Source organism: Dysidea avara, chromosome 14 (genome assembly GCF_963678975.1).
Source record: "Dysidea avara chromosome 14, odDysAvar1.4, whole genome shotgun sequence".
In the NCBI taxonomy this organism is placed as follows: Eukaryota; Metazoa; Porifera; class Demospongiae; order Dictyoceratida; family Dysideidae; genus Dysidea; species Dysidea avara.
Genome location: NC_089285.1, coordinates 12076285 through 12361231, shown reverse-complemented (window position 1 = coordinate 12361231; position 284947 = coordinate 12076285). Strand labels below are relative to the sequence as shown.

The following is a 284947-nucleotide window of genomic DNA, read 5'->3' as shown; positions in this document are numbered from 1 at the left end:
CACCTAGAGGGTGTAAGTAAATTATATTAGTCTTGAAATACGTCTTCTTAATCTTGAAATGCGTCTTCTTCTGACATTATTACTTCTGTACATGTGTGCACTAAATTATCAACTCATTATATGAATGTGTGTTGTTAATTTCTTTACAATTCACATGTGTATCTACCTTTTGTTTCTATTTTAGGTATTCCACCGACTTCAAGGACCACACCTGTTGATTCCTTTCCAGCTAAGAATATACAAGTGTGTTACTGCAGTATATACCCCTAACTTGAGTTACGAGTTAATACCTGATTTAGGCTTTTTATTAGCAAAACTTTTTGTGGAGTCCATCTTTGATCCCTTCCTTTTCTTTCCAGTAGTGACTGGAGACACATCACTAGTTGCAGCAGTAGACGTATTTGTCGCCACAGTACTTGCTGTAGCTGCACCTGTTGTAACTTTTTAAAACTTTTTTTCAGAGAAAAAGCTCTCACGTGATTCAGTAGCTGGGTTGATATAGACCACGTTCCAGTGTTTGATTTTCCCTCTCTTGCCCTTCCAGGGAACAGCCTTGCCGTTCACGAGTTCTGAACTATTGTATGGTTCACCTAGGACCTCCGTGTCTATCCACTACTCCTTGCCGTCCTTTTCTTCGAAGAGCTACCTTTGAAGCGCACGACGTATCACTTACTGTTGCTGCCGCTACAAGCCATTGCACGTTTACTGCAAAAGAAAGCACTGGCCACGGGGTGGCTGCTATTTTTATTCCGAGATTGTTTATTACTCTGCATAGCTCCTTCGCGAGGGGTCATTGCATTATGCCAATTCTGGTGCGTGCTTCGCAAAGTGCTAAATTCTAGTGCATGTGGTTTTCACAAGAGACTATTTTACTACGTGAACAACTTCGCGACAACAGGCACTACGCAAAGCCTAGTTGTCGAAAAGATGGGCGTGGTTGAAATTTCGTGCATGGTTATATTTGCCTGTTCAACCGTTTCATGACTGTTCACGAATATAGTACAACTTATTCGCCCTTATTTGCAAACCTTTTAATGCAAAGTACCGTATGGAAACGCAAGATTGGCAGATAAACTACAGCTACTTAATTTTGCTTACTTGAATGCCCAGAGCTTGTGTTAGAGGATGCATCGTGCTTGACACTACTATATATTAAATGTTGAAAGCAAGAAAGATGGTGGATGCACACACACAGCTACGAGTTTAACTGTAAATGGTAGTATTTAATATTTCAATTTTTAACAGCTATTTTGCACGTGTTTCAAGATTGACTAGCAAACAATTCCTGCTTAAAGAATTAACACAAGTTGTTATTTGTAAACAACCATAGAATAATGAACAAGCAATGCAGGTGGGCAAAGTTGATAAGTTCATTTGCATATTCTACACACGTGTAACAATATCATTTCTTTTATAGCAGTATAGCTAAGTTCAATATCTCAAAAGCATGGAAGTTAAAAGCCAAAATTGTCCTCAGAATCAAGAAAGAATTAACTCTAGAAATGTAATGGTTTCTCCAAGCCTGAATATTTATATAAGGCAAGAGTCCAGTTGTCCACTCCTCCAGTTCAGCCCAGTGTTTCTAGCTATATAACCTTTTGCATCTTTGAATACTTATCAGTTCTTGCTTTTATCAGCACACTAACTGTAGTCGTGAAATGAGCATTGTATTCGCTATTTTTATTGATAATAACTGAATGATTATGACCAATTTCAGTTCCAGTACTTGATAAATTTTCATTTTAGTTCCAGTTCTGGTTCCAGTATTTAGGAAAATTAATTATTCTAATTCCAGTTCCGGTATTAAGGAAAGTGAAATTATTGTTCCAGTTCTAGTTCTAGAACTGGAACTAAAATATAATTTGCTGGTACTGGAATTACTTTTAGTTCCAGTACTGAGAACTGGAACAACACTATTTTCATCAGGGATGCTACACCAGTGTGTCTGTCTGTAGCTGTAGTAGAGATATCGATATGCTGTACCATCAACTTACAAGGCACTGCTGCAATCCTTTGTTTTCCATAGCTACTGAACTACCAGTGTCAGTACACTGCAGTAGACTAGTCTAGGATTAGGTCCATGCAGAGTCCATGAGGGTACATGCAATATTTAGCTTATAGCCGACTGTCACAATGACATCACCATACGGGTGTAGCTGGCTCCCTCTTAAGTATTCAACTATAGTCTCCTGTTGCCTTGTGTAGGTGGTATGCACAAAAGGGTACACATACTTTTTCTGAAGGTCATAATATTGCCTTTTACAAAACATTGCTAAATTTAGCACATCTGCCAAATTAGCAATGCTTGTGAAGGTCAGACCGCAGAGAAGTATGGCTACAGCCAACAGCAGAAAGCAGCTGGGGTACGATTTACTGTTGGCTGTGACTAGACCACAACTATGGCACCATTGAAACAAAGTTAGCAGTAAAGACTCGAAAACTATGATTTCTCTGTCTTCAGCTATGCCATCGTCATTCTCCTGAATGGTCTGTTTAGTTACTTCTCTAAATTAGACCAATTCTGATCAGCTATTTTAATTTGTTCTTGTGATAGTTTAATTGATGTCTCTCTCACAATGACTCATCTTGTTCTTGTGCCCTAAAAAGTCAATAGTTGACATACGCATAATAATAATACAAGGAGTCTTACATTGCATCATAATCATCATCACCAAAACTAAAAGTGGCCTGTGCAGACGACACTGGTGGGATGGGGGAAGAAGCACTCAAAATTTTGTATGCCAACATCCATTACTGGTACTGGCTCAGGGTACATATTGTTTTTGTCTGAAATAAAGCTGGTAAATCTGAAGTGTCAGATTTAACAGGATGATACAACACTAAGCGTTAATTAGTTCTCACCACACTTAACTTCCGTATTCTTTGTAGAGGGCTTTGGACTGCTCAAGCTGCTAGGACCAGGTAACAGCTAGTCTATTATGGCACAATTCTCAGCCTTATTTGCTCTGGCCTATCGGTATCTATCAGTTGTACGTACATTTGTTCTGACATCCACTGTTTTAGTGCTCAAACATCCAACTGACGAAGCATGTTTAATTTACTACGGTTAGCAGGTGTACAAAATGAAAACACTGTTAGCACAGAATCGTCGTTTAACTCTTGCCTGTGTGTAAAACCCTCCAGTTTAAGCTTCTTAATAAAGTCATCCTCCTTGAAATGGTGGCTACAAACACGAGCATTGTTGTACACAATCGCTAATAAAATACTGCACATGTCTCATTTTGTTACTCTTTACACAATTGTGCTTGTTTTAAGTGGAAGCCAGTACTACTACTACAAAAAAATCTAAGTATTGTAAATGTATCATTAACTCAGGTTAGCCCATGTGGTTTACAGTAGTATCCAAACATTTTCTATTACCATAATACAGCGATAATGAAAATTTTACAATAACGATAATAATTATCGCACTGCACTACTCCCTGTCTAAGTCTGTGTTGTATTCTACATAGTTCGGTCGAGGAAGAACCCTTAACCATGCAGACCTCCTAAGCACAACATACCCACCTACATTCTGTGAAGGCCAATCACACCGACTACTTTCCCTACTTTCACTTCTATTGACAATAATTAGCCTTCTGGCTATCCGTTTGTTCATTGATCTTTAGCTGCATCTTGGGACCAATGGGCTGTTTCTGTTGGTTGGTTTGCAGAACGAATGAGTAGCAGATTTGTTTTCTGCTTTCTTTCTGATGTCTTCACCATGTGTTTCTTTGAAATGCTTCATGTAAGCCAAAAGTATGGTTCTTTTATTTGTCCATTTGCACAAGCCATCAGTCCATTCTGGGTTTACACTATGAGCACAGTTGTATTGATATCTAGGAGTTACCCTACTGCTCTCTGCTCCAATTACACTATTAGCATACTCTTGCCACCTTTTGGCAGTGATTTCAGCTTCAGTCACTCCTTTAAGTTGGGATTTTCAACCTGTCATTCTCTTTTCACAATGACTAGCAGCATGCATTCAGGAACTTGATTTTTGTAAGAAGCTCTTCAGATGCAGTGCTGCTTGCATGTGATGTAGAGCTGGTTGCATGTGGTGCAGTAGTGTCTGTTGATGTGGTGTGCATGAGAATGTGTAGCAGGTGCACTTACTGATTGGGACACATAAAGGTGGCATGTGATCAAATCACGCAGTCTAGTCAAATCAAGCTCCACCACTTCATCCTCTGTGCTCTACTGTGGATGTTGAACCACAATAACAACAGACAAAAATACTTACTGAAAGTGTCACCTCTACTGCACTTGACAGCCGTGTCAGCTGGTTTCTCAAAAATTTCTCCACATTTTGTAGACGTACAGAACACCCTCACTATGTTCTTGGTTGTCTTCCCCAGTTAGCCTATCATATCAACACATACACATGTTAATGTAATAATTTGCTTATAGATTATGTAGCTCCTTTTACTAGCCCAATATGTATAAATATCTATATACTTGATAGCAGAATTGCCAAAGTTTAAAGCCGGTTACAGATAGAACTTCCTTTCATGCAACTTCAAGGAGTTTGCTCAAACTCCTACTTGACCTTTTCTCAATTGAGCACTCATGCAGGTGCTACAAACACGAGCATTGTTGCACACAATCGCTAATAAAATACTGCACATGTCTCATTTTGTCACTCTTTACACAACTGTGCTTGTTTTAAGTGGAAGCCAGTACCACAGCAAATATTCAAAGTATTGTAAATGTAACATTAACTCAGGTTAGCCCATGTGGTTTACAGTAGTATCCAAAAATTTTCTATTACCATAATACAGTGAAAATGAAATGTTTACAATAACGATAATGATTATCACACTGCACTACTCCATGTCTTAGTCTGTGTTGTATTCTGCATAGTTGGGTCGAGGAAGAACCCTTAACCATGCAGACCTCCTAAGCACAACAGACCCACCTGCATTCTGTGAAGGCCAATCACACCGACTACTTTCCCTACTTTCACTTCTATTGACAATAATTAGCCTTCTGGCTATCCGTTTGTTCATTGATCTTTAGCTACATCTTGGGTCCAATGGGCTGTTTCTGTTGGTTGGTTTGCAGAACGAATGCGTAGCAGATTTGTTTTCTGCTTTCTTTCTGATGTCTTCACCATGTGTTTCTTTTTAATGCTTCATGTAATCCAAAAGTATGGTTCTTTTATTCGTCCGTTTGCACAAGCCATCAGTCCATTCTGGGTTTACACTATGAGCACAGTTGTATTGATATCTAGGAGTTACCCTACTGCTCTCTGCTCCAATTACACTACTAGCATACTCTTGCCACCTTTTGGCAGTGATTTCAGCTTCAGTCGTTCCATTAAGTTGGGATTTCAACCTGTCATTCTCTTCTCACAATGACTGGCAGCATACATTCAGGAACTTGATTTTTGCAAGAAGCTCTTCAGATGCAGTGCTGCTTGCATGTGATGTAGAGCTGGTTGCATGTGGTGCAGTAGTGTCTGTTGATGTGGTGTGCATGATGTGTGCATGAGAATGCAAAGCTGGTGCTTTGGACACATAAAGGTGGCATGTGATCAAATCACGCAGTCTAGTCAAATCAAGCTCCACCACTTCATCCTCTGTGCTCTACTGTGGATATTGAACCATAGTAACAACAGACAAAAATACTTACTGAAAGTGTCACCTCTACTGCACTTGACAGCCGCGTCAGCTGGTTTCTCAAAAATTTCTCCACATTTTTGTAGACGTACAGACCACCCTCACTATGTTCTTGGTTCTCTTCCCCAGTTAGCCTATCATATCAACACATACACGTGTTAATGAAATAATTTGCTTATAGATTATATAGCTCCTTTTACTAGCCCAATATGTATAAATATCTATATACTTGATAGCAGAATTGCCAAAGTTTAAAGCCGGTTACAGATAGAACTTCCTTTCATGCAACTTCAAGGAGTTTGCTCAAACTCCTACTTGACCTTTTCTCAATGGAGCACTCATGCAGGTGCTACAAACACGAGCATTGTTGCACACAATTGCTAATAAAATACTGCACATGTCTCATTTTGTCACTCTTTACACAACTGTGCTTGTTTTAAGTGGAAGCCAGTACCACAGCAAATAATCAAAAGTATTGTAAATGTAACTTTAACTCAGGTTAGCCCATGTGGTTTACAGTAGTATCCAAAAATTTTCTATTACCATAATACAGTGAAAATGAAATTTTTACAATAACGATAATGATTATCACACTGCACTACTCCATGTCTTAGTCTGTGTTGTATTCTACATAGTTGGATCGAGGAAGAACCCTTAACCATGCAGACCTCCTAAGCACAACAGACCCACCTGCATTCTGTGAAGGCCAATCACACCGACTACTTTCCCTACTTTCACTTCTATTGACAATAATTAGCCTTCTGGCTATCCGTTTGTTCATTGATCTTTAGCTACATCTTGGGACCAATGGGCTGTTTCTGTTGGTTGGTTTGCAGAACGAATGCATAGCAAATTTGTTTTCTGCTTTCTTTCTGATGTCTTCACCATGTGTTTCTTTTTAATGCTTCATGTAAGCCAAAAGTATGGTTCTTTTATTCGTCCATTTGCATGAGCCATCAGTCCATTCTGGGTTTACACTATGAGCACAGTTGTATTGATATCTAGGAGTTACCCTACTGCTATCTTCTCCAATTACACTACTAGCATACTCTTGCCACCTTTTGGCAGTGATTTCAGCTTCAGTCACTCCTTTAAGTTGGGATTTTCAACCTGTCATTCTCTTCTCACAATGACTGGCAGCATACATTCAGGAACTTGATTTTTGCAAGAAGCTCTTCAGATGCAGTGCTGCTTGCATGTGATGTAGAGCTGGTTGCATGTGGTGCAGTAGTGTCTGTTGATGTGGTGTGCATGATGTGTGCATGAGAATGCGTAGCAGGTGCACTTACTGATTGGGACACATAAAGGTGGCATGTGATCAAATCACGCAGTCTAGTCAAATCAAGCTCCACCACTTCATCCTCTGTGCTCTACTGTGGATGTTGAACCATAGTAACAACAGACAAAAATACTTACTGAAAGTGTCACCTCTACTGCACTTGACAGCCGCGTCAGCTGGTTTCTTAAAAATTTCTCCACGTTTTTGTAGACGTACAGAACACCCTCACTACATTCTTGGTTCTCTTCCCCAATTAGCCTATCATATCAAACATACACATGTTAATGAAATACTTTGCTTATAGATTATGTAGCTCCTTTTACTAGCCCAATGTGTATAAATATCTATATACTTGATAGCAGAATTGCCAAAGTTTAAAGCCGGTTACAGATAGAACTTCCTTTCATGCAACTTCAAGGAGTTCGCTCAAACTCCTACTTGACACTTTCTCAATCGAGCGCTCATGCAGGTGCTACAAACACGAGCATTGTTGCACACAATTGCTAATAAAATACTGCACATGTCTCATTTTGTCACTCTTTACACAACTGTGCTTGTTTTAAGTGGAAGCCAGTACCACAGCAAATAATCAAAAGTATTGTAAATGTAACATTAACTCAGTTTAGCCCATGTGGTTTACAGTAGTATCCAAAAATTCTCTATTATCATAATACAGTGAAAATGAAATGTTTACAATAACGATAATGATTATCACACTGCACTACTCCATGTCTTAGTCTGTGTTGTATTCTACATAGTTGGATCGAGGAAGAACCCTTAACCATGCAGACCTCCTAAGCACAACAGACCCACCTGCATTCTGTGAAGGCCAATCACACTGACTACTTTCCCTACTTTCACTTCTATTGACAATAATTAGCCTTCTGGCTATCCGTTTGTTCATTGATCTTTAGCTGCATCTTTGGACCACTGGGCTGTTTCTGTTGGTTGGTTTGCAGAATGAATGAGTAGCAGATTTGTTTTCTGCTTTCTTTCTGATGTCTTCACCATGTGTTTCTTTTTAATGCTTTATGTAAGCCAAAAGTATGGTTCTTTTATTCGTCCATTTAAGCCATCAGTCCATTCTGGGTTTACACTATGAGCACAGTTGTATTGATATCTAGGAGTTACCCTACTGCTATCTCTCCAATTACACTATTAGCATACTCTTGCCACCTTTTGGCAGTGATTTCAGCTTCAGTCACTCCTTTAAGTTGGGATTTTCAACCTGTCATTCTCTTCTCACAATGACTGGCAGCATACATTCAGGTGCTTGATTTTTGCAAGAAGCTCTTCAGATGCAGTGCTGCTTGCATGTGATGTAGAGCTGGTTGCATGTGGTGCAGTAGTATCTGTTGATGTTGTGTGCATGAGAATGTATAGCAGGTGCACTTACTGATTGGGACACATAAAGGTGGCATGTGATCAAATCACGCAGTCTAGTCAAATCAAGCTCCACCACTTCATCCTCTGTGCTCTACTGTGGATGTTGAACCATAGTAACAACAGATAAAAATACTTACTGAAAGTGTCACCTCTACTGCACTTGACAGCCGCGTCAGCTGGTTTCTTAAAAATTTCTCCACATTTTTGTAGACGTACAGAACACCCTCACTATGTTCTTGGTTCTCTCCCCCAGTTAGCCTATCATATCAAACATACACATGTTAATGTAATAATTTGCTTATAGATTATATAGCTCCTTTTACTAGCCCAATGTGCATAAATATCTATATACTTGATAGCAGAATTGCCAAAGTTTAAAGCTGGTTACAGATAGAACTTCCTTGCATGCAACTTCAAGGAGTTCGCTCAAACTCCTACTTGACACTTTCTCAATCGAGCACTCATGCAGGTGCTACAAACACGAGCATTGTTGCACACAATTGCTAATAAAATACTGCACATGTCTCATTTTGTCACTCTTTACACAACTGTGCTTGTTTTAAGTGGAAGCCAGTACCACAGCAAATAATCAAAGTATTGTAAATGTAACATTAACGGGTCATTCCATACCAAATCAACAAAAAAAAATCCGGACCCCTTTCGATTTTCGTGAAATTTGGCACAAACATGGCTCCTTTCAAGAAACTTTCTCACACCAAAATTTGGCTCATTTCATAGGTCTCCCTTTAAGTTATGACCACTCAAAGTTTCTGCTGAAAATTTTATTTTGCTTACATGTCTTCAATAAAATGGCCATAACTTTGCTTGTGATTGACGTAGAAACATCTGGTTTAGATTTTTGAAATGCTTATTAAATTCTCTTTCAGGTGATATATCATGTTTTATAATCGTTCAAAGGAAAAGGTCAAACCACAAAAATGTACCTTTTTCCTTTGATCTTAATTTTCAAAAATATATATTCTTTAATTAAATATATTTTTGGTTTACATGTTGCTCTAATAACTACCATTCATCACTGTGAGTTTAAAGTTGGGACCAATAGTAGATCATGAGTTATAAGTGTTAATGTGTAGCCTTGTAATCACTGTTGTTTGTATGGTTCAAATACGCAAAGATGCAATACGAATTGCAAGTAACTTTATATAATAGTACGTCACAATTATTTTATACATTGTTGGTTTGTAAGTAAAGTTAATTTGTTTATGTTTTGTAAGAAAACCCTGTAAAAGCTTGTAATTAAATACATATATTCAAGTAATTTACCCCTTATCAAGCTTGTATATATTGTTTCTGATTATGACACCAAGTCGAATATTCAAGTTCAATATTTCATCATACAGTAGTGAAATATTGAACTTGATGAGATTCTCACTAGCTACAGTAACTGCTACTGCTACTGTTAGCATTTTATGCTGATTGGTGATATGCAAGTACGTATTTTGATACACAAATGTAGCTATAGTGGAAACTGTCTAAGCCAGTAAGGCCAATTTTTTTTGGCCTTAATAATGTAGGTGGCTATTTATATAGTTTGATGTGTACAAATCTTTTACTTGAACAATTTAAAGTTGGCCCTTAATAGAAAGGTGGCCTTTCATTACAGGTGGCTGCTAAGACAAGTTCTACTGTAATTTGAAACACTTACAAATAAAACAATGTTATGTAGCTGCATTCACACAGGCATGAATGTTTCAATATTGTAATCTACTAGAGCTTTTCTAACAAGTAGTATTGAACAACTGATGTAGTATTAACAGTCTTTTCAACTTATACCTTCAAAAATTCAATTGTGTACTGATATCAATGTATCAAGTTTCCATGTGAATGATTGTAGAGGCTGTCATGCAATATGCACCAGTTTTAGTCTCAACTTTTACTATAACACTCTGATTTAACTTTGAAGCTAGTTGCGTTGACCCTTTCTTTAATCGATTGTTGATGTATTTCACTTAAAGCTATAGATATGTATCAGTGTGCAATTGCTGTAGTGAACCTTTGTACAATGTAATTTCTATGGAACATTTCTATGATTCTATGATTTTCAATTATAGAATCAAATTATGAGCTACATTGCTATTTTTATCATGATACAGCTGATGTATGGAGTTTAAGCCAGTTACCTTAGGGCCAAAATTTATGGGCCTTAATGTGTAGGTAGCTGCTTAATACATTTGCATAAGTGTACAGCAACAATTTAAAATTGGCCTTATTGGAGTGGTGGCCTTTCTATACAGGTGGCCACTTTCCACTCTATTCCATCAAATTTTTAATTTGACGAGTAAGACAATACATAGTGGTTTTAGAAGTGTACATTTTTCCAGCAAAGGCATTATTTATAGGTTCAAACATATAAAGGTGGCCTTTAAGTGGCCATGCAGTAGTAGGCATTCCCTTTCAGAGTATGATTCAGAGTGATATACAGTGTAACATATCTTAGCAGCTACCTTAAAGGCCACCTTTTTATAAGGGCCAACTTAAAATAGAATATTTCTACTCTAATGCAACTATATGAAGCAGCTATCTAGGTATTAAGACCAAGAAGCTTTGGATATCACTAAGACATGACATTTCGATTCCACTTTACATGTACATATGTATGAATAACTGTGCATGTCGTTTGCATCCATTATACACGCGTATAAGATTGGAAACTATCATCATAATCTGTGGCCGAATATTATTGTACAGTAAGTAAAATTGAAAGAATACATTGGAATATCATTAGTTGTACAGTAAATCCCTTATAAATATAGCTACCTCTATAATAAGACCACCTCTATTTATAGGACACTGAACTTACAGCAAAAACATAATCAGTGATTCTTTTATTAGGCAGCCTTATTATTGCTCCAACTTTCTTAGCTTTAAAAGTGGCTCTGTTAGTATGGTTTCAGTGTACTGAGCCCTTGTCAATACAACCCTAACTATTTTAATGCATAAAATGATTTTTGACATACTAATATAAGGTAACTTGCAATTGGTATTGGAAATTACACTAAAAATACCATACAAACAGCAGTGATTACAAGGCTACACATTAACACTTATAACTCATGATCTACTATTGGGTCCCAACTTTAAACTCACAGTGGTGAATGATGGGTATTAGAGCAACATGTAAACCAAAAATAAATTTAATCAAAGAATATATATTTTTGAAAATTAAGATCAAAGGAAAAAGCTACATTTTTGTGGTTTGACCTTTTCCTTTGAGCAATTATAAAACATTATATATCACCTGAAAGAGAATTTAATAAGCATTTCAAAATTCTAAACCAGATGTTTCTACGTCAATCACAAGCAAAGTTATGGCCATTTTATTGAAGACATGTAAGCAAAACAAAATTTTCAGCAGAAACTTTGAGTGGTCATAACTTAAAGGGAGACTTATGAAATGAGCCAAATTTTGGTGTGAGAAAGTTTCTTGAAAGGGGCCACGTTTGTGCCAAATTTCATGAAAATTGAAAAGGGTCCGGATTTTTTTTTGTTGATTTGGTATGGAATGACCCTAACTCAGGTTAGCCCATGTGGTTTACAGTAGTATCCAAAAATTTTCTATTACCATAATACAGTGAAAATGAAATTTTTACAATAACGATAATGATTATCACACTGCACTACTCCATGTCTTAGTCTATGTTGTATTCTGCATAATTGGGTCGAGGAAGAACCCTTAACCATGCAGATCTCCTAAGCACAACAGACCCACCTGCATTCTGTGAAGGCCAATCACACTGACTACTTTCCCTACTTTCACTTCTATTGACAATAATTAGCCTACTGGCTATCCGTTTGTTCATTGACCTTTAGCTGCATCTTGGGACCAATGGGCTGTTTCTGTTGGTTGGTTTGCAGAACGAACGCGTAGCAGATTTGTTTTCTGCTTTCTTTCTGATGTCTTCACCATGTGTTTCTTTTAAATGCTTCATGTAAGCCAAAAGTATGGTTCTTTTATTTGTCCATTTGCATGAGCCATCAGTCCATTCTGGGTTTACACTATGAGCACAGTTGTATTGATATCTAGGAGTTACCCTACTGCTATCTCTCCAATTGCACTATTAGCATACTCTTGCCACCTTTTGGCAGTGATTTCAGCTTCACTTGTTCCATTAAGTTGGGATTTCAACCTGTCATTCTCTTCTCACAATGACTGGCAGCATACATTCAGGTGCTTGATTTTTGCAAGAAGCTCTTCAGATGCAGTGCTGCTTGCATGTGATGTAGAGCTGGTTGCATGTGGTGCAGTAGTGTCTGTTGATGTGGTGTGCATGATGTGTGCATGAGAATGCATAGCAGGTGCACTTACTGGTTGGGACACATAAAGGTGGCATGTGATCAAATCACGCAGTCTAGTCAAATCAAGCTCCACCACTTCATCCTCTGTGCTCTACTGTGGATGTTGAACCATAGTAACAACAGATAAAAATACTTACTGAAAGTGTCACCTCTACTGCACTTGACAGCCGCGTCAGCTGGTTTCTTAAAAATTTCTCCACATTTTTGTAGACGTACAGACCACCCTCACTATGTTCTTGGTTCTCTCCCCCAGTTAGCCTATCATATCAACACATACACATGTTAATGAAATAATTTGCTTATAGATTATATAGCTCCTTTTACTAACCCAATGTGTATAAATATCTATATACTTGATAGCAGAATTGCCAAGGTTTAAAGCCGGTTACAGATAGAACTTCCTTTCATGCAACTTCAAGGAGTTTGCTCAAACTCCTACTTGACACTTTCTCAATTGAGCACTCATGCAGGTGCTACAAACACGAGCATTGTTGCACACAATTGCTAATAAAATACTGCACATGTCTCATTTTGTCACTCTTTACACAACTGTGCTTGTTTTAAGTGGAAGCCAGTACCACAGCAAATAATCAAAGTATTGTAAATGTAACATTAACTCAGGTTAGCCCATGTGGTTTACAGTAGTATCCAAAAATTTTCTATTACCATAATATAGTGAAAATGAAATTTTTACAATAACGATAATGATTATCACACTGCACTACTCCATGTCTTAGTCTGTGTTGTATTCTACATAGTTGGGTCGAGGAAGAACCCTTAACCATGCAGACCTCCTAAGCACAACAGACCTACCTACATTCTGTGAAGGCCAATCACACTGACTACTTTCCCTACTTTCCCTACTTTCACTTCTATTGACAATAATTAGCCTTCTGGCTATCCGTTTGTTCTTGCTTACCCGCTGATCTTTAGCTGCATCTTGGGACCACTGGGCTGTTTCTGTTGGTTGGTTTGCAGAATGAATGCGTAGCAGATTTGTTTTCTGCTTTCTTTCTGATGTCTTCACCATGTGTTTCTTTTAAATGCTTCATGTAAGCCAAAAGTATGGTTCTTTTATTTGTCCATTTGCATGAGCCATCAGTCCATTCTGGGTTTACACTATGAGCACAGTTGTATTGATATCTAGGAGTTACCCTACTGCTATCTGTTCCAATTACACTATTAGCATACTCTTGCCACCTTTTGGCAGTGATTTCAGCTTCAGTCACTCCTTTAAGTTGGGATTTTCAACCTGTCATTCTCTTCTCACAATGACTGGCAGCATACATCAAGATGTTTGATTCTTGCAAGAAGCTGTGGTACATCTTCAGATGCATTGCTGCTTGCACGTGATGTGGTGCTGCTTGCGTGTGGTGCAGTAGTGCCTGTTGATGTGGTATGCATGATGCATGCATGAGAATGCATAGCGGATGCACTTACTGATTGGGAAACATAAAGGTGGTATTTGATCAACTCATATATAGTGTGCTGGCCTTGTAAGATTGACTACTACTACTACTACACTGCAGTATTGTATTATTGCATATTCAACATAATTATTTGCAAAGATAGCCACTACTACTACTACACTCCAGTTCTGTAAGATGAAACTACATGTCGACTGCAGGTACATGTAGTACTGAAACTGAGTGATGCCAGGCTATAAGACTGGAACTAGTTGTGAGTCGTAGTTAACACAATACATGTATAGATTAGTTGGATTGCAAACATTCATTTCTAACCAATTATAGCCTCAAATACCTTGTTAGTGTGCCAGTATTAGTGGTAATCGTACACTGTATCTTTAAAATGATCTGTTTGAGCATAATAACTGATGTTGCGTTGGCAAATGTTACTTGTCTATTTTGTCCCTTCTTCAAAGGAAAAAAATTGTTCCCAAATCTCTCAGCAATTTCCGTTGGTGACATCTCTGCAGTAACAACTTTGTCAATACTATATAAGGACATTAATTTCTGACAGCATGTATCCACACTGGGTATGACTTTTCAGGCAACAAATGTAATCTACTCTTCACTACCATCACCTTGTCGATTTTCAGCATAACATTTGCATGCTTTTTCATTCTTTGTGGTCCACCATATATGTTGTGGTAGACGTTTCATAGGTCTGCCACACCCCATTACATTAGTGAATTGCCACTGATGGTGTATTTTTCCAAACTTAGAACTTAAAGCAAACTAGAGCTCATTTTCTGATTAGCGTCTTGTAGCCTCTAGGTCATAAATAGTTTTAAGTGTAGAAAGTCTGTAAAATTTGTTGTCAGACAGTTCCTTTCTGTGGAGTAAAACATTCACACAGCTTTCTTCACTGTCATACGCCATTTTCACAATTTATCCTTCCTTGGTGGGAAGTTCTTATCACCGAGACGGATTATACTATGAATGGGAGGAGCTGTGTACTGTAGGCTTGTAATTACTGGAGGTCACGAAGACACGGGACCTTACAGGAGGAGCTCACGCAATTCGTGCATGGCTGCTTCGTGCAGCAACCGTCTGAGAGGACAAAGCCAATTACCCAACCGTTGCCTTCCCTTCAAGGCCATGGGGGATGCCAGACCCACTCAAGCTAGACTGCTCTAGCAGTCTAGCAGTTTCTTGAAACTACAGCACAACAGCAGAGACCCATTCACCTATATAAGCAATTTCGTGATGGCATGATAGTACTTAAATAATTTGTCTCGCAAAAAGCCCTTGAAAACAACAACTGGCCAAGCAAAACCGTAGTTGAAAGATATGTTCAGTATAGAGGACTCCACTATCCAGACATTGGGGCAGTGTAAGAGTGCTTCTTATTGACTGTACATCCGGCTGGATCCCCAGCACTTGACAGCAGTTTCGTGGACTCTCCTGTTGTAGCATCTATAGTGATTCTGACATGTTGCTTACCTGACTCGCTAGGCCATACTGCTCAGCATCCTAGTATTGTTGTGGTTGCTGTATGTGCAGCTGTAGTGGCCGCTCCTGTCTTGTAACTATGGCCAGCAAAGTCTTAGGCAGAAAGGTTCACTGCTGTCAGTGCTTGACGAGTAGCAGTTACCACCATGACTCTAAGACGACACCAGGGGTGTACCCTCTGTGACCACTACTGACGGTGACATTACCCTTGGAGGTTGAAGAGCAGTAGTCTGGCACAAGGGGGGGGAGACGTCCTCTCAGTGCCAGAAGGGGGTCTGCAAGGAAGAGAGGAGCTGCGCTGCGGCCCCCTGTGTAAAATAGCAAGAGTAACAGAGCAACAGTAGTGCACTGCACTAAGTACTATTAGGTCCATACCACATCCCCTTGCCCTGCTAACAATGGGTAGAGTTAGTGGCACTCACTAGAGACTGCTTCCAGGAAGTAGAGTGCGCTGCACCAGATGGAGGGGGGGCTGGTTGATTGGTGACTGCACTTTGGTTGAGTAGTACACATTAGCTAACTTAAGGGAAGAAACAGCAACAAAACAAGTTACCTGCCGAGCTTGAGTTGGCAAGGAGGCGGCCATGGAGAGGGGGTTCCGAGACGACGGCCCTGGCTGGAGAATTGCAGCTGTGGCTGTGCTGGATAGGTCGCCAGGTGTAAGCCTCAGGTGAACTGTTGAGGCTGTGGTAGGTGGTGGAGGTACCAACATGGCTGGCTGAGAGGCTGGAACTCCCACTATGTGGGCTGCAGCAACTGAGGTGGCTGGGGGGAGCGCCTGCTCCTAAAGATGCTGGGTCCATGACACTTCTTCACTCAACTGGAAGAACAAGGCACGACAACACTATTCTGAATGTTGTGAAATAGTGGGATTAGCTAGCCCGCTTACCCTGACAACCACCTTTTTCCTCATATAGCTATGTCAGAGAATTCAATTGTTTCATTGGGGTACCCGCAAAAACATACAGCTTAGGTGGCATCGCCTTCAAGTTAACCTCCTTTAACCTGCAGTTAAACCTCTAGTGTTAAAAGGTCTATAATATGGCACATAGGTAATAGCTGATTTGTAGCTCTAGACAGTATAAAATTTGTCATGAGTGTGAACTTGCTAACTGAATGTAATGCTACGAGATTGATGTATGCCTTTGATGTAAGTGTAGTGTCACAGATTGTAGCAATTGTTGTGACTATATTTTCGTGAGTGGCTTTTATAAGTTAAAACTGTGTTGTATGTAATTCTTGGGAACTGCTCTATTGTTATTGAGTTATGTTATTATAAAAGTAAACAAATACATAATAAACACATAATATAAAGTAATATGTAGTAGGAAAGTGACTGTGTTGATATGTGACCGGATATCACATAACAAGGCTTCCACACACACAAAATCAAACTTAAGATTTTACCAGAAATGGATTGCTGGTCTAATACACTATCATATTTCACACTGTACTTCCTTCAGCACTGACAAGTCTGGTTTCTGTAGCAGCTTTCTTCCGACCCTGTCAAAGCCACGAGTGTGAGATTGGCACCATTAAATGGCCATGGCTTTGTGATAATGGTGTGTAGTGAGCTGGTACTTCACAGAGAGCTCGCCAATAGTGTTCTCAGTCAATTTGGAGTAATTTGAGGGCCATGAAGGGCCATGGAGAGCCCAAACTTGGCCTCTGGATTCCAATCATCTTCTTACTTCATTTTATACCCGTATATTAAGACCACCATCCACCCCCACCCTCCCACCCTATTACTACCACCTGTGATATTATTACCTGCTCGAAAAAAGCTGCTCAAAACAGGGCAAATTTTGGGTATCAGAAATGTATACACCCACTCAGTGATAGCTAGTGAACAGACGAACAATTGGTGCAAATTTTGTTTGCACAGCTGTAGGCACTGGGAAGTTATTACACAATGATTCCTTAAAATTGCCATATCTCCTAACAAAGCTTTGTGCGTCGAAGCCTTGTTTTGTCAAATTCAGTCACATATAGTGTCTTTCTATTTCTAGCTACACATATGTATGTTTGGGCAGCAAGGGAGTTATTGGACTGCTTAGAACATCATTTTAATTGTTTTTCTTAGAATATTGTATTAATTTGGCACCCAGCTGGTGCAGAGCTAAACATTGTGTGCCAAGGATGATTCCGTGCATGTCGGGGTTGTATAGGTAAGAAATTCTGATGTTATAAGGTAAGAGTAGAGTATAATTTCAAGGCTGCCAGTGACATTGACCAACAGGGGTTTCCATATTACCCTTGCGTATGCCTCCTTCCCTTGGGCCTTCCCCACAACTGTGGTCTCTCAACAGTATCTTACTTGTTACTTGTAGAGGTCTGAGTGGTAATGGCTGCTGGTGCCATTTCTATCCAGTCTGGTATGCTGAGTTGGTGCCTGTGGCTAAATCTGAAGTCCCAAATACATTTCATGGCAGCTAGTTTCATCCTGTTTAATCAATCACACTACAGGGTGTAGCTGATCCCCTCCCTGAGGGTAATGGTAGATCCTTGTTAAAGGGAAGTTCCCTAGTAACACGAGGTACTATACAACTTTGCAGTTATACTTATTGAATTTCCCTAGTAAACAAAAATGTGGTAGATTCAACAACTTCAACCTGATCGGAGTGAAGGCTGGTCTAGACCTTGGTAATTTTGGAGCTCTATACTGCTTATATAACTTATATAGGGGGTAAGACAATGGTTATGATCTGGGTACAAATCTATAACTAGACAAGACAGCCTTCTTCTATCCAAAATTTTCCATGGTCCTCAGTATTTATGATCACCGCTGAACTTATATTTGCATTTGATAATTGACAAGTCAAACTAGATAACAGTAGCCAATCATCTGTAAAGGTTCTTTCGTCATTGTTCAAGCATTGCTGCTAAATTATACATCTAAGTATGGTCCTAGTGTTCACCATCAGAGTCATTCACACACAGAGTGATTTTGAGGGTGACAACTAGCCCACCACAGTCAATATACTAACACTGTCACATGTGTCACTAACATAGTCCTGGGTATCAACTCTTGTAAAGGTCACTGAATTGTGTGACCTTGAGAGTTGATGTCTGGCTAGCATACTTGATTGTTATCGTGATCCATATACCTGTCTAGGTATAATCATCAATCTTGTTGTTTCTTTACGTAAGTTGTTGTGCTGTTTGATCATGTAAAGTTAGTAGAAACTTTTAAGACTTAATTGTGCACATCATTTTGTCAGCAAATGTACATAGCTGTAAACTACATATTCTGTGCTAAATGATTAGCTACAATTTGGCTGTTTTGGCATAGATAGAGAAGTCAATGAAGTGGTTCTTGTTAGTGTATTAAGCTTTAGGTCACAGTTTCTAAAACTAGGTAAATCATAGTAATAAGTAGATTTAGCCCACCAATAAGTATTGCTACGCCATCACCACAGGAAATAGAGAAGTTTGCATCTTTATCTGACAGAGCAGGAGTCTTCCATTTAAGATTGCTATACCCTGTAGGTGGAATTACAGGTACTGCACTTCATGGCCTTTCCCTTGTATATAGCAATAGTGTAGCAATAGGAGGAGACCAGGATCAATCATGTGAGGGGCTGGGCAGGAGGCTAAAGTCTGTATTGATCTTTGCATCCAAGGCAATATAAAAGGTTGCCAGTATGGTTGTGTGAATTTACTTCCAGTCACATCCACTTGTCAAAACGATATGCATGGTCGTACATCCTAGGTGTATTTGTTGCTCAGATGTTTGATACTCCCAATTACCATATTCCCCATATTTTGCCAACAGGTAATATCCTTTCAGGCTCGGTACTAACACACTGAGGTGGAGATGTAGAACATCTCTTCTGTTTATTGCACCGTTTACTTGATTTTTTTGGTTTATTCTTCCATTACCGTAAATCAAGAAATTTTCATCATTAAAAAATTCATTCATCCACAAAAAATTGACATACTAAAATTAATAACCAACAAATTATTGTTGCATGATACACATGTGCAACTGTCACTATTGTCTATGAATAAAGTTTTCTCTAAGTAGTTACTGTCTTAAGGTCGACCTTTACTCAATCCATTCAGGAATGTCGCCGCTGCAATACCTTTAAAAAAGAAACAGTGTAATGACGATTTGCCTGGACCTAAGGGACCACTGTCAAGGCACCTACCTCCATGAGCGATTGCCGTAGTTATCAAACAAGTACAAACCTTGCACAAACCTCGTATAACAGGTGAGTATGTAGCAATTATTGTGAGTAGCTATAGCAACTGAACTATGTAGCTAGTTTACTCATCCATGCATAGGCTTACACCACCACAACAAGCAGTACTATGCAAACCATCATGCAACTACAGTACGAGTGTTCTCAGTGAAATTGAATATTCGTTGAGTGAAACAACAGTAAGGTCCATTAGGGATGTGTATTGTTGTGCAGTCAGCAATAGAGTCAAGCTAGGAGAGTGCTGTTAAAAAACAAACTACCAGCAATGGGACGAGGAAGATCCAAATTGATTGACAATGGTATGGACTAGAAGATGAAAACTTATGTTAAAAATGTAAGGGCTGGAGGTGAAAATATTTCAGCTGCAGTGGTGATGGTGCTGCAGAAGAAATATTGCTTTACTATGGCAAGAAAAAGCTTGTTAAATTGATCAATAGGCATTGGGCTTATTCTCTGTTCAAAAGAATGGACTTTGTTCGACAAAAAGCCACTACTGCAATGAGTAAATATACCAGTGCAGATTTCGCTGCAACCAAGAAAGCTTTCTTGCAATCTGTAGCAGTTTATCTGTAACGTAAACCGTTACAACTGAAGACATCCCACCACAGGTAGTGTTAAACTGGGATCAGACTTTTTGTTGTGATATCGTTTGTACATGTGGTTGGTGTAATGTCAAGCATCAAGAATTCACTACATAATTTAATTTTTGAAATGTAAATGTATGCACAACCATTGTACAGCTTCTTCTGTGGGTTTAGCATGTAGTAAGTTGTAATCTTTTTACAATGAGAATGCTCCATTTATGCTTCTTTCCTCTTTTCTCTGTACCTTTAACTGCTTCCCTGTTTCTTTCATGCAGTTTCTGACCATAATCAACTTAATGTCTTATGGGCAACAGTGTAATCCACTAGGTACAGTTACATTATTTTCATTGTCAAAACACTACAAGAGCCTTACCATATCTCATGATTGATTTCGCTCTTGTTTGCACCAAGGCCTTTCACGCAGTCCTTACACAACCTATACCTCTTACTCCAACTGTGTTTACAAACCTGCTGTACAACTGCCTGCTGAGATGGTTGCTCAAAAAAAATTTTTTTAATGCTGAATTTCCAGTTCTTGGCATTGCACAGCCTCACATAACTTGTCGCTTGCAGAATCTTCTTCCTCTTCATTTGGGCAGCATGATCTGCATACGCTTATCAAGCATCCATTTCAACAACTATACTCTTCAAGATCTATGTAGTGGATTTAGTCACCACCAGGATTCCATAATATAAAATTAAAACGTTTGATTACCATGTGATGATGTAAAAATGAATACATCATTTGTTTAGCTTGTTCTTCCACTGTAATGAAAAGTGGTAACATGCAGCTCCAGCACCCCAAAATACACTCACCATTTTCCTCAATTGCATCACTGTATACCAAGAAAAACATGGCAACAGTCAGTAAATTATAGCCATAATTGTAATAGTGTGTTAACAAATCTAATAGTGTCATACCGACTGAATAATTAAATAGCTGAACAATTGTTTCATCACTACCTCAGTGTACTTGTCTCTCAGATTTGATTTCTCGATTGCTAAACTTGCTGTTTTTTTGTTTTTTTTTGCCAATGGGTAATATCATTTTCAGGCTCAGCACTAACACAGTGAGGTGGAGAGGTAGAAGAACGTCTCTTCTTCTGTTTATTGTGCTGTATACTTCATTCTTTAGGCTTAACTAATTCTTAATCAAGAAAAACAAAAAGAAACTAAAACACCTAACCTAACCTACAAAAACTAACAAAAAAAAAAAAAGGCGTTACTGTTTTTACAAATTCAGTACAAGTCACTGGTCACGCAGTGCCCCCACTGATACAGTGCTGATCCCACACATTCTAACCCCAGTCACCGAAATCTTCAAAACTGTTCCACACGAAACTCTGTTAGTGACGCATTTTGCCCTTCAAGGTGGCTGGAGATCACCCTCAAGAATTGGCTACACCATTCATCAGACATATGTTGGTACACACCCTTGATTATGCCATTTTTGTTCTGCTGCACCTTATGTCAGGGAGCTATGGTTACAACTATTCTATTACTTCACATCAAGTAATCACTACAGACCTTGTAGTCATATGTATTAGTTACTCGGGCTTCTATAACATACGCATGTAGCTATATATGTTAAAATACTGAAAATTGTGGATGATTATTATGATAGATCGTAGCGATATACAACAACAATACTAATGTAGAAATGGTCCAGTTGATATACATTCTAAATAATGTTCTTTTCCATTTCAATAGCCTTGGTGATATTGTCCTAAAGACAATTGATTCCTGGTTAAAGCTAGAGACATAGCTCTTGTATACTCTTTCTACTTTTCGTAAAATTTTTGAGCTCTCGGCACTCTGCCAATGGAATTGTTGTCGCATTGACCCATTTCCTGTATCATAGAAGATGAAAGTGTTGACCAGCCACTTGCGTCATTACTGCACCCAACCAGTCAACTAAATTGTCCAGACTAGCTTGTGGTGTTGGTCCTGAAAATAACATTGGCAAATTTATTTATACACTACTTGGATATGTAGCCTAAGGATGAGCTGCGGGGGCATCATGCATGCTCTCTATTACCAGCTACTTCATGCATCACAGCATCCAGTCATTCTGCTAAGTTGTTGAAACTAGCTACACTTATCACGTCAAAGTTGAAGTGCTTCAACTTTGACATGATAATTTCTAATTTCCTGCATGTACTTTCCCAGTGACAGTCCTGCTAATTGCAAGTATCCATTGCTGGGTATGTTGTTGAATTTTCATTCGGAAGTGCTTCTTCCGATTGATCTGATATCCTTTCTTTTCTTTCACTAAAAATCTGCTCCTCAAAGTTTCTTCATCGGTTTCTTCTTTTTGCTTTGTAGCTTCTTCTTGGGGAAAGCATCTGTAAACCTGGCTGTAAAGCAAACAGTACTGGTCTCGCTCACACAACCAACTACGCTCTGCATTATACATGCGACTGTCCTTTCCCCTGACTCCAGGAGGATTCTGTACTTCAAACATTATGCAATGTAGCTAAAAGGCTAAATTCCTTATGATGTTTCTTTGGATTAGACCTATAAATGATTAGCAAATACACCTGTATTTTAATGTTTAAACAAAGTAGGGCTGTAGCAATTATTTGATTTGTTCAGATATTCATTTGGATTTTGGTATCTAGATACTAAATTACCATTCTTAATGAAACAAACAAGCAGGGCAGAAATCCCAGCATGGCAGTAGGCCAAGTAGGGCAGCAAGTGGAAGCCAGGTAAGGCTGTAGGCCAAGCAGGAGCCAAGCAGGGCAGCAATCACAGTACGGCAATAGGCCAAGCAAGGCATATATATAATAACCATGAGAGTATATAATAATACATACGTATATATATATATATACTTAATCAAGAAATGGCCCAGTCTTATATTGTTCCATAGTTCTGGTGTCATTGCTGTTACGGCAGTCTTCTCTGTAGCTGCTACAACTCATTGCTTGCTCGGAGGTCAACTGACCATTGTGGAATCCCCATCGCTTGATCAATAGCTCTTATGAATGCTGCTGCTACCATATTTGGCACTTTTTGATATACAAAAATCACCAGTGTGTATCTGATCCATGACCCATATGTCCTGGTTTGATGGTCAAGGGCTGAAGCAGTTGAAGTATTTTCAATGAACCCTCCAAGGAAGATGACTCATAAAGTACTTTACATCAATTAATGCACTGGAATGGGATGGGATAGACAGTTGGAATTTAGCTATCTGTCATGGGACCATTTGCGATCACCATCTATACACAAGAATTTATTAGTTAAAAATATACACTGTAAAATAATGGATGTTAAATTGACTGGCATCATTGGAATGGGCCTACACTTATTACATCAAAAGTAGAGTGCCTGACATCTCAAATCTCTTGTATATACTTGCCAAGAGAAACCCCTTAATGCCTGTGTTCATGGCCGGGTGTGATGTTCAATTAGCTTTAGGAAGCTTGCTGTTTCTGATGTCTACTCTGTCCCACAGAAATAATATTCTGTCTCCCTTCTCACTATTGACTTGACTGTCTCTTCCCCTGGCCCCAAGGGGATTCTGAATTTGATACATTATGGAATTCAGCCAAATTGCTAGATTCCTGATGTTCCTGTTTGGGATTGGACCTGTAAATGATTAGCAAATATTTTAATGTCAAAACAAAGTTAGGGCTGCAACAAGTGTGTTAGGCCGACGTGTGCTCTGTCGCTTTTTTGAGTATGAAATTGTAATACCAGCTGCAGCTTGCAGCACCACTTGTCTGAGATCCTCTAGGTAAAAATGTTCAAGCAATGGCTTCAGATACACTGACTTAACATTAAATGGTATACTGATGAACTCCACTGGATTGTTTGTACCTCATCATTATACTTATGGACTATCAGTTTAAGGTCATCCTTGCCTTTGGAAGTGCAGGTGTTACCAAACTGCAGTTCGCTGCATAACTTCTTATCTCTGCCTTCCCCTGCAGATTCACTCTGACACACTCTCACAATCTCATCATCACATACATAAGTCGAACTAGAAAAATGCTTGTAATAAAATCAGCAGATTATGATGGGTGTTGTTTAAACTAAGGAGTTTTGAGCACGTACACAGTGCGAAACCTAGAGCATGCTTTAGCGTGCTCTCATCTAGGGGTGTCTGGGGCATGCCCCCACAGAAGATTTTTGAGAATGATTTACCCATCTGAGGTTAAATCTGGTATAAATTTGGACCAAAAACTGCTTGACTAGTTACGCTAGCGATAATAACAAAGCAAAGTGACTGAAGTATGATGTGATAGACCAGCTTCCTACAGGACAAGACACTTATGGCGTACGTGTTGTGATACAGGCTACATTATAGTCAGTCAACTCAATTAATTTAAAAATGCAATAACACGCATTCCCATTATAAACAATCATCAGTTTAGTTGGTGACTTGTGGCTTCCTGATGAATGGTTTTGTATAGACAAGCTACATGCTATAAGTACTTGTAAACTACAACAGAAATTGAAAAGAAAAGAAACAAACAGTTTAAATATCACACTAACTGAGAAAATTAAAGCACACAAACAGTTAGAGTGTCCCTTTGATGTGGTTAACACTCTAATTTATGAGGTATAAATGTGCCATGATTAAACCGCGCGCGCGCGCACGCACACACACACACACACACACACACACAGAGACCAGTATGGCTTTCAAGTGTACTAAGTGGAAGCAAATTTTGAGGTTAGTGCAAGATAATATTGTGGTTAGGGACTAACTGGCTTCAAACCTTTGGAATGTGTTGGTTTCAATCATTAGACATTTATTCCAACATATGCATAGCTTTAAAAACATCACATTCAAAAGTGACTGTATTATATGAATATTTTACACAGGTTGCCTACACTAATGCACACGACCAAAAAATGTACTAAATTTCTGGTAACGAAGCCACAGGCACATCAGTATCACTGGTCTGTGGTTTAGCTAGCATGGTTGTCTCAGCTGCTGTCACTTTTAGTGGATACAAATGAGCAATTGGTCGGTTTGTCTTGCCAGTAGTAGTTCTGATATCTGCAGATTGGATCAGTCCATCCGCTCCCTTCTTAAGGCACAGCAAGCTTCCACTTTATTCTAGGCACATCATGAACTAGTACTACATCTCCAATGTTGATTCTTTGTTCATTGTCTCCAGTGGTCCTATGGGTCTCTCTCAAGGAAGTGAGGTACTCTCGTTTTCATCAAGTCCAGAAGTGCTTAATAACCACTGCTTGGCCTTTGCTTGTCTTCGTAGGTCGGAAACATCTCCAAAATCTGGGTCATCAAGTTCATCAAGGTCAGTTGTACGGTGAGGTAATGTTAACTTACCATAGAGTAAGTGGGCTGGGGTAATTGGCTCAGGGTCTCTTAGATCTGGTGATACATGTGTGATTGGCCGGTTGTTCAGAAGCGCCTCTATCTCAACAATGACTGTCTGAAGAGTAGCATGTGTCCGTCCTAAGGTTTTCTTAAGGGTTGACTTTGTGAGACCAATAAGTCTTTTCCAAATTCTCCCAAACCATGGGGCACATTTGGGGATGAACCCCATGTAACGCCTTTGTGTGCCAGAGCTTCTAACAATTCAGTAAAAGTAAACAGTGTCTTCAGTTCGTCTGCTGCCGCCTTAAAGGTGGAGCCATTGTCTGATAGCAGTAACCTAGGATACGATCTTCATCCAGCAAGTCTACGAAATGCTTGTAGAAAGCATCCTACTGTCAGGTCATTGATGATTTCCAGGTGGACTGCTCGGCACACTGCACAGGTAAACAGACAGGTAAACCTTGCATTCTCCATCAGTGGTATGGACATACACGGCACCAGTAAAATCCACTCCAGTAATGGTGAAGGGATCTGTGTAAGTGACTCTAGACTTCACAAGTGGAGGGAGGTCAGGAATGGTGTAAGGCTTTCCACTTCTTGCATACTACACACTTGTGAACAATGGTTGATGCATTGACGAGCTGAAGGTATCCAATAGCTTTGCCGTAAGGTGGTCAGTATAGCATTTACTCCACTGTGAAGCTGTGTTACATGAGAATTCTGAATCACAAGTGTAGTGAAATGGTGAAGTGATGGTAGCAGATAGGGAAATTCTGCCAGTTCTGATAGTGGGGCGTTGTGAATGTGCCCTCTGCAGCGTAGGAGGCTGTTGTTGTCAAGAAATAATCTCAGTTGCCTTACTCATGGCAAATGGTTGCGACCTGTATGATGATATGTTGGCTATTTCCTTGGTAAAAGACAGTATGCTGGATCCATTTCAAGTTAGGTTGTGTTAACTCAGATGCTGTTAGAGGTCCTGTTTGTGTTATGAACTAGAATGTCTGGTGTCGGAAATAAATCGATACACTCTAAAAATGAAATTGACTGTTAATTATACCTTAAAGTTTTATATTTTGGTGTTACTACCAGAGTGTCTAGCTAATTAGCCTGTACAAACACTCTGTAAAGCAAGTGTTCATTCGATCAAATCTTGGTGATAGAGAACTGTTGATCAGTGTGGATTGGTGTTGATCAGTGTTGATATCAACAGTTGAACAAATTTAGGTGTGAGTGGTCCTAGTGTTCACCATCACAGTCATTCACACAGTGATTTTGAGGGTGACAACTAGTCCACCACAGTCAATAGACTAACACTGTCACATGTGTCACTAACATAGTCCTGGGTATCAATTCTTGTAAGGTCACTGACTTGTGTGACCTTGAGAGTTGATGTCTGGCTAGCTATGCTTAGAAACTTGAGTGGTAAGTAGGTCCTCATTATTACCAGTTATGATTTCATTGTGTATAGATCTTTAAAGTGTTACTTGTAAGCAAGGAGGGATACACATTTTCTGGCCCATGTGCAGCTATAACAATTACACTGATATTTTACTTGATTCACTGCCTTGTGGTGTAGGCACCTATTATCCTAATAGCTTCTTTTTGTTTTTGTGTAATAATTGTTTTGGTATTGTGATTTTCTGGTGCCAATTAAACTCTCCCTTGTCTGTGTAATTGTTTATCATTTCCACTAACACAAACACTGCTTTGTGTAGTTGCTATGGCACCATTTACGCATGCTTTTATCATATGTTCGTGTATGTGACCCTGTCCTAGTAATACAATTAATAATAATAATAATACACTCATTGCTAACTTGACAGAGACCGCCTCTTCCCCACCTTGTGCCTTTTCTTCTCCTCTGCTCCGTTTCATATTCCATCCCCACCATTATCTCAATGAACCTCTTGGAATCAAAGTAATTGGTTTCTTATAAAGCATAGTGATTGATTTTGTTGTCTTGCTTGCACCATGACCTTTCAAGTAGTCCTTACTCAACCTTTTCAGGTGCTCTTGATGAAGATCAAGTAAAATATATACCCCTTACTCCAAATGTGTTTACAAAACCTGCCATACAACACCTGCTGAGATGGTTGCTCAAAAATGTAGTAACATAAAGATGAACACCTCATTTGTTCTTCCACTGTTATGAAAAAGTGGTAATATGCATTCCAGCTCCCCAAAATACACTCGCCATCTGTGTGGGCTAATAGCCATCAGAACGTTAGCCATATTTTAAAACGTCATTAATGTGTTACTATGCTTCAACACACAATGTTAGAAAACTTACTCTTGTGGGATGGAGTCTATATTGTCTAATTAAAGCCAACTAACTTCGCTATTAGGACAGTAAGTAAGTAATTATATTAAGTACTTAGGACTGTAAGTTACTAACCTATTTCAACGTAGCAGTAGTAGCTTTGCTGTTCTGTGGTCTGTTCAAAGGCTGATATGCGGTGGGTAGAAATACGTATCCACGATCGCCCAAATAATTATTTTGTGCCTTCATTATCCTTTAGTAACAACCATCTAGTCTATCTTAGCAAATATACTCAGCTTAGCAACCACTACAAAAATGAGTCCCACAATACAAAGCTCTGTCGCTCAATATAACAAGTCAAAGCACATCGTTTCTTTGAACTAGCTGGGTATCAAAGTCATTGGCAAACTGCTTTCCCATGATATTTCCCGGGCAATATGCGAGTTAAACACCGAGCAGCACTTTTGAATGCCCACGCCAAAGTGGTATATTATATTGTAATAAAGATGATAGTTGTTGTAATAACAACTTAATAAAGATAATTGTAGTTAGTTCACACACACGAAATAAAACAATTAGTAGAGTGTAACTATGATGGTTCACTGCTTATCTGCGTCTCCGCTCTCTGGATTGAGAACAATAGTTGTCACCTTGACAACTCTTTTCCAGGCCAAGCACAGCTGAGCTTCTTGCTGTGTAATAAATAGCTAATAAAAAAACGCACATTTCAGCCTTGCCAGTATTTGCTGAAAAATTTTATTCCTATTACTACAGCCACAATGAACAGCACCAAGGAGTATGCGAATAAAATTGCTGCTTCTAACATCACTGAATGGTATGAACCAACAGTGTATGAAACGAAATTGTCACTACCCACTATAATATTGATAGTTCTTGTACCATTTATGCAGTATGCTGATTGAGTAGTCAGCATATACACATCCCTTCGATCACATTGGAACACAGCTATCATTTCTCTGTGTCTGGCAACTGCCCTATTTCAAACTTTTTGCTACTTTTAAGGAAACTGTTTACAGTTCTGATGAACTGCACCAGTGGCTTATGTATCCCTTTGTGAATGGCTCAGCAAAATTAATGTTCAGGGCTACTGTTCATGAAGACCCAATGGCTCTTAGGTTCCAATAGCTGCATAACTACTGAGTGGCCAACTGAGTTTGTCAGTTGAAGCAGACTTCCCAGTATAAATGTCAAAGGACATATCCTCAGAATTTACAAATTCATTCAATTACGTATGCAGCAGTTTTTGAGCGGCAAGGTTTACATCCTTCACCTTTGTGAGTGATTCCATTGCAATTCATTTGCAAACTTTTCACGTAGCAGTTAAATTTCAACATAACAATTTACAATGATTGATGTAATAGTGTAATTATATATTTTGTTTCTTAGCATAATTTGTTTGTTCTGCTACATCCTTCACCTGGTGTGATAGCTGAATTAGTATATTCCACCTTCAGCCTTAATGAGTTAAATGTCAAAGGAGAGATTTTTTCCATATAGCTGTGTTGTATCATCATCCTCTATTTGACTTACACTAGTTCATTTGTTTTCTTTTTCGTTACATTACAGCACAACACACATCTTAAACGTTTGCATCATTCTTAGAGTAGCTGTTACTTGTATCACCTTGCTCCACTGTGTATCATGTGTTCTCTTTACTCTAGTGTTCATCAACAGAGTCATTCACACACAGAGTGATTTTGAGGGTGGCAACTATAGCCCACCACAGTCAATAGACTAACACTGTCACATGTGTCACTAACATAGTCCTGGGTATCAACTCTTGTAAAGGTCACTGAATTGTGTGACCTTGAGAGTTGATGTCTGGCCAGCTATGCTTTGAATCTTTGCATTGTATGACAATATGCTTGTAGGCTTTCTACTTGGGCATCAGATATTCCATCCCTGCCATCATCTCAATAAATCTCTTGTAATTTATTTCTCTGTAAAAATTTGTGTTTTGTCACGAGATAAAATATCTGGTAGCAACAGGTCTTGGGCTCTCTCCCCATCCAATAGCCATTTAGACATTTGAAAGTTTATTAGAATCAACGTCACTATCAGTCCGTGCCAAGCCACTATCAGTCCATCCTTTCTCACTTAGGTGTCAAATCACTTTCAGTCCAGTCTTTCTTACTTAGGTGTGCCAAGTCACTATCAGTCCGTGCCAAGTCACTATCAGTCCGTGCCAAGTCACTATCAGTCCATGCCAAGTCACTATCAGTCCGTGCCAAGTCACTATCAGTCCGTGCCAAGTCACTGTCAGTCCGTGCCAAGTCACTATCAGTCCAGCCTTTCTCACTTAGGTGTGCCAAGTCACTATCAGTCCGTGACAAGTCACTATCAGTCCAGCCTTTCTCACTTAGGTGTGCCAAGTCACTATCAGTCCGTGCCAAGTCACTATCAATCCAGTCTTTCTCACTTAGGTGTGCCAAGTCACTTTCAGTCCAGCCTTTCTCACTTAGGTGTGCCAAGTCACTATCAGTCCGTGCCAAGTCACTATCAGTCCAGCCTTTCTCACTTAGGTGTGCCAAGTCACTATCAATCCAGCCTTTCTCACTTAGGTGTGCCAAGTCACTATCAGTCCGTGCCAAGTCACTATCAGTCTGTGTCAAGTCACTATCAGTCCAGCCTTTCTCACTTAGGTGTGCCAAGTCACTATCAATCCAGCCTTTCTCACTTAGGTGTGCCAAGTCACTTTCAGTCCAGCCTTTCTCACTTAGGTGTGCCAGTCACTTTCAGTCCAGCCTTTCTCACTTAGGAGCCTCTTAACTATTGAGCCACGCTTATGATCTTTACATTAAATACAGACTAATGCAATACAAAGAAACTTCATTAATATGGTTACCTTTGAGGAAAAGCTCCTTAGCGATGAGGTGTTCTTATTATAAAAGGTCACAAAGTGTGTCTAAGCAATGTTTGGAATCATGGCCCCTATAATGAAGTGATATTACATATTAATAAAATCATGAAGCACACTTTTACGTGCTGCACAACAAGATGGTCTATTATAAAGGTGATTGCTAAGTAAGATGGGCTGTGTTAAACATTTAATAATAATAGTCAAGCTGCACGTAATGTATTTGTCAGAAACCCACTTTTCCACACTACAGTGGAACCTCAGTTATCGGAACCCCTTGGGACCAGGGGTAGTCCATAAGTCTGAAAAGTCCATATCTTTGAAACTGTGCATGAATAACCTTAAAGAAAAAAAAATGTAGAATATCAGTGTTTTCAACTACCCAATGGAAGTTTTAGGTTTCTATGTAGTACACCTTTATTATTCACTCTTGGTACCAGCCACTTGTCTCAGCTGTATGAATGTACTTAAAACCTGTTTACCATGAATAACCTGTTTACTGTGAATAACTTTTACTTGTGGTATATATCTAACTTTACATTTTATATCATTGGTTATGTCACTAATTTGAGTGATTTAATAATGATAAGGAACATTCAAAAGTTAGACGCAAGTGTACCTTGTGGTATGCTGGGGTTTAGATGCAATGAGCACATCGTCAATGTAGATGTAGCAAAAGTCCAGTTCACGTAATACTTGGTCCATGGAACATTGAAATGTCTGTGCAGCATTCCTCAGTCCAAAAGGCATTTGTGTAAATATTCACAAAGTCCAAATGTTGTTGTTATAGCTGTCTTTGGTATATCTGCTGGCTTCACTGGAATCTGATGGTAAGCATGTAACAGGTCTAGCTTTGAGAATATAGTACTACCATGAAGGGTTGCTGTAAAGTCCTGGATGTGAGGAATAGGGTATCAGTTCAGCACATCACACAGTTGAGAGCTATATAAAAGCCACAGGGTTGCCAGTGTCGCCAGGAGTTTTCTTAGGAGCTATATGAAGAAAAGAGGCCATTGACTCTTGGAAGGTTGGATGATTTCTTGATCCAGCATGTGTTTAAAAACTCCTGATGGGTGATATGTAGATGGTCAGGTGGAAGACGCCTGGCTCTTGCATATACTGGAGGACCAGTTGTGTTGATGTGGTGAGTAACATTGTGTTTCACTGGTTGGGGAGGTAGACAGAGCTTCATGACAGAAGGAAAGTCGACCAGTAAGGTATCAGATTCGGAACAGATGAGGGTCTCTGTATGGGAGGTGGGCAGCAATAAATTTGACCGACTTTATCATTTCAGTAAATTCTTTTTGTAAGGTCATCAATTCTTCTTGTAAGGTCTTCATACCCTTTGCCAAATTTGTGATGATGTCCTTCAATAGTTTGATCTCTTGGGATATTTGAGCAGTAGAATTTTCAGTCAAGTTTGGGGCTTGTACAACTACGCTCAGGAAATTGAAGCATCATCATATGTCCTTCTTATTGATGACCTCTTGGCTCTCCCTTTGGTGGTCTTTCAATCCTTGTACAGCGGTTAACCACTCGCTTTTGTTTTGGAAAAGGTTCCTGTCAGTCATTTTCATAGGTGATCCAAGACACTTGAACAAAAACACGAACATGGGTGAGGGACGAGATGTTATCCGTAATGCAGATATAGCCTACGGAATTAAAACATATTCTAAATGTAGCACATCGTACCAGAATGATATGCTGAGTGATTTTTTTTTGCATCTGGTAAGGCTCGTTATATATTGTATAGATACTGTCTATAGTGACTATCATGTCTATCTATATCGAGTATCCTGTCTATATATGCTGTCTATAAGGCCTTTATATATTTCAATCTGTACTATTGTGGCATCGGTGATTTTATTAACTGTGTTATTGTGATGAGCCATTTAGCAGCAAGAATCCTGTTGGTGGTTGTGGTTTTTAACTGTATACTATTCTAATAGAACAGTCAAGTGATGGTATGGCAGGTATTATTGTTTCCTTGTCTTATGCATGTGTGTCTATTCTAGGTGAGAGTTGATGTTTTAGCTGTCTGAGTGAAGGTAAGTAATTTAAACTCTGTGCTATATGTTGACTGTTACTTTTAGAAAGAGACAAGAAGTTCATTCGGGAGTGAAGGATATGGTTCAGCTCATGAATGATCCACACTCGGTATGAGAGTGAATTGTCATAGTTAATTATTTTGGTATTGTATGATCGAATATTTCTGTACTAATCTTTTGATGTGTGGTTGACAACATTGATGACCGGTTGGTGATTGTAATACATGGTTTGGGATTAATTAATTTGTTCTCCCAGTGCTCCTCAGGTACTCAAGAGTCTTAACTCTGGGCACACAGCTCTGGTTAGTCGGAGCTCACGTTTATGATGCTCATTATAATTATGGGAGTTTGCAAAAATAATTACTACAATATGCATTGTACAAACACTGACACCCAAAAACAACAGGAGGATCCAATTGCAGTCCCTTTTTGCTTATAGTAACAAAACATAGCAGCGACAGGTTGTAATTGTATGATTTTTATGCACAGGTAACCAGTTCAACTCCCACAGTGTACACATGATCAAATTTACGTAGTTTAGTGATGTGGACCACACGATCTTGCAATTGCTGTAAATGAGTAATTTGATCCATTCTCAAGTGAGGACCCCACACTGGCAATGTATAAGTTATTCTCGAAAAGATAAGTGATTCAGTTAACAATTTAAGGAGCAAGATTGCTATGGTCCACTGTTACACAATGTTCTATCTACATGAGCTTGTGACAATCAAAGTTGGGTGTTTAGGCCATGTTATGCCAGAAACAATAGCAAAGTTAAGTGAAATATGTTATCTACTGAAAAGCTCTGTCTGATACAACAAGCAGCCAACTTGCAATCTCCTTTCAGAAAGGATTTTCAATGCTAGATTGTCAACGTCAGGAGACATTGTTGTACTGTTGGATTAATATTTTTAAAATTTATGCGTTGTCAGGGTTCCTGGTGTTGTAACTTGGTACCCCCTGAGTCTCAGCCCCCTAACTTTTGTGATTTGTGTATATTTTGTTCTTATGACTGTATTATATCATGTGCTAAAAAAGATACACCACTTTGAGGAATGAGGAAACTTCCTTCAATTAATTTAAGAGCTTGGATAACACACAAACACACATTTAAGGATATGACAGAAATACAAGTAGAAATTCTTACAAAACACACATTTATACCAATGCAATTATATAAGTGAGCAATAATATTTAAGGAGTTTGTATTGTGTTAGTTCATATTTAATCTCCTATGCAAAACTGAAGTCCCTGTTGTCTGCTCTTATAATCTAGCCATGTCCACTGGCTGATTCCATGTGGGCGATCTGTTATTTGAGCTGTACGGCTGTTGAGAGGAAAACAGCGAGTAAGTAACACTATTTAGTTTCCACATATCATGTAAAACACATGCTATCCCAAAGTTTTTGGAAGCATACCCCCAGAAAGTCATCTATATTGAATGATGCACGCTTGTATGCATTGAATACTAAAATGTAACTTTCCATATATACAAATATTAATATTTTCTGTAGTGATTATGTTCACAGCTGTGGTATTGCAAAGGAAAGTCTAGGTATTGCCTGTATCAGGTTACATCACAAGTTACATTTACCACACAAAACTGGTTAGCAGATCATCCAGTACAACTTGTTTATCAGTTACCATAACAAGCCACATGCCCCACCAAAACAGGCCTATATAAACACTTGACACATACCCAACAAAATACCAAACTAATTGATGGTATCACTATAGAATGCACTCCTACGTTAACACAGTATATCTGTATTCCCTTAAACAGAAGCAAACATCAACAGAGGAACACGAGCAATGAGGCTACTACATATTTTATAATGGATATTGATAGGTAGTGTAACATGACAGTCAAGAAATACAACTACAGACAGTCAAGGTGAAGCTTACCAATTTACTTCTAGTTGGTGTGAGGGGAGTGATGCTTCCTGATCTGTAGCTAGTACCTGTGACACTACTGGACGAGTTGTTCTGTGCACTACCAAGAACAAAATGAGAACATTAAAACTAGCACACAGTGACACATACTAAGTGTGCATGTACACACACTACATTACACACGCACATCACACCAACAACACTATACATACATCACAATTAATACAGGCATTATATTATATGTATAGTTCCTACTTGTACAGCAAGGTCAACTCTCATACGGGAATATGATGTTAACTTCATATGTTCCAGCTTTAGCTTTGGGTCAAAACAAATTCCTTTAGACTTCGATGACAGTGTTGCCTGTTTGTTGTAAATCTGCCATAGTTGTTGCCATTCTATGTGTTTCCCATTAATCTGCACACACATATACATATTACACTGATTATACACCTATCAAAGTTTTGCCCCACCTACCCCTATGCGGGAAAACGAGAGGCATAACGAGGGGATTAGACAAAAATTTCAGCCCCAGGGGTGGGGGGTTTGATCTATGCTTGTAATAAATATTGAGAAATCTGATGGATGGTGGCCTCATAGGAGGGGGATTAGACCTCCAAATTTGCCCCAGGGTGGGGGAATTAGACTTAGAATTCAGTCAAATCCCCTCCTATGTCCCCTCCTTGCCCACATGGGGGTAGGTGGGGTAAAACTTTGATAAGTGCATTACATATATGCATCCTACAGGGGCGTGCCTAGGATTTTCAGGAGGGTTTCCATTGGAAAGTAGATCCAGCATATAGGGTCTGGGAGTGGAAAGCTTACAGAAGATTTAATTTTGCAGATTGTCAAATGCCAGCAGTCTGAGTGCTAAACACATGCAGTAAAAGCAAACTAGTGAAGGCCACTAGTGAGGTCAACCAACGCCCATCGGTAGCATATACATTCTTAGCTTTGTATGGAACTGGTAAACCTATGTTATGCATCTTAAAGAATTTTCTGTTGGAACTGTCTCCATCTGTACACATATAACCTTCAACCCATCTATTTTTAAGAGACGAACAGCTTCCCACACAATTGGATATAATGTATCTGCAGTAATGCCATCTGTACCAAAATGGGGGGTGGGGGGGTTACTGTTACAGGGACTTTTGTATGGCAGTGAAACAGGTATAGTATTAGTATATAAACTACAGAATCTATGTAAGTAATTGCAAACTATAGATTTCATGTACGAAATAAAACAAGGTTCAATTAGATAGCTTTGTTTATCACTAAATGTATAGCTATACATATACATGCAATGGTTTTCTTATAGTCTAATGCACTACTGCGAAGTTTACCTTGACCATATGTACAGTACTTCACATGTTATATAGGATAGCAAATTATGGTTGAATAGATATTTCCTGGTATGTACAGTATGTTTTCGTACCTTTAACACTTCTTAAATGAATTGAAGTATATGAGAGCATCATGATTGCATAAAACATCAAATGAGTTCACAACTGATGAGAGTCTAATAATGTAGTCGTTCATACTAAGTTATACTAGAAACGATGTTCTCGCTACACACAGAGTGCATTTTGGTCATGTCTACTATACCAGAATAGGTAAATTAGTGTAATTCTATATCATATGATAGAGAATTCATGCTCAGTTTGTCATTTTCTTTGTTTATTGTGCAATTAAACATTACTATTTTGTCAGTGTGGTTGAGTGGGCGGAACCTATCAAAGGGGGCGTGGTCTGCATTGGCCCAATATCCAGATTTGTTTGTAAGGTGATCTTCTACCTCTGTGCCAAATTTGATGCTTTTATCACTAAAACGCACAATTTTATAGCTAATCCACTTCACTAATTGCAAAGCACACTCCACCTAAACCATCTACCAACATAAAGACAGTTTGCTACCTACAAAGGAACCACACCAAACAGAAATTTGTCTTATAGTGCTTAAATTACTAGTTTTGGTACTGGAGAAATGAATAGGTGCTATAATACAAGGGATAATGTACTTCACAGACTACACTGGAAACAGCTTCACAACAATAATCAAAGCTCTTGTAATGTGGAGACACCATTATTAATCTACAGTTACTGATATAAAACTCTTCCTTACAAGTTACAAAGGTCACACAAGCATGCACTAATTCATTAGAACATTTTCCAAAACATGTGTACTTCTTGTAGATTAAACTTCTTTACTTTAGAAAGAGATAGGACAATAGCACACTACAGAGTTTCTGTTTCCAGACTTGAAGATGTGCATTACTTATATTGGACTGGGTATGCCCCTCCCTTTGCAGCTCATTAGTAGTAGTAAACTCTATTACTTACACCAGACTAAACTTAATTACAGTTAAGATCACCATGGATACATACCACACTTTACAGCCCCTATACAACTTCGATTCATTTGTCGCAAGTTACAAATAACACCTATTACTATATATGTCATATGAAACTATGTAACGTAAACATAACAACTATATCATCATTATCATCCCACGAGGAGGTTGTTACCTTCATTGCAGCTTGTCATGTAGTTACTTCTGGTCTGCCAGGTCTGTTGGCTCTGCAACTACTCAGATGTTAACAGCTCTGATATTTCCACCTTATCTTGTTACATTTTGCTGGAGTTCTCAGCTTGCTCTGTAGAGCATGAACACACATAATTTTGACTACCTGAGGCATTACAATCAATCAAAGAACAAATTAAGATTACTACACAAACACAAACATTAGTTACAGGAATGTGTTTACCATTATGATGGAATCACAGAGACAAATTGATATGAAGAATATCCCTTCATTGGCTCCTGAGAAAACATAAACCTTTCACTGCTCCTGTTGCCTTTTTTGATAAAAAATGTTGGACTTGGACAGGTAGGGGTGAATGACATGGCAAACACTACATATCACGCTTGATGTTTTCAAACAATTTTGTGGTCTAAACGAAAGAAAATTAACACTTTCTGAGCATACTCAACTAGAGTCTATATTGGAAGATGTTGTGTACACCTGTGGTGCTTCATTGGAGGATCTTGATCTTGGCAACCTGGTCACCATCATTCGTACTTCTCTATCATACGAAACCTTAAGAAACTTTGTGCCTGCGTGTATGGTTATGCATGCGCGTACTTTGTGAAACCCAGCAAATAAGAAATTCCACACATGATACTCTCAAAAAGTCGATAATTGCTTATTTACTGGTAGCTAATTTGGCTGTCTTGGTGCTAACACATGGTGGTCAACCAGTCGTTAGTTATGTCTTCTCGCTCCCAGAAGAAAAGCCATAAGGCCAAATCTCCAAGAGATAGGAAGCAACATCTGTTTCGTTTCGCCGCAAGGGAAAATTCTGGCCAAGGAGAGAAGCCAGCCAAAGGCTCCCAGTGGTACTTGGCCATTCAACGAATATCCAACTTCCCTGCTCATGCTGACAAAAACAAGGAATGCGTGTGCCAGTACCATCGATCTGTAAGTTGATATGATTGCTATACATGTGCCATTGTTATGTCACAGACACTATTAATAATGTCATGAACAAAATGCTGAGCTTTTCTTACCCTTGATTATGCAAAGGATGGGTGGACTCAGCCAACCTTACTTACACTTAATTACGTGCTACAAAAGTTAAGTGTAAATACATTTGTCGTGTTTACCACAGTTCATGGTTTACAGCTTGGTGCACTAGCTAGCTTTATTAACTGTTAAAATTTTATTTTTAACCACACTTTCCTTGCTATTCCCTTATAGGTCTCTTTTTTGTGGTCCTGTGTAGTCACATGTGATGGAGGACTTACCTGCAATTTAATTTTTTTCACGTTCTGTGTCATAAATTGTCAGTGATGGTTTTCATCATTGGTTAACCACATTTTTCACAAAGAAAGAAAGTGCAACAGATTTTGAACAAGAAGACCCTACGCAGTGTGGTGGACTACACTGATCACTATTACTTAGCCACAGAAGAGCTCCAGTGCAACAACAAACCCTGTATAAAAAACTTTTCTGGGCTGGGATGAGCGGTAAATTTTCACACCGTGCCTTCATGGCAGATTTTGATAGCTGCTTATTTCCACCTAGTGACAGAACAGACTAAACTCGTAGTAAAAGAAATATCAGGTATTTCTCTTTTGGGATCAAGAAAGCATGCATTGAGTCCAAATTATTCAAAATCAGTGCAAAAAAAGTAAATACAATACTTGAATACAAAGATTCAGCCACAGAAGAAAATGTAGAATTAAGTTTAAAACGAACGGTTTACTAAAGTACGGAACCAAATCATAGCATAGCAGCGTAAACCAGAAACTAACAAAGACATTAAAGCACTTGTTGAAAACATTTGACTATAAACTAAAAACTACATTATGGATACAGAGTCAACAGACCCATCAATTTATATAACATGCAAATGTGGAAAAAGAACACCTTAGGAATTAAAGACATGAGTGTATTGATATGCAACTGGGAAAAATATAAGGTCACATAAAAGTAGAAACACTTTAAAATTGTTTAATGCAGGTGAGGCTCTAAGGTCAAGTTAAAAGTATTGTTTAGCCCACCATGAAGATATTTGTAAAAGAGTCAGTCAGTGCATTAAGGCAAGACTTAATGGTCAGACCTGAAACAAAGTAATCTGCTCTGCAAAAGCTCCGTCAAATACTTCTACAAAATATTAAACACTTATAAACGACCACATGCAAAACATAATAACTAACTTGTTCAAATTGCTTGCACAGAAATTTCCATTTTGAAATAACTTGTGACACGACATGTTCATATTCCTCCTTGGTAGGATAACTAGTGATTAATGAGGGACATCCACCCTAAGTACAAAAGGTTGGGAAAAGCTTATATTTGAAGGAATTACTTTGACTAATATCCATTCCTCTTGAGGGAGTGGGTGCCAACACAGAAGAAATCTACAAGCAGTTTGAAGAAATAATGGAGTACACTGTTAACTTCACCACACTAGACTATAGCAGTGTGTGGTGGAGGCTGTTTTACTATCTCGGCAAATCTGAATGGGTAATTTGTGTGTGTGTGTGTGTGTGTGTGGGGGAGGGGACACCAATGAGTAATTTATCAAGTTTGCTTGCTAAGATTATTCCATTAATAACAAACTTGTATCAGTGTAGGAAGAACATTTTTGAGGGAGTTGAGAGATGCACAGTTTGGCATGTATAGTGTGAGATTCTACTGGTTAAGGATAAAATAACATGCACTGTGTACATCAGTTGCTGTAACACATTATGTGAAGCACCACAAAGCCCTAGAATTACAGTATCACTATAGTAACACTAATATATGCCGGTTGCAAACCCCTCAAAGGCCAACACATATAGTGTCTCTTCGAAAAGCTATCCGAAACAAGAATAGGCAGCTGAAGCATCTATGAACTAAGTTGCAACAAGTGTTGAAGGGGGATTCAATACCAGTATATGAAGAACTATCACAAAGTGATTTTCAGCATAAGGTTAGATGATTTCAGATGTATTTCCTGTGAACAACATTGCAATACTGTACTCAGATCATGTGGTCTTGTTCAATGTAGGTAGCAGCATAACGAGAATATGACAGGAGTTGAATGCTGGCTTCCAGCAAAACATACGACATCAGCAAGGAACCTGGGTTTATCCATGTTCTGTACCGCACGCATATATCGTACTGTACATGTATGGTACATACCATATGCGTATACCAGTGTGGTATGTACGTACGCGTATGGTACATACTGTGTGTGTATGGTATGGTAATCCATACCATATAGGTACAATATAACATTGGCAGTGGATGATGAACCGAAAGTCAGTTCAATAAGCCAGGCTCGTTATTAAACCGACAGTAAAACTTAAGACACAAAAGGGTCACCAAACGAAAAAAAACACACACACACACCCACAAAACATGGATGATAGCTATCTGGATCAGATCGGGTCAAGTGCTGGCGACACAAAATAATTAGTTTGATGATCTGGAAGTCTATTAACGTGTATAATGCTGTGTTGCTGTTATAGCCCCACACCTACTTCTTATTCTGGCTCTGTCGACCCTTTTTAGGCATCTGAAAGGGTCTGGTTTGTCTAGCATTAAGAACTTGTGCATGATTACACTGCGGCTCGCGTTAAAACAGCATATAATGCTGTGTTGCCACTACAGCCCCACGCCTACTTCTTACCATACACAAGAAAATGTAAGAAAAATTTGACAAATTCACACTTCAGCAGATTTGACGAATAAAATGTTGACGAAAATCAAGAAATTGTAGACAAAACCTGTACTTTTAAAGGCGTTTATAAACAATTGACAAATTTAAATTTGACGAATTCGTCAAATCCGTTAAATTTTTCTGACTTCAAAATTTCCTTGCGTACGTAGTCTGGCTTCGTCGACCCTCATAATTTGCAACAGGCTTCAGTAAAGTCATTTCTCTATTTTTACTGGTACTCAGTATTGTGATTTATGAGGCACTTCTCAATGGTAGTCAAACCTATCTATTACATGGGAATCTTGATATTGTGCATGGTTTTAACACCTGGAGATAGTATCACTACCTCCAACATTGGTGTTCTGATGGTAGATGGGGATGCAGTTGGCCACCACAATGAAGACAGAGTACACCATCACACCATCCGTGCTTGCCAAAGTGATAAGCATGCCTGTAGCTGGTACATGTAATGTGTGGGAGGGCCAAAGTATATCATGTTTCAGTAAATCCCCTAGTTACCTAAAAGCCACCTTAGAATTAGAGTTGCACCGATCAATTAAAGCATTGATAAGGTTCGATATGGTGACGTGTTCCTGGGGAAATGCGACAATCACAGTGTGTTGCTGTGAAAGTACTTTCAACTATCAATGAACGATGATTGAAAAAGCTTGACAATGTATATAACATTTACGTACTTTGTCTCCCACCAACAAATACCACACATTTGTTACAACCTTTAGATGTGGGTGTGTTTAAGAGTTTCAAAAAGAATATTTATAAGGCTTGTCATCATTTGTGTAAAGGGGGTAGAGTTGTAACTGATCAAGATATCACTGATCTGTTTGCAGAGGCATGACCTGTCTCTGTTAGCCCTCTTTGTCTCGTGAGTGGTTTTAAAAACTGTGGCATATATCCACTTAATCCAAGCGAGGTGGAAGATCAAATGCTTAAGTAGCTCCCCCACAACCTATTGCTCCAGCAGTTGATACTACATCAGACACATCTTCAGTACGTAGCAGCAGTGGAGTCTCCCAAGTTTCCCTGGTCACACAAGCAAGTGGTTCCATTGATTCTATATTTGAAACCCCTGTTACAATCACAAGAGAAAAGTTATCCTTCTAAGGCTAGAGAAAACTTGAGAAAGAAAAGCGAAAGAAAGAAAAAGAGAAGCAAAACAAGAAATTAGAAAAACAAAAGCAGCAAAAAGTAGCTGAGCAGACACTTTATCAAGAGTGTGCTCTATTAGGATTTTTTGCAAAAAAAAAAACATGGCCGATCTCTACTACAAACCCACTATCGTGATTCATGATTATACCACATGTTATACAGTACCACCCAAATGCAATGTCACAAGCACTAATTGCACACACGATTAAAAATGCGCTCATAAGGGGCCGTTTTGTTTGCAAATTTTTCTTCAGGATAAGGCAGCCATTTCATTACTCACAAACGAAATAACTGCCATGCCCCTTCATTAGCAAGTTTTTAACCATGCACGGTTAGTGCTTGCAGTGTTGTGTCTGGGTGGCACCGTACACTTGATATAGGAACTTAATTTCAGACACTTGATGTATACTGAAACTTTGCTTAATTAACAACTCTAGTAGAACATTTACCATTTTTCTTTGCTTTTTAGAAACTCTAATGGTCTAACTAATTCAGTCACTGATATGGCACAATCCACATTGAGATCTTCATCTATGGCATTATTACAATCTCCTCCAGTTGACTGAAGTTAATAATGTTTACCAGTTACAGAAAACAGCACTGTTAAGGACTGCCATGATGCTAAGGAAACACCTTGAGCTCTAAAGTTCCAGTTGAACTAGAGTGACAATATATTTAATTGTATGTATTCTGTAAAGTGTACGTATGGTGCTTGTTAAGAATTTTTGTCTTTGTCTTTGACCAACCGTTAATTTAAGGCTTGCTACAGCCTCCTGAGGCTACCCTGCATGTTTGACTTGAAGATATGAAAAACACTGCTGCCTCAGAGTAACGCTGCCTACAACAGTTGTTTATGGAAGAACTTGTTGACAAAAAAAACAATACAGTTTTTAAGAATGCAACAGCTGCTTTGAACTCATCCTGAAGAAGTAAGGATACTATCATCAAAAGGTAAAATGTTAGAATTTAACTTTCAACAGTTTGAACCACCTCCACAATAATGATGATTCAGTATTTGGATTAGGGAGTCCACACTGTCGTTTAATTGTCATTCTTTAATGCTAATGGCTTCAAGGGAGTAGCTGTGTTGACAAATTAGCTGGTACATAATTGTTGGTTATGAGTATCACAATTGGCATGCTGTAATATCATCATTTATCTATTATCTCACTAGCTTTTATTGCTTAGATACCTACTTCACAAATATACTAGTTTATTTATGCAAGGGATCGACTACATAGTCAGTGATCTTTTGACACGGTCTTTATATGGATTTAAGTAAATCGACAAGTTAAGTATGAATTAGTGGTTACTATACAGTTTAACAATTATAGTCCATTACACAATGTTCAAGGAGAAACACTGATTGTTCTTGCTGTTAACACACTTATCAATATTAAGCCCTACTACCCCCTCCCGGGTAATGTGTGGGACATTTGACCTACTTTTGACTCGAATGTGTGTCCCATAGGTGGAGAATTTGAGCTTGATTGTTTACCCTTACAACTGCGCAAATATAGTACTTTCGGACAGTTGCCAGTAGTAGGTTCACTGGTCGAGGTGTTTTCCAGTTGAGGTTAAGAGTCCTCATTGGAAGTCAAGGTGCATGCTCAGTAACCACGTAAAAGGCTAAACTATAGTTTTTGGTTGATAATGTAAAGTTTTTTGTTTTTACTCATGCTGTGTGTTTTTAATAATACAAAAAGACTGTTAGTTATGATTGGTAAAAACACCAGAACTGTTACTTTTTCTAGTGGTTTGGTCTCGGGATTGATCGAAGTTGATATGCTATCCGAAAAGCCTGTGATGAATGCAGAACAGGAGTTTCTCTTAAATGTGTAGTGTGAGGAAGGGGACAACCAATTTGTTGATTTACTAGATGGAGAGGTACTGATGGATAAACCAGTGGTCTAGCTGAGGTAAAGGAGAAAATGACAATACTGATACAAGTGAGGTAGGTTTCTAGAAAGTACTTGTATTTTTGTATGGTGTGTTATAATTGACTGTTCTACGTATACTGACTGTGGCACAACATAAATTATTAAGCTTGTTACTGATGGTCAGAGCAGAGCAAACCAAACAGTGGAGAGGTATACTGTAGGACAGATGAAGTTGCCAAAAACATACCAAAAGTTTTAGAACTGTAAACTGATCCTTATGCTAGCTATGTTGTAAAATACCTATGTATTATGTTTTATGAATTATTTTATCACACATGCCACTTCTCTGTATAGACATGCATACAAGCTTATGCATATACACACCATACAGCTATGTTGTTAAGAAGGCATTGTTGTCCACTGATGATATGGCGATATGCATCTCCAGGTAATGCTCAATAACCGGAGGTGAGTAGAAAAGAAAGCAGCTGCAACTCCAAGCTAAGAATTTGGCTTCAAAATCAGTTGATAAAACTGAATATTATTGTGGATTATAAAACAGTATGTTGAAGAAACAGAAACACAAGAGCTGTGAATTGAATGTGCCATGTGTGACATATGGTACTGTGCTGCATGTGACAATGTAACTGTCAGAGTCTTACATTTGTTCTACATGTCGTTTGTAAATTATATGCTTGCTTGTAACTTGACTTTTGATATTCTTCTCAGCTATATGCATTAAATAGTTATATATGCTTGTCTGGTTACATCACATGTAAAAATATGTTCAACTGTAACAGATAAACTGTAACATAATACTACCCTGTTCCAGGTGGTAGCCTCCTGTGAATCAAGTAGTTAAATTGTCGATGCTTACTTTCACATAAGCATGAGTAAAACAATAGTATTAGGGGGAGTCTTACTTGGACACTGGATATACGCCCTTCCCTTAGTAAAGTTTATGGCATACATATTGGTCTGAAGCAAGATATTGGATGCAGCACTGCAGAGTTAGCCCACGTAACCACATTGAGACTTCTAGGGTTTTTCATTTTCTACAAACAATGGTGCATCCAGACTTCATAATTATGTTACTAAACTTCACAACAGCATTTACAGCCTCTGCAAGTTTAACGAGTACACAGAATATTTCATGAAAGTGACATTCTCTCTGTGACATTCTCTCTACTTACGTTTGTATGCTGTAAAGCATAGTTAGCTAGACATCAACTCTCAAGGAGTGACCTTTACAAGAGTTGATACCCAGGACTATGTTAGTGACACATGTGACAGTGTTAGTCTATTGACTGTGGTGGGCTACTTGTCACCCTCAAAATCGCTCTGTGTGTGAATGACTGTGATGGTGAACACTAGGACCATAAACATTCCTCTAGAACTGTATGACGCTTCTATAATAGGAATAACAATTGAGGTGAAAAAAATATGATCATATATCATTAAGTTACAACACCAACTGTTTGCGAACGTGGTCTCAATTCTGTTACAGCATTTCTAGATCACTTAAAAGCGGCATCTGACGACAATGATATTTAAAAGGAATATCAGTATATAGTGTAGCTACTACCGGTACAGAAGTAATTAGAGTTCACAGATTACAAATGACCTTTAATCACCAAACACAACTAATCACCAAACTCAAATTGGAACAAAGTCCTGAAGTAGCAATGGCAGCATATACACTCATTTTAGTGCAGTACAACTGCTCTACTAGAGTGTTTCGATTGGAAGGATCTAGCAATGTTGCAAAGAAGCCCCCTGATGGAAAATGTGAAGTTGCTGAGAATAGTTAGACACTAAAATCTACAGATTACATGCACTTAGTCATTACTGTAGATGCTGCATCGTAAAATCAAGCTATAATTTAGTAAATACAAAATTGTAGCATAGCTAGCCGGACATCAACTCTCAAGGTCACACAACAAGAGATAATACCCAGGACTATGTTAGTGACACATGTGACAGTTGACAGGTGGACTAGTTGTCACCCTCAAAATCAATCTGTGTGAGTGACTCTGATGGTGAACGCTAGGGTCACTTGCTGGCTGTGGACAGTAGTGTAAACCATCCTCGCTGGCAACCTCCTAGGTCAGTAGATGGTGAGCACAGAATACTGCCTAGAAATTGAGGGGATCATTGAGACTAATAATTATCTAATTTAAGCTGCAAGCAGCAATAAACAAATATCTCCATGATGATTATTAATCAGGTGTTTGCAATATAATCATAAACTTATAAGTGCCCCTGGAAAAAAATGCTAGAGAACACTGAGACTCGAATGAAAGGAGGATGGAAGGTGCTACTGTTGAATGCTCCTGTGAAAGTCAAGAAGACAGATGTAGACGAAGGCATAGGGAACTGTACAGACATAGACGCAACAAAGAAAGTTTACAACTGAAATGAGCAAGAGTAGCCAAACAGAGAGAATACTATAGACAGAGAAGAACTAATCTGAACAACATGATAGTTTATTACTACAAAGAAGAGAAAGGCATTATAAACAGTTTCAAGAACACCTTCATGAAGATGTGCAACACAATGTAAGTACTTCATCTGAACCACTGCATAACAACCAATTGCTTGTATCAGCAAATCATGTGATAATGCTCCTCTCAACAGATGAGACCACTTTAATGCAATCCAATTCAACGTCAGGTGATTACCCTAATCCATCAGCAGGTAATTTCCTTGTCCGTCACCAACACTCTTGAATCCTTTGTCACCAAACATTCTGTAGCCATCAATACGTAAAATGTTGATGAACTTTAACTTTAATTTTCTGGACCTAAAACAGACACAAGAAGTCTCCACTCCCTCATCACCCCTACACCTCAGTGACCGTCCAATGGGTACAGAATTTTTTTTTTAAATCATTCAACCATACTGTTTTACTAGAGGTGGTAGTGATGTAGGGGACGCATATAGTCATGTGACTAATCAGAATCTTCCCGAACTATTAACTTTACTCTAATCAATGCTGCTGCCGTGTGTTTGGCTATGATTTGTTGCAACTATTATTGTGAATAAAGAATAATATCATCATAAATTTCAACACTCTATTGGAATTTTAGTGCAGTATGACTGCTCTATTAGAGTGTTTTGATTGGAAGGATCCAGCAATGTTGCAAAGAAGCCCCCTGATGGAAAATATGTGAAGTTGCTGAAAATAGTTAGCCACTAAAATCTACAGATTACATGCACCTAATCATTACCGTAGATGCTGCATCGTAAAATCAAGCTATAATTTAGTAAATACGCATAGCTGGCCAGACATCAACTCTCAAGGTCACACAATTCAGTGACCTTTACAAGAGTTGATACCCAGGACTATGTTAGTGACACATGTGACAGTGTTAGTCTATTGACTGTGGTGAGCTAGTTGTCACCCTCAAAATCACTCTGTGCGTGAATGACTCTGATGGTGAACACTAGGACCACAATCACTTGCTGAGTGTGGACAATGTGTATAAAGTAAAAGGAATGTTGGTGGTGAAGAATTTAATCAAACCATGCATATATTGCATCAGTATATTATGTATCACATCATACACAATACAGCTAGAGTATTGTCATACCTGATACTACATACATGTCCATGCACTTCCAACAAATGTGACCTGCTGAGCAAAAACCAGCCGTTTTCTATTTTGAAATAAAAACGTATTGAAATAAACTGGGTAAAAATATGCGTGCTACGTAAAAATAAAAATAAAAACTTGTGCATGCTTTAATTGCACTGGTATGCACTAAAACAAAGCTCAAATCAATAAAACTTATACTCCATCAAAATTTACCTTCTTCGGAGTAAGAAAACCTTTGTTTCATGTCTGTACAACATAAGACACGTGAGTAATGAGTGCTTATTTAAATTGCAGCAGAAATAAAGTTTACCATCGTCATTTCATTGTTGGAATGACCTACTTCTTTGTCTGTACAGAGGAAAAACACCAATTTGCCAGTTCATGGTGAAGACTGAACCAAACCCCATCTTTGTAGCTTGTTTCAGTAGCGCGAGTTATGATCGATTAAATAATGTCTGCAATTTATTTGCTGGATTGTTGCTGTCTATTCCTGTTCCAACTGTCTAGTGTTAGAGCTATAACCAAAAGACTATTTATCACAATAGGCTGAAACTTTGGCTGCCCACTCCTTTATTACTATAGATAACAGAGAAGATGAATCCAAGGAATGTGTGAAACCGACTAGTTTTGCTCAGCTACATGTACAAAGAGTTGTGTGCCCAGCTCAACCTATAATTGGTGGGCATGGCCTTTGTAAATGAATTATGTTCGAAAACTGCATGTAAAGGGAAATGTAAGGCTGTAATGGATGTTTCTTAGTTATAAGAGTCGTTTTAAAAGCTATGCTTTAGTATAAAGGCAAAGCGCTTCAGTTTAAAAGGTGTGTGTGGACGTTACATGTCAAAGCGTTTAAAAGAACACTCAGCTGTAGTTGTTAAGAAAGAGTTTTGGCTAAGGAAGGCTTTTAACTTCTTTTAAAACATTTACTAAATAAAACACTAGTATGAAAACAGTATTTCATGCGTTGCCATGTGTTCCTTAGTGATGAGTCCCTATCCATGTGACTTAATCGTAATGTCATATTTACTAATTAATTAATTAATTAAACAATTAATTTTACTGTACTATTAAACCAGTGGTAGCTTTTTAGATAGTGTAATAACACACACAAGCGCTTGGTTTTTAGATAAGAAAACACATCAACTTATTAAGAGCAAAAGTTTACTGAATAAACTTAAAATAGGAAAAAAATTCAGGACTTTAAATATTTCAAATTTAAATTACCCAAAATATATCAGTACATAGTACTAGTGTACAAAAGACAGATTTTCCCAGACCAGGTCACAATTATTAATCAACTTCAGTATAACATATTTGATAACAAACAAGTATTTGGACCATGTTGCTTATTTAAGTGTTCGGATGGTAGTACAATCCAAAGTCCAAGGCAAAGCCAAGGACATGGGTAATAACTAAGATGTTATAACAAGGACAGAAAAGCTCTGCTGATTTTTAGCGATGAATATGTTGAACAGGATCCTTCACTCTCTCCCAGAACTGATGATGAGATATCAGGTATCACAACTGAGGGGAAAAAGGAAGATTATGATATCAATGAATTGAAATACCAGCATTTTGCCAATACCATCCTCACCACTGCTTCTAGTTTCGCACAACATATCAATCAGTACAGTGATGGATTTCTTGAGAAAATACAGAAACTGTCCAGATACAGTGTAGCATATACTGGTAGTGGATATTGTGGTTTTTATAAATTAATAATACATTTAATCACCCAATGGAGTTTGTGGAAAAAATTTCATTAAGCCGACTTCTTCCACCATCAGCAGCGTCTTATGTCAATTTTTCCTTAGATTACTTTTTCAAAAAACTTAAACAGAAATGATTATAACAATTTTCTGTAATATTGTACTTCATTAACAATTTCATTACTTCACTAACAATTTGTACTATTCATTACACCAGACCTGTACACACAGTGTAAATGCCTTGTCCACTTAGCTTATGGTAACTGTGTAGGTACCTACTGATGTTACAGCTGGGTGGGCTGCTTCCCCAGTTAACATCAGGTCACCATTTAACTGTTGGGTAGACTGGAGCAATGTGACATACACTATACACACAGGTAGTGGCCACAACGGCAAGGTTCGGTCAATGCGGAGATGAAATAAAGTGTTGCCAGGTACACAGATATTGTAGTTAACTGTTTACACGATATGTTTTTGCTTGCCATCAGAAGACTTCCATGGTAAAAACAAAATTGAATTGTGGGAGTCAGATGTCCTTCTTCGGCTCCTCATCAAGCACTTTTCGGCTACTAAGACACCAAGAAGCTGTTGTACCGTGGCATCCTTTAACGGTACCGATAAAGGCGAGCGTAAAGTTATCGTGTACACAGTTATTTGTGGCAGTTTTTCATTACAGTGCGACTCAATTAGAACGACATGGCTATGAAACGGTCATTACTGCAGCCTCACAGGACACTTCGCCGACAGAAAGCCAGAGCAAGCTAGTTAAGTTGCCAGGTGATACGTGTAGTCACTGTATGAAACGCTGCATGTCGAAAGGTAAATCAAGTGATGCTATTCAATGTGAAAGATGGGTACACGCTAGTTGTGAGGGAATACCTAAAGAAAAGTACAAGCTATTTAACCAAGTAGTAGGAGAAATCCCTAATCTAGTATATTGTTGCAAGTACAATCAGTGCTACTCACATCTAAATCAGTTCACCTCTGTTGCCAACCATGACTCTCCTGTTAATATTTCTCAGGACCTGAAAGTGATTAGTGACCAGTATGGAGTTTTAAAGACTACAGTGTCAAAACTTGGGTCCCAAATTGAAGAACTAAGCCAGAACAACCTGTCTCTCAAAAAGAAGTTTAACGATTTGCTCTCTAGTCAAAAGCAACCTCAGGCAACAGAAAACGTTTCCAGCTCACAAGAACTATCCACAGCAACAACTATTGCAGAAGAATTAGCTGAACGAGAAAGAAAGAAAGAAAAACAACATAATCATTTACAACTTTCCAGAAGACACAGCAGAAAGAGAGAAACCAGTCAACCACAATCAGTAATATCAGGAGTGCCACAGGGTTCTGTCCTGGGACCACTACTCTTTTTGTGTTACATTAATGATATCCCAACAGTAGTTAAATCTAAGATCAAGTTATATGCTGATGATACTTCATTATACAGGAATATTAATTCAGAGGAAGACATTACTATTTTACAACAATATCTAAATTCATTATCTCAGTGGGCCAAGAAATGGCAAATGAACTTTAATCCAAGTAAATGCAAGTGTTTAAGAATATCAAACAAGTCTAACTTACTTAACCTTACATATCACATAGACTGTACTAATATCAAACAAGTTGAATACGCTAAATACCTCAGAGTCACCATAGACCAAAAACTGAACTGGCACGAACACATCAACAACGTTGTCAAGAAGGGAAATTCTGTGCTTGGTTTTTTGCAACGAAACTTAACAAACTGTCCAATTGCTGTAAAAACATCATGCTATCAAACTTATTTACGACCAGTTTTAGAGTATGCATCAGTGGTATGGTTACCACATTACCAGACAGACATCGATAGACTAGAAATGGTGCAAAGACGATCAGCAAGATTTGTTTTAAATAAGAAAGACAGATACGCTAGCGTGACTAAAATGATGGAATCTTTGGGATGGCCTAGTTTGCAAAGCAGAAGAACAAATGCAAAACTGATAATGTTTTACAAAATAATTAACGATATTGTTGATGTTGACATTGATGACAATATACTAGTACCAGTAACATGTCACTATACACGTGGTCACCTCATGCAGCCATACACAAGAGTGGATGCATACAAATATTCATATATGCCATCATCGATTAAACTTTGGAATACCTTGCCAGGAGATGTTACCAAACAAAACTCAGTGGAAAATTTTCAAGCCAACTTGCACACACACACACTTGTAATTAACTAATGTTAATATATATCCACACACAATCATAATTATGATTCAGATATGTACGATTATACTCCACTTATGGAGGTATGTACATCAAATCTATATTATTATTATGGTGAATAAAGCCATGGCCAGAATAGGTATCACATAGGTATGGCCTTACCACTAGCCTAGTAGCCTATAGTAACATAGCAAGCTTCTTTTCTGGAGTCGACAGCTACAAAATGTTGTTCTCTATTGGAAACTACTGACAGTTTCAAATAAGATAATGTGATAACTGGAAATTAAATCTATATCAGGCCTACTTGATGACGAGTGGAATAGTGCTTGCAGGGCTAACGCTAGATTCTAGTCTTGTGTGGCCAGACCTGTTCCCTCCTTTAGAATACAATCTATATGTACACGCACACATACACACCTCACCAGTGCTCCTTCCTTGCAGAATCTAACAATGAACCTTGTAACTACACCTGCTAGCAAAGCTCTCACTAGTGATCAGAAGTTTAATGTAGTCCTCTTTGGTGTTAATGAAAATTCTAATGGTACACCAAGAGCCTCTAGCACTACGAAGGACATGGAAGTATGCACTGAGATATCACAACATACCAATGATGATATTAATTTCCATTCAATTAGAGACTGTTTTCATTTAGGAAAGTATAATCCCACTAGACCCAGACCACGTCCTATACTTGTTAAACTGGCATGGGCTTTCAATGCTGACACAGTGCTATATAACAGATCCAAAGCCCCCAATAGAATTTGGATCAAACCTGACATGAATCCTGAGCAGAGGAAAACAGAAGCAGCACTTTTGTCAGAACGATGGAGGTTGATTAGTTCAGGAGTTGATTGAAGAGATATCAAAACAAAACTTCTTGTCAAGAGTAAAAAGCATGGAGAAGTTTTCAATCTAAAGTTTGTCTCTACCACACCAATGGATACTAATGTGTTACCTGCCAACAATGATACACCTGCAGGTGTTCAATCATCTACTACCAAATATTGTATATACAAACGCCAAACCAGTTTTAAGAAGACTCCTATAATTCTCCTTTTCCCCTCCACTGTAAAGTTATGGAGCCCCCTAAATCAGTTTTTGTAATAATTATGTTTAATGTCTGTGCATTACAATCTCTTTTGATTTCTGCACAGTAATAAAATATTATAATTATTATGTTGAATCTGAAGTGTTTTCTGATTAAATGATTGAGAAGTTTAATGAGAAGTATAGAGAAGGGTATGATCTTTATGACCCACTATAAGAACAATAGCTGGAAGCAAACCATCTTCAATGTAACAATTCAGGTTCCATATTAGAACAATTTCCTGATGCTCATGTTCTTAGTCCGATTGCGGAACCAGAGCCAACCACTTCTCCAGTTGAAAATGATAACATCCAAAATCCTCAGAACACATCATCAGCATCTGGTGTGAGTGATTCAACAGTCATCATCAACCTACAAAAGAAGTGTTCCACTGACTTCAACGACCATACCTGGTCCTGTTGGTTTGTCTCCATCTATCAGAGCTTATGATAACGTCCGGACACCGGTCAAAATCCGGTCAAATTGCATAGATGTCTGACCATAATGCAATTTGTCCGGACACAGTGTCCCATCAAAGCATAAAGAAGGAGCCTAAGGGCTGAGCTGGCATGCTATCAATAATAACAGTCACTTGGTTGCCAGGAGATAGTATACATTCTTACAACCCAAGGGAGTGACCATAAATGTACCATTTGCCAACCCTCTGGTGTACTTTAACCACATAACAGCTGCAGTAAGGTATGTGATGTCTTACCACTATAATGTTCATTTGCTATGCTACAGTAAACATGTTGGGCATTCATCTCATTCATGTCCAGTCAATTTTGGCAATTGTCCGGCCGATTTTGGTTTGTCAGGCCGATTTTGGTTGGTCAGGACATTGTGGCAGGACAACAGAGAATTCTTATCATAAGCTCTGATCTATGAATGTACCCCTAACTTTTAGTTAATATCTGTTTTAGGCTGTTACTAGTAACATATTTTGCAGGGGTCTTCCTCTTCTTTTTTCCAGTAGTAGACACATTTGTCGCCGCAGACACAGTACCTGTAGTTGCACTTGTAATAACCTTTTAAAAGCAGAAAAAAGCTCTCATTAACCTGTACTGCTGCCTGAGTTGGGTTTGTATGACCATAGATATACAGACAAGTACCCGGGATTGAAATCATCTCACGCGAGTCCATTAACTTCAATACAAACACGTTCGCTGGATCATTGTTACCCCCTTCGAAAAAGGAGGGATAGTGAAATACGTCATTCACTATACGTTTCTGTTATATGTCAATATGTGAGAGTGTTTGTTTAGTTGTTGGTAAGCCTTCCTCGCAAAAGGGGGAAGTTAATTAGCAGTAGGGCCTGGTTTGTAGGTGTCTCTCGATGCGGCTAGCCGATGTGTAGCCCCCAATTTTGTGCAGTGAATGCATCTGCATACATGCTTTACTAAGTGATTTATCTGGTGGTGGATACCTATAACGTGCTTTAGACTGCTGTATACGCAACAAAATCCTAAACAGGGGTGGTAACATAGGTTATTTCACTTTGAGAATAGCCAAATATAGCAAATACGCATGCGTACGCACAATACGCGAAATTGCAAGAAGTGTTAGATTCCCTGTGAGGTAAGTGTCCCTAACATGAGACAGGTTGTATTATGGGACACTTTGATAACTTGAGCTATTATTGCTTGTACACACTTAGCTAATCAAGTAACGAACTGTGAACATCATAATAAGGGAGGTGTGGCATGTTACAAAGGTTGCACGTGTGTAATATTTTTAATTTGTGTGTAAATCACGTGTACTGTTATAATGGCCACGTATGTTGTTTGTTTGTCGCATATGTTCAATGGCGTGTAAAGTAAAACGCAAACTGTGGTCCCCGGATGACATGCAGAGAGCAGTTAAGTACTTTGAGAGCAGTGATTATGTGAAGCCACTCGTCTTTGCAATGTACCAATTGAAACTCTACATCGTCACATTGTTGGTATCACACGAATAAATGCTAAACCAGGCAGAGAGACGCACTGAGACGGTGTTAAGAAATGAGGAGGAAAGTAGATTAGTTCAGTATGTATTATGTGTGATAGGGATTTGGATTAACTAGACAAGATGTTATGCGAACTGCATATACAGTTGTGGAGCAATCAGGAAGGGAACATCCATTTTGCAATGGGTTGGCTGGGCGAAGATGGTTTGATGGGTTTAGGTCCTGTCATCCAAATCTCATTATGCGTATTGCCCAGCCACTTTCATATAGTAGAGCTATTGCTGCCAGTAAAGACGCCATTGATGATTTGATAAATTGGGAGCACTCTGTGCACATTTAAATTTGCTGTCAAAGCCAATGCAAATATTTAATGTTGACGAGACAGAATATCTACTGTACACAAGGTTGGAAAAGTGATCACACAACTAGGCCGTAAAATTGTATGGTCAATGACATCTGGGGAAAAAGGAAAAACACACAGTAGTTACTTGTGTCTCTGCATCAGGTTATGTCATCCCACCTATGATGATTTATCCCAGGAAGAGAATGAATGAAAAGTTGAAACAAGGAGGAGTACCTGGAACTTTGTTTGAGTGTAGTGACAACGGGTGGATAAATCAGGAACTGTACATTAAGTGGTTCAAGTTTTTTATTGAGAAGATTCCACCAGCCAGACCTGTCCTATTAATCCAAGATGGTCATTCATTTCACATCTCACTTGATGTTATACAACTGGCTAGAGATAATGGTGTGCATCTTTTATGTCTGCCAGTCCATACGACATTCCCATGTGTACACTTAAATCTCGTGCTGGTATTGTTTTCTTCTGTTCCCTTATCTTGTGTTGAGGAAGTTTGAGAGTACTTTTCCAACCATCCAGGAAGAGTTGTCACAACCGATGTTTTTAGCATCATTGCTAGGGCAAGCCTGGCCTGAATCTGTTACACCTATTAATGTGATGAGTGGATTTAGAAAATGTGGAATACATCCACTTAATGCTGGTGTAATTTCAGATCATCAGATGGCACCGTCACGTGCTTTTGTGAGGCCAGCTAGTGATTTAGAACTGGTTTCCAAACTGGATAACATTACTCCTGAGCTAGAAAAGCTTTACCAAAAACATCATAAGGAAGGGCATGATCTCCATGATCCTAAATACTCCCTGTGGCTGGAAGCAAAAAAATCCAATGACCATTCTGAAGCATAATGTCCCAAATGTGGTTTAATTTACAAAGAGAGTCAAGTAAAGTGGATTTGTTGTGACAGCTGCAACACATGAATATATATTATTTGTGCAGGCATTTCCAAGTCAAATATTCCAAATGAATATTACTGCAGTGACTGTCAATAACCTTGTTGTTTCGTTTGTAGTACAGTTACACTCTTTTTTATGTAGAGCTTTGAAATTTGGATCATATGTCCACCATCATGTTTGTTACAAACCACTAAGTAGCAAAGTGAATTGGTATTAAGTATATTAAGTTAATTGGTATGGCTTCCAGGTATGTAATTGCTCGTAATTATGGGACATGTGATGGTATTATGAGACAGACTATATTTTAAGTTGTTGAAAAATACTCAAGAGATAGAGGGTGCTAAAGTAAGTTACACATTTCTACTGTCTCATATTATGTCCACTGTCTCATAATTACACACAATGACAGGGTTAGGAAATCTTACAAGTGTTCATAAGACACATTCCAAAATTACATCACTGCCATAGCAACAACTTCCTGCCATTTTCATTGGGGCCAGTTTCTGTGGCTTTGAAGCCCCGAAGTTGCTTAGTATCAATGCCACACAGTTATTGCATGCCTGAGTGCGTTAAGAAAGGTTATAAGACTGTTACTATAGATGGAAGGAAAGTGAAGGTATCATTTCACAACTTCCCAGATGAAACAAAGCGTGACCTGCAATGCCAGTGGGTTCATGCAATTCGCCATGATATAGGTAAGGCACTTCTAGAATGTAACTAACTATAAATAAAAAGAATCATAAACACTCAGCGAAGTTCTTTATACCATTCCCTAGGGCCTGCGGCAATGCAGTAGGCCTAGGCTGACCGTAGCTACTAGCTACACTCAGATTTAAATTACTTAAACCGAAGGAACGCAAAATATATTTAAAGCCAATTTTAATCAGCTAAATGATAATATGATGCAGTTTGCGGAAACATTTCTAGATCATTACACTATTGATACTCCTATTCAAGACCTATGAGATGTTTTTAAAATGCAGTGTAATAACTGTCTAGAACTTGTACCATCTATATCAACTTCTAAATCTTTTAGAAATCCTTGGATCAACACTTACATAAAGCAGTTAACAAACAGAAAACAACGCCTATATAATAAAGCACGAACAACTTAACTCCATATTGATTGGATAGCTTATAAAGATATCAAAAAGCAAGTGCAAAGAGAATGCAGGAAGGCTCATGACAAATATGTGTCAAATATAATTAACCCTGATAACAAGCGTAGTAATAAGAAATTCTGGTCATATACTGTATCAAATCTAAAAGAAGTGAACACTGTGGAATATCTTCATTAGAGTAAAACCAACAAGTTGTTTCAGATAATTTGGCTAAGGCCAATATTTTGAATGACCAGTTCACATCTGTTTTCACTGTTGATAATGATGGCAGCGATCAAATACCAGCTCTAAAGGTACCTCCTAGTCCAACCATTCATCCTATCCATATTGAGACACAAGGAATTTGCACACTCTTATCTGAACTAGATTCCCACAAGGCATGGTATACCAACAAGATTGTTAAAGGAATTAGCTTATAATGTTGTACCAGTACTCCCTCTAATATTTAATGCATCCTTTCACCAAGGCAAATTACCACTTGACTGGAAGTCTGCCATGGTGGTACCTGTACGGACTCTTGTACCGATCCTTCTAATTACAGGCCTATATCTCTAACACGTGTATGTTGCAAAAGTTTTGAACACATTATCTCTTCAGCAATATCTAAGCATGCAAATCTTCATAACATCATATACATTGAGCAACATGGATTTAGAAAACATTGATCTTGTGAAGCACAATCATTGGAGACCATTAATGATTTAGCTATGTCATTGAACAGAGGTATACAAACGGATCTACTACTTCTGGACTTCTCCAAAGCTTTTGACAAGGTGTCTCATCCTAGACTATTGTACAAGCTCCAACATTATGGCATCAATGGACCCTTGTTTAACTGGATTAAGGATTACCTATCTAATAGGCAACAGAAAGTCATTTTGGATGGTGCTTCCAGTAGCTCCTCACAAGTCTTTTCAGAAGTGCCTCAGGGTTCTGTCTTAGGGCCTTTGTTATTCTTACTTTATATAAATGATTCACCAACAGAAATATCCTCTACCATAAGGCTGTATGCCGATGATGTCATTATTTATAGATCTATAGTTTATACTGAAGATGTGTTACAGCTTCAACAAGATTTAGAGTTATTGTCACAGTGGGCTAAGGACTGGCTAATGACTTTTAACTTATCAATGCGAGCATTTAACTTTAACAAATATAGTGGAAGTTAACTTTAACTCATATCTGCACCCATCTGGATCAATAACTCATGGTCGCCAACTAAGGTTTAGACAACTTCAAACAAGGGTAAACTCATATCATCACTCATTTCTGCCAGCCTCTATACGTGAATGGAACTCTCTACCAAGAGAAGTAGTTAACTCCTCTAGTTTACATGAAATTACAAACAATTTGTCCAATTTATATATGCACACATACATTCATGTTTGAGTTCTGTGCATTACAAATAAATAAATAAATAAATTTACAGATAGATATTAAAACACTACATAGCTAGCTAGCTACCTTGACTAACAATTCAGCCACTTGAAATCATGTTTGTCTATCTTGTACCATAACAGGGGAACACTTTCAACCTAATACATGGACGAAGATTTGCCCTCTGCACTTTCACACAGAAGACTTTTACAATTTTTGGAGTAGTTACAGAACACTGAGGGAAGATGCTGTGCCATCTATTTTTCCATTCACTAAATCTTCACAAGCTAAAAGTCGGACTTCACGCAATAGTAATAAGGAGCAGATGAAGACAAGAGGATAATGTGAATACCAGTGCAAGTACCAGTGCTACAGAAGAGTAAATGGATAGTCGTGACTATGAGTTGGGAGATACGATGATAGAGGTAGTAAGCCAACAGCATTCCTGTGGTTGTCAACAAAAATATCTAAACTAGAGGAGACCATTGTGGCTTTGCAGGAACAAGTAATGGAATTAAGTAAGAAGTAATGAATCAGGTGCAGAGAATGTTGAATTGAAGAGGAGAAATGATGTTATGATGAGTGCAGAACTGATTAAATACCAGAGTGTAGTTGATAGACAAAGAAAGTTTTGTTTTGCAACCTTTGAAGGTTGCAACAAAGATGTACACTTTTATACTGGACGGCCATCTGCCAAAGTGTTCTACCATATTCTTGACTTTGCTAGCCCTGATAGAAAAAGATCTAACCTTATATATCACGCAACAGCTCAGAATTGGAAATCCACTCATCCCAGTGATTTAGAGCCAGGATCAGCAGCATGGAGAGAATCTGATGCCACTGTGGGTCCAGGTAGACCTGGTACGCTGTCTCAAGCTGATGAGTTGTTTTTGATACTGGTGAGACTAAGGCTAGATCTCAAGGAAAAGGATTTAGCAGATAGATTTGGAATTTCTCCTTCATCTGTCTCCAGAATCTTTACATCATGGATTAACTTTTGCTAATTGCGCCTTGGTTCATTGCCCATTTGGCCAGATCAGGCCACAATTAAAAGAACAATGCCAGCTGTATTTAAGGAGCAGTATCCAAACACAACTGCTATTTTGGATGCCACAGAGATTAAAGTGAGTATACCATCATCGCTACTTTTGCAATCCCAGACATACAGCACTTACAAATCGGCTAATACATTTAAGGCACTGATTGCAATTAGCCCTGCGGAACATGTTACATTTGTATCCTCCTTGTACACTGGATGTATATCAGATGTGCAACTAGTGGAGTACAGTGGGTTTCTCTGGGATTATTGCAGAGAGGAGATGAAGTGATGGCTGATAGAGGATTTACCATGGAAGATTTGTTACCACCACTCTTCATCAAATCTGATTCACTCAATGCTGATGTCCTTGAATGTATATATGACAAAGTCACACCATGGTACACAACCAAACCCATCTGTCCTTGGACTTGGTAGTAGTGTTTGTGTGATTGTTTTAGAGTTACCTTTCCTTCATGCAACGTAGCAAAACAGTTGGGGTCACTGGCAGCATCCTCAATGGTTGATAACCTGTGTGCATATGGACATTTCACTTCTAATAGACCCAATGATGGTTCAGATGGGTCATGTACTAATCCATCTGGAGAAGCCCCTAGCCATGGTAGGGATGGATTGACCACCAGACCGCAGCAATGTATGTTAAATCCAGTACTTGCAGTGTAGGAATTCCGGGCTTTTGTTTCATTTTGAATTCCATGGCTGATCTGTACAGGAAGCTTCCAGTAATCCTTTGTCTCAAAAAAGGAGTCTATGAAACTACTGCTGGGTGATGACTTTCTGAGAAGCACTTCACGAAACCTTGAAGCTGTCACCCTTCCTTTCCTTGATTCATGCCACTTAGTACATGACAATTGCTGACAAGTGGTTTGCTCTAACACATGAGCTTGATCTAAGATCATAACCAATTTATCTAACACTGTCTTCTGGTGGTCATCTGCTATTTTATAAACACAAGGAGTGTTATCCAATAATCCTAATGGTATAGGCAGAAGATGCAGTATAGTATCTTCTGGTGCTTTGCTAAGCTGCTCTAATTCCAATGTTTGATATAATAGAATACTTCCTTTTGGGACAGCTCCCACTGGTGTGACTACAGTAGGAAGTGTTGTAGTGCTGGTCAGAATTTGAGCAAATGCACATGATGGCTGGTCACTCATTAAATTGTCATGCAACTGCTTCTGGTGGTGACTATTGTATTCATGAAGTGCACAGGATCGTGCATCATACAATGAACAGTTAATTGGATTTTTCTTCAATTCCTGGCCTTGTTTTGCTTTACAAAATATCACATTCATTACAGGTTCTGCACTAATTTGACATGATCATGCCTTATGCAATGATTGTTGCATCTGAGTGCAAGACAGATCAACTGGAACAGCTGTCATCTTCATGCTCACATAATGGATCAACTGTTTCAGCACACCAACCACATGACTACACATTCCTGATTTACCAGCAATGCAGGAACAATTTGCTGCTGTAACATGGTATGGAGCATCACATGATAACATAATGTGAAGTATGTGCATGGAATCATTTTTCTTCTGACTGTGGTAACAACGAGCTTTCACGCATACAGCATTCTTTCCGGCAGAACATCACATGCTTGCCAGGGATATAACCCTCCACGAAGTATTGATGACCCCTTTGGAGTGTTGAATAGTTTACATTAACGGCATCCTAGCCATGGGGAATTTGCCGTGGTTTTAACTGCTTGCCAGACTTCTGTTTTAACTGCTTGCCAGATTTCTGCAAGTGTGGCAGAATGATATTGTCAGTAACAATTGGTGGTAGAACTCCTTCAATTTACTGTGTAAGGGCCCTTTGGCCATGTATCACCAATAACACCACCAGTGCAGCATTGTTTATCTGCCTCATCACATTTTCCCTTTAACTGGAGTTTCTGGGTAGTATACCGTTTCTGAGGATCAGTATCAACTATCCTGCTATCCCAACCATTGCCGATGTATGCCAAGGGGTCTGCAACTCCGAAAAACCCTGTATGAGATTTCAAATCTTTGCAATTTTTCAAGATTTCAAGCAATAATGGCAAGATTTCAGAACATTTGAAATCTTAAATATCCTAGCATCACGTGATACATAGTATACGGAAATATGCGGAATTATTTCTCGAGTTCTCTGCAAACTTATGGGGATGCTGGCGTGACGCTGCAAATACAGAAGTATACGAAACTTTACAACAATTTTCAGAGATTTCAGATTTTAAAGGGAGAGATTTCAACAAGATTTCAACAAGATTTCAAAGAGGGCTGTACGACATTTCAAGGGAGTTGTGGACCCCTTGATGTATGCCTTCACCCATGCAGTGTGTAAAGTTTAATATAACTAAGACTGGTCTAGACAGTGGTACCAAATACTGAATATAATAATGAAGAACATAACCACCTTGTAAAGAACATCACCCGAAACTAGAAAACACTACAAGGGTACTACTACACTACATGTGTTTCACTACAACTGTACAGGTTTGCAACAATTAATGAGCTTGTTGCTGGTGTAGTCAGCTAATTATTTACAAGAGTATATCCTTACAGCTTAACATAATCCGCCTTTGTCTTAAGCTTAGTTAAGCCTGTTGTATCGCGACAACGCAACCAGAATTTCAGCTCAGCAATCTTAAACTTCTCGAAGTCGTGACCACCAAGGGAAGCACCAGGAATATCTGCTTCCGTTAGCTCTACAGCTCGCTCTTCCGCCATTACATCAACAATTTTTATGAGTAACCGATGCCTCGCTCCAATGAAAATGGCGGAAAGTTATTGCTATGGCAGTGATGTAATTTTGGAATGTGTCTATTGAATTATGATGGGTGCCCAATTTTTGTGTTAACTGTTGTTGATAACTCAGTGGTCCAAAATTGAAGTCTCTAGTAACTTCCTGTGTGTTGTTATCAGACATGGGGCCAAGTACATGAGTACTTATACTTAAGTACACTTAAGTACAGATTTGAAAGTACTTGTACTTTACTTAAGTACTTTCTTAAATTCCCCAATGTACTTGTACTTACGTATACTCAAGTACTTTGCTAAGTACTTGTATCAAGAGTAAATAATGGAAGAGAGAGTATCCAACTGCCATATACTGCATCAAAAATGAGCACGTCAAGTAGAGAAGCCATCCCGTAGTGCTATCAAAGTAAGTGTTGAATGAAGTAATAAACACCTTCTAGAAAACTCTGCAGGACACAGCTGCCAGTAAGAGAAGGAAACTAGAAGGAGTATTAAGTGCTGCTATTAAAGAGGAGGGAATACTACAGGAGCAGCAGCCACTGTATGTGGATTATGAGGGCGGGAAATTAAAATGTTCGTGGTGCAAAGAGCAGTTTTGTGGCAGCACTACATTAAAGCAAGTTAACCAACATCTCCGAAAGTCAGCCATGCACCAAAAGAAACGAAAAGATTTCCTTCAAACAGGTGGAGGACAACGTGATTTAAGACAATTTTTGTCTCCTAATATAACTTTTGACTTGCAGTAGATTTTGTATATTAGCTAGTCATCTGGTGGTAGCTATAGCTTTATTTATTATTGTTATTGTTTAATTTATTATCACATATATCATCTGACAGTGGGAATGAGGGATTCTAATGGACAACGATGCTCTCAATCACGAGCTGAATCTGAAGGTGATTTTGAAACTAAAGCACCAGTACAAATTTAATAAGCAAAATATCACTTCTCATAATTAGGATATGATACAACTGTAGATCTAGACTCGCCACTACAACATGATAATGAAGGTCCTAAAGGTATGATCATGCATGGCCCTTCACTGTAGATGTACATGCATTTCATTATGGCAATAGATGAATCATTGGAGAAAGATGTTCAGAAAGATGCTTACCGTGAAGACTCACGAAAATATTATGAAGAAGGTACCCAATGCAACTATAGCTAGCATGCAGCTAACATAAGCCTAAGCCTAAGCCATCTGTATACATTGAAAGGAAATTTTGCAAAACATGTAGTTCATGACCTCATTAATAAGACCACCTCATTATAGTGACCATGTCAAGTAGATCCCAAACATAGCTTAGATGAACTTCATGACCTCATTAATAAGACCACCTCATTATAGTGATCATGCATGTGAAGTGATTGTGACCAAGCAGCTGTAGGTCCCAAACATATACTTGGGAACATATTACTGAATTGATGGGAATTAATTGTCTATCAATTATTTTTACTAATGACTACATCTGTTAGTATGGGTAACAGTTTTGTTGTTCCCATGAAGCCTTGCTAATACAAACAAGTTTGGCAATCATCTTATTAATGGTTTCTTAACTACTGTATTTTGTAGATGGTTATTAACAGTGGGCCCTACAGTTGATCTATAATACAGTGTAGTGTGTATGAGATGTTACAGTAGCTATACTTAATTTTTATTCACACAGTACAATGTGCTGGAGTATATGATCGAAAGTTTGAGGAGCTACACAATGATAAGCATGCTGGTGGAACAACTGCTGAAGCCCTCTATAGGAAAGTTAAGACAGAAAGATCTACTATTGATGATGAAGTCATGGAGAGTGAAATACTGTGCAGCTGCTGTCATGACTACAAAGCATGGAGATTGATGCATCCTTCTTAATGCTAAGAGATTGCTAAAATTTGCAAGCAAGCCATTTCATTATCAAGTTGAAGTTGACAAAGTTGTGTCAGTTACTGAAGATCGAAGAATAATGGTACAATACAAAGGTACTATATACTCAACTTCTTGTTCTGGCACTGCTGCATCATTTGGTAAGCATCCTTTTCAGTGCGCTGAGTGCTACTCACTATTGCATGGCAAATCATCATCTCTACTAAGAAAACTAAATCGATCAAAGCAGCTCAAACATCCTCGATCTGAAACTGGTAGAGCTGCACAAGTGGGTGTCACTCATAAATTTTGTTCTGAAGAAAGTGTTAAAGTTGCCTTACAAATACAACACAAAAAGACCTATAAGCTGAAGGAAAACAATGACAAATTAATGACAAAACTAGAAAGGCTATTGCATGACAGCTGGCATGATAATGACAGCAAAATACCCTTTTTAAGAAATTTGCACTTACTTATTGAGGATGGTAAGCTTAGCACTTTTGACACTTCGTTTTTGTCCAATTGGACAAGCAAAAAGCTTCATGGTTGCCACAGCAGAGCAGATGAGCAAGCTCGGGCACTGGCTGTTTTGTACTGCAACAAGCTGGGGCAAAAAACATACAGTGAGCTTGCTCCAATACTTGGTCTCTCTAGTTTAAGACAAACACAAAGAGTAAAGAGTAAACTTCTTATGTCTGACCATTACATGCCTGGCATAAACAATTGGGCAATTGAAAAGGTAGGTAAACGTGAAAAGGTTCCTTTACAAAATGGGATGGATGGCACAAGGGTTGTGCGTGCAATTGAATTGTATTTAGATAAATACCTTGTTGGGGAACAATTTCCCACTGATGTTCTCCAGACGAGCCACCCATTTATACAACACCAGCTGAACTATCTACTTATGTATATAAAGTGAGGCTAGACAAATTGTACTCAGCTGAAGCATATAGTTTAAATCTAACAGACACCACGGTTTACTAAGCGATATAATTATTGGCATCATTCCTGAAGCTACTAAGGGAAACACAGGGTGTCACATTTTTTCTCTGATGATGGAGGTGGAAAAGAGGGCTGCTAAGTATGATTTGCCACTTATCGGGCACTGTACTGACTCTGCGAGCAACGCACTTAAAGCCCTTATTAAGAATGCTTCACCTAATACATATAAGAACCTTCAAACTGATTTAAAATTTTTGGGCTTGGATGCAGATGATTTTGTGTATTTTGCACCAGTTTTGTGTTCGGGGTACCCATGTATTTCATACCCTTGCTGGGATCATTCAAGCAGAACATCCGTTAGGAATTTAATGAATCAAAACATACAAATTGTTGCCAAAGTGTTGATAGATGAAAAGGATGGATTTACTAAGTACACTTTAGCATCTATACAAGATATGAAAACTTTGAAATGTAGCAACTCTAATGCTAAGGTTCGATATGCAGACATCACACCACATGTAAAGCAAAACTGTGATGCAACAATTAGAGTAATTTCCAAGAACACCATTGATGAGTCAGGCAAACATGTCCCAACAGCACATGGCACAATTTTATACTTGCAAGCCTCGTTATGGGTACATGAGCCTTACAGAAATCAATCCTTTGGCCCTCCAACTGCCGTTGTGCAGAGTTTGTGGGCTGGAATTAGCACATGGAGGCGTTGGAGGAGGTATGTTGAGCTCACCAAGGGTATTTCCTTAACAAACAATTGGATTAGCAGAAGCCATTATCTAACTTTAGAGCTCATGGCCCATGCAGGGATCCTACACCAATTAGCTCTTTTCTTGTCATTCCCAGAGTTGGATTTAGATTCCTACAGCTTAAGAAGCACAGGAAACAGAAGTATTGAAGCTGTACATTCAATTCTTAGAGGAGGTGCTGCAAACTTGCCAATAACTTCTGCCAACTTGTCTTTTCAAGAATTTTTAAGCCGCATGAACCAGGTAATGCAGATAAAACAGTCCGAGCATGCTTTACAGAAGATACCAGGAAACAGCATTAAAAACACAAAAAAGAAGGTGATTACATATGCTGTTAGATCAAATGAAGGAACCGTTCACAATGAGGCTTACACTAAGCCCACAACATATGGCCAGTTTGTAACTGATTTAAAAAGTGCTTGCATAAAAGGGGACAATCAATCTAAAGCGCTAATTGAACTGCATGCCCCACAAATGGCCAGAGTTTTGAAGAAGGAGGAACAGTGGGATAGGCCATCTCTTTGTATTACAAGGCCAGCCAATAAGGACTTGACAATTGTAATGGAAAGTGATGATATGACAGTTGAAAGTGATGTATTTGACAAGGTGATAGAGCTCACCCTTGATGGTCATCTCCTAATGATTTAACTGATGATATTACTGATGACATTGATAAGGCAATTAGCATTATGTTGACAGGTGGTGATGATGATGGAGAATCTGAATGTTCCACTCAGAATGTCTCACTGTTGAGTGATGTGGATATTAGCGATACATTGCCAGTCTCATCAACGCTATCCGAAGCCAGTACAGCAAGTACCTTTTGAAAGGTATGCAGCCATACAAAGAAAAGCCATCAAAAGACAGAAAACGATTTTGTGCTAGCAATATCTATGGTGATAATAGAGTACCCAGTGGCCATGATGTTCACAATTACCAATTTTGGGCAATCACTCCAAAAAACAAAACAATTGCCAAAGCAAAATGCTTTGTACTAGGACAGGTCATAAACTTATTCCATTTAGGAGTTTTGTGCGAAAGTGGGAAAAAATCAAACAAAAACATTCAAGTCACTTTAGAATTATATAGATATGCTGCTGTTGACAGATATACCAGAAGTGGCAGAAGTGGCTTAGTGAATGCCTGTAGTTTGTTAATTGCTGATGTTTCACAGTTAGTAACACTACGGTCGGACAGTGACATAGTATTCCATTATCAGAATTGTGATTGTCTACAAGGTTATTTACTATATCATGAAGATGTCGATATTGAAGGACGACAGCCGCCAGATGAGACTAATGAAGTTGAACCCACAGAGATTGATGATAATGATGACCCATATATAGTTGAAAAATTTTTAGAGAAGCGCTTCCATCAGCAAAGAAACCAGTATGAGTATCTTGTTCAGTGGGTGGGATATGATGATCACACTTGGGAGATACCTGACAACATCCCTGACAGAATTATACAACAATATGAAAACACCACGATTGCAAGCAGAACTCTGAATAATGCTCCATATTCTTTACGACTGTCAAGAAAGTTACATCAAAACACTATAGAACGTATAGCCATAAACATCACAATTTTTATTTTTCTATTTGTAATATATCTGCTATGTGTGTAACCGTCACTGTCCCTCCTGAATCAGCACTATATATTCTAATGTTTCATCCACTCCCACTTGATGTAAGGCTGTATAGGCAAAGAGAAGCAATCTATTATATACAGTGATAGCTACATTTAGTTGTGGCTTTGTATTATGATACATATTGTCACATTTGACTACAGGCAACCACCAATACTACACACAAACGCTATTATTTTGTTAGCTAGCTGCTATCTTCAAGCTATATTTACTCTTATATTATTTGCTAGCTGCATGCAACTACAAGTAGCTCCTGCATGATCAGTTGCAGTCAACATAGCTTATATATATAGCTACTGCATGCCAGATGATATGCACAAAGATCAGTATAGTACCTCATATTTGATGTCAAATGCATCCAAAACATCAGTAGTTTTGATGTGGTATTTATAAGGAGCTTTTATTGAGACTAGAATGTCAGTAGCTCTATATTTATAATCTCTTGATGGAGGGTTAACTGAAAACACTTTTCCAGATATACATGTTCTAAACAGCAAAAAAAGAAATTACTAAACTATGCTACGTACGTCCGAGACTGCTCATGTCCTGCTCACCCCAACATTGCTACTCCCGAAATGTCCAATATTATACTGGCTGACTCAGCTACTGGTCTACTAAGGTGACCAAGGATTTCTTCGCTGTCAACAAATTTAACGAAGACAGCTTTCTTATGAACTGGATTTTTCTGATCTTGCACAAATTTTACTCTAGATAAAACTGCTGGATTAAGCTGCTTCACTCCAGGGTAAAACATCACTCCCTTCACAGTAGCCTCAAAACTACAGTAATCTTCAGAATAATCTGAGATAGCCATTTGTGTACTACACTAGAGCGAATCGAAGTCAGTGCAAGGCAGCTGCAGCAGTGTAGCAAATCACGTAGTCGCCACTGCTGTTAGCTATTACATTAGCTAGCGCGCAACCAAAATTATAAGTTTAAGCGTGCCAGTTACTAAATAAGTTACAGGTGATATTTTGTTCTGAAAGAGACGCTGAAGTCACAGGTCAAGACTCGAAAATCGCCCAAGTCAAAGGTCAAGGCGAAATTTAACCCGGTCAAGACTTTGACCGCGGTCGTAGATCTACCTACAGTGAGTGCCTATGTGTCACCACCCCCTTGCTACATAGAGATACGGTGGTGAAAACAGCTCGAGCAGATTAGCATTGTTAAAGGAAAGGCCATAGAAGTATTCGAGGTTGCAAATTAGTGTTCTGATTAGAGGCAGGTGGTTATCAGGGCGGAACAAGAAACATCGACTACACTAATTTCTTTGCCTGCCCGTACAAGAAGTTGTTATAATAGCATTTTAGTTTGGGTAATCATTAGTACTGTATTGGTGATAGTAACTGTAACAGCGGCTGACCTCCCACACACTATTTAACAGCTTCTTGTACGGGCAGGCAAAGAAATTAGTGTTGTCGATGTTTCGCACCTTGTTCAGCCCTGATAACCACCTGCCTCTAACCAGAACACTAATTTGCAACCTCGAATACTTCTATGGCCTTTCCCTTAACAATACTAATCTGCTCGAGCTGTTTTCACAACCGTATTTCTATGTAGCGCAATCGTGATTATTGTTGACAGTGGCCCCAATCAAAATGTCGGAAAGCTGTTGCTAAAGCAGTGACGTATTTTTGGAAAGAGTCTATTTGCATCGTATAAAGTAAATACATACCTCTGAAGTTTTGCTACAAACTTCTGACATCCCATCCTTTAAAGGGCAGCAAAGTACCGGTAGACCATAGTAGGGTAGACACATGTAATGTCATCACTGTCATGTCTCGCGGGGCCAGACTTTCTTTCTTGAGTGATGGGGTCAACGGAAAAAAAGAACTCAAACGCCAGCATGCGTGCGCCAGCTCTTAGTCTCGTGCCCAGCCGGCTCTATAAGACTTAGTCAGACAGTAATTCTGTATTTGTCTTTAATTCATGAAATATTTCTCGGGTAGAAGGGAGTTGTCGAGTTGTTTACTATGGACGCCGCTCGTGATAACCTTCGCAAGAGAGTGAAACAAGAGTTAGGTCGGCTGAGACAAATCAAGAAGAGCAAAATTCAGGATATGGTGAAGGTTTGTGTATGTTGAGTATGTGTCGTTGTTTGCTGATTTACTGCGTTGTAAATTTCTAACTGTCTATTCTGTTGCGAATATTTTACTAGGATTGAAATTATTTGAGATTCGTATGCTGACTCCACTTGCAATTTTCTTCCGTAATTCTCCGGATACCAACGCTACGGTGTAGGGCAGTGTTATGGGGTCAAATGTTTTTTTCTGTTTGATTTCGTAGCTTGAAGAACTTGAGAAGTTCTAGATAAGATTTTGAAAGGCCAGGCAAAGTTTACGGTTTATTATAGGAGTGGGCAATATACCGATTTTTAGTTGTTGTGCAATATATTTTTAAAACCGAATCACTGAATATTTAACATTTAGTAATACCGCGAGAATACTGCATATTACCAGTTTTCAAATTATCTAAACAGTATTATGGATGGAACAAAGAGCGTAGCATGGGACTACTAGAAAGGTGACCAGTTGAATATAGGAGTGCTATTTGTCACCCTGTCTAAAAAGTTTACCTCCAATTTGTTTTCCCACTTGCATTGTGTAGTTTAATTATAATTACTCTTGATATTAGAGCTGATATTTACTGTTCCCGTCTACCAAATCGCCATCACTATAGTTGTATCCTATAGTTACCATGTGTGTGACAAATGATTGGAGACAATGATACTAGTTCTCCTCAGCCTGTGTATCAATATATACAGTGAAAATGTCTGACAAAGTGCAACTTTCCCTGACCACACACAGTATATGTTTAGTCACTAAATGTCCACTTACAACTGCACTACACAAGTGAATGGCATTTTTGCTATCAAAGGGGTAGGGGTGGGGCAGTGTTATCAAATAGTGAAAATGAAGTAAAAGGCTTTTTTTTTTTCAAAAAGCATGACAGCTTTTTCATTATGACATACTTCAGATGTAATTACTGAGCTGCATTTATGCTACGTTTATCCATTAAGCTATTATGATCGACTTGCAGAAGTTTTCTAGAGACCAAATTTTTGTGTATATGACAACTTCATAAAAATACCACATTGATTTCATGAATAAAGGAGTTGATGTTATGCTACTTCTATATCAGACGCCTATGCATTTAATACTATCCAATTCTAACTGAACAGGCAAATAATCAAACATGTATATGATTTACTCTCTTATTATTTATTCTTGGTATCATTTGTAAATACTGTGGTCATTATTTGTAAATACTGTGGTCATAATTTATAAATTGTATGGTAGTTTGTTAATTACGTTGCTATACACTGCTAAGGAAGCGTAACTCTCAACAAACACACTTTAAACCACAAATTACACACACACACAAGTTCTTCTCGACTGTTTTGTAGTGTATCCATCGTGTTTTCTCATGCAAATTGTTTAGGGAAGGCCTCGAGGCTACCCTTCATTTTCATCCACATAAGTATGGAACATGCCCCTTTCTCTTCAAAGGAATTTGTTATTTCTTATAGCCTGCAAAGCCAGATAAGCTGTGTTTTGGTTGTATTATGCCCATATATATTCCATTGTGAAAGGCATTCTGTAGTAATTGATGCATACACCATTATGCATTACATCACATTATTAGTTCTTGTATCACGTGCTAGCACATGCTTGTACACCTGAATCTTTTCATGCTTGATTGCTGTACAGCTTGTTGTAGATGTGTTGTGTTGGGTTGATTATTTGACGATAAGAACATTACACATTCATAACACCTTCAGGAACTTGCTTCATCTGTTTTTCAAGCTGGCATGAATAAACCGTCTCAAAGTGAAAGCTTACCTACCGGGAAGGTTCATGCTGGTTCTGTGCAGCCTTCATTTCTCACATATAGGCTGCTTTAAGCATAATCCACTTTGCTCACGTGGGTGCGGAAAGACAAACAAGTATACAAACATACATATACATGCACACATTTTTTGGAAAACAATTTCAGTAAACCAGGTGATTTCATTTTTGCACATTTTCACAACTTTCATCATCCCTCAAATATTTCCAGCTGTATGATAATATAGTAATACCACTGCCATTATAATGTACTGCTACTTTACCGCATGTGAGGTGTTACCAGTTTAATGAATAGGTTATCAGCCTGTGGTATACTTCAATGTTGAACACGGCTAGTTTGTACTACTTTACAATAGTGGTCTTTCCATTTTTAATCTTCAGAGTCTGAACTTCCACACAGTCCACTTGCCATCCCATGTAGCAGTTTATCTCTTGACAGCCAAACTGGATCTCCTGGTTGAAATCATCTTGGACTGTTCATTGTAGTGAAACTTTTGGTTCTGTGCAGATTTGTATTGCTGTAAATAAATCTTGTAACTTAACCTGCAGTTCTGCGATGCAAGTGTTTGAATCAAAGGCAGTCGGTGGTTTAAATGGCGAGGAATGTGGCTGGTGTCCAAACATCAGTTGAGATACTCCTATTGAAGAGTACTGTGTCATTCCATGTTCATACAGTACCAATGATAAGTAAAGCTCCCAGCTGTCTGCTTGGCCAACATAACATCTGAGCATTTGCAATATAGGACGGTTAAAGTGTTCAACCATTCTATCTCCTTGGATATAGTAGGTAGGCTGTAATTCTAGCCTTATGGATGCCAAAGACTTGCACCGCTTGACAAAGTTTCTACCGTGGTCAGAGTGTATGACTGCATAATTGTTATACAAAGACTGCTACACAACTTCACTGATTGGAACTGCACTCTTGAACATCACCATCAGTAAAAAGAAAAAAAAGACTTTGGTATAATAATGTATCCTCTGCTACTAGTGTAATAGAACACTACTTGATATTGATTGACACACTCAAACACACACTTCGGGTGATAATTATAGTCAATCACTGACAAATGTGCATTCATTATAATCACATCTTGCTGGTACAGTCATAAATTTACAAATGCACCATGGTCTTTGTTGTGTTTGAATGTTGTATTAGAGTATTTCACTGTTCAATCTTACACATAATGAAAGACCTGATTCTACTCCTACACTGTGTGTACAAGCTATATACTAGATGTCTACTACATGTAGACATCTAGCATATGTCTCAAACATCACATGACTAAATGATAAAAATTTGGAGCAATCTTGAAATGCCATGCGGGAAGTGATGATAACTGTGAATGAAATGCAAATCATTCTATCTGGCTAGAGCACTTTTCTATGTGGCAGACAATAAAAATTAGCTTATCATCTTCTCCCATGCATTTTCTTGGGAGAACACTAATTCGATCAGGAAGCCACCATTATTGGCAGTGACCAGAGCCGTACGAGCCATAGTCTAAATTGGTTATCACCCAAATCCACGGTATCTTTACTATTTTAGAGACCTTTGGAATGGCACATAATCACCTCGAGTTTCGCCCTTGGTGATTATTGTGCCATTCCTCCATTCCTCAGGTCTCTAAAATAGCGAAGATACCTCAATTTGTGCAATAACCTACACATAGTAAACAACCACAGGCTTGACCACAGAACTAACTGGGTATTAGCCCCAACCACAGGTTTATGTTCTCGATAGTAACCTCATTAAGCCTCCAGAGATCACACTAGAACACAGGGCCTTAGACTTAATATTTACATGAATTAATTGCTACTATACCTGGTAATGTTATTCTAAGGTGACTGCATGACACTCAGACAAAACAATTTGTCATAAGATTACTAGCTTTTGAACTGTTGATAGTGAATTCATTTCAAATGCTGTGGAACAGGCTGAAGTTAACTGAAAGCGTAGTGTAATAGCAACTTCACTTCAATTGTGGTTGTTGGGTTTTTAGTTGAGTGCTCTATTAAGGGTTTGCAAAAATTCAGGGCAATCCCTATTGTAAACTGCCACTGTGATTTATGATATATACACTATAATTTAGAAGTGCATGATGTGTAAATTGTATTAGCTATTCAAGATTGATACCAGCTATTATAATACAAGTCCTTTTTCACTGAATGTTGCATATAATGTGTAGTCATGCTTTCCCTGGCATGCATACATGCACTCGTGTGTTTCAATTTTCTTATAAACAACCTCTGTAACTACAAGCATAACTACTACTGTAAATCAATCAAACTTGTCTTCTAACTTGCACCTTACATTATCGTCATTGTCAGTTGTATCTTCATGTGAAATATCTTTTTCATGTTGTTGGCTTGATGTGGTTTTAGGATTAGACTTCGTACTGTTTTTTGTTGCCGATTGAATTTTTTTTATTGAAGGCAAACTGTCAGGAGGGGTGGCTTGTGGAGGGCTTAGAGAGACTGATTGGAACTTCTCAATAAGGGTGGATGTACTTGGTCGTTTAACTTTAATAGTAACAGTAGCACTCAGAGTTTCAACAAATGATTTTCTTGTCATCTTTTATTAAGGCATAATTGACATTAGGATACCTTCTGATTATCAAGTCTTGAGATGGAGGAATTGTGGCAGCATGGACATCATCAACTGAAATAATTGTTATCTCTATGTTTTCTTCACCAGTGTAGTTTTTGTAAGCAAAGAAGTCACGGCATATGTGTAGGGGCTTATCTGCATATGGATGGATCATCCTGTACATTGTGGGAGCATATTGTGGTACTATGAAACCATGATATTCGTGTTGTTGTTCTTGTGGGGAACACTGAAACAGGTCAGTGTTAAATTCTCCTGCTAACAGGACTGGACTAGTATCGGGAACAACTTTATGTACTTCAAATGTTTTGCGTGCTTCCATAAGTTGATTTTTCTGTATAGTATTCTGGTTACTGAATACTACAAGAGTAAAGCTTGGGTTATTAGCCAAAGTTATACATTGAAATGTGTATACTATTTTATTATTCTGTTCTGTCTGGATATTGATATTAAATTTTGTAGCATTATAAGCAATGAGACAAACACCAATAGTATTATGACCAGTAATTTCCCGGTTTATTACTTTGAAGCCAGAACACAAAGCTGCTACAATCGATGTAGACGTCCCAATTCCATTTTGGGATATACAAATATCAGATTTTTGTAGTCCAGCAGAATAATTGATGATCTCATCATGGCTTTTATAATTCATATCAATGTACGTTATATGAAATGAGGATGACCTGTCTTCAATAGTTAGTCCAGCTTTGAGTGGATCATGATCAGAAATTTCTTTTGTGATTCTGTCCAGTGTAGACTTTGCTTTATTATGCAAGTGTTGTGTGTACTCTACAAAGTTACCTTTATCCCAGCTCAATGGATCACAAGCACCATTTGGCCATACAATATCTGCACGAACACTGCTCACTGTGGCCATCACTGGCACATCACGATTATTCTTGTATGCAAAGAAATCTACACATTTGTCACCACTACCACCTGAACAAATTACTCTGTGAATGGTTGGGTCATACTTTGGTACTGTGAATTCTAATGATTCATACCCTACTTTTTCTAGTACATCACAGTTGAAGTCCCCTCCAACTATCACTGGGTAACCCGTTGCTCTGCTTACAGGGCCGCCCAGAGAAATTAAGGGGCCCAGGGCAAAGAGTTAAAGTGGGGGCCCTTGACCCAAGTTGTAAGGTGAAGACCAAAAAAAAAAAAAAAAAACTGGCAATGACAATAACTACCCATCACCAACCATATCTCCTTATCTATAAGCTTGCTACACTGCTCCTCTGAAGAATACTGTGACTGCTCTATTAGAGTATTTAGATCTGACTGCTCTATTAGAGTATATCGATCTTTTAAACAGGTATTCAGGGGACCCTTCATGGGGCCTCTTTCAGGCTGGGGCCCTGGGGCAAAATGCCCCAGTTGCCCCCCTGTGGGCAGCCCTGTCTGCTTATGTTATCAAGGTTTTCTAGCATATTTATTGCATGTCTGGCTACTGGACCTTGTTTTATAGGTATATGACAAGATGCTATAATAATTTTCGTGTTTTGAATGTTATTACATTGTAAAATTGCAACACAAGCTCTTTTGTTAGTGTCATATTCAGCAAACCTCTTAAGTGATTGGATCTCCTCATCAGGCCAATCATTATTATTCCAAGCCTGCTCAGCACATGTTACCTCATCCAGAGCACACTTTACCTCAGTTACTTGTCCACCTGACTCCCTCCTAATCCTGTAGACTTGAAAAGAATTTGTTCTATATATAATGCAGTTGCAAGGAGCTGGGGATCCAGGGGTTGATGATGTAGGAGAATTAGCTGTACTAGGAGATTTATACGTTGCAGTTGTAGATTCTTGTAAATAAAGAACTTCATATCTTTTTGACCTTAATTTTGATCTTAATTTTTGCTGTTTTCCTTTATCTCCAACTTGACCAATTGTAGCTTCTTGGAGGAGACATAAATCAGCTTTACTTAGCTGCTCTTCTATCTTGTCACTAGTACTCTTGCCAATATTCCAGCAGAGTAAGGAAAAATGAGCTGGTCTATCCATGGCAAAAGTAAAGTACTAGCAGTTGCAGTGCCAGATTTTTATGTCAATAACAATGCCACACCAATACATTGTTTAGCTTCCCACAATCCTAACATTACCAAACATGGTCAAATAGCTTGTCTATATATAGTCAGTCATGTGACTGGTGTGGTTTGTGGGTGGACCACACGTTTCAGCCATGCCCTGTTTGTGCTATTTTTATTTTCTAGTTTGTTTTGTTTTTGCAGGGAAGACTGCTCAGTCCAAAAAATACTGCTTTTCAGCCATGTCCATTCTCACTTGAAAATTCTATCCATTGGTATTTTCTGTAATTTGCATGAATTTTTGTGAGTACATCAGTATTAAGTGTCAGTATACTACAGTATTAAGTGTCAGTATACTGCATTAATGTATGCCAATACTTAAGATGATTGATTATCACAATGCCTACTCTCCAAGAGTTCAAAACATAATTATCTGTTATGTATTACAGGATGAACTAGCTGACTGTTCAGTACTGGTGACATTTAGAGCCACAGCAAACAAAGAAGTATACAAGGATAAGGTTGTACCTCCACTGGACTGTTCTGCCAAGGAAGGACTAAAACAGGTAACAAGTGTAAATACAAAAACATTGTGAAGAACAGTGATGGGGATACTTTGTGACTGCTGTCTGTATACACCCTAATAAGGAAAGTTATAAAAATAGAAATAGAGGTAAAATCGTATGTAATAGATAAATAGGATTCACAACAGTGATGTCATTCCCATCAGAACTAATAGTTTTATGTGTAATCATTATTGGTCCAGACTTTCAGTGGCCATATCTCGTTTCATCATAAAATTATCTTGACAGTTTTCTTTTCACTACAGGGGGTGAGTGTTATCAAACCACAGCAGTATGCCGTTTGCGTCTCAACCTTCATCGCTATAGTTGCCCGTGCATGGCACCAATAATTTTTGTGAAGTACCTGTACTAAGGACCATGGTAAGGTACAAGATTTGTTTCGGCATTAACTAAGTCCACAATGATTGAAGATTTGTATGAAAGTTCTATTTGGTGAACTTTGACTGAAACTATCAACTATTGGACCCATAAACAAGTCAAGTCATACATGTAACAATAGTGACGTCACTGTTGTGAATCTCTGTGTACTGTTTGTATGGTAATTGCTTCAGAGGCACACCATACTGACAGATACTGAGCTGTAGTTAGAACCAAACTATGTAAATTAGAATGCATATATCAAAAATTCCATATTCAGGATACATATACAATTGTTTTACTGCCCACTTACATAATTGTATTGAGAATATTATATTATTTCAGGTGACAATGGTGGGCAACTGTTTTGGTCAGCTACAGCAGAACTTCACCATTCCACTACACACACTACCAGCCAAGTCTCCTATACCACACTATAATGTGTGGGTACCCATCCAACAGAACTTCATGGTAAGCAATAGCACTCACTGTACAGTAGAATCTCTCACTGTGGACACCTTGGGACCATCCTTATTATGTAGTGAGGTACTACAGAGGTTATAGTGCATACATGTTGTGCACACAGTATCATCAGGGAGTCTCCTGATTATTATCAAGGTGTCCATAGTGAGCTCACCCAGTTGTCACTAGTGTGCCACATATAGATTTACAAAACACCATCCTCCTGTACAATGACAAGGTTTATTGCTAGAACTGAAAGCTAGTTGTTCCTTTAAAACTGTTTATTATTCACTGACACATGGCCTTATGCCACTGATCATACTGTTGTGCTATTTTTAGGTTGATGATGAGACAGTGTTACACAATATTCCATATATGGGAGAGGAAGTGTTAGAGAAGGAAGGATCGTTCATTGAGGAGCTTATTGGTAACTATGATGGGAAAGTGCATGATGAAAACCACCTGAGTAAGTGAGACTATGTACGCACACGTATGTACAAACATGCATGCGCACACGCACGCACGCACATACAATTAACACACACACTTTAATAATATATGGCCTTACGGTTATACTGCTACCACCTGTTGCTCACATAGTTAAGAGCTTTTGCTACATGAGAAATGTTTTAATAGGGAAACTATGAAATCAACTACAGTTGTATCATGTCTTTCACAAGCTAAAGAATATTGTAAAAACTCATCATTGAAACTAGGCGACCAATAAAAATTCACGGAAGTTTACTTTACCGAGTGTTTCAATTCATAAAACATTATCAAGTGCTGGTACTTTAATTTTAAAAATACTCTAATAGAGCAATCGTGGTGGCATTTTGATAGAAGCTCAAGCAGTGTTGAGCTTTTATTTTTAAAAGTAAAATATTACTTATTACTTGTTACTACAGTGTAAAGTAATGTATTACAGTTTAGTTATGAATCACCAAGTTTAGTTTACCGCCAAATTTAGTTAACCGCCAAATTTAGTTAACCACCAAATTTAATTGATATACCCGTGGTATGTTAGAAGGTGATGTTTTGCATAAAAGTAACGTTATATTACTTTTTGCTGATAGTATTATATAACACATTACTTATGTAAAATGTTGTGCCCAACAGTGAGCTCAGACAACTGGAAATTCCACTGTGCAAAATTTGGTAGACATTTGACATCCATTTTGCTATTGTACTTTACTGCAGGTAACATTGATGATGATACACTAGTACAACTGGCTGACAGTGTCCATGATATGATCAATGAAAGAGGTGTGTGTCTGTGTGGTGTGTGTGTCTGAGTCTGTGTAGTGCTGCTATAGCAGCAAGCAAGCATTGTCCCGGTAATTGCAAGGTTCCAGGGCTACTGTTGTTGTTTCTATGAGAAAGAAGTAAACTTGATTCCTAGCTCCTTAGTATTATTACCAGTGTTTCATTGTTGTACAACAAAAGCTGTAGTGTACCTTATGTATTGTAGTGAGTAGTGTAGTTTAGTATGCATATTAATGAGATATTACATTTATTAGCTCCTGGCAAGTCATCACTGACTCCGAAGCATCCCTCCTTAACCACATTCTCTCTGATCTCATCGGTGCTGAAAGGGGAAGCCCCCAAGGTGTTGTCTGATAGGTAAGCTTTAAGCCTATTATATTAAGCCTTTTCCATAATTACGTCGAAACTTAAAAATGGCGATCTCTATTTGGGGTAATCTAATATTTTTGAGTACTTAATTGTTTCCTATGACACCAAAGTTTTCCATAAATCATTAGAAGATTACTGAGACCTATATCAAGATGCAGCGATCAGGTATGGTTACTAGGTCATTCATAAAGTAATATTTCGTCTCTACTTAGAAAACCAGCTGAGAATTTTGTAAGTGGCATAAGCAAATTCCATTCATAGCGTTATACTCATACCTTCCTGTGTTAGTGTGATATTTTCTTTCTGGATTGTACAAACCATCAATCTTTGTTTATCACCCATAGGATCCAATACTTGAAAATATTAGAGTACTTACCCCAAATAGAGATTGTCTTTTTTAATTGTAACGTCATTGTGGAAAAGGCTTATTGCAACCTTTGTGGCTAATGATGTGGTTGGGTGGTGCAGATTATTTTAGTTAGGATTCATACACATGTAGAGGTGTACAGTATTGAGATTAAAAGAAATAATCATACACTGTCAAGTTTGTAAGAAAAGACACATGGCACAAAATGTTCCTGGTATACAAGCTTTTGCGTAGATATGTGAATGTTTAAGACCAAGAAATGTCCTATAGGTGACCAGCTTAGACTTGTGTATTTGGAGACTGTTTAAGTTGGCTGGTTTATAGACAGTAGCCATTGACCACTATTACAGGTATCACTATATGCTGTTCTACAGGTACTACCAGTTGACTAACAAGGAGATCAAGAACAGAGCAGTACCCAACATTGACGAGTACGTAATGTGTAAACAGTACTAGCAAGGGTTTGTGTGTGATTTCTTTCATTGGTAATTCTTATAGCCCTACTTCAGAAGCTTGTCCAAAGGGTGAATCACTTCACTCTTTCAAGACACTGTTCTGTCGTCGATGCTTCAAGTATGATTGTGTGCAACACTGTAAGTACTGTGGTCTGAATGTATTGTTACTAGGTAGTGTTGCTAACAAGTGTCAATTTATCACACAGATTGGCAACCACCACCTGAATCTCCTGTACCACCTGTAAGTCTGTCTGTCTGTCTGTGTCATGTGATGTGTCTGTGTGTGCATGTGAATGGACACTGTTTATGCAAATCTCAATCCAATGTATTTACACAAAGTTTTACTTTAAAAATTAAGACATTCTGGTGAAGTTACCAACAAAATTAATTTTCCTTGTAAACATTTCTTTAGTACTTATACATCATGTACATGTATAATGTATAGTAAAGTTGTTCTACCCTAGTGGATGACCTATTCTTGTACAGGTTGTGATGGAGGGTATATCCATCAAGCCACCATGTGGACCAAACTGTTTTGCTCATATCAGCACAATCCAGTCATCCAGCAAGACAGACAGCAGTAGTAGTAGTGGTGGTGGTATTGTGGCTAAACCAGAGTGGTCCGGACCGGACATGACACTTTATCACTTAATACAACCCATATATGGTAATAACCACTGTGTGATTGCTGACATCCTTCAAACGAAAACTTGCAAACAAGTGAGTATTGTTAACTGTATCTAAGGTTCACAACTATTGTAACTGTTATAGTTCATACCAATGTTGGCTTCTTTATATCTTTGCTATATACCCACTGCATGCATATGTCACTAATTTATATTACTGTTAGTTTATGTACATATAATAGTTATATGATGTGCTGTGAGATAGGTAATGAGATAATATATTGCACATCACTGGTTGACAGTCTAATAGATGTTAGTGACTATACAAGTGGCACTTCATGTTGTTTACGTGTTACTGCATATTACTATTGTGTAGGTGTTTGAGTTCTCCAGGACACACAATGCCATTGAGACCACAGCTCAGAATGATTCTGATTTGTCTAGAAAAAAGAAGACAAAGTTTAACATGAGGTTTGTGGCATCACATGTACCAGTGATTCAATGAGAAGATATTGTGCTTGCACACATTCCAAAAAACAAGACATGCACCTTCAGCAATTAAGCTATGAGGAGGAAAACATTTGTGATAGGAAATTGATGTGAGATTTTTTTCATCCACATTTTCAACTATTACTGAACTTGCCAGGATATACCAATTGTCTCACTTTATGCTTGTATGTAAACTAATTCACAAAACACATTGTGGTGTTGTTGTGCTACAGGTCTTGGTCTCATCATCATAGGAAGATACAGTTGAAGAGAGGTAGTGTCTACATGTTGTGTGTGTAGTTTGTAGTAGCATTCCTCTCAGTAACGTGTGTATAGTATTTATTAGTTCAATTAGGGATCACAGAAATAAAAAAGTAGGGAAACAAGGGAGGTCAGCTAGACCTAGAACTTTGCGATAATAAAGATAATAAGATTATCAAGATAGGTATCAATGCAATTATCATTATCGCGGCAGTTTTCATTATTGTGATAATAGTAAACTTCTGCATACAAACAGCAGTCATTTTATCACTCTTTCTTTCGTAACCATTTCCAGGTAATTTTTTTGATGCAGGTTTTCCATTGTGATTAGTACTGGCTTAGAGTAAATTTTTACAAAGACTAAAATGTTTGTAATGGTATTTGTGGTTTATACAATTGTCGTGATAATGAGTAGCATTATTAAGATACCAGAAGTTTAATTATCGCATAGCACTTCCTACACCTGTAGATATACTAGTGAACTATTAATCCCTACTTCATCCTATACCCATGACTGAATTAGGGATTAAATGTCCACTAGTATATTTGCAACTCCCTTGCTTCCCTACTTTTTATTTCTATGATCCCTAATTGAATTTAAAATTCCTGATTTTTCCTTGTACTTGTTTGTTTACTTTTTTGTAACATTATGAACCCATGCATACCACATCAAAAGAAAGAATGGCACCAGGGTTAATGTTTTCGTCTGAACATGCACCCCAGGTATCAATTACTGACTCTAAAGTGAAATAGCCATTATGCTTCGAGCTATGTTCACCTGCTATACAGTGCTATAAATGAAGAACAGTAAGAAAAGCACCTCCAGATGCAATCAATAAAGTCCCACAAAAAATACAGATGATTCATGAGCCCCAACTACTCTGGATTGAACAGTGACCATTATGCTTTGCTTCAGTCCATTGTGCAACATTACAAACAAAGAGCAGTACGTACTACAGTTGGCCAAAAGTGGATGTTGAATAGTGAAGAAATCAAGCTTGAAGCTATATCCATTGTCAAGTTATGTTTGGCTGAATGCATCAGTTAGTTTCCATAGAAACTTTTGGGGTTGGTCTGAAGACATTTTTGGGTTAACCAATACTGCCAAGTTGTCATGAAGGGAAACTGAGGTTGGTTTTAGGGTGATATTTTTGGCTGGAAAAGCCCAGTTCTGCATGATCCCTAATATATAGTACTACCGTATCGTATGATTTTGAAAAGTGTGCAGAGTATTTCCTGTAACTGTATATACACTAAGGTTTCTATACTATAACTAAATAGTTAGGTGTGGTCTACAGGATAAATATTAGCAGTGGAACCAGGCTTAGCTGCAACAGACAAGTGGCTACTTTAGATGGTGGATTAGTGAATATACTTCTTAATATAAACATTTCCTGTTTCCCTCCACAGATGGACAGGTGACCTACCCATTCAACTATCATCCTTGTAGTCACCCTGGAGTACCCTGTGATGACAGCTGCTCATGTGTAGAGTCTCAGAACTTCTGTGAGAAATACTGCCAGTGTAGTGCTGACTGTAAGATAACATGTGATGTTCTGCAAACAGCAAGTTAAACTTGTCTAACAGGTCGTAACAGATTTCCTGGTTGCCGGTGTAGTAAGGGGTTCTGTGACACTAAACACTGTCCTTGTTATTTAGCAGTGAGAGAGTGTGACCCTGACTTGTGTAAGAAATGTGGAGCAGGTCAGTGTGTTGTGATTGTTTGTGTGAGTATTTGTATTGTTAGGAGATAATCTTGACCAAAAGATGACTAGCTGTAGAAATGTAGCCATTCAGAGGGGACAGAGAAAGGTAAGTGTGTATATCAGGTGTGTGTATTGTCAGTAGTAGTAGCTAATTTATACTTGGGTATGAATATTAACTCGTTACTCTAGTATGATCATGCTATTATTCAATTCTACCACTGTTGATTATAAAACACTTTAAAGAGCACATTTTTGATGTGCTGGTCTTGTACACCAGACATTGTATGAGGTTACTGAGGTCAGAAACATGTTACACTACAACAACAGGCAGGGCCTTGTCCAAGTTATAAACATCATGTCCTAATGCTGGGCTTGTTAAGTAAGCAAACACACGGCTTGTTATAAACCAAAGTGATGTGATGTAATTCATTTCTATACTTCATTTGTTCATACTAGACATTCCCACATGTAAAATGTCTGGCACACAAGAGTAGAGTTGTTTGTAACCCAGATGTTTAATGGCTTGTCATTCCTTTTTAACAGCATCTACTGTTGGCACCATCAGATGTTGCTGGTTGGGGTATCTTCATCAAGGATCGAGCAGCAAAGAAAGAATTTATCAGTGAATATTGTGGAGAGGTTAGTAGCTGATGTACAATGGATCCTTTGTAATGTGACCACCTACAAGACCTCTCTATGACGAGGCGGCCTTATTAATGAGTCATGAGGTGTACCTCATACAGTGCAGTTGTACTGTATAGTAGGGATCATGGAGGTTTGGACATTCTTGACCAAACATGTCACCCAAACTGATGCCTTCAGCTGACTATGGTTAGCACTACAGGCTTGATTTCTTCACCGTTTGACATTGCTTGGACCCAAGATGCAGCTGTAGTGCTTGCATTGTGGACTTACTCCTTTGTGTCTTATTCCTTTTCCCACTACTGCATAGGTGTTGATTTGCAGTAGTGCTTTAGTGGAGCTGGCTATTACAAGAGTTGTCTGTAATTTTTGTAGTGACTGGATTAGTGATGCCACGATATGAAAATTTTAGAGGTGCACCGATATGACTTTTAGCCGATATTCTGATAACTGATATAAAATAATATTATCAAGCCAATAAACAATGCCGATCCGATATGGTAGCATGGACATTTTCTCTAACAATTTGCTCTCTAAATGTAGTAAATAAGTACCAGAGTGGTACTGTAATCAATAGCTAACACTACATAATCATACGCTGTTAGGATATTACTTGAGTGTGAGTGCCCATAAATAGATGTTTATGTTATCTGTATCTGTTGCTTTTTATGCATGTTACCAATCCGATACCGATACGCAAAAACAAGGCCGATATAGCCGATAACCGATAGCTGATCATCGATGCACCTCTAGAAAATTTTAATATCATGATAATCACAATATCATGGGACTTGTATCATGATAGTCACGATATATTGAATATGTCAATGCTTTCACAGGACAAATTTTATTCGATCAATTTATAGCAATGTCTGCAATGATTTGACAAAGTTGACACTTGTTTTTTATGCGTTAGCATAAGAAAAATTATCACAATGATCATGCAATGCTTCTATCACTATTATCGTGATACACAATATATCATGGCAGACTAGATTGATTGAAGAGACACTTCAGAGATTTAATGTCCACTAGTATAGCTGCAGATGTAGATGACCTCCCTTATTTCATTGCTTTTTATTTCTATGATCCCTATTCAAACATAAAATCTCTCATTTTTTTTGTTACACTTGTATATGCTTTAACGTACTGGTCATATAGCCACAGTGTAGTACTACCACAGTGTAAGGTTTCACTGTTTGTTTAATGCTTGTACAACAAAGCCTGTCCAAGTTGGTCATCTACGGGCCAAATTTCTTAATAAGCATGCTGCTGTGTTAGTCATGTTTATTAGTGTATTTAAAGCTGACCACTTTGAACAAGTACCCACTAGACAGGTTACATGCATTCTGTGTGTATTCCAGATCATATCTCAAGATGAGGCAGACAGAAGAGGGAAGGTGTATGACAAGTACATGTGTAGTTTTCTCTTCAATTTGAATCATGGTACGTGGTGTTTTATTTTAACATCATCACCGTTTACTTTTCACTAACAGATTTTGTGGTGGATGCTACACGCAAAGGGAACAAGATCAGATTTGCCAACCATTCCGTTAACCCTAACTGCTTTGCTAAAGGTGTGGTTACAAACTGTGAGATGTGTCTTGAACAGTCTGCAGCAGTGTAGTACTCTTACATGCAACCCTTATCATCTAATGTTACTATCGTATAGTAATGATGGTCAAGGGAGATCACAGGATTGGTATTTATGCCAAGAAGGACATTGAACCTGGTGAAGAATTGTTCTTTGACTACAGGTAAAGTCCCATGCATAGTGGACTTCCTTAGAAACTACCTGTGTAGAAAGGCCACATGTCTTACTTAGTAACGCATGGTCACATGACATAAATAATAGATACATACCCCATGCAAGAATATTACACACACAGTGTCAGGCTAAAATTGTTAATTGTAGTAAGGAAGGAAGATGGCACATAGTATGCTTCAATCTTGCCTTGGTTTTCTAATCCATGAAAACCTTAACTTTATTTAAAGGTAGCGAGAGCCACTTGAGCACTGTATACTTGTAGCTTGATCATGTGTAGTCAACTCTTTGTGCTTTGCAGGTATGGACCTACTGAACAACTGAGATTTGTGGGTATAGAACGAGATGAATCATAGTGACAACAACACTAACACTGACTTGTATGATAAGTAGTTGTATGTTATATAGGACAGTGAATTACATAACATTTCATTGCTTTTATTATGAATCAGAGTTGGTCATCGGAAATTTCCTGCACATATTCACTTTGTAATGGTATCCATCTTACATGGATCTGCTCTGTGGGTGTACATGTACAGTTATCATTAGGTCTACATGCAGAGCCACCCCCCATGAAATACAGGGCAGCTGTAAATGAAATAGCTGTTCGTACTCTCAAAGTTATGTACCCTAACCTTTTGAGCATTGGCTGCTTTTCTCATACCATTGACCGCATAGGAGAACATTTCAATGCACCAAATCTTTCTGAATTTATCACAAGTTGGATTAGCCTGTTTTCACATAGTCCTAAAACAAGGTTTTTGTGGCTTGAACAGACAGGAAAATCAATGGCAACTTATAGTCCAACACGTTGGTGGAGCCATTGGGAAGTTATTGGACAAGTATCAGCACAATTTGGAGATGTTTTGCCATTTTTACAACATGATGATCTTGGTTCAGCTACCACTACTGCACAGTTGTTGAACTTTTTTTCTGTTCCTCAAAAAAAGGCCCAGCTTGAAGTGGAGCTTGCTGCCATAATGGACTGGGGAAAGCCATTTGTGACTGCTACTTATTCACTTGAAGGAGATGGTCCTTTAGTCATGGAGGCCTGTGAGAAAATAGAAACTGTCAGGGCCTCAATCCGTGCTGGGCACATTCCTAATGTCAATGCTATTGCTCGGAGATTGTGTAGTAGTAGTAGTAGTGATACAGTGGAACCTGTGTTACGGTCACCTGGATTAAGCGGTCACCTCTGCATAACGGCCATGGACACGAGGTCCCAAATATTTTCCCATACAAACGTATGCATTGTTGTCTGCATTAAGCGGTCACCTGTCTAACGCGTATAACGGCCAACCAAGAATTCGACTATGAATCACTGTATACATAACTTTCTCCTTCATATAGCGGTCGCTACCTTTTATGGTGGCTTGTTAAGCCAACTGTCTGGCACCACGGCACAGTTTCACAATTATCACACTTCCTGCCGTTCAATGAATACTATATAATCTATCAGGCTCCATTGCTTAAACGTATTCAATAGCTACAACCAACATTCATAACAAGCTCACCTTGTCCTTTCTGTACTAAAAATATTACTGCATTGCGGTTGGCGCGAGCCTCTTAATAATAATCACTCATTTATAACGGCCATAGCCACTAAAATGCTGCTGACCACCTTATACAGGTTTTCTCTATAACAGCCACCTGTATATAATGGCCAGATATATCTGGTCCCAAGGTGACCATTATAGACAGGTTCCACTGTATAAGAATTTACTGCAAGGAGTTTTCCGTCCATTGTGCTCAGGAGGATCCACAAGTACCAATCAAGCTTTACAGCAAAACATTATCCGCTATGCGACAGCATGTGTGCAACCTCCTGCAATAAGATATTCTCCAGTGGTGGCATCGTAATGAGTCTGATTTACTGTGCTGGGCAGCAGCTGCCCGTAAAGTATTACTTGTACAGCCATCATCAGCAGCATCTGAGCGGGTCTTTTCACTGTTGAAGTCTTCTTTTAACTCCCAGCAGCAAAGTTCATTGCAAGACTACGTGGAGGTGTTCTTAATGGCTGCAGTATAATAGTCGTTGAACTTCACCTATGAGCGAAATTAAATGTATCATAATGCATTTATTGACAGTTACTTTACAAATTATTGTGTGCAATGTTTTGCTAGACTTTTTGCATGTGTTATACTGTTTTGCTATAATTAACTGTAATTGGGGAATAATGATAAAGTCAGAAGCATAAAAAGAATAAAAATGAACATGTTGATGAAATTTTAGGAGAAATTCAGAATAGAATAATGATGGAAATTTAGAGCATAATTCCCACAGGCCCATAGAGCTACCTAATAATTCATCATACAAATCTAGACTGCAACAACTAAATCTACTGCCACTTGTGTATATCTTCGAACTTCATGACCTAATGTTCTTTATAAAATCTTTAAAATCACCAACAGATAACTCTAATATCAATCATCACACCACTTTTGCTATCAGTGCTACGAGGTCTGGAACCCACCAAAAGTTAATTCACCCAGGACATCAACAGCAACTCAACACCATTTTTACTTTAACAAAATCATGAGACTTTATAACTGTTTACCAGTCTTAGACCTGTCATTATCTACTAACATAATCAAGCATCACATAACTAACCACTTCTGGACTCATTTTACTGACAGCTTTAATTGTGAGAGAGCCTGTACGTACCATTTTCTATGTCCTTGTTATCGTTGCTCTAGGGAACCAATCCCCACCAACTGTAATTATTAGTATAGCTGTAATAGTGTAAGTAGTAATTGTAATAAGGATATATTGTGTGTATGTATATTTTCCCTGGCTGCAGGTACATGTTGCCCACAGGCCATTAATGCTGCATTTAAAATAAATAAATGTGACTGGATTTGACAAAACCAGGCTTCCACACACATCCAGATTTGCAACTTTAAAGGACCATAACTCAGTATAGGAGTAAACTATCACTTTCAAAGTTTGACCTGTTATTTAATGCAGTGAAAGATTTTTGTGAAAATTGTATGTCAATAGCCTACTGAGAGGTCAGGTTACAAGCGGTTAAAGTTGAAGAAATGGATGTGTGTGCAAGCCTGTTTTTGTCAAATCCAGTCACAAATACTTAGTTTGATAATAAATATACTACTGCCAAGAAAATTAGTGCCCAATCCTTTACTTGTGCTAAACAAGAAATCATATAATATACATACTATATATATAGCAACATGACATTAATCCCATATACATACAGTGGACCAAAATGAAAAAATGTCTGTTATGATCCATCAGTAAATCAGTTTCCGCCATAAGATTGCTGAAATTTACATTAGAGTAAAGAAGTTACAGTGGCTCAAATTCCTTATAGATCTGGATTCATGGCTGGAAGATTGGGCAAAGAATGATTTTCAGCCAAAAATGTTAAATGTTGTTGCTGGAGAGGGTATTCCAGTAGAACAGTTCATAGAAAAGTGGCTTCAAGTTCAAAAGTCTAGTTTACCTATTGACCACACTGGCTGTCTTAAAATATTCAGTACTTTAAAGGTACCTATGGATCTTTTCCCTGCATTACCGAACTTTCAGTTGCAGCTTGGTCAGTCATGCAGGTTGCCATTTGTAATACCTAGAGTGTGCGGGTTGTTGGGATTTGAAGAACATGATCTTTTATTGACTGACTGTACTTTTGGCCATGGTGACTCAGCTAAGGTATACAAGGTAGTGTTGATCAGGCACATTCCTGGAATTGAACGTCGCCACTTCAGAACTGATATTCATTTCGATGCTTCGATGTGTAGTTTACTTTTTCTGGTCACCTAAAACTGTTAGCCAATAGTTGTCCTAACTTAAAACACATCAACTTAAGTCAAAATGAGGACTGTTTGAGGAGACTAGATGGTTTACAAGCGATTGCTACTGTCTGTAAAAATCTTCAAGGGCTATATTTACTGAATATTTCAGTAGTGGAGAGTCATGCAGTGTTGTGGAAAATCTTAGTTGATATGAGGCTGACTTATCTGGCAATTGAACTCTCTCTGTTATTACCTAATGAGCAAGTCACACCACAAATTATTGTCTCATTCCAACAATGTTCAAAATTACAAGCTTTAGAAGTGCACAATAATACAGGCTTTCATACTCAATGCAACTTATCAGTGTTGTGCCACTTGCCAGTACTTATTCATTGTTGTATATCCAATATACAGAATGATGTTCGTTGTGATTAATTGTAGTTCAAATCTAAAACATCTGGTGTATTACAGTAATCAAGTCCCAAACTGATTATCCACATGTGTAGAAAATAGTCATTTGGAACAGCTGTGCATTCTGTCAGAATGCCAAAATGTAAGCCTGGGCGATGAGTTCATGCAGTTTCTTCACCTGGTGGACTTGTGCATGTCTTTCTGTGTGCTCGTACAATGACAGAAAAGGGGATTATTGCCATGATTAGAAATTCTTCAAAACTGCTGACATTTCACATTCATGTAAACAAAATTACAACACCTGGTGGATTTATCACTTTGATCAATATGAAGGAGCTACTGGAGAAGGAGTTTTGTAAAAGAAAATTGTTTACTTACGGAAATTTTGCTATATGTGACCGGATCTTGGAAAACCTACCTTTTGGGCACAAGCTAACTTTTTGGGAAAACTCAAATGAAAATTTCAACAATATTTTTTAAATTAATTTTTTTGCACATTTGGATAAAGCAACTATTAAACCTTCTTGCTGTGAAGTTTCATACCCATAGCTTCTTTTTCCTAGGAGATATGGATGATTATATCAGACCATGTAGTAATTTCACATGTGTGGGACAACAAGTAACTTACAAATTGGGTGATTTGTTCAGGTGCTGGAATAGCTAAAACTTAGTGTTAGACAATGATACATGCCATTTAATTGCAGAAAAATACCAAGAATACTTCATTAAACTATCAGAAATATCTTTTAAAGTATTTTAGATGGTAAGAATGGAATTATTAGTAAACAAAGTGATTTGTCACCATTTGTCACCCTTAATCACTCACAGAACTCAATACATTACCATAAAAGTTAGTTTGTAATGTACAGGACAGAAAATCGGCCATATCTCAGGAATGCTTAAAGATATTAAGCTGAAATTTTAACACAAGATAGGTGAGCACCTAGTACCTAATTTAAGCTATAAAACAGAAAATTGACCCATGTGCCAAAAAGGTAGGTTTACCAAGATCAGGTCACATATTGACAACCTCTGTGCATGGGTACATCCTGCCTCGTAGTTGTGGGGTCCACGAAATACTAAGTGAGGCAAGGTTCGCACAACTTTGTAATATCTTTGCCAAATGCAGATTGAAAAGAGGCACGCCATCAGGAAAGTATAGTATATTCTGACCTTACAACCTTAATACCTTGTACGCACAGTTGCGGGCATCCACTGCTTGTGGCGGCCAGGTGAATCTTCTTCACAACGACGGTGTATCGCATACACTTTCCAATCTTGAGGAAATGCTTCGTAGATTGACTCTATCATGGAAAGTTAGCATTGAAGCAATCAAAACTAGTATTTCACATGGTAAAGAATAGTCGACAGGGTCGACATTCTCACCCTTGTCAGCCATGCTGCGCCGCGTGTCCACGTGTTATCTCGTGGTGCGCTGTGACGTGACAACCAAATTTTGGGCTAGCGTTGACAGCATTATGATGTACACAGGCGGCGGAAGGGAGGGGGCGGCGGAAGGGAGGGGGCGGGGGGGCTAGGGGCTTAGGCCCCCTCAGAATGATATCACGCCGAATTATCATTGGGGCTGAAAACCGTGATAAAGATCGAAATTCTGTAATAGAGTAGTCACTCTAATAAAGCAGTCACAGTATTAGAACAGGGTGTAGCGAGCTATGTAAGGATTTTCATATAGCTTATCGGCTATAAATGCGTAGCTGGTGAGATTGGCAGCTATATTGTCAGCTGGTTGTGACCTTTTTTTTTTTTTGGTCTCACCTTACCAAACTTGAGACAATTTAGTACCTCAGTTCATTTCTGCCCCTGGTCAGCCCCCCCCTCATATCAACTACTTCCTCCGCCACTGATGATGTAAATTGTATTATTCTAGAATTAATTCTAGACACTCTAGATACAGCTGAAACTATAAGTCTGTACTGCTCATATGCTTGAAGGTGCAGATACTACCATTGTTATAAGTGATATGATTGTGATGACTATAACAAAGAATGTTTGTATGATTCCATAAGGTGTTAATATATTGTAAACACCTTCCCAGTAATACACCTTCTAGAGCAGACTAACTTCTTTGACATTAAAATTACACTGAGCAATCAATGTACATAAAATTACATCTGTTTTTATAGCACTACAATGTCATTGCTTATTGTTTAATTAGTATGCAGTCTGGTAAGTTCTAGAACATTCTTCTCATATATATACTAGGTGTACCCATGCAAAATGCACGTGATACTAAGACAATTGTTATGTGCTATTGTGTGAATACACTTAAATTTGATCATTACCAATGATTAAGGAGTAATCAAATCATTACATACCAACGGAGTCATGATTACACATAGCTACTGATGTGCATGCATAATTTCTTCAATTGTGTGTGGCACTAACATCTAGCTATATAATGTTGGTGGCTTCATGAACAAGAGTACCTGATGATATTATTACCCACTCGAAAAAAACTGCCCAAAACAGGGCAAATTTTGGGTATCAGAAATGTATACACCCACTCAGTGATAGCTAGTAAATAGATGAATAATTGGTGCAAATTTTGTTTGCACAGCTGTAGGCACTGGGAAGTTATTACACAATGATTACTTAAAATTGCCATATCTCCTAACGAAGCTTTGTGCGTCGAAGCCTTGTTTTGTCAAATTCAGTCACATATAGAGTGGAAAAATCTGAATTAAAATAGTTATTGATAATCTTGTAAAGTAGTATCATATCACCTCTATGATGCCTGTGAGCCAAGGATGGTAGCTGTAGCGCTGCTAGTCTCTCTTCGTACGGTTTATCTCTTAATGGTGGCAAAAAACGTGTAGCCCTACGTTGGACTTTCTCCACTTTCCTTTGATCAAGTACAAAGAAAGGCCCCCATACTGCGTTACCATATTCAAGTGTTGGACGTACGAAAACTGTAAATAATTTAGTCAACATATCAGAATCTAAATAATCGAAAGATTTCTTAATTAATCCTAGTAATCGATTAGCTTTTGCAGCAACCTCTGTGGTATGCGGGTGGAACTTAAGTTGGTGGTCCAAAATAATGCCCAAGTCTTTGCAAGAATCAATATTGTCAATAACTGTTCCATCCAAATAATAAGGTCCATAGTGATGCATCAGTCCAAGGTGCATATGCTTGCACTTCAAGATATTGAACTTAAGTTGCCAACGAATTGACTATTCATAAAGTAAGTCCAAATCATGTTGTAGTACTGAATAATCCTAACTAGTTTGTACGACACGGAAAATCTTAGTGTCGTCAGCAAACATATACATGGGACTTGATACAACCGAAGGTAAGTCATTGACAAACATCGTGAATAAGATGGGATCCAACACTGAACCCTGTGGGACTCCACTTGTAACAGGAATGGAATTAGATTTCTTTCCATTAAGCACTACTTCTTGTGTTCTGTCCTTAAGAAAATCTTTTATCCACTGTAGCATCTTACCATGTATCCCAAAAGAAGACAATTTTTGAATCAAGCGTTGGTGGGGAACTGTGTCAAAGGCTTTTTGAAAATCTAGATATATCACATCAACAGAGTAACCTTCGTCTAAGTGTTTAGTGAAATAATCAAGTACATGAAGTAATTGAGTAGTACACGATCTGCCAGGTACAAATCCAGATTGGCAAGCTGAGAGCAAATTGTTCGATATTAAATGACTTATTAGATGATCTTTAACTATAGACTCCATTAACTTACCAAAAATGGACGTAAGACTGACTGGATGGTAGTTACTAACATCACCTTTCTTGTGAATGGGACTCAGATATGGGAGGGGAACCATTAGGGTCTATTGCAGGGATAGAAGTGATATATTCATTAGTAAAAACAGTGGAAAAATAATTATTAAACAAGGTAGCTATTTCAAAATCAGAGCATGTCACAGTGTCATCAGAACAGATCAATTCAGTAATGCTGGGGCATGTCTTAACTTTGGAGTTTACATACTGCTAAAAAGCTTTAGGCTTGCATGGATTTAACATTCTGAACTAATTGCTTTTCGTAGTCCTTTTTAAGGTTGCGAGTTAGGCTTCTAAGTTGATTATTTACAGTTTTGAAATTTATTATAGTTACTTTATTTTATGGGTAATATGTAACTGTAACCAAATAGTTCAGTTGCAAGTAATATGTAACTAGTTATTTTTACAAAGTAACTTGCCCAACACTGCTGGTCAGTCTGTGAAATCTCCACTTTTAGCTATAGTATATATAACACAACGATGTTTACGTCATGTTGTCTTTCATTAAAAACACGTGATCCGTACACGTGATTTTCAAAATTATTTCATTTGTCGGTCGGGCCCGCGCAACATAATGGTCAACAAGTTCCCACAATCGAAATCTGCATCTGGCAACGTACTTGCGTCACTTGAACTAACAATGGATCAAAACGTTGAATCAAATGGAGAATCCATGAACATTGTAACTCTTCCTTCTGAGTTACTAGTTTATATTCTTTCATTTTTGAACAACGTCTGTTACATAGCGAAGCTGCGAATTGTTTCAAGAAGATTGCGAAGTGTTTGCGAAACCCCGTTATTGTGGAGGGAGTTTATCTGGCCACATTTGGACATACATGAACAGCGTTATGTGAAGAATTTGTTAAAATTGTATGGTCAATACGTGAAACAATTATCTTTCTCTGATCACGTGATGGTGATGCCTCCTGTCGAGTTTACGGCAATGTTACGACATTGTGTTAACCTCGTAGAACTTCATATTCCAACCACTAAATTGAGTTGTGATCAATTGGGAAATGCCTTAAAACGTATGGATGTTTTACAGAGGCTGGATGTTTCATGGGAAAGTGAAATCGACCCACTAATTATAATTTGTAGTAGACTAAAAGAACTAACAATTAGAACAATAGGAAAAAGTTGTTTCTATTCTCCAGTAGATTCATGGCTGGATAACTGGGTTATGAAAGGGTTTCACCCACTAATGTTAAACTTCGTTGTTGGACAATGTATTAGTGCATTAAGAAATTTAGTTGGAAAATGGCTTCAATTGAACCCCTGTTCGCTCACTGGCCACACTGGCTGCCTTAATTTTTTTAATAGTTTGAAAGTACCCATGGATCTTTTCCCTGCACTACCAGACTTTCAGTTGAACTTTGGTCAATTGTGCACCCTACCATTTGTGAAACCCAGCAAGTGTGGGTTGCTAGGATTGGAAGAAGAGGACATTTTATTAATTGACACTGATTATGGGAATAAGGCAGTGATGATGGGATGCAATGTTGGTATTGAATGTAGTCACTTTAACGGTGATGTTAATGGTCTTAGTTTTGTGACACAGTTTGATGCTTCAGAGTGGCAAATTGAACCTGGTCACCTAGAGCAATTAGCCACAGCTTGTCCTAATCTGCAATACCTTGACTTAGAAAGAAACTTTCATTGTTTGAAGAGGTTACGTGGTTTACATGTGATTGCTGCTTGTTGTAGAAATCTTCAAGGACTAAACTTACTCAATGTGTCAGAAGTGGAGAGTGATGTTCAATTGTGGAAAATCTTAGTTGATATGAGGTTGACTTATCTGGCCATTGATCTATGTGTATTAATACCTCAGGAAGAGAATGGGCAAGCTAAGCCAGAAATTATCAACTCATTCCATAAATGTTCAAAATTAAAATCATTAGAATTTCAAAAAAGTGCCTGTTGCCCTGGATGCAAAGATAAAAGAGACTTATCAGTACTCTCTTCATTTCCATCACTTGTTCACTGCTTTGTAAGCAATTTCTCTGCTGATATTGAAATCATTCTCAATAGCTGCTCAAAGCTCAAGTACATTACATATGCGTGCCACTGTTCAGAATTTTCAAAACAGTTACCCATACAAAATGAGAACTTGGAGCAGTTGTGCATTAGATCAGTGAGCCCAGAACATGTAAGAATTCCTGCCATCTTCATGCAGTCGGTATCAGCTCATGGCCGACTGGTGCATGTAGTGCTGAGGGTAGGTATTCTGTATGCTGATGGTATTACGGCTCTGATAGAAAATTCTTATGAACTCTTGACATGTCACATTTATTCACGCTTCTTCTTGAAGACCTCTGGAAGCTACGAATACTTCACAGTAAATGAATTAGAAATAATGCTAAAGAAGAAATTTTCTAAAAGAAAACTATTCACTTGTGGAAGTTTTGATTTATCCTGTACACAAAGTATCGAAGATTTACTGATCAAATGTAACGCAGACATTCTTTCATTGTGGTCCACTATGTACAGTGGTTGCAAATTCGCATGCGATTTTATACCTGTTCTGTAAATAATTATATTTCATGTGTAATAATAAATAAGTCCTTGCAGCAGTAGACTTAACTTGGGGTCAAATACAGTGCATAGTATTTTTAATACAAATACTAGAACAAAGTTTTAAAATACAAATTGCAAGTACTTTTGTCAGGACAGTAGTAAAGTACAAATACAATTTTGTTGTTAGGAATTCCAAGAAACTGTTATTCACAAGTACACAAGAAAATTTGGAATATTCAACTAGAGTAGGGACCATATAGTGCATGCTGAAACAAGCTGGAGTAGTGCACAATATTAAATCACAGTAAAGCAATAAAAAGTGCATGTTATATCCCTACTGTGCTCAAGATACCATAATGGAAATGCAAAGTAGGAGTACAGTGGTGAGTCCATGAAGAATGCATTGTATGTACTGTGGTGTGCCAAAAGGCACCTCTCGGGCTGAAGCAAATGTCAAACAGTGAAAAATCAAGCCTGTGGCCTTAGCCGTTATTGAGTTACAGTAGAAAATTCCATTTAATAGTTTTGGCCATGACATCTTATGCAACCAACAACATGGCTTTCGTCGCTCAAGATCATGTGAATTCCAACTTATGTAAACTGTTAACGAGTTTACTGAAATATTGAGTAATGGATGTATCATTTTTAGAATTTTCAAGTGTTTGAAAATTCATTTGGTGTTCCAAATGAATTTTCAAGTGTTCGAAAATTCATTCATCCATTTGGTGTTCCATCACCAAATGGATTCCAATAGTAGGCTTTTAAACTGCTAAGAAACTTAAAAGTAGTTTATTTAGCGGATAGCTATTGCATGTAACAAAATGAATAATTGATATTGGGGATAGCGCTCGTATCATCACAACATTATGGTTACGTATGTACAGCTGTATGTACATATACATATAGTTGCACTAATTCAAAAACAAGAACAGATTATCCGATCCTAATGGTCATCATCACTGTTACTGTTATCATTTTTGATGATGAAATCTTCATCATTTGTACATTCTCCATCTGTACCACACAAACACAGTTCTGTGTAAGTTGTTGCAGCACTTTAGCATAGAGCAGTTAGTTTTATACTGGCATCTAAACCAACTCAAGAATGGTTTGTGGTGCAGGAAGAATCTGTGTGATGACTGGCAGCAACTGACCATCTGTGTCCTTATAGTAACCAATTTGCAAATTGTAGTGGTTCAAAAGGCTGCTCCAATGCATGATAGTGGCTTGGTACCATACCCAACTTTGTAAATGCACACACTTCATTGGCGGATCTAGGATTTTTACAAGGCATTATAGCTGAAAAATAAGGCATCTGAGGACATTTTCCAAATTTTTTTGAAATTTTAGAAGCTCTGAGATTGAATTTTATTTTTAGTTAACAATTAAAATAAATCCAATACTTTAACTGTAAATACTAGAGCTATCTGTAGGGAAAAAGTTGTGACTAAGCCAACTGAGCTAAATTTAAAAGGGGGTTCCTGTCAAAACCTCAGAAACCCATCTAGATCTGCCACTGCATTTTACGTGCTCTTCTAGTACACCAATAGTAGATGGTAACTTGTTACTTTCTGCAAGTTGTTTGCAGAAATTATGGTCTTATGCCACCTTAAATCAGGTATACTGGCATCAGCAATAGCAATCTTTGTAATTAAAGATGTGGATAAACAATCATTCCACTCACTAGAGGGCAAACTCTCGTTGATATTAACTGTGCTTGCTAATTTTTCAAGGTTATGTATCAATTTCGACTTGTCAGTGCATGCTAACACTGGTGCAAACAGTGCTCTTGGAGTCAGGGTAAATTCACAGTTGCCAACCTTCTGATCAATGTCCCTGTTGGATCTAGTAAAACCCATCAGACGACCATACCAATTTTTGGTCTCTTTCATTTCAACTGTCTTATCATGGATCTTTACAGTTAGCTTCTTGCACCCAGACATATCGTACAATTGTTGTTCTGCTTTTAACTGGTGCTCATTGATATGTTCTGCAACATAATTTTCATCAATCTTCTGGCAAATCTCATCAGCATTTAAGATCTGTGGAACATATTCTTGTGGCACATGTGCATTTGTAATATCTGGCTGCCTTCAGCAGCAAATGGATTACCATGGCTTAGTATATTGCAGCTTTGATTTTGTCGACAGCTGCATTGTGATGGCTTGTTTAAAACTACCCTCTAAATTCATTAAATTTTGAAAAAATGTAACATTTCTGGAGAAGCCAAAAAGAACGCCCAGTAGCCAGATGCCTTGATATCTAGGAGAGCACCAGCCAGGGGCGGTGGAGCAGGCCAAAGAGTGAGGGGGCCAGGCCAGCTGTGAGTTGAAGACCAAAAAAAAAAAAAAGGTCACAGCCTGCTGACAATAGCTGCTCTCCACCAATTATATCTCCTTATTTATAACTGCGCATACGTAGCTAAGTAATTTGCTACACTGCTTCTCTGAATACTATGACTGCTCTATTAGAGTATTCAGATCCTGACTGTTCTATTAGAATATCTCGATCTTTTCTTGCAAACAGTGTCCCAAAAAAGTGGGGGGGGGGGGGGCATGGCCCCCCCGTCTCCACCGCCTATGTCACCAGCATCACAATTCACAGTACGTAGGGAGAGAGACTCACCAATGTATCTACTGAATGTACTATTAGAGTAGTTAGGTGACTGCTCTATTACAGTATCTTGATCTTGTGCACACCCAATGCTGATCCCAGTGATCCGGGGTGGTTTAGGCCACTCCAATTGGTATTTATGTTTCTGGTCCCTTAAAATTAAATTCTAGATGCGGGTAGGTGAAATTCAGCAACCGCAAAATTATGAAGAAGTATTGTATACTACAATAAACATTTCACCATTACCATGTTGCATAAAATAAATAAGTGACATCATAGTTACAAAACTTAACAATAAATGGTAGAATACAACAGTGCAATATGAGTACATCATGATTATTTTTTGAATTTTGGGTTGTTTACAGTCAGTACATTGGGGATAATATTCCTTTTCACTCCATTCAATATCTTTTGCACAATAGACGCAAATAGGTGGATACTTCGTAGCGTAATAAAATTTTTCAGTTGGTTCATTACAAGCTATATCTCTTGCATAAGCATCAAGTCCCTCTGGTAACTCGAGATCACTCATTGATGCACTACATGTAAAGTGTAATCTCTTAAAGCTCTTTTGAACTGTAAACATTGGGTTCTTTTAAGCTTATGTTGAGAATGGAGCAATCACATTCTTCACATTGCAGCATCATATCATCATTCCTTACATGAATTGAGTTTAATGCAAATGGCAAGGTTTTCCTGTTTATTTAGCTTTTTGAAGCTAGGGCAATGTTTCTCACTAGTATCTGTTCCTTATACATCAGAAAGCACCTATAGTGACCTTCATCTCCAGGTACTGGGGCTGGTATGAAGTTGATAGATTAAAATATTTCCGTGGGCAATTTTGGAGGCTTGCAAATACTGTATTAAATGGATCCACATTTTTAAATTTGAAACATATACTTCCGTGCCCTACAGCAGTGGTCTAGAAATGCTTTAAGTTGAGGCTTTTTGTCTTTCTGCAATGTTATGCAAGATGACAAACTGTCATGAATAGAATGTAAATATGACCACATTAATTCAATTTCGTCATCTAACAACTTTTTTTCATCTTCTTTCCATAATTTGTGTCAAAAGAACTCTGGTGTGTGAAATACTATTTGGAAAAACCTGGTATTTTTAGCTGTATCTCGTAACTGTTTTAGATTATTACACTTTTTGACTTCATCCTCGAAATGATCATCCACCTTCTCTCCTACATATTATAAAGTTAAGAGTGGACATAATATGCTCCACTAGATTTCGCCAAGAATGGCATGGAGAGCACAAACAAAGTCCAAGTCAAATTTTAAAAAAATGATGAAATTAGAGCTACCTGCACTGATAAATAAGTTACTTGATGATTTGGCCCACCACCTGATACACTAGTAAAATGTTTTTCTACTTGACTATCCAAAATACGACAGCTCTGTTACATGACTCATAGGAGAGGAATTCTTTCAGCGATACATTAACTTGTCCTTGGTACCAAGAACCAGAAAACTCGTCAGGTATATTATTGATGAGAACCACACTTGGTATAATACCAAATTTCGTAAAATCATGGTCACCTACTCCAAAGCTTGTTTCCACTTTGACAAGCAAGTACTCTTCTCCCCCTTTTGGCTGCTGCAACTGGAAACCAAGGTTCCCGTATTTTTATTTTGTGTTCATCATCTAAACATGCCATTGTAGTAACTGATAATGGCAAATTCATGAAAATATCTGAACAGTGCGGCTGCATACTGTTGGAAATGTGATGATTGCACATGGGAAGAACAAAGAAATGTGATGATTAAAACAATCTTCACATATAGAATATACTACAAATCACAGAATTGTACAGAGGAATCCCTTTGAATCACACTGAATCATTTGTAGAGGCTCTGTAATGTGTTGGACACTCTCCTCTCAATTATTAACTCTTGACTATATGCATAGGTATAAGTGCTAGGACTATTAAATGGTGGTTGTTATGGTTAGCACTTAGATGGCATAGTGGTTGTGATGCACATTAAAGATTACACTTAGGTTGGTTATTGGTTGTAACTGTTGGTCAATGTGATAATAGCCTTTATAAGGGAGATAAATGTATGGTACATTCAACAATTATAAGGTTCCATCACAGCTATCCTCATACAAACTAAGGCTCATCTACAGTAGACAGCTTTATTTTTTGTAACTGGAGGTATCACTTAGAAATGGTACAACTCAAGGGAACATAGTTTATAATTTGACAACACACAGGAAATAAGTTTCAAATTGTCTTTCCCAACTGTTGTGGCTATGTCTTGTGTGTAGGTGTAGTACATCTATCTATGTGTGTGTAAGTACGCGCGCAAGTGTGTGATAGCACTGTAAAGGCTTGCGTTTGGAATACTGCTGCAACAGAGTCAGTAGCTATATCACTTCTACAAACTACAGTACCCCCAGTTTATTGTATCATGTTCTAGACTTGTTCACTTGTAATGAATGCAATACAATACCAGTAGCTACTGCCACATTAAGTGAGTCAAATGTAGAGGGTAGGTGACGATAAGGTGGTATTGATAACATCACACTGCATTCTCTTTTGATTGCTTCACTCACTCCATATCCTTCATTACCTGTATGATGGTAATATTGAATAGTAACCATATACTGTATTTGTAGAACACATACAATGAGACCTAGGACACTTATGGGCCAAATGGTCAAACCAAATTAAGCACCAATCAGGGGTACATTTTAGAGGGGTTTCCTGGGGTTCAGGAAACCCCTTCTGAAATTTTAACATTTAAGTTTGCAGCAGGAACACCAGACTATCTTAGTTTGGCAGTACAAACAGACAGAACAAATGGGAACAGGGCAGTATAGCTACAATGTAATAGGAAACTTAAACAAGGGTTATGTATTGAAAAGCTTTATAAAGATTGACATACTCTAATAGAGCAGTCAGATGTATTCTAATGGAGCAGTCAAACTACTCTAATAGAATGTTCATAAGGAACACAATTTGTATTAAAGAATAATAGACTTGGTAACTTAAATTTAAAGATAACACAGCACTATATCTTGAATTTTTAATTTCCATTGGAGATTTTGGATGACTATATGTCAATGCCTGACCAGCCAAAAACCATAATAATTGCCATATAGGCATTAAGCATATAATAATAGTTCATAGTTAAAATCATACATTTTGAAGCATTTTAATGTACATAACCTGTCAGTAGTTTTCCCTGCACCTATAAATCGCTACCAAATTTGGAAACCACCCTGGAAAATCCTGGATATGCCCCCATCAATTTCAATCAACCAAGGCACATGCTACTATACATGTGACAGAATTTTTGATCTTACCAATGACGATGACAGTTGGATGTTGAAGGTGGTATTCTGAACAAGAATGAACAGTAGCATTAGCTGTCTGGTCAAATACCTTGGGGTCACTGGTACCAACAACCTCCCAGCCATGAACAGAACTTTCCTACAGATCGTGAAACGATCACTGATATAGTGAATCTCTGTTACTTGTGACTGCTCTTAATATTAAAGTTCCCCTTGTGAGGGTGTGTATCAAAGCATTTTGTGACACAGCTTAAACTACCAGTATAATAGTCTTGTGCCCAACCTGGCCTGTGCTAATAGCACAAACACCGTCTGTTGACAATGCTCAAAATTTCTTGGGCCCACAAATGCAAAACATTGCAATCACAGTTGAAGAGTTAAATGTTCATTTTTGAGAAAACATTTCAATGTACTAGAGACAATCTTTCTTATCTAGTTAGTATTAGATAACAATTCACTTCTGATGAAATATCCTGTCACAATTTTTCCAGGTGAGATCAGAAAGCATAACTTGACAGCAAACTTCTCCAGTAAAAACTTTTACAAAACAGCTTCAACACATCTGCTTTTTACATCAGTACGTTCATTCAACTACACAAGTCCTAAATTCTGATTGGAAAGACAATGTTATCCCTGGATTTCACTTCCATGCCTAAGCATTGGCACCAGACAGTGTTTGCAACAGTAACACAGGCATGAGATCACCATTACAACAACAAGACCAAAGGAGTATCATTCACTGACAAAACAGCATAATCACATCTGTGCTCACAACAGAAGCCCCACACAAGCTTAAACCTTGCATATTGCAAAAAATTAAGCCTGTTTCCCAATAGTAAAAATCAATGTGACTTATAGGCTGTATATGGCCAGAGCAAGTATGTGTATAGTTAAGTTTGTAAAAACTGTACCAGCACTTAGCAGATAGAAGTATGACGTTTCTCACCTGTAGGAAAGCAATGATATTATTCACAGAGTAGACTGGCATCAGTTCCATAACTCCAGCACTGGCCTTGCTGACCACTGGTGACAAGAGACAACTAAAAAGGACACAGACAACTTTAATATACTACTATCTATTCATAAGGAGGTCACACTAAAACAGTGTTAAGGAAGAAGTCCATGCTCTTAGGGCTTAGTGCTATTGGCATACATATTACATACAGCACGATACATGGAGCAGAATAACTCTTTTAGGTTGAAGCTGCTGAACCACTGTGATCCTAATGGTACAGATGTGACTTGTTGCAGAGCCACATGTCCAAGTAGGCTTTCTTGGTTTGGTACTCAGGAAGGATTAGGAACAAAGATGTACTATAGAATTCATCAAGGATAAGAATATGTTATAGTAGCTAAACACTATGGCAGTTACAGATAGAAAAAGTGGTACATCTAAATCCACCATGGGACTGGACATATAATTCAAAACTTAACTCACTTGTCAAGCAATTTATAACTGTCAAATAAAGTACCCTAATAAAGCAGTTGGACAACATTGACCACTCTAATAGAATAGTCACACAGTAGTAATGAATATTTAGAGCCTTAGTGATCAAGATGTGTTACACTGCACACACATCATGTGACATGTTACAACACATTATATAGATAAAGTACTAACTCTTACTTGTTCTTTCCAGTGACAACCTTGTCCACACCAAGGTAGTAAGCACATCTTAAAATGGCACCAAAATTCATAGGATCGTGAATACCATCCAGTGCAAGTCTCACAGGTAAAGATGCTTGCTGTTCTTTAGAACTGAAAGGAATTAATATGTAACACATCACTAATGTAACAACACACCACCCAAACATGTTTATGTACTCTAATAGAGCATACACACTAACACAACAGTCAGTTTGATGGTTCAAATGTTTAAAAATTCTACACACCCAATAGTCAACACTAGTATTTGTAGCATATACAGCTACATACATCTTAGAGCTACTGATATTAAATGAGGTTTGACCATACCAACAACTGTCCTTATTAGTAGGTACATTCATTCATAAAAATTGGAGAAGTGGATTGTACACTCGTGATTTTTTTTCAAACAAGCACCTACTAAGATAAGGTATTATTCTTAAAAGAGTCAGTGGAAAAAGGGGATAACCACATTTGAAAAATAAAATGACTGCATAGTGGACATTAAATAGAATTTTCAGACATTCCTGAATTGCCGTACAATACAAATTTAAATTTGGTTGTGATTTGAACTTTTAAGTCCTGTTGTTAAATTTTGTGGAAACATTATCATATGGCTAATCTTAAAATGTGAGTTGCCCCCTTTTTCCACTGACCCCTTCAATTTTGACCTGGCAATGTACAGCTTGAAACAATTGTACTCATAGGGTGGGGTTCACAGTGAACATGTAAGTACAAACATTTTATATAAATCCTCACGAAATGATTTGAATTCTAATGGCTCAACATCCATAGCAATTCCCTGTAAATACAATAGACATGGCTCAACAAAAAAAAATATATATATATATATTCACATACTTGGTGGGCATTCTTTCCAGATATCCGTTCCAGTTTTTCTTTACCAATGTAGTGTATTTTGGTGTCATGCTGTCGTGCATGAGCATAGATCTTTTCAATAGTAACTCTATGTACAGAGTCTGCAACTAGCCAGAACCATTTTGTTATTGCTTACTGTTTTAGATCTCTGTTATTTACTTTGAGATCCTTTTTCATTAGAAGAGTATAAATCTTCCTTCGCTTGGCTATCAGCGTTGCCAAGCATGGTGCTACACCATAAATGTACTCTCCTTTTCTCTTAGGTATCTACACAAATATAAATAGATGTTGCCATGGTATTTAATTCTCTTAATCATTAAGGTGCACAATAATATTCTCACAGCATTGCCATTTTTCTATTGGTATGGGTGGAGAATCAAAGTCAATCCCCACCATTTCCCCTATTACGCCCAGGAGGAGGGAGGTGGGGAATAATATTGATAGGTGCATTACAATGTCAACAAATGGTAATTCTAATTAATAATCGCCCCTGTAAGGAACGATTTAGGTCTTTCATTACGAATGCTTTCTGCATATAATTACACTAGCTAAATTAAGCTGCGGATATCTCAGCTGTAACGTTTCATACCATAGATAATATAACCCCCCCCCCCCCGGGGATATTATCTATGGTCACACCCCGGGTCATACCCATACCCATCACTAGTCTCGTGCCCAGGCCGCTTTTTTTTCTTTTTGTGTGTGTGTGTGTGTGGGGGGGGGGGGGGAGGATTTTTTTTTCACCCCACACATAAAGAAAAAAAGCCGTCTGGGCACGAGACTATACCCATCACTAGTCTCGTGCCCAGACCGCTTTTTTTCTTTTCGTGTGGGGGCGTTTCGCTTTTTTCTATTTGTGTGGGGGCGTTTCTCCGCCCCCACACAAAAAGAAAAAAAGCGGTCTGGGCAAGACACCCACGAGAATAACCCATCACCCGATGCGATAAAGGTCTATATCAACCCAATTTTCATACAAACCAAACACATTTTAAAAACTAACTTTCTCGACCTCCTCCTTTTTCTTCGCTGATCTGGAGATAAACCTAGTACTGGACCTCGTACTGGACAGCAACCTTCTAGAGCGCACCAACATCACGCGATTACGTCGTCTTACCACGTGAGCAATTTTTACAGATTATCAATGGTCCAGGTGAAGCCATAGATGGTCAAACCGGTGATGCTATATACGACCACAAGGGAGTAGCGGTACTTTTGGCAGCTCTGCAGGTGTCCTATATACAGACCTTCAGCACTTGTGTTGCAAAGCCTTACACCACTCTGAATACACACAGTTTATAATACAATTTATTGGTACCAATTACAAGTCCTTTCTGAAGCCCTTAACCACTCTCTATAAGCACTCTCTTCTTTTATACAGAGACCTTTATCACTAGCACTGAATGAATTTTTAAGTGTCCAAAACTTCCTGAGCTCATCCCTGTCCCAAAACTCGACTGCCAATCCAGCAAGAAAAGTAGCACCCAGGACCGTCATGTCCAGGTTGTCTGGTCTTTGGATTGTCTCTCTCATCAGGTCACAAGCTAACTGTAGTACAAAGTTATTATTAGCTACACCTCCGTCCACCTTGATTGGCTTAACAGGAAAATGTAGTTCTTTGCGTAACATACTTCGGAGATATGTTAGCTGAAAAGCAAAGGATTCGAGCAATGCCCTCAGTACATGTTCTTTCTGTGTCTTGTGATTAAGGCCCAGTATTACAGCTGTGGCAGTTGGGTCTTCATATGGCACCACCATACCATCAAAGGCAGGCACAAAGGTTACCCCTCCTGAGTCAGCAACTGATCTAGCAATTTTCTCTGTATCCGCTACATCTTCAAACAGACCAAACTGCTTCGCCCATTCTACCACACTTCCTGTACTGGGAGAATGACATTCTGCAATGTAGCAGATTTCAGGTCCTATTTTCCAAGCGATGAGAGGATAGATGCCACTTGTAGACGCATGCACATAACTCCCAGTATTGATGTCTAGAAATGTTCCTGTGCCAAGAGAAGCTTTAATGTCACCCATGTCCCAACAGCACTGAGCAAACAGTGCACTTTGCTGATCTGCAACTAAACAACAAATTGGAATTTCTGCACCAAATATATCCTTGGAGACAGTCCCAAAGTCGCCGCTTGTGTCTTTTACTTCTGGCAAAATAGATTTTGGTATTCCCAGTAGTGTCAACATCAGGTCACTCCAACACAAGTAAAATGGATCAAACAAAAGTGTGCTGGAGGCATTGGTATAGTCAGTGGCATGTACTTTGCCATCTGTAAGCTTCCACAACATCCAGCTATCAAGACTACCAAAACATAGCTCCCCCTTTTCTGCCAATTCAAATGCATGTGGAATATTATGTAGTGCCCAGTACAGCCGAGGTGCCACTTGGACTGGTACAAACTTTGCCACACTTCCCAATAAGAAGCGATTACTGCGTGTAAAGAAATATGCAACACTAGAAAACATATGCAGCAGGTGTAATGGCAAACACCCATTCAGTCTGTCACAGTAGGGTGCAGATCTGCGATCTTGCCACGTGATTATATTGCATAATGGCTGTCCACTTGCTCTGTTCCACAACAAAAACGAATTTCTCTGACACGTGACTCCCAGACTAACAGCATCTTTCGGATTTAACTCACCAGCATCCAATGTGTCCTTCACTGTAGTTTTGAACGTGTTCCATATCTCTTCTGGTTCGATTTCTGAAGCTCCTGTTTCAGGATGAATGACAATCACAGGACTAAAACAACTTGCAATGGGTTTCGCCTGTTTATTAAATGCAAAGCATCTCAACTGCGTGGAACCGATATCGACTGCCAAAACAAAAGACATTTTCTACTTCCACTGTTCTCGCATGCAATTAATCCGAAGGTGCGCCTGCGCTAAAAGTCAGTCAGTGTGACTTTTAATTGAGTGGACTCTTCTCGAATGAATCAGTGCTTTGGATGCTGCATTTGGCTGACCCTGATATATTCTACAATTTGCAATAGCGTTCAGTTCAATTGGAAGCCAGGTTTCCACATTACACCTGAACGAGGATGGCTTAACGATCCACATCCAGCCTTTTCAAGAGGTCAGCCACGCCCATTTCTACCAGCTATTAGAACACACATGTTCTTCATGTAGATCCTAAAGGTCTGTATCATGTCTTCTATCAATGTAATCCGAACTCAACCCTCCCACCATGGGCCCCTGGACAACAAGGTAGCTATTATTCAGGGACTTGTTGAACCACCTGATATAACCCTGCACAGATCACTGGTGTCATGACAGTAGTGAGGATTTAGCTTCCTGGTCACATGATCCTACCCCTGGTATACCTGATGGATCAGCTTCAGGTTCAGTTATCCAACTAAACTATAATGGAAGGTATGCAGCTACCGAGCTTGGCATATAGCTAGTCAGTTATTGTGTAACTTTAAGAGTCAGTTAGCTATATGGTATGGATTATCTATGGTGTAGATGCAGGGTATAGAAATATAAATTAAAATGTGTTAGCAAAAATTGAGTGGTTTTTGGCACAACAAAGGAGTGCAAAGCAAGTTAGGGGCATGGCAAACGCATCAAAAAGGATATGAGACTTGTGCTCAGGGTATTTAGCTCAATTTTTTGGCTTGAATTGGTCATAATATCCATGGTTAATCTGCCTAGACCCTAGACTAAGCAAACTTCATCATGAATTATGTTTTCCATCGTATTTCATTGTTGCTGCTATATAATAACAAAGAAAAATAAATGTTGTTGGTCAGCATATAGGCAGGGAGAATGAATAGTAAGAGAATCTTTCAGAGTCTGCTGTAATTTGGAAAGATTCAATAATGAAATATCAGACCTCCCGCCAACACTGATGAATATCCCAAATTTGTGAATGAAGGGCAAGTAATCAAGTATAGCCAACAGTAGCACCTAGAGGAGAGACATGTATTTCAACATTTACAATATAGCGTGGAAGGGGGACACTGCATGGCCATGGAGGACTCAGTAGTTGTCTAGACATACTGAGGTACTCTAATATGTACTATTGATTGCAGCTGAATCACATTCCTGTGTGTGTGTAAATTACCACATAAATCTTAATTTCATTTGTAGTGGTGTGGCCATGTATGGCATATCTAAAGGGGTTGGTCTAAGTATTAGTATGGACAAGGATCTGATGAAATGGAACACTTCCTCATCTGCTCCATTAATCTCTATCCCCAACTCTATCAATGCTTCATATGTTGGTGATCCTCACATATGGCAGGTATAGCATGCATCAGTGTACCTCACCCAGCAGTTTATAAGTAAATATTAATGCTGCATAGAAGTAAGTCAGACAAATTAGTGATATAGCATGCCATTTCATCAAATCAAAACCTAATAAGTTCCATTTCTCAACTGTCATGTCATGTATGTTTCTAGGCAGCATTACTTTAAAGTAAATGTAGTATGTGTATGCATGTGTGTGCATGGCTACTGTTTTATACATACATATAGGAAGAGCCATCTGGTGATTACATGATGCTGCTTGGGTCCGCTGAAGGTGATCCAACTAAAATGGGTATGATCTACGTATATTATAGCTCACTTGCAATATTGATCTTTAAAGTACATAATACTTGTATTGCTGTACTACTACTAACCTACAGCCTAGTATAAACTTCTTAGCTTAAATCATTTACACATACATTTTTATTGATAGGGAGCATTCCTCAGGCATTATTATTTAACAGCAGTAACCTGATAAACTGGGAGTATGTTTCAACTGTGTGGATTGGAAACAGTACCCTTGGGCCTAGAGCAGAGTATGTGTGCAATGTGTATATAATATTACATTTCTACTTGGTTATTACAACAGCTAAAACAGTGGAACATTCTAATTGGTCCTGATATATTAGGATGTTCCATTTTAGCTGTTGTGAGTCATATGATGGGTATTAACATAGATGGTGAAATGGACCAGGGACAATGCTTGTAACAGTAAGATACTCCAATAGAACAGTCTAATACTCTAACTACTCTAACAGAACAGTCGATCACTTTATATTTCAATATTTGTAATTTCGTAACTTCCTCAATAATTGTAAGTATAGCTGCTCAATTTTTATTAGCAAACACTCATTACAGATATAAAATTTCTCTGGGTGTATTCCCCCAGACCCCCATACATGAGATCCATGTATGTTGTATGCTTCAAACTCCATTGTTTAACTTCAATTGTTAAAGTTGGCCCTCCTAACTCTTTGGTCTGCTCTGGGTACTAAACAAAAATACTTTTAATATTGTCAAGCATCTTAGCTTCACATTTATTGTCTTCTACCACTCGTACGCATCTTACAGATGTGTGGACATGTTTCCTATTACTGATCAACTCTATGTGTACATCTACTCTTCTCCCAACTTGGGGAAATCACTATGGTTTGTTGGCAAAATGGTGAGACTGAATACATAACATACTGCATAACATCATCATCATCATTTTCAGGGAGCTGATTACAAATTCCAAACAGTTTCAAAAGGAATGGTTGACTATGGTCACTTCTATGCTGCTAATAGTTTCTTTGATCCACATGGTAGGAGGATAGTGTATGGCTGGGTATCAGAGTCTCTATCTGATGATACTATTCATAATAATGGCTGGGCAGGTAACATGGCAGATGTCCTATGGTGGTTATAGTACATGCTAGTAGTTATTGTAGTGCTCTCCGTCACAACTCACAAACACATTGTAAATTACCTATAATAAGGTTTATAACAACCATAGCATGTAGTAGCTTAGAGTATATGCATAAATAAACTTTTGCATTGTTCACAATTGCATGTGACAAAATCGCAAAAGCTTCATTCATGATGGTTAATTCTTATAGCTATGTAGATTCATGGTTCGAATACGCTTTGCACAAAAGTTTGCCAGGTTTACAGTAGCTAGAATTTGTAAGGCTAGCAAACTACTGCATGTGTATGGTATTACCCATGAGATACTTTCAGGCTAATCCACTGAATCCAAAAGTCATTTGTACAAGCACAACAATAAAGGCTCACTATATAGCTATAATGAAAGTGTACGTTTTATATTCTTAGGTATGCAGAGTGTACCACGAGCAATATCACTGTCTCCTGATAACACCTTGTTGTTCAACCCTGTGGAGGTTAGTACTGTACAAGATGTGTCACATGAGAAGCTTAAGGGAAGGAAGATTGTAATTAATGCATAGAAATAATGTTCACCAGTAGCACTATAGGCAGTACTCAGGTTGTAGAGTCACAGATGGTTGCATTAAGGTCAGTGTCACTTATATACATGTTATGTTTACAGGAGCTAAGTTTGCTACATGGAGATCACTTGGGCTACTTTAATGAAATATCTCTTCCAGAAAATGCAACGTATGAACTTGGAGGCATGGGAAATCAAGTCAGTAATGTTTCATTATCGCTACATGTTGAATTATTGTCTCATATTAGCTCCACATGGTAGTGACCATAATGGGAAAGTTCTCTCCCAACAGCAAGGTGGGAATATTAGTTTTAGCTGATGAAAATATGAAAGAATTTACTGCTATTAATATCCAAAGTTCTGGTAAGTACTAGTCAGATACTCTGACATGATTACTATGAAGAAGTATGGCAACATTCTTTATATTGATCACATTTTACTTTATCATTTCTTGCAAGCTAATCAGTACAAAGAAGTTATATTGTTTCTTCAGGTTCCAACTGTAATCATATTGGACAATGGTCAACTGGTACAGATATACCAGGAGCAGATTATACTAAGTATGTGAGATTGGTGAATGCACTATGATAACAAGTATGCTATAATGAATATTATATACAAACTGGTATCACTTACCTGGTGTAACCACTGATAGTGCATGGGACATGCAAAGTGGAATAACATTATCCTGTTCTATGTTTATATACACATCCTGTACATAGTTTTAAGGTGGATGGACATGATCCAGCAGTATGTCAGAAAGCTTGTTGTGCAGACTCTGGTTGTGTGGCTTGGACTTTTGCTGATCCTCAGCCACTGCTGGTGAGTGCACCATTAATAACATATAATTAATTTATTATACTTATATTTTATCCCTTTATCCTATGGTATTTGTCAAAAACATGTACGTCATTTATAAACATAATATATGTGCTAAAGAGTACTAAAATTTCAAATTAAATTAAAGTTTCTGTACAAATCATACACGCTCAGTAACTGCTTTTACATGTACATACCACACTTGTAGACTGACTATGGTAACAACTCTGCATTCACTTGTGTATCTCATGAGACTTGTTGTTGGCTAAAAAATGCCCACTCATCTCCTGTACCACGTGTGAACTGCACATCAGGAACCACTTCAACTCAGGTGAGATCAGTGACCAGATTACCCAGTGTGTGATATGTGCTAACTCAATTAGTTACAACTGGAAGTTTCAACAACTAATTCAAGTTTACTACCTGCCACTAATGTAACAAAGTCGTCTTATACTGCTCAAGTGAATAGCCATGACCAGTTAGTCACTCTGGAGATAATGGTAGACAAGAGTGCAGTGGAGGTGTTTGTTAACAAGGGTGAAGCAGTGATCACATCCCGAGTCTACCCTACCCTAGCCAGCTCCAATAGCGTTGTCCTTTTTACTGAGAATACTTCAGCAATATTTACTGTTGACGCGTGGGTAATGAAGGATGCATACAAAGAAACATAATTGATTTTTATTATATGTGTTCCGAACAATATGTTGCATGCACTTGTGCACACACTTTCACACATTTTTATTTTGTTTGAAAATGTCAACTTTTAGTGGTATATACCATTTGGGATGGTTACTGTATAGATAACGTTACAACAAAATCTAAATTTCTAGCATCGATATCGGCAGCCAGATTGTTGATTGGTGTCTTTCAATTCTACATGTATAACACCATCTTCCTGTTCTTTAATAATATGGTCTAAAACCTATAGCAGTTTCAAAAATTTACAACTTTAAAGGACTGACATGTTTTAGTCTGAGACGGTCTTACCAAACTCATTCACTGTAGACACCACTATGAAGTCTTTCATTCCAAAATCGAAAGCTCTTTGTCTTGCCTTCACCTTCATACTTGCATTTTCAGAAGGTACTAAGTCACTCTACAATGATGAATAAAAACATATGTATTAAACATATAATTCAGTGCTGGTCACTGTAAAGTGTTAATAATAATACTAGAAGAGTCATTCCATGTCAACTCAACAAGAAAGTTAGGGTCACCTCTTGGACTTTAGTGTTTGTAGTAACTGTGGTGCTCATCACCCATACAATTTTTTGACCGTCACCATGCGGTTTCTGATTTAGCTATGCCGACCACGAATATTTTGAATAGTTCAATTGATCATAAAAAATTCATTGATTGATTAACTTTTCAAGTGATCTATAGCTATCACCCTAATTAAGACAAGTATAAGTAATTTGGTCATCTACACATGCATCTATAGTGGACAACTTCAGTCATTGTTTTCTTGCTTTTTATTTCTAGTTCAGTGGGTTCCCTTCTCTAATATAAAATTTCCCTTATACTTGTTTGTTTACTATTTTTGTAACAATGACTGGTGAATCACGAATACCACTGACCATAGATATACTACCTGGGGTTAGTATATCTATGCACTGACAGCATAGAAAAGAATAGTGCCATCAGACTGCCTTGACTTATACTTAGTCTCGCGCAGCCAGACCACTATTTCTCCCCAAGGCGCTTATAATCTCTAATCGATAAGCGCCGTTGGGAGAAATAGTGGTCTGGCTGCGCGAGACTAACTTATAGACTACTATGAATAATGTAAAGCATCTCAACTGCGTGGAACCGATAGCGCTATCGACTGCCAAAACAAAATACATTTTCTACTTCCACTGTTTTCGGTACCACGCGAGGTACCTAGCTCTGCATGCTCTGCCTCGCTAGTCTCATCCCCAGCCGCCCACGCGCTTGATCACGCGAAGACCCGCGCTCAGTGTTGCCAGATGATTTGCTCCAAATGTTCATGTGAAAAAATAAATTTGTTCATAAAAAGTTCATAAATCCATAGTCACTTTCAGAAAACTAGCCTACACATTATAAATAGGTGGATCTCTGGGTTAGTAGGGCACTGAAAAGCAAAAAAAAAAAAAGCAAAAAAAAAAAAAAAAAAAAAAAAAAAAAAAAAGGTTACCACCTAAAATTGCCAAAAGTTCATAAAAAGTTCACAGATTACTCCAGGTTCATAAAAAAGTTCATAGATTATTTCAGGTTCACAAACAAGACAAAAAGTTCATAAATCTATGAACTTTATTCACAGCATGGCAACACTGCCCGCGCTCGAAGTCTTCGCGTGATCGAGCACGTGGGCGGCTGGGGACGAGGCTACTTTTTTTTTTTTTTTTCTTCTTTTTTTTTTACCCGGGCTTGATGGACTGCCCTTGCCTACCACCCCCAGCACATAAATGGCCTGTGGTGGACAAACCGGGACTTTCTTAGTCCACGGCAAACTGAGACTCTGCCCGAATCAGCTCCACAATTGGGGGAGTCTTAACATAGTGACCGATGGATGAGCGGGCTCCGCGGATGCATTGTATGGAGGACCGCAAGAGAGAAAAAGATAGACAGCACCTTAACCACCCCATGACAACAGAGTAATCATCGCCCCACTTGTTTGAAAGTTGATGAGCCAAGCGTTGATAAAAAACAGAAGCCTCATGAGCCAGACCACCAGAGGCAGACATTACCAGGGGGGTAAAAGAGGCATGCTCCTCCTCACGAATTCTCTGAGCATACGCACGTTTCTTAATGTTCTCGTGCCTCCGATAACAGGAGGCCAGTGATGAGGACGCATTAGAAGCAGCCAGACTACTGGGGTACCGTGTTTTTCAGGTTTCTTGCAAAAATCAAAGCATAAACGTGATCAAACACGTGATCTGTAATTCAAACATCTCGAACTTGCAAGGCATTAAAGTGAATATTCGTACCTTTTGCCGATCATTGTACACGTTCAAGTATTGCTAGTATGTTGCAAGTTATGTAAGCCTTGCTAGTTCGAAGCACGGATCACGTGTTTGATCACGTTAATGCTTTGATTTTCGCCAGAAACCTGAAAAACACGGTAAGTGGAATCTGCTGGTCGTTTCCGTTCCCGTTCCCGTTTCCGCTTTCCTATAATTCCACTTACCCAGACTATTGCCTCGCCTGAAGCCGGATGCGCCTGCGCTAAAACTAAGTCAGTCTGTGCATTGAGTGGACTCATAGATATTCTTTTCAAATGAATAAGTGTTTTGGATGCTGCATTTGGCTGACCCTGATGTATTCTACAATTTGCAATAGCGCTCAGTTCAATTGGAAGCCAGGTTTCCACATTACACCTGAACGAGGATGGCTTAATGATCCACACCCAGCTTTTTCGAGAGGTCAGCCACGCCCATTTCTACCAGCTATTAATACATAAGTGTTCTTCATGTAGATCCTAAAGGTCTGTATCATGTCTTCTATCAATGTAATCCGAACTCAACCCTCCCACCATGGGCCCCTGGACAACAAGGTAACTATTATTCAAACATTGTAATAGACTTACCTGGTAACATATATAACCTACACAGATCACTGGTGTCATGACAGCAGTGAGGATTTGGCTTCCTGGTCACGTAATCCTCCCCCTGGTATACCTGATGGATCATCTTCAGGTTCAGTTATTCAACTAAACTACAATGGAAGGTATGCAGATAGCTATACTGATCTTGGCAGCCACCTGTAGCTTTAAGGATCGTATATGCATATAGATAATATAATTATGTAAAAGGCTAGGGTGCACCATTACAGTGTAAGGGCTGGAACCCTAGACCACGTGGGTCTTCCTTATATTATTCTTATTGACATGTCCCAAATACCCTGCACAAGTACACACTATAATACTATACAACCAGTCCACAGCTCTGTAACATCACTCTTTCCCTACAAAAGCTTAGGCCTCCAAGCTTGACTGTTTCATAGATGCATCATCACTCTTCTTCTAAGCTCCTCTTGTTACTTCTATAAGTTCACTACATTCTTCACCACAGCACATCTATCCAATGATAACACTTCCAGTCCTTGCTCACACTCTCAACATCCCTCCCAGATGCTAGTCCACCTACTATCCTTTCACAGTTGTCTCCTTACATGGCCACACAAATTACAAGACTTGGTCCTCTAGTTGCCCCTCCCTCCCTCCCTCCCTCCCTCCCTCCCTCCCTCCCTCCCTCCCTCTCCACCCTCCCTCCCTCCCTCCCTCTCCACCCTCCCTCCCTCCCTCCCTCCCTCTCCACCCTCCCTCCCTCCCTCCCTCCCTCTCCACCCTCCCTCCCTCCCTCTCCACCCTCCCTCCCTCCCTCCCTCTCCACCCTCCCTCCCTCCCTCCCTCCCTCCCTCCCTCCCTCCCTCCCTCTCCACTCAGCTCCTGGTTCTCCTGTGATCTAACGAGACCCAACTGGCCTTCTTATGTGTCTCGGTCCCATGTCTGGTCTCTATGCCGGGGGGGATTTTACTCCAAGGCTCTCAGTTTCACCCAGAGAGCTCTCTGGATGCCTTTAGTGATTATCCTCAAAAGTTATTGGCAGCAAATGTCTTCCTCCAATGATTGAACTCCTAGTTGTCACAACAACTTCTGTACTGTTTCTATCTAGGTGAAACCTCCAATGTAACGGACTGGGGTTCCCTGTTACAGCACAAGTGCTAGAATCCTAGACCATTTATGCACCCTGTATTATTCTTATTGACATGTCCCAAATAGCTAACACTGCATGCATGCATACAAGTACACACTATATACAACCCACAACTCTGTTACAATTATATTACTATATCAGTGGTATGGTATATACTAGAAATTACGAAGTTGTACAAAGTATCAAAATGCAAGTAAGGGGTGTGGTCTTGATGAAATGGCACTAACTTGTTCATAGCCATTGTGTGTTTAATTTGCGGCAATGTTTACAAAGAAGTAACAGTGTAAGTAAATGCATCAGAAAGGATATGAGACTTGCGCTCAAGGTATTTTTGCTTGTACTGATCATAGTATCCTCCAATTGGCATGGTTAATCTGCCTCACAATATCTATACTAGGCAAACTTAGACATTGTTTTTTTTTCGACTTGCATCACTTTCCACCTCACCACTTCAATTTTTTCCATTGTTGCACAGAACTGTTGCACAGAAATGTTGTTGGTCGAAAATGGCTGGGGAAATGTAGTATTAGGGAATCTTCTGCTGTTACTGTGGTTTCAGACATCGTCTCAATAATAATTAATATCAGCCAATACTGATGAAGATCCCTGAATGAAGAGCAAGTAACTTAGTATGTGGGCCTATATAGCCAACAGTACCACCTAAAGGTGTGGAGACTGTACCTCAACATTTACTACAATTTCTTAAATTGCAGCTATTTTAACCACTGGGGAAAAAGGACTGGAGGACTACTGGTTGTTTAGACATACTGTGGTACTCTAATATGCACCATTGATTGAAGCTAAATTACATTCCTGTGTGTGTAAATTACCATGTAAATCTTAATTTAATTTGTAGTGGTGTGGCCGTATATGGCATGTCTAAAGGGGTTGGTCTAAGCATTAGTATGGACAAGGATCTGATGACATGGAACACTTCCTCACCTGCTCCAATAATCACTACCCCCAACTCTATCAATGCTTCATATGTTGGTGATCCTCACATATGGCAGGTATAGATACCTCACATCAGTGTATATATACCACACTTCAGTGTACCTACTGCCAACTGTTTGTAATATTAGTAAATACTGCATAGAAGTAAGTCAGACAGGTTAGCATTTCCCCAACTTAAAATCTATTTCTCAACTGCTAGTCATGTGTGTATTTTTTTTCAAGTAGACATATGACCATATTTTACATAATAAATAAAGCAATGAAATAAAAAATCAATAGTCAAGCTGTAGCTCTCCTTCAGCAACAGCCAGGGATGCATCATTTTCCATCACTGGGTGTCCAGCTGAAGAGCAGCTGCTCCGAATGCACATAATGGCACATCTCAACATAGCAAAAGAGATTTGACATTGTAGCCAACCCATAACTACTGAATAACTTTCCTCCCACTTTTGACTTACACGCTCAGCCAGCCTTTTATAAAAAAACAATTGCCTCACAAGCCATACCACCCGAGGATGACAACACCAAGGGAGTAAACACACCATGCTCAACTTCATGCACACGTTCACAGTATACTCATGTTTCTTGGATGGTTCAAAGAAACGTCATGCTAGTCATGTATGTTCTAGGTAGAGATTGCTCTCATTTTACAGCAAATGTTTCAATAATTGTTACCTCCAACAAATTAAATTAAGATTTTTCACTTTACAGTCAATGTAGTATGTGTATGCATGACTATTGTTTTATACCTATAGGAAGAGCCATCTGGTGATTACATGGTGCTGGTTGGGTCTGCTCAAGGTGATCCAACTAAAACTGGTATGATCTTTATAGCTCACTTGCAATATTGAACTTTGAAGTATAATAATAGCATGCTGAAGACTTGTACAGTGTACTGTTACTAGCTTACAGCCTAGTATAAACTTCTTAGCTTAAATTATTTACACATTCATTTTCACTGATAGGGAGCATTCCACAGGCATTATTATTTAACAGCAGTAACCTGATAAACTGGGAGTATGTATCAACTGTATGGATTGGAAACAGTACCCTTGGACCTAGAGCAGAGTATGTGTACAATATGTATATATCTGTATATTGCATTTCTACTTGGTTATTGGTCCTGATATTGGGATGTTTCACTATTTTAGCTGCTGTGAGTTCAATGCAAACATATGATGGGTATTAACATAGGTGGTGAAAATGGACCAAGGACAATAATTGCAACAGCGAGATATTTAATTGAGCAGTTTAATAATCTAACAGAACAGTCAGTCACTTTATATTTCTTCAATAATTGTGAGACAGGTTATAGAGCCCACTGTTTCACTGAATATTTTGCCAGCAGTGGAAGCTACGTGCATTTAAAAAAAACTTCGACAAAAAACATAAGAAAGTGGGGGAAAAATGTTGTCTTAGCTGGGGCTCGAACCCTGGCATCCATATTCATGGTCTATACTTGTAACCACTGTACCACCAGTGCTGCAGCTACTGATCTGCATTAGTTTCTACGTTATAAATGTCCAACTGAAGTGAAGAAGAAACCAAAGATGAACCCGACCCTAACCCTAATGCTAATACTACTTGTTATATGCCCTAAACGTACAAGACTTGAGGCAAACTACTGGTCATATGTCCTAAAGTCGAATACTCGGGGAATACTCAGGGAATACTACTATGCCGGCACAATAGCCATTCATACTTGTTAACAAGTACCAGCACAATATCCACTATGTAATTGTCAATATAGTTATATTGCAGATATAAAATTACCTCCATGTACGTATGTTATATGTTTCAAATTCCATTGTGTAGCTTCAATTGCCAAAGTTGCCTTCACACTCCCCCCTCCCCCCATATGTAACTCTTTGGTCTGCTCTGGGTACTAAACCATAATACTTTAAATACTGTGAGATGTTGTCAAGTATCTTGTTTTCTACAGGTGTGTAGACATGTTTCCTATTACTGATCAACTCTATGTGTATATCTACTCATCTCCCAACCTGGGGAAATCACTATGGTTTGTTGGCAAAATGGTGAGACTGATATTGCAAAACCTACCGTCATCATCATCATTTTCAGGGAGCTGGTTACAAATTCCAAACAGTTTCAAAAGGAATGGTTGACTATGGTCACTTCTATGCTGCTAATAGTTTCTTTGATCCACATGGTAGGAGGATAGTGTATGGCTGGATATCAGAGTCTCTATCTGATGATACTATTCATAAAAATGGCTGGGCAGGTAATATGGTAGATGTCCTATGGTGACTAGTACATGCTAGTAGTTACTGTAGCACTCTTCATCACAACTCATAAACACATTGTAAATTCCTATATAACTAAAGTTTATAACAACCATAGCATGTAGTAACATGCAACATAAAAGTATTGTGAAATAAACTTTTGCATTTTTCAAAAGCTTCGTTAATTGTACCTATATGTAGATTCATGGTTCAATTGCACGTTTTCCAGATTGATTTAGAATTTGAAATTAGTGCTACCATTTCCACCATGGACAGTCAGAACACTAAATCAGGTTGATTAGTGCATGGCATTAGTAGTGCTGCAAGAAAAGGTAAAAGCAATTTGTAAAGCTAGCAAAATACAGTGTATGGTATTATCTATGAGATACTTTCAGACCATGTACTGAATCCAAAAGTCATTTGTACAAGCACAACAATAAAGGCTCACTATATAGCTGTAATGATAGTGTATATTTTATATCCTTAGGTATGCAGAGTGTACCACGGGTAATATCATTGTCTCGTGATAACACCTTGTTGTTCAACCCTGTGGAGGTTAGTACTGTACAAGACTTTCACTTGAGAAGGGAAGGCCTGGGGGGTTGTAATTGATGAAATGCATAGTAATAATTTTCACCAGTACTGCTAGGCAGTACTCAGGTATAGAGTCACACTCATTCATGCCTTAAGGTCTAATGTAAGCAATGTCACTTATTTACATGTTGTGTTCGCAGGAGCTAAGTTTGCTACATGGAGATCACTTGGGCTACTTTAATCAAATACCTCTTCCAGAAAATGCAACATACAAACTTGGGGGCATGGGAAATCAAGTCAGCAGTATTTCATTATCGCTACATGTAGAGTTATTGTTTCATATTAGCTCCACATGGTAGTGACCATAATGGGAAAGTTCTCTCCCAACAGCAAGGTGGGAATATTAGTTTTAGCTGATGACAATATGAAAGAATATACTGCTATTAATATCCAAAATTCTGGTAAGTATGTTTAGTACTAGTTAGTATGGTACTCTTACATGATTATCATGAAGAAGTATATATATTAATCATGTTTTGTTATATAATCTCTTGCATGCAGATTGGTTTAATGTAAGATGCTTTAATGAAGCTATATTGTTTATTCAGATACCAATTGTAATCATATTGGACAATGGTCAGTTGGTACAAATATACCAGGAGCAGATTATACCAAGTATGTAAATAGTGTCCTATTCTATATCAGTGAATGTACTACCGTAAATCAGGAAAAATTTGTCGTCAAAATTTTCATCGCTGGCTGTATCAACAAAAATTAAAACGACAAATTATTTTTAACTATTATACAGATAATTCGTGTATAAAATATTAACATATATGTATCAGCAGTTCTATGTCAGGTAGCTATAGAACAGCTTGTGATTGTAATGGATTTCAAGACTACTCAGTGGTTTCATACACGTTGTTTACTTCAGGTTGAAGGCGGTTCTCTATACTAGTTAAAGCATCAGTTTGCTCATGCTATATGCAAAATGTAGCACTCAAAGAGTGGTCTCAAGATAAAATATAGTACATTTATCTCTCTCACCTACTCTTTCAGTGTGCTTTATTTCTTGTATAGAGCAGTTGCGGTGATGCTTTGACATATATAAAATCTGGTATCACTTACCTGGTGCATAACCACTGAAAATGGATTTAGAGTGGGAAGAGTTTACTCCTGCTCTAAATCCATTACATATACAATATTACCTATGGGATTTTTGCAAACATGCCATTTTATACACATCATACTGTTATGTTTGATACACATCCTGTACACAGTTTCAAGGTGGATGGACATGATCCAGCATTATGTCAGAAAGCTTGTTGTGCAGACTCTGGTTGTGTGGCTTGGACGTTTGCTGATCCTCAGCCACTGCTGGTGAGTATGCCACTAATAACATATAATTATTATACTTATATTTTATCCCTTTATCCTATGGTATTTGTCAAAAACATGTATATCATTTATAAACATAATATATGTGCTAAATAGTACTAAAATTTCAAATTAAATTAAAGTTTCTGTACAAATCATACACGCTCAGTAACTGCTTTTACATGTACACACCACACTTGTAGACTGACTATGGTAACAACTCTGCATTCACTTGTGTATCTCATGAGACTTGTTGTTGGCTAAAAAATGCCCACTCATCTCCTGTACCACGTGTGAACTGCACATCAGGAACCACTTCAACTCAGGTGAGATCAGTGACCAGATTACCCAGTGTGTGATATGTGCTAACTCAATTAGTTACAACTGGAAGTTTCAACAACTAATTCAAGTTTACTACCTGCCACTAATGTAACAAAGTCGTCTTATACTGCTCAAGTGAATAGCCATGACCAGTTAGTCACTCTGGAGATAATGGTAGACAAGAGTGCAGTGGAGGTGTTTGTTAACAAGGGTGAAGCAGTGATCACATCCCGAGTCTACCCTACCCTAGCCAGCTCCAATAGCGTTGTCCTTTTTACTGAGAATACTTCAGCAATATTTACTGTTGACGCGTGGGTAATGAAGGATGCATACAAAGAAACATAATTGATTTTTATTATGTGTGTTCTGAACAATATGTTGCTTTTGTGCACACTTTTACACAGAAAAGCACAATAACACATTTTTATTTTGCTTGAAAATGTCAACATTTAGTGGTATATACCATTTGGGATGGTTATTGTATAGATAACGTTACAACAAAATCTAAATTTCTAGCATCGATATCGGCAGCCAGATTGTTGATTGGTGTCTTTTTCTACATGTATAACACCATCTTCCTGTTCTTTAATAATATGGTCTAAAGCCTATAGCAGTTACAAAAATTTAAAACTTTAAAGGACTGACGTGTTTTAGTCTGAGACGGTCTTACCAAAGTCACTACTCTTCCAAACAGCTCATCCATACCAGCTCCACTCACTGCAGACACCACTATGAAGTCTTTCATTCCAAAATCAAAAGCTCTTTGTCTTGCCTTCACCTTAATACTTGCATTTTCAGAAGGTACTAAGTCACTCTACAATGATGAATAAAAACATATGTACTAAGCATATAATTCAGTGCTGGTCACTGTAAATTGTTAATAATAATAATAATTATAGAAGAGTCATTCCATGTCAACTCAACAAGAAAGTTAGGGTCACCTCTTGGACTTTAGTGTTTGTAGTAACTGTGGTGCTCATCACCCATACAATTTTTTGACCCTGTCACCATGTAGTTTCTGATTTATGACCACAAATAGTTTGAATAGTTCAATTGGTCTGTCTTAAATTTTTAAATAAAAAAATTCATGGATTGATTAACCTTTCAAGTGATCCATATCACCCTAATTAAGACAAGTATAAGGGAAAAGTAATTTGGTCATCTACACATGCATCTATAGTGGACAACTTCAGTCATTGTTTTCTTGCTTTTTATTTCTATGATCCCTAGTTCCCTTCTCTAATATAAAATTTCCATTTTTCCTTATACTTGTTTGTTTACTATTTTTGTAACAATGACTGGTGAACCATGTATGCCACAGCATAGGAAAGAATGGTGCCGTCAGACTGCCTTGACTATCAACTACTGGAAATCAGTTGTTGCCGTTTCATAGTACACGAAGTGCCTGTGCGCTTCAGCAATCAATCCAATCACTACAGAAAGAAATTCCAATTAAACGAGTGCCCTGACCATCAACTACTGGGAAGTGAAGGACTACCTCACTTCACTTTCAGGTATGTTCGACCCGTATACAGCCATAGCAATGCTTTGCTAAGTTTGATTGTTCTTTTGCAATGGTTTTTATTTGAAATTATGTTGCTTATAGTAATAATTACATTGGTTGTCAGTACTCAGCTTCGCCTCACACTATTTTTATCTCTTCCTGTTAACAATGCTCACACAATATCACAGCCAGCCATCCTAAAAATATCACCACAATACAAAGTTACATATATACTTGAGACAGACCAATAATTATTTTCATGAGACAGGTATTCAAAATATTTGTATATAGTGACAAATCAGAAACTAAGTGGTCTGTGGGGCTAAAAATATTGCACACCAAAAAGTCGATCTTGACAACCCATAATTTCACTTGTGAATAATATTAATAGTTATATTGATTCGGAACTTTGGATAGGCTATAAAGCTGAATTTCACAGAGATGGTCAAGTTCTACTGATTCCAAGTTTAGTAATTAATCATAGTAATTAAGTACATACAGTACGTAATTAAGTGAGGTGACTGTTAATGTACAGGATGCATTGACTATTGTATGTAAAGTAGGTTTATACATTAATCAAGGAGATGATAACAAGAATTTTATTGTGAAAAGTTCATTTCAGTTTTATATATGAAGACATTTCACCGGCATTTGTATCCACAAAGACAACATACTCAATCATTTCCAAACCTTATTTCCTGCTAGAAGGATTGGGATATTTCTCCTCTCTGAAGGTAAGTGGTCATGAAGCTCCTTGAGCCACCAATGTACTGAATTGAATGTGCTTTCTGATACTAAGTCAAACACTATTACTGCAGCATCACTTTTCTGGTAAAAGTTCTTCAGTAAACACAAACATTATAATATAACACCACACTCTAGATTATTACTACTACCAAGAGTATATAATAGAAACCAAGAGTATCAAACGGTGTATTACCCCGTGATTAATCATTGCGTAAGGTAACACGGATATTTCAGTAATTGTTCGTTTTCATTGCCATTAAGGGTTGCTGTGTTTAGCCCAATTCAGCCACTAAACCATGCGAAAACATGATAGCGTTAAAGGGAATTAGCTAATGTTAAAGTTCTGGCAATGCCAAGCAGATCCCTGAAGGCGTGGCAACACGCTCGTTTGGCCAACCGTTGTTTTAGCAAGCTGGAGTTATCTTGGGTCCTTACTACACTTTCTTTGTACAATAACTGTTGAATACTTGGTTGAATAACATGGAAAACTGGTGAACAAAGACCCATTGCCACATACGCATTTCAAATTACCATTTCACGTAAACAAACAATTACTGAAATATCCATGTTACTTTACGCAATCATTAATCACGGGCTAATACATCGTTCGACATTCTTGGTTTCTACTGCTATTACACACAATGCAGCACTGTATATACAAATGAACACAGTTGTTCGTATTATTGTGAAGCAACATCTTTCTTCCTTTCTTCAAATTGTACTACCAAGGAATTTTAAGGATAACAGAAATAAACAGGGGAGGTCACTTACACCTGCAGATATATTCTTTGCTACAGCCTAATGCTCGGCGGTATTAACATTTGAATACATGCATGGTATTAGTAACAGGAAATTATCGTGGTATATTGGTATATAGTTAGCTTGTTATAGCGACTATTGTGTCATTTCTTGGGCCTATATATTATGAATAGGTATGCCTCCCAAAAACCAAAGAATGTAGTTCAGCACAAGTAGGCAAGTGCTTGTAATGTGGCAACCTCAGTGTTTGTTTAGGGTGTGGCTTGCTAAACATCAACAAATTGAGTACTTAAACACCAAAGGCTAGCTGGGTTAAAACAATCCTATACCAGTATTTTGATATACCGGTTATCAAGACTGCCACGGTATGATAACCGGTTATGTTAATTTATCACGATAAACGGTATTACCGATATCACTGAGCACTACTATAGCCATGACTGAGGTAGGGATCAAATGTCCGCTAGTATATCTGCAGGTGTAGGAGGCCACCCTGACAAACTGATTGCTGGTTAACTATCACTGTCACATTCCCTGCAGCATTACTATACAGCAGAATAAGGAGTGAAGTGCTGTATAGCAGCACAACAAACAGTAGCAAAATTATTAAAGATGGTTTTGCATATTTCACTGCTTGTATTCAGAGTTTAGTAGCAGGCTTTCTAGGCTCTTAACTAGCGAAACTCAGCAAATCCAACCACAGAATGTGCAAAATCAAAAAAATATGTCAGTGTTTAACTAGTAGTCCAGTCTGCTGAATAGTGACAGCCAGGACATAAACTCACAAAAGTAAGTAGATGATGCACGCATTGTACATACTGCAGTATGCCAAAAGACATCTGTCGGGTTGAGTAACATCTAACAGTGAAAGAATCAAGCTTGTAACATTAGTTGTTATTGAATCACGCTTGTCTGAAGGCATCAATTAGTTAATCAGTCAGTAAACGTCTGTTAAATTTTTTTTTTTAAAGCTATAAAGATTGTAGCAATCAACTGGAAGCATTTTTGTTACACTGTAAGCACCTTTGGGTTGATTATACCTACGTAATACTGCCAAGGTTCCATGAAGGTATTGTGAGGCATACATAGGTGTAGCAAGATATTATTAGATAAGGGGACTCTAGGCTCTCGGTTTGGAAGGGAACAATGTTGAAGAACAAAAAAAAAGGTCAATACCTGCTAAAAATGGCTGCCTTCCACCAAATAGGTATACATTGTATCACTGATAAAACACATAAAAATCGTTATTTACAACTTCAAATAGTTTGCTACACTACTCAGAAGACTGTGACTGCTTTATTAGAGTAATTGACTGCTCTATTAGAGTATCTCAATCTTTTGCAATTTACAACCAGAAAATTGCAAGGGGGTTGCTATGCCTATATATATATATATATATATATACTAGTGGGGCAAAAAATTATTAATTTTCAACAAGTAGAATAGGGATCAAAGATTTGATTTTGAAAAAAACTGCGTAAACAAGAAGTAATAGGGATGATAATCCACAAAATTCTATGCATCATCAGTTCAAAGCAAGTTATTTGAATAGTGTACACTCAATTTGCGATTCCTATTTCAACATTTTAACAAAATTTAACCACAAGTTGAAATAGGAATCGCAAATTGAGTGTACACTATTCAAATAACTTGCTTTGAACTGATGATGCATAGAATTTTGTGGATTATCATCCCTATTACTTCTTGTTTACGCAGTTTTTTTCAAAATCAAATCTTTGATCCCTATTCTACTTGTTGAAAATTAATAATTTTTTTGCCCCACTAGTTTCATGATTTTTTTCATGTCCATGCACATGGACTACTTCTTAAATATACGTTCAACAGTACATGATTGTTTAATAAAGAAACCCATTGTAATATCAACTGGCAATAAACAATTACATAAATAAGTTTAATAAACAATTAGTTAACAATACAGTTAACAATACAGTAAACAATACTTTGACGAGTAGATAAATCCACTAGTGTGACCGTTTACTGCAACGAAGCGGTGCGAAATGTCAACACGAATAAAACACACGCTTGACAAAACGTGGTCGACTCCAATTAAAGTGCTGAGTATACGGAGTATCCCGCTTTTTATTTTTCAATCGCGTACGGAAGGGACACACCCATTTTCAATTCGAAATTTACCAGTGTGTTCCAATAGCTTACAAGCCTTGTTATGTCGACTCTTAGCTGGTAAACAGCTGAAGAATATAATAGAAAGTATACACGAAAGGCGTACAGTAATAGTTTAAGTGACGAGGTGCGGGCCACACCCCCTTCACTGTCTCGTAATGAAGGAAGTCTAAAACCCGAGTTTCAGTGAACAATAGTTATGTTTAATGTTTAGTGTGATACAACTTGATGCATTTTAGTCCTGTGAGCTAAAGCAATGGAATTTTAAACAATTCTATATTATCATCTGTATGGCTTCTCGATCGAATGGCATCTCGAAGAGTGATTCTTGCTCTATATCTCGCAATCGCATTAGAGAGGGAAGATTTTAATACCACACAGACCTGGGTACGAATGTTTTTTAAATACGCCATACGTTTTTAGGGCTGATATCTACTTCCTACGAGCTGTAGGCGCGCGAAACAAGAAAGAAAGAAGAAAGAAGAAAGAAAGAAGATGGAGAATCTAACCATTTTCAAAATTTTAAAAAACACCTAAAACCATTTCCCTTACTTTTAATACTTGTTGGCTAGTGTTGTAAACACAAAAGAAAGGTCTAGAATGTTTTAGAAATAAAATTTAAAGCCCGGAAGGCTGCTTTTGGCGTGCGTTCTATTAGAGTGTTTTGAAAAATTTCTGCCTGATCCCTATTATGTACCACTACCGTGGTACATGATACATAATAATATGCACAATGCTTATTGGTATACTTGTGTAATTAATAAGTATCTCTATCTTAGCACTCAAGACAAATTAATCAAAACTTCAGGTAAATGTTGGGTTATAAAACTGTAACAAGTGAATTTTTGTGTGGTACAAGGAAGATGCCCAGGTCCTGTTTTTGATATTGTAGTAGCTGACAACTATGACTTTAAATACTCACTCTGGTAATGGATCTAGATCGCTCTTGTCCCATAGTGTCCCACAGATGCATTTTCACATTGGTATCCATCACTGTATGATGTACATACTGGCATACATAGCCGGTTCCCAACTAATTCAGTTTATAAGACAAAAAAAAACACATATCTTGCACTTCTCAAAGGATACTGTTGCTAGTGGGGTCCCACAGTCCCCATGCACATACTGCTGGATAATAGATGTTTTTCCAACAGACGAATCCCCCACCAGAATGATCTTCAAATGTCTTGAATCTTGCAGTCTTTTGTACTAAAAATATACAAAAGAAATACCCGTACATGTAGCTGCATACGTTTCTCATTATGTATTAAAAGGCTAAGTAATAAATCCATAGTTACCTGGCGTTCTTGCAATGAATCTAACAATACACGCTCTATAATCACAAATCCAAAAAGGTCAAAAGACGTTGCTGGCGTTGAGCATGCATGACAAACCATATAATATTATGTGACCTGTTATTTTGAAATCTTACCTGTTGAGCACAATATGTACAATGGTGGGTAAACAGCATTTCATATACTTTAAATTGTAATAACTCACCAGCCTTGAACCTTGATAGTTATGAGTAAGATGGACACATATAAGCATTTAAAGCATCTAGAGTATAAGAGACATCTTCTACAATTTCCCATCAGGTTTTTTTTTCACAAATGTTGCTGGAAGAGGGGTCCTCAAAAAGGGTTGGAGGATGGGGATGGTTGAGTGGATAACAGTCAGGGTTCAAAACGGATGAGTGTAATAATTATAAATAGCAAGCTCCAGGTCAAATTACACATGCCTAGATGGACTGCAATGGCACAAATTATTTCACAGTACATTAGTGTAACATTGCAAGCCGTTCTAAGCCAATAACATAGTCTGTTCCAAGGCCTCTAGAGTGATGGTGCACTTTGATATGCCTACAGAAGTCTGTCTCCAGAAAGCAAACCTGGTGTTACTTTATAATTTTTTTATTGTTCGAAAGGTAGCTATATGTTTTTAAATACCAGTACATATTCAACATGTGTCAGCATATGGTTACCTTTTGTAACACAGCTTTTAAGTCACTATCAGTGGAAGCAATTACTCTTTTCGGTGTTGCCAATATTGGTGATGATCTTATTGCTGTTGTTGTTGGTGGTGGTGGTGGTGGTGACTAGGAGAAATAAAAATATTTACACACACCTGGTCACTTGGTAGCTGCCACAGTACAGTGAGCCATGATGGCAGAGTTCTAGGAATCCTCCTGAACCAGAAACAAGTTGCAAGCCCAACAAAAGTTGTACACACACAGCACGGTGACCATGAAACAAGGGTTATGTCAAATATGCAGTGTGCTTATTCAAAGTGTGCAAACTACAACCTCTCATCATTAAAGATGATCTTTTACTTCACTTGTGAAGAACTTCTCCCATTCAATCAACAGTACACTGCATACACTCACTGATAGTGATGAAAGTGAAGAATGACAAGAGGAGTAATTTTCGCCATTATCATGACTTTCTGTGTCCTGAAATATAATTGAGCACCAAATAATTCACTACACGGCATCATTAGCAATTACATTTACTAATGTTAACTGATATGTGTAGCTGAGTATGCACTTGTTACAGATATATAGAGGGAGTTTCTAAGAAGTGCTTCAGGAAACTCCTTTTAAATTTAATTTCACAGCAGGAACCGATGTTGGCGGTACAGAAGTAGTGAGAAACAACACACTGAGAACACAACATTCTAAAAACTTAAATAGTTTCTCAGGGACATCTAGAGAGGTTACATGGAAGAAAGCTTTTTTAAAGATCGAGATACTCTAATAGAGTATTCATATCAATACACCTACAGATTAGTATACGCACTAAATTTATGAAAGTACAGGTTTCTTTTGGCTTAGCTTACCATAATGTTACTATCAATTTACTTACTCATCTTCTTCTTTTGACATAGATAAAAAAGGCTTCCTAGTAGGAGCCAAAGCAGATGATTTGCTACCATGCTGTTCCACAAATCACTCAACACATGGTTGATTAATAAGAGTAAACGCATATGAGACTTCATTTTTCAAGCAGTGTCAAACTGTACTCCTTATAAGACAACATTGTAAGCCTGGAACTTCAAATCAGTTTTTAAAAGGCGATAGTTGTACAGTTGGACTGTATATGTTTTTTCAATGTCATTTCAAATTACTTGATTCTGCATCATTACGGAAGTGAAATGCAGCAGGAATAGTAACCCATGGGAGGACTATCCAGGTCATCAATGGAGTGTGAAGTTCAACAATAACCCATTACCAACCGCCAAGGACAATTGGGAATTTGGTGCAGCCTGGTATCAACACGCATGCACGCATGCACACCCACCCACAAAAAGTTATTGTAAGTACATACTAACCTTATGATTCCTGCGCCACACTAAAGGCTGACTTTGTAATGATCCACTACTTTCAGATAAGTTCAGTTTCACATGATAATCTCCAGGGTTAGTAAATCGAAGGTAGTACCCTTGTTGAGAGATCGTTGACGACATGGTACTTGGTGATTCACCAGTCCTGGGGTCAGGAGTTTGCTGATTAACATGGGATTGAGATGCTGGCTGCACAAAACTTAGTGGACGCTGCGACCGCTCACAATACTTATTTTCAATCCTATTAGCAAGTTCTATGTGTGGCTGATATAGAGTATCACCCCTTAGAGCAGCTAGCAGTGTTTTTAGTCCCCAATAGCCTTTCCCTCCCAGTACATTACTCAGTAAAAACACATTTCTGCTCGATTCCGTACACCTGTCATTCTGTAGGGTTTCGCGCTGTGAGTTAGTGATCATTCCAGCAGACACCAAATGAATTGTGATCTCGTCCACGTTGATCTGCAACACCAACTCTTTGTGCATGTCCCTGAGAACGATGTTGGCGATCTCGTTATCTTCTCTCACAGCATTAGCAGCCATGTAACATTGAGCCTGATACAATGACACGATCGATAAACAAAGAGCCCATAAACACGGGACTTTCCCTTTTGACGGTATCAAGCACGTGATCCAATGATCTAGTCCATCTAGAACCAAAGGATATTATATTATGCTGGTGCTGGTATATGGCTAGGAGAACAAAACCATGCAAGTGCATAGCATCTTGCCCAGGAAAAAAAATTACCTTATTTGAAATTTAAGACTTAATAGCATAACCTCAGATGTGACTGCTTTTCTACAAACTTAATGATGGCCATTTTAGTTATATTATCCCTGTGATTTCTTCCAATCATAAGGAAATTAATGCTGATGCATGCTGGTATTAGTATAACTATGCTGGTATATCAATGACATTTCCAAATACATGCGTAACTATACAGTGGTTAGTGGTTACACAAATGACAACAACACAGTGTGTTAAAGTTATTATAGATGCTAATTATACAGATTCTTCTCTTTGCTTTCTTTTTGTTTTCACCCTCTCAGCTAATTCATCAACTTCTTTCAATGTCTTGGGCATTTTCTACATAATGTATTTAAATTCTCATTTCATACACACAGTAACAATCCTAGTAGATCAAAACACAAAGGCAAATGGACGAGACATACATACAGGTACAAGGACAACAATCATAAAGGCACACAACAATACCATACAAGAACAGACAAAAATAAGCAAAGTCAGTTACAACTGCACTGTAAGAGGACAAACTTTCATGTGGCGAAAATGCTCATTTCAGTCAAACAAGCATGCAGTCTCTTGAAGCAGAAGTTGACTGAAGCTCCAGTGTTACATTATCCAAATTTTAACAAAGGATTCATCCTGGTATGGATGCTTGTTGCTCAAGCATGGGAGAAACACTCTTCACAAATACAAGAAGATGATTGTGTACATCTTGTGTCTTATGCAAGTAGAGCACTGTCTCCAGCAGAATGGAACTATGGTATAACTAATCTGCAAACTTTGGCTATTGTGTGGGCAATCAGCCATTACCTTTATAACCAACAAATCACAATCTACTCTGATCATTAAGCAGTCATGGCTGTTTTGTTCAACCCAAACATATCTGGAAAACATGCCCGATGATGGACAAAAGTGTTTGGTAGTGGACTCAAGAATGTAGATATTATTCACAGAGCAGAGCTCTAAATGCAGATACATGCATTGTCTTGTAACCTTGGTGGGCCTGCTCCCATAGAAAGTCTAGGTGAGTCAGAAGTGCAAGTTGCTGTTGTGGTAGTAGTAATGTAGTTGATGACATGTCAGCTTGCACCTAGCAATTACGTCATTAGCCCAGCAGCATTGGTAATAGACTAGAGGATACATCAGTATGTTGCCGAAGTATTACGTTATATCATAGATTATAATCTATGGTTATATTGATCAGGGGTCCTGAGCAACAAGCATGTAAGATAGTTCTCAAGCTAGCCAGTTTGGAATTGATAACGTGTTATATTACCAAGTGCAAGTCAAGAAGATGAGCAGTGGCTTCAACTCATCTTAAGGAAGCTAATCCTGAGTGCTCACAGTGGCCCCCTTGCTGAACATTTTGTTTGGTTGTACAACTTGTTAGTGCAATCTTGGTGGGGGATAGCATGTATGCAGATGTTGCCAGACAATGCAAGAGCTGGTTGTATCAGATTACAGAGAGGAACTTGTTAAAGGGCTATCATGGGCAAAAGAGTGTACTGCAGAGTGTACCGTATGGAGGGAAACTTTGGCGTCGTTAAAATTTGGCGAATGACCATGAATTCGCCAAATTTTCCCCATCCAAATATTTTGCTGGTGAAGAAAATAGCAAACCAATCCTCGAACTAATTAATTTTCTACTAGACCAAGGGCTGCTGGACCAGGCATCATGCTAGAGCCAAGCTTGCCTCGATTACTCCACTAGGTAGCTTAGGCCACTCCAAATAAATTTCCCCTTCAGAGTCCCGTCCTGACCTCAGGCATATTTGCATGCGGGCAGGCGGTCCATTTCCATTATTTCATTATAAGATTGGCAGCTTTTCAAGCCATTGTTTGCCTGGCACAACTATAAAAAGCTGCATCCTTCCTTTTCAAGTTGCAAAAATAACACAAACGTGAAGTTTGTGCCAACTTGATAACACTGCTGACACTGTTTCAAAATGGCTTTTGCTAAGTATGCAAGAATAACCGGAAAATAATGGAAGAATACGATATGAAAATGTTAATAACAATAGTCACGATATATTGAATATGGTAATGCTTTCACAGGACAAGTTTTTTTTGTAGCAATGATTTGACAAAGTTGACACTTGTTTTTATGCATCGGCATAAAAAAATTATCACAATTATCATGAAATATTTCTATCACTATTATCGTGATGCACAATATATTGTGGCAGACTGGATTGATTGAAGAGACACTTCAGGGATTTAATGTCGACTAGTATAGCTGCAGATGTAGGTGACCTCCCTTATTTCATTGCTTTTTATTTCTATGATCCCTATTCAAACATAAAATCTCTTTTTTTTTGTTACACCTGTATATGCTTTAATGTACTGGTCATATACTGTAGCCACAGTGTAAGGTTTCACTGTTTCTTTAATGCTTGTACAACAGAGCCTGTCCAAGTTGGTCATCTACAGGCCAAATTTCTTAATAAGCATGCTGCCGTGTTAGTCATGTTTATTAGTGTATTTAAAGCTGTCCACTTTGAATAAGTACCCACTAGACAGGTTACATGTACTCCATGTGTATTCCAGATCATATCTCAAGATGAGGCAGACAGAAGAGGGAAGGTGTATGACAAGTACATGTGTAGTTTCCTCTTCAATTTGAATCATGGTACGTGGTGTTTTATTTTAACATCACTGCTGTTTACTTTTCACCAACAGATTTTGTGGTGGATGCTACACGCAAAGGGAACAAGATCAGATTTGCCAACCATTCTGTTAACCCTAACTGCTTTGCTAAAGGTGTGGTTACAAACTGTGAGATGTGTCTTGAACAGTCTGCAGCAGTGTAGTACTCTTACATGCAACCCTTATCATCTAATGTTACTATCGTATAGTAATGATGGTCAAGGGAGATCACAGGATTGGTATTTATGCCAAGAAGGACATTGAACCTGGTGAAGAATTGTTCTTTGACTACAGGTAAGGTCCCATGCACAGTGGACTTCCTTAGAAACTACCTGTGTAGAAAGGCCACATGTCTTAGTAAACACATGGTCACATGACATAAATGAAATAAATAATAAATACATGCCCCATGCAAGAATACTACACACACAGTGTCAGGCTAAAATTGTTAATTGTTGTAAGGAAGGAAGATGGCACATAGTATGCTTCAATCTTGCCTTGCTTTTCTAATCCATGAAAACCTTAACCTAACCAACCTTTACTTAAAGGTAGCGAGAGCCACTTGAGCACTGTATACTTGTAGCTTGATCATGTGTAGTCAACTCTTTGTGCTTTGCAGGTATGGACCTACTGAACAACTGAGATTTGTGGGTATAGAACGAGATGAATCATAGTGACAACAACACTAACACTGACTTGTATGATAATTAGTTGTATGTTATATAGGACAGTGATTACATGACATTTCATTGCTTTTATTATGAATCAGAGTTGGTCATCGTAGATTTCCTGTACATATTCACTTTGTAATGGTATCCATCTTACATGGATCTGCTCTGTGGGTGTACATGTACAGTCATCATTAGGTCTGCATGCAGAGCCACCCCCCATGAAATACAGGGCAGCTGTAAATGAAACAGCTGTTCGTACTCTCAAAGTTGTTTACCCTAACCTTTTGAGCATTGGCTGCTTTTCTCATACCATTGACCGCATAGGAGAACATTTCAATGCACTAAATCTTTCTGAATTTATCACAAGTTGGATTAGCCTGTTTTCACATGGTCCTAAAACAAGGTTTTTGTGGCTTGAACAGACAGGAAAATCAATGGCAACTTATAGTCCAACACGCTGGTGAAGCCATTGGGAAGTTATTGAACAAGTATCAACTCAATTTGGAGATGTTTTGCCATTTTTACGACATGATGATCTTGGTTCAGCTACCACTACTGCAAAGTTGTTGAACTTTTTTCTGTTGCTCAAAAAAAGGCCCAGCTTGAAGTGGAGCTTGCTGCCATAATGGACTGGGGAAAGCCATTTGTGACTGCTACTTATTCACTTGAAGGAGATGGTCCTTTAGTCATGGAGGCCTGTGAGAAAATAGAAACTATCATGACCTCAATTCATGCTGGGCACGTTCCTAATGTCAATGCTATTGCTCGGAGATTGTGTAGTAGTAGTGATAAGAGTTTACTGCAAGGAGTTTTCCGTCCATTGTGCTCAAGAGGATTCACAAGTACCAATCAAGCTTTACAGCAAAACATTATCCACTATGTGACAGCATGTGTGCAACTTGCCCTTGATTACTTCAACAAAATGTTTGATTCCAACCTAAAAGACTCACTTTTAGCATTTAAAGCAGCCAGCTGCAGATACTTTTCTCCACAGCAGTTGAAGGACATTCCTGAGGCTATTAATTCTGTTAAGGTTTTTAGATTCACAGATAATCCTGGATGGACTTAAACAGGAGCTTCCTACTTATCTAGCCAAAGTGGTTGACTCGGATCCTGCAATTGATATCCTCCAGTGGTGGCATCGTAATGTGTCTGGTTTACTGTGCTGGGCAGCAGCTGCCCGTAAAGTATTACTTGTACAGCCATCACCAGCAGCATCTGAGTGGGTCTTTTCACTGTTGAAGTCTTCTTTTAACTCCCAGCAGCAAAGTTCATTGCAAGACTACGTAGAGGTGTCCTTAATGCTGCAGTATAATAGTCGTTGAACTTCACCTATGAGCGAAATTAAATGTATCATAATGCAGTTATTGACAGTTACTTTACAAATTATTGTGTGCAATGTTTTGCTAGACTTTTTGCATGTGTTATACTGTTTTGCTATAATTAACTGTAATTGGGGAATAATGATAAAGTCGGAAGCATAAAAATGAACATGTTGATGAAAATTTAGGAGAAATTCAGAATAGAATAATGATGGAAATTTGGAGTATAATTCCCACAGGCCCATAGAGCTACCTAATAATTCATCATACAAATCTAGACTGCAACAACTAAATCTACTGCCACTTATGTATATCTTCGAACTTCATGACCTAATGTTCTTTATAAAATCTTTAAAATCACCAACAGATAACTCTAATATCAATCATCACATCACTTTTGCTATCAGTGCTACGAGGTCTGGAACCCACCAAAAGTTAATTCACCCAGGACACCAACAGCAACTCAACACCATTTTTACTTTAACAAAATCGTGAGACTATAACTGTTTACCAGTCTTAGACCTATCATTATCTACTCAAACATAATCAAGCATCACATAACTAACTACTTCTAGACTCATTTTACTGACAACTTTAATTGTGAGAGAGCCTGTACGTACCATTTTCTATGTCCTTGTTATCGTTGCTCTAGGGAACCAATCCCCACCAACTGTAATTATTAGTATAGCTGTAATAGTGTAAGTAGTAATTGTAATAAGGATATATTGTGTGTATGTATATTTTCCCTGGCTGTGGGTACATGTTGCCCACAAGCCATTAATGCATGCACAGGCTTATAACCTGCATTTAAAATAAATAAATACTCAGTTTGATAATAAATATACTACTGCCAAGAAAATTAGCGCCCAATCCTCTACTTGTGTTAAAACAAGAAATCATATAAGATCCAATAATATACATACTAGCAACATGACATTAATCCCATATACATACAGTGGACCAAAATGAAAAAAATGTCTGTGTTATAATCCATCAGTAAATTGTTAACCTCGAGGCAGGATGTACCCACAGAGGCTGTCAATATAGCAAAATTTCCGTAAGTAAACAATTTTCTTTTACAAAACTCCCTTCTCCAGTAGCTCCTTCATATTGATCAAAGTGATAAATCCATCAGGTGTTGTAATATTGTTTACATGAATGTGAAATGTCAGCAGTTTTGAAGAATTTCTAATCATGGCAATAATCCCCTTTTCTGTCATTGTACAAGCACACAGAAAGACATGCACAAGTCCACAATGTGCAGAAACTGTCTGCATAAACTCATCACCCAGGCTCACATCCTTTTGGAATTCTGTCAGAATACACAGCTGTTCCAAATGACTATTTTCTACACATGTGGATAACCATTTTGGGACTTGATTACTGTTATACACCAGATGTTTTAGGTTTGAACAACAATTAATCACAACTTGAACATCATTCTGTATATTGGATATACAACAATGAATAAGCACTGGCAAGTGGCACAACACTGATAAGTTGCATTGTGTATGAAAACCTGCATTATTGTGCACTTCTAAAGCTTGTAATTTTGAAAATTGTTGGAACGAGATAATAATTTGTGGTGTGACTTGCCCATTAGGTAATAACAAAGAGAGTTCAATTGCCAGATAAGTCAGCCTCATATCAACTAAGATTTTCCACAACACTGCATGACTCTCCACTACTGAAATATTCAGTAAATTTAGCCCTTGAAGATTTTTACAGATAGTAGCAATCGCTTGTAAACCATCTAATCTCCTCAAACAGTCCTCATTTTGACTTAAGTTGATGTGTTTTAGGTTAGGACAACTATTGGCTAACAGTTTTAGGTGACCAGAAAAAAGTAAACTACACATCGAAGCATCGAAATGCGTAAGATATACACCAGTAATATCAGTTCTGAAGTGGCGACGTTCAATACCAGGAATGTGCCTGATCAACACTGCCTTGTATACCTTAGCCGAGTCACCATGGCCAAAAGTACAATCAGTCAATAAAATATCATGTTTTTCAAATCCCAACAACCCGCACACTCTAGGTATTACAAATGGCAACCTGCATGACTGACCAAGCTGCAACTGAAAGTTCGGTAATGCAGGGAAAAGATCCATAGGTACCTTTAAAGCACTGAATATTTTAAGACAGCCAGTGTGGTCAATAGGTAAACTAGACTTTTGAACTTGAAGCCACTTTTCTATGAACTGTTCTACTGGAATACCCTCTCCAGCAACAACATTTAACATTTTTGGCTGAAAATCATTCTTTGCCCAATCTTCCAGCCATGAATCTACATCTATAAGGAATTCGAGCCACTGTAACTTCTTTACTCTAATGTAAATTTCAGCAATCTTATGACGGAAACTGAATACTTGTCGTAGTTGTGGGGTCCACGAAATACTATTAGTCTAAGTGAGGCAAGGTTCGCACAACTTTGTAATATCTTTACCAAATGCAGATTGAAAAGAGGCACGCCATCAGGAAAGTATAGTATTCGTATATACTGACCATACCACCTTAATACCTTGTACGCACAGTTGCGGGCATCCACAACTTGTGGTGGCCAGGTGAATCTTCTCCGAGATCTTCTCCACAACGACGGTGTATCGCATACACTTTCCAATCTTGAGGAAATGCTTCGTAGATTGACTCATCATGGAAAGTTAGCATTGAAGCAATCAAAACTAGTATTTCACATGGTAAAGAATAGTTAGTCACAATGTTTGGTTGCATTAAGGTCAGTGTCACTTATATACATGTTATGTTTACAGGAGCTAAGTTTGCTACCTGGAGATCACTTGGGCTACTTTAATGAAATATCTCTTCCAGAAAATGCAACATATGAACTTGGAGGCATGGGAAATCAAGTCAGTAATGTTTCATTATCGCTACATGTTGAATTATTGTCTCATATTAGCTCCACATGGTAGTGACCATAATGGGAAAGTTCTCTCCCAACAGCAAGGTGGGAATATTAGTTTTAGCTGATGACAATATGAAAGAATTTACTGCTATTAATATCCAAAGTTCTGGTAAGTACTAGTCAGATACTCTGACATGATAACTATGAAGAAATATGGCAACATTCTTTATATTGATCACATTTTACTTTATCATTTCTTGTAAGCTAATCAGTACAAAGAAGTTATATTGTTTCTTCAGGTTCCAACTGTAATCATATTGGACAATGGTCAACTGGTACAGATACACCGGGAGCAGATTATACTAAGTATGTGAGATTGGTGAATGCACTATGACAACAAGTATGCTATAATGAATATTATATACAAACTGGTATCACTTACCTGGTGTAATGGGACTTGCAAAGTGGAATAACATTCTCCTGTTCTATGTTTATATACATAGTTTTAAGGTGGATGGACATGATCCAGCAGTATGTCAGAAAGCTTGTTGTGCAGACTCTGGTTGTGTGGCTTGGACTTTTGCTGATCCTCAGCCACTGCTGGTGAGTGCACCATTAATAACATATAATTATTATACTTATATTTTATCCCTTTATCCTATGTATTTGTCAAAAACATGTACGTCATTTATAAACATAATATATGTGCTAAATAGTACTAAAATTTCAAATTAAATTAAAGTTTCTGTACAAATCATACACGCTCAGTAACTGCTTTTACATGTACACACCACACTTGTAGACTGACTATGGTAACAACTCTGCATTCACTTGTGTATCTCATGAGACTTGTTGTTGGCTAAAAAATGCCCACCCATCTCCTGTACCACGTGTGAACTGCACATCAGGAACCACTTCAACTCAGGTGAGATCAGTGACCAGATTACCCAGTGTGTGATATGTGCTAACTCAATTAGTTACAACTGGAAGTTTCAACAACTAATTCAAGTTTACTACCTGCCACTAATGTAACAAAGTCGTCTTATACTGCTCAAGTGAATAGCCATGACCAGTTAGTCACTCTGGAGATAATGGTAGACAAGAGTGCAGTGGAGGTGTTTGTTAACAAGGGTGAAGCAGTGATCACATCCCGAGTCTACCCTACCCTAGCCAGCTCCAATAGCGTTGTCCTTTTTACTGAGAATACTTCAGCAATATTTACTGTTGACGCGTGGGTAATGAAGGATGCATACAAAGAAACATAATTGATTATTATTATGTGTGTCCAAACAATATGTTGCATGCACTTGTGCACACACTTTCACACATTTTTATTTTGTCAACTTTTAGTGGTATATACCATTTGGGATGGTTACTGTATAGATAACGTTACAACAAAATCTAGCATCGATATCGGCAGCCAGATTGTTGATTGGTGTCTTTTGATTCTACATGTATAACACCATCTTCTTGTTCTTTAATAATATGGTCTAAAACCTATAGCAGTTTCAAAAATTTACAACTTTAAAGGACTGACATGTTTTAGTCTGAGACGGTCTTACCAAACTCACTCACTGCAGACACCACTATGAAGTCTTTCATTCCAAAATCGAAAGCTCTTTGTCTTGCCTTCACCTTAATACTTGCATTTCAGAAGGTACTAAATCACTCTACAATGATGAATAAAAACATATGTATTAAACATATAATTCAGTGCTGGTCACTGTAAAGTGTTAATAATAATACTAGAAGAGTCATTCCATGTCAACTCAACAAGAAAGTTAGGGTCACCTCTTGGACTTTAGTGTTTGTAGTAACGTAACTGGTGCTCATCACCCATACAATTTTTTGACCGTCACCATGCGGTTTCTGATTTATGCTGACCACGAATATTTTGAATAGTTCAATTGATCATAAAAAATTCATTGATTGATTAACTTTTCAAGTGATCCATATAGCTATCACCCTAATTAAGACAAGTATAAGAAATTTGGTCATCTACACATGCATCTATAGTGGACAACTTCAGTCATTGTTGTCTTGCTTTTTATTTCTAGTTCAGTGTTGTTATTATTATTGTTATTATCTACTTTACCAGTTAGGCACTGGAGGGTGTACACAGAAGGCAGAGGGTTCCCTTCTCTAATATAAAATTTCCCTTATACTTGTTTGTTTACTATTTTTGTAACAATGACTGGTGAGTCACGAATACCACTGACCATAGATATACTACCTGGGGTTAGTATATCTACGCACTGACAGCATAGGAAAGAATAGTGCGGTCAGACTGCCTTGACTTATTAAAAAGCATCTCAACTGCGTGGAACCGATAGCGCTATCGACTGCCAAAACAAAATACATTTTCTACTTCCACTGTTTTCGGTACCACGCGAGGTACCTAGCTCTGCATGCTCTGCCTCGCTAGTCTCGTCCCCAGCCGCCCACGCGTTTGATCACGCGAATACCCGCGCTTGAAGTCTTCGCGTGATCGAGCACGTGGGCGGCTGGGGACGAGACTACTGGGGTAAGTTTTTTTTGGGAGATATAAAGAAAATAAGATTAGAACATACAAACAATTAAATCAAAAACTGAGTCTCTGATTGCACCAAAGCCACAGGAGCACTTTTGATGTAATGACCTTGTGAAGATCGCGCTCCTCTAATGCACTGGCCACTGGATTGCTGAACGCAGCAAACAAAATGACAATTTACATCTAATCCATCCTAGTACTGTGGTATAAGGGTCATTAAGTGGAATCTGCTGGTCGCTTCCGTTTTCCTATAATTCCACTTACCCAGACTATTGCCTCGCCTGAAGCCGGATGCCTGCGCTAAAACTAAGTCAGTCTGTAGTCTCGTGCCCAGACCGCTTTTTTTCTTTTTGTGTGGGGGCGGAGAAAAAAGCGGTCTGGGCACGAGACTAGTCAGTCTGTGCATTGATAGTCTGGCGCCGCCCGCCCCTTCGCAAAAAGTTACTTTATGCGAAGGGGCGGGCGGCGCCAGACTAGTGCATTGAGTGGACTCGTAGATATTCTTTTCAAATGAATAAGTGTTTTGGATGCTGCATTTGGCTGACCCTGATGTATTCTACAATTTGCAATAGCGCTCAGTTCAATTGGAAGCCAGGTTTCCACATTACACCTGAACGAGGATGGCTTAATGATCCACACCCAGCTTTTTCGAGAGGTCAGCCACGCCCATTTCTACCAGCTATTAATACATAAGTGTTCTTCATCTAGATCCTAAAGGTCTGTATCATGTCTTCTATCAATGTAATCCGAACTCAACCCTCCCACCATGGGCCCCTGGACAACAAGGTAACTATTATTCAAACATTGTAATAGATCTTTTTTGGGAGGAACTGTAAAGAATGGACTATCGACCCAGACTGATTGAACTAGATTTTGTAGTTACCTTATAGGGCTTTTTCTTATTGTATGTATGTATGTATGTATGTATGTATGTATGTATGTATGTATGTATGTATGTATGTATGTATGTATGTATGTATGTATGTATGTATGTATGTATGTATGTATGTATGTAGCTATGTATGCATGTATGTATGTATGTATGTATGTATGTATGTATGTATGTATGTATGTATGTATGTATGTATGTATGTATGTATGTATGTATGTATGTATGTATGTATGTATGTATGTATGTATGTATGTATGCATGTAGTTACACTTTTTCTTTCCTTGCCATGCACACAACTGACTAGCTACTGTGTAGATCAGATCTGTGGTCGCATGTTAGTCCGAGGATTCACATACTTGTCTCTTTTTTTTTGTTTTGTTGTTATTGTTGTACACATTCATCATAATCATGATGGTCTTCTCTCGACTTACCTGGTAACATATATAACCTACACAGATCACTGGTGTCATGACAGCAGTGAGGATTTGGCTTCCTGGTCACGTAATCCTCCCCCTGGTATACCTGATGGATCAGCTTCAGGTTCAGTTATTCAACTAAACTACAATGGAAGGTATGCAGATATACTGATCTTGGCAGCCACCTAGTTATTGTGTAGCTTTAAGGATCATAATATGCATAGATAATATAATTCTGTAAAAGACTAGGGTGCACCATTACAGTGTAAGGGCTGGAACCCTAGACCATGTGGGTCTTCCTTATATTATTCTTATTGACATGTTCCAAATACCCTGCACAAGTACATAATACTATACAATCAGTCCACAGCTCTGTAACATCACTCTTTCCCTACAAAGTTTAGGCCTCCAAGCTTGACTGTTTCATAGATGCATCATCACTCTTCTTCTAAGCTCCTCTTGTCACTTCTATAAGTTCACTACATTCTTCACCACAGCACATCTATCCAATGATAACACTTCCAGTCCTTGCTCACACTCTCAACATCCCTCCCAGATGCTAGTCCACCTACTATCCCTTCACAGTTGTCTCCTTACATGGCCACACAAATTACAAGACTTGGTCCTCTAGTTGCCCCTCCCTCCCTCTCTGTCTCTCTCCACTCAGCTCCTGGTTCTCCTGTGATCTGACGAGACCCAACTGGCCTTCTTATGTGTCTCGGTCCCATGTCTGGTCTCTATGCCGGGGGGGGGGGGGGGGGGGGTTTACTCCAGGGCTCTCAGTTTCACCCAGAGAGCTCTCTGGATGCCTTTAGTGATTATCCTCAAAAGTTATTGGCAGCAAATGTCTTCCTCCAATGATTGAACTCCTAGTTGTCACAGCAACTTCTGTACTGTTTCTATCTAGGGGAAACCTCCAATGTAACGGACTGGGGTTCCCTGTTACAGCACAAGGGCTAGAATCCTAGACCATTTATGCACCCTGTATTATTCTTATTGACATGTCCCAAATAGCTAACACTGCATGCATGCATACAAGTACACACTATATACAACCCACAGCTCTGTTACAATTATATTACTATATCAGTGGTATGGTATATATTAGAAATCACGAAGTTGTACAAAGTATCAAAATGCAAGTAAGGGGCATGGTCTTGATGAAATGGCACTAACTTGTTCATAGCCATTGTGTGTTTAATTTGCGGCAATGTTTACAAAGAAGTAACATTGTATAAAGGATCTATGGTGTAAGTAAATGCATCAGAAAGGATATGAGACTTGCGCTCAAGGTATTTTTGCTTGTACTGATCATAGTATCCTCCAATTGGCATGGTTAATCTGCCTCACAATATCTATACTAGGCAAACTTAGACATTGTTTTTTTTTTCGACTTGCATCACTTTCCACCTCACCACTTCAATTTTTTCCATTGTTGCACAGCAGGGGCGGATCCAGGAGCTGGCAAGGGGAGGGGCACAAACAGGCTGAGTTGTAGCTAGGTGGTTGGGGAACTTCTCTTGTTAGTTGCTGCATTTTTGAAGCAGCAAATAATCACCACTTAGTAGTGTCTCACTGTTGATTCTTGACATTTAGGCTTTTGCAGATGGTTGTGAAGTCTTAAAGCTGTGTAAAAGGCTATGAATCTCTTAAACTACAGCAACACGATGATTATTTTTAGAGGCGCTTAGTACGCACGAAGGTGCTGGGGGCAATTTCAGTTAGTTTGACTTTGGTTTGCTTTGATTTCAGGTGAATTTATAAATGCTACTAAGATTTGCACGTTTTCATGAGTTAATTGATCTAGCCCAATTGCAACTATTTTAACCACTGGGGGAAAAGGACTGGAGGACTACTGGTTGTCTAGACATACTGTGGTACTCTAATATGCACCATTGATTGAAGCTAAATTACATTCCTGTTGTAAATTACCGTGTAAATTACCATGTAAATCTTAATTTAATTTGTAGTGGTGTGGCCGTATATGGCATATCTAAAGGGGTTGGTCTAAGCATTAGTATGGACAAGGATCTGATGACATGGAACACTTCCTCACCTGCTCCAATAATCACTACCCCCAGCTCTATCAATGCTTCATATGTTGGTGATCCTCACATATGGCAGGTATATATACCACACATCAGTGTACCTACTGCCAACTGTTTGTAATATTAGTAAATACTGCATAGAAGTAAGTCAGACAGATTAGCATTTCACCAACTTAAAATCTATTTCTCAACTGCTAGACATGTGTGTATTTTTTTTCAAGTAGACATATGACCATATTTTACATAATAAATAAAGCATTGAAATAAAAAATCAACAGTCAAGCTGTAGCTCTCCTTCAGCAACAGCCAGGGATGCAGCATTTTTCATCACTGGGTGTCCAGCTGAAGAGCGGCTGCTCCTAATGCACATAATGGCATATCTCAACATAGCAAAAGAGATTCGACATTGTAGCCAACCCATAAGAAATTGTAGTAAATGTTGAAGTACAGTCTCCACACCTTTAGGTGGTACCATAGGCGGTGGAGACGGGGGGGCCATGGCCCCCCACTTTTTGGGACACTGTTTGCAAGAAAAGATCGAGATACTCTAATATAACTACTGAATAACTTTCCTCCCACTTTTGACTTACACGCTCAGCCAGCCGTTTATAAAAAAAAACAGTGCCTCACAAGCCATACCTCCCGAGGATGACAACACCAAGGGAGTAAACACACCATGCTCAACTTCACGCACACGTTCACAGTATACTCATGTTTCTTTGATGGTTCAAAGAAACGTCATGCTAGTCATGTATGTTCTAGGTAGAGATTGCTCTCATTTTACAGCAAATTTTTCAATAATTGTTACCTCCAACAAATTAAATTAAGATTTTTCACTTTACAGTCAATGTAGTATGTGTATGCATGACTATTGTTTTATACCTATAGGAAGAGCCATCTGGTGATTACATGGTGCTGGTTGGGTCTGCTCAAGGTGATCCAACTAAAACTGGTATGATCTTTATAGCTCACTTGCAATATTGAACTTTGAAGTATAATAATAGCATGCTGAAGACTTGTACAGTGTACTGTTACTAGCTTACAGCCTAGTATAAACTTCTTAGCTTAAATTATTTACACATTCATTTTCACTGATAGGGAGCATTCCACAGGCATTATTATTTAACAGCAGTAACTTGATAAACTGGGAGTATGTATCAACTGTGTGGATTGGAAACAGTACCCTTGGACCTAGAGCAGAGTATGTGTACAATATGTATATATCTGTATATTGCATTTCTACTTGGTTATTGATCCTGATATTGGGATGTTTCACTATTTTAGCTGCTGTGAGTTCAATGCAAACATATGATGGGTATTAACATAGGTGGTGAAAATGGACCAAGGACAATAATTGCAACAGCGAGATATTTAATTGAGCAGTTTAATAATCTAACAGAACAGTCAGTCACTTTATATTTCTTCAATAATTGTGAGACAGGTTATAGAGCCCACTGTTTCACTGAATATTTTGCCAGCAGTGGAAGCTACGTGCATTTAAAAAAAACTTCGACAAAAAACATAAGAAAGTGGGGGAAAAATGTTGTCTTAGCTGGGGCTCGAACCCTGGCATCCATATTCATGGTCTATACTTGTAACCACTGTACCACCAGTGCTGCAGCTACTGATCTGCATTAGTTTCTACGTTATAAATGTCCAACTGAAGTGAAGAAGAAACCAAAGCTGAACCCGACCCTAACCCTAATGCTAATACTACTTGTCATATGCCCTAAACGTACAAGACTTGAGGCAAACTACTGGTCATATGTCCTAAAGTCGAATACTCGGGGAATACTCAGGGAATACTACTATGCCGGCACAATAGCCATTCATACTTGTTAACCAGTACCAGCACAATATCCACTATGTAATTGTCAATATAGTTATATTTACAAAAACGTATTGCAGATATAAAATTACCTCCATGTACGTATGTTATATGCTTCAAATTCCACTGTGTAGCTTCAATTGCCAAAGTTGCCTTCTCGCTCCCCCCTCCCCCCATACGTAACTCTTTGGTCTGTTCTGGGTACTAAACCATAATACTTTAAATACTGTGAGATGTTGTCAAGTATCTTGTTTTCTACAGGTGTGTAGACATGTTTCCTATTACTGATCAACTCTATGTGTATATCTACTCATCTCCCAACCTGGGGAAATCACTATGGTTTGTTGGCAAAATGGTGAGACTGATATTGCAAAGCCTACCGTCATCATCATCATTTTCAGGGAGCTGGTTACAAATTCCAAACAGTTTCAAAAGGAATGGTTGACTATGGTCACTTCTATGCTGCTAATAGTTTCTTTGATTCACATGGTAGGAGGATAGTGTATGGTTGGATATCAGAGTCTCTATCTGATGATACTATTCATAAAAATGGCTGGGCAGGTAATATGGTAGATGTCCTATGGTGACTAGTACATGCTAGTAGTTTCTGTAGCACTCTTCATCACAACTCATAAACACATTGTAAATTCCTATATAACTAAAGTTTATAACAACCATAGCATGTAGTAACATGCAACATAAAATATTGTGAAATAAACTTTTACATTTTTCAAAAGCTTCGTTAATTGTACCTATATGTAGATTCATGGTTCAATTGTATGTTTTCCAGATTGATTTAGAATTTGAAATTAGTGCTACCATTTCCACCACGGACAGTCAGAACACTAAATCAGGTTGATTAATGCATGGCATTAGTAGTGCTGCAAGAAAAGATAAAAGCAATTTGTAAAGCTAGCAAAATACAGTGTATGGTATTATCTATGAGATACTTTCAGACCATGTACTGAATCCAAAAGTCATTTGTACAGGCACAACAATAAAGGCTCACTATATAGCTGTAATGATAGTGTATATTTTATATCCTTAGGTATGCAGAGTGTACCACGGGTAATATCATTGTCTCCTGATAACACCTTGTTGTTCAACCCTGTGGAGGTTAGTACTGTACAAGACTTTCACTTGAGAAGGGAAGGCCTGGGGGGTTGTAATTGATGAAATGCATAGTAATAATTTTCACCAGTACCGCTAGGCAGTACTCAGGTATAGAGTCACACTCATTCATACCTTAAGGTCTAATGTAAGCAATGTCACTTATTTACATGTTATGTTCGCAGGAGCTAAGTTTGCTACATGGAGATCACTTGGGCTACTTTAATCAAATACCTCTTCCAGAAAATGCAACATACAAACTTGGGGGCATGGGAAATCAAGTCAGCAGTATTTCATTATCGCTACATGTAGAGTTATTGTTTCATATTAGCTCCACATGGTAGTGACCATAATGGGAAAGTTCTCTCCCAACAGCAAGGTGGGAATCTTTGTTTTAGCTGATGAAAATATGAAAGAATATACTGCTATTAATATCCAAAATTCTGGTAAGTATGTTTAGTACTAGTTAGTATGGTACTCTTACATGATTATCATGAAGAAGTATATATATTAATCATGTTTTGTTATATAATCTCTAGCATGCAGATTGGTTTAATGTAAGATGCTTTAATGAAGCTATATTGTTTATTCAGATACCAATTGTAATCATATTGGACAATGGTCAGTTGGTACAAATATACCAGGAGCAGATTATACCAAGTATGTAAATAGTGTCCTATTCTATATCAGTGAATGTACTACCGTAAATCAGGAAAAATTTGTCGTCAAAATTTTCACCACTGGCTGTATCGACAAAAATTAAAACGACGAATTATTTTTAACTATTATACAGATAATTCGTGTATAAAATATTAACGTATATGTATCAGCAGTTCTATATCAGGTAGCTATAGAACAGCTTGTGATGGTAATGGATTTCAAGACTACTCAGTGGTTTCATACACGTTGTTTACCTCAGGTTGAAGGCGGTTCTCTATACTAGTTAAAGCATCAGTTTGCTCATGCTATATGCAAAATGTAGCACTCAAAGAGTGGTCTCAAGATAAAATATAGTACATTTATCTCTCTCACCTACTCTTTCAGTGTGCTTTATTTCTTGTATAGAGCAGTTGCAGTGATGCTTTGACATATATAAAATCTGGTATCACTTACCTGGTGCATAACCACTGAAAATGGATTTAGAGTGGGAAGAGTTTACTCTTGCTCTAAATCCATTACATATACAATTTATTACCTATGGGATTTTTGCAAACATGCCATTTTATACACATTATACTGTTATGTTTGATACACATCCTGTACACAGTTTCAAGGTGGATGGACATGATCCAACATTATGTCAGAAAGCTTGTTGTGCAGACTCTGGTTGTGTGGCTTGGACGTTTGCTGATCCTCAGCCACTGCTGGTGAGTATGCCACTAATAACACACAATAGACATAGTGTTTGTCAGATTTAGTATGTAGCTACACCTTGTCATTTATAACATTAAATGCGTGAATTTAACTTTCAAATCAACTTTCACTCAGAAATTTATGTACAAATGAATACTCCATGTACTGCTTTGAGAAAACTTCATATGTACACACCACACTTGTAGACTGTTGACTATGGCAACAACTCTGCATTCCCTTGTGTGTCTCACGAGACTTGTTGTTGGCTAAAACATGCAAACCGATCTCCTGTACCACGTGTGAACTGCACATCAGGAACCACTTCAACCCAGGTGAGATCAGTTACCAGACTACCCAGTGTATGATATGTACTTTATCAGTTACAACTGGAAGTTTCAACAATTAATTCAAGTTTACTACCTGCCACTAATGTAACAAAGTCGTCTTATACTGCTCAAGTGAATAGCCATGACCAGTTAGTAACTCTGGAGATAATGGTAGACAAGAGCGCAGTGGAGGTGTTTGTGAACAAGGGTGAAGCAGTGATCACCTCCCGAGTCTACCCCACCCTAGCCAGCTCCAATAGTGTTATCCTCTTTACTGAGAATACTTCAGCAATGTTTACTGTTGATGCGTGGGTAATGAAGGATGCATACAAAGAGACATAAAAACTACAATCGTGATTTTACATTGTGTTTCAGTGAATTTGTATAAGTGTTCCCTGTATATAAATTAACAATTATAAAACACGCCAACATTTGAGGGTCATAAAATAATGTACAAATAGAGCAATGTAGTGAAATTTCTAACATGAACAAGATTTTTTATTGGCATCAACTGTTCCTGTTACATGTATTACATTTTCTGATTCTTCACTAGTAGCATTGTCCAGAGCCTAGAATATAATAAAGATTTCAAATGTAAAACAGGCAAACAAGTTTGGGTCTTACCAAAGTCACTACTCTTCCAAACAGCTCATCCATACCAAAACCAGTCACTGCAGACACCAATATGAAGTCTTTCATTTCAAGATCAAAAGCTTTTTGTCTAGCCTTCCTCTTAATGTTTGCATGTTCAGAAGGTAGCAAGTCACTCTACAGTGGAAAAGTATATGTTAGGCCACATGCACTGAATAGAAACCACGCAGGTAGTTTACTGTGTAACATAATTACAACTGCATGGCAAGCTTGTTACAATTGGGAATCAACACTTTCACCTATGATATGCTCCACAGACAAGATTCATTAAGTATGTTATAAATCCAGACCTTATTTCCTGCCAGAACAACTGGAATGTTCCTTTTCTCTGAAGGCAATCTGTCGTGCAGCTGCTTGAGCCACCAGTGTACTGAATTGAGTGTGTTTTCTGACACCAGGTCAAACACTATTACAGCAGCATCACTTTTTTTGTAAACGTTCTACAGAATATACAACGTCATAATTATACGTAGGAATCTAGGATAACATATAACTACAGCTGGTGGAGAGTTGATACACAGTAAATAAATAATTAGCTAACCCAACCATACAGTAATGAATGCAGAACACAACTGGTTCTTATTACAGAAAGATCACTCACTGCAGTAATAGAGTTGAATCTCTCCTGTCCCATAGTGTCCCACAGGTACAACTTTACATTGATGTTCTTCTCTTTGTGATGTACATACTGAGTGAAGTAGCCAGTGCCACACTAACCAGTATATAAGTCAACAACTGGTATAACTTGCTAGTGTCTACTGCATATTTATTGACACCCAACTCATGAGTTTGAGTATAGCCATAAGCAGGAGCAGATTCAGGGTTTGGCAAGGATAGTAGGTATACTAGGATATACTAGTAGGTGCACTAGGATAGTAGGTATATGGAGTGGGGGTGGGGCACAGTCCCCCAGAAGTATATGTTTCATGATTGAAAATTTTACTGTACACAAATATCTAATATATGTATAGTAATAATGCTTTCTAAGTGGCCTACATCAATCAAGAGTTGTACGGATCAGTGACAGTTATAAGTAGTTTGATTATGATCCTATTGTCAAATAAAAGGCATACAAAGGACCAGGTGCATTACATCTGCAAAATTCCTAGCAGACCCATGGGATGGTGCTGCAGATACCAGTTTTTGTATATATACTCAGCAACTGTGCATGCATGGAAAGTTCTAATAGTGTTACATGCGGTGACTGTTAGAGTACTACTCTATTAGAGTATCTTGATCTTGTTTGAAGTTTTGCTTGTAGCTTTATTGAGAAGAGGGACGTGCCCCCCTGTGCCCCACTTGGACTCGTCATCGATAAGGGCACAGTTAATGGAGAAAACTTAATGACTGTCAATGGCACTATAAACCAGTTCACTCCCTTGTGGTATCTGTGAATGGACTGCTATCGTTGTGTGGCAAAGTGATTTATATTTTCCATTTGTCTTCCTACTTAGTATTTTTTGTCTCTCATTTGTTGTAGTATATAATAGAGAGATGAGGTGGTATAGTGAGTTGGGCATCAACAATGGCCTTAGTCTCAAGGATTATGGTAATGATGGGGTCTACTTTATAAACTTTTTTGTCAATTTGTGTATAGGTGTTATTTTTGTAGTCTAGGGAATTATGTGGGTGCATTTTAGTACCACTCAGACTGGAATAAGCTTTAATTCTTCAAATACGATAATAATTAAATCCACAAAGTCAAATAAGATAGTTATAAATATTTCATTTTCATAAACGAAATAATTTTGATTCATTATTATGTACTTGGAAAGTACTGCATAAAATACTGTAACACTTGTGGGTGTCTATGTCACATACAAATATTTGTCAAAAGGATACAGTTGGCTTTGGAGTTCCACATTCCCCAAATATATATTGAAGAATAATAGATGTCTTCCCTACGGAGGAGTCTCCCACCAGAATGATTTTCATATCTCGTGCTTCTTGTAGTTTCTCATGCTAGTTAACATATTTATAGTCACATTATCAGATTTAGTCTCCAGTAGATTGAATGATACATAGTCACCAAAACAAACTGGCTTAATTACATTTCCATCCTACCTCTCTACACAGTCTATCCAGGCATGGCAACAGTTTCCTCATGGATACAACACTGAGGACTGGCTATGATTCTTTTCATATATATGTGAGTATGTATGTGTGTTCATTGTAATTGACATATTAACAGTGGTGGTACAGTGTGTGGTAGGCATGACAATAAATCCCACTATTGATAGCAGCCTGTAGGCTTGTTACAAATGCTGTTATAACTCCTTGATCATTGATTTGATTACAATTCCTTGAAAGAGATAGTACCTCAATACTTTACTTGAGGAATGCAAGAAAATTTAGCTAGCTTTGTCGGCGGCTTAGGTATAGTAGGCATGAAAACAAATTGCAATTGATTTTTCTAAAATCATGGGTAACATTTTACCAACCCAAATGAACTTTGGGTTACAAATTTACTGTAATATGTTCTCAAAGCTTGAAGAGAATCAAAAAGGTTACGTGTGTTCTGACAAATTTTCTAAGTAAGAAGAATAAGAAAAACACAAACATTGAAGGCAAATATCAGCTTAGTAATGCATGAACCACTTTTGCAGTACAAACCTTCCATACCTGAAATCTGTGGATGCATAAAAACTGCACTTTCTTAATACACACTTTGTCTGTTGAGTGCCTACACAGGAGTTTCTTGGCTGCGTGATACATTATATATGGTGTATCTTTATTATGGCCTGTCAAAGCATTATAAATAATAGTTGCAAACAGTTTTCAGTATGTATATATATATAGCAGTAGTATAGCTTCCATTGAGACGCTGCCTTGGTTGGGGTTGTGTGATGTACAACCATTTTATTTCAATAATCTTGATAAAATATACTGATGTGACATCATAGGACGGTATTGTAAATACAGTTGACATAAAGTCACATAGTGCAGAAAAATTTTCACTTCCTCAACCTCAACTAATCTGACATCTTTCCACAAGTTTTCCATCTGACTATGATTGATTTACAAAGATTTACTATTATCTCAATAACCTATTTTGTTATCTTTCTTACGATGGGTTTTTACTTAAATATCTCCCAAAAAAATTAAATGAAGAAAGTTTAGCTCTGCAAATGATTGAAATACTCTAATAGGGCAGTCACCTACCTTGACGCTAACAAGTGTGCCTTGTCTACTAAACTTTTTTGGCTACACCCTGACTATTATGTTGCATTGGGGGAATCCTGCAGCCTAATAGCAACCACCTACACAGCTGAAGTATACTTCATTCCCTCCTCAATAAGGTCACTTCATTATTATCAAGCTAGGCCAAAATTTATAGTTCCATAGGTGGCCTTATTAATAAGGTTTCACAGTACTATCAATAGAGATTACTACTCTTGGTACTGCATTTACTAGGATGTATATTATTCCATTGCTGTCTAAAAAATTTTCTTTCTCCATGCTAAAAGCATTTCTATGTGGGATAGGAGTAATCCTTGATTGTTAAATCCATTTAAACTGAGAAACCATTGTACTTACTCACAGAATCTATATTCCTCGAAATTTGTATGCATGTATTTACATAAAATGTTAGCAATGGCAACAGAACAAAAGCTATTTCAAAGTGAGGTAAATGGTAAATGCTATAGCAGTAGATAGAGTATATTTTTTCATTGCAATGCACGGTAAGAAGCTTAATAGTAAATAATAATTGTAGTTACTCAAATGACAACTACACATACATAAGATCACCTTCTGTAACACAGCCATTGAGACAGTCTCAGCTAAATTAGCTGGTCTCCGCAATGCTGTTGTGGGTGGTAATTTTGTCCTTGCTGGTTGCTAGGAAGAAATAACATCACTGAAAGGGCATTACTATCACAGTGGTAAAACTATATATACCGGTAGTACGTACATTATAAAAACTTTTGTACAAATTTAATATGGGTTGGCTTTGTAAACATTTTCACAAAGAAAATTTGAAGCATTCAGTAAGGAAAATATTGAGCCTGAAACATAGAATTTACTTAAAACAGTGAAACTCTCCCAAAAAAAGAATTCTAGTCACTTATATATATATATACACTGTAAGCATAAATACTTTCTTAGTGATGACCATTACACTCACAGATAGTGATGTTAGTGAGGAATGACAAGAGGAGTAAAAGTCGCTATCATCATGACTCTCAGATGTATCCTAAAAAACACATTAAATAAGTGACTTGATAATAACCTGATAATTATATACAATTCATACAGTAACAATCTTCATTCGATAATCCCTTCATCTGCTTAAAACAGAGGGAAAATCTATTCTTACAAAATACGATAAGAGACAACAGTCCAATAGCACTGGTGCCATGCAACAATAACCGATGACTATAATGATATGTGAAATTCTTGGCCTAAACATCCTCACTTTGTACTTTACTGGAAGAATTGAATGATTTTACTCATTTATTGATATGTGGGGATTTTAATATGAAAGATATTGTTTGGTCTAACATGTCAGTGAACCCAAGGAATACTCATGTTGAATCCTTCATAGACACTATTCAAGATCTTTTTTTATTCCAGCACATTCAAGAACCAACTCGTTTTAGACCAGGCACTACTCCCAGTTTGCTTGACCTCGTGTTTACAAATGAAGCTGATATGATCAATCACATTGATTATCTTCCAGGCTTGGGAAATAGTGATCATGTATGCATTCGTTTTCACCTATCTTGCTATTCTACCATCAAACCAAACCACACCCCTAGATACAATGTCAACAGAGCTGACTTTGACAATATGCGTGCAGCATTTCATATAATTACATGTAAGATGGTTTACTTCCTTTCTTATGAATAGGGGTAACAAAAGCAATTTTCCATTCCGATGGCAGAACACCAGACTGGAAAGACTTATTAAATAAAACGGACAGTGGAACTGATAGTTGGTCAGAAAATTATTTGAATATACGTGGAGGCCAACCCTCTGGACCTGGAGATTTATCTGTTTTTAGCCTATTCAATTCATCAAATACTAATGAAGCAGTTATTGTTATGTTTTCCAACTTTGGTACTGAAGCTTCTGGATCTAGGGCTGGAAAATTGGTTAAATTTTCATTAGTGAAAACACTTGCGAAATATGAATTTAATAATTCAGCCTTCTCTGGATCAGAAGTAGCTGCAGAACCATCAGGACGTTGGATACTATCAATACCAGATCTTGTTTTCATATTTGAGTTTACATAATGCCAAAAACTTTTAGGGCTTCTTCCAATGTTAGAGACTAGATGTTGTTCGTGATTAATCTTTAAATTTCTTGTTAGACATCGAAACTTATTTCTAGCTTCCTTAAAAGCTGTGTAGTCATGGTCAGCTTTGGACAAGGTATAATTTTTCCACAATTTCCGCTTTAATTTCTTCATTCTGAATGCCTCAGGAGACATGTAAATATTTCTTTTCTTCCTTACTCCCGTTGTTAGTGGTACAAATTTATCAATAATATCTTGAAATACTGTCTTGAAAAATCCCCATGCTTCTTGAGTATTCATAGGCTCCATGATGTCAGGCCAATCGATGGTAGACCTGTCAGTCTTACATCTACAGTAGTTAAGGTTATGGATTTCATTATTAAAACTAATATAATAGAACATCTAAACTCCAATAACTTGTTGACATCCCACCAGTTTGGCTTATTAGAGGGCCATTCGTGCACTACCCAGTTACTTCATGTTATGGATATTTTAACAAAATCACTTGATCGAGGAGTACCTGTTGATGTTATTTACATGGATCTGCAGAAAGCTTTTGATAGCATGCCACACAAACGTTTATTGTATAAGATTGAACACTATGGAATTACAGGCAACCTTCTTAGATGGATTGATGGATTTCTATCCAATAGGAGACAGTGCGTTGTATTAAATGGGGAAAAAATCATGTTGGCAAGATGTGAAGAGTGGCGTTCCACAAGGATCAATTCTAGGACCTCTTCTCTTCCTTATTTATGTTAATGATATGCCGAAATCCATCTCAAGTCATGTGTTTTTATTTGCAGACGATACCAAGCTTATACGAACCATTTCTACATTGGCAGACCATGTACAACTCCAAACTGATTTAGATAATCTAGCCAAATGGTGTGATGCGTGGCAACAGAAGTTCAATGCTACTAAATGTAAAGTGATTCACTTTGGTCAAGCCACACACAGCTTTGGAGGCTACTATCTTAATGGTGTCTCATTGGACTCAGTTAATTGTCATAAGGACTTGGGTATTATATTTGATGCGAATTTAAAGTTCCACCAACACGCTTCTGAAGTAGCTATGAAAGCGAACAGGGTATTGGCTTGTATGAAAAGAAGCTTTATCAATTTGAATGAATTTGTACTGTCACGATTCTACAAATCAATGGTTTGACCAATATTAGAATATGGAAATGTAATTTGAGGACCCCATTATGTATTGGACCAACGTAAACTTGAGGGTATGCAACGGCATGCTACAAAACTAGTACCATCTTTAAGAGACAAGTCTTACATAGATCGACTGACATCAATGAATTTACCATCTCTTTTGTACAGGCACAGATGTGGTGACTTAACATTTCTTTTCAAGATGTTGAATGGTTACTTCAATCCAACTTTTTCACTCTTTCCCGCAATACACAAACTAGAGGTCATGCATATAAATTACTTAAGCCCCCTGCTCACCATTCATGTCGGGTCAACTATTTTAGTACTAGAGTAATTAATGACTGGAACAATCTTACAAGTGATATTGTAGGAAATTCTTCATTGAATAATTTTAAATAAGCTATAGATAATTACTTTTATGACTATAGATTTATGTTAATGTAATAATTATATTCACAGTTAATTTTTGTTTATTGCATCTAATTTATGTATGTGTAGGTATGTAATTGAATGGGTGCACAGGCTTCTAAGCCTCAACCCAAATCACATCATAATCATAAAAACATGCTTGGGATCCAGTTACAATACAATCTCTGAGATTAGCAAAACTGTAATCTAGATATCTGTTAATACAGTGCCAATTATATATTATAGTGTTTTGGAAAGGGATCCAATACACACAACATCTGTGTACTTTGTGTGTGTGTGTGTGTGTGTGTGTGTGTGTGTGTGTGTGTGTGTGTGTGTGTGTGTGTGTGTGTGTGTGTGTGTGTGTGTGTGTGTGTGTGTGTGTGTGTGTGTGTGTGTGTGTGTGTGTTTGTGCACCCCTTTCAACCTCCAGTGTCCAACTGGTATATAGTTGATAAATACTATTGAAGTCATCAAGCAGCTAAGCCTTATTTAAAAGGTATCAAAAGCAAATCAAGATCCTAGACCTATCTTAGGTTATACAATCCAAGGAAACAGTGGCTCGATTCATTGTTGTCAATTAAATAAAAATCTTGATCCAATTTTTAATTCTAATCAAGGGGTTTGCAACTCCAAAAAATCCTGTACAAGATTTCAAATATTTGCAATTTTTTCAAGATTTCAAGCAATTATGGCAAGGTCTCAGAACATTTGAAATCTTAGATACCTGGAATAATAGCATCACATGATACATAGTATATGATAATATGCGGAATTCTTTCTCAAGTGTTCTCTGCAAACTTGTGGGGATGCTGGACGTAGCATACGTGACAATGCAAATACGTAAGTATATAGGAAATATACAGAACTTTACAATACAACAATTTTTAGAGATTTCAACAAGATTTCAAAGAGGGCTGTACGAGATTTCAAGGGAATTGTGGACCCCTTGATTCTAATTCTGCTGCATGCCAAATTGAGGTGTCCTATCAATTAAGGCTTACGACCAACCTTACGATCTCTGTGCTGTAGATGAGATTGAGACAGTCCGCTGTTATCAGGTAAGCAGTTGACTTTCACATTATACTCTCCAGGATGATTGAACTGCAGACAATATTGTGAACCTAGTTGCTGCGGAGAGATTATTGATGACATGGTACTTGGTGGTGATTCACCAGTCCTGGGATCAGGAGCTTGCTGATTAACATGAGATTGAGGTTGAGGTATCGACTGCACAATATTTCGTGGACGCTGCAACCTCTCACAATATTCATTTTCAATCCTACTAGCAAGTTCTATGTGTGGCTGATATAGAGTATCACCCCTTAGAGCAGCTAGCAGTGTTTTTAGTCCCCAATAGCCTTTTCCTCCCAGTACATTACTCAGTAAGAACACATTTCTGTTTGATGCTGTGCACCTGTCATTCTGTAGGGTTTCGCGCTGTGAGCTAGTGATCATTCCGGTAGACACCAAGTGAATTGTGATCTCGTCCACGTTAATCTGCAACACCAATTCTTTGTGCATATCTCTGAGAACGGTGTTGGCGATCTCGTTATCTTCTCTCACAGCATTAGCAGCCATGTAACACTGAGCCTGTTATAATGACACGATCGATAAACTAAGTCCATAAACACGGGACTTTCCCTTTGAGGTTCAATTTTATGTTATTAGCACTTTAAGGTGTGACGTTTAACCAAGTATATAATTATGGCAAGAGTACATAATAAAAATAGGGAGGGAGAGTGTCTAACTAGGACACCTTCAGCCAAAATCACTGCGTATTATAGAGCATCCACACATTGGTAGAGCAAAGGCTTTACTTTATTCAACACCTATCAACAGCACTCAACACCTATCAACAGATCTCTATAGTCAGTAAAAGTGTTGATTTGTTCAAAGATCATTGTCTTTTCAATAATACGCAGTGATTTTGTACAGGCTGTATTGGCAGTTAGACACTCTCCCTTCCTATTTTTATTATGTACTCTTGATTATGGTAGTTGCTGTCCTCAAAAATGTTCTACCTACACAAGAGCCTTGTTCGTCCATGTATCAGACACGCATAGGTATGCTGTCCACTGCTGACTCTTTCCCTCTCCTCGTTTCCGGTTCCCCAGGTTGACTACACAGTTTAGTTGCTTAATGATCCCCTTGGCTTGGATTGTTTTACTTACAATTAATTTTATTATTGTATTATGCAACCATTATTATTAATTACACAATTTTTTTAAATTACACAATTTGTGCAGTGTCAAATTGTAAAATAATCACAACACATCACAATACAGAGTATCATCTGGTTCCAGCTGCACAAATTACACAATTTGTGTAGCTGGAACCAAAGATGCTGGATGGCTAGGGAGCTACATGAGAACAAAACCATGCAATGCATACATAGCAACTACTAATACTACCAGATACTGACTGTGAATGTATTTGAAGACTAAATAGTAACTTCAGATTTTTTCCTACAAACTTCAAGTGATGGCCATTTTAGGTTATATTTTTGTGATTTCTTCTAATGGTAAGGAAATTAATGGTGATGCATCATGATGCTGGTACTAGTCTCAACTATGTTGGTGTATGTGTAGATACAATGCATGACTATAATCTAACATAAGGTGGTTAGTGGTTACACAAATAACAACTACACAATGTGTTGAGAGTTATTGTAGACATTAATTATACAGATTCTTCTCTTTGTTTTCTTTTCGTTTTCACCCTCTCAGCTAATTCATCAACTTCTTTCAATGTCTTCGGCATTTTCTACATAACGTATTTAAATTGTCATTTCAAATTCATACACATAGCCATGAGTCAACAACCCTAGTAGATTAGATTATCTTTTTTTTGTCAAAACACAACGGTAAACAAAAGGCAAAGGCAAAGCCTGCAAACGTGATCCCCTTACAGATATACATATAGGTACAAAGAAAACAACCATAAATAAACTTACAACAGAAACATGACACACAACAATACCCATGCAAGAACAAGACAAAAATAAACAAAGTTGGTTAGTACTCTCTACTCTGCAATACAACTGCACTGTAAGAGGACAAAGCTTCATGAACAGAATAGGCAATAGATACAATACACTAACACAATTATATTAATTAAGATACTTAAAGAACTACATTTTGGGCACAATGTCAGTGTAAACTAAATGGGTAGGTATGTTGTAAACTTTAGCAAATCAATTGGTGGGTGTGGCTCCATGTAAACCTACACAGCAACACACATTTTCTAAAGTGGGTGTGGTTTTATTCATAACCTACAGGTAGGAAACATCTCTTTGATAAGTGGGTGTGGTGCATGAGACTAGCTGAGTTGTTGAGTACAATACACACCAGCTCATCCTTTTTAAAATAAGGCTGTGACACAAGAGCTAGGATGCTACACTTCCAACATTATTAATTCATTATCTAATCTGGATAGAGCAGTGAAACCCAGGAGAATCCACTTCTTTACAGGTGTTAAGTAATTATGGTTGTGAAGACGGAGCTGAAAATGTAAACAATATACTGTAGCACAACAGAAGTTGGCTCTGTCCACAATCGTGTTGGCCATAATATGTCTAACCTAAACAGGGGGATTATCCAACAAAGTTGCTCCCTATACTAGGGTTTTGAAGAACCTGATCGGAGTCTACGTTAACTAACAATATTTATAATAATTGTAACCAATCATATTGCAATTATGGATGTACTTCAGGTTTTTGGCAAGTGCAGGTTCATCTCTCGTAACCCTTGTGGACCTGCTCCCATAGAAGGTGTAGGTGGGTTAGAAGTGCAAGTTGCTGTCGAGGGTAGTAGTAATAATGTAGTTGATGACACGTTAGCTCTCCTGAAGCTTACACTTAGCAATGATGTAGCAGCAATGGCAATGGAAGAGGAAAGATCATTATGTCGCTGAAGTATTATGCTATATTGAATCAGGGGTCCTGCCAGAGGATAAGTAACAAGCACGTAAAATAGTTTCACAAGCTAGCCAGTATGGAAATGATGATAACGTGTTGTATTACACTGACCCCAAGTGCATGTCAAGAAGATGAGCAGTGGTTCCAACTCACCTTATTATGACCTTAAGGAAAAGCTAATCCTGAGTGTTCACGGTGGCCCCCTTGCTAGACATTTTTCTAGCAATCGATTGTACAACTTGTTGGTGGTGGGATGGCATGTATGCAGATGTTGCCATACACTGCAAGACCTGCCCTCAACGTACTTCTCCTCTGGTGAGGTATACCTCCCTTGCAACCAATACCTGTCCAGAGGCCTTTCCAGATAGTGGGGATTGATACTATGGATCTTCCAAAGACAGAGAGAGGTAATAAACATGTGTTGGTACTCCAAGGACTTCTTGACAATGGTATACCCCATGCCAGATCAAAAAACCACATGTATTGTGAGAATACTGGTGGAAGAGTATATTATACTTTTGTTTGGTGTGCCAGAAGCATTATTATCACACAGAGGTACCAACCTATTGTTACACCTAATGAAAGATGTGTGCAGTCTATACTGGGAACTGAAATGTTGAATATTACAGCCTACCATCCTCAATGCAATGGACTCACAGAGAGGTTTAATCGTGATCTGAAGACTATGTTAAGAAAGCAGGCAGCCACCTATGGACTACATTGGGACAGATATCTCTATGGAGTTCTCTGGGCGGAATACCCCACATGATGCAACACTTGAGAAGCCTTCATTTCTCTTGTTTGGAATGGATTGCAGACAACAAATTGAGGCAGCTTTGTTGCTACAGATCCCAACAAATGCACTGGTTACAGAAAGGAACTTGTTAAAGTACTATCATGGGCAAGTGTGTGTGCTGCCGAGTGTATACAGAAGGCACAAAGTAAGGCACAAAGTAAATCACAAGATTCAATGTGATAAAAGAATGAAGACTAGTCTAAAATTGGGCATTGGAGACTAGGGCCAATCAAAAATTATCAAGGCCATGGTATGGGCCATTCCAAATTACTGGAGTAGAAAGCACTGGAGTGATTGCTAAACAAATATATGTAACTCACCAAAGGAATCAGCACAGCATGTAACAAAGTGTCCACCACCTTTTCCAGCTGGACATTACTGATATGGCGGACGTCACAAACGTCACAATTGCCCAGGCCATCCACCAAAATGGGTTGACAGATCTCTGAATGACAAGGTTAATGAGGTGATCAACAAGACAAGGGAGAACAAACTACCAGCCCACATGATGATCAGCCAGATGATGAACAGATTACTACCCTGCAGTTAGACAATAATAATGTTGATATGGATCTTGGTAGTAATCAGGAAGATCTCTATGTCCTGATCAAACAGATTTTTATGGACAGACTAATGATGATGAGAACATTGTAGACAAACATTACAAATCATAGTGATCTAATACTTATCGGAAACCAGATTGCTGATGTGGACTCGAAGTTGATGGTGCCTAGGAAAACTAGGACGAGAACTGTGAACCCTCCAGTTAGCTGAAGCTTGGGTCGAGCTTTGTTGAAGACAGGAGGTGATGTAACGGAGTCTCCGTTAACTAAGTATTAGTTAGAATGGGTCAGCGGTCTCGGTAATTAAGTTTGTGGCTAGTCTAGCCCACATCGTCCTCGGGTCTCTAAATAGCGTAGAAACCTTGTCAACCCATTCTAAGTGATTTAGAAAATTTCCTAGATTAAGCAGTGTGAGTGCTAGCATCGAAATTTATCCTTCAAGTTTGTTGTGTCAGTGCCACACAGTGCCGGACAATGGTATTGAATGCTAATGATGCCTGTCTTGTCCAGAAAGTAAGCTAACAGTAAGGACATTTTGTTTTTGGCTTTGCCCATTTTCATTTGATGAATGTAGTAAACAACCACCGGTGAGACCACAGGTTACTAACCATTTGGTAACCCTACCACAGTTTCTATTGGATTTAGTAACCTCAGACATCAAAGGAAATATTTTGTAAAATTTTCTAATGATAATTGTAACCAATCATATTGCAATATTGCATCTAGTTAAAGAGTGGCTATTATAGTCTTTGCCAGTTACTTTATGGCACTCCCATTTACACAAGTAGTAATAAATCACATATACTCCACGTACTCTCCACATGCATCTGTAAACACATTATAAAAGCTAGTGGTCATGGATGAACATGTTGTGTGTGTGAGCATGAGGAGGGAGGGAGGGCTGTAACATACATGCGTACATTGGGGTAGTTCATACCGGTAGTACACAGGATTTCCCTCAGAAGTTCTCCTGCTTGGTGGAATTTCTTCCACCAGAACCCACAAATTCCCACTCAGCAGCACTAATACCTACCTCTGTTGATGTCGCCTTCAGTTTTTCCTATATACAACAAAGCAGTAAATCGGAATGGTCTACAGTAACACGAACGAGGCGTACCCGAGTTTCTTTAACATACTTATCATAAAAACTTGGACGATTAAAGAAGTAGAACACTCCAACAGGAAAGAACAAATATACGCTCATCTATTGGAGATTGTAGTAAACAAGGATGAATTGATATCAAGGGTTACCCTAAACAACTCGATGCCGTTCCCCATTCTTGCAAATGCTGAATACCACAATCGATTGATTCAACACTAGATCGGATACTGTCCGCTACACGTACACAGCCAAGAGAACGGAATATTTAAGAGTCAAGTATATACAGTATGTATGTGTGGTCATAGAGAGTATATATGGTGTGGTATACGAGGTGGTATACCACTTTTACACAATATCCAACTACATGCATAACTTCTCATTACAAAACTACAAGTCTATCTACAGCACAATGCTGCAATGTCACGACCAAGATGGTCAATCTCGTCAAGCACAAAATCCATATCTCTTTCAGCTGGTGGACAATGGTGAACTATCCTCTTGTCTGCACCTTTCAGATCATCTTTTTCAACAAATCACCTTACTCCCATATAGCTAGTCCGAGAGCTAGTCCGGTTGTTAGGCAAAAAAAATGACCATACCCGGGAATAAATGGTACCAAGACAAATTTGGTATCATTAGATGCAGAATTTCTTGGAGAATAACATACCCAAAATCCTCTAAAATCCCCTGCAGGGGGAAAAGTTATGGGCGTTTAACGTTTCACGGTGATAGTTGCATCTTTTCAGTGAATGAGTTAACATTAACGTGTTTCCTTCATGGAAATGTAACTAATAACAGTCATGTGAACTAAATTAGTACTATACACCTAGTAATAATTTACCTCCTGTATTGCTATTAGGATATGATGCATGTTTGATTGTTTAGGAAACATCCCTTTCTACTGTGAAACAAGTGATCATGAAGCCCATGAATGCATATTACATTTTTGTAGCTATATTTAGTAGAGGTGTGCGATTATCTAGATATATTTGATTATCGAGATACCATAAGACTTATCGAGATAAGGATGATAGGTTTGATAATAGTAAACTTCCGTAAATAATTTGTATACCTGCATGGTGTAGGCACCTCCTGGGGGCTCCAACTCTACTATCACTTGGGAACAGTGTCAAGTTACTAACATTTTTCACTTTTTTATAGTCTTTAAATTGCAATTTGCTCACTTTACTGGTTACAATATTGGCAGTTTACTAAAATAAATAATCGTTTCAGTTGTCGAGATAAGTTCAAAGGAAATATCAAGATATGTCTAAATTAGTCATTGCACACCTCTAATATTTAGGCATGTAGAGATACTTGCAGGTACTTTTAGTGTTGCAACTAGGACATGATGCATTTTAAATTGTTTGGGGACATCCTTTCCAACCCAGGAAAAAGGGAAGCTTTTATTCAAAAGTTAATATAGGCATTAATAGCACTTGTAAGAATTCTTTAAGAAGTGAGATAATTTCTCTTTTAATATAAAAGAAGTACGGGGTTTTTAGTTTTTATGATTGTTCTACTCTGCATATAAGGGTTATAAGGGTCAGGAGATTAGAAGAAGCACTTGAAAATGCATATGGTCCCACTGCAATTACCCATATGATGTCTGGAAAAGCTGTTTCTAGGACATTGCGCGGACACTTCTTGATAGAGGCTGCGTTAGTCAACAAGCTAATGTTACAAGTATTGCCATACACAGCTAATGAAAATGAGACTGTCAACCCTAGTGAGGAATCAGAAGCTGTGAATGAAGAAAATGCTGATTTATCAAGTGATAATGCAATATTGGGACTACAACAACTTCTTTTGGAATTACCATGGAGGCAGAAACCCTTGAAGATGGAGGCTAGCTTCAAAGTGCATGCATGCCAGTGGAGGGAACAGGCTTATGTAGTCCGGTTGTTAAAAGATGATACACGGAAAAAAATGGTACCAAGCTAAATTTGGTATCATTAGGTGCAGAATTTCATGGAGAATAATCCTCTGAAATCCCCATGCGGGGGGATTTTTTCTACAGTCGTTTTAATTTTTAAGGTAAACAGTTGACAAAAGGAACACATATCAATGTTTCAGTCTCTATGAAATTATTTTGGAAATTGTTTTATACACTTGTTTTATAGTTACGTAAACAATTATCTAGCTTTATCAGCTCTTGTGACTTGGCAATTACAGAGATTGGTAGACTTTTGTTTTCTACCCTTTCATATGAACCACAAATCTCTTCTATGTCATTAATATAAGCATACCTTCAACAGCTAAGTCATTGCATGCTGCCCAGTTTTACTATGGCTAGCTGTTGGAGAGTTTAAGTTTACAATTAAATTATGCAAATCAGTTTGTGTATCATGCATGCCAGTTTTAGTTTTTTAGCCACTAATTATAAATCAGCTTTATTTTTTTAATTGGTGCAGTTAGCTATGTAAAACCATCCTGGCATTACATAAGCTACTAGTGTAAAACCAACTGTATCTTGCCAGCCTTTTCTCTACATATTGCATGCATGTGTTGCGGTTTTATATATAGCTATAATTGTAAATCTGTAGTTTATGCACAAACTACACACAATGGTGACTAAGTCCAACAAAATGTTAGGACTACTATACGACATTCTTTCTCAGTAAATATCACTTTCCAGTCCAAGATGCAGCTTTACTTAGCTATCACTTGTCAGAAGTCATGCAGTTTCTGTTTTGTTCTGTACTGTGGAAACCCAACTTATTGAAAGACATTAAAACACTGGAGTGATTTCAACGTATAGAGCAACAAAATATATTCAGTCTTGATGACTACACTAGTGATTATAAACATCAATTCATGACTTTCAAGATTTTGCCACTTGTGTATTTTCTAGACATCTCAGACGTTATGTTTCTGATTAAGTGTTTAAAATTTCCAAACAATTCCTTTAATGTTGATAAGGCTTTATTAGTCATCAGGAAATACACAACTATAGGTACAAGTAACATATAGAAACCCCACTAGTGTATTAACTAGCAACTTTTACTTCAATCGATTACCGCGGATCTGGAATCATCAATTGTGATCTTAGAGCAACGGTCAACAAAAAACTTACTAACTACCTATGGAATCATTTTGAAACTAATCCTGATTAACGCATGTACATAATATTCATTTTTATGTCCCTGTAGCCATTGTAAGTCCCCCAAACCACCTAATCTTGAACAATTGTAGCTAACCATTGTAATAACAATCACTTTTGTAATATATATATGTATTTTTTTTCCAACTAATCAAATTATAACTATATCTGTTGTAACCATGTATCATTGTAATTCTGTATGTTGTAAAGTAAAAATAAATAAATAAATAAAAGCCAGTCTTATAGTCTGAAAATACATAATATATAAATTGGCTTAATATTAATTGTTTATCTCCTTTTCAGTATTAAACTATAACAAAATCTCTAAGGGATTTTGAGGCTATATAGACCAGGTCACGAATTAGGTTTAGTATGTGCGCATGTGCCATACTTACACTCATGGCTAATTATTATTTTAGAAGTTGCACAATGTAAATAAATAAAGTTAGCTATACATCTCTCAATTATGAGTTGTAGCTCCAGTGTTTGCATGCACAATGATATATAGCATAGTTGCATATATCAGAATTCTGAGTTAGCATATAGTTGATTGAAAATATTTTTTTGACTAAGTGCTTGCTTAAGAATTTTATAGTATAGACAAACATGTCTAGATTAATTGAAACAGTGCTCTTAAACATGTATGCAGACAAGTGAACTCAAGAGTATTTTGACCTGATTGTAAACACAAAATGAGCTGTAACTTTGTGCTTGAAACAAAGACCAAACTGTTTCTTAGCATCTATAGAGCTTATTATATACAGCATGCAGTGAGGGTTTGTATATTATGTATACACTTGTTAGTATGAGACCTTTTCCAACAAGTTTAATAATTATTCCTAAGGTTATAACACACTATTGTATAATAAAAAGTAAAAATTTGCTGCACTTTATAAAATAATTATAGTAAATACATAAGATCCAACTATAACTAAAATATGTTAATTACAAAACTGCAAGTCTAAAACGCAAGGTCACGACCAAGGCGGTCAATCTCATCAAGCACAAAATCCATATCTCTTTCAGTGGATAATGGTGAGATAGTGACCATACGGAAAAAGTTAGGCTTGTCACCCAGTGGGGTATAGGTGATCATCATTTTGCCTGACTTTACCATAAGGTCCTTGATTATTGGAGCAACCTACATCAACAGGTACGTGTGTTAATAAGACTAGCAGTAGTATATGTCACTACCTTGGTGAGTTTGTGAGGGTCAGGAGGTGTAGGCCCCCTCATGGATGGTGGATAGTACCAGAAACAGCAGTTAGTGTACTCTGGTTCAGATACTAGTTCAAATCCATCTCTCTTCTTGATTTGTTCAGCCATATATTTTGTGTTGCCTATTGCCTTGTCTATTTGCCTCGCCAGCCCAACCTTGCCCTGTAATGGACCATAATAGTGAACAGCTAAACTACCATGGCATACCTTAGCCTTCCACATGAGCCAGATTTTGAAGGCATCATTTAGTCGTCCACACTGGATGGACTTGTCACCAGTATCGTAAGACACATCATAACTGCGCTTGTCTTGCTGGAACAAGTAGTTAGCATGTGCAGAGTTACACTGTGCTAGTAGTCCCTTATGTTTAGTAATGAACCCTGAACACTGCAGTGGTACTGTTAAAGCTTTATGAGGATTCCAAGCCAGTGAATCAGATCTACAGTGGTAAGAGGACCATTTATACAGTAAAGTGCACGTAAACAAACTGAACTTTTATGTGTGTGATATGCAGAGTAGTATGTCGTTGATGTAAATGTACTTACAATTCTGCTCCTTTTAAAAGACACTTGTGTTTTTCAGATACAAGCACAGACCCTCCCAGAGCTGCCTACAACATACAACACAAAACATGCTAATATATAATGCAAAATCCACCCTATAAAATAGGTACTGTTACAATCAATAGCTGGCTACATGCAGGCATCTAATTATTAGTCAACCAAATGACAAAGTGACTGCTCTATTAGAGTGTTTTAAAAATAGTACTTGCAAAATGCTTTGGCTAATATGAGCACCAGATAGTGATCAGATAGGCAAAATTTAGAAACTTGGATTCTGTGCTACAAGAAATTGTCATACGAAAATACTCACATCAATGTGCATCCACATTTTATGCTTTTTACACACAGCAGCAATTTCAGTGAGGGGGTCAAATGCTCCCATAACTGTGGTCCCTGCAGTAGCTATCACAGCTAGAGGACACTTCCCTTCCTTCTTAACACTTGTCACAGCTTTCTCCAACTCGCTAACAATCATCTTACCCCTTCAACAACAACCATATGACAGTACGTAGTTACTATACCATATCAATACCTTGAGTCACATTTGATGGTAACTGCATTATCCATTCCAATTCCCATGATCATTGCACATTTCTGTGCTGAATAATGAGCCTGGCCAGAGAAAAAGTACACAGTACGTATTCATCCATGACTGGGAAACCAGTCTCAAAGCCCCATGCCAGCAGGTCTGATTTTTCACTATAATTGTGTGGGCTTTGTTTTGTATTTTGTTCCATCACAAGACACATAGCGTATTTTGTTATATTACTTAGTTACCACAAAAGTAATAATATTACGTAACGCATTACATAAGTAATGCGTTACTCCCAACACTGACTATACCTCAACTCATGATTTATATGGTAAGGTTGTATTAGGTGGTCAGGACCCAGGAGTAATTAAATTAACTGTAAAATGGTAATATAACTCAAGTTACTTTACTCACAAATGTAACGAGTTACCTAAGTAATATAGTTACTGTAACGAATCTAATATTACGTAATATTATTACTACAAGTAACAAAGTTACTAATCTCGTTAGTGATCCACTGAGTAACGCCTAGTCACAACAAAGTAATGAAGCCTACTGAATGAAGCTTATTCACCAGCTTCTTACTTATAACCAAGATTTGCACAACAATGCAATCATGTTACGTGATAAGGTGGTAGTTTCACACGCGACAGCTTAAGGCTGTGGACACAAAGAAATATAATATGTAATATTATTATAGTTACTTTATTTTATGGGTAATATGTAACTGTAACTAAATAGTTCAGTTGCAAGTAATATGTAATATGTAACTAGTTACTTTTAAAAAGTAACTGTCCCAACACTGGGTATGGTACTTTGTTATGAGGTTAACAAACTACACTTCACCACCAGAAAGTTCTGACATGACACTAAATAACATACTTGTTCAGAAGCAAATATCACTAGCTGAGGTAGAGAATGGACCCCCGTCTTCTTCACTTCAGGAAAACGACTACAGACATCGAACAATATATCAAACTGGTAACTATCACCATTATGACTCACTGGTGTCTTGCACACATTAAACCATAAAGATTAGAAATGGATCCTCCTACAAGCAAAAATAACCCTCAACTAATGGTACAGTAATGACAGCATAGAACATATACAAGTTAGAAGTGAATACATTCATACAAACACAACATAAGCACATATTAGTACTAACTTTAGTGATGAAAAATTTAGCAAATCACCCTACCAATGCTACTCAAAATTAATGATAACTTTTCAAAAAATTTCTTTATAAAAAAAGTACACTGAAATTAGTAAGCCAAATTTTCCCATCACAAAAGCATCCCATTTAAAATTACCAGGACTGAATATTCCATCAGTTTCACTATATCCTACCAGAGAGCACATCTTCTCTATTACAATTCTCTCTATAGTAGTATAGACAGGAGCTATTTCATATGTGTACCTGCAAAATTGGCATTGGTCAATAATGTTCACAACAGTAGTCGATATGTAGTGCACTACTAGGCAGTTTACTGCATGGAGAGTCAGCAATATTTAGCTATGATATACGTGACCATCTCAACAAACCTGTGTTTCATTTTATTGACTTAGTATCTAGGTAGTCTCATCCCAGTAATTTTGGAACTATAACATGCTATACAGTAGGGGAAGCAAAGAAGTTGATTTGAATTACACCCATATAAATGTTTCATTTTTTGTCCTATAATCTCATTACTAATCTGAGTAATGCCTAGCTACAATGAAGCAATGACAAAGCCCACCTCAAATTAATGAGTGAAGCTTACTGACCTGTTACTCTCTCTTGAATACAAGATTTATGCATTGTCCAATTATGTCACGTAATAAAGTGGCAGTAGCGCACGTGACAGCTTATAAAGTAGTGTGTAATATGTAATATTTTATGAGTAATATCAGGAGCTCACAAGTGCTGCCTTCGGTGCTTATAAGCTCCAGGTAATATGTAACTAAATAGTTTTTTGTTGCAAGTAAAAAGTAACAATGTTTAGCATTACAAATGAATGCTCATATCATGCATACCCAGGTTATACGGTATAGAAGGAAACTTTGCAGGGAAAGACTTTGGTCAATTTGGCAATTTGCTACAAATTCACCAATGTTTTAACCCACCAATTAATTGTAGTGCCTCACATTAGCATCTTTATAGCTAAACATTGAGCTTGAATTTGCCAAAGTTTATTTCGCTAAATGTTATTTAACTGGCTATTCGCCAAAGTTTAGCTCCACCAAGGTTTCCCTTAACAGTATACAGGAACAATACCAACTCTTCATGAAAGGTGAACAAGATGGTATATACAGGTAGATCAGAGACTTGCTTCAATAATTAACAGTGCAATAATAGCATGCAAAATATCACCCCTTGTATTTTATTTGGTGCACACTATGGGCTTTATTGAGATGGTCACATATGCTTATGGCACTATTGTGTAGAGTTACTTAATCATCACTGATGGTGTATATCTATTAGTTTGATATACCCCACAGCAATCATTTATCAATCACTTAATATGGGCTTGCTCAATCCCAATATAATTATGAGAATGACTAGTACTATTCAAAATATGTAAAGTGTGTGCTCTATTAGAGTAGTTGAGGATGCCTTGATGCATACTGTATACTTTCATGGTCATGTGCTATAGGGCTAGCACAGAGAATTACTTGTAACATAATAACTCACACACTAGTGTTGGTAGCTGCACTGACCATCTGTGCTATTATCCCAGTCTCATCCAGGCCAGAGTACAACTGGTTAAAATAACGTGGATGACCTGCAGTGATATATACCATCATATATTATCCCATGTAACTATGTAGCTAGTGGCAGAAGCCAGTTTGCTGTATAATAAGTAAGTACTTGAATAGTTGCTGCTTGGACCTGACTGACTAATTTTGCACAGATATTTTAAAATTAAGATCACGTGACATTTCAAATGATTGCGATACTCTAATAGAACAGTCAGTTGGTCTAATTTGATCTCATCAAGCTAAAATTCAAGGCTTTCATAAGCATATACTGTACCACTTAGAAAGAATATACTAGTGAGTAGTGACAAATCCTAGCAAATATATTTTGATGCTAAATCTTTAATCTTTAGTATGTTATAAATGTACCTACTAGCTACCAATTTTTCTTGGTAACAAGACCAGAGCAACAACTTTACAAAAAGGTATGGTCTTCTGTAATGAAAAAAGATGATGGGATCATAGCCACTGTAATCTGATCCATATTGAATTTATTTGGTTAATAATCAATACATTAATATTGAAAGGGACACGCCCCCAACAGTACGTAAAACACAGTGATTTTCGTGCATTTTCGAAGCACCCACAACATTACGTACTGATACCAACAACAAAAAAACGGTCTGTTAATTACGCACATACCTCTAAGGAATACTCCACCTTATTTTCAAGACTGTAGCTGCAGCGGATACGTGGGCCCAGCACTGTTTCTGAACCCGGTTCGTCATTTTGCCCAATGCATAATGTATTGTCGGATTCACCCGTTACCAAGACTATGGGAATTCACCTTAAACTAATTAGTCTAAACAAAAAAAACGGTCTGGAACATTGTGTATATGAATAATACACAAGGGAATCGTATGAAGAGGGAATCGGGAATCGTAATTCGAGGGAATCGTAATTCGGGGGAATCGTAATCGTAATCGTAAAGGGAATCGTAATTCGAGGGAATCGTATGAAGAGTTGTTACCCTCTAGTGGGCCATTTAGTTTAAAGACAAAAGTTAAGGAAAGCCGCTTCGAGAAAGTATTGCATGAGTAACTTAGTTTAGAATAGCTTTGTTCTAGTTTCTGTAGGCATATATAAACAGACACCATGTTTCCTAAGCCAATGTTTGGTGGGTTTCTCGTACGTTTTTGAACTTATCATGTCAGTAGATATGCAGAATTCCGCTAAAATCAGTAAATTTTATTAGGTTCGCAATTCCAATGGCTAATTTCAATATGCATAGCAACTGTAATCTCTATGTGGCATAGTCTCATGCCTAGACCACTTATTTTTCCTTTTGTGTGAGGGAGAGGAAAAGATTCCCCTCCCCCACACAAAAGAAAAAAAAAATGGCCTGGGTATGAGACTAGATACGACCTTTTAAGCTTAAGGTAGAGTTGGGTGATATACTGGTACGTATCATAGGAGAAGGTATTTTAATGATACCATTACTGTACTGGATGAGTTTAGAAAATACCATCATACCATCTAGAGTTAGACAATAGCTGGTTCATAACATCATCCCGTTATTTCCTGCCTTTAGGCCATACCAAATTAATCATGTTTCATGGATTGTTTGCCCTCTAGAAGTACTCTATGTTTTACTCCATGTTTTTGAATCTAGTAATTTTCCAAAACCCACAGTAAGGAGTTATTCTATCACCAGATTGACTAGTTACAGATTACCCTTATATCTACAGTTAGTCAAACCCGGCAAGCCGAAAAGTAAATATCATTCAGCTGCAACTGACTGTTTTGTTAGAGTTTATATGACTGCTCTATTAGAGTATCTTAATTTTGACAGGTGCAAAAGCTAAAGTCCTTCCAAAATAAAGTGATGGAACTCCTTCCCCACTTGCTAATTTTGCCAAAACATTGACCAGTTGCATCCATAAAACATAAAATTAATTGTCATGACTTTACCAATGTGAAAGAGAACCTTCTAATTGCATTAAAGCACACTTTCCAGAGAAAGCTTATTTTATTCATTAATTCAAAAAACTACAATCCATATTGTGGTATAATTTATACCGTGATATTTTCCAAAATACAATACTGGCTTTTGACAAATCTCATAGAGGAACTCACTTAATATTTGACGGGCTCCAAAATCAGACGCAATTACTCGAGCTACAACAGGAATTTTCGAACAACTCATATGTCTTTAGATAGTTCAAGGCTGTGGGACTTTGGGCACCAAGTATCAGCTTTCTCGGCTTCTTTGTCTGGTGGCAGCAGTCCTGCAAAGTCATTTCCGACTAATACGTATAATCGGGAAAAGCAGTCGATTCACGGACACTCACCTTCTACATATCAGACTTGCATTCAATCAACAGTTTTCTACCTTAAAGTAGTAGAGTAACTCATCTGCTTTCTAAATATCTCTGGTTTATTTAATCAAATCATTTTAATCACGAATTACAAATCAAATAAAATGAGACGTCACTGGAGTAATAATCGCACCATAAATTTAAGTATACGAAAACTTGATTAAGTATGAGATATGTATATGGGAAATGTTCACCATATACTATTACAAACACTGTTTACTTCCGTATATTTAAATTCATAGTGCAATTATTACTCCAGTGACGTCTCATTTTATTTGATTTGTAATTCGTGATTACAAGGATTTAATTTAATAAACCAGGGATATTTAGAAAGCAGATGAGTTACTCTACTACTTTAAGGTAGAAAACTGTTGATTGAATGCAAGTCTGATATGTAGACGGTGAGTGTCCGTGAATCGACTGCTTTTTCCGATTATACGTATTAGTCGGAAATGACTTTGCAGGACTGCTGCCACCAGACAAAGAAGCCGAGAAAGCTGATACTCGGTGCCCAAAGTCCCACAGCCTTGAACTATCTAAAGACATATGAGTTGTTCAAAAATTCCTGTTGTAGCTCGAGTAATTGCATCCGATTTTTGAAGCCCATCCGATTTTAGGTTAGTTACTCTACTGCCCAGCTCTAGCTTAAGGTGCAAGGGGTGTCACATAGGTACACACTGTAGGTAGATCTGTGACTGCATTCAAAGTCTTGACTCACTGAAATATAAGAACCTTTGACTGGTGACATAGTGATAATTTTTTTCATTACCTTTTGATTGTGTTGGAGATTTAATTTTTACCCATGATTGTTGACTTTGGGACGAATTTTGGTGACCTTGACTTGTGACTTAGACTTTGCAGATCTACCTACAATGAATGTCTGTGTGCCACCCCCTCGAGGTGCACATGTCTGTGTGGCCTATGGCAGTAGCATGAAGTGGTTAAAAATTTTCGTGGTATTAAACTTTGGTGGTTTAGACCTGGGCTGTAATTTATAATCTCGGAGAAATCGCCCGGTGTGCATCCAGGCTTTTGCCTTACGATAAATACTGACCTGCTTGTATGGAGAATTCCATTACTTTCTTGACATAATCCAGTATTTGTTCAGGCGACTGGCCTTCATCAGGTAACGCGAAATCCAGTGCGTTCAATAATTCTGTTGGAGACACGAACTTCACGACCGACGCATCTCGTGTACTGTTTTTCGCCAAGTGTTGTTTTATTACTTCAGCGGCTTTAGTGAAGATGAAATCGAGATCTAAACTGGTGGCCTCCATCAATTAATACGCCTCGTCTGAAAGCTTATATAAAAATATATATATATATATATAATGACCTTTTGGTAATTACAAAGGCACGTGATTAATATAGAAGTACTATATACCTCGCCTTGATGGTACAATCACCACCTTTCAAACACAAGCTCCAGGGCTGAGAATCTTTCCAAACACATAACCACAACGACTAGATATCTTGAAGTTAGCAAGGCTGTCTACACGAGTTGGTCCAATATTTACAATCCCAATAGGTATGCTCATCATGTTGGCATATTTCACATGTCTCAAAGCTGAGTAGGTTTGCACTGAAGTCCCTAATACAATTAAAGCATCTGCTACACTAATCTGACTATTGATCAGGTCCACGATTCTCTTATTGACTGAACCTCCAAAGAACACTACATTTGGTTTAAGAATACCACCACAATTATCACAGGAAGGAGTTACAAAACTTTTAACAGCATCTTCAGAAATGACCACATCAGCATCTGGTGCTTCCTCCAACATTGCTGCTGTCCATCCCTGGTTACTAGCACTGATCTTCTCCTGCATAGCATCCCTCGAGATGACAGCATGACAGTTCAAGCATACAACAGCATACACTGTACCATGTAGTTCAGTGACTTTCCTAGAGCCAGCCTTGTAGTGTAAGTTGTCTACGTTCTGAGTGGCCAGCCAATGTAATGTTCCTTGGTTCTCAAGGGTTGCTAAGTAACTGTGGATTATGTTGGGTTGAAATTCTCTGAAGATGGGCCACCCAACAGCATTCCTGGCCCAGTATCGCTGGCGAGCAGCTTCACTCTTAATGAACTCACTGTGCTGCATTGGTCTGTGTTGAGATGTGTGGTACAGGCCTACCCCTTGTGACCGGTAGTCCTTTATGCCAGATTCGGTTGACACGCCGGCCCCTGTCAATACGAATAGTCTAGAAGATTTTGCAATAAACTCTTTCAATCTCCTTATTTCCTTCTCACTAATTTCTTTGTGTTTAGGCACGTACTTAAAGCTGGATGCGAGGTTGGATGTCAAAGTTGCCATGCCGGATGTAAGCGCTATCCTAATTTAACGCGCAAAGTTAATACAATTGCGCGCGTTAAATAAAAAAGTACCGCGCCAACGAGTGTGAACACATGCAGCACAGTTCGAATCATAATTCAGTGATTTAGATTGTGAACAGTGAAGGAAACGGTGTGTACACGCAATGAGTGACTGGGAAGAAGAAGAAGAACCTCAGGCTTTACCTTTATCAGTCTACTTTCCAAGTAAGCACACTTTGTCTTATTAATGTACAGTAATATCAGATTCAGTATTGCATTGTACATAATTTTGGTTACAAGGGAGTTATTTTATAACAAATCTAGGGAGGGTAGAGAGACACAAATTTGCAACTACTGTCACACATTTTGAACTGTGCCCTTGACTGTTGTTAATTTTACTGGGGTCACTAATCAAGTACATAGATATGTGGTACCTTACTAACCAAGCAGAGAGGCTGAGCTAACCACACACTAGCCAGTTGATAATGTTCTGTACTTGTGTTATTTGATCTGTAAAGCATTAATAAATAAATAAATACATTGTGTTACAGATGTTACTATGCAATATGGAAAACTTACATATAAGGCTGGAACATACATTCATTACATGAAAACTAATTGGTTTAGCTAGCTCACTGCCCTGTCAGGGAGTTGTGACAAGCCCTTGTGCACTCAATAAATTGCACAACTAGTTAATATATTTCATGTGAGCTGAATACAGTGAAACCTGTTAATCAGGACATTTGACAACTCCATAATCTGGACACTTGGTAATGGTCCCAAAGTATCCCTTACCATGTTGTCATGAATTGTTCAAGCGAAAAGCTAATCAAGGTGACAATGTTCTCGCCATTATTAACAACAGAACAATACAATCACGTACAAAAAACCTAATAATTACATCAAAAAATGTTTCAAATAAAGGAAAATCCTAACACTCTCCCTTGTTTGATCACAAGGGGAGCAAACACTACAATATGACACTAAACGTTCAGTCCAAACTCTTCAAATAGCCTCCCAAAACTGCTGCATGTCTATGAGGATGAATTTGGATTGGCTCTACTTCATCATTCCTTGACTCAGACTCAGGGGCTGACATTGACTAACTTTGACTTCAATTGGAATTAAGTGACTTGTGCTTCTTCTCAGAATCTTGGGGGGTCCATTTCCACAAGACACATTAATGAGAGTAGCTCTGGTGATTCCATCCTTGCCCTTCAGTAATTCTACTATCATGGTCAATTTCCAAAATAATTGTTTCACATTGTCATCCTTCACAATGACCACATCTCCAACCTTAATTGTAGGCCCAGTCCTCTTCAGCTTGACTTTACGATGTTCACGCAAACTCAATAGATAGTCTCTTTTCCAGTGCTTCAAAAATGTGACGTTGGTTCTTGGCCCTCCTAGTAAGTGATTTGTTTGTGCTGATGATTTCAAAATGACTGGAACTGGGAGAAGACGTCAAATGACAACCATTGATTAAGTGTGATGGAGTCAGTGGGTAGCTTACTCCCTCAGTATCATCATACACAAATGTTAATGGCCGACAATTGACTGTTGATTCAACTTCTATAAGTAAGGTGTTTAACTCATCAAACTGCAAGGTAGCCCGACCAATAGCTTTCCTCAAGGAGCGCTTAACTGTCTGCACCACGTGCTCCCAAAAGCCTCCCCACTATGGAGCTCTAGCAACAATGAATTTCCATGTGATTCTCTGATTGGTCAAATATTGCTGGACTTCTGAGGATCAACATATCATCTGTATTTCCTTTCAGGAACATCTAAACGTCTTTGCATTGTCTGATGTCAGAGTTATTGGAAGACCAAGGCTGCCAACAAATGGTCTAAACGCCAACAAAAAATTGTCTACATTCATTGCCAAGGCAACTCAAGGTGTACTGCATGAGTAGACGCACAAGTAAAAAGACACACATACATTTTACTTAACTTGGCTGCACCCTTTCCACTTCTGACATATAATGGATCAGCAAAATCCAGACCGGTGTGGGCAAAGGGGGATCATCAGATACTCGAAAATCAGGGAGGTCAGGTGATGGCTCAGTGCTATAAGCTGGACCTTCTTGCTTCTTACAAACAACACTGAAACGTATTGTTGCCTTAACAACTTGTTTTCCTCTCAATATCCAATATTTTTCACGCACTGCTGTAAGGGTTACATTGACTCCCCCATGCATAACTCGACGGTGAGAAGACATCACTAACAGCTGATGTTTTGGAGTCTTCGATAACTCTGAATTCATCACATCATCAAATGGTGGATCATGAAGAGTAGGCCACTCATCCTGGTTTAATCTCAAAAACGAAGGTCCTTCCCAACAAGTAGCACAATTCACTAATTCACTTGCATCCACATGAGGGAAAATCTGCTGGATTGGCTGTTCCAGGACAATATTTCCACTGAAAACCTGCAGACAGTGATCAGATTTCATTCATCCGCCTGGATACATACTGCTTCCAAGGACGGTTGCTCTTAATCCAACACAAAGTGGCAGTAGATTCCACCCAGTAAGTGGTAGGGAGCTTCACTGGAAATTGTTTCATGACTGTCTGCAAGATGACTCAATATCAGGGCTCTAGTAGTTCAAGGCGGGGAATGGTTTGTTTCTTAACAGGAGACACTCCTGTTTTGGAGGTAACTAAGCAAACAGATACACTTCCATCATCATAAACAGTACGTAAATATAGAATTGCAGCATAAACATCTTCTGATGCGTCACTGAATCCGTGAAGTTCACTAGATATCTGGCATACATCTATCTTGAAGTAACATCTTGGTAATTAAACTTCGTTGAGAGTTTTCAATTCTGCAATCAGTACATTCCAATGTTTTCAGCATTCCCCTTCTAATGGCTGGTCCCATTTCTAAACCTTCACAACACATAAATTGAAAAAGCATCTTCAATTTGATTACAAAGGGGCTGAGTATTCCCAAGGGATTGAATATACTGGCAGTGACTCGCTGTAGTGACCTCTGACTGGCAGGGAGTTTGATAGCTTGTTCCACCAACTCTGACGGGCTGAAAGTGAATGTGTCAAGGTTGCTGTCCCAAACAATCCCCAAGAGTTAGGATTGGCCAGTGCTATCAATTACAACAAATTTAGAGTTAGAGGAGACTTGTGGTTCCAGCTGTGGTGAACTAGAATTATTCTCAACCTAGACCTAAATCATCGACATGTTGAGATTGGTATTTGTCTAAATGTTGCGATATCACTGATCCCAAAATTGCTGGTGATGGCCTGAGTCCAAAAACTAAGCGAGTGAATCTCAACCCCAGTATTTCACTGGCATCATTAGCAGGGTCCTTTAGCCACAACAGTCACATCACATCTCTGTCTTCAGGAGAAATAGAAATCATTAGAAAGGCTTTTTCAATATCTGCTTCAAATGCCAACGAAACCTAATCAAAACATCAAAGAGTTTGGGATCAAGTTTAGACCTACCTTGTGACAACCATTGAGGGAAGCAGAGTTGGTTCTTGTCTTGGCAGAGTCATCATAAATGATTGGCAGCTTTGTAGTTTGTTTATCTTGATGTAGGACGCCATGGTGTGGACGGTTGTAGCCACAGGAGTGTTAGATTCTGGAACAATTTCGATTACACCTTGTTTTATCTGCCCTTCAGTATGCTGTCATGCTCTTGTAAAAGCTCAGGATTGTTCACTAAATGCAGGTGAAGGAGCCTCAAGTGGTTTAGACATACAGTAAAATGATCAGGAATAACAGGGTGACTCTCTTTCTATGAAAAGGCAGAGCAAAGGCTGTCCTGAAGGTTTGGCAGCAAAAAAATACAACACTAGCTAGCTGGAGGTCCTGGATCAGTCGATCTGGTACATGCGTCACTTCAACAGGCCTTGATCAGCAACATTCCCCAGCTACTTTGGTCCTTCTCTCGTGCCCCATGTTGGGCGATAGATGTCATGAGTTGTTCGAGCAAATAGCTGATCAAGGTGACAACGTTCTCACCATTATTAACAACGGAATAATACAATCACGTGATGTAGCTATGTAATTACAAAAAAACTTAATAATTAATTGCATCAAAAAAATGTTCTAAATAAAGGAAAATCCTAACACATGTATACTGACCTGGAAAATCAGGACATCTTGATAATCAGGACACTTTTGGTTGGTCCCAAGGTGCCTTTAATACACAGGTTTCACTGTAGTCACTGTACTAAAAGCAGAGGAAGGGGCACTACAAGGTTTGATACATATTTCTGTTCTACTTGGTTGTTTGCAGTAGTAATTGGAAAAAATGTTGTTGTTATGGAGCAATTAGACTTGTAATGATGAAGATGTGTGACAGTCACAAATTTCATGCTAACGGTAACGGTGATCATCATTAATGGTTACAATGCAAGCATTGTTGTGTGATAGGTTAATTTTCAAGAGGTAGTATGATGGTTAATACATGTGGTCTTGTCCTGCCCCCCTGCTGCCCCCAGTGGTACAGCAATGAGTGCTGACTAAGCTCCACAGGTCAGAGTAATACAATCAACACAAATGTGTGATTGAAAATTTTATCATTCAAATTAGTTACTAATCAACAGTTATTACAAACTGTAGCTAGGTGATGTTTGTTTATCATTGTGTTACTGTGTTGTATACAGGTACTACTACTAATAACAACAGTAGTGACCAGAAACGTAATGATTATTTTGGAGATGATGTTGAGACTTTTGACAGTAGTCAGACGATCAAGTCTCGTGTGTTCACTAACAGAAGTTATGATCGTGGGAGACCATTTGGTGGGAGAGGACGGTCTAGTGGGTTTGGTAGGAATGGTCCATCACTGGGAGATGATGGATACCAGACCAGCAACAGTTTTTCTAATGATGTGGAGCTTAAGATCAGCTCAGGAGATGTTGGAAGAATTATAGGTGTGTGGTGTGTGTGTGTGTGTGTGTGTGTGTGTGTGTGTGTATGTGTGTGTGTGTGCTTGCATGCGTGCATGTGTGTTTTTAAATAATGGTAAGTTAAATCTCCATATTTATTTTGATCATCATCATCAATGTTTTGGAGTGACTATCATACTACTAGAGTGAAAATGATTACAGTATCTTTGTTGTAATAGTATGAAAATTTTTGTGCAGTGCAGCTCTAGTTATGCTATAGCATGCTCAGTTATTCATAGCATTTTAATGGTAAATGTGTCTTGGCAAAGTAAGATTTTATGAATGTGTACAATAGACTGGTTGATAGATTAATGAGAAATTTCTTTATTAGTGTAAATATTAGGGTTGCATTTGTTATCATAGGGAGGCAAGGATCTAAGATCAAAGAGCTGGAACAAAACAGTGGAGCTAGGATCAAGGTTTGTCAGTACCGGCCTACCTAAGTTTTGGTTATGATCAGCATAATGGCCTGAGTAAACAACGTGTTGTCCCATACTATTATCGTTACATGGTGACTGCTTTATTAGGGTAGTTGGCACTCTGAACATCACTTCTATGATGTTTGTCATTTTTACAGGTAATCAAGTCCCCTGGCTCAATCACTACTGTCAAGTTGATAGGGTCCAGTGAGGCACAACAAAAGGCTAAGAGTCTTATTGAGGAGATTGTTCAGTTAATTGATGATGTGGATGACGTTGATAAAGGAGTAGAAAGTATGTTTGTGTAGTGTATAGTTGCTGTAATGTGCGTGTATATTCTGTTTGTCTTAGGAATGGGATTTTCTAAACCGAGTGCTTTTTATGATTATGACAAAAAGTGAGAATTATGACATGAAACGGTTTTGTATCTTAAAATACATGTTCACAAATAGTCAGGGCGTGCATTCATATGTGAAATTTCTTTTATGACATGTCTGGCACTATTACACCGTTTGATGTGGTATGCACTGGTTCACCAGTCACAATTATGTAAACATAAGGAAAATTTACTAAGAAAATGCATGCCCTATATATGTAGGCTGTATGACTGTGGACTACTCTGTGTTCTTCCTGTGTACTCCACAGACCCACTCAGAGGATCAATTGGTCTGCAGTACACTCTAGTAGGGCAAGCCATGAGGCTGAGAAGTGGGCAGGTACTGTGAATGTAGTTTGTGGTAAGGTGTACTGTATGTGGTGACATTGAAGGTCTTCCTGAAGTTAAGAAGAATTTCTATTTTGAAGATCCACAAGTGAGTCAATTGACTCCTCAGGAAGTCAGCCAAATAAGGTACACTTTGTGCATGCTAGTATGGGTATTAAGAAATTAAACATATCACAATATCATTGGTCAGTATTTAAATATTTATTGTTCAATTTAGCTTTGATAATTATGCAAGAATATAACTGGCTGTTATGTTAGGTTGTTTGAATGCTCTATTAGTGTACCGTATAGAGGAAAACTTTGGCGAATTTGGTGATTTGATACAAATTTGCCCAAGTTTAACCCACCAATTACTCGTAGTGCCTGAGATTAACATCTTCATAACTAAAGATTGAGATTAAAGTTTATTTCGCCAAATTCCATTTAGCTGGCCATTTGCCAAAGTTTCCCTCTATACGGTATCAATATTTTGTGGCACCTCTGGTCTTTTAGCACAACAGCTGTCACTGTGGTAACTGTCAGTATTCGTTATGATTAAATGCTGTGGTGATGTTCTATCTTGTTGGTTTTGTTCTGCTGAAATTAAGACAACAATAATATCTTTTGTAAATATTGTAGTGTCATGACATTATGAAGTTACTGCGCATCCCTACATACACACACACATGCACTACACATACACGCACGGACTACACACAATACACACACACCACACACACACACACACACACACACACACACACACACACACACACACACACACACACACACACACACACACATACACACACACACACACACACACACACACACACACATTTACCATTATTCACTTCTAGGGCTGATAACAACAACATCACTGTGGCTGATCTTAGCAGTCTTAATAGACCCATCCCTAATCCAGTGAGGACATTTGAAGAAGCTTTCAAGCATTATCGTAAGTGTAGTCACCATTTGTGTTAGCAGTTGATACATGCACTATTAGTAGTTGCCTATATGACATTGGATGTGCATGTATCGATTGCAAACACATAGTTAGGTTGAAAACTTAGAAGGTTTTTGGTTAAGCAAAGCATTTTGGCTTTTTCTTCCTACTATTGAATGTCTTTGTGTTTATTTTGGTTTCACTTTGGAAGAATATATTTGAATAATCACAATGTGTGTATGTGTTTGTGCTATAGCTGATATTTTGAAGGCAATAAGCAGTGCTGGATTTGCAAAACCATCCCCAATACAGGTACGCAATTTAAAGCCTGTAAAATAGTTTCCGGTGTTGGTATGTATTTATTATAAGTTTGGTTATACTGCAGGCTTTTGTTATAGAGTCAGGCATGGCCAATAGCCCTTCAAGGTCATGATATGATTGGGATTGCCCAGGTAACAATTGTATAGACAGTGTAGAACTGTCATTTGTGATTGCACAACCTTTTAATCTAATTAATTGTTTTGTAGCTAGGAAAGCCAGGCAATGTATGGAATTGCTGAAAGAATATTTTTGGGGTGTCTGGTAGGCATATGGCATGGACCTACATCAAGAGTTCATAGGGTTTACAGTGTATTATTACAGGTTTTTGCAATTGAATTCGTCGCCTTTGCAATTGAATTCGTCCCGTTTGCAATTGAATTCGTCGGTATTGCAATTGAATTCGTCGGTATTGCAATTGAATTCGTCCCGTTTGCAATTGAATTCGTCGGTTTTGCAGTTGAATTAGTCGGTTTTGCAATAGAATTCGTCGCGTTTGCATTACAATTCGTCATAAACAAAACGGCTCCAAGAAACCAACCCGTTCATTAAGAGATGAACTATCTATGCCATGGAGAGTTACACTTGAGACACTAGAAAGTAATTGAAGCTGGTAGTACGCGAAGTTGATAGCTGTCTGACAAGTTAATTAGCTTGCTCGCGAGTGACCACACCCATCGCGAATGGCGGAGTAGAGTTTGGAATGTTGTTGGAGAGGCTGTAGAGGAAGAATTATTGCCTTATAAAGAGTTGTTTACTACTGTTGTACTTGAACAAGTTCTTGTAGCAGCTGCTACATCATGTTTTCATGTTTGCTCCAGCTGCCATTCTTGTTATGGACGAATTTAACTGCAAAAGCGACGAATTCAATTGCAAACGGGACGAATTCAATTGCAAAACCGACGAATTCAATTGCAAACGGGACGAATTCAATTGCAAAAGCGACGAACTCAATTGCAAACGGGACGAATTCAATTGCAAAGTCGCCGAATTCAATTGCAAAAACCTGTAATACCCAAGTGTCGAGGAGACAGATAAGCTGTGAGACAACTTTGAGATCATAAGCTCTTTGGTGATGTGTCACGTGTGTCCATGCAGCCTCATCTGTTGACATTGACCAAAAATTTTTAATGGAGTGTAGCCTTCTTATTAGTAGTACCTATGTGGCTGTGTATTGATCAAGACACATGCCCAACATCAACTACATACTGTGTATAGTCTTTTTGTGTAGTTGTACTGTTTTATTCTAACTCATAAGATGTACATTAAATTGTAGTGGCTAAAAGCAATCTCTTCAATATTGGTGTATTGTTACCTATATGCAATTGTACATGTAAACCATGCCAAGTTTGCTAGTGACTTGTACACATGACTATTATAAACAACACAAGCCTTCATTATTGTTATTGTTACACAGACTGGTACTGGGAAGACACTAGCTTTTCTATTACCTGCTATTATTCACATTGATGGACAGATCACGTAAGACATTGTGTAACACGTATGGTGTGACTACTGTACCATGTGTAGGCCTCGTGTTGAGAGGGGAGGACCAACAGTGTTGGTGCTGTCTCCAACTCGTGAATTAGCTTTACAAATAGAAAATGAAGTAAACAAGTATCCATTCAAGAATATGAAAAGGTGACCTGGATTGTGCACACACACACACACACACACACACACACACACACACACACACACACACACACACACACACACACACACACACACACACACACACACACACACAAACACAAACACACACAATACATCCCATTCTCAACATACAACTGATGATTGAGTATATTTTACAGTGTGTGTATATATGGAGGTGGAGACAGGGGTGGACAAATTAGAACTGTTAAGAAAGGAGTTGACATAGTTATAGGTGAGGTGTTTGTGTTTCTACAATCTAGTCATAATGTGTACTTACAGCCACTCCTGGTAGACTGAATGATCTTCTCATGAACGACATCATACAAATGAAGAGTGTCACTTATTTGGTCAGTGGCTATGATCCTGTCCTTAGTGATCATAATGATCCTCTACAGGTATTAGATGAAGCTGATAGGATGTTAGACATGGGCTTTGAGCCACAGATAATGAAGATATTGTTGGATATCCGACCTGACCGACAAACATTAATGACAAGGTATTAAGATTACAACAAGGCCTTGGTGAAGGTCACTAGTATATAAATTGTATGCCATTTGTGTACATCATGATAGAAAGTGTTGTTCTAGTAATCACCCTGGTTTTATTGTAGAGTAGAACCTACTCTTGTTTATCCAAATTGGAAATGACTGTTCTATTAGAGTATATCAACAAAGCTCTGTATATAAATTAAATATATGAGCTTCAGTTATCCAAACGGTTCACTTTTCTGAGCACTTTTACTACTTCCTAAGGAACATTGGGGTTTGGATAACTGAGGGTGTGCTGTATAGTTAACAGATCATTCATTACTACATATACTACTACTACCTGTAGTGCTACATGGCCACCAGATGTTAGAAGGCTGGCACAGTCCTACATGAAGAACCCATTTCAAGTCAATATTGGCTCTCTGGACCTTCAGGTATATATTATACTCTATACATTATCTACATGGTTATAGGGTCCATACTAAAATAGTGCTTGACAGTAAGTTCTCTGTCAGTGATATTCTTTGTATCTTTACACAGGCTTGTCACACTGTCACTCAGATCATAGAAATGGTGGAAGAGTCAGAGAAGAGACCTCTGGTATGTACCCTTCATGTTGAGTGCAGTGGTACTGTGGACAGTCATACCACATTGAGGAATTTAGAGATGTCTTTAGGGATTTATGAAGTACTTCAGCATCTCTAGTGTTTATATGCAGTTTAAGATGTCCCAGGGTTGCACTGTTTACATAATGTATTCTTTGGCTGTGATATGTTATTGCCCTTATTAGACCGTTGAGTTTATACTTGGGTTAAGTGACGATGATAAGGCACTAATATTCTGTTCCAGGAAAGTCAAGTGAGTTTAACATTACTGGGTCAATAGTTCACACTTGTTGCACACTCAGGGCTGATGATTTAGCATCAGATTTAATTCTACAAGGATTTCGGGTCCAAAGTATCCATGGTGACCGGTAGGTGACATTACACAAGATCATTATTTGTCATGTGACATGTTCTAGGGTACAAGAGGATCGAGAACAAGCTCTGGATGACTTCAGAACAGGTAATTGTTTCACTCTCATGACCCTGGGTTACTGTATTTCTTATTTATTATCGTGATAATTGGGATTACCTTGTGGTTTCTACAATATAGGGCGTGTATCCATATTAATAGCTACAGATGTGGCCTCTAGAGGACTGGACATCAAAGATGTAACGTGAGTAACCTATGACCTTGTTGATGTAATGATACCTGGTATAATAGTTATGTTGTAAACTACGACTTTCCCAATCATATTGAAGATTATGTCCATCGAGTGGGACGAACTGGTCGAGCAGGGTAAGAGCTTTTTTGTTGATTTGTGCAGTTTTTAAATATATATATTTTTCTTGTAGGAAAAGTGGGAAAGCATTGTCTTTCTTCACCAGAGATGACTGGCGTTGGGCTGGTGAACTGATTAAGATTCTAGTAGAAGCACAACAAGTAATTTGTTTAGTGTTGGAAAATGTGTATTTCATCATTAAGGTAGAGAGCTGATAGGAATACAGACAAATTGCTTTATGGACAAATTAGGTTTATTCCTGAAAAAAAAAAAGACTTAGAGAAACCCAGTGTTGGGAGTAATGCATTACGTATGTAGCGCGTTACGCAATATATACTTTTGCGGTATCTAAGTAATACAACGAAATACGCTATAAAAACAGGTAATATAACTCAAGTTACTTTACTAACAAATGTAACGCGTTACCTAAGTAATATAGTTACTGTAACGAGTCTAATATTATGTGATATTATCTACAAGTAACGAAGTTACTAATCTCATTAGTAATCCACTGAGTAACGCCTAGCCACTACGAAGTAATGAAGCCTACTGAATGAAGCTTATTCACCAGCTTCTTACTTATGACCAAGATTTGCACATTGCCCAACAACGCCATCATGGCACATGATAAGGTGGTAGTTTCACACGTGACAGCTTAAAGCTGTGGACACAAAGTAATATAATATGTAATATTATTATAGTTACTTTATTTTATGGGTAATATGTAACTGTAACTAAATAGTTCTGTTGCAAGTAATATGTAACTAGTAAAAAGTAACTGTCCCAACACTGGAGAAAGCTTAAAAGCTGAATGCCAACCTATATAGATGTGTTTAATGGAGAGGTGTGATCCTAAAAAGTGCGCTGTATATGTGCAAATTACCAGCCATTTCTGTAGGGCAACAGAAGTGCGATGTCAACTGGAACTTATCAATCAAGCAGCAATAAATACGGGTAGTTTGAGGACTATAACCCAGGCATGGTAAAATAAGTTGCCTTTCAGACTTAAGTTTTTTAGGAGGTATTTTAAATTTCACATTCATAAACTACCTGTACAGAAAAGTCACCCCATTATTCTTTTCAGCCAATCCCGAATATTGATAAAGTATGACTACAAGGTTTGTATTTTGGGATCAATATTACAGTGCTCAGAAACACTTTGAAACGTTTTCCCTACATTCCCAATCTTTTTGCCTGGATACGTTACACTAAAATGATGTAATATAATGCCACACCTTCTTGTTAAACCTGTCTATTAGTATAGCGGCACAACCAAAAATTGTTCACTTTTTCATAAAGCCATGAAACTTTCCACATAAATAGTAGTCCTCAATACATGTAATTTTAGATATAGTGCCATCGCTGATTTGACCTTTGGTGACCTTTACGGCCATTTTTGTACAGAAAATTGATCATTTTTGTACAGAAAATTGATCATTTTTGTCTTTAACTCCCTAATTAACTTGTTAGAACACGGTACCAAACAAACAATCTTGCTGATAGAAACAACTTGGTTTTTATTTGAAGTCAATAGGTGATTTCATTACAAAGTTATGATCATTTTTATTAGTTGCAAATGGTGATAAATTTATGCCCACAGGTAATTCACACCTCGAGGGCAGGTAAATATATCAAATTTTGCAGTTAATAAAAATGATCATAACTTTATAATGAAATCACCTATTGAAAAACCAAGTTGTTTCTATCAACAAGATCTTTTGTTTGGTACCATGTTTTAACAAGTTAATTACTGCCTCCTGGAATTAAAGACAAAAATGATCAATTTTCTGTACAAAAATGGCTGTAAAGGTCACCAAAGGTCAAATCAGCGATGGCACTATATCTAAAATTACATGTATTGAGGACTACTATTTATGTGGAAAGTTTCATGGCTTTATGAAAAGTGCACAATATTGCCAATTTTGGGGGCTATGCCACTATACTATATGTAGCTAAGTGCTCATATTCAAGTGTCCACATTGACAAGTCACCATTCAGCTGGTATTTGTTGTTACAGGATGTCCCAGATGAGTTGGTGGCCATGGCTGAACGATTTGAACAACACCAGGAGAGACGTAGCATGGACGGGGGCCATCGTGGCAGGGGCAGGGGTAGGGGCAGAGGAAGAAGACCGTGGTGATATCATGTATACATTATCATATCTCATAACTGCAATTCATCCACTTAATTTATATTGCACTCTGTACCATTTTCTATCTGTATAATCATAATCATCCTTGTTAGAGCATATAGATGTGGGGGTGTCTATTATCTAATGTGACAACATGTGTCGCGTGAGAAATTAAACTTAAAATTTAGGTTAACGCACAGGCGCTCACCGTACGACTGGGGATTTTTGGGTTGAAGGTCGCTATGGTGTTATCTCGAGTGTGTTTGGTGTTAGGGTTGTTCTCCTTGGTCCAGTGTGAGAGGCTGAACGTACACTTAATCCCTCACACTCATGACGATGTGGGGTGGTTAAAGACTGTGGACCAATATTACTATGGAGGTAATTCATGGGTGTGGCAACAACTAATTTGTACAGCAGCTGCACACTTTGTATTATAGTTTATGGTGCTAGCTTCCCAGTAAATATGTAGTGGCATGCCTTGCAGGATCTCTGGTCTTACTGGATAAATAGCTAGACCATCTCAAGTTGTATCAATGCAGCACACTTGCAATACGTGTGTAGTGTGGTGTAGTACAACCACAGGTAGTAATCATTGTACAACACAGTGTGTGGTACAACTAGTCTTGTGTAGCCAGACCGTTTTTTTGCCCAACACAGAAAAAACGTAGTCTGGCAACCACATATCTATATACGGGGCTCAAGACTAGTGCTTGCCCCTTTGCATAAGGTCTGGTCACTCTAGCATTCAAGATTTGTAGTGTGTTACAGGAAACAAGTAACACCAATCAGATTGCGTTGTTGGTAATTACAAAATTTTTGTGACGGTTGTGTTAGAGTTACCATAGATACCATAGAATTACTTAATGTGTCAAGAGTTTGTCGCAAAGTTTTGTGAAGATGTGATATGACCAAGGCTGTTTAAAAGAACTAAAGATGGAATTTGAATATGTTAGTAGCCGTTTGTAAATATACTACTTACTTTACTTTGTATGGTTGTCGGACTTGCCATTCTTGTTACCATTATTGTGACGTCATGACATGTGACACTGACTCCAGACCCTATACAAATGGGTGGGCACTGACAAACTGGTATGAGACATCTATTAGGTACCTATGGTACAACATACCATCATATCATCTTGTTGATGTTTGTTATATGAACACAATGTTATGGACTGCAACCTAAAACTATTGACCATTGAAGCCATCCACTGGATGATATACAGTATTCTCCCCCACTGTTGGACCAAACCACTGTGTAGTGTGGTAGACAACACACGTGGGACGTTAAAATTAGTCCTTGTCTTGTTTTTCTCTCTACAGCCAACAACACCATACAAGATGCTGGTGTCCAGTATATACTAGATACTGTGGTCAAGGAGCTTACCAAGAATACTGAACGAACTTTCATTTATGTTGAAATGGCTTTCTTTACAAGATGGTGGAAAGAGCAAAACAACGATACTAAATCCCTGGTGAGTTAATTACCACTTGACATAGTGAAACCTCACTATAACAAGACCACCTATCTGTGTTAGTGTAATGTAACTTAGGGCACCTTGATAATCAGGACACTTGTTCATAGTCCCATCTGTATACATGTACTTGAACATACATTTCAATTCCATCCCTGAATATGTTTTTATTAGTAACGTTACGTTTCTTGTTGATGTTGTACATGCTACTAGGTGAAGCAGTTGGTTGAGAATGGTCAGTTGGAGTTCACTAATGGTGGATGGTGTATGAATGATGAAGGAGCCACTCACTACAATGCCATAATTGATCAAATGACTGAAGGTATAATTGGCATGGTTGTCTTGTTATGACAAGATTGAGACAGGATTGAGGTTTATTACTGACACATTTGGAGCTCAATATCGTCCTCGTGTTGCATGGCAGATAGATACGTTTGGACATTCATCAGAGCAGGCCTCTCTGTTTGCTATGGTAACTTGTATTAGTTATTGTGTTTGTTTTAATATTGTTGGTTTATACCAAGATGGGATTTGATGGACTGTTTTTTGCGCGACTTGATTATGGTGACAAAAACACTCGTCTGGACAAGAAGACAATGGAAATGGTATGGAGAGGTAGCTCTAGTCTTAATGAGGACACACAAATCTTCACTGGAGTACTCTACCACCATTATACCCCACCAGATGGGTTTTGTTTTGATCAGAAATGTTCTGACCCACCAATACAGGTTTTTGTGTGTGTGTGTGTGTGTGTGTGTGTGTGTGTGTGTGTGTGTGTGTGTGTGTGTGTGTGTGTGTGTGTGTGTTACATACGATATTACTGTGTACCATGCCTCTTTTTGTGTAGGATGACAAAGATTTGTTTGATTATAACGTTGAAGAAAGGGTTAATGACTTTATCAAAGTGTGTTTAGATCAGGTAGGACAACGACACTTATACAACATGCTACTATTGTCATCACTGATACAGGCACAGTATTATCGTACCAACAATATCATGTTAACAATGGGGTCAGACTTCCAGTATGAAAATGCCAACATGTGGTTTAAGAACCTTGACAAGTTGATACACCATGTTAATAAGGTATACACACTGTATGTTGTGTATGTATATAAGATATCACTTATTGTATCATATTACATAGTTACCAAATCCTTAATTGTTATGTAAAATTTTGTGTATGTGATATGAGGTTTGGTGAGCTAAATTTGCTGTTATTTGTTTCAGTGAACCCCCTTGTTTGCTGTTTATGTGTTGTCTGTTGATACTCAGCAAAGACTTGGAATTTGATTGTTGCATATGTAGTGCACATGAGTATGAACTACACTGTACACTAACTCTTTTGTGAAACCACACATATTAGGGAATTGTGAATATCAGACGCTTGTTAACAGAATGACATGATCTCTACAGAATGACTCAGTTAATGTGTTCTACTCTACACCATCACGATACATTGATGCCGTATACAAGGCCAACCTAACATGGTCAGTGAAGTTAGATGACTTCTTCCCCTATGGATCAGCACCCTGGTCATACTGGACTGGATACTTCACCAGTAGACCTGCCCTCAAGGGATATGTCCGGTATAACAATGCTCTGTTACAGGTAATTCTACATACAGTATATATGGAGAATTCTACAAGGAATATATTGTACAGGGGTGTACAGTTTATTATATAGACTGTCTGTGTATAATCATTTTGTATTATTCGTCTACAGGTTGGTAAGCAGATAGAGGCTATGCATGGAGGTTTCTATGACAACAATCCATCATGTGATAGGCTAGGTTAGTAGAGGAGGCCTATCCTTGTTGTACTGTTGTATGTTGTACAAATGTTGTTTAGTGTTTCAGTGGCTATAGCCTATTGCCTGACATACATCTAATCACTTATACTTTTATTATATAGCTAAAGCAATGGCAGTGGCTCAGCACCATGATGCAGTGAGGTATTGTCATTACTACAAATTTTATGTATGTGTATGTATGCTGTGTAATTCAGTAGTGCCCTTGCCTTTAAGACAGCCCAATTTTTCTCTCTAACTTGCTAAATTTTAGTGATTGTAGTGTTATACTTTGTATTATTTTGCATTTACTTTTTTTCTGATGATAAATCCTTTCATCTCTCACTACAGCTTCAAAACCTTAATACATTAATCAGTCTAACTTAATTGGCTCAGCGTTTTGGCATGTATATGCTATAACCACTAGTATATGTTGTACATATACCACACAGTGGCACAGAAAAGCAACATGTTGCTAATGACTATGCTAAGAGACTACACATTGGCCAAGTGGAGTGTGAGGTGAGTAACAATGTACGACACTCATCATTATACCATCACAATCTTTAGGGTGTTATCTCCCAAACTATCAGTGATATGATTAAGAGGTACAATGGATCATCAACTCTATCACTAGAGACTTGCGAATATCTTAATGTCAGTGTGTGCCCAGCTAGTACAGATAGCAATGAACAGGTGTGCTGTGTACTTCAGAGATAGCAATATTAGCACATAACATGTTTAGTTTGATATCATAGTGTACAATCCCAGGGGATACACAGATGATAAGGTTGTTGTGAGGGTACCCATATCCAGCCCTAACGTGACTGTCCAGGACTCTACAAAGAATATTACTTGTCAAGTAAGACACTAATTCATATAAGACACACATTAACACTCCTATATACCAGGTGCTGCCTGTTCCTAAATCAACAATGCATGTCAGAGGTGATCGTGGTAAAGCTCAGTACACAGTAGTGTTCATTGCTACTGTTCCACCACTGGGGTACAATACATACTTTGTGAGGCCTAGCGGTGAGTAATGTTAACTTATTTGTCCCATTACTAAGATTATATTATTGTAGACACAAGCTCTACTGTTCAATGTGTGTTCTCAGAGCCCACGCCTATTACTAGTGATACAGTAGTCCAGAATACGGTAATATTGTGACATGGTGATTGTGATGATGTGTATGTAGAGTACTTACCCTTCAGATGTATGAAGTGATGATCAATGGCAGTAGTGGCCATCTGGCACAAGTTATTAATAAGTTGTCTGAGGTGAAGGTGAGATTAGATCAGCAGTTCTTTTGGTACTGGGCAAGTGATGGCCATAATGCTAATAGCTCCCAGGTGTGTACATTGTGTGTATCTGTGTGTATCTGTGTGTTTTGTGTCTCTGTGTGTGTTTGAGGCAGCATATAAACCAAGAGGCTAGACTATTGGCCTGGTATTCAAAAGGTTCCAGGTTTGATGTCCAGTTGCTATTGTTGTTTCCTTGAGCAAGAAACTTCACCCACTTTGCTCCAGTCTACCCAGCTGCTTAGTGGAGACCTGGTGACCTGGTGAAGTGGCCCACCTAGCTGTAACATCAATGGGTACCTGGTGTTATACTGGGGAAGCAAATGCCAACTATCCATGTCTCACATAACAGGTGAAAAAACTTCGGGTGCCCACATCTTCAATTGTGAGACATGGTAATCCTGCCCTTGCCTGCACCGACTCCTAGCACCCGAGTAGCACACAGGTGTACCAATGCTGATCCACTAGGTAGTGTGACCATGCTAGCATGGTAGCTAAAAGCTTTTGTGTGTCTATGTGTGAGTGCACATGTGTATGCATGCATGCATGTATGCTCTATGTACATGCCCACATGACTGACATTACCATACCATACATGTATGTTGTTAATTCACTTAGACCTCAAATGCATATGTCTTCCGTCCTAATTCATCAAATGTCTATGACATTAACGAAAATGATAACTTTGCTATTGCCAGTTTGTTGAAGGTATGTCTGTACTCATATCCAATAGAACAAAGTGTTACAGTGGCTATTGTAGGGACCTGTAGTACAAGAGGTATGGCAAGATTTTGGAACTTATGTTGGTCAACAAATACGACTATATGAGACAGTTGAATACATTGAACTGGAGTACACAATAGGACCATTACCACAAAGGTATGTACTAGCAGTCCCTGCTAACAGTAAGATTAGTACTACTGTATCACAATTATTTACACAGTGATAAGAAGGGTAAAGAAGTCATCAGCTATTATGATACAGACCTGAGCACTATGAAGCAGTGGTACACTGATGCTAATGGTCGTGAAATGCAACTAAGAAAGTAACTGAAATATTAAACAGTCTATAGTGTATATGTATAATCTGAGTGTGTTTGTTATGCAGTCTTGGTGGCCGACAGACATGGGTGTGGAATAATACTGCACCAATTGCTGGCAACTATTATCCTATAAATAGCAGAATATTTATTAGGGTGTGTGATTGTGTGTGTGTTGTATTTGTACGTGTGCAAATGAATATGTGTATAAAGTATGTGTACATGTGTGTAGCTAAGAAATAATTTTAATATCTTTAGGATGAGACAGCTAAATCCCAGGTTACTGTTCTTACTGATCGCTCCCATGGAGGCTCAAGTTTAAGAGACGGAAGTCTTGAAATAATGGTATGTCTGTAGAAATGTGTGTGTATGTGTGTGCAGTACATTGATGTGTATATACTACCAGGTACATAGACGTTTACTAAATGATGACAGTGTTGGGGAACACTTGAATGAGACGGGACAGTTTGGAGATGGTCTGATAGTCAGAGGGACTAACTTACTAGTTGTTGATACAATAGAGAACTCAGCTAGAATACACCGCAGTGTTGGGGAGGAAATGCTTCTTCCTGCGATGATGATATTTCATAGAAGTACCATAACCCCTGAAGAATATGTACAGTCATACAATACAGAAGTAAGTATACAATGATTAAATCATATTATGTGTTATGGGTGGTGATTTGTATTCTCAGTACAAAGGCCTAGCAACCGAACTCCCAGCCAATGTCCGTCTTCTCACCTTGCAATATGTTACGGACACTGAAATACTCTTACGTCTTGAACACCAGTATGAAGTGAGAGAAGATAAAACTCTGTCAGTGCCAGCCACAGTGAATATTGAGGTATGTACAACTTGTAGCGTGTTATTTTATCACAACCCTCTAACAATGGAACACATGATGAGTGTGCTGTGGTTGACCCATGAGAATGCGTTCACTAGGCCAGATAATTTTGCAAAAATGCTTGTGCTAAAATGTTCTCATAACATATCGCACAAAGAGAAAAAGAGATTACTATGTATGTGAAAGGTATTATTTGTGTTCACACCTGACTGCTTTATTAGAATGTAAGACTGTTCTGTTATACTGGGAACAAGACACTACTCAGATGTCCCGTGAAAAAACATGGTCCCTATACGATATAACCTGTTTCAAGGGCAGACGACTCAGTTTACTCAAAATCTGATCTTTTGTTTCCGCTAAAAAGCCAACAAGTCATCCCACTGAATATCAAGAGGTTTGAAAAAGCCACCAGGTACAGGGGGCGTATAAATATTTAACTTGCACAGCTCCAGTGCAGTTTGGAAGAAGTGATTAACCTCCCTAATGTTGGGTCTTGGGAGTATTGCAAACCTAAACTGTAGGTGAAATATCAACTAGATCTAGTTTGAGGGGATCTCAGTAGTTCTTATCAATCACATCTTTGTCTCTGTATCCATAACTAGCAACTGAGCACACATTAATACCTGGATACTCTATTGAACTCTATCTCTGTATCAACCCCAGAGAGTTGTGTGATTGCAGTCTTGTAAGCCACCTTCACTACACTACTGTAACTATATAATCTCAATTTTCCCTATATCAACTGGGAATATCTTCAGCGACACGTTCAAGATTTGATATCACAGTAACAGTCATTGCTTTTAGTTCCTTTTAGACTGTATCTGTGAGCACATGTACAAATTTATACGTATAATTTTATTCAGCTATATGAATAGCAACAGCCATGAGTGTATTCAATTTCTGTTAGCTGTTACAGGATTCACAATAAAAGATGAGTGCCTCCTCATAGAGTGCTGGATAGGTAGTGCAAACAAGTTCATCATATTCTTGTCTTTCTCCTTTACTTTTCCATATACTGTAGTAACTGTACTGCTCTAATATAGTGGTCAAATAATAGCTAGCACATATTTCCTTGTAGGATTTGTTTACCAACTTTGTAATAAACAGTTGTGATGAGCTGATACTTGGAGGAAATGAGAATTTGTCTAATGTTGACAGACTGAAGTGGCGAACACTTCCTACTGATGAATCAGGTAGGTCATGTGTTTGCACTATTTGATAAGAGTTTTATCACTACTGTACTTTCTATGTATCTAACCATGCCATATATTGTGATAAAAATCTCCTTGATGTAAGTGATGTTTGTGTATTGTTGCAGATCAATACAAAGGTTCAAAGAAGGTTGTTAATCACTTGCAAGATGACTTGTCTGTCACACTCAACCCAATGGAAATTCGCACATTTCAGTGTCAAATTACTCGTAACACACTTTAAAACCTGTACATGTTAATTGATTATGTACACATGTTAGACTTATTATAGCCATACTTGCTGTATGTTAGACCTTTATAAATTGGAGTTTAAAATGTTGAAATTTCTGTGTGACATGTAATAGTTCATAATTTTGTCACCTATAGAAAAAATAAATTTACATACTGTCACTAGTGAGTTGGCCAGCTACTTAAAGTATTAAGATCATGACATTTAAAATCTTGTGTTAGTCAAGAATCAGTCAGGTTTCTTAGGGGGGACCAGTTAAAGAATACTTGTAGTGTTTGATGGCCATTGCCGCTGCATTGTTCATTCAGTCAGAGGTATTGTATTTGTGTGGCATATTTTAATAGTGGCTATTTCTGCAGCTGGCTGGCTGTGTAGCACTTGACAGCATGCAGTGCTGGGGTGGTAGAGGGCAAAGGCTATTGAACAAAGCCTTGGCTGCCTCCAGAGTTATAACTGTAGCTACCCCTTGTTATAGGTAATAGTTTCCTGAGAATTTACATGTAAATCAAATCAAGGCAGTTGTTAGCTGCTCTCTGACTGAGATATACAACCCTATAATGTTATGAGCAAACAGGCAGAGAAGTGAGGTCAAGAGTGAGGTTACACAGTGGAATTTGAAGCATACAACAAACATGATTAGAGCATCAGTGGCCAAAGGAAATAGCTAGTAGTATTTTTAGCTGTGAAAGTAGCACCAAATAGAGATTATAAAATTTATAATAGACAGGGGCGGATCCAGGGGGGGGGGGCTTTGGGGGCTGAAGCCCCCTCCTTCATATTTAGGCTTTACTTGATCAATATGCTGAGTATTATAATGAAATTTTGTCTTAGCATAATTATATGATCACTAATAATACAAATACTCATAAAACCACCTTATAAACATCTTTCCAAGGTATTATCAGTGGATTTATGCTAAAATTTAGGCAACAAGGACCCGAATTAGCATTAGAGGTTTACAAGATCGAGATACTCTAATAGAGCAGTCAGCTAACTACTCTAATAGAACATTCACTGGAAACATGTAGTTGGTTCTGTTATGGAATTTTTCCAAATCTGCCTGCACCTATACATGCAATGAAGTGAATTGGTCTGTTTAAAGGGCTTCATTCATCTACTTGTGTAGTTAATATGTATGACAATACTTCATTCAGGTTCACAATTTCCATTGAAAATGCTCTTAGATTCAATCTTGTATTGTTCAAATTTCAAAATTTTCCACTTTCAACATTATTATTCTAACATGCACCTATTCAGTGCTGTGCAATTGTGAGAGGGGTGCATCATGTACTTGGTTGTCTGTACCTACCCAAACTTTTCCATTAGCAAAATGCTTCAGAGAGCCATACCTATAATCTAAAGGCAGTATATAAAATATCTACAGGCAGAAAATATTATGAATTTTATGTGGAAATGTCTCCAAATTGCAGTGTTTTAGCATCTATTTTTCAAAATTTTCCTGGGGGGGCATGCCCCCAGACCCCCCTAGTTCCAGCATGCTTCGCATGCTGGGAAGTGTGCTTCACTACCTCTACCCAAGAGATTATAGTACCTTGAGTTACCCCCCCCCCCCCCCCTTTTATAAATCCTAGATCCGCCCCTGATAGAATATAGCTATTATGAATTCTTGGTTTGTTAAGTTGATCCTTCCGCTTTACAAGTGTTAGGAAATGACTTTACATAAAGACTTCTCACGTGATACAAAAACTGTTCGATTGTGGTATTGCAGACGGCTGATCTGCTGATCAAGTTGTGATTTCGCCCGTGTGATTTATGCTGGGAGCTACACTTCTCAGAAATTGTTCACAGCTACTACTTCGGGTTGCATCATCTAGACCAGTTGTACAGTTCGGCAGTTTGACGCGTGCACGAGACTACCACCACTGCAGTATGGAGCTGCAGCTAATAGTCACGAGACTACACGAAATGTTCCCTCCTAGTTTAGCAGGGAACTGGGACAACGTGGGACTACTGGTGGAGCCTAGTAGTCAGGAACAACCAGTCAGCCATATCATGATGACTAACGACCTCACTGAAGATGTGATGGATGAAGTACAGGCTGCTAGCCCACAAGTTGGCCTCATTGTCGCATATCATCCACCAATATTCAAGCCATTAAAGTCGTTAACTAGAAGGACAGCTAAAGAGAGGATTATCCTCAAGGCTGTAGAGTCTAGAATTGCTATCTATTCACCACACACTGCGGCAGATAGTGTGTATGGAGGTGTTAACGACTGGTTAGCAGCAGGCCTGGGTGAGGGGGAGTGTACACCTCTTCAACCAACGCCTCCATCGTATGAAGTGAGAGCAGAACATGTGAGCAGTGAAATGTGTGAAGTGATGAGTGATGAAGTAGCTCTATGTGGTGGAAAACTAGTGAAGAAGTTGAGGTACACTATAACTCTAAACTATATTACATTGTGAAAGGTTTGTGTTTGTACGTATGTATCGGTGTCAGTAAGGTAAATGTCAAACACATGTGCACTCTTGCATGTTGGCTATTATGAGTTACATGTAACTGTGAAATAGGGATGACTCATCCTATGAAGTGTTGGTGAGGTGTAGACTTGACAGACTATCACAAGTGTATACACTACTGTGTGGAAAATTGACCTCACAAAATATTTCAATATCACAAGTTGCTAAAGTGAGCTGAATACAGTCATGTAAATAATTGTAGTACATCTTGTGTATGTACCTGTATGTTGATGTGGTCCATACTATCTACTGTGTACCACTGTACACAGGAGAACACAAAGGGTTCTGGTGTCGGGAGAAAATTATTACTGAACACTCCAGTCAGCTTGTCTGAGTTTGTGGTTAGAGTGAAGAACTACCTCGGGTTACCTTCTATTAGACTGGCAAGAGGCAGAAACTGTGAAGATTCATTTATGGTTAAATCAGTTGCTGTTTGTGCTGGATCAGGTTAGCAACATGTTAGTGCTGTGCAAGGGGTTCACCATTTCCTTGAAGTTATATCAAAATTATGTGGCTAAAATAAAACTTGACATGAGGGGGAACCTAGCTCAATCTCTGATTTTAAAATAAACATCTTGAAGTCTTTGTAACTCACAAAGGTATACTGGCTACCCTGCCAAGTAGACCTACCGCTAAGTATTTTTAAGTTCACCCAACTGGTGTATGAGAATGCACCTGGTGTTATGTCACAGACTAAAGGATCATTCTAGTGATGATGTGTATTGCTCTATAGGTGCATCAGTACTGTGTGGTGTATCAGCAGATGTCTACCTAACTGGGGAGATGTCCCATCATGAAGTACTGGATGCCACCTCAAGAGGGATGTCAGTCATACTGTGTGAACACAGCAACACTGAGAGGGGATACCTTGCCAAGATAAAGGATAATCTACAACAGGCACTTGGGAGTGACATCAAGATCTCACTATCACTAAAGGATCATGATCCACTTATAACTGTATAATAATAATAATAATGACATGAATGAATATGGAGATGTATGATCATTAATTGTTGTCACATTCCAGAATCGTTCTCTTCTGCAATGCGACTGTATTTTTCTAATTCTATCATCAAATCTCTGATAGTATTTCTGGTCAAGACTATATCTGCGAAATAAATCATTAATACAATATTTGTCATCTTACATGAACATACTTTTTCTTAATCTTTCACTGGATGATTTGTTATTGGTGTAAGCTGGTTTAACATCTCGACCCACCTCGGCGATGTTGGCAAGGAGAGCATTGTACTTCACAGCAAAGTATGCATCCCTAGAGGCTGAAAACAAACAAGTGAATGTTGATCACAAAACTGAACTAACAAAATGGAGTACCTTGGTGTAATGCGTGAGTGCCTACTGGTCTATTGGCTTATGAATCAATTCATGAAATGTATACTGTTTTCATATTCAATGCACATTTTACAGATAAATAGAATTTGACTATACCAATGTACAATGTACTGTATTAAAACACTATTTCTTTACATTGATTTGTGCATATGAAAGCATAGTTAAGCAACATCAGTGTTGTGTTGCTTAGTGACAGTTGTATTTCTTAATTGCTAGTGAAGTGGGATGATTTTGAAGAGATGATTGACCATGAGCTGTCATGGCAGATGTACACACACTACAAAAATAGTCACACAACTTTTAAGCAATGGAAAATCTATGTAAGTCATTTGTAAATCATAAATTTTGCCCTCTAAAATAAATAGCAGTATGGTAACTTCTGAGCACTGGCAAAATATGAACTATTTCTAGAGCAGTCGAGAGGAACAATTCAATAGTAAATTTCCTGTTCTGATCTATAGGTCCCTATTTAATAGGATAATGATGGAGTTCATACACATATTAGAATACATACACTTTTCCTGTCAACAGCTTGCAGTACCCTTCTGAAAATTTTGAACTTGTATGCAGTTTGCAATTACACACATGCAGTGCTCTTAAGATGGCTGCAAAACGGAGCTGGAGGTACCCAGTTGTGGTGTGCTTGCCTGTTAACACTGATGTGTGTAATTTTTGCATTCAGTGTGGCATGCATGCATCATATATTGGAAAATTATAGTTCTTCAGTGTTTGTTTTTGTAACAATGTTACATGTGCTTTGTATATAAGCCCTCTATATACTTCACTAAGAAATTGGCTATAGAGGTCTTCAGAAGAATGATATTTAAAGGACACCATTGTTTATGTCATGTGAAAAAGATTGGAAAACGCACAAAATATTAGCCTTTGAGACTCTGGATGTATGAACTATTCTAACATGACCTTGGTAATGGTTACTGGAGGTTGTTTAAAGAAACAATGAAGGATGGATGATTGTTAGTATTACAAACAAAGACTATTCAACACTATATTTTGAGAAAGTCATTAAGTATGCTGTAGTCATCAAGCCAGATTATATGCCCTACAAGCTGCAATTAAACAGTTTCAGCTATGATACTCCACAGACAATAAGGTGTTCATCATTAGCCATTCACACTCGTGGTTTTTAATATGCTAGCTACTAACTCTTGCTACTAGCTATAGTTATACTACATCTAGTGTTCTGTAAAACATCATAGCTATTCATTTGATGTAAAAGAGTCCCATAAATTAACATGTTCTTGGATATTCTGAAGATTGCAACCCTACAATAGAAATTAGCAGTAATCAGACAGTATTTTAGATTATCAACTTTACTAGTTAGGCACTGGAGAGTGAACACAGAAAGTAGAGCTTGTATGAGATGCTACCATTAGCTCAGAAGCTAGTTCTCAGAAACGGCATGTTTATACTAACCTGAATCTTTCTTTGATGGATCCAGTGACTGTGCTGAACTGATCACTGACACTGGTGCTGATCCCGACCTTGTCTGGCTAACTACATCACTGTCTTCCTTAATAGTGGCTGTGGTAGTGTCTATCTTCACCGCAGAACTGCTTACTCCTTTATCAACAGCTATAGTCCGAGCTGTAGTCTTACTGAATGAAGTGTTTTGTGTTGTGTCCATACTCTCCACTTTGATACTGGCAGCATTTCCGCCACCAAATGCCATCCCGCTAGTCCTTCTTGCCTACAATACCTCCTTGAAACAGGACAGTATCGAGGACAGAAAGCGAAAGATTGAGTGAAAAGATTAACGTTAAATTATTAGAATACATACACCGCTTTAATTATTTAATATCACTCTAACATATCCGGAAACGCCACAGTGGCGCGTGAGTTAATTAATTTTCAGTACTGAGGTTTTAAAATACATGGCATATGTTTAAAGAGGGGAAGCATGCACCCATCAGAGTTTCAGTACCATTGTACTTTCCCTTAGTAAAATCCCAGATCCACTTCTGCACATGGTGTAAACAGTAGATAGCTATTTAAAGCAACATTAGGTATATAGATCATTGAGTAGGTGGAAAACCATGTATAAAATATACAAAAATAACCCACTATATTACATTAGGTTGATTAACTACCACTTCAATCACATAACATTTATCCAGTAAGTGTTGTGGAGGTGATTTAGACTGTGTCACTATGATGAACTTGAAGTTGTGTAGCCGAGCACCAAGGAACTGCACAGGAGAGTACTCTTCTCCATCCTCTGGCTTGATTAATTTTAAGTACCTGGAGCAAATAAAAAATGAATATGTACTAGTGCAAACAATAGATAGCCAATGCAGAAGGGATCAAACCGTTTATGGAAGGCTCCTTAGAAACTGTATGTGACTAGTTGACCAACTATTACACTATTAAGCTATACAGTAATAAGGCATACATTTCTTTATCCAGTAGTTCTTTGTTTAGTATACTGTCTAGTAAGCCGGGTAGTACTGTGTCAAACTTCACTTTAGCTGCATCCCAGACATCATACTCTAACAAGTCTAGCACTGCAAACTTTCCATACCTATAATAGTAGTGAAGATTTTATGTAGATACAGTAGACGTTCAGTTATCTGACCCTCGTTTATCCGAACTTAGAAATGACTGTTCTATTAGAGTATTTTGAGTACAAGTGTATGTTCTATTAGAGTATTTCAACAAAGTTCTGGGCTTCAGTTATTGTTATTGTTATCCAAACACTTCAATTATCTGGCCACTTTTACTGTTTCCTGAGACCATTTGGATTTAGATAGATGAGGGTCCACTGAACATACATTACACTAACAGCTTAGCTATGTGACTGACTGTCTACTGTATTAGAAATGCTAATGTACAAGTACTGATTTGAAGCACCAATATTATATATACAAAGTACAAAAATAGACAGCATAGCTGTATCATACAACCATTTTAGATCATCATTTACATGTTGGCGAAGACCAACCACATTTTTGATTTTGGGTAGCATATTCAGTGCTCATATCTGCATGTGGCAATTATACTGTAGGAGACAAAACAGGCGTACTAATAGCACAAGCCTTGTACTTGTATGAAATAGCAAGGATTAAAAAGCCAGACAGCAGTTTGAAGCTCAGCAATTTTTAGTCTAATGCAGACCAGAGTAGTACAGCAAGCAATGGCATTGTTACAATCTCTCCTTAATAAGTTCTTTGAACAACAATGCTGTCTATGGATACTACACACAACACACAAGACTTATACACACACAATAGCAGCTAAAGACCACAGATAGTTTTGATAATGTGCACACAATGTACGCATCTGCAATCATTTATTGTATAATTGTACACAATCACAACGACATTAAGATCAGCAACAAATACACTTCACTTCTACTGTATCTTACAACACAATATACTACAACCCAACTGGCCAGTATAAGCTTGTACAATACTATAACACATTAGACTCATAACCTTAGTGCTCCTAGGATGGCCAATCTGATCACCTCAGGTTCCATGTCACGAGGATTTAAAGCACACAGGTAATTACAGTCACGATATTTTAAGAATGTTGCACACTGTTTAGACGGGTCGATCACCAGTGGCCACCTAAGTGTACAGCCAAGTACATGTATATAACACAGTTAAATCTGTGAGACACACACACACATATATATAATAACTGTCATCAAAGTACATTACTGAATAGAGCATTTATGGACCAGGTAAATTATTTCACTAAGTATGTGGTTGTCAACAATCCATATTAGGAGATTTCATGATCACTATATATGTACAATTGTGGGATTATGTTTAAAGCCGTGGTAGCTGCACTCATTCTTCAGTGCAATCGATAAATTGTTACAAAATTTAAAGCAATGAAGTACAATATAACAACTCACCTGCCATCAGTAGCTATCTTATTGCCCACGTCTCTAAACAACACATCATCCAACTCTTTTACTACCACCGGCTGACCCAGTCGAACTTCTTCACTTAACTCATGTCCATGTTCAGCCATCTTTTCCCTTAACTGTAGCTTGGCCTAACAAAAATATGTTAATACAGCAATTATATAGATCTATATCAAAACAGAATTTAGTCATACATACAGAGGGATACAACAGAACATCAATTTAAAGAGACTGAGTAAAAGACACAATGATTCCACCATATACTCTACAAACAGGCATCAATGTAAATACCCTAATAGAGCAGTCATTTGAATGTACTAGGCAAACTTACTTGATCCAGTTTTTCCTTTGCTTTTTCAGCTTGTATTTTACAATCTGCCAAGTGTTCCTCAGCATCTTTGATGGCCTAAAAATAATTATAGACTTGTACAGTACATACATGGATGAATAGCTTATCTTGAACAACACATATGAGACACATTTTTTTGTCTTTAACAATAGCTGAACTCTTGTTGTAACAGAGTGGTATACAATCTTAACTGACTCTATCATAGTTTAGAGCCTATTTATTAGTTATTTTGTGGCATCACTCTATCTTAACTGCTGTCTTCCACTGGAGACCACCTCTTAATACCACAAGGAGTCATATCTAGAAATTTACTTTAAAATATTGCTTATACACAACTTACTATTGTTCTAGAAAAATCTTCTGCAAAAGTATCATTAAAATTTCCTATTGCATAAATTTGTTAAGGTTTGTATGTGACTATGTTTATACCACACTGTTAACACTACAAGGTACAGAACAATAACCTTCAATGTAATCTCTTCTTTAACACCGCCTAAAGCAATGTTCTTATCATGCTCGTAAATTCGTTTATTCAACTCATTGAAGGCGTTGGCAACCTACAAGTGAAGTTAGCAACCATTAACAAGTAGTAGAACACACTAACCTGTTTCTGTTTGACTGAATACTCTTTCTCTGCTTCAGCAACAATGGAATTTAAACTGTAGAAAATTATGTCAGACTATATAGAGTTGCATAATGATTTACTAAGCTTTGTATATATATAACCTCCACACTGCAGTGGAATGCTTTTTTGTTGCACTGTAGAAGCCTTTCTCTCTCAGTGATGAACTGTTTGGATCAAAATTTCTAACCCTTTGTGACTATGGAATTTTTTCTATTATTTTATTGAAGAGTATATACAGCTGTATGTTCTATTAGAGTCAATGAGTTACTAGTTAAATCATGCTAACAACTATGTGTACCTCTTCTCTTCTTTCTCCACAAAAGCTTTAGTATCTGCCATCCTCTTGGACACTCGATCCTCATACTCTTTTACATACTTATCTGTTACACTGATATCCCAGTCCTTGAGATAAGCTTCAACACCATCACCTGATGACACCTAACCACACATTGTACACATCCAACTAGATCTTGTTTACCCACTAACTATACTATCTATTGAGCTATTATTTTCTACAAAAGGTACATTTTGTAAATAGCACAAACCAGTAAACACCAGGATGTTCCTAGTGAATTGTTTTCAAATTCTGTGTTGCTGTTATATATACCTGCTTCTGCATTGCTGAATTACATTATTGCATGAGTGTATAATATATATGCTGGAGTTATGTTGTAGTGCTAAAGTAGTTTCACATGAGTAAATATAATGCATTAGTGACCTGTTCTGGGTTAGCTCCATCTTCTGCGATAATTCGTGGATCTGCACCCCCATCCAATAGCACCTATTCAAGTCAATGTATACATTAAATATGCAGTACAAATGTTATGTAAACTAATAACAGATGTAAGCAACATAGAAGTATTGTATGTACACACATGTACGCACACACACACACACACACACACACACACACACACACACACACACACACACACACACACACACACACACACACACACACACACACACACACTTGTACATATGTGTACTAACATTCACCTTGACAGCCTCCAAATGCCCAGCAAAAGCTGCACGATATAATGGTGTCCTTCCAAATGCCCCCTGACTGTTGGGGCTAGCACCAAGTGTTAACAGCAGCTTAACAGCATCTGGGTGACCACCAGCAGATGCCTCAGATAATGGAGTGTTATTGTTGGCATCAGTACAGTCTATCAACTTGTGAAGTTGGTTTGGTAGTAATGCTGGTATTGTACAAGCCTTCTCTACCTGTTGGCAAACACGGTACGCACATACAAACACAGTATGCACATAGGGGTGAATTGTGCTGAGAAACTGAATTTAAAAACAAGAGCTTGCCTTATGTACTTTAAAGGTGTGCATTCTATTAGAATAACTAAACTGGTCCACACACGCTATACCAATAAAATACATACGTAGGATCAAATTGCTTCATATGACATGTAGGTATTAAAATGATGATTCACTTTACGCTAAACAGCACATTTAAACACAATATCACTTTAACCTACCTCTTTAAGTAGTGATTGTATAACATCAATTTCACCATCAAATGCCGCCTCGAGCATCTTCTTCTGACGATTTAACTGTTCTTTCCTTTTTCTTCTTTCCTCAGCCTCCCTCTCCATTTCACGATCAGCTCTTTCCCGCTCCATTTTAACTAACTGCAAGTATGCCTGTTGTGTGAGTGAATAATTCAAGTGAATCACCTGATAGGCTGATACTGTAGCAGAGTTTTAAAAGGGGGCTTCTAAAATGTGTTATTACTAAGGGGGAGGGGTTGTGAACTTGTCACTACAAATTTTTAAAACTTTGAGATTGCATATTAGCTATGTTTCAGTTTATAAACTGTGGAACATAATGAACTAGCTATAGGGCAAAGCATCTCTAAACTGAAGCTTTTGTTTGCTCTATTAGAGTATCTCAATGAAATAGATGTCCTAAGGGCTTAATAGCTATGGTGGATGTTTGTTATAAACGTACTAATTGCATGTAAAATTGCTGAATTAATTCATATATATATATATACATACATATATATATATATATAGGATGGTTTGCTATGATGAACAGTCAACACAGCCATACAACTACTACCACTGCTCATAGCTTTAATGTTGCAACAAAATCTTTTTTACAAAAACTATTAGCAGCTTGTATTAACTACAAGACAAAGTGCTTACTTCTCTTTGCAGGGTCTCCATCAAGGAATCAAATTCTTCCTTTTTCTTCTTCAAAGCCATCAGTTTCTTCTTACACCTGTACAGTCGGTATGCATTCTGTATTCTCCTAGCCATTGTGTCCTGTTCTGTCCACACTTTTTTGGGTGCTGTTGTTGCTGCAACTTTATTGGTGGCTGGTACTTTCCCCTTAGGTGCTGGAACTGTTTTCTTCCCAACCCCTGCAGCAGGCTGCTTGACACTAACACCTCTACCTCTGCCAGCGGTTGAGCCACCTCTAGTAGCTGCAGTGCCCCTCCCAGCTGCGGGCTTTGCAGTGGGTGGTTTGGTAGTTGCTGGTTTCGTAGGAGTGGTCCTCTTGGGAGCTGGCTTGGTTGGAGTTGTCCTCTTTGGAGGCATTCTAATTGCAATAAATACACATCTATTCAAAAAATGACAACTTTTCTTGCACACTTTTGTATAGTAGAGGCGCGTAAGGATTGCACACTACAACAAAGCTTAGCTCGAGTCGTACCTCACACTGTAAAGGGTATAAAATCGTTCTATTTCTAATATCCACTACTGCTCTAGACCCGCTTGTTCATAAATCTGCGATCGCGCAAGGGTGCAACTGCACTAATTTATTAGAGTCATATCGTTGTTATGACAACAAGCAAATATACCGGTAGTCCTCGCGATGACAGGAAGAACGTTCTCACCCAACAGTGTACTACCTCCCATATCGGGTACGGAAAACGGTAAGCTGCACACAACAAATCTGACAATGCATTATACTACCAGCAGATGGTTGTGATGAAGTGCTACAGTCTAACAGCAAAGACAACCTACGCCTGATCACCCAGCATGTTATGGATGAGGTACCATATGACACAGGTGTCCATCACATCACGTGCTTATCATGGTAATAGGTGTTATCAGCTGAACAGAAGACACAATCCTTGCTGGATGACTTGTGGAGAAAAAGTATGTGTGTATTAATTTGTGTGTGCACGATACATGCGTATCTTATTGTGGTTTGTGTTAGTGGCTGAACAAGTGGAGAAGGAAAAGATAAAGTGCAAGAAACAGTTAGATGAAATGAGCAGTCAGTTAGGAGCTGCTAAACATGAGCTAGCACAGGCTAAGAAACTGGAGACTTCTTTAGTGGAACAACAGAATCACATGAGTGTTGAAATGGTTGCTGAAAAGAAAGAACGAGATAAATCAGCAGCAGAATTAAAGAGGTGTAATCTTATTTATCTATTAGCTAGATGATTATTGTACTTGTAGCATGAAGGAGAAACTATCTTCATTGCTAACAAGAATCAGTGAAGCCGACAACACCATTGAACGAATGAAGAACGAAGTAGCTTCAACAAAATCACATTACCAAAATGACATTGAGCAAAGAGACAAGACCATACATGATAATCAGGATAAAGTAAAGTTGTAGTTGTTTATAAACTGCTTGGTAATGTCTTGTTATAGGTTAAGATACTAAATGATAAGGTACAGAAATTACAGGAGCAGCTCAAAGCTGAGAAAGAAGCTAGCAAGAAGATACAACAAACTTTTGAAGGTGAAGCATCAAAGAAAGCATCAGATGGTAAAAGGCTGGCTGCTGAAATTGCAAAATTAAAGGTATGATTGGATTTAGCAGCAGACTTATAATATGATAGTTATGTAATTGACAGAGCCAATTACATAATAGTAACACATCACTGGCTGAGGCACAAGCAGAAATAGAAAAGCTCAGATCACAACTGAAACGGCAACATGAAGCAGCAGAAACAAACAATGGATTACTAAATAAGCAACATGCCACAGTTGTGAAAACTTTGCAGAAAAAGGTGGAGAGAACTTTAATGACTTAGCAGTGTGGTTACTTGCTGTATTGGTAGATTGAGAGTCTTGAAAAAGAGATTGATAATCTAAATATGCGGTACCAATTACAAATTGGTAAGATAGCTATACATAAAAAGTTGCATTATAATAATATAATATCTTGTAGAATCTTTGAAAGAACAGTTATTACAAGCAAGTCAGTCGTCTAAAGGACACTATCTTGATGCTAGGATACAATTTCTAACACATCAGGTTTGTAGCAGCACGTCATTGATCAGTCTGCACAATGCTTATAATTTATTTAGAATCGCAAGGAGAAAGAAAAACTGAACAAAGAAGTGAAGAATGCTGTTTTGTAAAACACACATTCCATTGTTTGTAAATTTGTACACTAGTGTTTATAGTCTGATATTTCCGTAAATCATAGGAAATGTTACGCAATACTATAGTAGACTTTTTGTGGCGTAGTTTAAATTTCGCTAGTTATCCTGAAAGGTGTACCGAGCTGGTTGGAGACAAAAGTGATGTGTGGTGAGTTGTTTACAGACACGTGTTACTACACGAAACACCTAGCAACACGCTTAACCAGTTGATAAAGTTCTTTTATACATCCTGTTTATAGCACGACATGTGAGCGAGTTCTCTGCATTATTTACAGGTATCTTCGCCTACCTGAACTTCTTAATACCTCGTAAAAGGAAGTACATACTACAGACGTTGATCAATGGACTAAGACGTCTCGAGTATCGTGGATACGACTCTGCAGGTAAACGTAAACATGAATCCCAGTGTTCTCACAGGTCACTAGTGACTGCTTTAATATCATGGGATTGACAGTACCTTATTAAACTGGGGCCTTATTTAGTGAAGTGTTGGCTTGTTTAAATCAAATTTCAATGTTTCCATTGATCATGAAGTCTCTTGCTTTGTGTTGTGATCCAAGACTAGTTGGGTATCAGGCCAGTTCATACTGGAGGAACACCTTTGTTTGTACAACACTAATTTCATATTGTTAGATCATTGATATCTTGTGATCCTGTAGGAGTAGCATTTGATGTGGCACAACCTGCTAGTGATGAAAAAGCAGGGACCTTGAGGTGATATGTGTAATATGTAAACTGTACAGTAATGTTGAAGTGAAATTTGTCCTTGGTGATTGCAGCTTCAAGTGATTCACTGGACATGCACCTAGCTGCTAGTTATTTACTACTAACCAACTTCTGTTAGTGTGTTTACATTGGTTACTATGGACCTTTGAATGGTTTTCATTGTTATTTTAGCTCATAACCACAGTTTAATATGTGAATTACATAGTGATGTTTTTATTACCTGGTCTACAAAACCAATGGTAGCTCACTTGATAGTGTTGTTTAAACTAGCAGTTGCAGATGAAACCCCCCAAAGCACTCTAGAGAAGTGCTAACAGATATACAGTATCATCTTACAATGTTCAGTGAGGAATGAGATTTTAACATCCTAAGTAGCTGTATGCCCATGATTATAGTTACAGTTGCATACATTTCATTATTCTATCAATAGTATACTGTATAGTATACTATATAGTATACTGTATAGTATACTGTATAGTAGAGGTGATGAAGGTTCCTGCCAACCCAAAACCAGCTTCACTTTCAACAGTATTCATTTTGTGACAAAGTCTCACACTAAGACGGCCAGTTTTCAGGCATGAAGACATTTTTGGGTTTGGTTGTGTCTGATTAATAGCTTTTTTACAGATGGAACTAGGACATACACCTGTAGGAGGCAGTAGACGTATTTTGCCAATGCAAAATGGGCTAATCAGATGAAAGCAAACCAATTTATTCAATGCATGCACTAATGTATTGCAATGTAGTAATATTATATACACCTTACCTTTGTCCTTGTTTGATTTATTAAAGCAAAACATTGCCTCACCTAATACTTTCTCGTACAAAGTCCCCACACTTGGGTAGCCATTTTGTTTTGTGACATCAACAAATGTAATTGCAACACCAAGAAACATCATTGGAGATATCAAAGCTATTATACATACCCATAAATCAACACCTACGTGATAGTGGAGAGAGAAATGGGACACAGACTCCATAATGCATCCATTGTAGCTGCTGCGGTAGACAAAAAGGCTTGCCTCAGGCTGAAGTGATGGAAAACAGTGAAGAAATCAAGCCTCTAGCATTATCCACAGTCGAGCTATGTATTAGTGGGTTAGTGGAAAAATTAAAACTCCATAGAAACTTGTTGGGAGTGTGTTAGACAGATTTTGTGATTGCGGTATCGTCTGTAGCTTCCTTGTGCTGACTATCACATTTGTAATGAAATCGTCTGTATTTTCGGTGGTGACTGGATTGGTATTTCTTGTATTTCATTTATTGTGCTGTGTAACAGGTACTTACATGGAACATAACTGAAAATGAAGCAGAATGGCCACTTTGTTTTCAATAATTAATAGCTGGGACACACATTCAGATGTGCTTTATAATAGTCCTTTGATGTGGTATGTACGAATATACCAGTCACAATTATGTTACAAAAACAAGTACTACGAATTTTAAATTCAAGTAGGTCATAGAAATGAAACAAGGGAGGTCGCCCACACCTGTTGCTTTGTAGTGGACATTCTTTAATTTCAATCCATTGGTCATGTCAAATGATGAAGTGCACCATAAGTAATCATGTTCTTTGATCTGTACATGAATCTAGTCTACTCTCCTACTATCATACAGTACTATCGTGCTGTATTGTAGGGACCAGGAGTGGGCGTGGCCCATGAAAAAAATCATCCAAAACCAGTCTCTCTTTTTCCTGATTACGATGAAGCAGTATTGGTTAGGTAAAACTAAACCCAAACAAGCCTTCAGATCGACTCAAAACACTTTCAACAAGTTGCTACGAATTTTTTTTATAAAAAAAAATTATTAAACGGAATTTTCTAGTGACTGAGTGACTGACTAACTGATTCTTTCAGACAAGTGTAACTCGATAATGGCTAAGGCTACGGGCTTGATTTTTCATTGTTTGACATTGCTTCGGCCGACAGGTACCTTTTGGCATACCGCAGTACATACAATTCATTCTTCATGGACTTACCAGTGTCCTCCTTTGTGTCCCATTCATCTTTGCTGGCAGCGAAAAGTGTCGATTTGGCTGTAGAACGTGATGGCTTCCCTTCGCAACGGAAGTGGCTGCAAGTACTTTTCGAATAGTTCTTGATTCGTAATGCTGTGTAACCGGTTGAACGTAACTGACAACGAAGCGTAATGGATGCTTCACTTTTCAGATGATTATTGATAACTGGGGCATGTGGTGCCATTACTTTCTGTTTGCGTGGGTTCACCAGTCACTTACAAAAAAAAGTTAACAAATAAGTACACACACACAAAAAAAATTAATTTGGAATTTTCAACTAGAGTAGCATAGCACATTGATAAAAGTACTGAAACAAGCTGGAGTAGTATTAAATCACAGTAAAACAATAAAAAGTGTTATATCCCTACTGCGCATGGTATCTTGAGCACAGTAGGGATATAGCACTTCTGATTGTTTTGCTGTGATTAAATGTCATGCATTACTTTTTATCGATGTGCTATGGTCCCTACTCTAGTTGAAAATTTGTATACTTGTATAGAAATTATTGATTTGCATGTCAGTGTACACATTGACATTATGCTAATCGGTTGGCAATAGTATGAGAACACATTACAGGATATGTTACATGCTAATGTTGCTGGTCACTTGTAGTGAAGAGTGTGTGTATGCGTGCATGTGTGTGGTAAGCTAACAGACCTCCTAAGCAGTTTTGTTTGAGCCTAAAAGGAATGGTGTTAAAATTTATGATGGCACTTACTGTACATAACTGAATGCAGCTGTGGATTGCAATGTATTAACTGTCCTGATATCATATCAGGTTTCTGGTTTTATGGTTTCACCACAACCTGTAGTTGTACTAGTTCTGTTTGTAGAATATGAGCTATAAGTCTTTATGAACTAGGTGTAATTGTGAATTCTTTTCATGGTTAACTAGGTCTTGATTGTACTGTATGCGTGAAACTTACCTTTTTGCTCTGGAGAAATTGTGCAAAAATGTAGTTGATGATTTGCATACATGTGTATACTGTACATGAATCAAGTATCTGTAGACTGAAGCATACAACGATTTTCACCACATATGTGACCGGATTTGACAACAGCCACGCTTCCACACACATCCAATTATTCAACTTTAACTGCTTGTAACCTGTCTAGTCAACATGCTATTGACCTATAATTTTCAAACAATTCTCTCATTGTATTGTGCAATAACAGGTCAAAATTTGAAAGTGGTAGCATATTCCTACATTGAGTTATGGTTCTTTGAAGTTGTAAATCTGGATGTGTGTGGGAGCCTGCAAATCCGGTCACATATGTAGAAATTTCTTATTTTTAATGTATCCTGTATTGGACATATTACATTTCATGATGCTATGTGTATAGTGATCGGTAGTTGTGGACGCTAATACGTTACTGGCATACAGGCTTTGCCTTTACCAAGTACTTTAATCATAAAAGTAACAATATCTATGTCATACACAGGATCAAACTGGTGAAGAAGCAAGGGAAAGTCAATGCACTTGACGAGGAGATATTCAGTAAGCAAGAACACTACTTGTAGCCTGTGTGTACACACTTGTTAATAGACCAGGGTGATGTTGACTTTGATGGTGACCTAGAGACACATGTTGGGATTGCTCACACACGTTGGGCCACACATGGAGTACCTAATGAAGTGAATAGTCATCCTCATCGATCATCACATGGGAATGGTACATGATACTAATGTTGCTTGTCTGTGTGTACAGTATAGCCTTACTGACCAGCTGCCTCATTGATAAGACCACCTTGTTGTAGTGGCCAGTACCATATTATAATGACCTCATTAAAGGTCATGATTTTTTGTCTTGTCAGCCATTGCACACAAGGAAGAAGCCATATATATATAAGCATGAGTTAATAATAAGAGAGGAGGGTGTCTAATGCTATATAGTCCTGTAATAGATGATTGTGCAGAAGTTAAATGGCTTCTTTTCCGCGTAACGTACAGACTGGCTAGTATATTTTCGCATATAACCACAAAGGCTATCCCAGAGACAAGGGTGTGCGTTCAACTCGATATTCAAGTTCACCACGAAGAGCATCGCTCTGTTGCTTAAGAAGTGTGGGTGTTAACCTCGAAGATAACTCTGGGGGAGAGCGTCTGAGTAACCAATAAACACTGAACCAAAGGCAGAGTATCGCTTCGAATTTATACTGCTTTGCCATGTTACCATCACCCACCTGACCATGATTTTGATTACTTGGATCTAGTGTAAGACATCTGCTATAGCTGTTCACAGTATATGTCACACTAATGTAAAATGGGGACTTCAAACTAATGTATCAACAGCTTTTTAACATGCCCTGTGTATACATGTATACTGGTCACCTGGTTTTAAAATCTCCCTAATTTGACCTGTGTGGTACTGCCATCTGGTCTGCATTGGTTGGGCTTCATATTTAGTGACAGGTTTCCAGTCTTGCCTTTATTTGCCTTTTCCATGTATACTTTGTGTGTGTAGTGTTTGCAGTGTTACTACTGTACTGTATGTTCAGGTTCATTATCTGCATTTGAAACATATACATGTGTGCTACGTAATAGAAGACATGTGATTACCCACAGAATTTGTAGTAGTCCACAATGGGATCATTACTAATTTCAAAGACATTAAAGTTTTCCTGGTAAGATGCTTGTGGATAAAGCTCCACTTGCCAATTGTACACACTTTAGGAAGAAAAAGGTTATGTATTTGAATCTGAAACAGACACAGAAGTTATTCCCAAGTTCATAAAGTATCTCTATGAGTTGCAGGTATGAATACTGTCACACACACATGTATGCACACACGTACGCACACACACACACATGTGTTATTGAATGTATTGTACTATAGCTGGATACCAGGCCATCATTTCAGGAGTTAGTCGAGCAGGTGGTACACCACTTGGATGGTGCATATGCCCTAGTCTTTAAGAGTAGCGTATTCCCAGGAGAAGTGGTTGCAGCAAGGTGAATAATGTAATGTATAGTGCTCTTTGTGTGCGTACGTGCGTGCGTGTGTGTGACATCACAGCCAAGAGCACTAGCCTAGCAATTGTAAAATTCCACGTTCAATGCTCAGTGCTGTTGTCGTTTCCTTGTAAGAAGTTTTACCCACATCACTGTAGTTTACTCAGCTGTATAATAGAGACTTTGTATCAACTGGGGATCAAAAGCAACTGCCCAACTCCACAGTGGTGTGGGAGTCATTGTGGAACTTTGGGTTCAGCAACCTCTGTCCTTGAGACATGGCTGCAGCTTCAGTAGGATTTCACTGCACTGACTCTAGCATCTGAGTAGTGCAAAGGTGTCCCAGTGCTGGTTTGCTGGGCGGCAATAGTTTTATTTTGCAAGTCTGCTGAAGGCATTTCTTTATGCTGTATTGTGTGCAGTGTGTATCATATGCACTGATTTGTGTTATTTGTCATTAGGAGAGGCAGTCCTCTTCTGATCGGAGTAAAGAGTGGACGAAAATCACAATCTGATATCATACCAGTAACGTTCAGTGAATTTGGAAACGGTGAAAACCATTAGTAAAATTAATTAAACACTGTTACATAATCATTTATAGCTGGTCGCTGCTTGTATGAAAAGCCTCATAAGCCAGTACTGACCCCATCAGCTGATGAAACTGGTATGTCATTTGACAGACAGTTACAAGACATGTCCATGGAGTACTTCTTTGCTTCTGATGCTAGGTAAGTTATCATACAGTACGGTAGTATTAGGGATCATGGTTTTTGTAACTTAAAAAATATCACCCAAAAAACCAGCTTCCTTAACTTGACCCCAAATGCTTCCTTAACTAGTAAAAACACATAGTATAAGAGAGGAGTTCCCCACACGAATATTATGAGCTTTGGCCATAGCTAAGGGGTTGTCATGAGTGTTACCATCTTCCACAGTGCCATCATAGAACATACCAACAGAGTGATCTATCTGGAGGATGATGATGTGGCTGCTGTGGATGCTACTGGAAGTATGTTGTATCAGTTGTGATATGAGACCAACATGATGTTATATTGTTAGTACAACCATTAAAGGTGTAAAGTTTGGGAGCCTTGTAAAGTTTGGAAGCCTTATTAATGACAGTCCATTCCTTTAATGTGTGTATGATGTGTTGTATAGCTCTGTCCATTCATCACCTCAAGAAGGGAGAGAGTGATATACTACACTCAAGGGAAATACACACATTGAAGATGAAACTGCAGGAGATCATGAAAGGTTAGAAGGTGTAACTACTGGGTGGAACCTTCAACCATATTGATGCTGTAATAGTATAAATGATTGATAACATTAAAAATGGCTCTGTGTGTAGTTACACACCTTGGCCTCTGCTTTTATGTACGTAAGGTCCTGATAACTATCTGTTCCTGCATAGCCTTGTGTAGGTAGAGTGGGTCCCAATCACTTGAGGTTCCACTGTATGTTTCTATCCACTGGTATCCATAGGGTACTGTAAGTATATTTAATTCTACCATATACTCCAGCAATTTTACAAAGCTTCCCTCTCACACATAGGTAGTTATGACTACTTCATGCAGAAGGAAATATTTGAACAACCTGAAAGTGTTGTGAATACCATGAGAGGTAGAGTGAATTTCACTACAGAAACAGGTGTGTGTTGTGTGTGTGGTGTGTGTGGTGTGGTGTGTCATGACTGTATTTGTATGTAATACATAACATTAGTGGTATCCTGGTTCACACATAGTTGTATTGGGAGGACTAAAGGACCACATCTCTACAATGAGAAGGGCTCGGAGGCTTCTGTTCATAGCATGTGGTACCAGCTATCACAGTACCTTAGCTGTGAGTACCCAACCACAAAGTGTACTGATGTTCATTTGTAGCTGATCCTATTATTAGACACGACAGTTACTAGAGGAGCTGACAGAGATGCCAGTTATGGTTGAGCTGGCATCAGACTTTCTTGATCGAAGTGTTCCCATATTCCGAGATGACGTAGTTTTCTTTGTCAGCCAGTCAGGTAAGGTGTACATGTGTTTATTCATTCTAGTAACTGTTTATTGTGCAGGAGAGACAGCAGATACTTTAAATGCTTTAAGGTACTGCAAGCCACGTGGAGCTCTCTGTGTAGGCATCACTAATACTGGTAAGTTATAGGTGCCACTGAAGTAGACTATTATGTTTTATAATGATTTTGATGGTTAGTTGGTAGCACTATTTCAAGGGATACACATTGTGGGGTACACATTAATGCTGGTCCAGAGATTGGAGTAGCCAGTACCAAGGTGAACTTGTGTATAATACATACTTGTCTGTTGTGTTACTGCTGTTGTTTGGCTCATAGGCCTATACCAGTCAGTTTGTGTCACTGGTGATGGTAGGCCTGGTGATGAGTGCTGATAGGATATCAATGCAGCAACGAAGAAAAGAAATTATAAATGACCTGAAAAATCTGTCAGGTATGCATTGTGTTCTTGTGTGTCAGTGTGAACAGGCATGGGTCTAGTTCACTTCTAAACAGACAATGTCTATATATTTCGACTGTTCTATTAGAATATCTACTTGTATCAATGTTTCTATGCTTGACTGTTCTATTAGATTGTCTTTGTATACTGTATTATACTTAACACATGCATGCCACAACGATGGTGTACTGGTCACTATAAAAATGTACTGTACCCACTAAAGAGGTGGATCGATGTACAGTTGTGCAAACTGATTTTATTTGTTGGAGCAACTTTGGGCTCAGTTTTGTGAAATGATTGTGAATGACCATGTGTTGTTAAGGTTAACAATTTTATTAACAATACACTACTAAATGGACATGTCAAGTACTCTATTTGTTAGGATACATCAAGGAGGTACTCAAACTTGATAGCGAGATAATGAAATTGGCCAAATCTCTGTACAACGAGAAAAGCCTGATTGTCATGGGCAGAGGCTTCAACTTTGCTACATGTCTAGAAGGAGCCCTGGTCAGTTCAACACTTGTAACATTGCTCTTTACAGCCTGCTGTTGTAGAAAATCAAGGAGCTGACCTACCTTCATTCTGAGGGCATCCTCTCTGGGGAACTAAAGCATGGACCACTAGCCATGATTGATACTAAGATGCCAGTGATTATGATCATCATGAAGGATAATACATACACCGTGAGTTGTTCTGTGTAGTGGGATAACATTGTGTATGTCTTTCCCTCATGTAGAAATGTATTAATGCTTTAGAACAGGTGACTGCAAGAGCTGTAAGTTGGCTTGTAATGTGTCAGTGTGTGTATGATTAGATCTTATTGTAGGGACGACCCATTATAATTTGTGATAAAGATGATACAGACATTGAAAAGAAAGCATTTCACTGTTTAAAGGTAACTCTATACTATATCACATTCTATAATGGATATCACATGTTGCCATTAGATTCCTAAGGTGGCAGATTGTTTACAAGGCATTCTCTCCGTATTACCCTTACAACTTTTGTCATTCCACATAGCAGTTCTCAAAGGCTATGATGTGAGTACCAGTAGTATCAGTGTAGATTGTTGTGTTACTATTTGCTGTTGCTCTACAGGTTGATTGTCCTAGACATCTAGCCAAATCGGTCACCGTTGAATAACTGTGTGTGTTGTATTTATATCATACGAGAGTTAAAAATATCAGTTAGTCATGCTGGTTTTTTATGCTGTACAATAATTATTGGTGTGTTCTATGAATTATTAAATGCATTTTCATTGAGTGGAATTCAGTTGTGGTCATCTGACAATCTGAAAAGTATGTCATGCAACACAACGTTGACAAAATTAGTGATTTACCTTAGTGATTATTCCAGTTGCTATGGTGTTGCCACTATAACGTAACATAAATCGTCCTAATCCCTTGCAGTCTTCATATGTCTCCACACATATTGGCCTAGACACTTCCAGTTGTATCAAGGCTGTAGAGTTCTTCACTATACACCTGTGGTAAACAATTCTGAATGCAGACAGTGGGGTAAGGATACTGTTACATATCAAAGAATGGCCACTACCACAAATTTATTATTAGTGAACATGTAAACTGCACATTGTAGATATCAAGTTTGGTTGGGAAAGGGACTCACAAACACATTGGATAAAACAGGTTTTATTACTAGTTATACTTACACAGATTTCACAGCCCTAAGAAACACATCATTGACAAAACATGGTGTCACAATTACCAGTTGTGCATATCAGGGAGGGCATGAAATTAGTAATGTGCATACGGAACTAATAGCGGGTGAAAACACTTAGGAAAATTCTTGAGTACAACATAGCACAAGTGTAAACACACTGATCTTTTCCCTCAGAAGTAACCCACTACATCCTTAAAGTACTATGACTAAGTGACCACCAGTTACGGAGTGAAGCTGACATTAATGGTCACCTTGGTTTCTTCTTAACCACTTCTCCAGTGCTCCTGTGTAACTGGCTGACTAACTTGTGTACAGTGGCTGGCTCTACTATTGACTGGTGATGGAACAGTACCTTGGGAAGTGGAAAGAAACTTTTATTGTGTGTATCGTGCATGTAACTACCCTATGTATGCGTGCACAAGTATGTTGTAATATACTGTAGTGTGTAGACATCACTTACTGGGTATCCTTGAGTAATAGGAAACTCAATATCAAACACAAGCACACGTGCTTGTATTATAGTACACACTCTAGCTGGCTTCTCCACTTCACTCAACACACTCCCAACACTACAGTACAACACACACACACACCTCACATATTACATTGTAATACATACATACTTCATCTTTGTAATGTCTATTCCCTGCAGTGTAATAACAATGTGGTCTCCAGCCACTGCCCATGGAACCGTATCCTCGTTTATCATCAAACCTGTGATATAGTGAAGAGCTTTTAGTCTACACACCAACAGTGACCCACCTCTGACAGTAGCGTACTCGTTGGCTGGTAACACTAACAAATTGTCTCCTTGTTGTAGACTACCCGACTCTATTCTACCTGACACACTGAAACCTGCTCCTTGACCTGTACGTGTACAATATGATGATTTGAGACTTCACACTTATTGTGCCCATGCAGTGAAACAGACTATTGGTTATACTTGTGCCTTCTGTTTTTAGTGCATATATCAAGCCCACAGTGGGGAGATAGTACTTCAACGTGTCTTGCTGTCTATGATTACGCACAGTGCACACACTGGTTACACAAAACATTTAATGGTTATTGGTATACATGATTTACAGACAGTGAACATGGCAACTTGTATACCAACAGCCGTTTACTGAATGGTAAGTAGTTACCTATATACTTCTACAATTAGTCCAATATATTGGCAGCTATACATGTTATAGTCAATTCACCTTTAAATATGTCCGCCACGGAGCATCTAAATGGCTTCTCTATCGGTCTAGTAGGAGTATCAAACGTATCTAAATAAAAGGCAAATTACACTGTTCATAATGTTGATTAACATACAATATACATACGCTGTACACATTATACAGTGCACATAGGTAAAAAGCCATTGGCTAAATATCACAATCTGACTTCAAACTCATAAAAAAGCAATACAGAAGTATGGCAGTTATCATTTGGATCATTTACAATCCTAGAGATTTATTGGCTTTAGCAAGTAATACATGCAACATGTGCTGTTGTACAGGATCTTAGAACTGAAGACCATTCAGCAAAGATTACAACTATTTATATCTTAGATTTTACATACATGCAGCTAGAGGGGACTGGGATCGATACTTTCAGATTACACCTGATGGCAATTTTGATACACAAAACTATAGCAATGGAAAGCTTTGTATAATTGTTGTGATTATGTCATTGTGCTACATGCTAGAGCACCTCAAGTGATAGAGTAATTACTATGTTAATTTCTCAGCTATATACATTACCTATTAGTTTCATTAAAGGAGGACCATTGCACCACTTGATAAGTTCTGGATGTGATGGATTTTCTAATAAATTTTCTCCAGTATAACCACTGCATGGTAGATATCTTACATCACTATCCTATAGGATAGACAATATTATAACAATATGTGGTGGACATCACAGCATATTTACGTGGAAGTTATAGATCGAGTGAATGTCTGTTCCACTTCTCTACTACACATACACGCGCACGCATGCACACACAAAAGGCCTTAAAGCAAGTATGGTCATGCTTACCCAGTGGACCAACCTTGGGACACCTGTATGCTACTCAGGTGTTGTGAGTCCACACAGGCTAATCCAGGGCTAGCAACTGTACCATGTTTCACAGGTGAATGTGAACCTTCATCCATTATGTGAGACATGGACAGTTAGTATTTGCTTCCCAGTTAAAACCAGGTACTGCTATAGCTGGGTGGGTTGCTTCCCCAGTTGACACCAGGTCACCAGATTCTCATTGAAATTTGGGTAAACTGGAATAATGTGTGTAAAGTTCTTGCTCAAGAAAACAACAACAAAAGCAACTGGAAATAACCAAGCATTGAACCTGGGACCTTCATGCCAGTTCTCTAACTACTTGGCTATGCTGTCTCACACATGCACACACTGAAATTTAGCAATCATACTATAATTGCAGTTGTGCAATACTATCGATACTACCTGGTATCGTGATACCAAGTGGCAATACTCTACTCCAAGATTTGGTATCATAGGTATTGATTTTGTAATATAACATGGCTGTAGATACAATAATTGCAGTGGTATACTAAAGGTCTGTAGGTCAACAACACCAAGGATGTCGGCTAATCACAAAGACTACATGATTATAATCTTCATATATACCTTGAATCCTATTTGTTTTAAAAATGTCCTCAATTTCTGAAAAATTTCATTGAATCTTGTTTCAGAATAATCAACCTACATACAACAAATTAGTACACATCATTAAATGCACTATAATATATACCTGGGGCCATCATGTACCTGGGGCCATCATGTACCTGAGTTACTTTAGGAAAATATTCATGATTCCCATTACGGGAATTAAAGTGGGAATGCTGAAAACTGGATCGACTTCCATCATAAATTCTCCTCATAGTATATTACTGTATTTCCTCATATAAAAGCCCGGGCCTTTTTTGCGGCAGGGTGTTTATTTTGGATTAGTCCAACCGATGCTGGGTGTTTAATCGAATTTGGGTGGTGGTACGACGGGATTGGTAAGCATAGATACATGTGTTGACTATATAAAGAAGTGTAGTCAAGGATTAAAATGATTGGAAAATTGTTGTATCGTACACATTCGCATGACGCAGACTCACCTGGACTACTCACGTGATTACTTGTAATACCTTCATCCCTCAGAAGGGTCTAAACTTAAGTATGAAGAAGCAGCAGTAGCAACAACAAAGGAAGCAATTAAAGCCATTAACAGTAGACTCAAGTAATAGCCCGGGCCTCTATTTGAAACCAGGCGTCTATTTTCCAAAGGTGCTGGAAACTCCCCGGCTTATAATCGAGACAGGCATTTAATTGAATGCGGCTTTTATACGAGGAAATACAGCATGTGATATTCCTTTACCACCTCCATGGGTACAACAACAACAATACTAGCCTTATAATAATGTAGCTATAGGTTTGCTTAGCTTAAATATTTTACTTGCACACACTATACTTACCATATCCATCTTATTTACTGCAACAATTATTTGCCGTACACCTAATGATCGAACTAGAATTGCATGTTCCCTTGTTTGTCCACCAGCCTCAAAGCCAGCTTCAAACTCTCCAGTAGTGGCATCAACCACTAGAATTGCTACATCTGCCTAAAGTAGTGAGAACAACACATCATCACAACATTAGGAATGGAATACAAATATTCTAAAAGAACACGCAATGCTAGTAGGAATCTTGGCAGAAACCAACAGATGTGGTGCTGGTGCTGGTCCTGATTTGTACCCACATCAACCTATTCCTGGTGAATGTACTAATAGTAAAATATGATAGTGTTTTTGTTACACAGGATTTCGTCAACCATATGAAAATACCAACATGTACCACGACACTAAATTTACAATACACCCCAGCATTAAGCTATTACCTGAGCTGCTCCACTGATCATGTTAGGGATAAAGTCCTTGTGGCCGGGAGCATCCAGTAAAGTTATATTCTTTGTGTCTGTAGTGAACATGTGTACACCAACATCCATTGTGATACCCCTAAAGTGAAAAACAACACACGAGTTAGGCTAGCATCAGAGTTGGTAATACATCTATATGACATGTGCTGTGTAATTTGTTTTGTGGGGAAATGTTTTGAAATAAAACGCCTACCTCTGGGATGCAGAGGAAGTGCAACACTCATGTGATCCAGGGACATAGTTACAGCTTGAATTTGCAAAAATCATTGTACCTCTTCAATTATATAACAATGTTTGCATTAATACTGTATCATGGTACTGAATTACAGTAGACACTTGAAAATGACTGCAATTAGAGTAGTTCAAGTGGAGGTGTATTTTTTTTTTATTGTACATCATGTTCTGCTGGAGTCTACAAAAGAAGCTGTGTGTATAAAATGAATGGGCTTATTGCATCCATAAGGAGACATGGTCAAATCCATGACAGTATGGGACTTAATTTTTGTACACAGTCCAAACCTGTTTCTTTCTTCCCCTGTTTCATCCAAGACCCACGCAAAAGCAAATGATGCTTTACCAACTTTAGTCGATTCTTTTTCATATCTTGTAATAGACATAGTCACACACATAAATACATATCAACATCATAGTAACATACTTATGCATCGTCTTCTTAGAAACATGTCCTAGTTTGTAAAGTAGGTGACCCATTAAAGTGCTCTTCCCTGCATCCACGTGTCCTGAAGGAATGATAGACATGCACATCACACTATACTATACAAACACAACACATACACTAACCAACAATCACAAGGTTGAGAATGGGCCGATCATTTTCTAACTTCTTTTTATATTCCGCAATAACATCAATGTGCTGAGTGATTGAATAGTAACACAAATGACATGAGTACAGCAGCTACAGTACCTTGTGTTTGTTGCGAGGAGGAAGACTACGCTTACTTGCTGAATCAAGGGTGAGTTCTCGTGCCCCAGAATCCGGTGTACCACCGCTCACTGGTGTGTGATTACTGCTACATGGACTACAACATACACAAACCAAACATGAACTACTCAAAGCACATGTCACTGACACATATATTTGACCAACAGAACATTAACTTATTATTAAACAGGTAACTGACACACCACGCACCTTAGGGCTCTGGGGGACCTGCTGTGATCATCTGTTGGAGTGTGGAAACCCAGGGTGGGCTTTGAACCAGACACCACCACTTTCGTCCTATGACTGAGTACACTGTCGTCAAGGGTGAGTGCTAATAAGAAAACCATACACTGCTAGGTACCTTGGTTTACATACTGTGTACATGGAAAGTTTTATGGTATGTAATTGTCACAGATTTTGTAGATAGTAGTAAAAATAAAGTCTGTGCAAAAATTTATAATAGCTAAGATTCTGCATAAAGACTGTTTGCCATTTTCAAGCTTACAACAATGAGTATCATTTAGTGATTATAACCCTCGAGGTAGTGACTTTCTGATAATAAGCAGCTAGAAGCCCTATGCAATGAATCGTCGTCAGGGGTGTGATCAGAACTCTGCCACTAACTTTGCCAACTCCTCATCTATCTGACATTGTTTCAACACATGACAGTGCAAAATATAAGCATCTCTAATGATGTACAAAAACAATCATGAAGACAATGATTTGTTTATGTACTGTGACATTTCATACTGCAAAACTTTCCATGCACACAGCTGCTGTGCCAACGGCATAGTAGAAGTGGTAGTAAAACACAATATGTACACTGTAATCACAATAACACCAGAGTCGATAAGTTTATCATGACACAATCATGAAACACCCACACGTATACATATAAAAATATACAATAATATAACAGTAAAGGGATATGTCCATCTGTACTAATATTACTACTGAGGGTCAGAGGTAAACACCAGTTTTTGTCTATTCAGTATAAAGTCATCTGGTGAAGGAGTGGCAAAGCTAAACCGGGGAATGTGCAAGTTGGATATTTTCTTCCATGATTTTTTTCTCAAGTGTCTGTGCCGAACGTCTAGTTTCTTTGACCGTCTCTTCTCTGGCATACACAAAATACCAGCAAACTGTGATGCATTAGCTGAGCTAACACACATAACATTAGATTCTTGTATTGTTAGCTTCTTCACAACAGAAGACAATGAAATATCTTCAGATGCCTTCAACACAGGTTCTTCCAATACTTTAAATCCTGGTGGTGGGCGTACTGACTTTAAATCAATTGGGTTGCTGCTGTCAGTGTGACCACTGACCATGGAGCTGAAATGAGCAGTGGCTAAAGCAGCAAGACCACCACTATTTGTCTGAGTGGCATGTGACTTTACAGCAACGGGCGGTACAGATTTAGTGCCCAAACTGGCTAGTTGTGAGAGGGACAACATGGATCCAGTTTTAGGGGTAGCAAAACCAGCACCAAAATCCAGACCTGCTGAAGCAGTTGGATTAGCCTCTAACACTGGAGAACTAGCGGATAATGTAGCAAGGATGTCTTCACTTTGCTGGAATGAGGTAGACATTGAGTGACTGGACACATGTAGGTTAGCTAATTCAGACAGTGACAGGTTAGTTGAACTTGTCTCTCCATCTGTTCTCACTGCAGTGGATATGTGTGCACTGGCTAAATCAGCTAATGACAATGAAGCAGTTGAAGTAAAGGTCTTCTCACCATCATCACCACCTGATGGTACACCATGTAGCACATCAATGTCTTGTGATGGTGGCTTGTGGAGATACATATTGGCAAGGTCATTGAGTGAAAAATCGGAAACTGAACTCCGCTGGTTGGTCTTAGCATTACTGCCTTCAAATGACCTTTGTTGTTGTGAGTGCAGGCTAGCCAGTTGTGATAATGACACATGAGATGTGTCAAAGTTGTCAGTAGATACATTGTGGTGATCATTAAATAGGTTACGCACAGGTTTACTATCAGATAAAATGTCTGAGTCTTACCTTATCAAAATGTAATTCCACAGCACAGCAAGGGATAGCAATATAGAGAAAAAAAAACACCTTCATCATACAGTGAAGAAACGCACACGTACACACACTTGCTTAAGTTACTCCTGCTATTATTGTTATAGTTAAAACAAGAATACTCCATTATTTACTCTTGGTTAAAGCAACACACTCTCATATAAAGGACAAACAGTGTGCTTGATAATAGTATATAAATCTGAAGAAAGTATTGTCATAAAAAATTACTTTGTGTGACAAAAATTGAATTGGTGAAAGACATACATGTATGAGGGTCAATCTCAGACAAGGCACTGAATAGCTTTGTAGGTGAATTAGTCCAAGTATGTACCAATTGATGTCCTCAAACAAAACATGTAACTGTACAGGTGCAAACCAAAAATACATCAAAAATTAATCACACTAATGATCATTATTGCTGTATAAACATTTGATCAGTATTTGAAACATTGCAACAAAGGGAAAATTGCACAACATCATTCAAGAAATTCAGACTTACAGTTTGTACAATTAATGTGTATTTAAACATGATTAAATGAATTTATTCCTGATAAGTTTACAGGAGGATAAGACTTTTTGTTTGTCAAACATGTACACAGACTGCCCTTCATTTTATACTCATTGTTAACTTCAATAAACAATTTGTAGTCTACAGTTCATGTCACTGTACATACACTGACATACTGAGCAGAGGTGTTCTAGCCAAATAGTACACAGGTCTGCTCAGTATGATGACAATAATGATGTGGTATTGTTACCTCTTTTTGGTCCTTTCTCATGTTTACTGCCTGCAACAGATAACAATCGTTAACATTGTCACATGTTATAATATGTTAGTACGTACTATAGAGTTAGTCTGAGCTATCCTGTATTTCAGCACGTGACCAAAATTACAGAAACTATAGCAAGACGTGCACGGCGTGTTCTGTATTGACAGCAGAATGTCATGTATGTCAAGCTAGGCTGAAAGCCTTCCCGATGAAGAAGCAATACAGGTCTATTATTGATGGGGTCAACCTGTTTGTTAGCAATGTAGGCTTGTTAGCTGACAGTTTTCATCTTGTGGAGCCCATACAATACCTTACTTGGTTCTACAAAAAAGTATTGTTACAGCAGAGCAACTTAAAGTGTGGAAGGTCTTTAAGCCATACCTACAACCAGTTTGTAAGTGGTTAGGTGAAGGATGCTAAAATTGCTAGAAACTGTGTTGTCACTGGCCTGGGTTAGATATTATGGTTTTATATCATGAGTATGATGCACCATTGTTGTAAACTAGCTATAGTTCATGCTACACACATACAAAGTTGTAATCATATAACAAGAATAGCCAAGATTAGTTTTGTGTGGCCTACTTTTGTGGAAGTAGCTGTGTTTGTTCAAATGTCAACTATGTGGAGGACAAATATATTTTCAAGAAATTGGAACTTTCTTCGAAGAGGAATTTCTTTGAATACTAGCAGGAACGCACCCATGAAGTTTTATAATCGATCCGAGGAGCTTTGTACTCTGGAAAAAAAACAACTTTGACAGGTGTGCCACATTTCTCCATCATTACTGGCCCTGTACACTCAGGGAAAAGTGTTTTCTTGGTAAATGCAGGTACGTGAAATGCAGTCTGCATGGCTCCTACTGTACAGAGTTGGCAATGTTAAACCTCGGTCTGCCAACTCCCCTGGCAACGGTTTCCACAGTGTTTTGTTAAATGTTAGTCACTGACACGACCACCCCAACTCGCTGAGACAAATGACACTACACCCTGAGGAGAAATCCCTAAAAGTATTTTGGCAGTGTTGTAGTGCTTAATATAATTTGACCATGTCTTTGCTCTGTTCACTAAATTCTACAAAACTTTGAAACAATCTAAAATAACAGCCATTTTCTTTCCAAATGATTTCTGAAAGCAATCTGGCATTGCTTTCCTCAAGGTTGGTGCAACTTTTCTTAGCTTCACCATTACACATACAAACTTTTGGAAGTGGTACAATTTGGTAGCCCTGAATCCGTGCTTTTACTATGGCCTATATGCAAACTTAGCAGCCAGTCCAGGTTGATAATCAGCCAGTTTTCCGAACACAAAATGCAATCCTGTAATTGTGTCCTTCTTCTAATGAATTGAGATTAATGTCATCTCTGGGAAGATAGCTATAGTTGCTAAAAATCCAGCTACTGTAATTATTTCTTCTGAAGTTTGAAATCCCCCTTTCTGTATTGATCAGTTAACACTGGGAGTCAGTACTCAGTACAGGGAAATGTCGCTAGTCAAGCTAACAAGACAATAAGAACGGCTCCTATAGCTAATCACTGCACTATTGACCATACTACTCTCGGAGCACGTGGTGCACCAAATGGCAACTACAGCTGTAGTATAAACTACATAATTTTGATGACGTGCTGAAATAGCTTTACACACAGGGTGTACAATAACTGAATGGATAGGGAAACAATTGTGCAATATCCACACAGTAAAAAGAAATAGTACCCATGTAAATATTATAATATCTTATTCACAATGCATTGGGTAACTAAAAAACATGAGCTAACTAAGGCTATTGGACTCTGGCCCTGTACTAGCTGAGAATTGTGTACACTGAATCATAATAACAAGTACGCAGATGAGAATTTATTAGGCACTTTAACAACTTTAGTGATGTTAGTGGGTACTCCAAGAGTTCCCCAAATATAGAGAATTGGTGCGACATCACCATGAAAAGGTTTATTATGCTCTTGAGTATGCAGTGCTCAAAATCAAGTCTACTTATGATTTCAAACTGATCATTACACTTGAAGGCTGAGAGTAGTGCATCAGAGTGTATCAGTGTTCTTGACTGTTGTATTAGAGTAAGTGACTGCTCTATTAGTAGGATTTGGCACCAAATTCACCTGAATTTTCGTTATTAAAATTTGACATTAACCCACCATCGCAGACCTTTCTTGGTCACCATCATTGGTTTTGCAACTTTTTCACCCTGACCTTTTTGAGAGGCTGCACCCTTTTTTATAGCTTGGCTATTTGATACATATATCACATCTGTAATTACCCAAAAGAGTAATGTATCCATGGAGTAATAAGATGACTGTACTATTAGAGTATTTTGATCATGCACTAGTTACATGTAGGTGGGTTTAGCATTACAACTCAGTGGTTTGAAAACACTTTCTATGATGATTAATCCATTTACATAACTCACTCCTCTAAGTGGCTTGCCTAGCACGTGTGTTTTGTTCATGAAATTTGATCACAAAATTGTTACATGTGTTTGGTTTTGCATTATATGTCCATGGCCTTTGTCTTGACTTCCAAACCACAAAAAAGCACTCCTACGATGGTTAATCTATCCACAAACTGATTTTCAACTTAATTCCGTGAAGTGGTTTACCCTGTAGGTGTGACAAAAGTTTGCTGTTTTTACGCGGACAATCGGTCATAACCTCGTGGATTGTCAATGGATTTACACAAAATTTAGTGCTGGGATTTGAATTTGAGCCCATTTAAGGGTGCCAAATTTCAGGTATGCACTTGTGTTTTATAGCAACTTCTGCAAAGTGAGTGAAAAGTAGTAATAGAAAAAAATGCTGGATTTTGGTTGTGGGATTGACTAAGACAATGATAACTTGGATATAGACTGCAAGACCAGGTGGGCAATTCTACTATATAATCAGATAAAGGAACAACTGTGTGAAATTGCATTATCTCTCCTCCTGTCAATACGCCCACAGTGTAGCACATTGGCTTCTTGGGCCGTACATGACACACTACTATGCTTCTTGATCAACAAAGAAACTGTAAATATACTATACTACTATTATATGTGTTATTTACATGAATCACAGTAATTATTGTGAAGTGTGTTCATTGTTCAAGTACACATGAAAACAGTCACTGCAATATGATGGCATTTAGTATCCTGAATTGCATTCACCAATCCACCCACCCCTGTTGTTAACGTGCCACAAAATGACTGGATTGCTTCACAGCTCACACTGTAGTTTATTCCACAGCGTACGTACCATTGAGACCACACCGTTTTAACTCTTGGTAATGTAATGTACCGTACCCCACAATTAGAAGGTAGCATGAACATCTGTAACTATAACTAACCTCTTTCCAGTAGTTGGTTTAAAGCAGCTTCAGCATCCATATTACAATGCCTCATTGCATCTACCATATCTTCTTCACTGAACTGGTAACCAACAACATTCCTGATGTACTGTATCCCACTGTCAAGCTGAACTGTATAAGGAGATAAGTTGTCACTACAGTATACCAACATTGAGCCAATCCCTCAAAAACATTTAATAACTCAAGAGTAGAATCAAGAGTTAATAATATGGGAGGGTCCATATTATTAACTCTTGGTAGAATTATACAGGATTTTGGAATTCGCCTCATTTCTAGTACTGCTTGATTTGCTAAAACCATTTTTTTAAATCTCATCACTCAAATGTCTAACATACCAAATCAAAGTGTTTACCATATTTTAATAATTTCATGAGAAGCCATAAAATGCACAGCTGGTGACCTTTTCTCAATGTTGAAATGAAACTTGAAGCCACAAATGATATCCTTTGTTATCATTAATTGGCTGAATGACCTCTCTTGAGAAAAAAAAAACACCTTAAGCTGTTTTCTCAGGAATCAGTTAATCATAGTGCGTATGTATGTATGTATGTGCGTTGCACTGTGAAACATTAATTACCATCACACACAACTTCTTAAATTGAACCTGCACTATACATACGTCAAAGAAAACTATTTTACAGTAGCATAGTTAAATACACTGTCTTTAGCCATATCTCATTTTAACATATAATATTATATACACAACGCATATACCAACCATCACTCATGTTGGAGATACCAACTGTCTTGACATCCAGGTTCACGATGGGGGTATCACTTTTAGTAGACACATTTAACGGAGAGATGGGTACTGGCTCCTTCGATGACATGTAGGACATTAATGATGCTCCCTGACTATTCTCTCGATTGAAGATGAACTGTGCTAAGAGTATAGAACAAATGGTATTCACTACATAGGCCCTGTATATCCATTAGCAACTGAGATCAACATTTTGATAATGGAAAAAAAAGTGACTGTTTTATGTTTTAACAAGAAATTATTTTCACTTCTCAAGTATTTAACTTACAATATTTTTTTCTTTTTGTAGCATGCCTGATGATCTGATCACCACATATTAAACTTATTACCACATATTGATTATTTGACTAAGTACCAATAAATATATGTGACCCGGACTGTGAAAAGGGGTCTTATAGCCTTTTCAATTGCATGTACTTGGCAACCTGTAACTTGACTTGTGAATGAGGTATCTCCCTGAAATTTGGTACCCTTATACCCCTAACATAGGACTATGGATGGGTGTAATATGAAGGTGATAGGTTGAAAACATGGAGTTATGAGTAGTCAAACTTGACAATTTGGAAAGGCTATAAGACCCCTTTTCGCAGAACGGGTCACATATCTTTACTGATCAATTCCCAGTCAAACAGTTTACTTTATTGGCCAACTCTCTTCTTGCAGCATATGCAGTCTAAGCAGTGCTCTTCCGTCAATGGGTGTCAAGTTCACACACCTTGCTTATGCAATGTAAATGGTATTGAGGTTTTACATTACAGTCAGGTGTTTTGTTTGTGTGGATCCAATGTAGTGAGTCTCGCGGCGCCTGACCCTAAAAAGAGGGTCTGGTGAAACTGTGCACAAAAAGATTGAGCTCTGGAATGTTTATTGGATGACGTTTTACCTGTTACGTAAGTGCACTGTTTACGTCACAACATCCATTCAACCAGATCCGCTTACAGCATCACCAAACTAATAGCGCTACCATATTTATTCAACATTAAAACGAACCCAACAGAATTGTATGGCTGTTTTCTCAATGAGTTTAAGTGGCAGGGTCACCGGATGTAATTAACCGTAAGCCGCGAATCTTTTGAAATGTACGCATTACATAATCAATTTGAAATGGAGCGATCTGATTGGAGCTTCCAACATTCCAGCAGCGCCAAACTTTTTGTACACAGTTTCACCAGACCCTCTTTTTAGGGTCGGGCGCCGCGAGACTAATGTAGTGACTGCAAAGGAACTAGTCAAAAAAATTATTTGATTACCTGACGTTGGTGATACAGCATAATCATCTTCTAATGATCTTCCATAGATATCTTCCCCGAAATCTACAAAATGTAATTTTGTATGCTTTTATTATGTACTGCACAAAGGCTGTGCACTATTTAGAATATTTCTAATATACTGTTGTACTTTTATTCATAATTAAGCAAAGCCTAACCTATATACACTATACAGTACCTTCAGAATAGTCCAAACGCCGTATGTCTCGATGTCTTGACATCGCGGACTACTCGTATGACAGTATCCTAATGATTTAACACGCTTAGTTAATTATAATTAATCCTTAAGTATTCCTTAAAACATCGTAGCTATTTAGTCTACGTGACGTAACAATATCCCGTGAATATACGTGTTCTCGGAATTTTCTGTAGACTCTAGTCTCGTGCCCAACCGGGCTCGCGCTAATGCATTTGCGCATTAGCGCGAGCCCGGAGACTACATAGGCGTGCATTGTTAACCTCGAGGTTGACCTCCGGCACGTGTTGGAAAATTGCCATGGCAGATAGAAAGCTGCAAGACACTAAGAAAATTTGGTGTCAAGCGGATGCAGTGTGTTTCGATGTGGATAGTACTTTGGTCACCATTGAGGGACTAAACTGCCTAGCAGAGTACTGTGGAGTCGGCGAAGAGGTTAAACAGTGGACCACGCGCGCTATGGGGGGAAGTATGAGTTTCCAGGAATCGCTCAAAACTAGATTGAACATTGTTAAACCTACGGAGCAGCAGGTATCATATCTGTCTTTTGTAATCACCTTGTCATTGTCTTGCCTAGACCAAACCCCTTTTATAATTTGAGATTGAATTTTATAACAATTTTGATAGAATAAACATTTTGTTTGAAAGAGAGAAACCTTAGGCCACTCCAATTTGTTTTTATGTTTCTGGTCATCTGAAGTTTAATTTTAGATGCGGGCGGGCGGAATTCAGCAACAAAGCAATACTGAAGTGACTGCTCAATTAGAGTATTTTTGCGATTTTCTGACTGTTTTATTAGAGTATATCGATCCGTACTTAGCACTATGCTCATTTCTTGTAGGTTTTCACTGATAAAAGACGTATAGTAAGACGTAAGCAGTTAGATTTAGCATGTTAATAGCAGCCCAATATTTGTTTCTGAAATCCAGCTTTGTCGAAAATCTGATGCGGGCATATTCCCCATGCATTTCTGAAATTTCACTTTCTGTAAAAAAGGATGCGGGCGGTGGACCAGAAACATAATTACCAATTGGAGTGGCCTTATTTATGCAGGAAGAGTGTAGCCAGGATTTTTCAAGAAGAATTTCCGAAAGTATTAAACACTTAAGTTTCTAGCAGCTGGAGTCTGGGGTTGCAGCCCTCAGCCGCTTAATATTTAAGTGGCCAAAATTCATTTAATGTGATATATTACTTTGGGACACAGCAACATGAATACACTGACAAAAATGAAATCAACTGCAATGAACTGTACTACTGGGGTAGTATACATATCTAAAAGCTGCAGACTATAGCAATATATTAAAGCCATATCCTACACTTGTAAATGTCATACATATGGTCTAAAAATATTCCATTTTCACCCTAAAATTCAACAGTTTCCATCATATAGCTACTGGGATATCTAGTTCCTTCTCACTTGACTGCTCTATTAGAGTACTTCGATTTTGAAAGTGGATTCCTCTGGATAAAAGTGGAGAGGCTGTAGTCCAGTTTTCCCAGTGTACTAAGCCACATAGCAAAAAAATAATAGCGATAGTCTCATGTCAGAAGTTTTAAGTATTAATTTCTTTTCGATCAAGGGTATTAGTGACACAGTGGTGTAGGTCCACGCATTGTGAACTATTGCTTGCATACTCTTGATTCCTTGTTGTTTATGTTTGATTTGTTACTACCAGTGTTGTTTGTGCTGTTGGCATGTTTGCAATTTTACCATATTCATGCTGTACGTCAGCTTTAGAATAGGTGTGGGTGTGTACGCTATGTAGTCCCGTTTGTTACCTGTGTAGTATGTAGCTTTCAAGTTTGTGGTCATCTCCAATGTACATGTACAGTAATTACTCTCTCTTGTGTAGCTCAAAGACTTTTCTAAGCTGCATTCTCCACAAGAGATATTATCTCCAAATGTGGAGTAAGTTTATGTGTAGAATTTAAAAAAAAATGGTTTCTTCTGCAAGTGCTATAAATGTCTCAATCGAGGTGGTAGTGGAAATGTGTGTATCTTGTTTTGCTAGGAAACTTATTGATCTTCTTCGTAAGAAGGGCACTCATGTTTACCTGGTATCTGGGGGATTTAGGAGTGTTATTGAGCCAGTGATGGACTACTTGAATATACCTAGGGATAACCTGTATGCAAACAGGATAATCTTTGATAGCAAAGGTGTGTAGTGCTTGTGTATGTGTAGTGCTTGTGTGTGTGTGCAAAATAGCTGTCTAATGCTGACAACAATTATGAGGTTGAATTACTGTGTGCCAAGCACAGGATGCCACCTCAAGCACAGGATGCCATCTGGTGGCATCACTTGGTACACACCACCCTTGTGCCTCTTGGCAGGGTTGGGGTAGTTACTTCAAAAAAGGAACTATTGTATGTTACTTTTAGTCCCATGTAACTTACTTTTTAGAGGTAAATAGTACTAGTTACTTTTAATATGTTGTTAACTTTTATAACATGTTTTCATGATTATTATACTACTCAGATGTTCCTTAGTGAAAGAAAGTAACTGTACACATGTGCACTTGCTGAAGATAATATATAGTATATGTGGCCATTTCAGCTCAGTTTCAACTATTGTCCAGTCTGTTACTCATGAAGAACAGTACACACTACTTAATGTGGCTGTCCTGTAGCATCTATGGTGCAATTTGAAGAGTGTTCTTTTTTAACTCTTGACTTTTGGGAAATGCATGTTTAGGCACACATGGCGATAGTAGGTGGGGTAACTTAATTCTTATAGCCTACAACAACAACAAAATTCTGTTCACTGGGCTACTTGGAGAAGGCTAAATAAACACTGTAACTACAACGGCCTACTTGGTATGAAGTCGCATCTCCGTGTGTCAAAATTCTAGCCATGTGTTTAATTTTGATTGTGGGTTTACTCACATGAGAGTCATATATGGCCTGAGGGCAAATTTAATGGCAAATTGAATGGAACTTTGGTGATAGGAACAACCACCATCTAGTTATGGATGTAATATTATAAAGCTATGTAAAAGGTTTGCACGTTTCTTTATTGAAAAGTTACTTAAATGGCTAGTTTTGGCCTCACCGTTTAGCTTAGGGTAAAACTGTAGGTGTCATTTTAATCCTTGTTACATCACATTTTAAATCCAGTTTTGTGGGTTTAAGGGTTAAGCATGATCATGCACTAGTTACTTTTTGGACAGTATTATAATAGCCAAGCGGCTAGAGTGTCGGTCTGGTAATCGAAAGGTTTCAAGATCGATTCCAAGTTATGCCACTTTGATGTTGTTGTTTCCTTGAGCAAGAAACTTTACTCATATCAAGAGTTCATAATATTTGTATGAGGGGACCTGGTGGCCTGGTGCCAACTGGGAAAGCAGTCCATCCAGCTGTACCACCCATGTAAACTGGTCAAGTACATGCCGACTGTCCATGTCTCATATAGCAGTTGAAGGACTTCGGGTACCCGCCCCTTCATCTGTAAGACATGGCACAGCCTGCCCCAGGAGGATCTGACTCCTAGCACCTGAGTAGTGCACAGGTGTCCCAGTGCTAGTTCATTGGGTAGGTGTGCAACGGCAGCCACAAGTCTTTGTGTGTGTGTGTAGTGTGTGTGTAGTGTAGTGTGTGTTGGTCCACCCAATTGCATTTACACTATCTGTTTATTGCTCAGGTTGCTATAGTCATTTTGATGATCAAGAGCCAACAAGTAGATCAGGTGGTAAACCTGCTGTAGTTGAAAAGCTAAAGAAAGAGAAAGGTTACAAATGGTAAGTACTGATATAATGCTACCATGCTTATTTGTGTGGTCAATTACACATACACCTACACCTGTAGGGTAGTTCTTGTGGTTTAGTAGTGTCCAGTTTAGTTGCTAGACAGAAGGACATGTTCAATAACAGCATGAGGGTCTAAAAAGCCATCAAGCATGTGTATGATAGAATAACTGACCAGCTCTTGGAATTGCATACTAATTTTTTCAAACCAATTGTATACAAAGCCATACAATGCTGTTAAAAGTTGTATTTTGGTGTTTGCTTTTCAGTGCAGGGGATTTCAATGATATGCTCCAATGGCATATGTCCACTACTTATACAGTGACCGAGTATACATTGTTTAATGTTTTAATTGCTTTGCCTTTACGTAGTATTGGGATTTGGCCCTATAGAACTGGACAACATACATGGACTGTGTAAGTTTTTACCGGTTGCTTGTTGGAGTGGTTTGCACTCCTGCTACACACACATGCACACACACACACACACACACACACACACACACACACACACACACACACACACACACACACACACACACACACACTACATGCACACTGGAGGAGAGCGTACAGTAGAACCTCAGTTTTCTGGATCCCACTTATCCAGATTCTTGGTTAACTGAACTATGAAATGAATACTCTATTAGAGTAGTGACTATTCTATTAGGGTAGTTGAGTAATACTGATATTTTATATACAATTTCAGAGATATGGACTTTTCAGACTATATTCCCAAGGGGTTTGGACAACTGAGGTTCCACTGTATATTTGGTTTGTGGTCCAAAGTCAGGTACACACACAAGGGTCCAGGGCAGGCTGCACACAGCAGTTGACTGACTTATTTTATTAGAATCCCCACTCTGCTCACGCTGCTTTTCTTGTCATAGTGTGGTGATGATCGGTGATGGAGCAACTGATTTGGAGGCCTGTCCACCTGCTGTAAGTGTCTAAATACAGTTGCTGAATTAAGAAACTGGTGACTAGGTTTATATTGTGTGTCGTACAGTAAAGCCTCAACTATTTGCTACCCGCTGAGCGAAAACTGGCTGTTTTTGCGAAATTCCATTTTGCTATTAAAAAGTTTAGAAATAAACTTGGTAAAAATATGCATGCTAAAAAAGCTTACCTACATTTTAATCACTTCTTTATGTACTGAAACAAAGCCCAAATCTATAAAACCTATACACCACCAGATTCTCCTGTTCATGGGGAGTAAGAAAAAGCCTTTGTTTCGTGTTCGTACAACCTACAGTATGTGAGTTATGGGCACTTATTTACAATGCGGTAGAAATAAAGTTTATCATTGTCATTTCATTGTTGGAATGGCTGCCTTCTTTGTCCAACCAGAGACGTGCATGGAAAACACTATACCTTTATCGATGTGCCGGTTCATGGTGAACAGACTGATTAGCTTGTTTCAGTCATGAGTTATGATCGATCAAATAAGTGCCTGTAATCTATTTGCTGTATTGTTGCTGTACAGATCAAGTTTACTCTTGTTCCAACTGTCTTTCATCGAAACTATTCATCACAAAAGGCTGAAACTTTGCCTGTCCACTTCTTAGTTTGTTACTATAGATAACAGAGAAACAATAAAGTGGAATCCAAGGAATATATATGCAAAATGGCTCAGCGGGTCACGTTTGCTTACTTTGTTTGTCAAGGAGATCCCAGTGGGTACTTTGTCACTTCTTATTGTAATAACAAACCTTTTCTGTAATGTGTTGTTTTCTGTTTAGGATGCTTTTATTGGTTATGGAGGAACTGTCATCAGACAAAAAGTCAAGGATAATGCCAGTTGGTTTGTGACTGACTTTCAAGATCTAATTGATTGTCTCACTGACTAGCTAATGCATTGTATTCATTTGAATGTAATAATGGGAATAATTATTTGTTTAAGAACAGATCACTATAGTAAACGGAAGTAAAATGTCACGTGTTTACAATGATGTATGAGTAGTGTCCGGAAATAACCGTCGTGAAGTTGCATCACTGAGAATATTAACCAATCAAAACACGCCATCTCACATAAAGGGATGTATAGAAGTTGGTGATATCGCCAAGTCACTATGTAGTGTTGTATTCGTAACTATATCGTTAATGTCGGATAGCGTGGTACCAAAGCGACTAGTACCATACGCCTTGGTATCGCCGCTACAGCCTCACAAGTCGGATGATGGCCAGCCACAAAATGAGTCGCGAAAGAGAAAAAGAGTGGCGGACATGACAAGCGAAGAAAGGGCGGAAAAGCAGTTGAAGAGGTATGTCATAAACAGTACAAAATAGTTAGTTGATTGTTTTAATCAATAGAAAAATGAGAAACAGAGTCGCATCTCAGAATACTCGTGACAAAAGAAGGCAGTACGTCACGGACTTGGAGCTACAAGTACAGAGACTTCAGGAAAAGGTAATTATCCTGTTTTAGTGTAATTGTGTATGGCTATTGTATGTAAGGAAATAGGTCACAATGTATGTTGTGTTCACAGAATGAGGCTCTGTCAAGAGAGAACCAGTTATTAAAACAAAGAACAGATTCTCTGTTATCGGCAAACACCATACTGGCTAGTTCAGAGGTTATTCCAGTTGGCCACAAGCAAGGAGTGGTGTCAATCAAGTCTGCAGTATTTGGTGAGGTATCTCAGCAGAAGAAACCCCAGACATCATTCCCCTTGTCAGCCACACTAATCAACATTTTGACAATCCTCAGGTTAATAATTGCAAGTTTTACTGTGTAAAATATCATTTAATGTGGTAACTTTTTAGTGTGACCTACTGTCACTACTCCTTGGACACACACAGGAGGGTATTACCCCAGTCAGTAGTGAGGAGACACTCGAGGCTCTCATCTTATCTAATGAACAGACAACATCTGTTGCGTGTACAGAAATGGTGGGGAGCCCAGCAGTCACATTGGAACCCACCGAAGAACTAAACCTTCATACATTGCAACATCATACCACCAATACACATGATGATTTGTTTACATCTCTATTTAAGGAACACCAGTTGGATATACCTGCTGATTCATTTAAATTAAACTCACCTGCAGCAACTAGTATGGATGATACATGGGAGTATGACTGGACTGGCCTATTAAGTGATGTAATGGATCCTCTGAATGTGTCTTTGCTATAATGTTTATTTAAAAAGCAGTGTTGTTTTAATATATTTTAAAACAGTTGTGCATTACAATTGTTTAACTTGTCTGCATTCGTGTGAACTGGTCTTGTCCTCTATGGTTTGTCTCATTCTGAGCCACTTAGAAGTGCTAACAACTTGCACCTACAGATTCTGCTCACATTGTAAGAAAAAATTATAGTATTTAAAATTTTCACTCATACATATCAAAAAGTTACTTTAAACAAACAAAAATAAACTAGAATCTTTTTCAAAAACAATTGTATTTGTCAGTTCCAAGTAATGCCTAATCATCATCCTCCTCTGAGTTAGCTGGTCCACTACCAATTGCTCCTAATAGGCCTTGTGCTGTGGTGAACAGGTTGACTGGTTTACTACCATCTGTGATCAGAGTTGAACGAAGACCCAGTGACTGTAACAGTTTGACCTGCAAGAAAACAGTGACTTGTATCATGTGAATAAAATTGTGAATAAACACCTTTTGTCTGTACATGAATACTATAGTTAGGTGGTCTAGGTGTAGTTTAGCAATCATGTATATGCAACAATGAACCGACAACTTGCCTGCATTTCTGGGCCTGAGGTTGCTATGGCACTGATGGTGTCAGCACCAATGGCTTGTACCATATTGTTGAACTTCTCAGTTTCAATACTGGCCATCTCCCGGGCCTTTGTAATCTCCAACTCGTTTTGTTCTCTCACATACTTGGTCTCTGCTTCTCTTGCCCGAGTCAATCTTTCCAACTCTGATTGCTAATGTAAACAGAAGAATAAGTCAGCAAATATACTAGTATAGGTAGTGTATATTAAATACAACACACACTCTGTATGTAAACACACTTGTAGCACTGCTTAACTTACAGCCTCAATCTTTGAAGCTTCAGCCTTCAACTTGGCTTGTTCCACAGCAGCCTCACCCTCAATTTTAGCTGCCTCAGCACGAGACTGGGCCTCAGCCTTAGCCTGACCGGTAGACTCCACTGCAGCACTATGGATACAATAATACTAATGTCAATGTGAATCTAAAACATCAATTTTGCACCAAGGACAGAAGTGTGGTATAGAGTTCAAGGAGGGAAACGGTGCAAATACAAGATGAGCAGTGTGCTTATTAGAGATTCTAATTTTTTTTCTGGCTACACACAAGCTTGCAGAGCATGATTATAGAAGGGAAGTGGACAATATGCTCAAACTTGGATCAACAGAACAGAAGAAACACTGATAACTGATGTACTGACCTATGTGCTTGTAGTTCAAGAAGTTCCTTTCTTGCTCTCTCTGCCTCAGCTTCATCCATAATCTTCTGTCTTTCTAGACGTCCCTTTGCCTCTTGTTCCAACCTCTCTGCTTCATGCCTATAATTAATATGGTGTACAGTAACACAAACAATCCAACAACATTACTGAACTGTGTAACATTTCTGTACATTTATACTGTCAAATTCAAAATGACTGCTCTCACCTAGCAGATGCTTCCTGAGAGTTTGTGGTGATCTCAATGGCCAATTGTACTGACTTCTGCAGAGCATCCCTGGTCCTCTGATCAACTGGCTCCACTGACTGGATATCAATACTGGTGATCACCAGGTTGTTAGCTGGGAACTCAAAACGATTGCGGACTTTCTGGTTATCATCCAGGCCAAACACAGATGTACGAATAATCCTGGCTGAGTTCTGAAGAGAAAATAAAACATGTATAATTCTATGAATATATAGAAAGTGTTTGTATGTACACATAAAACTGCATAAAGAACATGGTTTGTGTGGCAGGTCAGTGGCACCTGCAGTTACTGTTACCTTACAACTTTTACATTGCTTACTAAGTCAAAGTGGAACTGAGGAAGTAATGGTAAACTATCCAGGCATAACATACCAGGTGAGGTTCAGGTACTCACACCTTTACTCAAGAGACATAGTACACCATCTTACAAGGTGAATAGTCTGGAGGAATTGACTGACCACGAGGAATACTCTAAAGGTTGCTGAGTAGTTGTGATCGTGTAACAACAGCAGGTCAAAGATGTATGTAATACAGCAAGTCTGCCGTGTGTACGTACACAGCACAGTATGTGCATATTCTAATGTGCATTGCTGGTGTTACAACATCTTCACTAATATGCACCTTGTGAAAGTCATCAAACTGTACACCAGCTACTGCTCCTCTCACACGTGAGGCAATAGCTTTACAAGCATCTCCAACAAAGTCTGGTACGGAGAACAGTTTAGCAGCATCCTTTACATCGCTGCGATCAACAACCTCAAAATGCCTAAAAAATTAAACAAAATATGAAAATACTAATAGTTTAGAGCCACTACTGTTATGCACAATTTTATATAACGCTCACCAATTATAAGAAAGCTGCAGTTGTAGTCGAGCATGATCTGCAGTTTCTATGGTGATGATATCAGTACAGAAGTCGGGTCCCAACAACAAGCACAGTGACTTGATTACGTTCGGCCTCTTGGGCTTGCCACCAGACAGGCTAAGTTGTGTAAACTGTTCATCTGGTCGCAGCATCACTAATTCAGGACCAAACACAACTCGAGCAGTTTTTTCCTTGTAGTCATAGATCTGTACAGCTGCATTGTGTGGTACTCGGAAAGAAACAACTTTGGTCTTTTCTCTCTTTATGTTGGCAGATGTCCGTGCTGCACAAAAATTATTCTCATTACACATACTATATACACATGTCAACTTACATCGATCTGATCGGTCAGCTAAAGGGTCTTTCCCTTCTGCTAGTAACTCCTCTACACCTGGGGGTAGTTCCTTGGCCCATTGCTCTTCATCTTGAGTCAACATGTATGTAGAGCCACAGATGGCCCGCACCTTTCCACTCTTCACATCACGGACGTAGATACCCTCGTTGGCATCAAGTGGAATGGCCTTGCGTTTGGTGACCACCTCAACCTTAACAGGTGGAATGTACTCAAGTGGACCTCGAATCATCCATCGATCTCCTGGACGATAGTCAGTACCCTATAGTGATTATTAACATGTACCACAGCGTGACAGACATTATTGGTAGTAGTAATGTTATGAAAATGAACATAGTCATTCGGATAAGAATATATCAATGGAACCTCTCTTCTATATTGGACACTTTTTGAGACTAAGATTTTAGGTGTTGTAATATGCCTTTTCAGATGCAAACTTGTTGTATAAAGCCAGTTTGTCCCTATCATTGTTTTGCTAGTAAGTTTCTAAAGAGAGATTACACTGTACCTAGTTGACATTTCTGTATTATGAGGATATAGTATCTTACACTTTCAGGATCTTTGAATGCTTCATTTGCTTTCAAGATAATTCCTTCATCCTCACCCAGTACATACACATTTTGTATTCCTTTCTCCAGCCGTTCACCCGGCTGTAAGAAGAATGACTTTTCTCCCTTGACAAGTTTCTTCTGGCCAAGTTGTGGTTTGCCATCTTTCCCTACTGGATCCAGGATGACACAATACTGTCTGTTGGTGAGTGTAGTGACATTGACCACTCCTACAACCTATAAAATAATCGTCGGTAAATGGCAAGTATCAAATATCATGCCCTGGAAACATTTACACATTAAAAACCTATAAAATAATGTAATAGTGCATGCATGTGCAATCCACATACCTCTTCATATACATCAGGAATGTGTGCCTCAGTATCTGCCATTTTAATCAGCCACTCTTCTCCATTCTTGCGCGTCACATCCTTAACATCCTTGAATGTTCTGTAGGCTCTCATGTGTAGGGCAACCTAACATAAAGATGGTGGGCAATAAATAAAGCATAAATAACATTCACCCTGAAATCATAAAAGGCAAAGTTATAACAGAACTGAACGGCTTAGGAAATTACAAACAAAGTTAACACAAACCTTGTCAGTCAACACATAGGCATCCACCACATCCACAACCTCTTCATAAGCTCCAGGAAGGTAGGCACCGACTTTCTTTACCAGCCATTCTTCACCAGTAACACGTGGGTTGTTATCACGATCCTACCAACAAACGGTAAGAACATGAAACTATAGTACCACAATGTTAAACCAAACACCCTTGGACTTGGCACATGGTGATTTGCAGATAACAGATATACTATAAGTATGGTAATGCCTCTTACCAATGTTTCCTTCCTTGCTCTTAGCTTGATAGCCTGGTTGGGCTTGATCACTGTGGCTCTAATTGTTTCATCCACCACCACCTCCTTACAAGGGATGTATGTACCTGTGTAACAATGGTGTGCATCAAACAGAACTGGCTAGCATCAATTACTCCAAAGCCAATAAACAACCTTGTACAAGTGAATACAATTATCCCTTAAAGGGTAGTAAAAGTAATATGAAACTATGTGAGGGTCCCAAATTGTTTCAGAAAGGGTTTGTTGCTGTGAACTTATTGCAGTTTAGTTGCATTACATTAAATACCAGATTATTTACCTCCTTACTGGTGTGCCCATCTGCACATTGTGTCATATGCATCATGCACACATACACACCGTACCTGGTCCCTCAAACAGCCACTCATCTCCTGCAACTCTCTTTTCTCCACTGTCCGACTCAAAATCAAGAATAGCTCTAAGCCGCAGTGCTGAGTTGGCTTGCACAACCTTCAGCGGGGTCACCACTTGCTTCAATACCTCTCCTGGGTACAATGGGAATGGGTCCTGTGCCAAGCGTATTTCCTGATCTGCATGACGCAGCTTAATCTGCCCAGACTTATCGATCACTGGTTTCTTGTCATCACCCCTGACAACCGGGTTCTCTATAACACAGTAGTGCCGGGGAGGACACGTGATCATCTTTTCCGGTCCAACGATGACCTTTTCATTATCTTGCCTGATGAAGGTCCGTGGACCAATCTCAATTCGGGTCACATTGGTAGTCTGGTCCAATACATGGATGTAATAATACGGTGGAATACGGTACAGGTTCTTGGATTCGTCTGGCCTCCTGCTCATCTCTACAACCAGAAAAAAAAATCGTCACCCAGTTCACTGCTCAAAACCTTTGAACTCCCCGTAACATGCAATTATTGCTAAGTAGTAGATTCTATTACATAAGGCTCACTTGTTTCTGCGTGTCTACAATGAATACGTGGCGAAAACCCAGGACAGATCTGAGGGACGATGAAATGGCGTTCTTCCGATATGGAAAGAGGAGGAGCCCAGATGTGCGCATGCGCTTAACGTCTCACGCTGGTCTCCGAATAATGTCCGGAAATTTACTAGTGGTGATCGTGGAGGTAGATGCTTTGAATTTCGGCGTTGAAGAACTCCAGAAGGTAAGTGATATACTAAATGCTTTGTGGGATGCGACAGGCGGGTTCTAAAATTAGGTTGATTTTACTGAAAAGCGCCTTAAGATTTAATTATGTGAATTTGTCTGGCCCGTACGAGCCCGTAGATGTCTATTATCTATGGTCTCAGGGGCGGATCCAGGGGGGGGGGCTTTGGGGGCTGAAGCCCCCCCCTTCATATTTAGGCTTTACTTGATCAATATGCTGAGTATTATAATGAAATTTTGTCTTAGCATAATTATATGATCACTAATAATACAAATACTCATAAAATTACCTTATAAACATCTTTCCAAGGTATTATCAGTGGATTTATGCTGAAGTTTATGTAACAAGGACCCAGATCAGCATTGGAGGTGTACAAGATCGAGATACTCTAATAGAGCAGTCAACTAACTACTCTAATAGAACATTCACTGGAAACATGTAGTTGGTTCTGTTATGGAATTTTTCCAAATCTGCCAGCACCTATACATACAATGAAGTGCATTGGTCTGTTTAAAGGGCTTCATTCTGCTTGTGTAGTTAATATGTATGGAAATACTTAATTCAGGTACACAATTTCCATTGAAAATGCTCTCAGATTCAATCTTGTATTGTTCAAATTTCAAAATTTTCCACTTTCAACATTCTTAATAATTCTAACATGCACTTATTCAGTATTGTGCAATTGTGAGAGGGGTGCATCATGTACTTGGTTGTCTGTACCTACCAAACTTTTCCATTAGCAAAATGCTTTAGAGAGCCATACCTATAATCTAAAGGCAGTATATAAAATATCTGCAGGCAGAAAATATTATGAATTTTATGTGGAAATGTCTCCAAATTGCAGTATTTTAGCATCTATTTTTCAAAATTTTCCTGGGGGGGCATGCCCTCAGACCCCCCTAGTTCCAGCATGCTTTGCACACCTCTACCCAACCTTGAGTTAGCCCCCCCCCCCCCCCCCCTTTTACAAATCCTAGATCCGCCCCTGGGTCTGGTTGTTTTCTCTCCCAGGAGTGGGGTCTCACATCTTTAATGTCTAGCAAGTGTCTTAAATACGACCATTGTGTAATTATCAGAGATTATAAGTGTCGGTATTTTTGTAGCAGGCGCTTATGTACCTATCATAAGCCCTACTCCCCCAGTACAGGCTTTGTGGGGCTTAGGTGGTTTGCAAGATCTAAGCTCCACTACTATGGCACATGGTATTTGTTTAATTCCCGCCACCAAGAGTTACTCTTGCCGCCACAGTTGATGGGCGATTTATGTCCTGTGTGCAAGGCGGTGGCCTGTACACAAGCACTCATGACTGCAGTTTAGAAATTGGGCAAATTTGTTCTGCCCATATTGGAGGTTACTAATGATAGATACACTATAACTTGTGCAAATTAACATATTGTGTTGAGTACTCTGTCCTGGTAGGTGCTCAATGATGTTATAGTATTCTGTAACAACCATCTATTGCTGAGTCATCACAACAAACTGGTGTTCTGTTTATGTCACCAAGTGGAAAGGTAACTACCAACCATCACAATCAATTTATGTATGTACGTGAACGTTAGGCCATGACAAACTAATCTTGGATGCACTGGGTCTTTCCCAAAATTTAATAAATCTCAAAAGCAGTCTGTAGATCTCTGAATGTTGTATGAGTAGGGGATCTCCTCTCAGAAGAATTTTACTTACTGTGCCTATACAGATTGTTGTACTTTAATAGAGCAGTCATCCCACTACTACAATCAGGTAGAGTGAACATTATTTTTATGTCAAACTACTGGATCACTAAAAGTCCATGTAAAATAATTATTTATGTATAGTGATGTCACTTTTAAAGTACATGAGCCTTAGGCAAGTATAGTGAAATGATGTGAACATGCAGGGTTAACTAACTGCATGTAAGCTAAGGAAATTATCAACACAGGTGCAAAACCATGTGGTGTTAGTAGTGTACGTCCTACAATGCAGGCATATGTAACATGCATGGCTTCAGTCTCTGATTGCAAAAAGAAAATCTGTTCATGAATTATTTAAGAACAATATTATTCATAGTAGAGTTGCTGCATAGCAAGCAATGGTTTGAGCAACTCACAGGTGCACGCTTTCTGGCATCTACAGTTTATTTTAAATGTAGGCAAGTGGGTGACATGAATTAACAGTTATCCTATTGGCTTGCCCATGTCTGCCCTGTACCTATCAAATGTGCTGTATATGTTCCATATGCTGTGAAGCAATACTAGGATTCTATGAACTTACTGTAAGCAAAATAGCCAAGTTCAAAAAAGTATGCACCACAAAGGTCTACTAAAACAAAAGTGTGCTCAAAAATATGCTACCAGCAAGACTTGAGTCCATGACCTAACTGCAACAACCTCATGAAAAGCAGGCACTCTACCGTTTCAACTGTTTGTCCTGTGGTTTGCTAACTTTGTTGTGTTCTACCATAATGCTACAATATAGTGATACTACTGGGATTTAATGCCCATTCTATATTCTGTCTCTAATGTAGGCCCAGTTGATACCATTAATTGTTACTGTATCTTTTTTGTAGTGTTATACTATACTCTTCAGTGGATGAAGCACAAGATGATGGTAATGACCATGAGCAATCCGTCACTGAGGTACTTCCAACTAGGATTAAGAGAATGTTTTCAGACTTAGTAGGTAAGTATTAAATTTTTGTTAGTAGACTGATAGTCATCGTTTGCAATTCCAATCAAATTACCGAATGCGTCTCTGAACTCCATCCAAGGTGGAGTTCTGTTGGAGTGAACATGTGATTGAACTACACTACAAGACCACAGGATTATCTATTCATTAATACCATCTTTCTTTTTTTAGAACTCAGACCAACCCAAGTGTCGTCTTCACCCTTGTTGGCAGGTGCTCTAGCCAAGTCTCTTTGTTGTATCCTTTTAGAGTGTGTACTGTGCATGTGCATGTGTGTGCATGCGTGTGTGTGCATGCGTGCATGCGTGTGTGTGCATGCGTGCGTGTGTAAATTTGGGAATATAATACTTGTGTTGATACTACTGTGTACAAGTGTACAATGAATAGCTGTACGATTGTATTGGTGGGTGTGCTAGCTAATTGTGTATGAAAATACAAAATTAGGTAACCATATCCTTAGCCATTGGTCAATATAGGCATCCACAGGTACCACCGAGAGAAATCTAGTGGTGAAGCTATTAACTCAAGAATTCTGGTAGGACTCTGTACAATATATATTGTATATACACGTGTTTGTGTAGGTGGTAAAGTGCTGCCCTGACTCCTCCAATCAATACATGACAACGTTAAGTGCCATATTTGCAGCACAGAAGGAAGTATGTGTACACTTGTAAATAATGTACTGACTGGTTAGCTTTTTTGTGTTAAAATTCCATATAGAATAATTGTGGCGAAGTTTATTTACACCGCTACTATAATGCTCCCCTGTATAGTTAGCTGATATAGCCAAGTATTTGATTAATTCAAGGTTACAAATTTCATGTGTGTGTGACTTACTGCCTGCAAGACTGTAGTGAATAACACAATTTAAGTATCAAAAATGTAGAGATATAATGTTTACTTTAACAATGGAAAGAGATACTCTAATAGAGCAGTCACATGGTAGCTAGTTGACTCCAATTCAAGCTACGCACCACATAGCTAGACATATATAGCCATTCCACTTGCAGACATCTGCTGTTCAAAGTACATATTGACAGATTGCATGTGTTAACTATCAAATAGTTTCTAAGCATAAAAAAAAAAACTTGTTTGCTGCAAAAAATTTTATGAACTGTATATATTATTGTGGTTTTAATATATGTACTACAGAGGTTAGTTAGAAATGAAATTACCAATCAGTTATTTTGCAGATATAGATCAATGCTTTAGGTGACTGTTTTTTGTTATTATGCGAAGTGTGTTCTAATATTTGAACTGATTGTTTCTTATATAATGTGTATACTGAGAGTTATCATGCAGTATGTAATTTCTGATGTACAGAAAATTGTAATTGATGCTTGCACACTGAGAGTTCAGTCAGGATACATGCAACAGGTGGGTGAAGTGATTCAACCATACAAGAGTTGTTAGCTACACATGTACACCTGCGTATTAGGCAGCAGACATTACTGGAGGACTCTACTACACAGTGGAGCAGCTAGACCAACTATTGCAGCACCTTGTGGTATGGATATTGTGAAATTTCAGCAGTGCATGTTTTAATTAGTTGCAGACTGGTTTTTGGATGTATCTATATCCTAAAATTGTTTGTTCACATCCAGGTTAAGTGTTAGACTGTGTGCTAAAAATGAAGGTTTTCATGCAGTATGTTAAACACCCAGAAAGTTAAACTTTGTTGTAAGGTATTTCATTGTACCAGCAGGGTGTGTGGGTGATCTCTGGCAATATATGTCTGGGATATAGCTGTGCACATGTGACTGACTGTAAATGTTTTGTGGCTTGAACTTACTGTGCCAGAGTTCAAACCAGGGACTACGAAATCCTTAACCACTGAGCCACTGCTGATCACCTCACTTAATTTCTGCTTTAAAATGTTCTGGCTAAAATCTAATTTCAAAGACCTACCAATGGATTGTTCTAGAACATTCTATGTGTTAAGCTAAAAGTATGTGTGTTCTATTAGAGTATAATATTGTCAGATAGTCAAATACAACATTGCATTTGTAACTTCTGTCTTCAATAGTCATCATTGAGTCTGTATAGATAAGAAGAGATGTGAGTAAAAATAAACCCCTAATAGGCTGGCTTTGGGGCCATATAGAGTATAAAATATAATCCGTATGAAAACAACAAAGCTGTGGAAAAATGTGCAAGTGTCTATTAACCTGGGTATGAAATCAAAGGTGGTGACCAAATACAATCATGTTAATAGCATTAACCAGTTAGTGGTAGTAGACTTGTGTCATTGAAACTTGTGATACTGTAATCCATTCTAAGGCAGTAAATTTCGTAGACGTATACTTATTCCTGTATGAGAAAACCTCCTGTTCAAGTTTATTATCTGTTAAACAGTTTCTTTCCCTCCGAAAAAAATGTCAGTTTCTCACATGAGATGTTGATGTAGGTCTGTAGGTCTAGCAAGAATTTCATAGGCTATTGGAGACTTGACTTACACATTTGTAGGTCTTCTGATTGCTGTAGCACTACATGTGCATGTTCCACTTGTCAGATTTTTCCAGTAAACAAAAGCTAAACTAGCAGAAGTTGTTACAAACTTTTCACTTTGCTTGCAGACATCTATTATCCTCATAGTGCACTAGCAGTATTGGTTCGGTTGAATATTTGTGTGAGATACAATGAACACATCTTTAAAATTACAAAAAGTTTCCCAAGAGTTTCTGTGAAATTACTGTATGTTTTCATATTTGTCGTGGTTTGCACTATGGTCTTGAAATTGAATTTGGTCCTTGATTTTTATATTTTTACAGTTAGATGTTGTTTGGATCTGACACATGCCATTTAGCATAGCGTAGGATATACAATGCATCATGTAGTTATGTCCTTCATTGGGTTCCATTTTTTTCACTTCCATCCAAAGGTATTGATTCACTTCTGTCCAAAGGTATTGATTCACTTCTATCCAAAAGTGTTTGTGCTATATATCAGTGGATCAAATGCAGATATGCTTCATGCATGCTTTTCCCCGTATGTAAGGCTGTGTAACATCTTAAAGCTACTCCAGCTGCTACTAATAGCATGCATATTGTCCTGCAATAAATAGGCTTACACTACCATTCTGATGCTGTCTGTAGAAATTTTCTAATAGCGAAAACACTTAGGGGCTAGGATAAAATGTCACTAAATTTTCTCTACTTTACTGTACGTAGGAAATATTTAGTGCCACAATTACCAAATCTTTAGCGCCAGTAACACTAAATCTTTCCTACAGTAATGTAGGGAAGATGTGGCACTCATTGACTCTGCTCATGTATCGTTTATTTTATTTTTTTATTAATGCTTTACAGCACAAGTGCTGAAGGTCTGTAGGACACCTGGTCCTACAGCCTGCTCAAAGACTTTAGCTACATTAGGTGTGTTTGAAAAGTTGGAGAAGGGAGAAAAAATCCATGACTGGACCTAAAATCCATGACTGGACCTAGGTAGCCTCGAACCTGCAGCCATCCGATTTACGCTCGAATGCTTACAGGAGTCTACCAGGTGGTCAAGATGTTTTCTCCTTGTTATTTTCATGTAATATATCCATAGGAATTCTAGAGAGTAACTCATTATCTCTAAGTACCCAAAGTAGAACCAAATGGACACTAGTTTATTTATTAATGCTGGTGTGATGGTAAACCCTCTATAGTGACCTTTGCGTGTCCCTTCTAGCTTATAAAATTCCTATTTTCCTTATACTTGTGATATATGTGTACAGTAAGTGCCTTTTATGATTCTCTGTATGTGCTTGTATGTACCTTTGGTACTTGTTTCAATGTACAAAAAAGTTTTTTGATTTCGTGTGAAAGACTATACAATTCCTTGTTTGCTGTACAGTAAATCCTCACTTAGTGGCCACCTTGTTAATAGTACAGCTGGTAGTGCTAAGGCACACTTCATGACCTCACTAATAAGATGAGTTGACCACCGTGATGTATATATGCACAGCGAATAATGTGATTGGATCATGATTGGAGTTATGAATAATTATTGTGTCTGCTTGTGTAGTGGATGTACCTTCCTCATCCAGCTTGTCGTGGTCAAATGGTGATGCCACTCATTTCAACCATTGATTATCGTGCTGCGTGTTTCTGTCATCATAACATGGTGGACATTGGATATGTATGTTCAGTTTGTCTCTCCAGTAAGTGTATAATGTGTCTATTGCTGTATTTTGCAATACATATGTATTAACGTATTCTGCATCTGATATTACAGCCATTTCTTGGCTGCCACCATTGATATCACATCTTTTTCATACTACTCTATTTTTGGAAGGCCGTACCCAGCTTGGCTGTTTTGGATTAGATATCTTGTATTTCCATTAAATTACTGAAGGCTTGCACCTTGATAGTTACCTGATACACGTGCAAGAAAATTCAACTAGTGTGGTTTAGCTGATAGACGTGACAACAAATCGCCGTTAGGCTGACTGCTGTATTAGAGTATCTTGATAATGTGACTATTAATGTATGTTTGGTATATACGTGACCCGTTGAGTGAAAACCCGACTTGTTTGCATAATTCTGTTTTAGAGATAAATGCCATTGAAATACATTGGATAAAAACGTGTGCTACATAAATAATTTTACGCAATGTTTTAATCGCTTCAGTTAACAGTGAAGGAAGACTTGAATCGAATAATCTAATTTTGTTTCTGTACCATGGAGCAAACGTGAATTACACGTGTTTGTTTACGTTGCAGTAAAATGTAACTTTATTGTTGCCATTTTCAGCATTCTTGCTTGATAGCATGGGTGTATTTAAGTCAAAAAATATACCTTGATGAATTCCCCAGTTCATGGTGAATAGAATGGCACATGTTCCGTCTCTGTAGCCCATTGCACTCGAGAGTTATGATTGATTAAACGAATGCCTGTAATTTTTTTCTGTATAAGCACTGTACAAATCAATTATTTTGTTCTTCTTATTCTCTATCTCAAAACCACTTACCAGAAATGGCTAAAACTTTAACAGTCCATTGGTTTTTCCCTCTAGACAACAAAAATGCCATATAATGAAATTCGAGTAAAATGTAAACAAGATGGGTTTTTGCTCAGCTGGTCACGTATAATATAGCCTATTGGACTGCTTTTATAGTACCCTAATAGATTATATATTATTTCTGGGCACTTCTAATACAACACATATCTGGATAGATCTATTCTCACTAGAATTTCCATTTATAAAGTAGAAAAAAGTGAGATGAACAACTGACAGCAGTAGCAGAGTGTTAAAGGATTAGGCTTATAGGTATGGAGTTCCCTGGTTCAAACCCGGAACTAGTTTTTTGCCTGCATTTTTTAACTTCTTGGTGTCTGTTCTATTAGAGTATCTCTATCATGTTTGTTTTACATGTTTGGTTTTACTTTATATCTAATACTTTAAGTACATAAAAGGATTGCATTACAATGGTCAGCCTATCTGCATACCGAGTTTTCACTTGTTTTTTCAGTAGTTTACCCTGCAGGCATGACTAAAACTCACGCTTGTAATTTTTGACAATCGTTCGTACCTTTTTGCCACTGTTTAACAATCTGTTCACAAATTGGAAAATATAATATACTTTTTGTATCGTCTAAATTTGAACAGAATCCAATAAGGTTTGTGTGAAGTATAGAAATTTTTGTAAGTAGTGGGAAAAGAAAAATAATGCGGAAAGATGAAGACAAATATTGTACACAGAAAATTAGTTGAACTTTGAAGGAGTGTATCGAAAAATGGCTCAAATTTGGTATGAAAGATGTCCCACCAGGGACATTGCACAGAAAAACAAGCTATAGGTACAGTGTATGTATGTACGTATGTATGTATGTATGTATGTATGTATGTACGTACGTACGTACGTACGTATGTATGTATGTATGCACCGTATTGCCTTGAATTATGACCGGTCTCGTATAACGCCTGGTCCTGTATAGTCACTGGGGGTATACAGCATCATAAAATAAATGCCGGGTCTTGAATACACGCTGGGTATGTATGTATGTATGTATGTATGTATGTATGTATGTATGTATGTATGTATGTATGTATGTATGTATGTATGTATGTATGTATGTATGTATGTATGTATGTATGTATGTATGTATGTATGTATGTATGTATGTACCGTATTGCCTTGAATTATGACTAGTCTTGTATAACGCCTGGTCCTGTTTAGTCACTGGGGGTATACAGCATCATAAAATAAATGCCGGGTCTCGAATACACACTGGGTATGTATGTATGTATGTATGTATGTATGTATGTATGTATGTATGTATGTATGTATGTATGTATGTATGTATGTATGTACCGTATTGCCTTGAATTATGACTAGTCTTGTATAACGCCTGGTCCTGTTTAGTCACTGGGGGTATACAGCGTCATAACAAAAATAAACGCTGGGTCTCGAATATGCGCTGGGTCTCAAATAAATGTCTAGTGCAGTCATTATTTTTAACAATTCCGGGTGGTGGTATAAACAATGAAGCGAAGAACGTTTTATAGAGTTCCTTTTAAGTTTGAATCTGTGAAATATGCTGAGGGAAACATCAAGGAGAGTCCTGGAGAGTACAACACCAAGGTATGAAGTTGACTCATGAACTCTGATCAGGTATATAAACGCTGGTCCCGTATAGTTGCCGGTCTTGTTTAGTAGCCGGGGTAAAAATTGCTTGAAAGAAATAAATGGCTGGGCCATAATTCAAGGCAATACGGTATGTATGTATGTATGTATGCATGTGTGTATAAACCAAAAAAAATCCCAGTAAGGTCTTTAGAGGTTAGTACTACATATGTGTTGTTTTCACTGTAGTATTTTGTCAGTTTAATCCGATTTGCAGTACATGCAAGTGAGTTATGCCTGTGCAAACACTTGTGGCTATACTGTATATATTGCATGTGGATCTGTTGTAAAGTACTGTATGTACACTATGGCTAAGGCTGAAATGGATATACTGTAGATCGGAAAATGTTTTTTAACAGTGAGAATATTTCGTGGTTGCCTCGACCAATGAAAATAAATTACGTGAAATATTTTTGCACATGAGTATTTTTTACTTGCAAAATATTTTTTTGGTTGTTTGTCGTATTACACAGGTCAAACACTTGAAAAATGAGTATGCTGTTGGAGAAAAAGAATGGCCTACTGGGTTCTAATTTCCACCAGAATAAATTTGCACGCCACTGTAGCTGCAAATATAGAGAGGTCGACACCGTCACAGGCATCCCTTACAATTACGCATTCATCGCACGACAGGTACCTGTATAACATTGTCGTCGCACCTTGATCAACTTTTATCATACCTCGCATGCTTATTCCTACCGCACATGAGGGCTCATGAAACACATAGCAACAAATGCGTATGGTGCTAGCTTCTAATCCAGCATCCAGGTGAATAACTACAGTAGGGGACTTTAAAAAGTTTACATTAGGTTCAAAAAGAACTATTGTAATACTATTGGTAATACTATTAGTAATTACCATTGGTTTTTACGATTGCTTGTGCTGTGTTGTATGTTATACAGGTATTGTTTTGTTAATTGACTGCTACATGACAGCTACTAAGTTACAAATTTCACTGCCCCTGCTGTTATCAAGCTTGTTGCCAGCTGGTAGTTACACATTTAATTTGTTCTTGTCTCTCTGTGTGTGGCTGTGCATGCAACTGGCAACTAGACTTGTTTTGTTTTAAATATGTAAACATGATAGTAATTACGATATGTTTGGTTTTTACCATTACAAAAGTCATAGTAAAACTATTACATTACAATGGTCTTTACAAAACCAAATGTAAACTTTTTAAAGTCACCTACTGTATATGTTTAATTATTTGTTGTACAAAATATTTCACTGGTAAAGTATTGTGGCTTGGGCTGTCCCTGAAAACATAACACTTCAAATTTATTTTGCAGCTAAAGCAAAAATTTACCAATTTACAGTATATCTGTCCCCCTCCTTCCCTTCCCTTCAGCTTATTGTGCATAGCTATGCACTTATAACACAATTCAAACATTTTTGCTGAATTGTATATCTGTGTATGATATTTTGAAATCTGTTACCTATATTGACATATGGAAACTATGAGGACTAGAGCCCCTCACATTTATTAAGATTATGTAGTAAAGCTGTCACATACTCTAATAAAAATATTAATAATCAACCATTGACTGTTTTATTTAAAGAACTAAAATACCTATTCTATGTATAGGTTAGATTCGCTCAGTTTTTAAAATCCACGAAGATCCGAGGGTGTGGTCTCTTAGAAAATGTATACTTTTTATATACTTTTAAAATGGGCATATAGTTGGAGTCATTGTGAATTAGGTTACTGAAATCGTCACACAACATTTGTTAAAATAATTATGGAAGACTGAACATGCTTTTGTCGAAGTCTTGAAAAAATTGAAGCTCGCACCACTTCCTTTTGCTAATTAGAATCTGGTACAGCAGTGGGAAATGGCAGTGATTGATAATGTTGAGCCGGGTTAGTGGTAGCCAGTGCCTTTGGTGTCACAGCAGTGTAAAAAACACGCGTGTCGAAGAAGCAGCTTGTGTGGATTTATACGGTGGGAATGGGTTGTCACAAGTTGTGCCTATAGTGGCACCATAGTAATATGAAGAACTTCGAATATGGACCACACCCACATTACACGTAGTGCAAAAATAACATTTCTACAAGGAAGCTTACCCATTTAGGTCCTACGTAGTAGAGGTTTAATAGAAGACAAAAACAGTCTTAAAACACTCTAGAAACAGATGGGCACTAAACAGAATTTTCTGTGGTATTTCTGGACTTCTCCGTTCATCGTAACAAACGTAAGTACAATGTTAAATTTGTACCCCCATAATCGAATTCTTTTAGGCATGCCTTTAAAATGAATAGAGTAGTTAACCACATGTTGTCCTGGATGACTGGTTGCCCACTGCAGGCTATCACATTGAATATGCTTGGAGGGAGCATTACAAATCAATGATTGAAAGGTAAGATTTGTGGTCTTTCCTGCTAGCAGGTTTCTAACCATTTTAAGAACCTGCTAGCAGGTCTCTTAGTGGATTTTAAAGACCTCATTATCCTCCAAAGATCAAAGCATATTATGCATACCATTTTCTAAACAGACTTGTTGAAATGCTAATATTGTGACAAGAAATTCTCTGCAGATGAAATTCATACAGTTTAAGTGTATGGTCATTACACGTGTCTTTGTACATATATTTTGAAATATATGCATATCCATAGCTATACTTTTGTAAAGGCAAGAAGATCTAGAGACACAGTTAACCTTATGGGCTAGGGTATCACAAATTACTATAGTACTATTTAGTATGGTTGCCCCCATCACTCACCATAATGCTGCCATTAAAATCATCATAGAAGGATCATATGCGGCAAAAATCATCTTTATTCCAGCATTAGAAGCAAGAAACCATTACAGAAGGCTCCATTTTTCAAAATCGCCCAAACCTAATTTTTGGTCTCCCTGCCTTATCACAGTTGCAAGGCTAGAGGCCAAACAATTTAGCGACAGTCAACATTTCTTGCCACATGCAGCAACAAACTCATACATGGCACGTGCCTTTTTTGATTCCAATGAATGTCTGGCTTCTGTCTTTTGCCTTTCCTTTATCTTTAATTACATGATTGTTGTCTTTATGCAAGGAAATGTTAGTATTTGAAATCACAGATTTGGAGTGCAACACTAGCAAATATGCTGCATAATCCATAATCATTATAAAGCAATGAAATTTGCGAAGACATATATACTGTACACATCACTGTTAAATTTAAATCAATGAGTAATTGTTTCATTAACATTAATGGTGGTGTACATCAGAGTTATTCAGTTCTTAATAAACAGTAGCATCGCTGGGGTTTACCTCCTCCTCTTCTCGCCATAAATATTCCCAGAGACAGCCAAGGGGGTGGCTAATTGTCTGGCATGGAAACAGGATTAGCAGCTCACGTGAGCATTGTATGGCTTTATAGTTATTGATTGGTAGGATGACTGGCAGACATTTTATTAGTACACTTACCTAACTATGATTGGAATTTCAAGTTTAAGCAATGCTAGTAATGAGTACAGATAGTGAATGTATAGTTTGTCAACATAAGTTTGTTATTATATTGAAACATGATTGATGCATGCGTATGCCCAGGCTGTTATGGAATCTCCAGTGAATCTTCTTGATGTAGCTGCCTGTTGAGAGAATATACATGGGTAAAAGATAAACTATATACATCACATAATCAATACCAGTTATATCAGTAGCTATTTATCCGATAGTAAATACTGGCAGATAACATCTTAACCTATAAGCTGATTAATGTACCAGTGCACCCATATTAGTGTTGTTATTATTATTATTAGCGCTTTACAGTATGGATCATGAAGGCTAGGGCTTTCCTGCCAAAAACACATTTACACAAGATTGACATGGTTGGTTAGGCATATTCAAGTCCAAAAATGCCTACAGAGCAACCCCAAACCTTTCCAACAAGTTTCTGTGAATTGCTCCACTGAAAGTTGTACAATTCTGTTGAGGATGGGGCCCGTCTTGATGTTGTGGCCAATGGTTTTTGGGAACGCGGTCAGAAGGCATACTTTGATGTAAAGGTGTTTAATCCTTTTGCTCCCACACACTCTTCAGTGTCTTTACACCAGTGTTACAGGCGTGCGGAGCTAGAGAAGAAGAGGAAATATGAAGAAAGGATCCGTGAGGTGGAGCATGGGACATTCTCTCCCATAGTGTTTTCATGTACTGGAGGCATGGGACCCCTGGCCACAGTAGTGTACAAGAGAATAGCCACTCTGCTGTCAGAAAAAATGGACAGTCTTACAGCATGACCCTGCACTGGTTAAGATGTAAACTGAGTTTTTCACTACTTCGTGCAGCCATCACTTGTTTGAGAGGTTCTAGATCTTCCTACCATCGCTTTAGCTTTAAAGAGTCTGCAGCTATTGATCTTGTTTGTGCAGAGGGTAGGATTAGCTCATTTGACTGACTTTATCTTTTGTTAAGTAATAGTTATAACTATTCTATATAATACTAATGCAATGATTATCATAAAAAAAAAATAAAAATAAAAATAAAAAAATTGCTAGCTGAATATTGACTGATACTTTCAACTGAGCACAACCCGTCTATGGTTGCCAATCACAGAAGTTACAGTGCATACATCATGAACTTACTTTTGTCTGTCTTTGTGTCCCATTTCTTTCCCCACCACCACATAGGTGCTGATTCATCACAGTAACATGTTATTATAGCTTCAGTACAACTGACTGTAACGAAAATCATCTGTAACGTCCATAATGACTGGATTGGTTACAAACATGCTTTTCTTATTTGTAATGCTGTATAACAGGTGGAAAATAATTGAAAACAAAGTGGAATGGCCACTTTTCAGTACTATTTAGTGTGTTCAGTCACCATTTCCATAGTAACTGAATTGATTGCAGAGAGGCTTCTCATATCATACTGTTCTTTGCTTGTAATGCTGTATAATAGGTGTAATAATAGGAAGAATGGCCACCTTGCTTTCAGTCAGACATGTGTTCAGTCACTCAGTTAACATGTCTGGCTGGTGCTATTCTTTCCTTTGATGCAGTATGCATTGATTCACCAATCATAAATCATGTTAAACAAAAATATAAGTATAAGGAAAAATGAAGAAATTTACGATTAAATGGCTACACTATTGGCAGGCTGTGTATCAGCGTTGAAACTGGGTTGGGTCATCTGGGTCAACCGGGTCACATTTTCTCTGGGTCATCCGGGTTCAACCCGGTTTACAAATTATCTGGGTCTAACCCGGATTGGATCACGTGAGAAATGATATTGTTAGTTTGATGACATGGAAACTTATTAACGCTAGTCGTGCAGCTCTTTTGTGAGCCACGCCCACATCACATTACAACATATGCTCAGCCATGCCCATTTATTAGTAAGTGCAGTCTGTAGCACAAAAAACTGTGTCCGTTGCTGTCTGCAAGCTTATGTAGAGCCATGCCCACTAATCGATTATTGTACGAGTCAGCCGGGTCAGGTCATCCGGGTCACGTTTTGTCCAGGTCAACTGGGTCAGACCTGGATATAAAATTATCTGGCTGGATTTTGGATTTGATCACGTGCACGTTAATGTAATGTTCCTAATATAACGTTACGCCTCGTGCTTTGCAGCAATATGGAAAGTGACGATTTAATTGTGCTTGATGGTGACAATGAAGACTTAACTCCCTAGACGGGTGATTGATGGTGACTACGTTCTGAAGAAGAACTCGAAAGGAAGCAGAGCGTGGGAGCAGTTTAGAGTAGTGTTAAATCCTTCAAGTAATGACGAGGTGTTTGGAGTCGCATGTTGCCGTGTGTGTAAGGTGTGTATCCTTTATAAAACAAAGGTGAGTGGAGAGGAAAGGTCTTTGGGTACGAAAAATATGAAGTGATGCTTGCCTGCTCATGCTAGTGCTTCATGCTGAAGTGATAGTACTACCACTACCAGCGAGAGTGATAGCACTAGTAGCAGCACTAGCTTAAGCAGTAGCTTTAGCAGTGCTGTCAGCAGTTCCAAAAACAGTAGCAGCTCCAGCACAAGTAGCAAAGCAACTAATAGGCCTTGTTTTAAAACATTGGATAGCTTTGTTATGTGCTCAGGAAAGAAAGTTGGGGAGGGAACAAGGAAGGCTATTCGTGAGAAGACTGCTACTCTTGTTGCTGCTGCACACTTGCCTTATAGGTTTGTAGAACAAGAAGCATTAAAGGGTTTTCTCAATCTTTTATGGAGTTGGGTGCATCTCATGGTTGTGAACCGGCTTCTGAGTTTATAGTTGGACGGCTCAGTGTGCAAAGATATTGTTAACAAGCTACCCCAAATACAGGACACCATTAAGAGTCTGTTGAGTAAGGTGTGGTTTCTGTTGTGACAGATTTGTGGTCCGATAATGTTGTGTCATGCTCCTACCTCGATGTTACCTTTTTTTGGTGGAGGAATCAGCTCCTAACAACAGAATATGGTCCCTCAAGCATGCTATGTATGCATGTAAATGTTTTTCTGAGAATAAGACTGCAGACCGCATTCAAGTTGCACTGGGTCAGGTTTTGGACGACGCAGGCCCTGATGCAGAAAATACCCCATGCACAACAGACAAAGGGTCAAATATGGTAGCTGCCACAAAGTCTAAGTGCCATGTTAATTGTGCATTTCACTGTTCGTCAACATCGATAAACACTGCATGGGATGCATCATGTGCAGAGAGTCAAGAGCTAAAAGAGCTTGATGACTGTGCAAATAGTCTAGTAAAATTTGTAAAAAAATCTGGTGGAATCCAGTACAACTTACCAGCTACACTGAAAGCTGGTGGTAAAACAAGACCGTGGCATAGTTTGATTAATAAGTTCCGCTCTATATTCAAAAGCTATGAGGCATTAAAGCCAGTGTTAAGGGATAAAAGACGTGAAGACGTGAAGACCTGGTAGCTGCAGTAGAAAAATTGCTACTTGAAGAAGTGCTACAAATTTTAGAAAAGGCTGAAGACATTCTGGAATATTCTTTTGTATCCACCCTCCAGTTTGTTTTGCCCTCATTTTATAAACTGGGGAATTTTTGGTATGATTTATCTGCTTCAGACACTGCAGCAGGACGTATTTTGAAGAGAAATTTAGTATCAGCATTAGATACTAAGTTGTGGGAGGATATAACTATTTTACATGTTGCTACCTCCTACCTCTCTTTAAGGATTTTCATTTGTAAGGGATGCAGAGGAGCGACACAGTTTATCAGAACAGGCAGCTGGTATTATTAAAGAGAATGCCATGGCCATTGCAAAAGCGCATGTTAACCCACCAAAAGAGCCTGAAGATAGTGATGTTGAGGAACTTGAGGAGGAAATAGAAGCAGTCACTAGTAAGAGATTAAAGCATGACCCATTGGCTGAATTTAGAAATGCTGCTGGTGATGAACCAAGGAAAAAGTCCACAGCAGAAGTAAATGAAGAGCTTAGTCGCTATGGCTCAATTACTGGTGTCTATTTGACACAGGCTCATGCATTCGGAGCATATTTGATCCGTTGTTGTGGTGGGGTGAACAAAGGTATAGTTTTCCTGTTTGTCTAGCTAGGCAGCTTTTAGTTATACCAGCAGCTAGTGCGGAATCGGAAAGACATTTTAGTGGCGCTGGAAGAATTGCATGTAAGGACAGAAACAGACTGAAGGATGATGCAGTTGAGTCTTCGGTTGTGTACTATGAGGCTGTCAGGAAAAAATAATATAATACTAAACAAGCAGCTGTAGAACAGAATATTACTGTACTGTTAAATTATATAAATTTTAATTTACTGCCATTGTACATTAACTTGTTTCTCAATTGTTTTAACTTTATCAAATGCAGAAAAAACTCATTGTACTTGCAGTCCATGTCATTGTACAATTTGAAGTTCTTGCTTGCCTCACACAACTACAATCAGGGTTGAAACTAAGTAATGCATAAGATCTAGGCACCAGCCTATTATGCTGGCATAATTTTGAGCATAATAAGTGCCTGAAAGGATCAGGCATAATGTTAGCATAATAGGCAGAATAATTGTCATACTGTAAGCAAAAATGCATGCCACAGAAAAAGGTTGATTTACAATAATAGAACAGTCGATGTCACTTATATGGCATTAAGTAGTTATCTGACATCACTGTTATTATAGTTTACAATGCAGCCAAATTCTTAATGCACAAGTACTTTTTACATTTAACCAGTTGTTAATATGCCAAAGTTTATCATTATCCATAGAAAGTAACAAAACATTGGAACTGTGGCAAAAATTGTGAGCATAATTATGAGGAAAAATTTTGAGCACTGCAGCATAGCATAATAGGCCAAATTAAAAGCATAATAGGCTGGTGCCTAATAAGATCAGCTTTATTGAATATCCGGGTCTGACCTGGATTGGAACACGTGTAACACAAATGAATTAATTTGACGATGTGGAAATCAGTGTTGAAACCGGATTGGGTCAAATTTTCCAGGTCATCCGCCTGTTTACAAATTGTCCACTGGATTGGATCACGTGAGCAGTTCGTTTGACGACGTGGAAACTTATAAAACATTAGTCGCGTAGCTCTTTCGTGAGCCACGCCCACTAATCACGTTACAAACATATGCTCAACCATGCCCATTTATTAGTAAGTGCAGTCTGTAGCATGAAACTGTGTTCGTTGCTGTCTGCAAGCTTACGTGGAGCCATGCTCACTTATCGATTATTATTCGAGTTGTATATAGTCTAGTCTTGCAATAGGATAAGTACTTTTGTGAGCCACACCCACTTTAATATATCGGGAAATTGTAATACTAGGTATGCACGAAGCCACACTATGTGGAACCATGCAAAACCCACTGATTGATTTTAAATTTATAAACTTACCGGCTTAATTATCACATAACTACTTGTTTACTCAACACGAATCAAACGCTAAAAATGTAGTCTTGTACGTCTCGCTTGCTCGAGACTACCCGAAACATAGCTCTTATCGCACGCCTTGGCTTTAATTAATCCAGGTCACATCCGGGTCTGACCCAGATTGCTATCCGGGTCCGGGTCAGCAGTAGTGACCCGGTTTCAATGCTGCTGTGTATGGCTGAACTCTATATAAAGCTACTGATGTAGATGACTTCCCTTGTTTATTGCTTTTTATTTTATGATCCCTACACTAATCTATCTTACACTTGTAAAGTGTAATGCTAAAATTGAAGTACAGGTAGTGGACATACCACATAATCATTGCTATGGTACACTAGCAATGCGGAAAGTACCTACTATGGCTTTTGGTTTATCATTTCGATGCCCTGTATAGTATAGTGCCACAACGAAAAATTCATGCAGTTTCATAAAAGCAACTTCCACATAAGTAGTACGCCTCATGATATAAGTTTTTGATATAGTGCCATCGCAGATTTGACCTTTGGTGACATTTATGGCCATTTTTTGCACAGAAATTCGATCATTTCTGTCTTTATTTTCCTGAGGTGTTAATTAACTTGTTAAAATATGGTACCAAAATATAGATCTTATTGCACAAAACAACTTAGTTTTTTTTAAACTTAATAGGTAATTTATCATTTATATTACACATGAATTTTGAGATAATTTACCTCCCCATGGATAATTTACTTCCCAAGGGCAGGTAAACTCAAAGAATCTGTAGCTAATAAAAGCGATCACAACTTCAAAATGGAATTACTTATTAATTTTAAATAAAAACCAAATAAAAACAAAGTGTTTTGTTTAACAATATCTTTACTTTGGTACCATGTTTTACCATGTCAAGTATTGGCAGAGGCAGAAATGCTCAAATTTCTGTGCAAAAGTGGCCACGAGTTCATATCTGCAATGGCACTATATCAAAAAATTTATGTCATGAGGAGTACTATTTATGTGGAAAGTTTCATGCTTTTATGAAAAAGTGTGCACTATTTGGCTAATTTTGGGGGCTATGGTATGATAACATTCTTGTTTGTTACACGGATGTACAGGCTACGCCTCAATCCAAAATTTACAATTACAGTAGGACCTCAATTATCCGAACTTCGATTATCCGAACAGTAGCGGTGACTGTTCTATTAGGGTATTTTGTCAACTGGTGTACGTTCTATTAGAATATTTTGTCACAGGTGTATGTTCTATTAGAGTAGTTCAACAAAGCTCTGTATATAAATCAATGGGCTTCATTTATCCAAACAAATTCACTTATCTGAACACTTTTGTGATTCAGCTGGCACACAAGTGTTCGGATAATGGAGGTCCTACTGTACTTACGATTACACTGTCATATTGTTCACATGACTAATTATAGTGTTGTAATAAGATTATCCGTATTTACAGGACTCACTTCAAATTACCCAATCTGCCCATCTCTGGTAAAGGAAAAAAGAAAAAGAAACAATAGCAATAAGATTGTACAGTATGTATTGTATATAAACAATTTGATTATGTAAATATGATGGTTACACATTACATCACATGATCTGTTCATGCTGAGATTTGACTGACAGTATGCACTTGTCTTACCTTATGCACTTCACTTTAAAAGTGATCCTTGTTATGGGGTGACCATATTCCATCGTTTGCATGGCTGCATTTTTTAGTGTTGCTTGTCAGTCTAGTTCTTTTCCTATAGTACATACACATTGAGCTGGATCCTCAAAAATGTATAACTCGTGGATGCAATTATACACAATCTTGAAATTTGGCTAATTTGTAGAACTGCTTGACACACAAATATTTCAAAGTCTGATTCAGTATTATTTATAAAATTTCATTCTACGGGGAAGCCATAATAGTTCAGTATACATTACAGTCCTTTCCTGAACTTGTAATGAAGCCAAACTGTGCATAGACATCTTTGCTGTCACCTAGTTGGCTGTTGAGAAAAAAAATTGATTAATTTTTAGCTGTTTTTCAGGATCCAGCTCAACTTGTAAGCACTGGAAGTTCAGTTAACATATTCCATTTATAACCAGCTATATACATGCACACATAATTATAAACAAGGATCTTTTTAATTACTCCCAGAATAAATACTCAACAAACTGACAGTTGTTTAATCAGTTTGTATATCATGCTATCTGTAATAATAAAGAATCATAATATTAATGGTATTGTATAATCATAACCATTCCAAGTGTATAAATTACTACCGAATACTTTCATTCAGGCAACCTAGTGGAAGAGCTGCATATATTATACTATATATTGGCAGGACCACCCACGGGGGGAACTGGGGGATTTTGCCCTGGGCCCCAGCCTGAAAGGGGCCCCAGCCTGAAAGGGGCCCCAGCCTGAAAGGGGCCCCACCAAGGGCCCCCCGAATACCTGTTTAAAAGATCGATACACTCTTATAGAGCAGTCAGGATCTAGATACTCTAATAGAGCAGTCACAGTATTCTTCAGAGGAGCAGTGTGGCAAGTTATAATTAAAGGAGATATGATTGGTGATGGGAAGCTATTGTCATTGTGAGCATGTAATAACCTTTTTTTTTCTTTTTGGTCTTCGACTTACAGTTAGGCTGAAGTTGTGATTCAGAGTGGAACCCTTCCTTGCCCCTGAGCCCCTCTTTAGCTCTTTGCCCTGGGCCCCCTAATTTCTCTGGGCGGCCCTGTATATTGGGAGAGTGCTCTGCTGCAGATAGTGGTAAAACCAGGAACAGAGAAATAGGAAACGAGATGGAGAAATGGGTGGAAATGGAATTCTTTTGCTACAGAAAACTTTTCATTTGTAATTGAAGGGGTAGCAGAGCACAGATTTTCTCACGACTTTGGTGGCTGAGGCAGGGCCGCACATGGGGGGGAGGGGGAAACTGCGACATTTTGCTCCAGGCCTCAGCCTAAAAGGGGTCCCCATTGATGAAGGGCCCCTTGAATACTTGTTTAAAAGATCTTGATACTCTAATAGTGCAGTCACAGTATACATTAGAGGAGCAGTGTAACAAGCTTTTAAATAAGGATACATAGTTGGTAAGGGCAGTTATTGCCGTTGTCAGCATGTAACAACCTTTGTTTCTTTTTTTTTGGTCTTTGATTTATAGCTAGGCTGATGTTGTGTATTCAGAGTGGAACCCTCCTTGCCTCTGGGGCCCCACTTTATTCTTGGGTCCCTTAATTTCTCTGGATGGCCCTGGGCTGAAGTAGCAGTGACTGTTGTATTAGAGTATTTTGCAACTCAATTGCTAAAAAATCATAAGCATATTAACTGTACTAACAGAATGGCAATTGTATAATGTCTTGGGTCAATTCTGATGGTGGATAATGTAGATCATCCTGGTGGTAGTGGCTTAAGCTGAAGTGACTGCTCTAATAGAATATAATTATAGTCAGCTAGCAAATGCACTGCTACTACAAACTCAAATGACATTAAGGCTTAAATTCAGGCTGACATGTATATTAATTTCTCAGAAGCTCATAATGACGTTAAACTTGTAATAATACTCTGATCATACTGTGATAGAGCTGTCACTTCAATTTAAGCCACTGATACCACCTAGGGTGATATGCATTATCCGCCATCAGAAATTTGACTATTGTGTGTAAAACCTCAAGAGTTTACAAACACAGATAATCATACAGGGGTGCAAGGGGTATAAGTAGAGTTCAAGTTCTTGTATAAATCATCAACATCATTAGTGATTGAGGTAGATTATTCCATAATTTTACTGCTAAAGGTAAGAAAGAATGTAAATATGTTTCAGTTCTAATTGGTGGACTGATGGCATAATGACAAGAGTGACCGCAAGTACATGAGGTTAAGGGAGTTAGAGTGATTGATGAGACTTCAACAAGACTGTGAATCAATTTAAAGAGCATAAGTAGCTTAAGACATTTTCTTCTTTTGTTCTGAAGTTGGCCATGCAGGTTAGGTGGTCCAGCATGCTGGTTACACTACTGAATAGAGAAAAGTAATTTGTAATGAAATTGGCTGCACTTCTCTGGACTTTATCTAATTGATAGATTTGAAATTGTACCAAGACATTATACAATTGCCATTCTGTTAGTACAGTTATATTATGATTTTTTAGCAATTGAGTTGCAAACACTCTAATACAGCAGTCACTGCTGCTTAAGTTGTGAGAAAACCTGTGCTCTGCTACCCCTTCAATTTACAAATGAAGAGTGTTCTGCAGTGAAGGAATTCCATTTCCACCCACTTCTTGTTTCCCATTTCCTATTTCTCTGTTCCTGGTTTTACAACTACCTGCTCTGCTACTTCCATGTCTGCAATGCCACTGGTTCCATGCATAGTCAAGAAATTGTACTTTTAGAAAAGAGCATAGCACATTAATTATTTATCCTGTCAGTTAATTGTCCACAATTAATTTTTCTAATAGTTTTTTTTCTGCATAAGATGAAACCTTCATTACCATTCTGCACTGTCTATGTATGTAATACCACATGAATCATCAATTAAACCTGCATTTGCTTTTGTGTTCTGCCTCACTGTATATAGGTATTCAGTTTCTGTTTCTTCTTGACTAAGGAGAGCTAGATCAAAATTTAAAGAGCTATATAAATTTGTATCAGTGCTCTTTACATCCTTCATGCAACCTATATAGAGAAAGGTAATTAGTGCTTGAAATAATGTTTGACAACCGGAAATTATCCGGACAATGCACTGAATAAGTTTCTATTTAATTTTATTTGGACTAATTGTCCAGACAAAAGAGAGCCAGTGAAGATACTGCTAGCAATGGTTGCAGAAGCACTAATAAGCGTGTGGTAGCAAAGGAAATGGTGGAGAAGTGGGTGTCTGAAAATAGTAAACACGATGGTTGCGGTTTGAAGCAGTGTCTGGTGATCGGGAGTATGTGACCATGCTAAAATGTGAAGTTTGCTTTAAATTTAATGTTAAGCTCTGCTTGATGCAAAACTAGCTATAGGCCAGCCCTTATTGAAGGCACAACCAATATTCGTGCTTTGACCTTCAAGGATCATTCAGCAACTGATATGCACAAGTGAGCAATGGCATATGGAAGGAGGCAGCCAGTAGCTTGATAAAATATGCACCAATTGCAAGGGCAATGGCTCAAGCCAACCATAGCGAGGCTGCAAAGTTGAAGATTAAAAGAAAAATGAATATTGCTTATACAATTAATTGCTAAATCACTAAGCTTAGGAACAGGAGTTATTTGTGAGCTTGAAATACTGACTTAGCTATAGGTATGACTGTTTCACTTACTGTAAATATCAGTTAAAAGCAGTGTAGTAATACATTCAATAATTGTAACATTTTGATTTTGTTGTGATATTAGCTACATGTAAGATACAAATTGTCATTGTACAATAACACAAACTGATCAATTCTTGTTTCCTATCAATAATAAAATTAATTGTATATCTGTATAAGGTAAAAAGTATGTAAGTGATTCACAGATTAAAGTTACCCTTTCAAAATGCTTCCAGATGTGATCTCAGAAGTTGTAATTTTTAAAATTTCCTGGTGGGAATGCCCCCAGACCCCCTAGAATTTGCATGCTGAAGTACGTTTTGAGTGTGACTGGACAACCATAATTAATTACAGGTCATTGGTGACTTTGTCCAGACCTTTTGACAGTGCAATATTTTGACACTATTTCGAGCACTGAAGGGTATACATAGTTATATGCATGCACGATTGATTACTACAAAGGGTTAAATCAACTCTGGGTGTTTCTATGCTTATTGTTCAGGCCCTCCACTATTATTAACTCTTGGTTCAGAATTTAATCAAAAATGACCAGTACAATTTGGTTTAGCAAAGAAAAATATGCACATGTTTCCTAAAGATACACAATTCTTTACTGTGGGTAGATACAAACTTTTTAAAGGGGCTGGAGCACGTTCAATCAATATAGCAAGCTATAATTATGTACCTACAGTAGAAATCTTTCACAGCACTCTCCAACAATGTATTTCACTTAGAAATTTAGGCCTTTAGAAATGCAACTGAAACCTTTATAAGTAGCTATAATAGCTGTCATAAGATAATTATTTTTACAGGTGCCTATTATGTATAAAAATGCTGGGGTAACAGTTTTATGTAGAGAAATTAAGTAGACATAAGGCTATCATGTTCCAAAAATTGAGCATTATGCTTTTGAGCACTCACAAGGTCACCTATTATGCTTTTGAGAATTGCAGGGCGGATCCAGGAGGGGGGGGGGGGGGGAGGGTTCCATGGAACCCCCCTTTTGAAAGAGCCTCTCACTGGAGATACTCTAATAAAGCAGTCGCAGTATTTTTAAGAGGAGCATGCAGTGTAGCAAGTTATTATGTAGTATACAAATAAGGAAATATAGTTGTTGAGGGAATCTATGGTGAGGGGCAGCTATTGTGAGCAGATTAGACATTTTTTTGTTCTTTGGTCTTTGACTTACAGTAGACTGAAGTTGCAATTCCAGAGTAGAACTCCCTTTTGAAAGTCTGGATCCTCCCCTGAATTGCCCATTATTCCCAAAATTATGCCACCATAATTGGCTCTTATTGCTGTATCAGACCATATTCATTGATGTGTTTAAGCTTCAAGTAGTCTTGAATTCTTTAGCTGGTTGCTGTATTAGAGTATTTCATTTCAATGTGACTGCTTTATTAGAGTAAATAATATTCAGCGACTGCTCTATTAGAGTATCTTGATCTTCTTAAATGGAATTGTGCAATCGCCAATCTGCAGATTTTCCTATTGTTAAAACTTTACTATGATAAACACCACAAACTGGTTAGCATAACTATACCTATATTGCCTGAAATTATGCCAGCATAATCGCCACATCCCTAAAAATGAGTGTTTCATCGTTACAAGTGTTTGCAATAAGTAGGAAAAGTTTAAGAAAAACTTGTCAGCAGCTCAGGGCTCTTCCAAAAGTGGGACAGGACAATAGCGGGGCATGCGCTAATGAAAAGATTTAGGCCAAAACTTTCAAAATTCAGACCAAAATTTCTAATTTCTAATTAATTTTAAAAGACTTGTACAAAATTTCAGAATGTGACTGACCCCTTGCTTAGTTCATAGCCACATAGTTTCGCGCTACCCATGTATATACTCAATATCAAATCAGCCTATCTGCAGTTGTACATTCACTGTAAAATTAATCATTGCATGCCACCTTACAAAGCTGCCATGTGTTTTTGTAAATATTCTAATAATGTAGGGTATGTGTGACCTTCATGACTTAAAAGAAAGAGCAGTACTGCTGATTGCACGAATCTTTAAAATTACAGTTGTAAGAAGGGTGGAAGTAAGTTTGTTGCATTGCATAGTAGAGATACTCTAATAGAGCAGTCAGTCAATAAGAACACACACTTAATTGCCTGTTTAGCTCTGTGTGTCCAGCTTTCAAATTTGCACAGATCAATATACTTTAATAGAGTAGTCTAACAGTCATGTATTGTTACGTGTTTTATTCTCTTCAGTAAACAGTGTGGTAGATACACACTGTCTATGCCTTGCTCTGGTGTTAGGTTGTCATGTTGATACATGTACTTGGTTTTGTATGTAGTGCGGTCCTAGTAATAATAATAATTATTATTGTTATTATAATTCTAATATCAAGACACACGGTATGTCGTGCGGCCCAAGAAGCCGGCGCTCCACACCGTGAGTATATTTACAGAAAGAAAGCAAACGTCATTTGCACACCTTTGTATCTTGGTGATCCCTTATCCTATTGGAACCAAATTTGCTACAGGGTTTCCTACCAGCCAGAGGAGTCTACATTTCGAATGTGAAGGAAATCGCTCCAGCCATTTCCGAGATACGACTCATACGAGCTGCCAAAGTTTCAATTTTTTTCTTCGTTTTCTTCTTCGTGTTTTCGCACGCTTGCATAAATTGCTATAAAACGCAAACGCGTACTCCGATCGCCTTGAAATTTGGCACGCAGAAAGGGAGTCCAAAGGCGAATCCTAGCATCAAATTTGGTGCAAATCCGATAAATGGTTCAGGAGTTATGACCGATTATTTGCGTAAAACAAGATCGATTTGTTGTCACGCCTACAGGGTAAACCGCTTCATGGAATGAGTTGAAAATTGCTATGTAGATGGCGCAAACATCGTAGGAGTGCCTTTTGGTGGTTTGAAAGGAATCGAGATAAAGACCACGGAGATATGACACAAAACCGAACCTGTGTCACAATTACGCGATTGATTTTTATGAATAAAAAAGTATTAGTTTTCACGCCAGTAGGCAAACCGCTTAGAGCAATGAGCTGAAAATCGGTGTATAAGGTAAATGCGGGTATTTCCGGACAGCGCACAATTCCGGACACTTCGTGTATAGCACCCAAGAATGAATCAACTAGAACACACTTTTCGATTTTTATAATCCCTATAAGAATAGCTATTCACAGCAGAAATTTCAAGGCAATCCGTTGTTTCGTTCCTCGGCTAGCTTGATAAAGGTACCAAAGTGTCCGGAATTGTACGCTGTCCGGAAATACCCGCATTTACCTTAGCTGGAATAATCTTCATAGAAAGTCCTTGCAGTAGTATAGAAGAATCGGATTACAAACCACTGAATTATTATTCGAAAGTCAACTCCGTGTAGCAAATGCGAGATCGAGATACTCTAATAGAACAGTCACCCTAATAGAGCATTCAGCTAATTTATTTACTCCATTATAGAATTCTATTACATTACAAGTTATTCTGTAGGGAGTTCAGCTGCAAACAGTTAATCTTATAGACAGTTCAGCAAGAAGCAAGTCACCCTGTGGAGAGTTAAGCTACAAATATATCACTGTAGAGATTCAGAACATTACAAGTCACACTGAAGAGAGTTCAGCTATAAACAAGTCATGCACCCTGTAGAGAGTTCAGCTACAATTAAGTCACTCTCTAGAGAATTCAGCTATACACAAGTCACTGTGGAGAGAGTTCAGCTACAAACAAATTACCCTGTAGAGAGATCAGCTACAAACAAAACACTTTGCAGAGAGTTCAGCTACAAACAAATCAACCTTTAGAGCGATTAGCAACAAACCAATCAACTTGTAGAGAGATCAGCTACAAACAAATCAACCTGCAGAGAGATCAGCTACAAACAAATCAGCTTGTAGAGAGATCAGTTACGCACAAATCAACCTGTAGAGAGATAAACTAGAAACAAATCACCCTGTAGAGAGTTCAACTACAAAATAAATCACCCTGTAGAGACATCAGCTAGAAACTAGACACAATGTAAGGAGTTCAGCTACAAGTAAATCACCTTGTAGAGAGTTCAGCTACAAACAAATCAACCTGCAGAGAGATCAGCTACAAACAAATCACCTTATAGAGAGTTCAGCTAGAAACAAATCACCCTGTAGAGAGATCAGCTAGAAACAAATCACCCTGTAGAGAGTTCACCTACAAACAAATCAACCTGCAGAGAGATCAGCTACAAACTAATCACCTTGTAGAGAGATCAGCTACAAACAAATCACCCTGTAGAGAGATCAGCTAGAAGAATTCACCTTGTAGAGAGTTCAGCAACAAAGAAACCACCATGTAGAGAATTCAGCTGCAAACAAATCACCCTGTAGAAAATTCAGTTACAAACAAATCGCCCCGTAGAAAGATCAGCTAGAAGAAGTTACCTTATAGAGAGTTCAGCTACAAAGAAACCATTTTGTAAAGAGTTCAGCTGCAAACAAATCACCTGTACAGAATTCAGCTACAAACAAATTACCCTGTAGAGAGATCAGCTAGAAGAAGTTACCTTGTAGACAGTTCAGCTACAAACAATTCACCCTGTACAGACATCAGTTAGAAGAAGTTTCCTTGTATAAAGTTCAGCTACAAACAAATCACCCTGTAGAAAGATCAGCCAGAAGAATTCACTTTGTAGAGATTTCAGCTACAAAGAAACCACCATGTAGAGAGTTCAGCTGCAAACAAGTCACCCTGTAGAAAATTCAGCTACAAACAAATCACCCTGTAGAAAGATCAGCTAGAAGAATTGAGACATTGGAAACAGTGGAAATTGAAAACTGAAACTGAAAAACTAAAATTGTTCAAAACTTCATATTAACAGGTACCTCTTAACAAAGACTACCTGTATAATAAGACCACCTGTATGATAATACCACCTCTAAAATAAGACCACCTTATTATATAGTAGTTATGTCAAGTGGCTAAGGTGTACTCATAATGTAATAAAGTATCAATCAATCAGACAGGACTTAAAAGTTAAAATGACAGCTGCAGGGTTGTACAAAAAGATATACTATCTTACCATGCCAAAGATATACTATCTTACCATGCCAAGCCATAAAGTCCATGGTCATGTCCCAAATGAAAATGGAGCAATTGCATGCATAATTTACTCCGTTGATGCTGGATTTGATAAAGGATTTCTCATGAATTGTGCAGGATTTAGGAGTTGCGTAGTTACAAAATCAACATTAATGATCTTGGACTTTGTGTCTTGATAATTGTTAGGTACTCGTAATAAGCATCTTCGAAAATTTAAAAACCTGAGGTGACATCAGTAATTACTGAGGCGTAGGTAATTATTGACATCACCTCAGGTTTTTAAATCCTTGAAGACATCTATCACGAGTGTCTAACTATTACCAAGACACAAAATCCAAGATCATTAATTTAACTATGCAACTCTTAAATCATGCACATTTCATGAGAAATCCATTATCAAATCCAGTATCAGTAGAGTAAATTATGCATGCAATTGCTCCATTTTCATTGTGACATGACCATGGACTATAGGTCTTGGCATGGTAAGATAGTGTATCCTTATGTACAACCCTGCAGCTGTCATTTTAACTTTTAAGTACTGTCAGATTGATTGATACTTTATTACATTATGAGTACACCTTATAGCCCTTTTGTTGGACCTACTTGACAAAACTACTATAATGAGGTGGTCTTATTAGAGGCGGTCTTATTATACGGGTGGTCTTATTACAGAGGTGGTCTTTGTTAAGAGGTACCCATTAATATAAAGTTTTGACCAATTTTAGTTTTCGGCTTCAGTTTCAGTTTTCAATTTCCACTGTTTCCAATGTCCCAGAAGAATTTACGTTGTAGAGATTTCAGCTCCAAAGAAACCACCATGTAGAGAGTTCAGCTGCAAACAAGTCACCCTGTAGAAAATTCAGCTACAAACAAATCACCCTGTAGAAAGATCAGCTAGAAGAAGTTACCTTGTAGAGAGTTCAGCTACAAAGAAATCATTCTGTAAAGAGTTCAGCTACAAACAAATCACCTGTACAGAATTCAGCTACAAACAATTCACTCTGTAGGGAGGTCAGCTAGAAGAATTCACCTTGTAGAGTGTTCAGTTACAAAGAAACCACCATGCAGAGAATTCTGTAATAAATATATGTATTATATATAATTTGTACATTTACTGATAAATTCAGAAATATTTAAAGTATTTAACACCTGCTTCATCTTTTCTTCTTCCTGTGGTAAAGTAAAAAAGATAGGTTAAAAAAGCTCCAAAGCCGGCTATTGGCTGGCTTTGGGGTATACAAATACAAAAAAAAGTGAAATCTAATCCAAAACAGCCAAGCTGTAAAAAAAGTGTGCGGCCCTCAAAAAGGCTATGGTGAAAAAAGATGTGAAATCCAAGGTGGTGGCCAAGAAATGGCTGTGATGATAGGTTAATAATAAAAATATTAATAACGACAATTCAGATGAATTTTGGTGCCGCTTGGTCTTGGCACAAAATTCACCTGAATTGTCGTTATTAAAATTTTTACCATTAACCTACCATCACAGCCATTTCTTTGCCGCTACCTTGGATTTCACATCTTTTTCACCATAGCCTTTTTGAGGGCTGCACACTTTTTTTACAGCTTGGCTGTTTTGGATTAGATTTCACTTCTTTTTGTATTTGTATACCCCAAAAGCCGGCCTATGGCCAGCTTTGGAGCTTTTTAAACCTTTTTTTTCTACAGGAAGAAGAAAAGATGAAGCAGATTAATACTTTAAAAATTTCTGATTTTATCAATAAATGTACAAATTATATATATAATACATATATTTATTACAGAACTCTACATGGTGGTTTCTTTGTAACTGAACACTCTACAAGGTGACTTCTTCTAGCTGCTCTCTCTACAGGGTGAATTGTTTGTAGCTGAACGATCTACAAGGTAACTTCTTCTAGCTGATCTCTCTACAGGGTGATTTGTTCGTAGCTGAATTCTGTATAGTGAAGTCTAATCCAAAACAGCCAAGCTGTAAAAAAAGTGTGCGGCCCTTAAAAAGGCTATGGTGAAAAAAGATACGAAATCCAAGGTGGCGGCCAAGAAATGGCTGTGATGGTAGGTTAATGGTAAAAATTTTAATAACGACAATTCAGGTGAATTTTGTGCCAAGACCAAGCGGCACCAAAATTCATCTGAATTGTCGTTATTAAAATTTTATCATTAACCTACCATCACAGCCAATTCTTGGCTGCCACCTTGGATTTTACATCTTTTTTCACCATAGACTTTTTGAGGGCTGCACACTATTTTTACAGCTTAGCTGTTTTGGATTAGATTAATAATATACACAGTATAAGTTACGACATGATAAAATGTTGCAAAGTACATTCATTGGCTGTTGTGTGGTAAGTACAGCATCCAGAGGGAGCCCAATTGGTGGAAGCACAATCCTGTTAGTATCGTGGAGAATGACTCTGTTAAGATCCTGTGGGACGTTAACATATTTGTGGATCATATCATATCAGCAAGGCAACCAGATATTGTTGTCATTGAGACAAATGTGCTTCACTCATCACTCTGATTGATATATCTGTCCCTGCTGACAAGCACATATCAGCTAAGGAGGAGGAAAAGCTTTCCAAGTATCAAGATTTAAAGATCGAGTTAGAAAAACTGTGGAGAAAGAAGACAGTGATGGTTCCAGTAGTAATTGGAGCACTTGGCTCTGTTACTAAAAAACTTAAGAACTTTTTGGAAATTCTGGATATTAAAACACTCAATGTCTACCTTTTACAAAAGACTGCTTTACTAGAAACAGTAACCACTTTACGCAATATTCTTCAGCTCTCAGAGTGTGGGTAACACCTCGAGCTGGAGCAGAGCTTTTTTGTACCAGTTCATGTTGTTACATGTTTCTGTGATTTCATTTAATAATAATATAGAGTAACAAGTGGAGGAAGGAAAATCAACCACCTTCTCTACCTAGATGATATCAAGTTATATGGGCGCACTCGAAGTGAATTAGAGTCACTGGTTCACACTCTTCATATTTATTCCAATGACATTGGTATGTCCTTTGGATTATCCAAATGTAACACCCTTGCTCTTTGAAGAGGAAAGATTGCAGATTGTGGGGACATTATGATTAAGGTACTTGGTAAAGACAGAGCCTGTATTCCAGAAGGCCTTACTAAGGCCTGTGGGACACATGGTCCCACTAAAGATGTTTATGTTGACTTTACTAAGTTTATTTAAAAAGTAGAAGAAAAAATCCATGACTGGATCTGGGCAGCCTCGAACCTGCAGCCATCCGATTAATGCTCGAAAGCTTACAGGAGTCTGCCAGGCGGTCAAGATAATTATTTTCTTCTTGCTATTTTCATGTATTTGTATCCATAGGAACCCTAGAGAGTGACTTATTATCTCTACGTACCCCAAGTGGAACCAAATGGACATTGTTTTATTATGATTAAGGCACTTGGTAAAGGCAGAGCCTGTATACCAGAAGGCCCTATAAAAGCCTGTGGGACACATGGTCCCACTAAAGATGTTTATATTGACCTCACTAAGTATGTTTGAAAAGTAGGAGAAAGAAGAAAAAATCCATGACTGGACCTGGGCAGCCTTGAACCTGCAGCCATCCGATTGTATTGTCATTTGGGGAAGCGATCCAATAGTTATCTGACACCAAATACCTAGGGATTTTAGAAGCTGATTACATCAAAAATGAGATGAAAGAGGCACTCATTAAGGAATACAAATGACGTGTTTGAAAGTTGTTAACATCAAAGCTGAATAGTAAGAATTTGATATGCGCTATCAATACCTTTGCTGTTCTTTTGATTAAGTATTCAGTGGATGTTCATTTCTTGCTCAACATCAGTACAAAAAGAGGCAAGACAAAATTGCTAGCTTTATTCACTGGAAACTTTCTACAAACACTGGTTTTATGGTGCCTGAGCAGTGGTGGTTACACAACTCTGAGAAAATTGTTGAAAACATTAATTTCAAACTGTTGTGGGATTTTACTATATTTACTGATAAAAGTTTACCACACAATAGACCAGACATTATTACTCTTGTTGACAAACAGCAAGAACATGTTTACTTTATTGAAGTATCTGTTCCCGGAGATTCCAGAATTTCTCAAAAGTCTGTGGAGAAAAAAGTTTCAAAGTATATGTTGACTTGAAAATTGAGATCTGTAGATTGTGGAATATGCAAGTGACTGTTGCACCTATTATTATTGGAGCCCTTGGTTCAATTCCCAATTTCCTGGTGGCCAATCTAAAGAAATTGAATATTCCTGAATATACAACATCTTTACTTCAGAGAACAGTTTTGTATAGCATGGCATTGCTCTTCAATCGCTATTTAGACATTAAATTTTTTTTCTTTTAACTAATTATACTCCAATTCCCTAGGCTAGGGAATGGATTTCTTTAACCAATTATTGTACTGTGACTTTAAATTAATAATAATAATAATTTCCAACCACTTCCTGTGATGGAGAATACCTTCATGAAACTACTATGGGATTTCACAATCCAATGTGATAGACATATACCACACAATTGTCCAGATTTTGTATGTGTAGATTACCTAACCAAGATAATTTATTTAATTCATGTGGCTAGAGTTACAGAGAAAGTTGTAGAGAAACACCAACGGTACATAGATTTGAAGATTAAACTCCAGAAAATGTGGAACATGCGAGTTGTCATTCTCCCACTTGTCCTGGGTGCTCTCGGATCAGTCCCTTTTTGCCTGGAGAAACATTTGAAAACCTTGAACATTCATTACAAAGGACTAATACCAAAGTTACAGAAGAGTGTTCTGCTATACTACTCGAAGATTCTTGACAGAGTACCATCAATAATCTGAACTATGGTATAGATTCAGATAACTATTTACCTCCGTCATGTATGTACATGATGAAATGCTTTCAATAATAACATAGATTATAGAGAAAACACCCGGGATTGGAAACTCTCAATACTGGCTGTAGATCAGTCCGCACCCCGGTTTTGTTTAACACCTCATAGTGTCAACAACTGGTATGTGGAAATTTTACGAAAGTGTGCAAGCATGCCTTTTTGGTTCAGAAAGGCATGGTGTTTCTTTGACACGATTAAGCAGGTGCTGGAAAGATTGTCATCTCGAATTTGATCGTAGTAAGTTCCCAGGTTATGTATAAAAGACTTCTATTGCATTGTTTGTGTGTAAAACGTGTTTTCCTAACTTCTTGCTTTTTATCAGTGCTTTTAAGGCCAAACTAGTACTTGTAACTCACCATCGTTGTGTTTTATTGGTAAGATATTGTAACATAAGGTGCATGCTGGTGGGCTATGCGTACTTCGGCTGGAAAAAACTCTGCACCACTCCAGTCAACTGTTCATCTCATAAAACCGTGTTTTATTTGCCTCTGTTTTGGTACCTGTTATGCCAAAACAAAATGTCTGATAGGATCTGTACTTGCTTTAAAATGTGGCTTATGGTATGTTATAAGTACTTTTGTTACTATATTATTTTTGTCAGAGTTTCTGCTTACCATGCCTCGAAAGTTCACAAGGGTTGTCCGGAAACGCTACAGCATGAAGAAAACTGATGGACAGGCAACTGCAAGCAACCAAGAAGCTGTTGAGATGGTTGATGTTGGCAACAAACAGAAACTGATGAGAATGTAAAGTCAGCAGATGCTGGTACACAGTCTGATTTATTGCAGCCTTCAATGACGGAAACTGGTGTGCAGATTGACACCCCTTCTGATTCAGAAGTTCACACATTACTGGTAACAAATGATTCAGCCACCCCATCAGAAGTTCAGAACTCTCTAATATCAAATGATTCAGCCAGTGATAAGGAAAATCAATATTATTTTGTGTGAGGGGAACAATGATGAGAAATTTTATCCATTGATTGTGAAGCATAATGGAATTTTCAAAGATTCAACAGGTATGTAATCAATAGGCAACATTACTGCATGCTGTTCATTTATGTAGGGTCAAGAGTAGTTGCTTATTATGACACCTCACACCGCACAATCCATCATGTACAGTGTATACAAAGAATTCCGATATCTGGTTCCACCAATAGATGTTCATTCTACAGAAAATACCGTGACAATGTGTTACATAGTGGCCTGAGCAGATTGCTAAAACAGCTGGCTGAAGGTGACTCTGCCAAATGATGTGCGATTGATAGTCATGTCAATCTACACTATTTAAACCCAGCAGAAAAGGATGAAAGAATTCGGAACTTGCATACACAGGTAGTAAAAGACAGAAAGAAGATAAACCAGTTGCAATCATGATTAGAGAAGATTATTCAGACGGATGGGGTAAGAGTTGACGATGCAATGAGCAAGGATCTAGTCAATATAATGCAATGTTCTGAAGGTGGCTCAGAAGAAACCTTTTCGTCAATATTTTGGAAGCAGCAGCTAAAGGCTGTGGAATAAGGTGGCACCCAGCAATAATTCGATGGTGCCTGTATCTTCATCACAAGTCTAGTGGTTGCTACTCTACATTACGAAACTCCGGTGTTATACATTTGCCATCAGATAGGACACTCAGGGATTATAGACATAGGTCTCCATATACGTCAGGCTTCTCAAAAGAAACTGATATGGATTTGTTGGAAGCAGAATCTAGTCAGGGGTGTGCTTGTCAAAAAACAAACCTTCCTTCACATGCATTTTATCAAGAACTATCGAGACCTAATTTGCAAGGTATTTGGGCTGTTGACTAGATACCGCTTCCAACAAATCCATATCAGTTTCCATATCAATTCCTTGTTAGTTATGCTGACCTTGGTGAGACAAATAACATTCTGCTCGACTATGAACAGCATCTTGAGAATTCTGGAAGAACACCTAGGCCACTGGTGAAGTGTATACTAGTGTTTATGATTAGAGGATTATTCACTAGCTTGAAATTTCCATACGTCCAGTATCTAGTACTAAAGGTGCTGATATTTTCCCTCTGGTTTGTCAAGCTATAAAACATCTGACTCGGTTAGGTCTTTGTGTTGTGTCTATAACTTGTGATGGTGCATCTGACAACCGCAAGATGTTTGCCATGCATGATCCATCTAGTTCACTATGCTACAAGACCACAAATGTTTACAGAGATGACATGCAGCAGATGTTTTTCGTATCCGATCCACCTCATTTGATAAAGACCATCAGAAATTGCTTTGCTCGTGGGAAGTTATGGGTATGTACATGTTTCAGTCACCAATGTTAAGTGTGTACATTGTCATACACAATACAGTACATAACGTAAACGACAAAGGTTGGCGAACAAAGGAAATGCCTTTTATTTCAAATTTATATTGCTAGCTATATGGTAAATTCATTGCCAAACTCAACTTTTGCTGTTTATGGTACATGTTTTCTTGTACTGGTGTTTTGGGCAGAAGATAGACTGGAATTTAATCGTGGATCTCTATCGGAGGAATGCTGGTGCCATCACTTCAACACCTGGATTATGCCTTGTTCACAAGATAAAACATGAACATGTCAACCTTACAAACTTTTCAAAGATGAGGGTGGACCTGGCTGCTCAGGTGTGTGTCTGTGTGTCTGTGTGTATTATAATAGATACCACAATTGATTTCTTTCCTTTAGGTACTGAGTAGCAGTGTGTCAAAGGCATTGTATTTCTCTGGAAATGTAGATGCCTTTGAAACAGCTTATTTTGTTGAAAAAAGTGGATAAATTTTTTGACACATTTAATGTTTCGTCATTTACTAAAGGAAAGTTTAAAAGAAAGGTGTTCCAACAGCCATATCGAAGTGCAAACAATTTTAGATTGACGGTATTTGTGAGTATACATGTGCAACTTTATATACTAATGTGTCTTTACAGTTTCTTGGTGAACTGCTCACCTACCTTGACTCTTGGGAGCAATCCATCAGCCAGAGAAAAGGCCCATTCAGTGCAGTGGAGAGGAAGCAAATGATCTTGAGTGACATTACGTTAAATGGAATAAGGATGACAGGTATGTCACACCTATTGGCTTTTGTTGTGAGCCATATCATTGCAGCCAAATCATTTACGGAGCTCATTCCATATCTATTCCAAATAGAGGGGGTCACTTGCTTTCTTTGTGAGAAATTGAGCCAAGACACTCTCGAGAAGTTTTTTGGATGTCAACAGCAGAAGGGAAGACCAACGACAACCCTACTGTGTATGAATTTTTGAAGAACACTCAAGCTCTTCGGATTATAGATTTGATACATGTCAAAGACATCACAGGTAACTGCCGCGGGACAAAAAGAAAGTCGTATGATTTGGAGTCGGTTGATCTAGAGAAACCACTGAAGAAGAGAAGACCACACTTCTCATCTTGACACAATTCAGCTGTTCGCTGCTTTTCTTTGTTACTGTGTTATTGCTATTTTATTGCTCTGTAGCATGTAATAGTATTTTGATTTACTGCTTGAAATAATATTTACAACATTGTACACATAAAGGTATATTTACAATTACATGTCTTCTGTGAACAGTTTACTGTGCAATGGTTTAGATTTGTGAGTTCCTTTCTTGGAAGATAGCTTGTACATTTCTAGCATGTTAGCTGCAAAATTGATAACCACTTCTTGGTGATTAATGCCAGGCATTTGTTAGTGATGTCCTCACTGAAATCAGGAGACTAAGTGGTGGGTAAGCAGATCAATCCATCCTTTGACACAATGTACACCACCTTACAACCTTCCCCACAGCTTGCTTTCGCTTGAGAATCCAAATCTCTCTCAATGCAGTCAACATGTCATTTGTTCCACTATGTTTAACTCTTTGGTAGACATCAGTTATTAGTAGCTTAATGTAAGGGTGATCACGTGGTAACAAAACAGGTTGCTTGGGCTAGTGAAGAGTTGTTAATTCTCCCCTTGCATCTTAAAACATTGTATTCATCAATTAACTTCATCCATTTCTTCTGCACTCGGTACAAATGAAGATAAATGATCAGTACAGCATGAATTAGAATCTGTAATCTGTTGTTAGTGACAAACAACATCATATTAGGCCAGTTGTCTTCTGTCAGTGGTAAAAACTGTGGTCCATTATTCTAGTGTTGCTTTAGTTAACCATAACTAAATCTAAAAGTACTTTTAGTAAGGCAAATATGTATTAGTTAACTAAATCTAAAACTATAACTAAAAGCAAATCCATATTATAACTAAAACTAAATCTAAAACACAACAGAATAATTTACTAAAACTAATCTAAAACTAAAAAGAACTAAGAAAGATAACTAAAACTATAACCAAGAGTTAATAATAAGAGAGGAGAGTGTCTAATGCTGTATAGACCTGTAATAGATGATTGCGCAGAAGTTAAACGGCTTCCTTTTCCGTGTAACGTATAGGCTTCTAGTATTTGTTCATTTCCTTACCGCAATTAATTTAGCCGCACCGTGATGAATCCTCGAAAATATTCGAAGACTGAACTAAAGACTGAGCTGTATGTACAGGGAACAGTGCTCCTTCAATTGAAGAATGCTCAAAGGTAGGGTAACATGGCGATGCAGTGAAAATTCGAAGCGATACTCTGCCTTTGGTTCAGTGTTTATTGGTTTCTCAGATACTCTCCCCCAGAGTTATCTTCGAGGTTAACAGCCACACTTCTTTACGCAACAGAGCGATGCTTTTCGTGGTGAACTTGAACATCGAGTTGAACGCACGCCCTTGTGTCTGGGATAGCCTTTGTGGTTAAATGCGAAAATATACTAGCCAGTCTGTATGTTACGTGGAAAAGAAGCCGTTTAACTTCTGTGCAATCATCTGTTACAGGACTATACGGCGTTAGATACTCTCCTCTCTTATTATTAACTCTTGCTATAACTAAAACCAAAAGGTTTTCTTATGCACAACTAAAACTATAACTAAAAGATTTTCATGTTTTAACTAATAAACTATAACTAAAACTAAAACTAAAACAACAAAGACAATATAACCATAATTAAATCTATAACAAATTGAATTAAGAACGATTACTAAAACTATAACTAAAACTCTTTACTAAAACAACACCATGTTGCTCAGACCACTGCATGTATAAGCTCACATCAAGACACACGGTAGTGTGTCGTGCGACCCAAGAAGCCGGCGTGCCACCCGTGAGTATATTAACAGGAAGAAATAAAATGAAATTTTCACACCTATGTAGCTCTGTGATCCCTTATCCGATTGGAACCAAATTTGCTAGAGAGGTGCTGGCCAGCTAAGGGAGTCTACACACCACTTTTAAAGAAAATCGCTCCAGCCATTTCCGAGATACGAGTGAACAAAATTTCGTTTTAATTTTTTCGCTTTTTTCTTCATTTTGCACACTTCGCAAAATCCGCCATAAAACACGAATGCGTACTCGGACCGGGCTGAAATATGGCACATTTAAAGGGCTCATTAAGGCGGATCTCTGTACCAACTTTGGTAGGAATCCGATGAACATTCACGGAGTTATGACCGATTATTTGCGTAAAATAAGGTCGAAGGCCTGTCATGCCTACAGGGTAAACCCCTTGGAGGAATGAGTTGAAACTTGATATGTAGATGGAGTAACCATCGTAGGAGTACCTTTTTGTGGTTTGAAAGGAATCGGGATAAAGACCATGGAGATATGACACAAAACCCGACCTGTGTCAAAATTACGCAATAGATTTTTATAAATAACAAAACTATTAGTTTTCGTGTCTACCAGGCAAATCGTTCAGAGCAACGAGCTGAAAATCAGTGTGTAGCTGGAATAATCATCATAGAAAGTACTTGCAGTAGTACAGAAGAATCAGATTACAAACCACTGAGTTACAATTCAAAAGATCTGGTTTACAATCAGATCTGAATTCTGTGGCTACATGGTTAGGGAGCTCACGTTTGTGTTTAAATGTTGATAAGTCTAGTTGTATGCTCATTGGTAGCCGTCAGAGGGTGGCAGGTCAGACCCTTTCTGTCTCAATTGGTGGTAGTGTGTTGTCTCGGGTGCATTCTGTTCGGTATCTTGGAGTATTAATTGACTCTGCGTTGTCTTGGAACTTGCATATTTGTAATATGTTGTCTAAAGTTAGATCAAGGCTTGCTTCAATTATTCGGTTTGGGTCTCTGCCACCTGCAGTGTTGTGTGTATTATATTCAGCATTTGTGATGCCACTTTTTGATTACTGTGATGTTATCTGGACTCCATCTACAGTGAAACAGACTTGTATGATTGAAAGGATTCATCCCAAATTTATGCATGAGCTGCCGTCATCTTTCAGTTCCAAGTTTCAATTTACATTGACTGAACATCGCCGTTTTCATACAGCTATTCAGATTTTTAAATCTTTACATCGAATTTCTCCTCCTTATTTACATGATATATTTCAGTTTTCGAAGGATGTTACTGGTCATCTTAGTCGTAATGTTAATCGTTTATTTGTTCCTAGAGTGTTTATCAACTATGGCAAGCAAACTTTTTTCTACCGAGGAACTGTTTTATGGAACAACCTTAGTCCACTGTTACTGGGGCTGCCACTTTGTCGTCATTTCGTAATTATTATCTTAATTCTTAATTCCTGTGTAATTTTGTCTATGTATCCTTAGTTGTGTATGTATGTTTGTTTTTTTGTATATTATTAGTTATTGTATGTGTCTATTGTATGTTTGTTCAGGGCTCCACTGAAAATCAGTTTTACTGAGTGGACTCCCTGCTTAAAAATTACAATTACAATTACAAGACAACTACATGTAACAAATGCGAGATCGAGATACTCTAATAGAACAGTCACCCTAATAAAGCATTTAGCTGTATTTATGCAAGTTATTCTGTAGGGAATTCAGCTATAAACAAGTCACCCTGTAGTCAGATCAGCCAGAAGAAAGTACCTAATAGAGAGTTCAGCTACAAAGAAACCATCATGTAGAGAGTTAAGCTCAAACAAATTGCCCTGTAGAGAGATCAGCTAGAAGAAGTTACCTTGTAGAGAGTTCAGTTACAAAGAAACAGTCATGCAAAGAGTTCAGCTGCAAACAAATCACCCAGTAGAAAGTTCCGCTATGAACAGATCACACTGTAGAGAGTTCAGTTAGAAACAAGTCATCTTGTAGAGAGATCAGCTAGAAGAAGTCACCTTGTAGAGAGTTCAGCTACAAAGAAACCACCATGTAAGAGAGTTCAGCTGCAAACAAATCACCTGTAGAGAGTTCAGCTAGGAACAAGTCACCCTGTACAGAGATCAGCTACAAACAAGTCACCCTGTAGAGAATTCAGCTACAAACAAATCACCCTGTAGAAAGATCAGCTAGAAGAAGTTACCTTGTAGAGAGTTCAGCTACAAACAAATCACCCTGTAGAGAGTTCAGCTAGAAACAAGTCACCCTGTAGAGAGATCAGCTAGAAACAAGTCACCCTGTAGAGAATTCAGTTAGAAGAAGTTACATTGTAGATAGTTCAGCTACAAAGAAACTACCATGTAGAGAGTTCAGCTGCAAACAAATTGCCCTGTAGAAAATTCAGCTACAAACAAACCACTCTGTAGAGAGTTCAGCTACAAACAAGTC

The 284947-nt window shown here is 38.1% G+C and overlaps 25 protein-coding genes and 4 long non-coding RNA genes across 42 annotated transcripts in view; 16 read left to right on the top strand and 13 right to left on the bottom strand.

Annotated features, from left to right (window-relative positions):
* The window catches only part of LOC136244174 (uncharacterized), a 36613-nt gene extending 3613 nt beyond the window's left edge, over window positions 1-33000 (top strand). Inside the window, exons 3-4 of the long non-coding RNA XR_010695065.1 lie at window positions 32763-32795; window positions 32841-33000. This is a non-coding gene — a long non-coding RNA (uncharacterized lncRNA). The remainder of the gene's footprint in view (window positions 1-32762; window positions 32796-32840) is intronic.
* An 803-nt stretch (window positions 33001-33803) lies between these two features.
* On the bottom strand, window positions 33804-69111 carry LOC136244172 (uncharacterized). Its single transcript, XR_010695063.1, has 4 exons — window positions 68943-69111; window positions 37215-37343; window positions 34701-34788; window positions 33804-34122 (listed from the first exon to the last, which is right to left on the bottom strand). It is a non-coding gene; the product is annotated as an uncharacterized lncRNA (long non-coding RNA).
* A 70-nt stretch (window positions 69112-69181) lies between these two features.
* Window positions 69182-85569, top strand: LOC136244163 (histone-lysine N-methyltransferase EZH2-like). Of its 2 annotated transcripts, none has more exons than XM_066035690.1 (20): window positions 69182-69330; window positions 76205-76321; window positions 77042-77167; window positions 77498-77624; window positions 78356-78421; window positions 78676-78778; window positions 79532-79588; window positions 79656-79750; window positions 79819-79853; window positions 80099-80332; window positions 80615-80709; window positions 80961-81001; window positions 82399-82524; window positions 82576-82692; window positions 82736-82800; window positions 83238-83333; window positions 84701-84782; window positions 84833-84913; window positions 85009-85093; window positions 85403-85569. In XM_066035690.1, exons 1-20 carry the CDS (start codon window positions 69241-69243, stop codon window positions 85455-85457), a joined length of 1893 nt encoding a protein of 630 aa, XP_065891762.1. In that variant the 5' UTR covers window positions 69182-69240; the 3' UTR covers window positions 85458-85569. The 2 variants fall into 2 exon arrangements, with proteins under 2 accessions (XP_065891762.1, XP_065891761.1); XM_066035689.1 differs by having other exon boundaries at window positions 69182-69336.
* A 12832-nt stretch (window positions 85570-98401) lies between these two features.
* Window positions 98402-105167, bottom strand: LOC136244167 (rRNA methyltransferase 1, mitochondrial-like). Its single transcript, XM_066035703.1, has 8 exons — window positions 104989-105167; window positions 104125-104255; window positions 103971-104076; window positions 103850-103911; window positions 103092-103223; window positions 102411-102504; window positions 101477-101603; window positions 98402-100740 (listed from the first exon to the last, which is right to left on the bottom strand). The coding sequence occupies exons 1-8, from the start codon at window positions 105079-105081 to the stop codon at window positions 100577-100579; spliced, it is 909 nt and encodes a 302-aa protein (XP_065891775.1). The 5' UTR covers window positions 105082-105167; the 3' UTR covers window positions 98402-100576.
* Window positions 105168-105181: 14 nt separating this feature from the next.
* LOC136244165 (putative glycerol kinase 5) lies at window positions 105182-106899 on the bottom strand. The gene has a single exon (XM_066035692.1). The coding sequence runs from the start codon at window positions 106827-106829 to the stop codon at window positions 105294-105296; it is 1536 nt and encodes a 511-aa protein (XP_065891764.1). The 5' UTR covers window positions 106830-106899; the 3' UTR covers window positions 105182-105293.
* On the top strand, window positions 106879-111769 carry LOC136244164 (sucrose-6-phosphate hydrolase-like). Its single transcript, XM_066035691.1, has 15 exons — window positions 106879-107070; window positions 107124-107201; window positions 107252-107366; window positions 108087-108240; window positions 108474-108537; window positions 108679-108781; window positions 109317-109410; window positions 109462-109621; window positions 110058-110125; window positions 110293-110388; window positions 110439-110553; window positions 110684-110750; window positions 110913-111012; window positions 111218-111340; window positions 111393-111769. The coding sequence occupies exons 1-15, from the start codon at window positions 106926-106928 to the stop codon at window positions 111678-111680; spliced, it is 1770 nt and encodes a 589-aa protein (XP_065891763.1). The 5' UTR covers window positions 106879-106925; the 3' UTR covers window positions 111681-111769.
* LOC136244176 (uncharacterized) lies at window positions 111666-112418 on the bottom strand. The gene is made up of 2 exons (XR_010695067.1): window positions 111997-112418; window positions 111666-111931 (listed from the first exon to the last, which is right to left on the bottom strand). It is a non-coding gene; the product is annotated as an uncharacterized lncRNA (long non-coding RNA).
* Window positions 112419-113988: 1570 nt separating this feature from the next.
* On the top strand, window positions 113989-121554 carry LOC136244263 (sucrose-6-phosphate hydrolase-like). 2 transcript variants are annotated; one of them, XM_066035810.1, is made up of 15 exons: window positions 113989-114392; window positions 114446-114523; window positions 114582-114696; window positions 116542-116695; window positions 117395-117458; window positions 117605-117707; window positions 118582-118675; window positions 118722-118881; window positions 119370-119437; window positions 119617-119712; window positions 119763-119877; window positions 120025-120091; window positions 120697-120796; window positions 120997-121119; window positions 121172-121554. In XM_066035810.1, exons 1-15 carry the CDS (start codon window positions 114248-114250, stop codon window positions 121457-121459), a joined length of 1770 nt encoding a protein of 589 aa, XP_065891882.1. In that variant the 5' UTR covers window positions 113989-114247; the 3' UTR covers window positions 121460-121554. The 2 variants fall into 2 exon arrangements, with proteins under 2 accessions (XP_065891882.1, XP_065891883.1); XM_066035811.1 differs by having other exon boundaries at window positions 114004-114392; window positions 116399-116695.
* Window positions 121479-130214, bottom strand: LOC136244264 (uncharacterized). The gene is made up of 8 exons (XM_066035812.1): window positions 129594-130214; window positions 128650-128715; window positions 128248-128361; window positions 127356-127475; window positions 127189-127299; window positions 123309-123458; window positions 121785-121928; window positions 121479-121719 (listed from the first exon to the last, which is right to left on the bottom strand). The coding sequence occupies exons 1-8, from the start codon at window positions 130143-130145 to the stop codon at window positions 121627-121629; spliced, it is 1350 nt and encodes a 449-aa protein (XP_065891884.1). The 5' UTR covers window positions 130146-130214; the 3' UTR covers window positions 121479-121626.
* A 284-nt stretch (window positions 130215-130498) lies between these two features.
* LOC136244655 (protein PET100 homolog, mitochondrial-like) lies at window positions 130499-162448 on the bottom strand. Of its 2 annotated transcripts, none has more exons than XM_066036210.1 (4): window positions 162347-162448; window positions 162213-162299; window positions 162129-162155; window positions 130499-130689 (listed from the first exon to the last, which is right to left on the bottom strand). In XM_066036210.1, the coding sequence occupies exons 1-4, from the start codon at window positions 162371-162373 to the stop codon at window positions 130606-130608; spliced, it is 225 nt and encodes a 74-aa protein (XP_065892282.1). In that variant the 5' UTR covers window positions 162374-162448; the 3' UTR covers window positions 130499-130605. The 2 variants fall into 2 exon arrangements, with proteins under 2 accessions (XP_065892282.1, XP_065892281.1); XM_066036209.1 differs by lacking the exon at window positions 130499-130689 and adding an exon at window positions 158294-158583.
* Window positions 130894-133779, top strand: LOC136244791 (histone-lysine N-methyltransferase E(z)-like). The gene is made up of 5 exons (XM_066036344.1): window positions 130894-131110; window positions 132857-132979; window positions 133030-133110; window positions 133206-133290; window positions 133616-133779. The coding sequence occupies exons 1-5, from the start codon at window positions 130894-130896 to the stop codon at window positions 133668-133670; spliced, it is 561 nt and encodes a 186-aa protein (XP_065892416.1). The 3' UTR covers window positions 133671-133779.
* Window positions 137623-139150, top strand: LOC136244790 (uncharacterized). The gene is made up of 7 exons (XM_066036343.1): window positions 137623-137688; window positions 137761-137856; window positions 137907-138021; window positions 138152-138218; window positions 138356-138455; window positions 138655-138777; window positions 138830-139150. Exons 1-7 carry the CDS (start codon window positions 137623-137625, stop codon window positions 139115-139117), a joined length of 855 nt encoding a protein of 284 aa, XP_065892415.1. The 3' UTR covers window positions 139118-139150.
* Window positions 140840-148811, top strand: LOC136244261 (uncharacterized). Of its 2 annotated transcripts, XM_066035807.1 has the most exons (15): window positions 140840-141037; window positions 141091-141168; window positions 141731-141845; window positions 143661-143814; window positions 144627-144690; window positions 144837-144939; window positions 145828-145921; window positions 145968-146127; window positions 146615-146682; window positions 146862-146957; window positions 147008-147122; window positions 147270-147336; window positions 147944-148043; window positions 148236-148361; window positions 148410-148811. In XM_066035807.1, exons 1-15 carry the CDS (start codon window positions 140893-140895, stop codon window positions 148695-148697), a joined length of 1773 nt encoding a protein of 590 aa, XP_065891879.1. In that variant the 5' UTR covers window positions 140840-140892; the 3' UTR covers window positions 148698-148811. The 2 variants fall into 2 exon arrangements, with proteins under 2 accessions (XP_065891879.1, XP_065891880.1); XM_066035808.1 differs by lacking the exons at window positions 140840-141037; window positions 141091-141168; window positions 141731-141845 and adding an exon at window positions 143498-143567 and having other exon boundaries at window positions 148410-148810.
* On the bottom strand, window positions 148672-157467 carry LOC136244262 (uncharacterized). The gene is made up of 8 exons (XM_066035809.1): window positions 156829-157467; window positions 153133-153201; window positions 152757-152846; window positions 150849-150968; window positions 149608-149718; window positions 149297-149446; window positions 148980-149123; window positions 148672-148924 (listed from the first exon to the last, which is right to left on the bottom strand). Exons 1-8 carry the CDS (start codon window positions 157396-157398, stop codon window positions 148835-148837), a joined length of 1344 nt encoding a protein of 447 aa, XP_065891881.1. The 5' UTR covers window positions 157399-157467; the 3' UTR covers window positions 148672-148834.
* A 3665-nt stretch (window positions 162449-166113) lies between the features above and the next one.
* LOC136244201 (glutamate decarboxylase 2-like) lies at window positions 166114-174009 on the bottom strand. 2 transcript variants are annotated; one of them, XM_066035745.1, is made up of 11 exons: window positions 173722-174004; window positions 170285-170375; window positions 168924-169030; window positions 168619-168664; window positions 168496-168565; window positions 167614-167693; window positions 167392-167563; window positions 167064-167128; window positions 166726-166957; window positions 166495-166680; window positions 166114-166441 (listed from the first exon to the last, which is right to left on the bottom strand). In XM_066035745.1, exons 1-11 carry the CDS (start codon window positions 173942-173944, stop codon window positions 166262-166264), a joined length of 1452 nt encoding a protein of 483 aa, XP_065891817.1. In that variant the 5' UTR covers window positions 173945-174004; the 3' UTR covers window positions 166114-166261. The 2 variants fall into 2 exon arrangements, with proteins under 2 accessions (XP_065891817.1, XP_065891816.1); XM_066035744.1 differs by having other exon boundaries at window positions 166495-166957; window positions 173722-174009.
* Window positions 173970-175005, bottom strand: LOC136244202 (NAD-dependent protein lipoamidase sirtuin-4, mitochondrial-like). Its single transcript, XM_066035746.1, has one exon. The coding sequence runs from the start codon at window positions 174980-174982 to the stop codon at window positions 174080-174082; it is 903 nt and encodes a 300-aa protein (XP_065891818.1). The 5' UTR covers window positions 174983-175005; the 3' UTR covers window positions 173970-174079.
* Window positions 175006-175042: 37 nt separating this feature from the next.
* On the top strand, window positions 175043-187996 carry LOC136244200 (probable ATP-dependent RNA helicase DDX53). 2 transcript variants are annotated; one of them, XM_066035743.1, is made up of 24 exons: window positions 175043-175206; window positions 179616-179885; window positions 180264-180319; window positions 180478-180613; window positions 180671-180716; window positions 180965-181035; window positions 181088-181169; window positions 181883-181980; window positions 182225-182280; window positions 182367-182420; window positions 183704-183768; window positions 183817-183927; window positions 184101-184174; window positions 184222-184289; window positions 184338-184438; window positions 184777-184864; window positions 184971-185030; window positions 185221-185288; window positions 185338-185403; window positions 185452-185495; window positions 185586-185649; window positions 185697-185771; window positions 185828-185915; window positions 187772-187996. In XM_066035743.1, the coding sequence occupies exons 1-24, from the start codon at window positions 175146-175148 to the stop codon at window positions 187892-187894; spliced, it is 2025 nt and encodes a 674-aa protein (XP_065891815.1). In that variant the 5' UTR covers window positions 175043-175145; the 3' UTR covers window positions 187895-187996. The 2 variants fall into 2 exon arrangements, with proteins under 2 accessions (XP_065891815.1, XP_065891814.1); XM_066035742.1 differs by having other exon boundaries at window positions 184222-184438.
* Window positions 187997-188073: 77 nt separating this feature from the next.
* LOC136244351 (lysosomal alpha-mannosidase-like) lies at window positions 188074-195866 on the top strand. The gene is made up of 25 exons (XM_066035925.1): window positions 188074-188263; window positions 189209-189360; window positions 189574-189682; window positions 189726-189832; window positions 189885-190088; window positions 190208-190279; window positions 190331-190444; window positions 190775-190969; window positions 191084-191150; window positions 191272-191311; window positions 191599-191668; window positions 191717-191842; window positions 191892-192008; window positions 192058-192181; window positions 192232-192305; window positions 192362-192499; window positions 193067-193156; window positions 193209-193327; window positions 193392-193493; window positions 193556-193643; window positions 193746-193832; window positions 193894-194124; window positions 194183-194332; window positions 195411-195525; window positions 195651-195866. Exons 1-25 carry the CDS (start codon window positions 188128-188130, stop codon window positions 195764-195766), a joined length of 2943 nt encoding a protein of 980 aa, XP_065891997.1. The 5' UTR covers window positions 188074-188127; the 3' UTR covers window positions 195767-195866.
* A 1597-nt stretch (window positions 195867-197463) lies between these two features.
* On the top strand, window positions 197464-199339 carry LOC136244376 (NIF3-like protein 1). Its single transcript, XM_066035947.1, has 4 exons — window positions 197464-198162; window positions 198302-198419; window positions 198520-198697; window positions 198984-199339. Exons 1-4 carry the CDS (start codon window positions 197546-197548, stop codon window positions 199211-199213), a joined length of 1143 nt encoding a protein of 380 aa, XP_065892019.1. The 5' UTR covers window positions 197464-197545; the 3' UTR covers window positions 199214-199339.
* LOC136244377 (uncharacterized) lies at window positions 199183-201414 on the bottom strand. Its single transcript, XM_066035948.1, has 3 exons — window positions 201038-201414; window positions 199408-199530; window positions 199183-199358 (listed from the first exon to the last, which is right to left on the bottom strand). Exons 1-3 carry the CDS (start codon window positions 201291-201293, stop codon window positions 199267-199269), a joined length of 471 nt encoding a protein of 156 aa, XP_065892020.1. The 5' UTR covers window positions 201294-201414; the 3' UTR covers window positions 199183-199266.
* A 209-nt stretch (window positions 201415-201623) lies between these two features.
* On the bottom strand, window positions 201624-207285 carry LOC136244986 (IQ motif and ankyrin repeat domain-containing protein 1-like). Of its 2 annotated transcripts, none has more exons than XM_066036509.1 (13): window positions 207143-207285; window positions 206632-207028; window positions 205960-206124; window positions 205469-205696; window positions 205188-205250; window positions 204768-204907; window positions 204449-204503; window positions 204309-204401; window positions 203827-203901; window positions 203484-203626; window positions 203056-203190; window positions 202014-202142; window positions 201624-201862 (listed from the first exon to the last, which is right to left on the bottom strand). In XM_066036509.1, the coding sequence occupies exons 2-13, from the start codon at window positions 207025-207027 to the stop codon at window positions 201685-201687; spliced, it is 1800 nt and encodes a 599-aa protein (XP_065892581.1). In that variant the 5' UTR covers window position 207028; window positions 207143-207285; the 3' UTR covers window positions 201624-201684. The 2 variants fall into 2 exon arrangements, with proteins under 2 accessions (XP_065892581.1, XP_065892582.1); XM_066036510.1 differs by lacking the exon at window positions 207143-207285 and adding an exon at window positions 207082-207103.
* On the top strand, window positions 207240-208873 carry LOC136244987 (paramyosin-like). 4 transcript variants are annotated; one of them, XM_066036512.1, is made up of 10 exons: window positions 207240-207365; window positions 207412-207485; window positions 207537-207591; window positions 207653-207851; window positions 207898-208048; window positions 208096-208248; window positions 208302-208457; window positions 208509-208566; window positions 208619-208704; window positions 208758-208873. In XM_066036512.1, the coding sequence occupies exons 1-10, from the start codon at window positions 207305-207307 to the stop codon at window positions 208809-208811; spliced, it is 1047 nt and encodes a 348-aa protein (XP_065892584.1). In that variant the 5' UTR covers window positions 207240-207304; the 3' UTR covers window positions 208812-208873. The 4 variants fall into 4 exon arrangements, with proteins under 4 accessions (XP_065892584.1, XP_065892583.1, XP_065892586.1 ...); XM_066036511.1 differs by having other exon boundaries at window positions 207257-207365; window positions 207409-207485; XM_066036514.1 differs by having other exon boundaries at window positions 207261-207353.
* Window position 208874: 1 nt separating this feature from the next.
* LOC136244984 (glutamine--fructose-6-phosphate aminotransferase [isomerizing] 2-like) lies at window positions 208875-218267 on the top strand. Its single transcript, XM_066036507.1, has 24 exons — window positions 208875-208983; window positions 209111-209218; window positions 209495-209549; window positions 213025-213080; window positions 213129-213254; window positions 214148-214206; window positions 214256-214336; window positions 214419-214534; window positions 214996-215084; window positions 215136-215262; window positions 215470-215543; window positions 215693-215788; window positions 216086-216181; window positions 216276-216373; window positions 216431-216551; window positions 216600-216677; window positions 216737-216816; window positions 216876-216990; window positions 217379-217506; window positions 217554-217682; window positions 217736-217774; window positions 217826-217894; window positions 217947-218039; window positions 218098-218267. The coding sequence occupies exons 1-24, from the start codon at window positions 208977-208979 to the stop codon at window positions 218140-218142; spliced, it is 2085 nt and encodes a 694-aa protein (XP_065892579.1). The 5' UTR covers window positions 208875-208976; the 3' UTR covers window positions 218143-218267.
* LOC136244985 (HBS1-like protein) lies at window positions 218148-232051 on the bottom strand. Its single transcript, XM_066036508.1, has 21 exons — window positions 231926-232051; window positions 231730-231792; window positions 230438-230602; window positions 229699-229830; window positions 226358-226387; window positions 223761-223881; window positions 223533-223647; window positions 223409-223481; window positions 223266-223347; window positions 223127-223210; window positions 222569-222686; window positions 222147-222293; window positions 221311-221385; window positions 220428-220545; window positions 219882-219950; window positions 219442-219546; window positions 219303-219393; window positions 219140-219248; window positions 218931-219031; window positions 218339-218483; window positions 218148-218290 (listed from the first exon to the last, which is right to left on the bottom strand). Exons 1-21 carry the CDS (start codon window positions 231966-231968, stop codon window positions 218279-218281), a joined length of 1998 nt encoding a protein of 665 aa, XP_065892580.1. The 5' UTR covers window positions 231969-232051; the 3' UTR covers window positions 218148-218278.
* Window positions 232052-232179: 128 nt separating this feature from the next.
* LOC136243876 (phosphoserine phosphatase-like) lies at window positions 232180-237947 on the top strand. Its single transcript, XM_066035433.1, has 6 exons — window positions 232180-232474; window positions 233797-233852; window positions 233956-234101; window positions 235582-235678; window positions 236574-236625; window positions 237426-237947. Exons 1-6 carry the CDS (start codon window positions 232244-232246, stop codon window positions 237531-237533), a joined length of 690 nt encoding a protein of 229 aa, XP_065891505.1. The 5' UTR covers window positions 232180-232243; the 3' UTR covers window positions 237534-237947.
* LOC136243877 (X-box-binding protein 1-like) lies at window positions 237678-238878 on the top strand. The gene is made up of 4 exons (XM_066035434.1): window positions 237678-237947; window positions 237997-238093; window positions 238173-238393; window positions 238450-238878. Exons 1-4 carry the CDS (start codon window positions 237787-237789, stop codon window positions 238616-238618), a joined length of 648 nt encoding a protein of 215 aa, XP_065891506.1. The 5' UTR covers window positions 237678-237786; the 3' UTR covers window positions 238619-238878.
* Window positions 238879-238986: 108 nt separating this feature from the next.
* On the bottom strand, window positions 238987-244027 carry LOC136243874 (major vault protein-like). Of its 2 annotated transcripts, XM_066035428.1 has the most exons (14): window positions 243877-244027; window positions 243311-243769; window positions 242931-243034; window positions 242686-242808; window positions 242440-242565; window positions 242090-242326; window positions 241524-241803; window positions 241169-241472; window positions 240946-241090; window positions 240286-240497; window positions 240063-240179; window positions 239686-239812; window positions 239389-239577; window positions 238987-239251 (listed from the first exon to the last, which is right to left on the bottom strand). In XM_066035428.1, exons 2-14 carry the CDS (start codon window positions 243765-243767, stop codon window positions 239111-239113), a joined length of 2562 nt encoding a protein of 853 aa, XP_065891500.1. In that variant the 5' UTR covers window positions 243768-243769; window positions 243877-244027; the 3' UTR covers window positions 238987-239110. The 2 variants fall into 2 exon arrangements, with proteins under 2 accessions (XP_065891500.1, XP_065891499.1); XM_066035427.1 differs by having other exon boundaries at window positions 241169-241803.
* Window positions 243324-263777, top strand: LOC136243875 (general transcription factor IIH subunit 3-like). 3 transcript variants are annotated; one of them, XM_066035430.1, is made up of 11 exons: window positions 243926-244090; window positions 245513-245604; window positions 246639-246751; window positions 246929-246994; window positions 247234-247292; window positions 247339-247413; window positions 248081-248134; window positions 248196-248264; window positions 250766-250901; window positions 253557-253593; window positions 263609-263777. In XM_066035430.1, exons 1-11 carry the CDS (start codon window positions 243941-243943, stop codon window positions 263670-263672), a joined length of 915 nt encoding a protein of 304 aa, XP_065891502.1. In that variant the 5' UTR covers window positions 243926-243940; the 3' UTR covers window positions 263673-263777. The 3 variants fall into 3 exon arrangements, with proteins under 3 accessions (XP_065891501.1, XP_065891504.1, XP_065891502.1); XM_066035429.1 differs by lacking the exon at window positions 253557-253593 and having other exon boundaries at window positions 243324-244090; XM_066035432.1 differs by lacking the exon at window positions 263609-263777 and having other exon boundaries at window positions 243326-244090; window positions 253557-253597.
* Window positions 263778-280032: 16255 nt separating this feature from the next.
* Window positions 280033-280900, top strand: LOC136244657 (uncharacterized). Its single transcript, XR_010695494.1, has 2 exons — window positions 280033-280227; window positions 280278-280900. It is a non-coding gene; the product is annotated as an uncharacterized lncRNA (long non-coding RNA).
* The last annotated feature ends 4047 nt before the right edge of the window (window positions 280901-284947 follow it).

Bases quoted from the DNA above. Each gene is read 5' to 3' on its own strand.
- LOC136244163 (XM_066035689.1), top strand. From the start codon at position 69,241: ATGGACGCCGCTCGTGATAACCTTCGCAAGAGAGTGAAACAAGAGTTA. The intron at 79,589-79,655 runs GTACGTAATGTG...TAATTCTTATAG, and splicing joins GCAGTACCCAACATTGACGA to CCCTACTTCAGAAGCTTGTC. The intron at 84,783-84,832 runs GTACGTGGTGTT...TTTCACTAACAG, and splicing joins TCTCTTCAATTTGAATCATG to ATTTTGTGGTGGATGCTACA.
- LOC136244167 (XM_066035703.1), bottom strand. From the start codon at position 105,081: ATGTTGGTGCGCTCTAGAAGGTTGCTGTCCAGTACGAGGTCCAGTACT. The intron at 104,077-104,124 runs GTAAGCAATAAC...CTCTGTACATAG, and splicing joins AATAACAGAGATCTAAAACA to AGTTACTATTGAAAAGATCT. The intron at 100,741-101,476 runs GTAAGATCAAAA...ACCATCATACAG, and splicing joins TCCAACTGTCATCGTCATTG to GTAATGAAGGATATGGAGTG.
- LOC136244165 (XM_066035692.1), bottom strand. From the start codon at position 106,829: ATGTCTTTTGTTTTGGCAGTCGATATCGGTTCCACGCAGTTGAGATGC.
- LOC136244164 (XM_066035691.1), top strand. From the start codon at position 106,926: ATGAATCAGTGCTTTGGATGCTGCATTTGGCTGACCCTGATATATTCT. The intron at 108,782-109,316 runs GTATGTGTGCAA...CGCATCTTACAG, and splicing joins ACCCTTGGGCCTAGAGCAGA to ATGTGTGGACATGTTTCCTA. The intron at 110,751-110,912 runs GTATGTGAGATT...TCCTGTACATAG, and splicing joins CCAGGAGCAGATTATACTAA to TTTTAAGGTGGATGGACATG.
- LOC136244263 (XM_066035810.1), top strand. From the start codon at position 114,248: ATGAATAAGTGTTTTGGATGCTGCATTTGGCTGACCCTGATGTATTCT. The intron at 114,524-114,581 runs GTAACTATTATT...TAACCTACACAG, and splicing joins ATGGGCCCCTGGACAACAAG to ATCACTGGTGTCATGACAGC. The intron at 118,676-118,721 runs GTGAGACTGATA...CATCATTTTCAG, and splicing joins TATGGTTTGTTGGCAAAATG to GGAGCTGGTTACAAATTCCA.
- LOC136244264 (XM_066035812.1), bottom strand. From the start codon at position 130,145: ATGGCTGCTAATGCTGTGAGAGAAGATAACGAGATCGCCAACATCGTT. The intron at 128,362-128,649 runs GTGAGTGTATGC...TATTTCTCCTAG, and splicing joins CTTCACTTTCATCACTATCA to TCACCACCACCACCACCACC. The intron at 121,929-123,308 runs GTTTGGAAATGA...TCATCATTGTAG, and splicing joins TCCTTCTAGCAGGAAATAAG to AGTGACTTAGTACCTTCTGA.
- LOC136244791 (XM_066036344.1), top strand. From the start codon at position 130,894: ATGCTCATTTCAGTCAAACAAGCATGCAGTCTCTTGAAGCAGAAGTTG. The intron at 132,980-133,029 runs GTACGTGGTGTT...TTTCACCAACAG, and splicing joins CCTCTTCAATTTGAATCATG to ATTTTGTGGTGGATGCTACA. The intron at 133,291-133,615 runs GTAAGGTCCCAT...TGTGCTTTGCAG, and splicing joins GAATTGTTCTTTGACTACAG to GTATGGACCTACTGAACAAC.
- LOC136244790 (XM_066036343.1), top strand. From the start codon at position 137,623: ATGCTTCGTAGATTGACTCATCATGGAAAGTTAGCATTGAAGCAATCA. The intron at 137,857-137,906 runs GTCAGTAATGTT...GTCTCATATTAG, and splicing joins TTGGAGGCATGGGAAATCAA to CTCCACATGGTAGTGACCAT. The intron at 138,219-138,355 runs GTATGTGAGATT...TTATATACATAG, and splicing joins CCGGGAGCAGATTATACTAA to TTTTAAGGTGGATGGACATG.
- LOC136244261 (XM_066035807.1), top strand. From the start codon at position 140,893: ATGAATAAGTGTTTTGGATGCTGCATTTGGCTGACCCTGATGTATTCT. The intron at 144,691-144,836 runs GTATGATCTTTA...TTTCACTGATAG, and splicing joins AGGTGATCCAACTAAAACTG to GGAGCATTCCACAGGCATTA. The intron at 147,123-147,269 runs GTAAGTATGTTT...TTGTTTATTCAG, and splicing joins TATTAATATCCAAAATTCTG to ATACCAATTGTAATCATATT.
- LOC136244262 (XM_066035809.1), bottom strand. From the start codon at position 157,398: ATGGCTGCTAATGCTGTGAGAGAAGATAACGAGATCGCCAACACCGTT. The intron at 150,969-152,756 runs GTGATCTTATGT...TATGTTAACTAG, and splicing joins CAATGGCTGTGTTACAGAAG to CATGAGAAACTACAAGAAGC. The intron at 149,124-149,296 runs GTCTGGATTTAT...TTTCCACTGTAG, and splicing joins TTGTTCTGGCAGGAAATAAG to AGTGACTTGCTACCTTCTGA.
- LOC136244655 (XM_066036210.1), bottom strand. From the start codon at position 162,373: ATGGGGAACGGCATCGAGTTGTTTAGG. The intron at 162,156-162,212 runs GTACGCCTCGTT...TGTTGTATATAG, and splicing joins AGTATGTTAAAGAAACTCGG to GAAAAACTGAAGGCGACATC. The intron at 130,690-162,128 runs GTAGGTATTAGT...TACATTATGTAG, and splicing joins TGAAGGCGACATCAACAGAG to AAAATGCCCAAGACATTGAA.
- LOC136244201 (XM_066035744.1), bottom strand. From the start codon at position 173,944: ATGGAGGCCACCAGTTTAGATCTCGATTTCATCTTCACTAAAGCCGCT. The intron at 167,129-167,391 runs GTGAGTATTTTC...TGTATGTTGTAG, and splicing joins AAATGTGGATGCACATTGAT to GCAGCTCTGGGAGGGTCTGT. The intron at 166,442-166,494 runs GTAGTGACATAT...CTGTTGATGTAG, and splicing joins ACCCTCACAAACTCACCAAG to GTTGCTCCAATAATCAAGGA.
- LOC136244202 (XM_066035746.1), bottom strand. From the start codon at position 174,982: ATGGCAACTTTGACATCCAACCTCGCATCCAGCTTTAAGTACGTGCCT.
- LOC136244200 (XM_066035742.1), top strand. From the start codon at position 175,146: ATGAGTGACTGGGAAGAAGAAGAAGAACCTCAGGCTTTACCTTTATCA. The intron at 180,320-180,477 runs GTTTGTCAGTAC...TCATTTTTACAG, and splicing joins ACAGTGGAGCTAGGATCAAG to GTAATCAAGTCCCCTGGCTC. The intron at 185,772-185,827 runs GTAAGAGCTTTT...TTTTTCTTGTAG, and splicing joins GGACGAACTGGTCGAGCAGG to GAAAAGTGGGAAAGCATTGT.
- LOC136244351 (XM_066035925.1), top strand. From the start codon at position 188,128: ATGGTGTTATCTCGAGTGTGTTTGGTGTTAGGGTTGTTCTCCTTGGTC. The intron at 192,306-192,361 runs GTAATATTGTGA...CTTACCCTTCAG, and splicing joins ATACAGTAGTCCAGAATACG to ATGTATGAAGTGATGATCAA. The intron at 193,644-193,745 runs GTGTGTGATTGT...TAATATCTTTAG, and splicing joins ATAGCAGAATATTTATTAGG to GATGAGACAGCTAAATCCCA.
- LOC136244376 (XM_066035947.1), top strand. From the start codon at position 197,546: ATGCTGGGAGCTACACTTCTCAGAAATTGTTCACAGCTACTACTTCGG. The intron at 198,420-198,519 runs GTGAGCTGAATA...CACTGTACACAG, and splicing joins CAATATCACAAGTTGCTAAA to GAGAACACAAAGGGTTCTGG. The intron at 198,698-198,983 runs GTTAGCAACATG...ATTGCTCTATAG, and splicing joins TGCTGTTTGTGCTGGATCAG to GTGCATCAGTACTGTGTGGT.
- LOC136244377 (XM_066035948.1), bottom strand. From the start codon at position 201,293: ATGGCATTTGGTGGCGGAAATGCTGCCAGTATCAAAGTGGAGAGTATG. The intron at 199,531-201,037 runs GTTAGTATAAAC...GTTTGTTTTCAG, and splicing joins TCCATCAAAGAAAGATTCAG to CCTCTAGGGATGCATACTTT. The intron at 199,359-199,407 runs GTATGTTCATGT...TTTATTTCGCAG, and splicing joins CAGTGAAAGATTAAGAAAAA to ATATAGTCTTGACCAGAAAT.
- LOC136244986 (XM_066036509.1), bottom strand. From the start codon at position 207,027: ATGCCTCCAAAGAGGACAACTCCAACCAAGCCAGCTCCCAAGAGGACC. The intron at 203,191-203,483 runs GTGAGTTGTTAT...CTGTACACTTAG, and splicing joins AAGATAGCTACTGATGGCAG to GTGGCCACTGGTGATCGACC. The intron at 202,143-203,055 runs GTTATGAGTCTA...CTACTATTATAG, and splicing joins GCCATCCTAGGAGCACTAAG to GTATGGAAAGTTTGCAGTGC.
- LOC136244987 (XM_066036511.1), top strand. From the start codon at position 207,305: ATGACAGGAAGAACGTTCTCACCCAACAGTGTACTACCTCCCATATCG. The intron at 207,486-207,536 runs GTACCATATGAC...TCATGGTAATAG, and splicing joins CCCAGCATGTTATGGATGAG to GTGTTATCAGCTGAACAGAA. The intron at 208,458-208,508 runs GTGGAGAGAACT...CTGTATTGGTAG, and splicing joins TGAAAACTTTGCAGAAAAAG to ATTGAGAGTCTTGAAAAAGA.
- LOC136244984 (XM_066036507.1), top strand. The intron at 216,678-216,736 runs GTAAGTTATAGG...TTTGATGGTTAG, and splicing joins TGTAGGCATCACTAATACTG to TTGGTAGCACTATTTCAAGG. The intron at 216,817-216,875 runs GTGAACTTGTGT...TTTGGCTCATAG, and splicing joins TTGGAGTAGCCAGTACCAAG to GCCTATACCAGTCAGTTTGT.
- LOC136244985 (XM_066036508.1), bottom strand. From the start codon at position 231,968: ATGTCAAGACATCGAGACATACGGCGTTTGGACTATTCTGAAG. The intron at 223,482-223,532 runs GTACTGTAGCTG...TCAATCACTCAG, and splicing joins CTCCTCGCAACAAACACAAG to CACATTGATGTTATTGCGGA. The intron at 222,687-223,126 runs GTTTGGACTGTG...TTTTCACTTTAG, and splicing joins ACAGGGGAAGAAAGAAACAG to GGGTATCACAATGGATGTTG.
- LOC136243876 (XM_066035433.1), top strand. From the start codon at position 232,244: ATGGCAGATAGAAAGCTGCAAGACACTAAGAAAATTTGGTGTCAAGCG. The intron at 232,475-233,796 runs GTATCATATCTG...TCTCTTGTGTAG, and splicing joins TTAAACCTACGGAGCAGCAG to CTCAAAGACTTTTCTAAGCT. The intron at 233,853-233,955 runs GTAAGTTTATGT...TTGTTTTGCTAG, and splicing joins ATATTATCTCCAAATGTGGA to GAAACTTATTGATCTTCTTC.
- LOC136243877 (XM_066035434.1), top strand. From the start codon at position 237,787: ATGTCGGATAGCGTGGTACCAAAGCGACTAGTACCATACGCCTTGGTA. The intron at 237,948-237,996 runs GTATGTCATAAA...TTTAATCAATAG, and splicing joins GCGGAAAAGCAGTTGAAGAG to AAAAATGAGAAACAGAGTCG. The intron at 238,094-238,172 runs GTAATTATCCTG...TTGTGTTCACAG, and splicing joins TACAGAGACTTCAGGAAAAG to AATGAGGCTCTGTCAAGAGA.
- LOC136243874 (XM_066035427.1), bottom strand. From the start codon at position 243,767: ATGAGCAGGAGGCCAGACGAATCCAAGAACCTGTACCGTATTCCACCG. The intron at 243,035-243,310 runs GTACGGTGTGTA...ATTGTTACACAG, and splicing joins GTGGCTGTTTGAGGGACCAG to GTACATACATCCCTTGTAAG. The intron at 240,180-240,285 runs GTGAGAGCAGTC...TATTAATTATAG, and splicing joins TCTCAGGAAGCATCTGCTAG to GCATGAAGCAGAGAGGTTGG.
- LOC136243875 (XM_066035429.1), top strand. From the start codon at position 243,833: ATGCAATTATTGCTAAGTAGTAGATTCTATTACATAAGGCTCACTTGT. The intron at 245,605-246,638 runs GTAACTACCAAC...TCTTTTTTGTAG, and splicing joins TTATGTCACCAAGTGGAAAG to TGTTATACTATACTCTTCAG. The intron at 248,135-248,195 runs GTGGGTGAAGTG...CCTGCGTATTAG, and splicing joins AGTCAGGATACATGCAACAG to GCAGCAGACATTACTGGAGG.